The sequence below is a fragment of the Aptenodytes patagonicus genome, chromosome 10 (genome assembly GCF_965638725.1).
Source record: "Aptenodytes patagonicus chromosome 10, bAptPat1.pri.cur, whole genome shotgun sequence".
In the NCBI taxonomy this organism is placed as follows: Eukaryota; Metazoa; Chordata; class Aves; order Sphenisciformes; family Spheniscidae; genus Aptenodytes; species Aptenodytes patagonicus.
This window is the reverse complement of record NC_134958.1, coordinates 18,383,459-18,656,586: the sequence shown is the minus strand read 5'-3', so window position 1 is coordinate 18,656,586 and position 273,128 is coordinate 18,383,459. Positions and strand designations below refer to the sequence as shown.

At 38.8% G+C, this 273,128-nt stretch overlaps 3 protein-coding genes across 13 annotated transcripts; 1 reads left to right on the top strand and 2 right to left on the bottom strand.

Moving 5' to 3' along the window:
• Window positions 1–7,472: 7,472 nt before the first annotated feature.
• Window positions 7,473–8,488, bottom strand: GCNT3 (glucosaminyl (N-acetyl) transferase 3, mucin type). Its single transcript, XM_076348722.1, has one exon. It carries the CDS (start codon window positions 8,454–8,456, stop codon window positions 7,551–7,553), a length of 906 nt encoding a protein of 301 aa, XP_076204837.1. The 5' UTR covers window positions 8,457–8,488; the 3' UTR covers window positions 7,473–7,550.
• A 32,840-nt stretch (window positions 8,489–41,328) lies between these two features.
• OTUD7A (OTU deubiquitinase 7A) lies at window positions 41,329–222,793 on the top strand. 11 transcript variants are annotated; one of them, XM_076348353.1, is made up of 17 exons: window positions 41,329–41,359; window positions 41,466–41,539; window positions 113,315–113,387; window positions 113,994–114,099; window positions 135,172–135,308; window positions 149,167–149,323; window positions 153,598–153,752; window positions 173,940–174,122; window positions 177,211–177,429; window positions 188,047–188,148; window positions 189,680–189,807; window positions 190,906–191,018; window positions 200,325–200,452; window positions 202,254–202,403; window positions 208,870–208,984; window positions 209,229–209,313; window positions 211,294–222,793. In XM_076348353.1, exons 7-17 carry the CDS (start codon window positions 153,602–153,604, stop codon window positions 212,725–212,727), a joined length of 2,808 nt encoding a protein of 935 aa, XP_076204468.1. In that variant the 5' UTR covers window positions 41,329–41,359; window positions 41,466–41,539; window positions 113,315–113,387; window positions 113,994–114,099; window positions 135,172–135,308; window positions 149,167–149,323; window positions 153,598–153,601; the 3' UTR covers window positions 212,728–222,793. The 11 variants fall into 11 exon arrangements, with proteins under 11 accessions (XP_076204468.1, XP_076204469.1, XP_076204474.1 ...); XM_076348350.1 differs by lacking the exons at window positions 41,329–41,359; window positions 41,466–41,539 and adding exons at window positions 64,934–65,062; window positions 70,480–70,570; XM_076348354.1 differs by lacking the exons at window positions 41,329–41,359; window positions 41,466–41,539 and adding an exon at window positions 64,825–64,847.
• Window positions 222,794–235,332: 12,539 nt separating this feature from the next.
• On the bottom strand, window positions 235,333–272,621 carry KLF13 (KLF transcription factor 13). Its single transcript, XM_076348348.1, has 2 exons — window positions 271,628–272,621; window positions 235,333–240,987 (listed from the first exon to the last, which is right to left on the bottom strand). Exons 1-2 carry the CDS (start codon window positions 272,166–272,168, stop codon window positions 240,695–240,697), a joined length of 834 nt encoding a protein of 277 aa, XP_076204463.1. The 5' UTR covers window positions 272,169–272,621; the 3' UTR covers window positions 235,333–240,694.
• Between the last annotated feature and the right edge of the window lie 507 nt (window positions 272,622–273,128).

The window sequence follows — 273,128 nt, the reverse complement described above, 5'->3', positions numbered from 1 at the left end:
TACGGTTCTCTAAATCCTACCTTTGGACATCAAAGGATATATATTTGGGGTTTGGTTAGCTTCTGCTTCCCTCACTTCAAGTGAGAAAGGAGTTCACAAACTTGCTTGCTAGACTGTTCCAAGTATTATGTTTACCATTAATTTTTTTGTCTTGTATCTATGCTAAATGTCCTTTGCTGCAAACTGCAGATTGGTAAGTAACCATTTTTTAAACCAGAAGAACAGATTATTCCTCTGATTTGAACAGCACAATAAGTATCTGTTGAGGTCATTATCTTAAAGGAGGCAAATGTGTATCTGTACCGTGGTTTTTTCTTTTTTCTACATCAGACTCAATCTTCTAGGTTTAAGCATTTTTTGTTCTCTAATAATCGTGATAAACTGAATTTCAGCCCTTACAAGTATAAAAGTCTGCTGTTCCTACCTCCAACTTTCTGCAGTCTCTTCCTGTCTTTGGACAAACTTCTCAATCTCCAGTTCTCTGTAGCCTTTGGACTCCCTCCTAATGCAAATAGTTCTGTATCTGGTTTTGTTCCAATTAGGTGTGCATTGGCATACTTACTATGGCGTTTTTCCATTAAAAACAAATTTAATAGAGAAGCACAATTGTACTGGTGATGTGAGATTATTGTGTGGAATGGATTTATGTTTGTGTTTCATTGATACTCCTCTGTCAGACTTCTCTTGTGTTTCAACCATTGTATGCTACTACTTCAGCACTCCCAGGCTTAGCGCTACCTTAGCTGTTAATTGAAAGGAAAAGAAATATTTAACTGAAAAAGAAAATTATGTAATGAATATATATACTAAGAAAAATTACAAATGAAAGGAGAAATAATTTTGTTGACGAAGATGTCTGCTACTTAGTAATCAGTGAAATTCAAATCAATGTGAGCAGGAACGAGGAATGATTATGTTCATAATTCAGGACAACTTCACTGACTTCGTTAAAAAAAGAAGCAGCGATGGTCCCATTGAAGCTCTAGACTCGGTCCTTTGGAAGGAGAAGGTGATGGGATACTCCCTGTGCTGATGTGTAACAGTAATATTTTGAATTGTGTACCCTACTTATCCGGTGGTTCCTATTCGGTGTGAAAACAGATTTGAATATTGCCTTGCCTTGTAAGGAAGCATTTGAAAAGGAGATGGACATTCTGAAATGAATTTAAATGCTCTGTACCCGAGTCTTACTGTACTGAAAAAATGTGCAAATGCTTAAGTGACACTGATGTTCTTGATTAGCTTGTTGTTTAGGCCGAGTTAAGTGTGTGGCAAAAAGTGACATAGATGAAAAATATATTAAATGTTATGGATGCTTCTGAACTGTTCTAAGATTTTTCCTTTTGCTAATAATAATGTAGTCTTAAAGGAAACGCACAACAGACTTTAAAGATTTTTGGAGCAACTGGAGTGGCTGGGGACAGGAAGCAATCTGTTCCTGGGCACAGTGATAATGAAGGGACTGTGTGCTGAGGGAATCTCAAGCTGAAAGTCTGAGAAGGCCTTTCATACAAAACAACAGGAAGAGAGAAGTTAGCAAACAAAAATGAAAACTGAATGAAAGAAAGGCAAACGTGTACTCTGAATCTTCTGTATTGCTGCTGCCTGGCTAGTTATTAGCGGTATTAGAAGCTTTATTTCACATCTGGTTAATGTTTTAATATCACTGTTTAAAATTTTCTGGTAACATAGGCTAGCTCTATTTGGTTATGGCAAATGCATCAAGCTGTTGTTCTGCAAACCACTGGTTTTCCACTCATGGCAGCATCCTTGTTTTCCGTGTACTCTATTTAATTTACAAAATAAGTATTTTGTTGTAAGTTTGACTACTTACTGTTCCTAAAATTAGTTTACATATGCATCTTTTGTCTCCTTCATGACAGTGCCGTGTTAGGCAATGCAGGTATCTGATGTTTTTGCATCTGTGCAATGTTTCTAGGACATGGAATTCAAATCTGGATGCATACAGACTACTGAGTGTATCTGGGTACACAAAGAATACTTGGACTTTTGTGATCAATGCTATTCTTTGCTTTTGTGGTCTGTTGTCCTTGAGAGCCAAAGGGCAATCTGTGCACATGCATCAGAGAAGCATTTGGCAGCCTTGTTCCTTGCATGGTTATGTTACAGTGCAGAAGCTCCAGGTACCACTTATTTAGTGTTTTATTTGTTCAGTGAATATACTGTTGAAAACTGGAAAAGTTAGTGTTGTTTTTGTGTATGTGAAGAAACAACATGAGTAAGGGTTGCTTTATGGTTTCTAAAGCTTCTAACGTAAACCTTACGCAGGTCTGGTGTTCCAACCTCATCTGGCTTTTTTCTGTATTTTGTTTGGAAATACTCTCTGTTCCTAACTTACCTCTGGTTTCTCTCTCTCTTTTTTTCCCTGTTGTTGTTTCTAAACTATCATTTTGTTTAAAAAAAAAAAGCTTGGCAGCACACATTCTTTTTGGCTCTAACCATGTTTCTGGGATGGTGTTTGTCCAGGCCCTGGATCTGCTACTTTTGTGGAGGCTGTTTCAGTTCACTGAAGGAGAGGGGAGCAAAGAGAAGGTAAGGGGACCCGATGCCAGTATTCTTCCTGCTTTTTATTGCTTTACTCTCCATAACTTTTTTTGCCGCTTGCTATTTTTTGTGTTTGAATTTCAGCTAATCCCTCCATGTTCTTATGATTAATGTTGTGGTCTTGGAAGATTTGTTGAACTTACACCTAAAAGTGTTAGCTGCACTTTTGCTACACTAAGCTATTTTAATATCCAGCAGAAGACAGACCGTCTCACTTGCTACAGCATCAGCATACTTGCTGCTGCCTATTTGGTTCTTCCTTACCTGTAGTGTTATGGACCGATTCATTTATTTGGGGTTTTTTTAATTGATTTTCTTCAGAAAGGTCACAGTTGCTTCCACGTATCAGTAGCAGAGAGAAAGTAAAAGATACTTTTGCACCTTGATCTTGAGCTGGAATGGATGTTTCTATTTAGAAAGTAAATTAACTGAAAGAAAGTGAAGAAAAGGAAAGAATAAACACCAGTACAGAAGGGGCTGTGGGTGACTGCCTGTGTTTAAACATGGCTCCTGAGAAAAAGGGTCTTGTGAATTCCCCAAGTGTGCAGGATGTTGTCTGAAGTAAGCTGTTTGCTCAGTCAGGGATGTCAATACCTGACTTTAAATGTTATCAGAGAGACACAAATTAAAGGAAAGTGCAGAGCAGGAAGAATTTATGATGAATTCCCAGAAGACAAGTTTAATCAGGATCATTATGTACTTTTACACAATGACTAAGTACAATGAGGTAGATGAAGGTTACTCAAAACACAGGTATTTGCTTTTAAGGATCTCGGCAGCTTACGAGGTAGTATTTCAGTTAAGGTACTAGCGACTTGGTTTTGCTTTTCGGTACTCTAAAAGCTCCTGGGGGAAAAACAAAAAAGAAAAGTAGGAGCATGGCAAAAAGCATTTTAACTTTAATAAGACTGTACTGAGAGATGTGGACTTTTCTTTCACTGTAACTTAAAGGGTGATCTTTGTTAGGAAAATAGCTTTGCTCAAAGATAAATTTACTGTATAAATTAGCCTTTATGGCTTAGTAGGTAGTAAGTCACAGATATAATAGTATTTTGGTTTTTACCTTGTGCTAAAAGAGGTTGCACCCTCCAAGGAAGCAGAAAGTAGTTCACTGAGAGTCTAGTTAATGTTTCATGGTCACTGCTGTTGCAGTTGGAAGAAAAAGGACACCCTAACACTGTTCCCTGAATCAGTTTTACTCATGACTGCAAATACTTTACCGATATTTTGTTCCTATGGGTCATGTTTGCCTCTAGTTTGTTCAGAATTTACTACCTGGTTTCCTCTGAATTTATTTCAGTTGACCCATTTCTTTATTATAGGACACTTCAGAGATGATCATATAGAATATGAAAGAAATGCAAACAAGAAGGAAATAGACCCTCCTAACTAGAGTTAAGAAGAGCTGTTCATAGACCTGCTGGGTAAATACGTATTATGCCAGTTTCAGCTCACATTACGTTGTTCTTGTAAAAATGAAGTGAAAACCACTTGGAAATAAAATCTAAATTAAAGCCAGGTGAGTTTAAAAAAAAAAAGAAATCTGTTATTAGATTTCAGAATTATAGTTTCACCTTCCTCCTGTGCGTATCTTGAAAGGTACATGGCAATTTGCAACATACTTCCTCCTTAAACAACTGGTGGTTTATTTAAAGTTCAAGTTGTTAACAATTGATTGTAGACAGAAGCGTCAGAAGTAGATTTTCATCCTCTCCCTAGACAAAGTTAACACTGATATTTCTGATATGACTGTATTTCCAATTTGCATAGCCCAAGATTTTACTGATGAAGTTCATATGGGGTTTAACCTATCTCTTGGAGGTGATCCTATATTCTGATATGCCAATGCTACTTTGGGCTAGAGCTTGTCCTACTCTATTTGAAGTTTGTTTTTTTTCAGTTCTGCAACTAACCTTGGCAAGTTACATCCTTTCTTTGTGCCCTCTTGCCAGTTTTCTAAGATGCTATCTTATTTCTAAGCTACTTTGAGATCTCTGGAATACAAAGTTCTATATTAGAGTCAGAACATCTGTTTTTATACAAATCAGTGATCTCTTTGAATGGAGAAGGCTGTGTAGGCTATGTTGTTAGGTAACTGCTGTCTTTCTTAGCGTGTCGCCAAGCTGGTTTTTTGGTATGCTGTTTTCGCTTAAGGCCTTCATATTCTATGGGCAAGCTCTTTCAAACGTGGATAAATGCTTAGATTCTCTGTTTCCAGGTCTAACCAGGAAAAGCATAGATTGCAACAAGTAACATTAAAAGAAAAATTATTTTGACTTTGCTAAAAGACTTACCATGGAACAGATTTGAAGTGGCGCTTTTTAGATCGGGGGGGGGGGGAAGGAACGGGACTTGTCTCTGCCTCTCCATCTGTAGCATTTTTTGTCAGGGCAGTATCTGTCAATAGTAGTTGAAACACTGTTATTTAAACACTGTGTACAAGCAATACTTCCTATTTCTGAGAGAAGAAACAGCTGAAGAAGTTAAACATATTTACACAGTGAAGGAGGTAAAAATTACTTTTAAGAAATCTGTAAGTAACCTGTAAGTATATATCTTTCTTTACGGGTACATTTGCAAAATAATAGAGAGGTCCCTCTTTCAACAATCTTTCACTATTTCTGGCTGGGGTTCCTTCCACCCCACAAAGACCTTTTCACTTTTTGTAGGTGCTCAGAAGGTTCTTTGAGAAATAAATTATTTGGATCTTCTTATGGACATCCATTTCATGGATGGGTTTAGTTTTGATGCGATTCCTTAGAATAGAGAAGTATGGGCTTTTTTTTTCTCTCCATGAATATGCACCTTTTTTCTCCATTTTCTGAGGGAAAAAGACACCACCTTTCCATAGTCAGAAACACACTGACCCCGCTCTGCCTGATTTAGTCCAGAAACTTGAATGTATCCCAGTCCCCCAGTGAACCACTGGCAGTAGTTTACCATTTTGGGCTAATATGTATTAATTCAAAGTAAATGAAAGAGCTCCAACAAGCGAAATCAGATTAGGCAGCAGTGGTTAGATGCAGTCTTCTATGTTGAGAGACTTGAGTTCTTACCCTGAGTCAGCAGAGAAGTTTTGTTTGTTCTAAAAGAATGTACTGGACATGGAGATATTTGCTATTTGATGTTGAATTTGCTGCTGAAACAATTTTTAAATTTTATATGTTACTATCAGGTTAGCATAAAGCTTTAATCTCTGTTGTTGCAAATGTCTGTTTACCTAAGTTGGAAAGAGTTTCCCACTGCAACCAGCAATCCTATTACTTTATTTGCTCTTTTTGAATAAACAAATGCCCAATGATACGTTGGATATTTCTGTTTAAGAGCTTTTCTTGCCAGTAGTTGGGGCTTTTGCCTATAATGTTTGCTGTGAAATCAGCATGGCATTTTAAAAATCAGCATTTTACAACCAAGTTCACTTTAAAATGTTTAACAAATTGCAATGACACACCTTTTCAATTCAGTTATTTCATCTTCTCATCCTATTTAAATCAGTGTTTTAAAGATCTGTGTGATTGTAGTCATAACTTAACTTCATCTAAACGTAGCCTGGTGCTATGGAATTGCTTCAGATGTTCTTTGTATAATGCTAATTATACAAATTATACTGGACACCTCGAATTTATAAAGGTGAGAGTGTTTACTGACAAAAAAAATTACTTTAAGATTTTTTTGGTAGTACAAAGACAACTGAATTAATCCCTCAGCATTATAGGTAGTGAAAAGCTGTTGGATCCATGGAAAGTGGCTGGCTTTAATGTGAGAAGGAGGGAAAAATACATGTGGGTAAAATACAGAAGTGGGTAAAATACATGTGGGTAAAATACAGAAGTTCACAAATCTTTCTTTCAGCTTCTAGAAACTTAAGAAAACAACCCGTTGGATGATTGTTTTGTTCATCTAAAAGGCCAGATACACTATTGGATATGGCAATTATATTACCAAGAGCACTCCTCACAAAAATCTCTTTTCCGGGGGGAGGGAAAGAGAGGAAGATGTTAGAAAAACGTAGGTTTGCACACCATTAACTACATAAGCATCCCTCTCCCTGTGCTACAAATGGAGAAGTAGGGTGCAGAGGGGTTAATTGGTTTAATGGCTCCGCCTAGGAGCACAACCGGTTCTCCTCAGAGGACTACAGGATACAGAATACCAAAGAGCCATCTATTTTAGTATATTTGCTTTATTGAAGGATTTTTTTTTTTCCTGGCTCGTGGCTATTGACAGAAATTAAACTTTAAAGTGATGCAAAAGCAGCAGCCAGATGCTAAGCTTAGCTGTGCAGCAGGTGCGAGGAGCAGGTGGCCTGCCAGGTTCTTTGTAGAAAAGCAAATTAATTATAGTTTCAGCTCTGCTTGTACCAGGATGGGGAGTCACCGTGGACTATAACCTGGCCCTGCCTGGCTACAAGAAGAAGCCCTGGGGTCACTTTTGCGAACAGACTGTAGAAGGATAATGGAAAAATACACTACCCCCGTTTCTTTAAGACGGTCTGTTAGAAAGCTGCCTGGGGTGCCGGGCGGCAGACCGCGCCCCACACGGTGTCCCTGAGGAGAAGCCCGCGGGTCGGGGCGCAGTGGAGGGGAGGAGGCAGGGCGGGGGGGGGGCTGAGCCCTCCCGCCCTTCAACACCGGGAAGGCCACCGAGGCGGCCCCCGAGGCGCCGCGTCCGTACCCCTGCTCGGGGCGCCCTCCGCCCCAGCGGGCCGCGCAGCCGTTCCGACCGTTAGTTACCTCGCGCGCCGGGCGGCTCTGCGCGCGCGGCACTGCCCTCCCGCGCGCCGCCGCTTCTCCTCAGGGGGCCGCCGAGGCGCCCGCGCTCGGCCGCCCCGCGGTAAGATCCCTCCGCCAGCGTGGGTAATGCGCCGGCGCCCGTCTGGGCTCGCGACACGGGCCTCCAGCTCCTCCCGCTGTCCCTGCGGCGCCGCCGGCTGGACTTGCCCACGGAAGGAGGCAAGTGCTGGCGAGGGTCTCCCCGGCTTCCCCTCAGAGTCCCCTGCCGTAGAGGGCCCTGTGGCGCAGGTGCTCCTCGAGACACTGGATGGCGGCATCGTCCACCAGGGGGTCGAACTTGTTGGCCAAGAGGTGGTGCTGCTGGAGCATCCAGGGCAAATCGCCCACCCCGTAGATGCAGACGCTGCGCTGGTGCTGGCCGGTGCAGGGCGGGTAGGGCGCGCCCTTGCTGGTGTCGCCCTCCAGGTACTGCCACTTGACCAGGCGGGGCAGGGCGTTCATGTCCGAGAGCTGGAACTTGTCATTCTGGGGCATGGCGCCCGGCACACCGGGCATGCGGTTGAGGGTGGCCCAGACGTACTCGTCAGGGCTGTAGGTGTCTTTGGCCCACTCGAGGAACTGCTGCGCCGTGGGGTTCTCAAAGACGTGCTGCACGAAGGCCCGCGTGATCACGATGTACGCGTTGCCTGTGAACATGGGAGAGTTGTGGGGTGGCGGCAGTTTCTCTGTGGCTGTCCGGGAGATGAAGTCCCCCACTTCGTGGTGGTACTGCCAGCGCGCCTGCTTCAAGGCCGAGGGCTTCTCTGACTCCATGCTGTTCCGCCCCTGCAGCATCTTCAGGGCATGGACAATCTGGGTATTGGTCTTGATGGGGAAATCAGTGCCGCAGGTGTTGAGCATGTAGTGCCATGGTATGGGGCTCTGCAACAGGTCCTGCATGCAGTTGAGGTCGGCCTGCAGCCGGGACCAGGAGGCATAGACCACCTTTTCCAGGCGGCTAGCCACAAAGACATTGGGGAAGCAGGCTACGATGGCCCGCACAGCCTCCTGGAAGGCGGCCGGGGACTTGCTGTCAGTGTGGACGCAGTAGACGTTCTGGGGGGCGTAGAGGGACCGCAGGAGCCGCTCGAACATCTCGATTTTGTCATGGATGACCATGGAGTAGGCGATGGGGAACTCTGCCTCCTCCTGGCTCAGTGGGAACTCAATGAACCGCCGGGTCTCCTTGAAGCTGCTGCAGTCCTTCGTCATGTTCAGGTACTCGCCGGGCGTCAGGGCAACCTTTTTGTTCGCAACCTCCAGGTTGCTGAGCTGGGCCTCCTGGATGGCTTTCTCATCCCCGCGGACGACCCCCGAGCAGTTGATCCTGCGGCCGGGGGAGAGCTCCAGCGCCTGGTAGAGGCGCTCGCGGCAGCGGGGGTGGGCGGCGGCGTCCGCGTGGGCGTCGGGGCAGGGCCGCGTGGCGCTGCGCAGCGCCACGGCGGCGGCCAGCAGCAGGGAGCCGAGCAGCGCCGCGCAGCGCCGCCGCGCCTGCAGGGGGTTCTTGCGGCGCGGCTGCATGTCCCGGCGGCGGCGGGCACGGTCGGCTCCCTCGCGCGCCGCTCCGCCACGTGCGGGTCGCCCTCCCCGCCGCTCGGGGGCGAGGCGCTGCCCGACCCCCCGTCCGCGGCCGCCTTGCCTCGACGGGTCGGGTCTTGCCTCTGGGGTGGGCTTTACTGAGGGCGCTGGAGCCGGTGCTGCGCAAAGAGTAACCTGGCAGCCTGGGTGCCTGCTTCCTGGGCAGTGGTGAAATCGTGGCAGGGCGATCTCGGTATAAGCGCCGGTGAATAATAGGTGAATAAAAGGAAGTCTCCTCCCTCCCCGTGGCGTGACTGCATTTGGTTTTATGAGCGCTGGAGGTAGTTGTATATCTTGTATGTCTGTTTAAAGGAAGATATTTTATCTTAGCCCTGTCCAGTGTGTAACACGAGGAAAATTCCTCTAGAATGCAACCCCATGCAACACACTTTTAAAAAAGATTTTACTAGATGACTTTGAGATCTAACCTGCTTTTCCAGTGTTCAGATCATTCCAGCTTACAGGTCAAGGGAGTGACAGCAATAGCGCTGTAGTCTAGAAGCCCAGCTGCAGCAAGCTTTCTGCTGGCCTGGAGCATTTTGAGCTTTAGTGAAGGATTATTGAAAAAGATGTTGGGTAACTGGGCAAAGTGGAATCTCTGCTTCTATAGTGGAAGCAGAGGGTGAAGACAGAGGCCATGGTTTATAAATAATTTGCCACAAAGTGTCCGCTTAAAGGAAGGAGTGAGAGAACGCTGGTGGAGAGCGTCAGGACCTCCTGTATGCACCTACGTGCACATCCTGGCTAAGTATCACTTAATAGAAAAAGAGGGATAACTGCAAGTGATTAAAATATGCATTGTGCTGTGATGAACAAAATAATGTCCCCTAGGTTTTGCAGTCATCCTGAGCCACTTTGTGGTTTGAACCAAACATGGTATTTGGTACCATGTTTGTAAAAAAGGGCCAGCTTCAACAGTTTCAATGATGAGTCAAAATTTCTAAGATGGGTTTTCTAAGATACAAACAAAGGTGTATTTCTTTTAATTTTTTTTTTCTTCCTCCAGATCTATCAAGGAACCAAACTCACAGGACCTGCGGCTGGGCTGAGGACAGTTGATGTAAGTGCAGTTCTGCATGAATTCTAGAAAACAGCAGCAGTTACTTCCCCAATTTCAAAACTGAGATTATTTGTTGAATTACTAGCTTTATGCAATTCAGTAAATAATTGTCTTAGACATCGGTGGTTCAGAAATTCTAATGGGCGTTATGAAAGGCAATGATGTGATACATACAGTATTTCCCATATGCACAGCTGTCAGTTTGCCTGTGCTAAGTACCAAAGTGAATGTGCTTGGGAGAAACATGGGGAAAAAAGGCTTGGGGAATGTAAACAAGATGCTAGATGGGCCAGCTGCTTTCTCAGTGCAAGGAAGACATTCATCCCATTTATATGTGTACTTTGCTCCCAAAATTTGTTTCTAAGCTATGTTCAGCTTGCACTAGAGAGCTCATTCACCTGAACAATTTCAAAGCATCTGAGGAAAGGTACTTTCCAAGAAACCCTTGGAACAGGACAATAATAATCCTCTCGGTATATCTTCTGCACTTCCAAGCAGCTCTTCTCCTCCAGGTCACCTCTGCTAGACTGTATCCTTGCAGTACTGTATGGAGGAATGGCAAGTTCTTGTAGTCTGGGGGGTTTCTTTTTCTAAAGCAATGTCTTTATATTGATCCTCTACTCTGATTTCAGTACGCAGATATCCTCTTTCATACAGCCATTGCTTGTGGACTTGGAAAACAGGAACATATTTTACATCTTGTATAGCATTGTAAACAATCATTTCTACTTTAAGGTTCTAGCTGCTCTGTATGAGTTGTGCCGTGTAACGCTGTGGTGCAAGAAATCCTCAAATTCTTAATCCCACAGGAAATGCTGAAAACATGACGACTCCACATGAGAGCTCTTAAATGGGCTATGGTTATTTCCAGTTATGTGCATTTTTTGAGTAATTTTTCAAAAATTATGGTGATGTGATTCAGAAATGCAGTGGTGTTTTTTCCAAAGGTGTTTTTCAGGAAGTTGAAAAGAAACTGTAACTCTTTAATCACATTTATACCATCCGTAATTCTTTGTTAAGAGTCAACAATTGCTAAGTCTAACCTGAGACTTCAAAAATGTGTTTTCAGTGTTCTCAGCTATACTTTTAAAGCCAACAGTGTATTCTGTCTCTGAACAGTGCCAAAAGCTAAACCCTACCCCCACCCCAAAACAGTGTGTGAAATGACAGCAAATTGCTGCTGTATTTCATTTTATGCTGGCCAATGGATGAAGTCACATGCAGAGAATAGATTGTAGGAGTAATACACTGCTTGAAAATGCTGTCATACACATTGACAAATATCAGCCACATGGAAAATTATTTTCGGAAAAGTTATCTTTGTTGATAACTTTATCTGACAGTAAATGTTTTTTCAAGGAAAGCCCAATACTGAGTAAGGAAAGAAATTATTTTGGATTAATTTGTCAATATTCTGTAAATTTAGTCACAGGTTCATCAATATGAAACTTCTTTGGAAGAAGTTTGTCACTTAGCATTAACATCTTGAACTTGTTCAGTGCAAGAAACTTGAAACTTTTGAAGATTTCTATGGTTAGCAGCGTGGCCATAGGACCACACATCATCTATTCTGTGGTACATAGCTCTTCATATACAGGCTCTTATCTCAAGTTAAAAAAAGCTCAGCAAACCCAAGTAGTCTGAAGTACTTATGCCTCTACTGACTGAAATATCTTCCTTGCCCACTTTCAGGGTGAATTTTTAAAACTGTCTCCTTTGGAAAGTATGAAATGTAAATGTCCAGCTAAACACTTAGCTGAAAATCTGAAAAACCTCTATAATAGTTACCAGTTGATCACCAAGTTGATCACACTATATGTACTGACCAACCCTCTCTGAATGACTTTTTTGTTATTTGGCACACCAGTTTTTCCTCTGCTTTGGTATTATTCTTTATGCGTTCTCTTAAGAGCAAGTGGTAATCCACATGATGAACACAGGTAAATATTTGCTTTATTCTCTGCTAAGCGTATCTGCTGCGTAACCACAGCAGATGAGCTGTGGTTATGATTGCAAACTTTACAACTTCTGTGAAGCTTGGTATCTAACTTGTCTGATATGAATAGTATGTATTACAGACAAGATATATACATGTAAAAAACTTCATGAAAATGAATTTGTCCTTAGTGATGGTTTAGACAAATAGTTGATATTTCAGCTATGTAACAGAATACAGATGCTAACATCTCATCATACAGAAAGTTGTTTTTTTCTGTTCCATTTTCATGATGAAATAACTTAATTGTTAAAGACACATGAAAATGGAATTAAATAAAACATAATTAACAGCGTGCTTTCTGCAAAGCTGCTTTTTTCCATTAGAGAAATGTTAGCCTACACAAAATAATATTTTGTTGGTAAAGTCCAAGACTTGAGAACTTGTTTTCATACTAAATAGGGATTAAAAACTGTTAATATTGATATTCTTATGTGTAACTGTAACTTCCAAAATACTTCACTTTAAACTGTGGACTCAATTCCCTGGCTTTGACTTTGTTTAATGATGGTACATGTCTCAATGAACACAAAAGTGACTTTGTTTAAAAGTGAGTGTAAAACAACTGTCCTATAGTAAGGCTACTATAGCACTGTCTACAAGGTAACAGCAGCCACTTGATCACTTACATAAAGAGATCAATAGCCTGGAGATATGACAGTAGATTACAATGTAAGAGGAGGATGATTTAATCATATTTAGATAATAATCTTGCAGAACACTATCTGTGAGAAGTTACATAATGTAAGATTCGCTCATGACTTGGCGGGGCTCATCGAGAGGGCTTTAAACTAGGTTTGAAGGGGGAAGGGGATAAAACCAGGCTCACTAGAGATGAGCCTAGGGCTAGCATGCCAGTGCTGGGGGTGAAATCGATAGCCCAGCTCAAGTGCATCTACACCAATGCACGCAGCATGGGCGGCAAACAGGAGGAGCTGGAAGCCATTGTGCAGCGGGATAGCTATGACTTAGTCGCCATCACAGAAACATGGTGGGGTGACTCTCATGATTGGAGTGCTGCAATGGATGGCTATAGACTCTTCAGAAGGGACAGGCGAGGAAGGAGAGGCGGTGGGGTGGCTCTGTATGCTAGGGAGTGTTTCGATTGTCTAGAGCTCAATGATTGTGATGATGATACAGTCGAGTGTTTATGGGTAAGGATGAGGGGAAAGGCCAACAAGGCAGATATCCTGCTGGGAGTCTGTTATAGACCACCTAACCAGGATGAAGAGGCGGATGAGGCGTTCTACAAGCGGCTGGCAGAAGTCTCACAACCGCTAGCCCTTGTTCTCGTGGGGGACTTCAACTTCCCGGACGTCTGCTGGAAATACAACACGGCAGAGAGGAAGCAGTCTAGGAGGTTCCTGGAGTGTGTGGAAGACAACTTCCTGACACAGCTGGTAAGGGAGCCTACCAGGGGAGGTGCCTCGCTTGACCTGCTGTTTACTAACAGAGAAGGACTGGTGGGAGATGTGGTGGTCAGAGGCCGTCTTGGGCTTAGTGACCATGAAATGATAGAATTCTCGATTCTCGGTGAAGTAAGGAGGGGGGCCAGCAAAACCGCAACCATGGACTTCCGGAGGGCAGACTTTGGCCTGTTCAGGACAATGGTTGAGAGAGTCCCTTGAGAGACAGTCCTGAAGGGCAAAGGGGTCCAGGAAGGCTGGACGTTCTTCAAGAAGGAAGTCTTAAAGGTGCAGGAGCAGGCTGTACCCATATGCCGTAAGAAGAAAGGGCGGGGAAGATGGCCGGCCTGGCTGAACGGGGAGCTCTTGCTGGGACTCAGGAAAAAAAGGAGAGTTTACTGCTTGTGGAAGAAGGGGCAGGCGACTCAAGAAGAGTACAGGGATCTCGTTAGGTCTTGCAGAGAGGAAATGAGAAAGGCAAAAGCCCAGCTAGAACGCAATCTGGCCGCTGTCGTTAGAGACAACAAAAAATGTTTTTACAAATATATTAATGACGAGAGCCAAGGAGAATCTCCATCCTTCATTGGATGCGGAGGGGAATACTGTCACTGAGGATGAGGAAAAGGCTGAGATACTTAATGCCTTCTTTGCCTCAGTCTTTAATAGTCAGACCAGTTATCCTCAGGGTACTCAGCCCCCTGAGCTGGAAGACAGGGATGGCGAGCAGGATAAACCCCCCATAATCCAAGGGGAAGCAGTTAACGACCTGCTACGCCACCTGGACGCTCACAAGTCTATGGGGCTGGATGGGATCCACCCGAGAGTGCTGAGGGAGCTGGCGGAGGTGCTCACCAAGCCGCTCTCCATCATTTATCAGCAGTCCTGGTTAACAGGGGAGGTCCCGGACGACTGGAGGCTTGCCAATGTGACGCCCATCCACAAGAAGGGCCGGAAGGAGGATCCGGGGAACTACAGGCCTGTCAGCCTGACCTCGGTGCCGGGGAAGATTATGGAGCGGTTCATCTTGAGGGCGCTCACAAGGCACGAGCGGGACAACCAGGGGATCCAGCCTAGCCAGCACGGATTCATGAGAGGTAGGTCCTGCTTGACCAGGTGACTCGCCTAGTGGATGAGGGAAAGGCTGTGGATGTGGTCTACCTGGACTTCAGCAAGGCCTTTGACACTGTCTCCCACAGCATTCTCCTAGAGAAGCTGGCAGCTCACGGCTTAGACAGGTGGACTCTGTGCTGGGTCAAAAACTGGCTGGACGGCCGGGCCCAGAGAGTTGTGGTGAATGGAGTTACATCCAGTTGGCGGCCGGTCATGAGCGGTGTTCCCCAGGGCTCAGTTTTGGGGCCGGTCTTGTTCAATATCTTTATCAATGATCTGGATGAGGGGATTGAGAGCACCCTCAGTCAGTTTGCAGACGACACCAAGTTGGGTGGGAGTGTTGATCTGCTCGAGGGTAGGAAGGCTCTGCAGAGGGACCTGGACAGGCTGGATCGATGGGCCGAGGCCAACTGTATGAGATTCAACAAGGCCACGTGCCGGGTCCTGCACTTCGGCCACAACAACCCCATGCAGCGCTACAGGCTTGGGGAAGAGTGGCTGGAAAGCTGCCTGTCAGAAAAGGACCTGGGGGTGCTGGTCGACAGCCGGCTGAACGTGAGCCGGCAGCGTGCCCAGGCGGCCAAGAAGGCCAATGGCGTCCTGGCCTGTATCAGAAATAGTGTGGCCAGCAGGAGTAGGGAAGTGATCGTCCCCCTGTACTCGGCACTGGTGAGGCCGCACCTCGACTACTGTGTTCAGTTTTGGGCCCCTCACTACAAGAAGGACGTCGAGGTGCTGGAGCGTGTCCAGAGAAGGGCAACGAGGCTGGTGAGGGGTCTGGGGAACAAGTCTGATGAGGAGCGGCTGAGGGAACTGGGGTTGTTTAGCCTGGAGAAAAGGAGGCTGAGGGGAGACCTCATCGCTCTCTACAACTCCCTGAAAGGAGGTTGTAGCGAGGTGGGTGTTGGTCTCTTCTCCCAAGTAACAAGCGATAGGACGAGAGGAAATGGCCTCAAGTTGCGCCAGGGGAGGTTTAGATTGGATGTAAGGAAAAATTTCTTTACTGACAGAGTGGTTAAACATTGGAACAGGCTGCCCAGGGAAGTGGTTGAGTCCCCATCCCTGGAGGTATTTAAAAGACGTGTAGATGAGGCGCTTAGGGACATGGTTTAGTGGGCATGGTGGTGTTGGGTTGACGGTTGGACTTGATGATCTTAGAGGTCTTTTCCAACCTTAATGATTCTATGATTCTATGATTCTTGTGGTATGCTTTTTGCAGAAACATACAACAGGCTGCAACCCTCTAAAGTTGTTTATATTTGAAATGACGAAGGAATGGCATAGAGAGGAGTTCCGGTGTTTGGCAGTGATGGCCGTGGCTTAAACATCACTGTGCTGTCATAAGACAGATGGGTGTTTCTATTCATTTCCAGAATTCCCTTGTCAATATCAAAGAATGAAGAGTTCTTCATCAGTGTGAAGACTCTCAGTTAAAACAATTTTCATAAGTCTAGGTGCCATATCTCTCTAGTGCCTTTTTGTACATGCTTCCATTTTAATAAGCCATATCAAGTCAGAAGTTCCTGCTTTTTTAGCTTTCCTGTTAAGGAATAAAAAGAAGCATCAAAGGTGACTTGTTACCTACTTGCCTAATTGCACACTTTTTAGGTTGTGGTTCAGATAAATGCATTGGAGAGTAGAGAATAAACATGTATTCTGCTTGCTTCTTCAAGGGGGAAAAAAATACTATGTGATTGCTGATGGTACCACACCTGGTGAAGCACCTGGTAGAAATTTAGATTGTGATGGCAAGGTTCATAGTCTCCGTGGGTTCACCTGTACACAATTAGCTTGTAGAAGGAATAGGGTTTTCCCTGGGGAAGCAGCATTAATAAAGAAGGACAAACAGAACTTACGTGGAGGAATCAGCCTGAAGTGGTGGTTACAAAAATTGTAAGGAAAGGATTTTTATATATATAGATATACTGGCACCTTCTTTAGCATGACTTTTAAGAAATATATGGAAGTAGTAAGTTTTGTTAACCTAATCAGATAGACATCTGAGACCAGGGTTGTACATGCTACAAAAAAATAATGTGTGTTATACTCCATTGCTTGGGTGGGCTGAGAATTTTGGTTTTAGCTTCTTGGTCACAAATGGTTTGATAGTATTCTTTCTTTTTTTGAAGTTAGATTCTGTGCAGTCTGTTACAGACCAGCCTGTAGGGATTTTGAAGGACTCCACCTCTAAGCTATAATACCACTTTTAAGCTATCAGGGCATTGTTGTCTTTATCTGCTGCTTTTGTATTTTCTGCCGTCTCAGTTTTCAGAAGAGAGCTTTATTTCCTGATGATTCATTTGCAAGCATAGTGTGCATTGTGATGTAGTTTCTCCTATGTTGGCTAGCTGCTTTGTAGGCATTACTAGCTCACAGCTAACTTCTGTGTTCTCCAGGACGTTCGTGTCAGCAGGGTTCAGTTTATATTCACAGCACAAGGACTCTCATTTAACCTTTGTGCCTGATAGTTGTTTGGTTTTTATTTGTCATCTAGATAGTGAAGCGTTGAATAGAAGGAAATAGGTGCATGAGGCATAATTGTAATCAGAAAGCAATGCACTTTCCTTTGAGAACTCTTCCAGTGTGGGTCCTCTCCGCAGGCTACAGTCCTTCAGGATAAACCTGCTCCACCGTGGGTCCTCCACAGGCAGCAGTTTCTGGCAGAAAACCTGCTCCTGTGTGGGCTTCTCTTCACTGGTTGCAGCTTCCTTCAGGGCACACACCCTGCTCCCCCCGTGCCTTCTTCACTGGTCTTGGTATCTTCAAGATTGTTTCTTACACTTTCTCCACCCTGCCAACTGCTGAGCAGCTTTTTTTTTTTTTTTTAACCCTTTCGAAACATGTTTTCACAGGGGTGCTACCAGCTTCACTGATTGGCTCAGCTTTTTATGTCTGCCATGGGGCAGCTTCTGGTCTCTTATCACAGAGGCCCCCTCTGCCTCCTTACAAAATTGTTGCCGTGTTAACCCAGTAGATGAACCTTTGTTTGTAAAGAGATCCTCTTACACTAATGGCAGGCAGAGAGTGTGCAGAGGTGAGTGATAAGGGTGTGACTTAAAGGAGGAAAAGGCTGTATATGATTTTTTTTCTTGCTTTTGTCTTTCCCTTATTCCCTCTCCCACCCTCAGCTGGCTACATATTTGCATAGAGGCTGATGGCTCCAGTTATCTCGGTGTCCACTAGTATATTTTACAGCTATAAGATGATTTCTGGTATAGCTAACACGTCAAAGACATGTAGATAATTATCCAGGTTAACAGGTATCCAGGTTAACAGGTAACAGGTACCTAAAACCACGGAAAATCAGCTTGCAGGTTCTCTCCAAAGTTATATGGATTAGTTATGTGAGAAATACCTACCGGCATGAGGCCTGTAAAATTATTTTGCAGGCCCGCACCTAAAAATACTTAGGGCTGGCTCTGATCTTCCTGTAATTTTTTGGTTATGTAATAAAGAGTCATTAAAAAAAAATAGTGATACTCTCACTGACTGCTACTTAAGCAAAATTGTTCCTAAATATACTCTCTACATAATTTGCTGTTAAGTACACACTTTGTGTTAAAATGTAGTATTCTGTTGTGAAGAACTGCATTCCACTTCTTTCATGTGTGTTCACGTAGGGAATTTTCTTATTTGTGTCAAGTAGAAATGGATATTTTCCAAAAGAACTGTTCTTTTTTTAATCATTACTTGCTTTGAACTATGCTGACAGGAATTAGAGTTCTATCTTCTTGGCTGTTCAGACCTTTTTTTTTTTACTGACTCTGCTGGTATTGTGATACTTATCTACAAAATCATAGAATCATATTTGGCTTATAATTTTAAGATTTATAGTTTTAAAATTACTGACAAACATTTGGAAAACATCATGATAACCTTCCTGTTCTAGATCTTCAGAGACCAAAAGTTTGGTATTCTTTTTGTATGGAGTCTTTGGCACATCTTGCTTTCCTGGGGAGGGGGGAAGTAAACAAGGAAGTCTTGAGGTTTCAAAATAAATATAATAAACCTTATGCAAAAATGTATATATTATATGCATACACTTTATCTGTAAAACTTCAACATGATGAACAAGGTCTTATGCAGGTTTTGCTTTTTGAAATTGAAAACTGTCTAATTACAGACTTGAGCTTCGGTTTTCTTTCCATTTAATTTCAACCGAATTATGTGGCTCAGTCCTGTACTCTATAACAGGTTGACCTGTATCTTTACAAGCTACTAATACTGCATCCACACTAGCATCACCTTTGGTCGTTTTGATGACCAATTAGAGCGTAAGTCAATCTTTGAGGAAACTGTTGGATGTCAATTTTCTTTTTAGAGTTCTACTTCGTTGCTGGTTTGTGACAAATGGTTTGAAAGCACTATACACAATACCTCTGGGTCTGCCACTACATGGACATGATTCAGAAAGAACGTGAAAAGGCAGCATACAGTAAGTAAAAAATCAAAACACAATCATTTTTGTAGCATGCGTACCAGTTCCTATTTTGTAACTGAGCACTGCTTGATGCGAATCACCTTACAGTTGCAGCCTCATTGCTCTGCTGTTTCTGGATGTCTGTGGAAATCTTACTGGAGGGGAGAAGGATTTCTGCTTTTATCCAAGGCAGAATAGCTGGACTATATGGAGTAACAGTGAGTATGGCTTTGAAGAAAGCTTAAGCAGATAGTCATAATTGACATACAGTCAGCAGGATGTTATTTACTACCTGATGTTTTACACAAAAGCTGAACTCTGCTGATAAGGTATAATGAGTTTCCTAAATCACATTTTGTATAATACAGCAAAATAGGGGGACAAGGCGTTACTCACCTTATGCAGATTGCTGAAGAGACAGGCAAATAAGTGGGACGATGCTGGTAAAGGTGTGTAGAAAAAAAATCCTTTAAACTCTTAAAACTGGCACTGTTTCTGACTGTGGTGCCCAATGCTGGAAACTGGACTGTATCCTGGGGGAAGAAAATAACCGGATTTTTCTTGAAGGATGTAACACAAAGAAAACACAGTGATACTGGGGATGATAAATACATTACCTCATGCCTCATTGTTTCTAGAAAAGCATTGCTTCATACAGCATGGGAAATATAAGCAAAACAGCAAACAAAACTCTTTTAGATAAATGATAGAGGAGTTCAGGGCCATAGGAATAAAGAACCAAAAAGAATGAAATTAATTTTGTACATTTCCCACAATGGAGTACCCATGATAACTAACCTACTGAAGAGATTATTCCTTAACAGATAAAGGACTTCCTGAAATAGACAGAAGTGTTACTGAGAGAGTTTTTATCTGAACAAAAAATAACCTTAAAAGCATGTTAGCTTTGTTTCTTGCCTTGTTGGCAGCTGTCTAAATGGTATTCTGAACTTTAAGTGTTTCTCTTCTGTGGTAGAATTGTATTAATTTATCAACGTTCTGTGCGGTTTGTTTTGGTCATAAATAGTCTGCCATCATGATATCTATGCACAGAGTGAAGGCTAACGTACAGATTGTGTCCAAAGCTTCTGTGTAATGTAATATGTTTCTTTCATGTCTCTGTGGCTGCCCAGAGATGCATCTGAATATGTTTAGAGGTACAGTTAATCTCATTGCATTTGAATGTTCCACAGCTGGATAAGAATACTTGGAGCAGGGAGTTTATCCAATTGGTGAATAGGTGTGTCCTGGGCTTAGTGAGTCCAGTAAATTTTCCTTCAATGCCTGTAGGATTCATGCAGAGCACCTTACCTTCACACTCGTGAAATGCAATATAAGCAAAGCCACAAGAGGAATCAGCAGGGGAAAGGTGATTGTTACTGTAGAACTGTTGTTGTGGGCTATTCGGTTCCATCTGAGGTTCCTGCAGTGTGCTGTCCTTGTTTTGGCTGCTCTGCTGCAAAGAAACCCAAGTATTTCATAGTAGTTTGAGTGTCCCTGCCTTCTCTGCCATACATGCTGCTACACAGCAATGGTCAAATATAAAATTGCTTTGTAGGGGGTGAAAAAAGCAGTTGTGGGGGAGTGTTGTACTACTTTGTCCTTATTTCAGGTGATCTATTTGCTTCCTATTTTTTGCCCTTTAAAAATCTCCTATACACTTGACATTTTTGCTTCCCCTCATGCAAAGCTAGAAGAAATATTAGCTGCACTTATTTCATGTCAGAGAAAATCCTTAAGATTTTTACTGGTTATTATGTCATTCCTTCCATGTTCATAGTATGTCTCCATAGTATTTCTCTGTCCATGGACATTGTTCCATACTGCTGTGAACTAACTCCAGGGAAAAAGATAGCAATAGCATAAGATAAATTTTCTGTACAGTAGGTAAGCAACTGAGGACTAGAACCACTAAGGTATTTGAGCATCTGTCGTGGTTTGACCCCAGCCAGCAACTAAGCACCACACAGCTGCTTGCTCAGTCCTATCTGGTGGGAAGGGGGAGAGAATCAGAAGAGTAAAAGTGAGAAAACTCGTGGGCTGAGATAAAGACAGTTTAATAGGTAAAGCAAAAGCTGCACACGCAAGCAAAGCAAAACAAGGAATTCATTCACCACTTCCCCTCGGCAGGCAGGCGTTCAGCCATCTCCAGGAAAGCAGGGCTCCATCACATGTAACAGTTACTGGGGAAGACAAACACCATCACTCCAAACGTCCCCCCCTTCCTCCTTCTTCCCCCAGCTTTGTATGCTGAGCATGATGTCACATGGTGTGGAATCTCCCTCTGGTCAGTTGGGGTCAGCTGTCCCGGCTGTGTCCCCTCCCACCTTCTTGTACCTCCCCAGCCTGCTCGCTGGTGGGGTGGGGTGAGAGGCAGAAAAGGCCTTGACTCTGTGTCAGCACTGCTCAGCAATAATGAAAACATCCCTGTGTTATCAACACTGTGTTCAGCACAAATCCAAAACGCAGCCCCATACTAGGTACTGTGAAGAAAATTAACTCTATCCCAGCCAAAACCAGCACATTCTCCACCCCTTATTCTGTACCATTTATGTCATGCTCAGGTCCCACACTATCCAATACGTCTTCATTAACCACCACCCTCCTTTCCATCCTTTGGTATAATACACAGATATCATTCCCTTAGTCTATGGACCACCCTTGTAAAATGTCCAGAAATGTCCACAAAATGTTCTCTGAGTTCATTTAGTCCGTGACTTTGAGTTCCATCTCTTATGGTGGTCACTCAGGACAGGAGAGGTGGTGTGTTGCGTGGAGTTGCTGGGCACCAAAGCCAGCTCAGGTCGGGTCACTGCTGCACTTGCACTGCTTCTTGTAAGGCTTGTCCTCCATTGGTTCAGGTGGTTCCTGCTATAGTAATTCCTTTAACATGCAACTCAAATCATGGGTTACAACAATTTAAAGGTACTATTTCCATTACAATCTCCACCCCTGGTCCCTTTGGGCTAGGTTATAGGGTTTAACGTTGCAATGAACTCCCCTTGCTCCTAGCCTGGCTAGCAACAAGGGGTTCCTGCTACGTCATGGGCTTATCAATGGCCACATGCTCTGAGGTGCTCCAGCATGACCTCGTGAACAACTACTGATGCTTCAAGGTGTACCCGCTGCAGCATGGACTTATCCACAGCCACCGATGCTTTGAGGTGTACCTTCTCCAGCATGGACTTATCCTTGGGCACAATCCCTTCAGAGGTATACCTGCTGTGGTACAGATGCTTCGAGGTGTACCTGCTCTGGCATGGGCTTATCCATGGCCACAGATGCTTCGCGGTGTCCTGCTCCCATGTGACTCATCCACAGGTCAGAGTCCCTTCGACTCAAGTTCACACTGGAGTTCCAGCCTGTCCAGTACAGCAGCACAGAAACAGCAGCGATGCCCTGGCCACCTGCCAGCCCAGGCGCATCGCCATTGCTGTTATCAAAATGTTCCCAGGCACAGCAGAGTAAGATGATCAGCAGTACAGCAAGCAGCGAAAGCAAAAAGCAGCCACTAATGAGCACAAGACTAATTTACAGTAAAGCAAGCAAGCCTCAGGACAAGCACAGGAGCCTGCCAATTAATAGCTAAACAGCAATAACAGCTATAAATTCCATCTAGCACATTCCAGTCAAATCTGTTGTTATCATCTCGAACTGTTTGAGCCCCACGTTGGGCACCAGAAAGGACTGTTGTGGTTTCACCCCAGCTGGCAACTAAGCCCCACACAGCCGCTCAGTCACTCCCCCCACAGCGGAATGGGGGAGAGAATCGAAAGAGTAGAAGTGAGAAGACTCGTGGGCTGAGATAAAGACAGTTTAATAGGTAAAGCAAAAGCTGCACACGCAAGCAAAGCAAAACAAGGAATTCATTCACCACTTCCTCTTGGCAGGCAGGTGTTCAACCATCTCCAAGAAAGCAGGGCTCCATCACATGTAACAGTTACTGGGGAAGACAAACACCATCACTCCAAACATCCCCCCCTTTCCTTCTTCTTCCCCCAGCTTTGTATGCTGAGCATGATGTCACATGGTGTGGAATGTCCCTTTGGTCAGTTGGGGTCAGCTGTCCCGGCTGTGTCCCCTCCCACCTTCTTGTACCTCCCCAGCCTGCTCGCTGGTGGGGTGGGATGAGAAGCAGAAAAGGCCTTGACTCTGTGTCAGCGCTGCTTAGCAATAAGGAAAGCATCCCTGTGTTATCAACACTGTGTTCAGCACAATCCAAAACAGCCCCATACTAGGTACTGTGAAGAAAATTAACTCTATCTCAGCCAAAACCAGCACAGCATCCCACTTGAAAATGATGAGGAGTGCCTGAATATGTGGACCTGGATTGTGGAATGGTTCTGTACAAGTAGTGCTAATGAGACAGACAGCAATTTAATCTTTCTTCTGGCATCTACTATGTGCTAATGTGTCCTGCCCCTACAGAAGGGTCCCAAGGTGAAACTGTTTTTTGAGGAGCACTTACTCTTGAAAGACTGAAATGTTGATGGCTGCTGACTGAAGGTTGTGTTTGTCAGTGCTTGCAGGTGAGCATGACTGAGCATATCTTTATGTGAACAAAGTAGTTCATGGTAGTGCTAGATGTCAGTATTTCCTGATTCATAAATCAAAGAATAGCATGTGTATTTTTACTTAGTAACTTATTTAAAAAAACCCCAGCAACTTCTAACATTCTAACATTTATTTTCTGCTTACAAGAAAATGCCATTCTTAATGATTTTGGCACTTGATTTAGGTCAATAATTAGCCCTGCAGGAGTACCAAATTGTAGGCCTATGGGAAACGCCGTAGTTGCAAATTCAAGGGTGGGGAGCAGAGTAGTAGTTCATTCTTTAAAAGATATGAAAATGGCATGCCCCTGTCTTCATGTTATTTTCAGTTCTAAACTTGAATGAAGTCTTTTTTGCTGCTTCTGTGTTCAGCAGCGATGGTGTTAAAGTCCAATATATAAAGCAGTGACAATAAATCTTATCTGAGGTACATGAACCTAAGAACTCTTTTTCATTGAAGACAGGTGGAGAGGGGAGAGGAAGAACAGAGAAGTTGGTTTGCGTTTTACTTCAAACAGGGATAATTTCAGTAGTTTATACCTGAACCTCTTAGTTCTAGCTTGCTCAGCCACTAGTTAGCTAAAAAATGTGCAGTGTCTTAACTCCTCTTGTTGGAATAGTCCATATACCTGAATGAGGGAGTTTCAGTGATTAGTAATTTCTGCTGGTTTTTAGATTAATTTAATATTGTCTAATGCCAGCAATGAACAGTATTTCCAGGTCATTTGACCCACCTGTTTAAAACAATTGTGCTGTTGTAATGAGTAGCAATTAATCACTTTAGCTCTGGACTGTGTCATGGCAACTGAAAGTCATAGAGCAAAAGTCTTTAAGGTTGTGCAATAAAAATATAAATTCCAATAGGTATTTGCATCTCTAGTTATTAGGCAGCTTGCAGAAGAGTAAAATTGTACTGTAAAATATTTTTTCAGTTAAAAATTGATTCACATGAGTTAACTGAGCTAGCTTATAAAGCCATTTTCTTAGTCACAACCGAGATGAAATTTTGCAGGTTGTTTCAGAGAAGAGCTGCTGGAATCCTCACTAAAACCATACCCCCCTCCTTCCGTCAAGATTCCTGAGGTATATATGTAAAAAAAGTTTAGGCTAGAAAGATTTTGTCATATGTAAGGACATAAAAGATGAGAATATTTGGAAAATGTGTGTTTGACTAATTGTAGAGCAATTCTTGGGCAATAAAGGCTGGGTTCAACCAAGGTAGTAAGTTTGAACTGTTCCTTCCGCTCCCTTCCCCAGTTAGACTTACAAAAAACAACAAAAAAACCACCACAGTTTTGCAAGGGTATATTTTAGCAAGCAATAGATTATATACTGAAACAATGTGTTCTTTAAGAGTACTAATGTTCCTTTATTTCAGGAAGGTTATGGTTCATGATCTTCTAGAAACTACTTGGAAATAATACAGCAAAAAGGGCTACAGTGTTCTGCATTTAAAATGGTGAGATCCTAGCACTGATATATAAATACTGAATGATGCTATGGCATGATGCCCTCTGCCATGCCACTGCAGGACAGAACTGCTAAAATACCGATAGCATTGTCCGTCTGCTGCGGACACACAGTGTTAGCCATTATTGCTAAAGCTAATGGACAAGAAGAAATGGAGGGTATCTGCAGTCAATGGTTTGGTGGTTTGTTGTTTGGGGTTTTTTTACATACACCTTTATATTGTTTCTTGTAAGGGTGTTAGTGTAATTGAAACCATTAAGTCTGACTAGCGATACTGTCATGGTTTACTGCTGAGATCTAACAGGCATATTTGTACTACCAGTGTGAATATTTAGCACGTGCAGAAATATGGATCAGTAAATGTGGTATTTGTGGTTGTGTTAATTTGAATAAAAAATACACATCACAGACTAAACTCTTTTCACCAAAGAAGAGGAAAAACTGTCTTTCACACACAGGAGGATATGAACTATGGTCTTTGTATCTATCTGGGTAGTTTTGCCATTACTTCATCATCTTCTGCCTGGAGCATGTTGAAAATATAGTTGACTCTAACAGAAACTAAAATGACACAGTTTTTATCAGTCAGTGAGAGCTGACTTTCCTGTTTTTTGAAGTATGAGAAGTGACCAAATGTAACACTAAAGCAAATGCTTGCCAATGTCTGAGATAAAAATGCAGCAAAACCACACACAGGATTTGGAAAAAGTTTTATGTGCCTGAATGAAAAGGTTTTAGCTAGAAAATGATGGTGCATGCCTCTAGGCCTTAAGGAATTACATGTTTTTGGTATGTGTGTTCTCACCTCAGATTGGTAGAGAACAATAGGTGATGGTGATCCACTTTCTCCTTTGTGATTGCCATATTTATACTGTTTTTAGAGTTGTGAATGCTACACAGGGGTGTGTGAGGGAATGGACCATAGAAGATGTCCGGGCTTGTGTGCAGAGTTTCACAGCTGAGCGTGTTGTGGGATGTTGTATTTTCTTAGTTTTGAATCTGTCACCTGCTAATGACACTTGAGAACCCTGTGTCCTTTCATAGAGGAGACAGCGCTCAATCTCTAGGCTAGCAGTAATCAGGAAAATTTGCATTAGTGACTGCAGAAAAACACCAAAAGAGTATGGGCAATATGCAACAAACAACTGAGCTTTTGAGAAGGGAATACTCCTTGACTCACAGTGAGTTTGAAGTACTCTTCCAGTTCTGTAGTCTTGTCCAGCTTCCCCTTCACACAGTTTCTGTGGATAATACAGACTTCATCAGTATTTTCTTGCAGTATACAACAACATGTACATCAGAAAGAGGAAGCAAGTCCTGCTTTTTTGTTGTTGTTGTTGAAACACATGCACAGTCTTTGTGATTGCAATGCAGTCTGGTAGTGTTATATCTCTGACAAGAGTTTTAAAGCAATAAGGAACTTGCTGTCAGACAGGTATTTCTTCTGACATGTTATGTATGCCCCCTGCTCTTCTGAGTTAAACTTAAGCACTAATATTTTACCACTGAATTTGATAACAGAATTTTCATATGCAAGCTAGACTAAAGTCTGCCATTCTCTAAACTTTTTGCTTTAGGAGCAGCACTAACTTGCTTAATCAAGCAAAGCCACTTCTCTATGAAATGGGAAGTTTAAGTGACAAACATTTATTCATCGAAAAAGCTTTACTCATGAATGAAGGAATGAATCACAGAAAAGCCCTGAACTAGCTTGTACATACATGCCTTCATGTATACTTTATGTACAAGAGGGGTGCAGATGAAGAAGTGAAGGAGGAAAACCGTTGTGACTATGCAAAGTAGTGGGAAAAAGAAAAGTTATGTGTTTGGCTGTTCTCAGATAGGTAATGTTGCTGTGAGAAATCTATTTGGGTGTGTTGCATCAATTCAATTTTTAGTTAATGCAGACACCAAAATATGTAATGTTCTTGATGTTTGTCATCTGTTGTGACTGTTTATTTTTACCTTACCTTTTAAATCATGCTCTAAGTGTCATTGTCTTAGAGAAATTAAATAGCTGATGGAGTGCAAGAAACAGAAGTGTCAAGTGAGTCTGGATTGTGATCAGTATCTTTGAATATTTGAGTTGCATCAGACTTTTATACTAGCACAGGAATGGAAGATATCTTGTCAGAAATCAAATGGTAAAAATGTCATAGAATCATAGAATCATTAAGGTTGGAAAAGGCCTCTAAAATCATCGAGTCCAACCGTCGACCCAACGCCACCATGCCCACTAAACCATGTCCCTGAGTGCCGCATCTACATGTCTTTTAAATACCTCCAGGGATGGGGACTCCACCACTTCCCTGGGCAGCCTGTTCCAATGTTTAACCACTCTTTCAGTAAAGAAATTTTTCCTCATGTCCAAAGTACAGCTTTCCAAAAATCTCTTGTGATCTCAATCAGCCTCATGGTTAATTTATGGAGAATGATTTGGTGATTTATTTTTTTAAACAACTGAGTGAGTGTCTCTCACCTGCAAGAGAAAAGATCAATAGGCCTGCATGCTATCTTCTTTAACTTCTAGTCTGTCAGTAACAGCCTCAGACATGAGGTTTTTCATTAGATATTAGTGATTCTTGTCTTTTGAAGTAACAGGTAAATGTAGCATATCAAGAATATAGCACTGGATTTCAGGGACTACAGCATACTTTCCTACCTGATTTTTTTGTTTAGTTGGTTGGGTTGGCGGGCTTTTTTTTTTTCCTGCTTTTTTTGGTTTTTGGGGTTTGGGGGGGGGTGGTGTTTGTTTTTTTTTTTGAGGGTGTGGAGGTGCCTCCATAGGCATAGAGACAAGAGAACCCCCTAGCTACTGGTAAATCACAGTTACAGAGTTGCCCTGGATTTCCCAGTGGGGAGAGAAATCTGTGTACTTAGTATTAGATGAGGCCTTTGATTCGATGGATATGTAGGTGAGGTAGAGTAGGGCTGGACAACCCACAGCTATGTATGTTCTCTGTCAGTGAGAATCTAAACACTGCTTTTGGGTGGGTAGTCTTGTTGGACTTTGTGCATAAATGCAGTGATTCTATTCAAACTCTCTGGGCCTGGACACTATTTCTGGTATAGTCAGAATTGTAAGCTTCAAAATTCTTATTATGTACATTCAGAAATTAAGATATGGAGAGGCATTAATTAGAGAAGAGACATGATAGGAAGGCAACAGTGCTGCATGTGGAGAGATGAGCAGATACTAGTTGTCTATTACCTCCATAACAGGTGTGGTGAGCTGCATGCTGGGTTAGAAAAATGGGTTATTTTTCAAAACAAGGTACTAAAATAACCTACAACAAATACTAAATAGTCAGGAATCTATAGAGTTTTCTCAGTAAGACTGAGCACGAGATTTTCTTTTCAAGGCTGACAGCAGAAGTCCATTTTTCTTTCCTTCCTTCATAAATGGATTGATGTAAATTGCTTGTCCAACTTTTTGGCTTCCAGTTGTGTTTGGAGCTTCCATTAGTGATTAATTTGGGATTATCTGTATGCCATCAGTTTTCTGTTTGCTACTAATTTTTTGCACATGTTTAAAACTGCAGATGTGGTCAAAAGACTTTTAGATGGGGTGCCAAGTTACAAATGTAGATACTAATACCTGCGAAGTGCATGTGTCCCACTTTACAACTGTTTCTCTAGCATTTTTAGTGCAAGGGGAATAAAGCTGAGGGGAGGATACAAATATTCAAAAAAAAAAAAAAAAAGTTTTGTTTTCAAATCCCCCAAGAAAGTACACTTGAAACATGTCATTATTTGTTCACAAGCAATTTCTGTGTATTTCTGAGTCATCTTAGCATTGTTTGCTTTTCCTTTCAACTTCAGGATCCATGAAAAATTGGCAGAGTTCCAGTGCTGGTGGATATCTCTGCAACCCTCAACACCATGTGAATGGGCTAAATAGTGGGACTAAATTAGACAAAGACCCATTTGAAGTAGATGTAGCATTTCCAACTTACTAGCTGTATCATCAAGAGCATCTGTCTGCCAGCTGAGTTAGGGGATCTGGCAAATCCAGTATATATTGCAGGATCTGCCTCTAATACCGTTCCACTGTCAACTCATATTTCTAACTAAACTGAAGTTAATTCACAGCTCAGGGAACTGGCTACGTTCCCTCGCCTAGCCCTGTTCTTCAATTGTAGGTGAAGAGTTCAAGTGCAGTTGAAATTCTTCTATTGTTTCCAGCAGATGATTCAAATAATGAGTGCTTACACTCATTACACTGACATTCTGCCAGTTGCTAATTCTGAACTTCAATTAAATAATTTTTGTATTGTGTACATATAAATATACTTAACATAAAGATAATATGCCTCTTCTGAGCAGTGTCAGATGTGATAGTCGATAGTATTACATTCTTTTATGGTGAAAAAGCTGTATGTGTCTTATTAGTTAATACAAATGTAATCTAGTTATTCCCTGTGTTCCTTTGTAGCCTGTAAGGGGTTTCCAATATGCTATTTAGTAGCGTCAGTACAAAAGTATTATGAGAGAGAACTTTCATCCATAGTCAACAACTCCTGTTCTGTCTCTCAGTGAGTATTTGAACTAGACACTGCCTCTAACACTGAAGTTATGTATAGCACATTGCCTGTTAACTTTTGTGTTCTCTGTACATCCTTGAATATTCTCCCTCAGCTAAGTGTGACTTTGTTTTCTGTATACACGCACTCCTATCTGTCCAAATCTCTATCCTACTGAGACACAGGACTCTAGCTTCCTTTTAGTGTGGGGTAATTTCTGAGTTTATGAGTTAGTTCTACTGGAAACAAGAGGAAAAGGAAGTTATTTTCTTCAAGGGGGAAAAATAAATAATCCCTGACTAAAATAATCACCAAGATGAGTACTGCTGGTGAAAGGAAAAGCAACTTTGTGTCAAAACTCTTCTCAAACGTTACAGGTTCTGGGTGCATTTATTTGCTTTGTGCAGCACTGTTTTTGAATCGAATCAGAAAGTAATCTGACTGTCTTTTTAAGTTAAAAAATGTTGGCTGTGTACACATGGTTCAAGCAAAACCAGCTGTATTTTCTCTTGCAGGTTTCCAATTCATTCTATGAAATGAGTAGACAGAGTTAGTTAGTTTTTGTCACCTTGCAGAATCATCAATTACTACAGAACAAGTTTTGTGTTTTTAAAATATGTGAATACAATGTTCTTGGGCAAGTGCCTGCTTAGTAATGCAAGAATAACTTACTGTCTCTTTTTTTCTAAAGAATGCCATGGCTTTTAGCATTGCACTTATCTGGATGAAATAAGCCCACTCACCTGTTGGTTAAAGGAAGAGTAGATCTGCTTGTTCCGTGTTCTCTTGTCTATGCTAGCCGTGGAAAGGATGGCAGTCATACCAGAAAAGGAGTCAACATTTCAACTTGATGAAGAAGCCAGTCAGCAGCTGCAGACTGTATTCTTCATACATTAACTTATCTGTATCAGATTGTTTCAGTGACCTAGAAGTCAGAGTTACATAAGCCTTTTTGGGGGGGGAGGGACAGGCACGACAGACTGGCTTTTCTGCATTTCACATGCTTTCTCTCACAAGTATTTAACTGAACTCCAGAAAGGAGTATACTAGAAATGCTTTCTTTCATATGATCTCATCAATTCATGCCTATACTTACTTGGAAAATCTCTCTTTTAAAGTTATTAGAATAACTAAAATGAAGTTATTTTTCAGACAGATTACACTTTCCTTCAGTTCTTTCCGTCTTTTCTTATACTTTGTGGTGCTTTTTATTAGAAAACTTTTGGATTAAAAAGAAAAAAAGTGTGTGTGTGTGTGAGAGAGAAGGGAAGCCTTTCAGTTGTCTCTTCTGATGTCTATTTAGACAGCAGTTACAGGTCCACATTTATGCCCAGTAAAACATAAGTGTGCACATACAGTGGGCTGAAGTCTGAACTTCTAACAGTCTAAAAGTTGTATATTTTTCAGTTAATAGAGAAAATGCTTTTCAGTTTTCTTTTTATAGCTATGTTGTCTGACCTTGCTCTATCCTAATTAATGACTGACATAAATTTTGGTCATGCCATCTTTCCATTAGGTATCCTACAGATTTCACAGAATACTAATCTGGAGGCTAATATTTCAAGAAAAGGGGCAGCTTGGGTACAGTCTGTACATATATTTCGGTATTCTTCCAGTGCTATTACTTTCTCTAACAATAAAGAGATAAGGTAAGCAAAAAGCAAAGAAACTATTTCTGCTTCAGAGAAGACAAGGATGTTCAGAGTGCTAGCCTGCGACTTTGGCGAGTGAGATTCAGTTTCACGTTTAGTGGCAGATTTTGCAATGGTCAAAAGCAATGGTCATTTAATTTTTTGATACTTCATTTTTATACTCCTTTTGTGGAACTGATCTTCCATGTCTCACAGGGCTTTTCTGAAGTTAAATATTTTCACTATGTAATCTCTTTTACAGTATGAGGTGCTGTGTGAGTACCTAAGCCTTAATTGTAAAGATAATCTTCCTCATTTAGATTGGCATTTTGGCTCATGAATATTCTTGGGCACCCAGAGGGATCAGGTCTGCAAATGTAAGAGATCTGCTGAAAAACGTGCAGTAGTATCTTCCCTGACTAGGACCTATGAACTTAATCAGAACAGTAGATATACAATACAGGCTTTCAAATTCTCTGTCTCCTTCAGAACCCCTTGTAGTGTCTATTATGACCCCTCTTCTTTCTTTTCAGTGTTAGGCAAAGCACAGATTCCCATGGAAATTGCATCTCTCATTTGGAGTTTCCTTGTTTGCTTTTGTGACAGCTGCTTATCAGCCAGCAGATTTCTCAGGAGTGGCTTATATAAAACGAAGTTGACAACTATTTTTCGTGCCATCCTATGTGTGCTGCGAGGATGGGGGTTGTGCAGCAAAAGCACAAGTGCCACCGTCTCTGACCTCTATTTGTTCCAATGTGCTGTATGTAATTCCTTGTGGGTTGACCTGGGTCATGAAATGCTTTCTGATACAGCTTCTCTTAGGTTGCAAGACTGGGTCACACCTGGATCCCTGCTGCTGTCCAGAATGGCCATAAGTATCATCCTGCCTGCGGTGGGGCAATTAAGCTAAAATTCTGTCAACTGGAAGCTGATCTTGAAAGCAACAGCCTGGCCTCGAAAGAGAACTGCCAGCAGTCATGCTCACGGGGCAACAAAGATGACCTTCCCACAGCAGATATAGGGGTTAGCTGAGGCTGAGATTCAGAGTCATCTGGAGTCCCCTGTTCCTTGTTTCTCTTCAACTGGTCCCCTACTCTGTGTAGCGGCCCTGTCTGCAGTAAGAACGTGTTGCCGTGTGTGCAGCAGCATTAGAACAAAGAGGATGGAGGCCAAATTTGCAACCAAGTGGCAGGAGCTTTGTTAGGAAAGGGAAAGGGAGTAAGTAGAACAGGATTCTCATCCAATTTAGATGTTAAGAGTATCTACCATCTTACAAAGGACAGCTCTTGCTGAAATGGCTTCATCCTGCATCTTGGAGGAAGTGAAGTGTACTGAGCTAGGGAGGTGCCCTAGCAGTACTTTGGGATGAAGACATTGAAGGTGGCACTTCATTAACCATAGTGAGTAGTTGCATTTGTGTGAACTTAAGTTTAGGCTTCGCCTGGCAAAATCCTCATCTTAGCAAACCCTCCAGCGTAAACATAATTTTGCCAGCATAGAAGTATGTGATTAGATTATTTCTCCTTATGGTACTTAAGGAGGTGGCATAATAGTTCATTTCAAGATAAACTGCCTCTCAGTACAGGGGTTGGCCGACAGCTATTCTGATGTAGTGAGATAGGCCATTCTTTATATAATAGTAGTGACATAGATCACTTGCTATGCTAGTAAAGGCCTTGTAGTGTGGATGTGCCCTCAATGTTTATTTGTATTGTTTTCTGGTCATCCTTAAATGAAAAGGAGATTCTCTTCTACTTCCTATGGGAATAGTACCAACTAAAAGAGGCTACATCACTATTTCTGAACTTTATACAGCGAAGCTATTTAGTAACTATATGGCTGCATTATTCCATTATATTAAAGAATTTATATTGTGTATGAAAAAGGAATTGACTGTAACTGAATTATTATTATTATTATTATTATTATTATTATTATTATACAGTTTCCCCATGAATAATCAAGCTACTGGATTTTTGTTGGACTTTCATTCTATCTCTTTGCAGCTATATTCATGTCTGTTGTTCATATTGATGACGTATTTATTACACACTTCTGTTTAGTGCAGCACAGGGGGAAAAGGGCACACTTGCTATCTGTTTTGGGCAGTTTAATTCCTGAAAAATCCTGTGGTACCTTTCTGCAGTTGCCAGTTCCATTTCCCTTTGACAATCTGGCAAAGAGTTACAGACTTGATGATTTTTTTTTTTTTTTAATAGCAGAGTAAATGTGTTCAGAGCAGTAAAAGGCTTAACAGCTAAATGTATTGTGTATATCCAAGAAATGTTCTTTCCTGTAGTGAAAGCCACAAGCTTGAATTTCTGCCATCCCATGTGAACACCCTGATGATACTTCCACCAAAGTTTTAGCTTAGCTTAGTGGAGGTCCTGTCATCTCCTAGGGGGAATTTTATCCCATGATGCATCCAGAGTGGGAAGAGTCTTCTCAGTTATCTTGGTTTTCAGGTCTTAGTTGTTAATGTATTAGGCACAGTTTCCTTTCTTTTTCAAATCTGTTTTCTAACCTAGTGTTCTTCCTCCCAGTTGCATATGCTGTAGGGGATTTCTCATAATTCCTGTAGCAGTTCCTGGTCTGTTTCATAGGTGTATGTGTTAGCATTTTTTTATTTTGTTTTTCTAATGTTCATGTGGAGGGTAGTTATGGCTGGGTGGAGGTTTCTTCCCTGTGAAACGTGTGCTTTCTGTGTGTTCTCACAAACCTGATTAATTAAATAGTCTGTTTGATGTCTACTAGCTGATAGAAAATTTACCTTGTCTACCTGACTTACTTCTAATGTTACCTACCCAACACTTTCCTTTTTCCTATAGGCTTAAATGCACATTACTTGTAACTTCGGTTATAATCTGTTTACTGATGATCATTTAAAAAATGTGTTTTGGAATAACATACACTTTAGGCTTCTAGTTCTGCTGGTTGTGAACAAAGTAAGCTCAGAACTTCCTGCTGTGCATCTAGAACTGGAGAATACATTTTGTTCTATTTATCAGTTTAATTTAATTTGTAATAAGTGGTTCCTGGAACTCTTGATAAATGTTTAAATGAAATTACTAAAATAAAAATCCAGCCGTACTTGACTACCAGGATAGGCATAAGTAACCGTTTTAGCTGTGTAGTAACACATTTGACCCACCAGGCTTTCTTCAAAATCCAGAGCTTCAGGAGATGAAATAGTAGGCCCTAAAAGAAGAGGTAAGGGCACAGTAGAAGCATTTCCTGAGTAACTGGGTCTGATCCCCTACAGTAGCAGGTAAGAGACTTCTGAAAGTCATCATAGCTCGTTTTAAAACTAATCAAAATGCACCTGTTTAGAGTACTGTAGGCCAAGGGAAAGTGAATGCCAAAGCTGTTATGTGCTTCTCATACATATACTGAAATACTTCACAGTTCTGGAATATGGCATAATTTTTGAATGTGTTTGTCCTTTCAGCATCTATCTGAGGTTGCAAGTACTAACAGCTCCATTAATTTTTATTTCCACATGAGAACTGAGATGCAGTGAAGTTAAGAGACTTGCTTTTGGGTTTGCTGAGCTAGTCTGTCCAGCAGAAGAGGGAGCTCAATTTGCGTTTCTCAAGTCCAAGAATAGCATTCTGGATACCCTGATCTGCAGTGGTCGATTACTTCCCTCCTCCTGTAGCTCTCAGAGAGCCTTAGGGAGTCATAGCGATTTCATTACCGTTCAATTTTCCCTCAGATGAGCAACTGTTGTTCTCTCCTGTTTAAAAGAAGTGCCAAAGAAGGGAGTGAATTATTACGTCTAGGGGAAAGCTAGTTTTGACTAGATTATAGAAGATAAGTTTGCTTCCCAGTTGTGTGTTCTCTCCTGCTGTTGCTGAGTGCGCTTTATTGGGGGCGGGGAAGGAAGAGGCAGGGGGAAGCGCTGTAGATTTATGAATTATTTAAGCTTTTGCACCATCTAGTGGTAGCTTTTTAAAAAAGCTGCTCAGTCATAAGATAAAAGCAGATTATCTATTTAACTTTCTCTTTCAAATTCCAAGTGCATGTATAATTAAAAGCAAGTAGCTCTGTTAAGGTGAATGTAAAAGCATCATCTTTCTGCTAAGGAAGCCTGATGTTATATTCCTTCTTAACTTGTGTTTACACCTTTCTTGCAGGTAACATAACTCTTAGTTTTATCTTTTCACGCAAGGTGCTCTTAGTTGCAGAAGAGTTAGCTTTTCAGAGAAGAAAAAAATTGTCGTCTTGTAAACCAAAAATAGTTTGTGCACAAAATAATATTAATTCTTAGTTCAAAAGGTCAAGTGTTCTCTTTAAAATTATGATTTTTAAGAGAAGCTGGATTAGCATTCTGAAGAGTAAGAAGATCCACTGCATAGAAAGAGCAGCGAAAGTGGCATTGCATATTTTTTCCATGTAAAACTGCTGATGTGCCTTACATCTGCTCTGGAGAGATTCCAGTGGACAGTCAGCTATGAGGAGTCAATGCATTATCTAGCTCCTGCCATTCAAGGAATCAGCTTAGAAATCATGAGGTTTTTTTAAAACAAAACAAAACCCACCCTGAATTTCTTGTATTATTTCTAGTTTTTTAGCTTGTAGGCTGCACTGGTTTCACACTTTCAAGCTTTTCTCAGGATGCAGGGGAGTGGAAATCTTTTCTTTTAAAATTAACGCTAAGACTCTCAGGCGTGATTCCAGCAGCAGACACTCTAAGAAAAGCACTAAAAATAGTGAGAGTCATGATAAAATTGCGAGAGCAGGAAGTGTTGCCTCTGGGAGGAGTGGGGAGGAATCTCAATTTGTATGCATTCATTAATTTGGCTTCTGAAGTTAAGCTTCTTTTTCTAGGGTGCTGCTTCTTTCACTGCTGGAAGAATTATAAAAACCTTTCACAAACCAACTCCTGGCTGAATGCTCTGAGGTAGTTTATAACCATTACAATAGCTTGCTATTTACAATTCTTTATTACAGATCTAACATGTAATTCGGATTATTTATAATATCCTGGATGGCTTTGCTTTTGCAAGTAGACTGAAGCTGTTTGTGTGCTTAATTTTTTGGATAAAATGTCATGGGTGCTAATCTCTGGTTAGTGGTAATGATCTGGAGCGTGTTGGAAAGATCTGTATGCTAGGCACAATGATATCATTGAAGTTAATGATTGTGCTACTTGGTCTCCATTGTAATACCTATGGCTTAAAAAGATGCTATAATAGTACTTCTGTATAGAGGATACTGGCTTTGTATCTGGCAAGAAGGTTCTACTTACATGCAGCTATCTATGCTTACACTCTTCATTATCATTAAAGTATAAAAGCTTTATGATCACTGCCAGGTGTAATGCAAATAAAATGCAGTTACATCTCATTTTGAAGGAAGGAGGGCATGAGGGTGCTCATAATTCTACAAATAACATGAAAGAAGATATGGAAACAAATTTGGCCAGCAACTTGGTTTGGGGATTTGTTCCACCCAGGGACCTTAGATGTGTAAGGCTAAGGACTGAGCCAAGTCCTTTTTACTTGCAAATTGGAATGTTTGTTATGACACCTTCTACCTCAGGTTAACAGGTAGTGTATACGAATCTGACAGTTGTACCTTAGGAAGGAAATACCCTTGAAAGTGGAAATGGCTGTTCCAAAGGTTATGATACTGGGTACTGAAACAAAAACATGTAATCTGCTTTGCCATTAGTGCCAGATGTTTAGTAAACACAGAAAGAAACTTTTCCAGTTATAATGCATAGAAACTTCTGCTCCAGATCAAAACCAGGCTTGTCACAACAGCAAAAAAATCTCAGAATTTAAGTTTTTGAGGAGTGATTTGTGTAGTGTCTATAGGAAGGTAGGTAAGTTTCCTTACTATATACGTTTGTTGTTAACAAAGAAAGCATATTTACCTCTGTCCAATGTAATACATGACCTTTCACATTCTTATTTTACTGTATTACACTTGGAAGATGGTTCCCATTGATATTTTTATGGTCTGGTTTTTATTCAGTTTATCTTGTTACAGTATTTCTTTTGTGCCCTCATTTTGCTCAGTACTTCCATACTCTTGTTGCCTTGGTGATGGTTGTACATAAAATATCATTTGTCTTAAAGTTCACTAAGATTCTGACACTGAACTATGATGTGGCTATTGTGTCAGTAATGGGATTTTCCCGTTCGCCATATCTTAATCTTTCCTAGCAACTGATCTGACTTTGTAGACTTTGTAGTGCAGCGGCATGTTAGTGGTAAGGTTTTCAAGGGAGCTTAAGCCTTTTCCTGCAGGTCTATCCTTGTGTTAGTACACTGAGAAATTCTGAAGTAAGTAATAATCAGAGTCCGTTCTGCATATCAGAATTAGTTTTGTGGAAATGCTCTTTTAAGTGTTGCTGAACTGATTGGTTACGGTTGTTATTTTTCTACATGTACATGAGTGAAATACAAGCAAGGTCAAAATGAAATCTAACCAATCACTTTTTAAATCTCAAAGTAATCCACAAGTATAGTGTCAAAATTATATTCAGCGTTCTCGAATTATGATTAACTTATATAACCAGCTGATGAAATATTGTCCCTGATTACCTTTTCATTCCCTCTTGGTACTAATTTGGAATTTGAACTGTTACTTGTTTGAGTAAGCAGATGAAAATTCTGTTGTAAATGAAAATAGCTGTTGCAGTTTTAAAGCAATTCTTGGAAATAAGACAGTGCCTCTCTCCTAGTGTGATGTCCATTTTTAGTCAAGTTCAACTCCTAATACAAGTAACGACATGTATCATAAATATATTTACAGTTGCATTTCTTTGGATGAACTGGAATACTCTGTCTATTTCTTTATTTTCATAGCTTTTTTTTTTTTATTCCATACTAGGTGTTTAAATAACATTTAAATAACATTGACTAAATATGTTAGCTGGCTAGTGGTGTTCATATTCCTGAAATAGCACGACAATCTATTTTCAACAGACTTCCAGCTACATAAATGATTTGATGTAGTAACCAAAATTGTACATTCACTTTCCCAGGGATTTCAGGGGAGGGAGCAAAGGAGGTAGGAATGCAAATACTCCTGAAATTAATTGAGAATTGGTTAGCAAGACTCAGTTCTTATTTAGTTCTCAGGAATTCAAGCAACCCTGACAGTAAAACTATGTTATTGAGTGGAGGAATGAAACAAACTAAGATTTAGTATAACCATGGTTTTGCTTCTGGAAATGCCCAATATGACATATGGTTTTCTTGTCCTTTATATCTGCCATTTTCAGAGTCAAATGTGTGCTTCTACAGCTTCTACTAATGATGGCAACCCCATAGCAACACCATCTGTTTATTCAAATGATGTTTCCTCCTAAGTGAGATATGGTAGTTAAATATAGCTTGACAGTTACCTGTCATTTTCAGGGTTTAAGTTGTTTTTCATTGTAACATAGTAAAAAACAAAACTGGAATTAATTTGACTATCAGAAGCTAAGTATATTGTAAATAATCTTTTGCAAAACCAAAACCCCCAATTTTCCGTGAAGAAATGCTGCTCTTATCTCTCAAGTTCACTGATGACCTGGTTACTGTAGGTGGCTGTATGATACAGATCATTGAGTTAAAGACTTAGAGTAGGAAGTACACTATATTCATAAATGTCAAAGTGCCTAGAGCAACTAGCTTTGGTTTGCTTTTGGAAAACACATACCATGCGCTAGTATATCATGTACTCAGTTTTCCCCTCTCATGTTTATTTGGATGAACGAGAAGAGAGCTGGGTTCATGTTACAATTGTAGACTTGCACATTTGTAGGCATTAAGTCCACAAATGTCAAAGAATATCAACCAGCATGAGAGTAAATTTTTGGATCGCACCATCTCTAAACTGTAACTGTGCAAAGTAGCTGATTTAGCAATACCAGTCCTGAAAGTAGTACCATAATTTCTAGGAACTTTCTGGTTTTGGTTTGTTTTTTTTTTTTTTTAATGAAGACTAGATGTTTTGGGGGCCTGCCTGCACGCTGGAGTTCATATGCCTGTGTTCAAGTATCCAAACCCAATCTAAGTCAGAGGCAGCTGCAGATGTTTAATGGAAATGTATAATAGAAATATCTTTTCTCTGTCCAAGTCCAGTCTCTACCAAAACACATGACAAGATAAACTGGTCTGACCTTTAAATGACTAATGAAAAAACAAACTGGTATGGCTATCTTAAATGACAGAGCAGCCTTAATCATGGCCACATGTAAGTGTAGTCATTCTGTTTGAGCAGGAAAGTAAAAAAACCACAATAGCAAGCACTCAAGTCTTAGATTTGGATGTCTGTTTTGCTTCTGTTTAATGCACAGCTTAAAATGTGAATGTGGCTATTCCTCTAATTTCTACAGACTTCAGCATTGTAGGGAAGCAAGCAAGAGGAAAGAGGAAACAGGATATTTCCTTCTTAAACCTTACTACTCTGTGGCAAGCAGGGTGGCATTACTGAGAGTTGTTCCTGTCTCTGTTCCTTTTGTTTAAGCTCTAGAGAAACTGTAAATTGTTAAAGCCTGCTATCACAACAGCACAAATGCTGCTAGTGACAGCCAGCGTGGGCTTTTCCTACTTGTCCTACTTAGTCTTAGGTATATGAGAGAAGGCAAAGGAGCGGGCTGTAATGAAACTGTAAAACTTCAGGTCCTCAACATGAAAGGAAAGGAGATTAAAATGAAATGAGAGACATGAGTCATCAAATTGACATGCACCACTGGATTTAGCAGTCAGTATTGGTAGGGTTTTTCTGTAGGAGAACCTGTGGTATTTTTGGCTCTTGCTGTCAATAGCTGTCAGAAGAGTTGGACTGAGCAAAATGAGATAAAAAGGAAGACTATAATACAGAAGGGAAGTTTAAAAAAGCAACATATCTGCTTAATTAATTGCAGCCTACTTATATATTCATTAACTGCTATCATGAGTCAATCTTTCTCTGCTTCAGATTTCCATTTTGAAGGTATAAGATACAGAGCAAACCAACTGTTCTCCAGCCGCTTCCTAATACTGTTTTACATTTTGTATCACATTTTTCTGCCTCTGATTCAAATAGAATAATACAATTTTAAGTGCTTAAGAAAAAGTTCTTATGGGAGAAATATGGCTGGTATTTATACAAGAAGATTAAGTGCTATGGTTGAGAATCATGCAGTCATGATGAGATGGACTCTCTGATCATGCTTTTAAATAAGCAACTATCCATTAACAACTATTAGAAAATATTAGAACTAGAATTGTGTGTGCATGTACTGCATGCATACTGGAAAAAAGATCTGTAAACTTTCTTTTTAATTAAGAAATGCCATTTTAATTCCCCCTCCCCCCCAAAAAATGTTGAAATAGTTGATTCTAAAACTTCTGCTTATTTTTTGTTGTTTTGGCCTACTTAAAAAAAAAAAAAAAGTCTATCATGGATTGTGTCAGATTGAGTTAAAGTTCAGATAGCACTTTAGTCTGTCCTTGCAAGTTGCAACACAAGCTTTTCACATGAAATAAGGAAAATACCATTTTAGTAACTTCCTTTGGATAAAGATCTCTCTTCCGTCTTCTTTTCTTCAAATGCAGTTGCTCTAGCCAGCTGTTTGTTGTTCTATTGCAAAACGTGCTTAAGTATCCAATAAAGGTCTATACTGTAAATTCCTTAAAGCTTTTTTCTTTAGGATAAGATACAATTATTTTATGCTTTAAAAAACAAGATAAGTATCTGGTAACAGGGGTCCCCCTTTTTCCAAGGAAGGCAGATCAAGTCTTTATTTTACTTCTTGTAGTGCTGTGCACGTGAAGCAGAGCAGGTCTATTGAAATACCCACAAATGTGGAGGCCTGAAGAAAAACTTTTGTCTGGGAAGGGTATTTGGGGCCTCAAATGTAGCACATTTAGCATCTGTCAGGATTGTCAGTCAGTTCATACCAACACTGTAGGTAAGTGTTGTAAGGCTGTAATCTTTTGGTTCTACAAAATGCAGCAATCATGATCCTTCATTGTGAAAATAGTCATAAGCCATGTACATTTTAAAATATTTCTTTTCAACACCAGTGGCTCTTTGGTTTCTTACTTGCTAGTAATAAGTTCCCTCGTAGTGTCTTCAGCTGCATCATCCTTAGAGATGACACAAGACTTTTCTCCCCCAGATGAATACGCAGTTGTTGGCTTGTTACGGAACAGCATGTGCCTGAAGCAATCCAAACCGGCAGAACACCTTTCTACTTTTCTTTCTTGTGCTTCATGGAAGTCCTTGATCCTGGCAGAGAGTTGTGGTTCTGATCACTCGTTCTCAAAGCTCTAGTGGCTGCCCTTGGTGAGCATGAAATGTCTTGGACTTTGTTGCATACTGAACAAAATCAGCTTCTGCCTATGTGGACTTCCCTCTCAGTTTGTTAAATACCTTTTCTTCCTTTTCTCAGATGCAGTGTTGTTGGCTGCCTAACTACTGTTTTTGACTGAAGAGGTGTTTGCATATGGTACTGAGAATGTATGGGTAGGTATGATATGATGGTCCCCATCCAGTTGTCTGCGTATGAAGTTTTCTTCCTAAACTTTTTCCTGTTGTGGGGTAATGCCGCCTTTGTATTATCCTGTGCAAGGTACCAGCAGCTTAAAAAACTGGTGGGAAACGTATTTCAAGCTAGAAAAATGGATATGCTAAGGGATTGCAGGCACATCACTAAACAGAAATGATTGAATGGAGACTTAAAGTAATCTGAATTATTTCTTTTACTTTTAAACTCTTGTCTATATTTACAGAAAAGTAATTTTAAAATAAACCAAAGAATGACACAAACTCTTGTGGGCAAAGCAAAAAAAATCAGACATGCCAGAAAACAGTGGAATAACATAGTAAAATAAACTAATAAGAGCTAATGTTCTTACGGCTAGCTTCAGGTGGCTGAAACTTAGCCCACTTAATACTGAAAGCAAGAATACAATTACAGTAGATGAAATAGGGAAGGCAGATGATAAATGGAGGAGTCTCTGTTGCTTCTTGGTGTAGAAGCAGATAGAAGTCTCCTCTTTATGGCCCAGTACAGTTTTCTTCCATTGCACAGCCCTACAAAATAGCCTCTCTTCCTTTCAGAAATACGCATTTGTTATGGTCCTGGTCAGGGCAGTTCTTGCAGTGAGGCCCTCCCCGATCAGTGCTTTCCCACTGGTCACTTCAGTAAAGTCTTTCTGAGTTACTTCCCTTTTCACTAAGCACTGACAGGGCTGGTGGCAATCAGCACAAATCCAGCACTGCAACCCATGGAAGAGGAAGTGCCTTGCATTTGCCTGTTGGGATTGCCACTGGGAAAAACCGCATTACAGTTGGCACTGGAATTTGGCTCTGAAAAGGGAGACAACTGAGATGGAGTAACGCTTTACTGTAGTACTTGTGTGCGTTACAGAATAGGTTGTTACGGTTGTCAGATGCTTTGCACTGTAAAACAGCTCCCCATTTCCTTATGACTGACACACTTTGGGCTGAAACATTCAGTTTTTGTGAGGTGCCTCACAGTGCATTCCTTGAAAATTTCAGCGAAAATAGTGTGAAGATTGCTTCTTTGAATCTGTCCATTAGAGGCCTTAAGGAGGGCCTGCAAAGGCAGTATTACTTAATCACAGAATTGAAGACTTAACAAATTTTGTAATTATTCAATGGGTGACAGCTGATGTTGTTTTGGACAGTCTGCTTTTTGGAGGATGTGTGTCTTCTTAATGGGTATGTAACTGTAAACATTATCTTGCTCTGCTCACTATTCACATTGCATTTAGTGCTGCTTCAGGGCCTGGACAGCTCTTCCCTGCAGTAACTCTTCTGGCAGTGGTGTGCCTTAGAAGGGCAGCGTGCAACCTTGCCCAGCCTGCGCTCCAGCACGCCTGTGAGGCTGCTCACCCTGCTGGATTTTCTTTCACTGAGGCAAGCAAAACAACTTGGCATGTATCTAGGCTTTGACTGAGAACAGGATTGAGGTGAAAGATTGCCCCTTTTCTCAAACACACAGAAATCATGGAAACATTTTTTTCCATATTAAAAAGCAAACTATTGTTCATCAACATCATTGCCTCATGAAATGCATGGTATTTCTAGTAAATCTGCTGGAAGCCTATGAAATACTAGGTTGAGGCTGTGATAATCTTCAGGTCTGGTAAGGTTGGGTTGGAGTTGTAGTGGTGGAGGGTCAGGGAAAGAGCTTGACAATACCAAAATCAGGTTGTTTGCAAAGACCTAAGCAGCAAAGTTCAGGGCTGTTCAGGTTAAGAGACCTGGGTGTCCCCCCTCCAGGGGGCAAAAAGAAAACCATAAATGGCAGAAAACTGTATCTTCTAGGAAGAATAGGGAGCTATGCTATTGCTGATGAGGTAAGTGGAAATAAAAGAAGTTTACTATCTGAAGATTTGCCATTTGTTTGTATTAATATCTCAGTAAAGAGGTTGAAGAGACAATAAAGTGCTACTTGTCCAAAGCAGAGCTCCCAGTATGTGTCTGAAGGCTATCTTTTTTAAAAATTTGCAACCAGGAAATAAAAAAAAAGAAAAGGGGGGGGGAAGTCTGATGCTTTTAAAATGAGTTCCAGGCAGTTCAATTAATTTGGCTTCACCTGAGCATGTATTTCTTCTAGAATGTTTACAAGGGTTTTCATGCTATTGTATATCTTTCCTCTTGGCAATATTTATAAGAAGATTTACCCTGAAGCAGTTGCTTTGAAATGTGATCTGAACTGCCTGGTACTGGCAGAGTTCTGTCTTTCTAATGATCATATATATGGGTCTAATTATCTGCTTTAAAACTCAAACCTCACTTTGGTGAAGTAGCTTTATGTTCTATACATCTCTAGTTTAAACACCAAGAGATGGCCAACCTTGCTGATAATGTGGAATAGGCTAAATATGTTCTGAGTTGGTGTTTCTTCCCTATATTAAATTTTTAAGATCACTGAGTCACATGGATATATCCAAATTATTCTTTTTTCAACTGGACTTTTGCTTCTGTATAATTCTAGCAAAATTATTACCTTTGGTTTAACAGTGGGTTTATTGTGTACCATATATACATATATAGATTAATGAATGAGGTTTCTTTTCTGTTTGACTCTTCACCATAGTAAAAAGAAAGAAATTGCAGCATGTTAAGGCCTAATGCTTACCTCAATATGATCTGTAGTTTTTAGCAGTCCACACAGTGCAAAGGTAGGCCTGCTGAAGTAAATGTTTGTCTTACCACAATTTGAATATCTCGCTAGGAAGTTGTGTGTAAAAATATAAAAATACCATAAATTGCTGCAATAAAATCATTATTAGGATCTATTTCAGATTGGAATAGTGATGAAAAGAGCTATTATCTAAATTTTACTCCTTCATGATTAACTGCAGAGAACAAACTCCCTGTAGAGATATCGCACTGCTTCTGGTTTATGGGCATGAGATACATGGAGAATGTTGAAGTGTCCTATAGGAAGCTCACAGGGGATCTGCTAGAGATAATTAGTGCTTCTGTTTTCTCTTCCCAGGTACATCTGTGGTACAAAACTAGTTGACAATTCTATTTTGCTTGATAATTGTAAGTGAGGTAGGTTATTCGACTAATGAAAAGTTCCATCTTTCTCATTCAGAAAGGTAAATTCATGTTACATAGAGAAATGTAATGTGGATAGGAGGAAACAGATTGCTATAAAATATTATTGATTCCTAATGCTTTGCTTTGAATGAAGGCTTATAAAATGTGTGAGATGGAGTTAGCAGCGATGATCCCTGTGAGTGCAGAGGGAGGTTTTTGAGAAACAGTGCAGCTGCCGTACCCGGGAGGTTGCATTTTTTTGAGATGATGAGCTGTAATAGGTGAATACTGTTTCATTGACTCTTAAAGAGCTTTGCTTAATGAGTCAGAATTAATTCCGTGCAAGTCTGATTTCTCCCTTGCTCTTTTAGTAACTGTTGGAGAGGGGGAGGAGGAACACTTTATAAAACACCTTTGTAGTCTTTTTGCTTTGAGACTAGAATTTCAGATGAGTTACATAATACCCATGAAAACTGATAGTGAAATGTACTGTTTTGACCTTTACAGTCATCTGGTAAGTGTTTTACAGCCATTCCAATTTTCTGTTCTTCTCAGTATCATTAAATTGCAGAGCACTAAGTCTGGTCAATTAAGCTTTACCCGCTAAATAAATTTTAAATGTAGTTTTGGAAAAACTTCCGATGTTTTAATACTGCATTTATTATCAGGATAGGGAAAGCTTGTAGCTGTATTTCCTCTCCCAAAGAATATACTCTTTAAGCCTCTCTTCCTTGAGAGGGCATTCCCTTGGATACCTATCATAAACTACTCCTCCTTTTGTAAATAATACCTGTTTTTGATTCTATCCTCATCATGGCATTCCTGAAAGTGAGTATCATTTCATTTGTAAGGTTCTCATTGCCAACTGGTTTCAAAAAAACAACTTGAAGACCTTTTAACAATTTTCTATTCTATCAATTTACTTCTCTGCAACATTTTGCCGGGAGACAAAGGGTAAAGGTAAAATCAAGCATTTGTGGCTCTTTATCAGCTAGACTGGTTTCTAGCATTTTCAGCCAAGACAACCAAGGTATATCATCTGACATAACCAAGGCTAAAACCCTAAGTCAATGGTGCATCCATGAGCATAATTTCAAGCCTTAGTATTGACTGGAGACTGAGATGGCTTCAAGTCAGAACCCGCAGCTATCGTCAGGGAATGTTTTGGATTGGGAAGGAAGGGAGAAGTATATAAGCCCTTTCCCCACCTCTGAAGTTACCTTATAAACTTCCATAGGAATTACTACCAATGAAAACATGTCACTTCATGGTTTTGCGCAAGAAATGAAAAGCGTAAGCACATGCGTTAGTTGCCTTAAGGTCTCTGGTAACTTTATTATAAAATAAGCTATGTTATGGTAACTTTAAAATTAGACTTGCTTTGATCAGCAGGCTGGACTAGTGACCTTCCTTTCAACCTAAATTTATCTGTGATTTCTAGATCATTAGCTGTGAGTTGGCATGTGTAAAATGGACTAAGGATGATAGAAGCAGTTATCTGTATTTATGTCCAGTTAGGTTTTAATTTTACTGTCACAGAGGAACATAGTTTTTGGCAAAGATGGTTGGTGTGAAATTGCTGTTAGAAGGGCCAATGCTTATCTGAAGCTGTGGGCCACTTCTGGTAAGATATGCCTCCTCTCCTTAGGGAAACTCAAATCAAGAACTCATATAAAAATATTGAAGGGAGATTTTACTCTACCATCCGTTTTTGCATTACTGAATGACTGTTACTCCACAGTGGAGGCCTGAGAGGTGCCTAGAAGCACCTTCTTTAACTTACCACAGGCTAAAAGTAGTGTGGTCAAATACAGATTTTTTTGGCTATTACAGCACACAGTTTTAAACCCATTAAAAAAACAAATAGGAGGACAGTGTACATTCACCTTTGATATTACATTTACAAATTTAGAGGCAAATTAATGTGATTTTTTGAATGTTTCTTTGGAGGCAGGAGGAGGATGGAGAATCAATACGAGTCAAGTCTAAGGAGTGTTTGAGTTGGAAGGGTTAAGAGCTGTCATTTCAATAGAGATGGTTCACCCAAGCCAAATAACTTTCTCTTATTTAGGGAAATAGCTATTCTAAACCTGTTAAATAAACATGAATGGTATTTTCATTGCTACTGCTATAAACATCAAAATATAGGCAAAATGGATCGAAATTATTTTTTTTTTTTATATTCTGGTGTTCTTAACCTTAGTAGTCTTAAGAGATTTCTGTTTTAGTGAGAAGCAATTTGCACTTAATTGTCAGCATCAAAGCAATGAAATATAGAATGTTTCTGTCCAGTGCATCAGCTCTATGGAACAGATGGCTTGCATGCCTTCTGTACAACTTGATGTTCACGCTTTCTTTTTCCCTCTGAGGTGCAACAGTTAAAGAGACAGACCTTATGACACTTACTGCATATGTTTAATTAGGCCATTTGAAGCACTTTGGAGCAAAGTGAGAAAAGAACCTGTTATTGTGGGTCAAATGTCTCAGTCCCTAAGGCCAGTGGAACGCTTTCTGTAGATTTCTGTGAGAATTAGAGAACATTATAATTTTATAGGTGATCTTTTCTTTCCTTACAAGAAAGCCTTAAAGTCTTGTTTGTAATCTTTGCTGAGTGTGGGGGAAGAAAGGATGCTGGTTCAGAAATAAAACTCTTGTTGAAGGTAGTGGTGTGTAATGAGTGCATCTCATGGCCTGATGTCAGTCTTCCTGCAGGGTTCCCACTTGATATGAAAGGTACACTGTGATTAAAAACTAATTGTAAGCCCCACTGTTTTATTTTCCTTTGTTAAAAGCAAGGTGAGAGTGCCTCTGACCCATCTACTAGAACAATGTGTGAAGTGTGTTTGGTTGTTTCTCCTGTGCCATGTGTTTATTGCTCTTCAGGCTATGAGCAATGTGCTAGTAATTCTTGGAGGAGTAACGGTAGCAATCCTAGAACCAGAAAAGCCAAGTTCAGGAAAGGCAAACTGTACAGCAAGTTGATTTCTTTCTATTCTTTCGTATGCTAACTGTAGCAGAATAATGATCTTGGAAAATAATTGTGTCCCTGTGGACAGCTATGACCTACATCTCCAGATCTGTGTACATGACAGTGATATGTTTGGAATAGATGTGCAGCATTGTGGCTGATACTTTGTTAGTGTTGTGCCCTATGTGTTCTGGGATTTGTGTGATAGTATCTGTAAGGCAATAGAATTTTAGGGTCCAGGGTGAAACCTTTTAAACATCTGTGATATATCTTTCGTGGAGTCACTCTTGAAACCTGGATGTGTGGATGTGGAAGCTGCAGTCTCACTCAAAAAAAACGGAGAGGCATAACCTTAGCCCAAAAGTCCTGTAATGGGCTCAGAACTGCAGCCACTTCAGACAGTGAGCATGAACTAAATGCCATTCCTCATGGCGGAGCTCAAGTTTGTAGTGTGCTTTGCATTGAGTTAGCAGGATATCCAGCAGGCTGCTCTAGCGGTAGGTAAAAGTATTGGCATATGTGAGAAGACAGGAGCAAAACAATGTATTTGTAATGTGAAATGTTTAGTATTTGCTGACAGTAATTCCTCTGTATTTAACATTGGTGAAAATGAGTCTCATCTTCATATTTTATTGTGGACTGAAGAAAACAATAGAGTGAGCAAGAAAAATTACTTTTGGCTTACTTCCAGGGTAGTCTGGAGGTGATGCAGACAATCAGGCTCATGAAATAGAGCACTGGGGACTGTGTCCACCATAGATGTTGACAGAGCAAGTTGGCTTAGTCTTGTTTTATTTTGGGTTATAGAATTTAATATGGGGGGGGGAAATAGACTGGTTCTACCTAAACTAATTTTGAGGATATTTAGCTGCAGAATCCAGCATCATGGAGAAGCCATTTCCTAATGAATCAGCATAGAGCTCTGGAGTTCTCTTTTCCTTCTTGCCACTGGGAACTTTTCATTTCTCACAAGTGTTGTCCAGAATGCGTGTCCAGGGGCAGAGCTGACCACAGCTGTGCATTGCTGCATATATATGTCAGAAAGTAACATCCTTGGATGATAATGGAGGAGGAAAAAAAACCCCAAGCAAACACAAAACAGGGTATGCTGTCACTGTCTATTCTGCATGTGTATGTGTGTATACATATTTTGGTTTAATTATAAAATTTTCAGGCTTGCAAGTCCAAGTTTTGGCTGCAATTATATGAAAGAACTCTGGCTGATGGCAAAAATGTATTTGCCAAAAGAAAGTTTTATTTTAAATGAGGTCAGTCTAAACAGATACTGACAGGCTGAAATCACCAAAAAGAATGCATGTCCAATTACTTTTCATGTAAGTGTCATCTATTTGAGCATGTAAGTCTGGAGATGTCTCATACAAAAAAACTCTTGAAGGATGCAAGAAGCATATTCATGAAAACCTGTAGAGGGACAAAGTGTGTTTTTCTGTAATAATTGAAGATGTCTAAATTTATACGTACAAGAAGCCCATTCATTTGAGAGCTTAATCCTGTGTCGTAGAAGTCAAAGGAGGCTTTTCCCATTGACTTCATCACAGTCAGGATCAGACCTATCCATGTGTCATTGTCTCTGCACATAGTCACACATATAATTGCCACTCATGTCTTCAAGGTCCTACCCTGTGCCTAAGGGCAATTGATCTTGAATGCCATGTTTTATGAAATTACTTTTTTATTCTGTCTCTTTTTATTTGCTTTCCCTCCATGGGTTACTCGCTTTTCGGTTCCACCATCAGCAGAGAGATAAATACTGATTTTTGGTTTTGGCGTAGGAAAGTTTTTAGTGGCTGCTGTGGGAAGATCAGATGTAGTCTTTGAGCTTAAGTTGAGCTGCCTCAGGAGGAGGGAAACTTGGATATGTTGCTGTCCCTCTGCCTTTCTCTTTGTCTGTCTGACTCTCAGACACCCTGAATACATCCTGTGTTTCTCCCAGAAATTTGAGTAGTGAAATGTGAAGACTTGGTACGTTTGTCCAGACTTTCAGACTGCTGGAGCAGCCTGATTGGAGCTGGAGCCTGGGCTGTGCCGCATCTAGCAGTATGATACGTATCAAGATTGCATGTGCAAGTAAGGCCCGTGGCTTTGAGAGCAGTGGCTCCAAGAAGCGTCTAGCCTACTGAATATGTGCTTGGCAAAGTCCCATGCATTGCAAACACTTAAACTGCTGCATGTGAGCTTTTCCTCCTGTCGTTAGGTCCTGAACTGACGTGTTGCATCTACCCATCTGCCCAGGGAGTGCTTGTGTGCTCAGAAGTAACAGTGTAGCAAATTACTAGACGAGTCATAGCTAAGTGTCCTGAGGTAAATTCTACAGTGTACCCTGTGCTCCCTTCAAATTAAAAAAAACCAACCCGAAGTCAGCTGCATGAATGGGTAACTGTTGAAAAGTCATTTCTTCAGAGGCCTTAGAGGATAAAATCTTATCTCAGATTCACAGACCCTCTAGTTCTCTTAGTTAAGAATGTCTGCATTATGGATATAAGCAAACTAGATGAGTTCTATGGTGTTATCATTAAATGTTCTTTTTATCAGCAAACCTCTGATGGGACCTAACTCAGCTCTTTGTCTGGAGAGGAAAAAAAGAAAAAATCAACTACTTAATTAGGTCTTCTGTAATGTCAGCCAAAGCTGGAATTTTTTTCTGAGATTTTTGTCTAGGTAACACTTCCAGTAAGTTCTGTTGGCAAAAGCTGCCCTCTTTTCATAGTCTATACATGGGGGCTGAGTTCTGCTGGGTTTGGTTGTATTGGACAGTGTGGGGAACCAGTCTGACATAGGGGATGCAGCCAATGCTGTAGAATCTTTAGCTCAAATGTACTCTGGGGTTGCTTTTAGTCCGCATATAGCGTGGTCCTGCTTGAGGAGAAGGGATTAGAGAATGGAGAAATGTAAGAAAAGCAAAAAAGACTAAGGATTTTCCCACTTACTGCCCAGTTTCTGAACTCAGGCAGAGAACTGGATAGATGAGTAGTTAAATTTTCAGCCTTGAGTAAACCCTACGGTACAGACTGGCATTAGAAAACATTCTGCCCTTCTGTGTTTTGAGATGCATGTCAGTGTTTTTTTGAAAAAGAGTTTTGCCTCCTTTGATATAAAGAACTTCCTGCTTGCTGTTTCTGTCCTTAAATTCTTCCTTTCCTCTCCAGGGACGAATAATAGCCCTGTGCTGAGTCAAAGGGGAAGGTGTTGTTTGGTAAAGCATAGAATTGTAATCAAGGAGCTGTCAGGAACTAAATACTGGTGTATTAACTGCCTGTTAGTAGTGAGCAAGTTGGTTGGTTGTAACTTTTTTTTTAAATGTCTGGGAGCAGCAGGGGAGTGATGCTTTTTATTTTCTGTTCTATATTGGGGAGAGAATTGAGCAGGAATTTGGGTTGGGACAGTGACCCTTCCAATAGCCAATAACTGGACAAAGAGACAAGCTAAAGCACCCGAAACATCAGGTTGTGCATTGCCAAATGGTAGTTCTCATGCCACTGCCTCTCTGGGCAGCGGGGAGGTAATAAATTTCTTCAGGTTCTTCTTAGTGATAATTTTTGGTTGTCAGGGTATTTCAGCTCAATGTGATGATAAAAGGGAACAAAGAAGCAAAACAAGTGACCAGAGAGACACTTTATTTCTAATTCAGGAAATAAACTAAGTTGATCCATTGTTTTCTGTCAAACTGTGAGGAGGAAAAAGATGGAGGGAACCAGAAAAAAATGTCCTACTGTTCTTTAGTTCTATATTCTGCTGAAGGTACAAGTATTCCTGTTCTAGATAGCAGCTGGATGTGGTACAGGACAGCAGGTTAGGTGAAGAACAGGTACAGTGTCCTTGCTTTGAAAGTGTTTTCTCATTAGATATGCACAATTTAACCAAATCCAGACATATCCAAAGAAAGCTAAACTTGAAAAGAAATACTTCACTGTCACTAAGCATAGAGCATTAATGCTTGGATAAAAACAATAGTAGCTATTTGTTCCTTTTGGCTGCTTTGGCAATTGGTTTGTTGTTTGTTTTTTTTCCCCAAGAACAACTTTGACATCAATCATTTCTTGATCACAAATTACTGGATGCTTAATCAACCTACTGGACAAAATTTAACCTTTCAACAACACTGCATATTTTATAACTATATTTAACGGTAGCGCTTTCTCTGGTTCTTGGATTTGTAGCTTGTCCTGAATAAAAAATAATGACAGAATCGGGAAAATACCTGTACATAGTCTGTTGGTTCAACATAGCCAAATTGTTTATCGAGTAATACCTGGTCTCTTCTGTGAGTCACTAATAAGGACTTTAATATTGAAAATTTGGTCTATTTTTATTGCTTCTGTAGTTACCTTAGTATGGTCTGATTTTACTTTGACAAACACAACTGTTGTGGTTTAACCTCAGTTGGCAACTGAGCACCACACAGCCGCTCGCTCACTCCTCCCCCCGCCCCGGTGGGATGGGGGAGAGAATTGGAAGAGTAGAAGTGAGAAAAACTCGTGGGTTGAGCTAAAAACAGTTTAATAATTGAAATAAAATAATAATAGCAATAATAATAATATAATAATAATGAATATACAAAGCAAGTGATGCACAGTGCGATTGCTCACCACCCGCTGACCGATGCCCAGCCAGTCCCCGAGCAGCGGCCCCCCCCCGGCCAGCTTTCCCCAGTTTATGTACTGAGCACGATGTCCCATGGGATGGAATGTCCCTTTGGGCAGTTGGGGTCAGCTGTCCTGGCTGTGCCCCCTCCCAGCTTCTTGTGCACCTCCAGCCTGCTCAGTCGGTAGAGCATGGGAAGCTGAAAAGTCCTTGACTAGTGTAAGCACCGCTTAGCAACAACTAACACATCGGTGCGTTATCAACTTTGTTCTCATACTAAATCCAAAACACAGCACTGTACCAGCTACTAGGAAGGAAATTAACTCTATCCCTGCCCAAACCAGGACAACAACTTACTGGTTTGAATCAAAGTGCTAATAGTCATGATTATGACTTAACTGTTGTCTACAGAGATTCATCAAGCTGGCACTGATGTTGAACAGATAAGATTATGTAGCCCTAGTATCTAGTTTGGGTTGAATGTGTTTTGTTTTTTCAGTCTGGTTAATTGGCAACCTTTGATAATCCACTCATCGACTTGTGAGCCGAGGTATAGTAAAATCTGGAAACATAAAGAATAATTTGCTTGAAGATCCTCAGATTTTGAGTCCCAGGCTTAAGTTCTCTCTTTTAATGCTTAAACTATTGTATTTAGGAATCAGAATTTTTGCAGATAGCCTCATGTGTGTTAATTAGCCCTTTAATTATCATAGTAGGATTATAAACTTGGTTAGGTCCTTATTATCCAATTCATTATTATATCAGACTAGATGAACTATTAAAACTAAATAAGGAAGATAAAGACTGATTTAGGGACTGATTACCACTGAACAGTGGTTTTACAGCATCTCTTACCTGAATTAGAGAAATATTCTTTTTTGCAGTTTTGAGTTGTTACCTTTAATTGCCTTTCGGAGGAGGGAGGGATGTAAAGGAAGAAACATACTACCTTTATCAGCTGGTCTTGAAATGTGTAGTGCTCTGCAATGTTGCTGGCCCTTGAGCTATCAGTTGCAAAACTAGCTCTATGTACACCTAATTTTGCACTTCTTAGGTTACCGTCGTTGCTTCTCTAACTGATGGGAAGAAGAGCAAGTCAGCTGTTGCAGTAGGAGATGAATTTCTGATCAGTATGCTCGGTAAAAAACTTGTTTATCCCTCTGTGGATATGGAAAATTTTCCCCTGGTGCTAGTGGCTTAGAGCTTCTTTCAGGAAGCAACAGGAAAATAGAAACCCCCTGAAAAACATTGCGTATTTAAACTCAGGGATTTTCTGTCTCCAAGTTCATATGGATAGAAGTTCTTCATGTGAGTCAGAAATCCTGTATCATTATGTAGACCTTTATTTTTTGCCTCTTATCAGCTATTTATGTGCTCTTACTTCTTAGTGTATGCATTTATATGAAAAAGCTCTTAACCAAAGAAACCAATTTTGTTATTAGAGCACTTCCCTTCTCTTATGCACATTTTGAAACAAACTCCAATCTTTATTTTCAAGCAATATCATGAATCCAGGAAAAAGAAGTACTATTATTGGCCCTTTCCAGATATCTAAATGCTGTATCAAAATGTGGATTATAGTCCTATTAAATTAATACATATGCAAAATGCATCAGGCATGGTGAAATTAATGACTGCCTTAGAAGTAGCATAACACAATGATGGTCCACTCTTTTTGCCTCTCTTTTCAATGTCTGCTCATTCATGATATTCACTAATGGTGTGTTCCTCAAGATTAACAGAGGCAGTTCAAGCATTTGATGATCCAAATAGGATTGCCCATTTGGATGGGAAAAAGAGCTGTTACGACTAACAGTGAAAATTAAATCTCATCTAGTCAGTATTGCATCTCTTATTATTCTTTCGCAAAATTTCTACACTATTAGTAGATAATAGCAATCCAGAAGGGTAACCAAGCAATTGTCAAAGGAAAATCAGAGGAGGTATCACCTCTCTAGTCTTAGCTAGAGGGAAGGGAAGACAAGGTGTCAAAAAAGTTAGAAGCTCACAAAGGAGCTTGACCAGGGTGGGGTTTTTTTTGGTTTTGGGGTTTTTTTTCCCCTTTTTCTCCCTAAGCCAAAATTATTTAATGGGGAAAATTGTATTTAAAATATGTTTTTTTTTCTCTCCTCTCATTTTTATAGTTACTGTAAAAGTCACTACTGTTCACGTGATGTGGGACTGCGATATTTCATTGCTGTTGAATGCATGCAAGTTAGAAATTCTCAGTCACTAGAGTTGTCACAAACTTGCGTAGGACTGGTTTTCTGTGCTGTTCCTCCGCTGTTCCTTAGAAGGCTCTTTCAGACATACCATCCTCTTCCATGCTCCACTGACCTACTTGTATCACACACGGTGTACTGTACTTCCTGGGTTCTTCTGCCCCACCATGTGACTACAATGTTTCTAAATGGTCACATTCTGCCTCTTACACGTGCCCATGGATGTTGATGAGATGTGTGGCAGATGCTCCAGGAAGGGAGAGTGCATATGTATGTCTTCTGGCATTCAGTCCTTCAGACTTCTCCATCTTACGACCTTGCTTTAACTCTTTGCTACAAAATCTGGTGGTGAGATATCCCTGCATGTAATAATTTTTCAGGGAGCTGTTCTTTCATTTTCAGTTTTATTCATCAGGAAGGGTGACCCTGGGTAGCCTTGACATCTGTATGTACTGTGCTGTTGTGCCATTACTCAAATGAGAGGTATTCTATGGTTTTTGATTTGATACTTCCTCAGTGTTTTTTCCTCCTGTAGCCTTGAAAAAATAGTTTGTATTTTACTGCTAGTGGAAATGTAACCATTTATATTTAAGCATCTGCAGCAACAGTCTGGGCTTCTTTAATATTCAATGGAGAGTGGTAGAGTTAGGTTTGTGAGCCCGCTGAAGGCTCTGTTGACTATATGAGGAGTGCAGGCTTTGAATTTGGACACCTGTATTAGGTGGCTCCTGTATTAGATGGCACTAATGTTCCCTGAAGAGATTAAGTTGTGCGTGTGGTTAATCATGCATGCATCCATGGCAGAAACCTGGATGAAGTCCACATAGCCTCATTCCCAGACCTGTAGTTTGTCCAAACTCTGAGGGAGAGGATTCCTAGGGTATGGTATTGATCTTTGTAGCCCCTTGTTTCCAAAGGCAGGCTTTCAGTCCTTTTCTGTGCCATGCATTCATTTAATAGCAGTGTGTGCTCTTATATTCTTCAGTGAATCAGTGTTGAAAACTTCCATTCCATCCGTCTAGCATGAGAAATCAGTTAATCTTTTTCAACAATGTTCACATAATGGGGCCAGCTTTCCTCTCAATGTGTTTGGTAACCCCATTAATGTTAGTAGGAGTTACATGTGCACACAGGGAATAATGGTCTCCAACATCCCTATGACAACTGCTAATTCAGTGTGACCGATGTATAATTTCTGCTTCAAGCCTGAAGCAGTCTTTGGACCATTAAGTTAGTCTTACAGCCATGTTCAGGAATTGCTTTGTTGCCAATTCAAATAATGATGTAGGAATTTTAGCATGATTGCGTTTAGTTGATTAAGAATTTAAAAAACTAAGATGGTAGTAATAAACTGTTCAGATTCATGTTCCATTTGCTACAATTAAATATGTGAACTGAGTATGTTAATCTTAACTAAAACAACTAAAGATTGATCAAAATTTCATTCTTTTATGAATAAAGGCTGATGGAGACCTTTAAAGAATTCTTAGCGATGAAAACTTAAGTCTTTGTTCAAAGTTGTATCGTAGAGAAGGCAGCACCTTTTATTAGACACTTAACTTTGGTGTGCTGGCGAGATAGGAGTAGGAAACTTTTGCTTGGCAGGAATAACCATAACTAGTCTTTTAACAGTTCATAGTGGTTTTCTTTTATGGATGAGTAAAATAACTTCTCTTACGAGCCAATAGATGAAAATATTCCTTAATAATTTTCTTTCTGTGTACATTTTGATGAGAATTGGGCACCTAATGTCATTAGGCAATTCTGAGAATTCCAGAACTGTCTGGCTGTCCAGTCTTTGTTTTAATCTCTTGGTCTCAGATGTGTTGTGAATTTGAGTTCCAGTGGCAGTTAATGCATTGAAAGGGAGGGGGAAGTATTGTAATTTCAATCACTGGGGTTCATTTTAATGGCATGTTCCTTCGGATTTCCACTGTGAGGTTAATAATAGAAGCCCACAACTGTTTTCCTACCAACTACGTACGTTAGTGTGTCTCCTCACCTAGAAGTCTTTCCATGTCTTTACATGTTTCTGAGTCTCTTCAGCTTCTGCTCTTAGATAACATTCTCAGGCTGAACACTATAATTCAGATGAAAATTTACCTTTCAGTAGTAAAATATTTGATATCACCACCACCTTTGAAAGACAATGTTTTGTTTGCTATTTGAAAGGCTCCTGCAAACTGAGCAGAATGTATCTCCCACTTTTAATTCTTATGACTTTGTAAAAGCTTTTAGTTATTAAAAGTAGTAGTTTATTTCTTTTCAAACCAATTGAAATGTCCCAAGTCTGCTAATTGGTTCTATGGTTTTTGGAACAGTGGTGGTGCGCCTTTGCATAGATGTGAAAAATATATTAGCAGCTTGCAGTTCAGCAGAAGTCAGGAATGCAGACAGGTATTCTTTCACTACTGTTGGTTCATCTGGTAAATGGACAAGTACCATGTCTCACAGTAATAATGATAATGCAAGGGTAATTCCCTCTTAAAGAAAGCTGAGATGACCGTCACTACTAGATATCCGTATCCATATATGGATAGCCCATATCCAGAATTGACTGTTCCAGGTGTTCACTATCATTGCACGTAGGCAGTTATCTTCTTCCACAAATTCTAAATTTTGTACTGAAAGACTTTTCTCTGTTCATTGAGATCCCATGGATTAGGAAGGTTTGCCTTGGTATTTTTTAAAAAATGTTTACTCTGCTAATCAGACAGCTCCTCAAATGTCAGCCAAAACTATGGTCACTGTCGAAAAGCAAAACTTTCCCTCTAGGAACCCTGAGTATTTATAAATCAGGAACGTTTACTGTGTCCCTTAGGTATAATAGTGCTGACTCTTTAGCCATTCAAGTTGATTTAAGAAAAAAATAAATAAATTGGAAAGTCATATCACCTTCATCTGTCACAAACAACTTCCAGACCCTCTGTACATGCCAGGAGGGTTATTTAGAAGTGGGATATTTTGCTCCTCTTCACAGCTCTGTAAAATAGAGATCTATGAAGCATGTGCAATGGTATTGGTAACACTGTGTGCTTATAGGTCTAGGCTTTTCATCAGCAGGGTATACCTTTGCAATATTCTGTAATGCCTAACCTTGTTAATACTAAGAGCATTTTGTTAGTGAAGTACAGCTGGAGGCATGTACTAGTGAAGTGTCCTAAGTCAGATATCCTGAGGGATATTTGAAGTGATCCTATTTCTCCCCCGTAAGCAGCAAAGGCATTGCAGATTTGCTGTAAGTTTCAATACAGAAGTGTCATGCCTTAGTGCATAAGTGATTCTGTTCTGTGCCAGATTTTACTGCAGAATTAACTCCAAAACATCTGTAGACCAAATCTTCTTGCTTGCTGTGTAAAAAATATGTTGCTAATTGTGTGGGTGGCATTTCTCAGTCTGCTTGGGAGTGCCAGGAACCATATTGTATTATTTTTAAAGCCTCTAAAGGCTGATAACAATCTGTCTGTAACTGTAAAATAATAATCTGATGTAACGACAGGACAAATAAACTTCCCAGCTGACTTGATAGAAAAATGTGTTCTTGTTGAGTAGCTATTTCCAGAGTTAACAAGTAATAAAAGCAATTGGCTGGCAAGAAATGCTGCTAATTTCAGTGACATTTAATAATAAGAACAACTTTAAAAATCAAATTAATTAGGAAACAGCTAATGTCTTCTGGGTCCCTGTCTCACAGGTCAGAAATAGGAGGAGGTAACCAGCCTGATTTCTTCCCCTGCCCCTGTTCTGTCCTGGCCTGCAGTGTATGTGCTTCAAACAGTGTAGGATTCAGCAGCGAAAATGCTGATGATTTGATCTGTATAAACATAAGGGGGAAAGCAACAACTCACAGTAACCCTAATTTTAAGTACTATTAGCTACAATTACTCAAAAACAATTTAAAAATAAAAGTTATTTCCCCTCATTTCTAGTTTAAGTTAAACCTTCTGAGGTATTCATAACTCAAGTATGTCCTTCTTGCCTTTTCAACTAGCCTCTGTGTGTGTGTGGTTTTATTTATTTTAAGCATTCATTTACATCTAGAGTTAAAGAAGGTTTTCCTAGGCCTTCAAGGAAATCTTTTTCTGTGGATACTGTATGTTAAATTACTTTGTCCAAATAGAATAATAAAAAGAGGTTTTCCATTAGAAACTCTTCCAGGTGCTACAGAGCTACCATCAAAGTATCGTTAAGGCCTATTGCTCATGTAGCAATCTCAAAAGATGACTAGAGGAGTTCTTCTTCTTAGGGATAATTGACTGTGTCTTCACTTACTTTACTAGACAAAGATAGAGTTTCTGAAAAACTTTCTATTGATCTATAAGCATAAATGTCTCATTACATTTGTATGCAAGATGCAACTTGTTGTCTGTCCATTCGTACCTAGTCCCTAATGATCTTGCAGACTGATATTAGCAGTAATAAGAACACTGAAAGTTGTGCTTACTATTTATATTCAAGATCAGTCATAATATAATTTGTTTTTTTCTATATGACATTTATTAGAAGGAATCCAATTTGCATTTCTGTTGTATATAGTTTAATTTGTAGTATATAACTTGTCTTTAACAGCTTTGCCCCAGTTTCCATGTCTTCTGAAGTGGGAGTGTGAAGTGGATGCTTCATTATTTTAAAGACAAAAGACATGGAATAGAAATAAAGGTGTTTTCTAAAGGTGATATATCTAACATAGACCAATGAAGTCTGATTAGATACCTCATTCCACAATTTGTTTTGTCATATCTATCTATCTATCTATATATCTATCTATCTTCTTGTTAGCTTCAGGATGTCTGTGGTCCCCTAAGGAACTTCCTGCAATCAGTGAGGTGTAGAAATGTGGATAGGCTGAAGGAAAAAATGTGACGGATGAAGAAAACATCAAATTAATTCAAGGAGATGTACATACAGCAAATGTTGCACAGGAAACTATTCATTCCCAAAGTTAAGGATTCAGCAGATTTTCGTTTAAGCTCATTTTGTCCACTAAATTGTATGAATTCAGTGTTTTAATCGTTCTCTACAAAATAGTTCTTTTCCATCAAAATTTGGAAGTATGTTATTTGGGCCAGATTTATGTGACCAGTCATGAGACACAACTGTGCATTATTCTGCACATAGCACCCATAAAGAGATACTAGAGAAAACATCAGAAGAAATTGATTGAGTGTGTGGTAGGGGTTCATCAGGAAGTTTAACCTAAAGCCTTCTTTTATTCAGTAATGTATCACTAGCTCTTCATACAATTAAAATGAAAATGATAGGCTTGGGAGTTTGTTAGACTTTGGTACATCATTCCTTTAACTGCTAATTAACTGCACCAAGTTCTTGCACCCTTCATGAACTTCCTAAGGATGACTTGGACTGCAGATTGTCTTGTAGAATTTATTTGCTGTTTAAATGTAGTTGTCTCCTACAGGCTTTCTCTTACAGAGCTTTGAGGACCAAACTGAAGTTTGGAAACTTTAGATATCTCTACGAAATCATACATGTCACATCATACTTCCATGAATCTTTTCATCAAAGCATTAAAAAACCTCAACCACCCCTCCAAAAACAAAACAAAACCCCAACCAAACAAAAAACCCCCACTGTAGTCTGACACTCTTTTATGGAGTCTCATAGAAGAGAATTTTCTGCCTATTTACTGTATAGGAGAGAGATTAGAGTTTCATCTGCCAAAGTTGTTTATCCAGAGCTCTTAAAAAGGTCCAGAAGTATAAAACCTAATGTTCTTATCTTTTGGGGAATATAACTGCAAGCGTATGTTCACTTTCCATAAGCTTTCCATGCAGAACTCACCTAATGTCCCTTCTGGAATCTCTGTAACTCGTTGCAGGCTCAGAATGGATGGGAGTGGTAGAACTGAAATTAGAGAGGATAATATGCATTGTAGATGGCTACAATATGTGTTGGTTTCTCTTTATAAATAGCTTTGTGCCATAGGAAGGCAGAAGCATGAGAGATGGTAGGAGAGAAGGATTTGAGAGGGGCTGTGAGGCTGATGAGAAACCCCCAAAGAGGCTGGGGATCTGGGCACGGAGACTTGATGGATTAATGCAGCTAATATCTATAATGGCTGTAAGGTAGTAAGTGACTGAAGTAGTTATTGATAACTTACTCACTGACTTTTTTTTAAAACTCTAGACAGATCACACTGACTGTGACAGAGACCTTTTTGCCTGTCGGTACGAAGAGCAGAATGTCTTAGAGGTCATGAAATGCTTATGGTAGAGAATGATATCTAAATGTTTACATTTAAATGCTTCTGTTTTCAAGATTTTGTCCAAAAACTTCTTAAGAATCATAAGCAGGCCTGCACTTATATTCCATGTCTTCTTTACACAGACTGGTAATGAATCTCCTCTTGTTCAAATTATTTAACCTCTGTGTAAATGCTGTATTTATAAAAAGGGAATTACAGGGCTCTGTGGGATACAGTCTACGTACATATGGTTGCTGTTACTGTTGCAGTACTGTGGGAAAGCAAAATGCTGCGCTATAAAGAAGCCTTGCTGAGAAAAAGCAACCTGGAGGCTTGTTCAGTGGCATCCTACAAGGGGAAACAAACATCTCTCGCTCTCTATGAAACTTCGCATTTTGAGAGCCAAAGATATGTAGCCAAGCTAAAACAACTATGCCTTGAACAAGGGAATAAAGCAAGGCAAGATAATCTGGAACTAAACTAGTAAAATGAACTTTCTTTATACCTGAACATTGGTGATTTTAGCCCTATTTCTAATTTAAATATCCCCCAGCCTCTTTCTTCTCTTTAAGCATATGCACAATTCCTGAGTAATTATTAATTTTTTTTGTCCCCAAACTTTTTGTTGTTTTTTTGGGGGGTGGAGGTAAAACCAGCACCATTACCATGTATATGTAATGTTTAACTTCAGATTATATATATAAAAGTATATATATTATAAAAAGAAAAAATATATATTATAAAAAGAAAAAAGGCAAACAAAAAGTAAAAAATACAGGGTTCATAAATTGTCAACTATTTATTTTATGACTGCAACAGACTTCATAATAAATCCAAGTTTATGAATTGGAATATATAAAATGTTCTCAAATGGTTTGCAATGATTAATGTCAGCACATTTGTGTAGTAAAAATTTGCACTTACATAGAGGCTGCTCCTTTTAAACTATTTCTCCTTCAGTTACTGCACTGCCGTTATTTTAGTGTGTGTGCCTATTAGAAATATAATTTGTCACATCACTTTAACGATTAACAAAAATCTCTTTAGCAGTAATTTTGATCAATAGTAAATACATGCCATTATTGAACTGTAAACTCTTTTTATTATCCCATAATGCCAGCAACAATGAAACGGAAAAGTAAACTAAACATGCAACCCAAATACTGTTTCCATGAAAGAAAATGGAGTTTTACTGCCCTAACATTAATGGAAACTGGATGTGTGGTTTCTGTGCTTTAGAGGATATTCTACCAAAATGGCATATCCGTGTAAACTCCATACATCTCTTGAGAAGAAGCTGTAATTCTGTACACTAGCTCTTCGAAGTCCAGGGTCCTCAGAAGTATAGCACAGCATTTAAGTAACAGTGCATGGATATTGCTGTTCTGCTGTGGCTACCCATGTTAGCTAGATTAAAGCTAGCTTGGGTATGTCTGCAAATGCTGCAGTCAAACTCTTAATGGTGACTTAGGTATGCCTCAAACCCTGTGAACATGTTTGTGACAGGCTCATATCCACAATTACTATAAGCTTACCATGAGGGAGTGAAAACTGCAAGAGAAATGATTTTTCGTTGCTCTGGATGTTTGTATCCGTGCAAGGTTGACATTTTAGTAGTATTTTGTTACCACCTTGAAAAGTTGTAATGATGCCAATCATACCTCACCATTTATTTTTGGATTACAAAGTTCAGTACCCACAGGATTTGCTTTCTGCTTAGATTCAGCTAAACAAATCACAGTGCTCTTGCTCTTATCTGTCTCTGTTTAGCCAAGTGTTCAATTTTAGTATATACCTGGAAAGTTCAGTTCTCTTTCTAAGGTCATGTGGACTCAAATCAGCTTTACATATATTTTAGTAGCACACGTTTCGTAGAGCTGTATCTGGATTTTCTCCCCTGCCCCCCAACTGTAACAGCTTCAACTGCTGGAATTCCAACCATGCTGTAGAATGCTTATTCCATTACTATTGCAGCATGCTTTCTTTTGACAGAATTTCAATCAAAATCTATATTATTAGGAATACCATTCCTTTGCTTGAAGAGCACGGGTTACCCTGTCCAATTGGAATGCAAAATGTTTCTTTGTTGTCTTTGAATTTAATAAGTTTACAAACTCTCTTTGATATGTATAAATATTTCATGGGAGATGGACCCTTGGCCTACAGTTTTGTCTTTCCTCCCTGCATAGAACAGAAAAGGGAAGGGAGGAGCCAGCGTTCCTTCTTGCTTTCCTCCTTTTATTTATTAACCCCAAAAAGCTGCTTGTTGCTTCAAGCAACTGCTTGAACCAATCTGCCAGCCAATCTGCCTCTTTACCCTGAGAGGGGTTTTGTTATAAATTCTTATTTAACTTGCAGAAGCTTTCAGCATAGTTTTTAATGCATGTGCAAGGTGAGAGCGAGAAATCTAGTTTCAGTAAATTTACCTTAGATCCATGAGACTGCTTTGCACCTTTCAACCCTCTGCACGGGTATCTCCACACATTCAGTTCACAGGACATGCCTAGAATGCTTACTAGGGTTATGATATTTCCAGTATGGATTTTTTCATTAGAGTTGTCAATTGCAACAAAAGCTTTCACCATCTGCCTTCTGGTAACAGCAAAGTTCTTAAGGAATCAAGCTGACGCAACAGACTTATTTGGGGTTCTGTTCTTGATTGGATTATGGGCAACAGCTCTTATACCCTTCTTATACCTTCATTTAACTGGGGCTCAGAATAATTAAACAAACACCATCTTTCAAACCATCCCCAAAGACAGGGTTTTTGAAGACATTTCTGAAGTGCACAAAACCATACTTGGTCACGTCACATGAGATTGTGATAGTGTTTAAGTAATTTCAAAGGCTTGGTAGATCAATACAGCACTCCCTTGCATACCTAGCTGGCAGCTGAAGGCCAAATTCCATCTTTTTCCAAGCAAATACCTGAAAGTGTTCATACTGGTGATGTTCCTCTGTGACATTTTGTCAGCATTAAGTGAGCAGAAGAATTATTGCCAGCACACTTGCAGAGATGTTCTGCTTCTGTCTTTACCTGCCTATAAAGACAAGAGCATACCTGCTTCCATCCTTGGAGGGTGAGAACACCTAAGGCAACGTTTTGGTTTGGTGGTAGTCAAGAAATGAGTTTGATCTTACCAGAATATTTTTGAGCTCAAAGCAATTTGCTTAGTTTGTGATTGGTTCTGCCCCTGACCCAGAGCAACGCAAGACAGGTGACGAGAGGCAACACAGTGGCAATGCTTTATGTGAATAGATAGGGAGAAACCGGATCATTTTCACCATGACAGGAACCTGTCTACTTATGGGGTCATGTTACGCTGACAGCCACTCAGCTGCCAGGGTTGATGAACAGTGTAGAATGTCAGTTGTGAAGATACTGTCACTGATTGCGTGTCCATCTGTAGTAGGCTGATTTCAGGTGAGAATTGTCAGTGTTTCTAGATAAGGAGGCTTTTCTTGAACAGGTACTCCTGTACCTGTGATTTTTTTTTTGTTCTATCCCACGTATTTTGCCTAGTTTGCATGTTTCTGTTTTTGTCATAGTAAGTGGAAAAAGGGAATGCTCAGTTCTAAGGATGTATTCTTTAATCCATTTCCTTTTCAACTCTAGTGTTACTGGAAGTGAGAGACTGCTTTGGTGTGAGGCAGGTAGTTTTAGCTAAGTGCGATAGAATACACCTGTGTGCATACTGAAGTAGCTGGAACCAGGTTTTTTGAGAAGTTGCTGTAGGCTGAAGTAAACTTTGCTGTCATCCCTTGAGCAAGTAACGTGAAGTATCAAAATATCATGTGAAAAGCAGTAACGTAGAATAACGTAGCCTATTTGCAGAGGGCAAAACTAGGCATGGTCATTTCCAGAGCTAGGATGGATACAGAAAGGAAGCGACTCTTTCCATCCCCCGCTCCCGTGGGACCATCCTGGGGCGGAGGAGCGCCCGCGTTGCAGGGGCGGCTGCGGCCCCTCTTCCCGGGCCGCGCGCTGCCGCCTGCTCCTCCCGTCACTTTCTCCGGCTGGGGACGTCGAGGCCGAGCTTGCAGAAGGGGCAGGCGAGGGAGGAGGGAGGAAGGTCTGGCCGTGCGGGGCGACTCCGGGCCGCGGCTCCGCCGGCGTGCTCGGCGCGGCGGGGCCCGCCGCCGCGGGGGCGGGCGCGGCGCGGGGCGGAGCGGAGCGCGGCTCTCCGGGCCGCTGCGGGCAGCCGAGGGGAGGGCCCTGCGGCCGGTGACTTCATGGGAAGGAGGCGGTGGCGGGAGGTGGGTCTCGCTTTCCGTCTCCCGGTGCCGTCTGCAGGGCGGGCGAGAGGCGGCCGCTCCGCCGGGCAGCGCGGGCGGGGGGACAGCGGTGACGGAAAGCGGCAGCTGGGGGGGACGGCAGCGGCTGGGTTGACTCCCCTCCCTTCCCCCCCTCCCCGGCCGGAGGAAGATGGAGCTCGGTTAGTAAGGGCTTGCGGGAGGAGCAGCGGGAGCAGGTAAGAGCTGCTTCTCCCTCCTCCTCCTCCTCTCCCCCGGCTGGGAGCATGGCAGGGGCAGGTCAGTGCGGCGGATGGGCCGGTGTCATTCAGCGGCAGGTGGCACAGGTGGGCCCGGCCCGGCCCGCAGCCGTGTCCTTGCCTGCGGGCTGCCCGCTCCGCCCCGGCTGCAGAAGTTCCCGCTGTGCGGAGCTGCGGACAGCCGGAGGGCAAAGCCCTCGGCCGTGGCCGGTAAGGGCAAAGCCGGGCATTTAGAAACACGCCGCGCCTCGGGTTTTTGTAGTGGGGTTGCGGGCAGGTCTGCCGGCTTTGCCCCCGCCCCGTCTCCCCCAGCTCACTGATGAGCTCCGGGAAGGGCTTCTGCATTGCAGACTCTCGCCCTAGCTTCACTCCTGCATTCGCGGCTTTATCTGATAAAAGGAGCCAGCTCCCTGGCCGGGTGGTCCCGTGCTGCTCGGCCAAGAGGCCGATTTGGGCAGGTGGTTCCTTCTAGGGTTCCTGGACCCTGTCAGGACATTTGGGGGATTGACCTCGTTCCAATAAATATTAGACGTACGTATGATATTTGTTCTCTCTCTGAAAGAGCTACAAAAGGGAATCTGTCATGATCTGTGTGAATAATGATCATTTGGAGTTCACAGGGTGCAATATAGTGCGGTGAGATATAATGTACATATAAAACATAATGCAGTGAGGCACACGACCTTACATAATCTAAATTTAAAAAGCTCACTACCCCTACGCTTACCCTGGAGGTTGTAGGAATATGTCTGCTCTAAGCTCTTTCTGGAGGCTCGTTAAGTATCTATCTGACATAAAGATGCAGAGCCCCTCGTGAGCCAGTGCTGAAAATAAAAGAATGATGAATTGTTGACTACTTTTGCTGTAGTTCTGTCACAAGAAGTTCCTCATCACTGCTCAGTATCACGCACACACAGTGATACTCGTGGCTACGTGGGCATACATAGCTCCACACTGCAAGAGGGAATGGTCTCTTTTGTTGTCCCTTAGATGCACCTTTAAATTGACCAGCTATAATACTGTTGTTGTATTTTAGCAAACTCTTGAGGCTTCTCTCCCTAGGCCTGAACAGTGCTACAATTTCTAGCATACAGATATAAATTTAATGTAAACAGAAAGAAACCTTTCATACTTTTCATTTGACCTTCAGCATCTCAGACAAATACTTGAAACTGATGATCAGGGCAAGTATTTTGCAATGGACTGGTTTAAAATACGTTGCTGGACGCAACATATACAACTCAAATCACATCTAGGATGACACACAGTCAGTGTTCTGAGCTCTATATCCAAAGGAAACTAATGTCTGATAAATTTGGCCCACATTTTATTTTAACTCAGTCCTTACAGATGACATTGACTTTAAAAAAGGTTGCTATGGCACAGATTTAAAGCAAAGTGTATTAAGCTTCTGGAATTGAAAGTGCTGTCAGTAGGAAAAGTGTTGTTTTCTTATTTATAATCTGTTATTAAAATATGAGCGTGATAGCTGTTGAGTCTGGATCTGGCTCCATTTTCTGCTGTTGGTGTGAATGGACTAAATAGTCTCCCTTCTATGGATGAACGCCAGATTTTGCCCAGGTGTGCATGTGCCACTCACACAGGGGTAAGCTAGAGTTTCCCCATTTGAATCTGGAATATAGCTGAATATACTTTCTATTACAAGCCTGTATGCTTTTGATAAAGCTGTAACATAGATTCTGGTGTGGAGTATAGAACCAGTGTGGGCTATGTATGCCCACACAGCAGAAATGATGGTATGACATGAAACAGAAATTATGTTTTTGTGAATCTTGCTCTTTTGTGATATTATGTTTTCATGTTTGTAGTTTACAAGAAGCTCAGTCTTCTTCAGGACAGCTTAATTCATGTATAATGTAATAACTGTTAAGAGTGTGAAGCTGGGTAGGGATCAGGTGTAATAGACTAATAATTTGCTATATGTATAGTGCAAAAATAACTGATCGTTTGCTTAATCATAATGTATCTATTTTTGAAAAAGGTAGTTTTTTGCAAATGGGATCTAGAAGATTTTGGTCTTTGTTTACCAGTACAAATTCAAATAAGGATGATAATGGCTGGATGTTAGAGACTCCAGGTAAGCGTGGAACGAGCAGGTGGGAAGGTCCTTAGTCCTTTCATAGTAAGCCTACCCCTGCATCTTTCATTGCCCCTGGCACATCTCCCTTATAGTCATGTTGGCAGATTCAGCAAAAAGGCCAGGGACTGAAGAGACTTTCAGTGAATGGAACTCCAGGTCAGGAATTTTGTAGAGCTGTATACATGCAGGCATATGAACATTGACTCAGATCTTACCAGTGCAACCATTGTGCTCATCATTGCCATAGTTGCCCTTCCTGTTACTTATTAAAAAATTAGGGAATCTATGTTTTAATTAGCCAAAGTACTAATGTATGTAGAACATCTAATTTTAATTTAAAACCATATGTTTTAAATCTAATCACTGTAATGTTTTCATGTGATTTAGAGTCTTGTATGACTTCATTGGTATCGTATCTGTCTTATTTGGGGAAAAAATGCTATTTTATTACATTTTTTATTTACTGCATAGACAGATAAGAACTTTAAAAATGTGTATATCATCTTATTGTCACATATTGTTATTTAGCTCATTATTGCCTTTAGACGCAGTAACTTCTATAGCCTTAATAGGAGGAGAACAACACTGGCAAGGCGTTCCCACGTAGTTACGTATTGCTGGAGAGAAAGTTGGAGTTGAAAGGGGGAGAGGACTAAGGGAACTAGCAGAATATTTGTCACCAGATAGTCTAGATCTCAGATCTTACAGTGTTTAATGAAGTCTCCTTCTGTTTTATATATTCTGCATTCCCCAAAACATAGTGAAATCTGAATCTCCTTTTGACTTTAATTTCATAAAATATCTTGGGACTCATATTAAGCAAAAATTAAACATAAACTTTTAATTAAGGAAATGGCAAACCCCTAAAATACCAAGTGCAATTGTTATTAAATTGAGGACTGAAAGAAGTAGAAAAGGCTTTTTTTGGTTGTTGTTGAAGATTTTGTAGTCTACTAGTTCATTTATAGCTGATACGCACTGCACGGCCATCAAATGCATTCATAGCTATTTAGACCAAAACATAGAGCTAAATGGTATGTGGACCTTCTGAACAAATTAATCAGTGTTGCCCTAATGAAAAAAACGGGAGATTACCCTGGCTGCTTAGATGGTCTGAAAATTCAGCAGTGTAGTCTTATGCAAGAGCAGAAGTTTACCAGCTCAAGTGCGATGTAAATGTTACATAGGTGTTACACTGCATCTTTCTGTATTTCTTTATTGTTGGTCTCCTAAGACAAAGCATGACACAAAACTGAGGAAGTCGAGTGTCCCCAGATAAGATGGCAGAACTGTCCTCAAATCCTTGATAGTAATTAATCGGTTTTATTTTAAAGGCAGATTAATTAGTATATGCATGTAAATGTAACAGTACAACTATTTCACCATCAGATATTTTCTAGTCTCTTTGTTTAGCTGTCCTTCCCCAACTACTGACCCAAGGGAGTAAAACTGTAAATCTAACAAGCATGGAGATGCTGGAGATGTGAAAGACTTGACTTACAGTTCTGTTTTTATATTGTTCTCCTAGCATAACTGCTTCTGTGATGAGTATTTCTGATTTTAAATAGTTTGAAGAGACAAAGTTAATTGTGATGTATTTTGGGTCTCATGCTCCGTTTACTTCAGACTTTTGTTCTTCCTCTATTTGAGGTCAATGCTGTCTATTTTAGGATACGATTATACCAGTGATTTTTAGTCATAGTGCTTTGCTGTAGTGTTTTACTCCAGAATATTATAGACATTATCTGTATTTATCTTATTTAATATCTCTTGGATGAACCCTTGGCAAAGCTTTAGGTTTGAAATAGAGAAATTGTTGAACTTGCTTATTAGCTTTTATTAAAAGGGTTTATAAATTCATTTAATAATTTAGAGTCTCAGCCTTTTGAAATACACTTTAATTTGAAAAAAAAAAAAATCAAAAATCCCAGGACAAGAGTATAAATTTGCTCTAAGATAGTTTGACAATATAATTTCTTATGTAATATATAGAAGAAATGGAGGATTGCTATTGCTGAAAGTATTTTTGAATACTTCCTTTTTTTTTCAGAATGAGTATATCTGCAAATACTTCATGATACATTTAGTAAAATTAGTAAGTTTCACGTTGTGTATTGAAAATTTCATCAGTCAGAACACTGAGTTACGCTCTCTGATCATGATTTCAGTCTTGTATGCGATGCTTCAATACCATTTAACCTGTGCAGAGAACAACGTATGTTTTTTTTAATACAAGGGTAAAATAGCCATTTGTCTCTGTCAGTGTTTCGCAGATACTCAGTGCTCTACAGTGAATTTTTTTTCACTTGCACGTTCTCTTAGGATCTGCTGAGTAATTACATGCATTGACTAGTTAATCAAAGAAGGGGCAAAACCGATGTAGAAATTGAGCAAACTGTGAAAGAATTTTGATTCTCGTTTTTGTCACAATGGTTATATTTCTACTATTGTTTTCAGAATCAGAGTAAGGAACACTGAGAACTTGTTCTTTAATTAGATGCTTGAAATACCACGTTTCTAATCCTGATGTCTGCTGATGCTATTAGTGATCTCTGTCATATGGAAATTTACAAAGTTGTTACTGCTGCATATGACCAGGAGATGTAATACATTTCTAAGCTATTGCTATGATGTTATCAGAAACATGTTCTAATGCCTGTGATTAAAATGGCTAGCTGCCATGGTGATAGTACCATAGAAACTGGTAAAATAATCATTGCTTATTAGGAAATCTGAATGGAAAAAATTCTTCTCTATTTTTCTATCTTTTGTGTTTCAGCGCCTTAGCAGGAATGAAACTCTGCTGCTGTTATATTCCCGATTGAAAAAATTATTGAAAAAATTCCTTTGCTCTGTGTTATACAGCAGACCGGGCTAAGTTATTGTATTGTCGAAACATTAAATGCGTTGAGTGACTGGCAATTCAGTCGTTCCACAGACTACTTCTAGTCTTAAGAACAGGGGCATTGGAGTAGAGGCCTTTCTTACGGCATTGTTTTTTGTTGTTAAGTCACTTTACTCTCTTCTACTGTAATTACTTTCTAAATAGTGCAGTAAGTATAATTTTCTTCAACAGCACTCTTCCAGCAAAGAAGGGCTATGACTGTGTCCCATAATAGGCAGCGTCTACATAGACACTCAAAGCACAGTAATGACAGAACTTTAATCTGGGAGCCTGACATTGTAAAGGGTTTTGTCTGTCTTGAGCTATGCAAATAGTGAATACAAGAATGCCAAGTAAGATCATATAGCAGGTAATATCTTTACTTGATTAGCTTTTTCCTTCTCTTTTGAGATCTATTACAACAAGAAACAAAGTGCGAGAAACAGTCCCTGACTTGGATTGCTCTGTCTCTTGGTTGGAATGAGTCATTTCTCTATTACTGGTAAGTGGCACTATCGGGTACTTATACCCTATTGGAAATTGCTAAGCAAGGATGTGGAGGGAGTGATCCCAGATATATCTGTCTAGGTATATACTCGCCAAATTTCTGTGCAAACACTTATATTGCCTTCAAAGTTTCCAAGGTACTGCAAAGGAGCTTTTGTTCTGTGTTAAATAGTTTTCCCTGTTAACACTGAGATCAGTGTCGAGGACAGATCCTTGATGGTGATAAACTTGAGTTTATTAGTTAGATTCAGTCTGTACTAAGCAGCAAACAGTAGAAGTAAACACAGGCTATCAAACTCTACACTTAGATACAGATATGACAGCACACTCGCTCTAATCAGAATAACATACCTATCTGAGAACAGAACCCAGACCAAAGTGTTGCAGATGGATATGTCAGGAACACTTAGTTTCAGATCTACCATCCCTTACCAGAAACCTGCCCATCTCTCACCTGAGAATATTCAATATCCCAGTAGCTTCTATTTTAAGTCTTAAAGCTGTTACATTGTCAATTCCAGAGAAAAGGAGGACATACAGGTGTATTAAGTAACATTGTGGTAATGGGAAAAGATTATTTTAGTGTAAAGAAAGCATTGATTTAGCAAACTATAATTAAGCGTGAAGCAATGAAATCACCTCCCATGTCTCTCTAAATAACTCTTTCCATCTTTGTCTCAGGAAGAGTACAGGTGAATTAAAGGAAAGATAGAGTATAAAGGGAAGGCAGACTTACATAATTCCAAGAGAAATAATGACAGAATACACAACCTGTACATAAAGTTCACATGTGGGAAAGATTCAGGGAGGATCATGTGTTCATCAGTTCTACAAGTACAACTAAGTAAGAGCTGGAGAGAAACTTCCCTTCAGCACAAATTAACAGAAGTAACATATAATGTAATAGTCTCCCAGAGAAGGCCACGAGGATAACATTAAATAAAGTCAGGTTGATAACAGTGTCTGCAGTTTGATAAGTTGAGGCTGTTTGCTGTTAAGAAATTGCCACTGAAAAGTAGTAACGTTTTCATTAACCGTGAGTACTGGGATGCTCGAGCATTTACAAGCTGAGGATTAAATTCGAGATTGTGAGGTTAACTTGAAAATTTGGAATTTAAAACAAAAATCACAAAAGCTGAGATGCTTTATATCAATTTCAATTTTTCTCAGTAAATGTTTCATGTTTTGTTTTTCAATAATCATAAAAGCAAGACTTGAAGCAAAACCATGGGAACGCATGTCAATGCCAAGTAATTTAGGGGAAGCTCCAGGTCTGAGTGACAGTTTGCCACAAGGATTTGAGGTCCTATAAGTTATTCTCACAGCTTCTTATCATGTATAGTTTTGATATCCCGGGGGGCAGGGGCAAAATCGGATATTCTAATATTGGGCTTTATACAATGTTTGTTCTGTGTTGAAAGACCTGCATGAAGGAATGAATTTTTGAGCCATGTAGTTGGGGATGACTTTTAGTGGATGAGGAACACTTGGAATGACAGGTCCTGTAGAAGCTAAGTGTTTCTTAGCAATAGACTGTTTGTTCCTTCAGGCTTTATACGAAAGCAATATTTTAGGACCTCAGATATACAGAACTCACATCTATCTGTTTATAATTGAAGTTTTCTTGCATGTTTGTGTTATGGTAGAGTTCCTCTGTTCTGTTCATTGCTAAATACTTGGAGGCAGAGTTTCAAATAAGCTAGGAAAAGTTGTTTGCACTCATATAAATAATCCTCCTCTTCTGGGAGGCACCCAGAAGTGCTTTACTGATTTTCTTTTTGTCTCATATTCTTCTCTCTCTATGATCATACTTGTATCTCTCTGCTCTAACATTCCAAACTGAGGATGCTTAATAGATAAGGACTCTATAACAGTTTTGGGCAGGAAATACAAAGGTAGATATTTGTTAGTGTATAGGCAGACTGTAAATGCTCAAAGCAGAATTTAATCAGGATTAATAAAAGGATGCCTATTCTTGGCAAGAATAGGAGGAAACTAAAGGCTGTGAAAAAACACGTTCTATGAAAGTTACACAGTTTTTTCTCCTCCTTCAATAAAGAAGGTTCTCTTGAAGAAGCCCTGTGTAGAGAGTCTGTAATGTCTCCTGGGCAACAGAGTTTACTTTTTTATCATTCTGCATTGTTCAAAATTTCTTCTGACATTGATAGATAAAAGCATGTGCAGACGAAAGAGTAGCACCATAAAGCCTAGAGCTGCGTTGTTTGTAACAATATTCATTATTATGTTGTCTCTCTCTGGGCTACATCATCTTTGTAACAGGAGATACCCGTTTTCTATCGCTTAATCCATCCCAAGTACTTTTCTCAGTTCCTTTACCCTTCAAAGGGAGAATCCCTGTAACTGGCAAAGGAGGATGGGTCAAACAGAGGCTAGTAGGTTGGAAATTGAATCTCAGGACTTGTGACTGGGAGAATTAACAGTTTTGCAATGGGGTCCAAGCCTGTTTGAACTGGCTTTGTTTGTGATTATAAACGCATGCTACAAACTATTCATTACTTATTACACATGGGAGATCTTCTTTAAAGCAAGCCTGAAGGTGCTGATTTACTGGCACATGTACCTTACCGATATGATGTATTGGTTATCTGCAGGCCTGGTAGCACTCTGACCGCAAAAAGATGACATGCTCATTTCAGCAGATGAGCAATATGCAGTCATACTGGAAAACCTGATGAATGCGCATCCAGTTGAGGTACTGCTAGTTTGTCTGCTCTCCCTCAGTGCTAATGCAGATCAGGTGCTTGAGATAAGCTCTTATGAGCACAAAATGTTGCACTAGTGAAGTGTAGACCTCAATTAACATGGAAATATAAATCATTGCCTTTTGCTACCACAGGAGATGAATATTCATGCCTGAGCAGCTCAGTTGTAAGTATCTGGAGTTGATGAGATGGTTGCATCTAGCTGATAATCTCTTGACTTTCTTTGATACTGAATTTGACAAACAGAGCCATTATCATTTTCCTTCCTCCAATTTTGTCTCCTAAAATATGCTTTACATGAAAACGGGAAAAATGGTTCCTTCAAGAGCTAGTCCGTTGTTAGCTTTCATTCCACATGCCTCATATTTAATATAAAATATTTTCCTATCCAGTATAAATAGAGGGATATGTACTCATGAGAGAAGATAGCTCTGAAGCCGATTGGTTGTCATTAAATGTATATTTAGAGCTATCAAAGAAAAATATGAAATATCCTTCCTTGGATTTCATAATGAAGTTTACCTCCATAAAAAGATGCTTTATTTTTGTGAGGAAAAGTTTAGAAGAGCACATAATTTTAGTCTGCATGCTGTATGTCATTGTGGGTAGAAATAATCCTGTGACTGGTTTTACCCCAATTATTATCTTACAGAAGTTACAATAACATATGTATACATATGTTTTCTGTGAAACATTTTTCTTCTACAAATCTGAGATTTATCAGCGGAGGAGAAAATGATTCTGTCTGTAACAAATTCCTTGAGAGTCATGCTGCCATGGTCCTTGGGAACTGGAGAAAAAGAGGTCTGGAGCTTTAAAAATACAAAACCAATCCACCTCCCCCAAACCACTGAAATGGACCTTCTTTCCTAGTAAAATAATGCCAGAAAATAGCCTTTGAGTTGTGGAGTTCTGAGTCTCTTTGGCAGAAAATGACTTCAGAGGGAGTAGTTGTGGCAGTAAAATACATTTTAAGCTGAAATGCTAAAACAGTGAATGGCCAACAAGCGTGTTTAGCTTACTACTCTTACCGTTACTCTGCACACACCTGGAAAACAAAATCTTTTGCTGTCAGAGAGCTTCAGATTAAGTCCCAGATGTTTTAAAACACTTCTCATGACTGATATCTATGGGAAAAAAGTCTATTTTGTGCTGCTTGAAATGATGCCATGTCAGTATATTCACTTTTAAAGTGGGGCAAAATATAACTGTACAAAATAGTTTGCCGTATAGGTGTGATTTCTTGGCGATGATTTATCTGCAAGCCATATATTTCTTGGATATGGCTATGGAAAATACATTATGTTTAGAGAGAGGAAAAAAAAAAGAATAGATTTTCAGGAAACTTGTACCTTCCCGGTATTGTACAGTATATTTCATGGGTAATTTTATAACTGATTCAGTGCTGTACAGTAAAATCTTAAGACCTAGATGAAAAAATCTCTAATAAGTGAAACTCTAATTATGGTAGCTTGTGGTTCTTATTTGTTTTTATCACCACACCATGAGAAACTTAATGTAGTGTTAATTATAATTGTATGATTTGAGATAATGAGCACTACATCCAATCCGTTACATTTTTTTCTTTAAATGCAACAGTAAGAGTGGGGTTTGCTAGTGTTATGAAGGTAAAAATGCCAAAGCAGAACTTAACTTTCTGTACAGACGTTTATGCAAAATGTGACCTTTATTTGATCTTCCAGCTTAAGTTACAAAGCAAACGAAATGCAATAGCTGTATATATATAACTATATATATGTATATAGTTACAAGGGGCTACCAGGGTTTTTGAAAGAAAAGGAAGAGGTTGTTGAAAATGTAGCTGAAGATTTACAGGCGTGCGTTCTAGAAGAATGAGTTACTGACAAATAGCAAAAATATTTATTAAAAAACCTGTAGAAATCTTTAAACCTTGTACAATTATTTTGAAGTAGGGAAGTAGCTAATCCTACAGTAGTTTGCTAGAAAAGTTGCTTTTTTTAAAAAAATTTTTTGTAAATTCCTGAGCAGCCGGGTAAGATAAAAGCTTATCACCCATTTAATAAAATACCTGGATGGAGAGAGCTGCTAATAATATGCAGTGTTCCTTCTGTGTTGCTTCTGTACGTTTCCACTGTTTGTTTGGCTGGAATGTAGTGATGTTATGTATTTGTAGAACTAACAGCTCTTCTTTTCTTCAAGCCTTACACTGTTAAATTGGGTCACTGCATATAATGCATGTTAAATAAGACAAGAGGTTTTGTTGTATTTACAGAAAAAGTTAGTAGCAGGATTTCATAGTATTACAGGAAACATATATTACAGTTAAGAATAAGCACGTTTCCTTTAAATACATTACCAGTAGTTCACAAAGTAATGTGTTCTAATCCCTATGTATGTAAATGTCACAGGATTCGATAAAGTTGACCAAATGTAACAGAAAGCAGACTGTAGCTCTGAGGTTCAGTGGCTTGGTAGATCTTTGATTAGTGTTTTGCAACAGAACATTTAAGTTTTGTGTGTTAATAGTTGAGATAATTCTACTTTTTTGAAAGAGAGAGAGACTAAAGTGAGTTATTTTATAGTGTCAGTAGCCTATGCAGAGAGAATTGTTTTAAAAGTTTCCAAAGCTCCTTGACTCACTTGAAAAGCTGACTACAGGTCCTTAAGAGATCACATAACTTCTTATAATGGGATTTAGGCTTCTAGGTCATTTGAAGAATTTTTTAAAATTTATTCTTGTCCTGATGATTAAACTGCCAGATGAAGTTGTAACTTCATTAATAGTCAAGCTGTAAAACCCCAAATCAAAACATTGATTCTATACCTGAAAAAGTAGAGCTGCCTATCAGCCCCAAAACCCTTGTGTTTTCTCTGTTCTTCTGTAATTTGTAAACATAAACAGTTTCCTAGCCCTTAGACTTGTCTATTTAAAACTGAACGTGCAGTTGTATAGTCTTTCCTAAGCTATGGCAAATACATTTTGTACTGTCACGTCTCTGCTAGGCATTCCTCTACTGCTTTTTTGCTGTAACAATAGGAATTGAATATGTGATAAAATACTTGTTGATTTTAGGTCATTCAAGCAAACACTGCTGTTCATAAAGACAATATTTTTGGAGAGAATTCGTAAGTTGGAAGATAGTATTTCATGTCAGCTCAGATGGTAGCCTAAAAAGCAAGCTTTTTTTTTTTTTTTAAACTGAGAGCTCACATGCTCTTTCTGCTTTTTTTCTGGGTACGATTCTGTATGTCTTTGCTAGCTTTGAAAAAACAGTCGGGGTTCTGCAGAAATCCAAAAATGTCCTGAATCAGGCATTAGTTAATGTTTTCATTACTGACTTGGATGAGAATACTTGTGTTATTTATCTGTGAAAACAAGATAGGAGATATTGCAAGAACTTTGGAGGCTAGGAATAGAATGAAACATGGCCATGACAAACTGAATGTGTAATCTAAAATAAGCACCGTGTAATTCAATAATTAGTACACTTTAGTAAGAATAATCAAAGTTTCTGAGTACTAGTCAATTGGACAGGTTCCTAGTCTGAGAGCTAGTTGATTGTATGTGATACTGTGGTATCCCTGCTCTTAATTTCGTGCAGAAGAATATCTATTGAAAGGAAACTACCATTCATGCCATGTTTCCATCCATGCTTGTCTAAGAATCCAGTGCAGTCAGAAATACTGAGTGCCTTTCTTTTCTGTGTGTTCCCACCCTTCTGGGTTTAAAAGTGTTTCAGTTTAGAAACGCCTATCTTGTTTATTAAGTTTGTTTCCAGTTTCGATTCTAGTTTAAAGTAATTTAATTTCAGATTATTTATTTTCCTGAAAATAACAAAAGTACTTGATTGGCAACCAGTTACGCTTCATTCTTACTGCTGTGGATCTAAACGTGTTGTAGAACTGCTCTAAATATATGTTGTCTTATGAATCCCATGCTTGCCAGTCATAGGGTTTACACTGATTTGTGAATAATGATCAGTCATGAAACAAATTTTCTAAAAAAATTTATTTTCAGTACCTCTCAAGAAAAATTTCAAGTGAAACTGCCCAAAGAATGGGCAAATGTACTAAATAATAAAATTTGCTTTAGTGTTCAGGGGAGTAGGGCTTAAAAGTTATCCTTTTCTATTCCAGAATGTAGTTTGTATGTACTAATGGGTGAATTCTTCAGAGACTTTGCATCTGTTGTTGACTGCAGTGGGGATTTAGTGTTTTGATGAAGAGATGCCTAGGATGTGACTCATTAGATTTCTGAGTCTGGTGGGACGTTTATGAGTTTTTATGGTCTGATCTCCTGATATCACTCAAGCTATAGAACTTGGTGGTGGAGTGATAGCTGAGCTCAGATGTCTCAATTAACCAGTAAATGTATGCAGGTTTACAATTATCATGACATAAAACATACAAAATATATACTATATTTGTAAAAGTGGTAATAGAGTGTGAGATTTATAAGTATCTACATACTTATTTTGATAGAACTTGCTTTCTATCTATTTGCATTTTGTAAATTTATCCTATGATAAAAAGCTCCTGTTGGCTTCTACTAACTAGAATGAGACCATAGGTAGATTGAGGCCTGCATGTATAAGTCAGATTACAGAATCAAGGCCAGGATGGAGAAGCTGCTAAGGCTGTTGTACAAACTGGCACTTAAAGTATTTTATATATCCAGAATTACCTACAGTGTCCGGTGCAGCAAGTGTTTGGGGGAAAAAGTCTTTTTTTTCTTAGCACCGTAAGCTAAGACAGTTGTTAAATTTCATGCTCAGCTTCAGAGTTTATATGCGATCATTGAAGATGAGTATCTGCCTTAAATAAAGGAGTAGGTCATTAATCTTTTGAGCTGTTCATGCAATCTTTGCAAATACAGAGGCCTTGAGGATAACATAATTTCAATAGCAGAGCCTGCTAGCTCTTGTGTGTCAGTGTGTTGTTAATTGGAAGAGAATGATAGTATATTAATAAACATACATGCTTCCAAGCTGAATTCTCACCAATCTGTTTTAAATAGTTGCCTTTCTCAGATCTTTACTGTTAATGAAATTACCTCCTAAGATTTTGTGTATCTGAAAAGATGCAATAAGTGCCAGAACCTAAATTAATATGCCATAGGAGCTTTCCTAATGAAATTAATATGGCATTTATAACCTTTTTAGAGAGGCTTTTCACCAATTACAGCCTAAAATAAACTCCCAGGAGACTAAGATGCTCTTTTTTTGCCCAAGCTTTTATACTTCTGCCTGCTTCCTTTCATGATACGTGAAATGGAAATCGTGACATAAAATGTAATTCTTTGATACCCTTCCATGGATTCATAACTTCTTTATTATTAGTTGTGAACTTCAATTTTAGATTAGTGTTTAATTTTTTAATTTGGTAGGCTGCATTTTTTCATGAGGTAGCAGCAACTAGCAGTATGAAATTAATTTTTCTTTTGAAAAAATGTGTTTTCCATTTTCTAGCAAAATGCTTTTGTGACTGCAATGCAAAACTTCAATCTGAGACCTGCAGTTACAAAGTTGAATTGTGTAAATGTTTTCTCGTTTGGGGGAGTTTGATTTCTTCTTTTCTTTTTATGTTTTTGTTTTGTAAATGGTGAATAAAATGTGCTTAAACTTTTGTAAATAGGTAGTACTCTTCATAAGGTAGGCCATACCATGTTGAAGAGAACTAGCAGGAAACTGAGTATTATAGCTGTCAAAGGTAAGATGGAGCTAAAACCAGCATTTAGTGGAGCTACATACTGGGGTTTATTTACAAACCAACAAGATTTAAGCTTTTATCACATGATTCATTTTGCATACTCACTCACCAGTTCTGCTGCCAGCACTACATTTGCTAGGTCTTGACTTCCCTTCCCAGCAGGGAGATCACCGCTAGTTTGGGAAAGCTGGGTAGAAAGTTGTGTTGGTTTGTACTGTGCATCTCCTTGTAGTTACCGATCTTGGACACCACTGGCCAGGGTCCCTGGGTATCCCCTGGCATTCATTTGTCTCCATGCACCTCTGATGTCTAGGATTTTCCCTCACTTCCAGAGTCTTTTCTCCAGTCATGATCTTTCCTGGCCCCTTCTTCTTTCCGAGACTACTACTTCTTTCTGGGAACGCTCATTTTTGGCACCCAAACTCCTATTTTTCCCCAATCTAAATAGTCAGTGTGCAGAAACACAATGTGTGAGCAGCCTTTTAATTGCACGTTCTGCCTCTGTGTTAATTGGAGGATTCAGAATGTGACCCTTCTGTTTAGTCCAGGTGTTATCAAAGTTTACAAGCAGCCTGTACAGATTGCAGCAAGCAAGTACCAGTCTTCCGCTTGAGAGTTCAAAATTCAGACATTCACCCACAGACGCACACATATGCCCAATTATCGCTGCCTGTTAGGATTTGCAATTGAAGCTAGTCTTTTAACTATGACAGCAACTAATGTGCTTATGCCAAAAGCTATGTTTGGTGCCATTAGGAAAACCTTCATTCACCTTGTCATAGTCTCTCATCTTGACTAACATGAATATCTAGCTTTTGCATCTTTCTTACAGGAACTGAATTTCTAAGATTACTTGGTAGGGAAGGAATCCAAACATGGATTGGTGCTTAAACAGGAGGGACAGCATATGACTGTCAGTTTACATCTCATGACAATTTCAGGGTTTACTCTATTTGCAGGTCTTATATAATGTGAGAACTTTCACATGCTGCAGTACTTAACATGACAGATTTCAGGTAGCTTTACAGTCCTTTAATCATGCAAAAGACTCCCCTATTGACTATATGTGTAGAAACATACAGGTAAAATTTCAAAATAAAGGAAGGTGGCCTAGTAGCAGCAAGAAAATGTCTTCATTCTTATTGTGAATTTTGATTATTTCTTTTTAACTTTTCATCTGACTTTTTGTTGATGACCTTTTCTTTGGTGCTTCCTACATGGTTAATGTGAGGGTGTCCCTTTGCTGGACTGGGGAAGGGTCAAGTTTCCCCTCACTTTTCGGACTCAGCAGTCCAGCTGGCTGTTATGTCATGTCTGGAGGTAATTGACCTCAGAAACAGAAAGCATTTTGGGGGATTCAAAGTCCAAAAGCATTGCTTGTGCACCTCACTGCTAGCATTCCAAAACTTTTTTCTATGATTAAAAAGTTTGTATATTTGAAATAAATATTAATGGACTTTCTTAGATTGCATTGTAGAAGCAACACAGTACTTTGGTCATTATTTTTGCATTTCAGGATATGTAGAGGAGAAAACATTTGGAATATGAAGAGCAGCTTCAGAGATGAGGAAACTTCTTCATTTTCTCATATCATAGGCCCTTCAAGGAGCAGATACTAATCTCTTGCTCTTTCCTTGCACTGTTTCTGCAGCTTTTGGTTCTGCTGATTTATTTGAATCAGTGAATTGAATTTCAAATTGAATTAATTTTGAATTGAATTAATTTGAATCTGCACCTCCAGTGTTCTCATGAGAAAACAGTATGGAGTCCGATTGTTTCTTCTGTTGGTTTAGCATCCTTTCTGCGGCTCAGTATCAAATTTTATTGAGAATGTTTCAGCCAGCTCCAAGAACTGTGCTGCTGACTGAAACCAAAGGAATAGTTGCAAAATGTATGCTTACCCCAGTGCTGATCAAAAGCACCTCTGCTGTTCGATTTGGAAGGAAATTCACAAAGTACTTCTCAGGCAGTATGCTCTACTTCCATGGCAGAAGCAAAAGAGATGTCCTAATATTTTTTTTATTTTTAATTTAACCAATTAGAGAAAAGGGGTCAGGAATCCTTGGAGAAGTAAAATATCACCCTTTATGCAAAGATAAAACACGCATTCTAGACGATAAACCTTCTCTGTATTTATGGCGGAGAAGGATGTTTGCCACACAGGGGTTTATACACTGTTAGGATAGAATAAATATATATACATATATATAGAATAAATATATATACATGCACACACCTCTGTGTGCATGTACATCCAGAACAGGATAGTTTGCCATTCCTGGTGGTTTAGCATAAGCTTTTTCATAGGCCCTTCCTTTCTCTTTCAGCTGTCTGTCCTAAGCTCTCACTAGGGAATGCAGTGGGCATGTAGCGTATAGTGAAGTTCTGGCCCTGCTGACTTCTCAAGGGAGAAGATTTGGGAGGCAGTGTGATTTTTAGGGAGTGAATGATGCAGGGCTTTTCTATGCTCTTCAATGTGGGTTTTCTTTGAATTTGTTTGGGTTTGTTCTAATGTTGTACCATGGGTGTTTCATTTTTGGTGTTTGTTTGTTTTGGTTTGGTTTTTTGTTTTCCACAAAAGTGTAATATATTTGTAGAACCACTGCAGTGTTCTGGTGTGAGTGCCATAATCATCTTCCAGTTTCGTCCCAAAATCTCAAGCTATTTTTCATGTGAGAGATTTTCAGTGTGGATTACCGACAGCCAAGCAACACATGGGCTGTTTATTGTTTCAAATAAACAGTCTCATTACTGTTAGCAAAATGCAGCTTTAGCAGCTATTGTACATAGTTCATCTTGGTTGTGGTAAAGCATCTAAATGCTTTTTAAAAAAATGCTTTAAAAAAGCATTAAAATGCATTTTTAAAAAGCATTTTAAAAAATGCTTTTTTAAAATGTTTTGGTGCCAATGACTTTTTGCTTGGGGTTCATATACAATCTTAGAAATAAAGAAATAGTCAGCATCCATTGAAAGTTACAGCTGTACCAAAATGTTTTATTGATTTGTTGTTCAATCACAGGAAATCTGAAAATTGTGGGATATAGTAGTAGCTTGTCTAGACTACTTCAGTTAAAATGAGAGAATGTATTTGCGGTAGCTACTTACTAACGGTGAGTTGAATGCTTTTTAGATGTTTTGCATAATTTAGTGCATTAAACAAAATGCTTGATGAAAATCAAGCCCCACAATTTTACATTTTCAATAAAAGCTGCTTTCTGTCATCCTGGAAATACAAAGAAACTAACCTACATCTAACTATATCCCCTGTAAAACTACTTGCTTTTTCATAAGGTGATGAGGAAGGGCCTTTGCATAATACAAGCACAGTGCACTCAAGTTGCCGGTTTTTTTTCTTTCCCCCCTTGAGGTTTTTTTTTCCTATGGGGGAAAGAAATTTCTTGAGAAGCAAGAAAGCTCTTGAAGTTACAGAACCTGTATTCTTACAAAGGTGAGTTTTGCATTCTTTTGAATAGGGAAATATGCTGTTTAATATAAAGATCATTAGCAGCAAGGATTGGCAATTTAATTGACAAAAAACCCCGCCTCATTATTTTGTTCATATATATGACCTAGGATGAAAATAACCTCACAGTTTGAGATGTGATTGAACTGTCACAGATAGTCTTTGTTCCTACAAGACAGTGGATGTCATAGACAAAACTATGTGATGTTTCTTGTAGCAAACCTGGCACTGGAAGGGCAATTAGGTTCCTGCTGAGTGGCTATGTGGTTATTGGCTTATCGTCTAAGATCTCTTATTATTAAAAAGTTTCCTGCTTCATAAAGAATATTTGTAAAATTTTATTATGATAATCACCATCTTGACTGATACATCAGGTGCTGAAGTGCAGATGTGGAATACTAACAGCACGTCTCTCCTCAGCTTGAGCTAAAGAGTCAGGTGCTGTAGCCAGGATATGTAATAGCTCCACATCTTCTAAAAGCAGGTAAAACACACAGTGAGCCAGTGGATTGTGTTTTGATGTGTGTAGCAGAAACGGGATAGAAATGAAGTCCCCAATAGATTTCTCACCTAATCATGGATGTCATCTTTCTAATCTGTCTCTGAGGCTGTTTCTTTCTTGGGAAAGGCAAGAAAATGCTTTCTATTTTGTGGTTCCATTAAAAATTTCTCAAAAGACTGAGAAGAGAGGAGAGGGGAAAAAAAAGCTTCTTTAAAATCAAATGCTTTTCAACCCTTTGGAACTGGATGTTTTGTAAATGTCTACATCCTATTAACCTGTCTTCGCATCTTCCAGCAGCGGTGGTTCTACAACTTCCAATCATTCTCATTTACTGAATATTTGGGGATTAACACTCAGATTCTGAACTGCACCTTATTCTTCCTTTGATAGATCACTTAACTGGGGAGTAAGGGAGTGTATAGGGGATAATTGCCAAACTTAGAAAAACTGGAAGGGAACAGCTGCTTAATAACATGTGTTGATCAGTTGTATTACTGTCCGTGGTAAATGAAGAATCTAACTCGATTAGCCTAAATAAGCATGCCCTGTTATTTCTGGAAGAAGGTTTTTGATATTGAGAATACTGTGAGCAAGGAGACCCCTGTGTCTGAGGCAAAATTTTTAACTTTGGGGAAAATTGATGCAGGGAGTCAAGAAAATGATTCTGTGTTAAACCTGTGCCCTTAAACTTAGGACATGAGTTCTATATGTAAACACTTAGTGGTTTGTTTTTTCACACAACTGAGTAACTATACTGTCTCTTAAATTAACTGGAAGATACAGATGGTTGACCCCTTAGGCCATTTTAATTTTAGAGACCTAAATTTAGACTTTGCACTCTCATTTAGAGCATTTGGTTTGAAAGATTTGGACTGGAACCCAAGAGCTTCACCCTGTCCCTGCTTACATTACTGTCATCTCTCTGAGCCTCTCCCTCCCACTGAAATTAATAGCACTTCTCTCTGTCTTGAGATGTTCTCAAATTGCTTTATTTCACTTCAGAAAGTATATGTGTTGCAGTTCCTGTTATTAAAAGGAAAATCTGAATCAGATATGGAATGCAGAGAGTTTCCTCTCTTATATTACAACTGGCTGCTGTAGGTGAAGTTTGCCATGGGTCTCTCTATTTAGCTGTGCCAAAATTTTCAATCATAAAATGGATTAATAGATAAAGCTCATGGGGGAAATGGGAAAGGGGAAACATGAATGGGACATTTTGAGTATAACTGAAAATCCACTGGAATTCTTTCTTTTAGTTCAGGCAAACTAAAACAATTTATTTGCTTTGATTATTTTAATTTGAAAAGTTACTCTCCCAGGTGAAATGTTCTCTTTTGGAACTTGTTTATGAAATGTAAGTCATGACTAACAGATTTATTGTGTGATGACCATTGCCCAGTCTTGGAAGGAAATTGGTCAAAGTGCTGCAACTGGGTCTGAGAGGACACTGCATAAAAGCCATTAAAGTCTTCAAAAATCAGCCAAGCTGTAAAATTGAACTAATAAATCACTTTAGATGGGGCAGTTTATTAGGTATATATCAAGCTGGATGTTACTGAAGGGAATTTGAGATAAAAGCCTGAACAAAGTCTGATAGAAGAAAGATGTGAAGATTTTTGTATCAAAAAGAACATGGTTAATAAAAATTAAAAATATAATATTACATACGTTATTGCTGATGTTCTCCAAAATTTTGAAATTACACAAAGAAAGGTTGCTCATTAGGTTTGTTTTAGAGTTAACTTGTGTGTTCCATCATTGCCTGGATTGTAAAGTAAAAGTTACAGTATGTAGTGAATCTTTTAGAATTCATAATCAAGAAAACATCTTCAAATAAAAGAGGGAGTTACTACATCTATCCAGAGGAGAGACTGACAGACAGAGATACTTGTGTTTTGGAAGGGAAAATAGTCTTTGATATACTCAATTTTACCTGATAGCTCAGCACAATTGCATATTCAACCTGTTACTGCAATTCAGCATTGGAAATCAGATCCAGCACATTCTGTGCTGGAAGGTATTAAAATCAGATCAATGCAGCTTTATATGAAACCACTAGTCTTCAACTATATAGACAAATGTAGACTACAGTCTACCAGACAGATTTCTGGGTTGGGGTGTACTGCAGCCACATACTGGAATTCCAAAATACAGTAGGGATGCTAATCTATGATATTGTTCCTAGTATACCACAAAAATAGTGTTTGAAGTGGCACTGTATTCCTTTAATCACTATCCTTTATTCTCAGCAGCTCAGTGGAATTAAGCTTTGGGCCAGACAGTGACGGCTAGAAACCATTTATATGAGCTTTGCGGAAAGCAGCTATCATGAAGTGTTCTTTTATTTTTATGTGTAATTTGTGAAGAGGGTAGTGTTATTTTCCAGTGCTGTGGAGAAAGTAATATAAGTTTCACAAACCATTTCTGTTTCACGTTTCAATGCTATCCAAGAGCAAATGTCAGCAAAATCTGTCATCCCCCAGCTCCCCTAAGCCATAAACAAGCTCAGGAGTCCCAGTTCTCTCAGAATTTCTGTTACTAATACTGTCTTTTTTTTATTGTACATATCAAAGGCTGTACAACAACTCTGCATAGTCATTAAGGCACAAAATAGAGAGATAAAAGTACATGACGTTTCACGAGCCTTCTCTTGGGCAAGGCCCCCAAAATGAAGCAGCAGTCTTGTATCAGAAAAATGAAAGTGTAAGTAAGCATATCACTGCAGGCCTGTAGGCATATTCTGATGAACACAATCACTATGCATTTCCCGAATCCTTAGAGAAGTAAGACAGTAAAAAATATGCTCACAGTTCATGAGGAATAAAAGCTTTCTTTTTTTTTTTTTAATCACTGGTATAATTTTCATTTCTTCCAGAGTATGAGAAGCAGTATAGTTGTTAAAAGTTCCAGCTTGCTGTCTCTCATGCCGTTTTTCTTTTGTCATAGTTCTGATGAATATTTTCTTTTTGGCAAAAATATTTCACTTTTCTACCTTTTAGAAAGTCCAAGGAGCTTGACTTACATGATTGGATATAACTGTTATCTGAGGAATATGTACTACTGTCTAATCAGAAATACCATGAATGGCTACAGCTATTAGATGGCAGAGGGAATATCCAATTTGGGTTGCAGTCCAGATAACGGAATAAATTGATTATGTAGAAAATTGTTTAGGACAAGATAAACAAAAGTTCATGGCATACGTTTCTTATATATTTCATATTTGGGGTGGATACATTAAGACCAGGTTTGAATTGTTTATCTTTTTCAATAGGCCAAATTATACAATCTGAAAGAATTTCAAATACTGAGAACATAAGGTTTTTGAATTAGTTGGTGTGCTTTTACTTTAGGAAGAGCTGTTGAGTTTGATGAGATGTCCTTCTGAAAAACAATCAACTTTGATATAGGAGATTCCATGTAATGGAGAATGAAATCTGATAGTTGAGGCTCAGAGTTTAAAATGCTGTGGGCTAAAATGAGAATTGAATTCAACAGATATCTAAGTGAAAAATCTCTAAATCAAAGCAACTACAAAATGCGAACCCAACTACTATATTTTGTACTGTACCTTTCTGAAAGGATGCCATACAAAAATAGTAGTAAAATGTATTTGTAACAATGGGAAACAGATACTTCAAATCTAGAAATGTAGACGCATGATTGAATACTTTACCATCTCCTTTTCTATAGGTTTCAAAACCTTTCATAGGTTTTGAAAATAAGTTCTGGCTTGGTATGTCACCCAGTTCATTTTAAAATTAATTTTATTATTCAAACAAGAATCGTACTGTAATGTGACAGTTTAGGCTGGGAGTTTGAGACTGAAAGTCCAGTGAATTCTATCTAGTGTCTATACAGCAATCTGTGCAACTGGGTCGTTAAAGATGGTGTACAAATCTGATAATTAAATGATAACAGACTTATTTTGCTAAAAAGATTGCTCATCTGTCAGAAATTATTATTTTATTTTTTTTCTTGGTACCCATACACATTTTGCCTACAGTGTTGGCGGTGGTTTTGCTGTGGGTGTCTGAGATGTGTTTTTGATTGATGAGCTAAGCTGTTTTTTCAGGTGCCGAAGCAAATAACTATTGATGCAATACTCTAGAAATTGCTGTTCCTGAAGAGAGAGGTGGAGAGAGATTCTGCTCCCACAGAGTGCTCCGGCTCTCTGACAGTAGGGTTTGCTTTTGCTCAGGAGCTGTTGTTGAAAAAACACATACAGCTTTCCACTGCTGGATCTGCACTTGTAATTGTCTCTCTCCAAAAGCTGTGCTACAGCTGTGGTCAGTGAAAGATGTACCTAATACAAAAGCAAAAATACAGAGCTTTGGAGACTTTAAAACGTGCTCTTTTATCAGGGAAAGGAATGTAGCAACCTATGAAACCTAATGAAATATTTATATTACTTCAGTAGCTATTAATTTATTTTATTAAATTGATTTAGTAGCTGTTGTGTTTCAAGAAGTTTTTTTATTTGTTTCTCTTTCCAGGAATTGGATGGAGGATTTCTTATAAATAATAATGTTATTTCTGATAACTTTCATGTAATTTGACATTTTCTTCTCCCCTTCCCTGCTCTTTTGTTTCCTGTATCTCAGAAGGATTATCTATCTTCTCAATAACTTGATTGATTGAACAAAGGCCAAGAGGCTTTTGGGACTGTGTGTTGTTAGCTTGGTTTGCCAGCTTATCTTCCAGTAATATTTACATCTCTGGCAATATATTCTCTGACTGATTCTGTATGAATTACTGGTTCACCAAGGCAGCAACTTTATTTGTTTCTCTAGCTATTTTAGTGTTAATTTTAGAAGGTGTTTTCTTATCTTCAAACTTGAAACATATTTTGGCAGCTAATATCTCTCTAAATGAAAAAGCAGGAAAAATTAGAACATGGCAAAGAACATTGCTGTAGCACGGTGTCTTATTTTGTGGAATATCAAAGTCCAAACAGCTTTTGACATGTTTGCTTCCTGAAGTTGAGGAAAAAAAGGCTTCTGTTGAGGGGCTAAATAACTAATGCTGTATATTTCCAAGGTTTTGAACAAAGGATCAAATTAGGTATTTGAGTAGCTAGAAGACTCCTTGTTAATTCCTTTCCCACCATCCTATGTCTACATAGCCTTCTCAGTGTACAGTCCACTTGTTCCTTACTGGGGAGAGGGACCTTATTATTTATGCAAGTTTTGTCAGAGCTGGTTTTCCTTGCAATCATTAACATATTCATATTTGTGGAATATTTATCACACGGTCCAATTATCATTTAAAGGAAAAGCATTTAAATAATCCCTTCTATGAGCTATGATCATTAAATGTAATTTGGAATACTAAACCACAAGTTTCCCTCCAGGCTTAGTAACAGTTGACTTCGCAGCTTTCCCAGCCAGCCTTGTCCACTGTTAGAGAAACAACTGATTCTGTCAGATACAATACGATATACTAAATATTTTGATATTATTTAGACACTGGAAAAATCCTGTTGAACTTAAGTGCTCTGTTTACTAAAAGTTTGCCTACGTGCAAAAATCTCATCTCTTCTACAGTATCTGTGGTATCAGAGTAGTAGTTACTTGCCCCATCAAAATCATTCAGTAAGGAAGACCTCTGCAAGAGAGACATAAGCTGCTATGCCTTTCATTTTGTTGATATCCAGAGCACTATGGTTTTCTTTCCTCTCTAGCCTGTATCTCTGTTATTGTCCTTTTTTCTTTGTTTTGTTTTGCTTGCTAGCAGTCTTGAATTTCTCATTCTTTTCAGCCAGAAAGATCTTGAAAATCAGTGGGATAGATCAAAGTGTTTCTAGCTGAAGTTAAGATAATTGCTTTCACTAGTTACCTGTTTTTGGGGGTTTTGGTGTCTTTTTTTTTTTTTTTTTTTTTTTTTAAAGAGGGTGATGCTGTAAAGGATCAAGAATAGCTGATAGCTGCAGCCTAGTGGAGTGAAGAGTCAGACTGGCTGTGATAGGGACTCTGTATTAGTTGTATATACAGTGTCAGTGTCTTCAGTGAGTGAAATTCTCCTTCTCTTCTTGTCATTTGTTGATATTTGAAAGCCAAGTAGCTTGCAGAGCCACGGTATCTTACTTACACCTTCTGGGTGCCAAAGCCTTTCTTTGCAAGATCACCATTACAGCAATGGTTCAGTTGTCCAAGGACCTTTGCCTCTGACGTTGAAGTATCTCTTCTAATGAGCTCTCAAATTCTTCAGAGAAGCAGCCAGGAGATAGTAGATTCTGTAGAGGGAATCAGTGATTCTCCTCTTCTTTGCAGAAAACGGTGGACAAAATATCTAGGTTGATTTTGTGAGATGGGAGGATTCATGTCCGCTAGGATGCAACTATGACAACTACTAGAATATAGCAGGGTTTTATTGTTGCCATTTTGACTTCAGAGAGAGAAAACCATACTAGGATCCATTTCATTGTTTGCTGGATGCCATGCCTATGAAGATATTAATCCTTTTTGGATTTAAAACCCATTAACTGTACCCCACTATTGGGTTACCTGCTATTATCAATAGTTCCTATATACATCATTCTAAAGAAGACAAACTTCCTAGGGGCTTGGTAGAATCCTTTTTGAGACCTAAATATCAAGATACGGATTTTTCATGCAGTTTTGTTGGGTTTTATTCCAATAACACAATGAAAACTAGTTTATGCAGTTTTAGAACATACTTGATAATGAAAATTCATCTTACATTTTCAGCAGTTTGACTGAAAAAGGCATTCCGTTATCCACACAGCACAGTAAAGACTGTTCTGTTGTTCTGTAATATATAGATGAAAGGCTGCAATTTATATATTTTTACAATAAGCAAACTACAAAAATCCATACTTCAAGAGCTACGTGAGCAGAAGATTATGGTTGGAAACCCATACTTCAAGAGCTACGTGAGCAGAAGATTATGGTTGGAAACCCAAGGACTGAGAAGTTAGGAAGTGATAAAAGAAAATTTATCTGTAGTTTCATAGCTCAGTGCCTTGTGTGTACTTATTACAATGCAGCCTTTTGTAATAAAGTCACTTATTAGGTCCCAATTTCAAGGTTATGACTTGAGCATTTCTGATATCTCTGAAAAGAGTGTCCCCAGGAGATTTTTCTATTTCTAACAGTGTTTTTGAAGATTAATTGACTTTCTGTTTATCGGTTCCTGTTCCATTTCAGTAGATGTGTTTGTTTCTGTTTTGCAGATACTATTTGAAAGTTTTTCCTGTTGTACTGGCTTAAATAGGAAGCCCCTTCACAAAACTGTGAGATTTGTTTTGGAAAGGTATGTGTGAAATCCAAGATCTGTGAAGGCTCACGCCCCACCCTTACTAAAAGCTGTGCAAGTGTGAGGGACAATATTCTGCAGTTTGGACAGGTCCATTTTTATAACTGAAATGTTTTCCCATGAGCCTCAGGCTGCCCTTTATGAATGAAAAAGAAATTGTGTCGTCTTGTGAGATGCACTAGCTACTTCCCAACAAAGAAAATGTCTTAAAATAAAAGTCTGTTACCATGCCTGACAGTCCACAGGTTAAAACAGGCAAGGTGAACATGTAACGCCGTTTAGTGGTGTCCTCAGCTGTCAGTGTGCAAACTGCCATTGAACACTTCAGAAGGAGAAAGAAATGGCAGCGACTGTCAGGTGTGACTACCAGGGTCCTTGTTCTGAATGCCCAAATGTTCTGTACTGTCATGCATAATCCTGCTGGCTGCTTGCAGCACCAAGGTATGACTGTATCAGTCTGTAAAAGTGTGTTTTTAAAACCTAAGGGTAAATCTTTTTTTTTTTTTTTTTTTGAGAGCAGGCTTTCAGTGCTGTAGGAGCAGTGATCTGCATATATGTAAGAGCTGAAACAATGAGTTTCTATAATCTGCTCTTACAAGACAAGCTTTCCAAAACTCAAAATAAACTATTTACTTTATGCAAAAGAAGGATAAGAGGATATTTAATTGTTGTCTAAAATTACCAGAACAGAGAAAAAGATTTCTGATAGTGGGAGTATATTTTTAAGTCTAGCACAGGGATGGTATAATGAGATCCATGACTTGGAAACTGGAGCTAGATAAAGCAGACTGGAAGCAAGTTCCTCAAATTTTCAGTGGCATCTGGAATCTGACGGGGTTTCCATCAGCTGAAGTCTTTAAATCAGTGCTGATTGTCTTCCTAAAATTAATTATGTAGCTCAAATGAAGTCATGGGCTTGATACAGAGATGACAGAATGAATTTCTTTGGCTTGTCTTACACAGGAGCTAGACGATCAGAGTCCCTGAATTACACTACCTCTGAATTACTTCTATGAATGACTTAAATATTATTCTGAAATTTATAAAAGGATAAAATAGCAATTTTTAGAATGATTATATAGTCAGGACAAATTTAATTGGTTGAAACTTTGGCTTTAAAAATGCCTTGTTTAATTTTTTCCCCTTCATTCATTACAAAACTATGATGAATCTTTTATTAATAATTTTCCTAAAATTTGGGATTTTCTGAAGGAATTTAAATAGGATGAAAAATTATATTTTTGCTTGTCCAAAAAATAACAGAAACTACTCGGGTGTTGTAAGAAAAATGCAGCGAAAGGGGAGGAAGGAACCCACAAACCCAAACACCAGTAAACACCTTTCTGTTACATTTTTTTAAACAGTCCAGGGAGCTGAAGAAACAGTAAATATTTCAGTTTATTTTTTAAATGAGTTCAGCTGTAACTTTAATTGTTCTGGTTCACATTTAGCGAAATTCCAAAATAACAATTCATTGTCAGTTCAGGTTAAAAAAGCAGTTATTTGACCAAGTTTTCAGTATGGATTCAATGCAGCTCCCTAGTTATGATTTTTAGCATTACAGATCTTGACAACTCAAAAAACAGTTTTGCTATTTTATAGAAACTCAGTATTCCTGTGGTCATTGCATTTAATGAAAAAATAAGACTAATTAAGAACAAAAGCTTTCTCAGTATTCACATCATTCAGTGTGACTAATTGGATGAATAAGGAAATTTGTGGACATTTTTTTCAGAGGAAGTCTTTTATAGGATGAATTTGTACATGTTATAAATCATAAGGTACTGTCCTTCAAGGCAGTCCATCTGAATAAAAACCTATGACCACTGTAAGCTTATAACAGGACATACTACAGGCTCTTGTTGTGTGCGTCTCTGGTAATTGTTGACCCCGTTTCTTTTTTTCTTCATTTTTGCATAGCATGGTATAAATATGTTTCACCACTTGCGTATTTCACCTTCCTTTTTCAATGTGGCCAATTACGGCTGTAATTGAAGACGACCAAAGAAAGAAGAGAAATACCTTCCCCTCCCGTGCACTTAAAAAATTAAATTATAAAAGTATATGGGAATATACTAATACATATTTGCTTTATGTATACATGCTCATAAATATACTTGCTTTTCCTAAGAGCTCATGGTTCTAGGATAATGTGAGTGGCTGTTCCTAAATTCTTGACATAAATCTGGATACAGTGGAAAAATATCCAAGTTCCCTATCATGCAGCTGATCCATGTCCATTACGTATTTTGCACCTTGCTACCATCTGTCCGCTGGCACACTGCATAGATATAATAATAGGGGAAAATTCCAGTAAACTACGAACAGCATACAGTAGATGACGGTGGTTTTCTGATCCACAAAACAGCATCAGGTGTTCCTAGACTTGCTAAAGATCTTTTGACCTTTTTTTCATTTGATAATGTATGAGTTCTTTAAATCTGTTGCAGTAACTAAACATTGTTTTAAACTGAATTTAAGGACTCTATAGATTCTAGAGAATCTAGAAAGAAAATTTCAGAAATTAATATAATAAAGTAGAGAATGTATTAAGTTATATATAGCTATATATAAAGTATATCTATGTTATGCTGGTTATCTGGTTTTAAAAAAATAGTTCAAGGGTTCAGCTGAGATCATTGCTGAAAACCTTGCTCCAGGACTCTTCCATAGGAAATCTTATGTGTTCACAAGCAGCCAGCTCGACTTCGCATTATCTGACTGAGCAACTTCATTATCCATTTAGATAAAAACTCCATCTTTTTTTGTTATGTTTTCATGTGGTACGCTAAGCCAACAGAAGGAAGGAAATGCAGGGTTGAGGGAAATTCCATTCTAATTTTTTTGTTTCTATTCTTTTCCACTTAGTTGTTCAAGATGACTTGTTTTCCTTGTTGCAGCATATAAATTTCTTTAATAGTGGCTTTAGCTTAACCACCTAGTGAGTGATCAGCAATTTTCAGTAACTTGCTCTAGAGGACCTGTCCAAGTCAGGTAGTACTGCAGTATTTTGGGATATCATAGAATCATGAAGGTTGGAAAAGACTTCTAAGATCATTGAGTCCAACCGTCAACCCAACACCACCATGCCCACTAAACCATGTCCCTAAGCGCCTCATCTACACGTCTTTTAAATACCTCCAGGGATGGGGACTCCACCACTTCCCTGGGCAGCCTGTTCCAGTGTTTAACCACTCTTTCAGTAAAGAAATTTTTCCTCATGTCCAATCTAAACCTCCCCCCAGTTACAGCCTTCAACTGGGTCTGACAAGTGCCTGCAAGGTCAAGAGAAGCATTGCTCAGGTAGATTCTGAGTCTGCAAGCTGTTCTATTTGGCTCCAATTGTCTGTACATTTGGAATAGTCCATGGGGGACAGGATTACTAATGGAGTAAATCCTGGCCTGCTCCGAGTACAAATATCTATGTTATTAATATTTGCTATCTGTATTCATTCAGGGGCAAATGTCTTCACTGAGCTGCCAGACAGTTCTCTGCTATTTCATGTTTGAAAATCATTTTAAAACCTTTACTTGATAGGAAAGCAAACTGAGATGCTAAATGTACATAAAACGATGAAGGTGCACGTGCTAGGGTGGATTGTAAAAGCCTTGCTTAGACAGCTTCTCTGGTGGAAGTCCATAAGAATTCACACAAAAATTCAGCAAAAAGCATGTTTCAGGTGAGGTTTTTAAAGTTTCTTTCTGGTCATCTGGAGACATTCATATATTCTAGGGAAGAACTGATTACAGTTTAGTTAACTTTCTCCCCAGACGTCTCTTCAATGTTTGTTCATAAGATAGGACCCTTGCTCTGTTCAGGTTGTAACAGTGGGAGTCGGTGGTTTGGTGTTTTTGCTTGTCTAATATGATTCATAATGTTTGCTTTGCCCCTATAAACAGGTCATAAAATCGGAACTGTGTTTTCTTTTTGATGTCTCAGATGGAACATGCAATTATGGAAGCAGAGTTTTCTTTTTACTGTGACATTGACAGTATTTGTAAAGTCTGTGTACAGGTGTACACAAAACCCTAAAGCTAATCTATAATTAGCTAAACCCTAAAGCTAATCATCTCGTGAAAGATGGTAGAGATTTTTTTTTCTCTTCACCAGCAAGAAGTGCCTTCCTGTGTTTAAGAAATGTTCTTGTAAGGGAGATGGAGATAATCTGAACAGGGAGCTCACTCTTTCTTGGAACATATTGGTTAATATCTGCTTCAGCAATAAAAAACATTTGTCTAGAGTGAGAATTTCCAAAGGATCAGGAGACGATTGACTGCATTGCATCATTTATTTTTGAGAATGAAGCTATGCAGGAAGAGCAACTTTATTTTCAGCTCATTGATAAACACACACAAAGGCTTTAAAGTTTTAGCTAAATTAAAACCCAATAAAAGCAGCATTATAATGCATCAAATTTTGCCATCTGTGTTCTGAAGACTTTGAAGTCCCTACAGAGACAGTTCGTCCCTCCTGAAGCCAATGTCAGAATGACCAATTCTCAAAGTTCAGCTTCTACCTAAAAAGGGCTTTCTGTCCTGTTTCAGTGATTTGTTCTCTGAGATACTGTGGGTTTGTGTGTCTGGCAGTTGTGTGAGGTTGGTTCTTGTCTGGGTGCTTTGTGAGGCCTTTGGATGATTGCCTGGGAATTCCTGTAGTGGCTTTCAGTTAGGCCATGGGACATTCAGTTGGAGGCATAGTTCCTCTGGAGCTACAGATGCACAGAAATCCTAGATGTTTTGAAAGCATGCATTCAGATCAGATGTACCATGTATGTGCAGGAGGAGTGATTCGCACGTGGCTGATAAATCCAGCTTGCATGAGACAGAGAACTTTGCGTCCCATCTGATCTAAACACTGGGTTTGGTTTTGTATCGGGAAAATCCTAAATGGCAATATAAGACATAACTAAAGGTTTCTTCCCATATTCAATTTCCAATGCAGCAGCTTCTAGAGAACCTAACTAGAAATAATGGGGGTGGGGAAGGGACCGTATTGCAGTAGGCAGCATATGGACCAAGTCAGTGTCCTGCTTGGTGCCAGTTGAATACGGCAGCAAACATTAAGGAGATGATCAGGTAGCTGTGTGGATGTGCAAGGCAGCAATGAAGCTGGATCTGCTTGCAGAGCCACGTGATTATTGGTGGCCATCCATACATCCAGCCCTGGACCAATATCTCTTTTCAGAGAGACACTCCTTTCTTTTAGTCTGTAAGGGTCTGTTGAGTTGTGGCTTTTTAGACTTTGAATTCTCATTTGGCTGAGGTTAAACATCATTGTCCTCATTTGCTTCCTTGAGTTTTTATAATGATTCTTGTCCTTTTTAAACTGCTTTCTAAACACAGGGTTTTGTACGTTTGTCTGTTTGGGATTTTTAAGGCTTTAGGTGTGGCAGTGTTCTGTAAAAATAATAGTGACTAGGAACTGATGAGGCCATGGGCACAAACTGAAACACAGGAGATGCTGTCTGAACATCGGGAAACACTTTTTCACTGTGAGGGTGACCGAGCACTGGCACAGGCTGCCCAGAGAAGTTGTGGAGTCTCCATCCTTGCGGATATTCAAAAGCTGGACATGGTCCTGGGCAATTGGCTCTAGGTGGCCCTGCTTGAGCACGGGGGTTGGACAGGGTGACCTCCAGAGCTCCCTGCCAACCTCAACCATTTTGCGATGCTGATTCTGTGAAATCATTTGATTATGAGCCCTCCCCCAAAGCGCTCTCCCTCTGCCCCCCCCCCCCCCAAACACTTTACCCTGTTATGTGAGTGATTGCAGAGATGTAATTTGAGAAATGGAAAAAATACACATTAATGTAGAAACCTGTTTTATCTGGAAAAACTTCCACAGATTCTTGAGAAGCACAGTGCAAATTGTGTGCACAATTTGGGATTCCTGTTCTTGTTTATTATTCTGAAATACTTAGTCTGCGCTGAGCAGCACCAGCCGTTGGGAAAATCTGCCTATCTTACACAAAGTACATCTCTGCCAGGGCTTTGCTGAAGCTATTTATGACTTTTGTACATGCTATCCCAATGATGATCTACAGTGTGCCCTGAAGTCTGCTCGAGTGTAACTGGTTTATTGTTTTGAGTAGTATATTAAAAGCTTTTCTGTTCAGTTTAAAGTTTGAACTGTAATTCAATCCTTAGGATGCCCCACATGTAAAACAGAGTTACAAAGCGGGAGGTTAGGATGTGGTATCACTTTTCTGCTCTGTTGTTGCCCTGGCATATTATCTGTTTGACACCTTTGATAGATGAACATCTGAAAAGAGAGAGTGAAAGACAACAAATAGATTTTGTTTTCTTATCTTCTGTATTAGACATCTCATCCTCTTCCTATGGTGGGTTTTTCTGTTTCGGTTTGTGTGTCAGCGGGAAATATTACCATTAACTTATATCACAGATGTACCTCATTGAAGATCAGGGCTCATTTTGCCAGGCACTGTTACTGTTTTGTTATATGGGAAGTTGTTTTTTTTAAAATAGCATGGCAGGCTTTTTTGTGCTATTTGGTATAATAATACTGTAACTCTGTAATACTTGAAACTCTGTTTATGGTCAATTGTGCTGTTTTGAGTCCAGCCTATAGCTTAATTCACTTCCAGTTGCAAGTCCCATTATATTTTCTGACTGCTAAAATTGGGTCTATTTTTTCCTGTGCTGCCCAGTGTCATTCTATTCAGTAACACAGTTGCTCAGTTGGGGATTTTAGGCAGAGACTCTGTTCTATTCTTGACTTGAACAGCTTTTTACTTCTGCAGGATGACAATCTTTCTGTTGAATGTTAGGCTGTGTGCACTCTGCGTGCATTTTCATTTTATTCATATGTAAAGATGCTCTGCCAGTATCATTATGGAACACCTTTGTCTTTTCTGGAAGGATGATATATTTTGCTGAAGTTTACAAATGGTAAGTTGCTGTGTATGTGATTCTTCATTAGTCAGCGGACAACGTGAAAGGTTACGTACAAGATTAGTTTTCTTTCAATGAAAAGGTAGAGTTGATGAAACTTTGCTAGGTAAACTTTGGGAATATTTTGTCCTTGAGCAGAATTCAGTCACTTATAGTAAGGGTAAAGATTTTTTTTTTCCCCCTCTAGATTATGATAATATCTATGTTATCAGGCAATGTTGGTTTTATATCACACACTCTGCTCTTTCTAAACAGCCCATAACTCATCACTCTCCAACTGTCTTGCTTACACTATGCATTTCAGACAGAAAGGATAAACAAAATGAAATCTTTAGCAAACTGAAATGCAAAAAAAGCTTAAATACTTACCTTTAAAGCTAATACATGCCATCATACTCAATTTAGTTTCTGATAGATTTCTGCTATTGGCCAAGTTGTTGGGTTGAAAAATTGAGCTTAAATTACATGCTAATTAATCTTCTCAGTGTTTTTGGATCACTTTGATCTGTACTTCTACCAGTTTTCAGAGGTCTTTTGTTCTCTAATTTGACCTTTGTACAGCAGTTCGTAGCTCATTACTTTGTCTATCACTACAGCAGGTGACTGCATTTTGAAATGTTGTATTTGGTTATTTGAAAGACTTCATTGGTACAATCTCAGGCACTTCAGAAGTGCTCCTATAAATGACTGGTTCACCTGATGGTAACTACACACATTTTGAGTGCAGCTGGCAAAGGAGCGAACCTGAGTGGGGTCAGGTTCAAGATACCTGGCAGAGTGTTATCTTTCTCCACACTGCCAACGGGACGTGTGACAAATTCATCCGAACCACTGTGAAGAGTTGGGGAAGGTGTGACTTTATGTTAGAAACTGTTGCCTTTTGTCATCTCCACCTCTGTCACAGTATGCTTTGTCTTTTTGTCTGAAAAAAAAAATTAAAATAAATAATAATTTCTCAGGATCTTGCAGGTTAAATAAAGGCATGAAATCAATGGTGCTGGAAGGCTTTTGAAATTAAATGGAACATAATTACCTTACAATATATTTTATGGATTATTATAATTTTTTCTAGTTGCATTTTATTATATACTGCTTAATGCATGTGACATAAACCTAGAAAGAGATACATGTCTTCTGTTGTAATTTGACTTGTTCCTGCCAGAGAAAGAAGAGAAGAATTGATAAGTTTAGGGGAAAAAGGTTTGATGGATAATATGGAATGTCCTCTAGAAAATTTCTTACTGTTTTCTGCAGCACATGGTACCTTAACACACACATTAGGGGGCGGGGGGGTGGTGGTGGGTGGGGGGAGAAGAAAAAAGAGGCAGACAAGCTAATGAACCAAGAATGGTTTACTACTTAAGATGAATTTTTTATTTGTTTTTTAAAATTAATGCCTCTTAATTTTTGGTAGAAATTAATAAAGCAGGTTTCCCATCCCCCACCCTAAAATTATGGAACTTCTTTTCTCTTTCTTTTGCTAAAACATCTGGGGGTCAGTGGAATAAGCCTATGGATAAGTTAAATGAAATGTTACATTTCTGTGTTGTCAGAGATCTGTCAACTGCTAGTAAGAAGAATATTAAATAAATCCTTTAGGCTCTAACTGAATGGCTTATGGTAGGGTTAATGACTGATGTATATCAAGTTCTGTATTTTGAATTGACAGCTTATCCCAAATGGGGACAAAAAAAAAGTGGTTAGTGATGTTAGTTAAGATATCTATATTATCTATAGATAAAAGTATGTATATTTATAACTATATAAATATATCAATAATATACATATAGATAACAGATGCAGTATAGATATAATATACCTATATATTACATATAAATTATATAAACATATAATACCTATATACATTTTAACATATACATCACATTTTCTTTCTGTCCGTAAAAACATATACTTGTATTTTTTATATTTGTAATACCTCTGTTCTAATGCATTTGACTTCTAGTTATTAAAATGTTTGCTCATTTCTTCGCATGTTACTTGGTAAGCTGCTCAAAAATAATAGCAGATGTGGGGGGATTGTGCTCTTTTTCATTAATGGGAAGGACAGCTGGCAAATAAAAATCATCGGTTTTAGGGACTGAAGTAGGCAATTCAGCTATAGAGAATCATATTTTTCTTATTGTCTACATTTTATAAAAAACCTGTATCTATGGAAAATATTTATCTGACTTCGGCTGAAGAATATATGAGATTGATACAAAAGAAATAGTGATAATCTTAGGTACATAACTATCTAGCATGACGTTTAATTTTTTTCAGTCTGTGGCAAGGTTACTTTTATTGTAGTTTAGGTGCTTCATAATGTTGCCTTCCTTAAACCTTGCAAAAGCTCTAATTCAGTGAAGACAAAAAAAAAAATCTAGAAATCGGAGTATCTAACATACTGCTATTTTCTCTTTATTAATTTCTCCCAATGGTTTAAGACATGGAGGAAGAGGTGTGTGTGTGTGTGTGGATTGTTTGGTTAATAGGTTGGTTGGTTTGATGGTGGATTTTTTTTTTTTAGATGAGTTTTGATACCAACTACTGCACAGATATATGTTTGTGTGCTATTCAGCAGGGCAGATTCAAGAAATCTCTTAGGAAAACTTAGAAAATACACTGTTTGTATACTGGTAGGTTTCAGTAACAGTTTCCATTTGTCAGTAAGTTTTACAGAATGTTACATGTGTAAATATATTTTCTTTAATATATTCTGTTGAAGTTTGTTTCTAGATGATAAGGCTGTGTAAGAACTCACTTTGTGGAAAAAATGTTTTTCTGCTAATGGTAGAATGTGAAAGTGGCTCACAAATGCTCTACAGTACAAATGAGAACTGCAAAATATACTTTTTAGAGGTTTTACAGTATGTTTGTGTGTTTTGGATTCTAAGATAGCTATAGCTAATTTCAGAGCAGAGTGTGGATGTATCTGGCCTAGATATTGTGTCTCAGATGAGAGAATTCATTAGATGGGGAATTCCAGGGCTGGAGTATGTGAACAGAAAGTGAATCAACTTCTCTTCAGTTGATATGTTAAGTTCTTTTTACGATTAATATAATTATTCCCATTTAACAGGTGTAGAAACTGATAAGAAAAGTGAAGTTACTTACATAAGTTTGTAGGAGCCTTTTGAAACGCATATATGGACCCATGCAAACTAGAAAGCTAAGCGTACCAAGCCTATTAATTTAACTGCGGTGTGGGTGTCTGTGGGGCTGGAGTACCAATTAAGCGTCTCCCTGTGCTGTCAGGCAGACAAACAGCTTCATAATCTTTCCAGGTCAGCTCTGTGTATGGATAAATATCTGCTAAACTTAAAATACAGCTATTATTTGAACAGTGTGTGTTCCAGTGTGTAAATTCATGACCCGCTTTACAGTGTTTAGATATGCTTTGTTATATTCCTGAGATTTCTCCTTCCCACCCTTTCCACTTTCTTAAGTAAAGTTTTGACTTTGCCTGTGATGGCTGGAAATACTGAGAGAAAGGAGGGGGGAGAGTGAGAGGGAGAGATTTGAGGCAAGTGTTGTTCGTGTCCCACTGAAATGCAAGCTGACTCCTAATGTGTCAGGATGTACAAGCAGGAGGAAAGAATAGAGAAGTGTGTGAGCAGAGGTGAAGCACTGTCATTGCCCTCCGCTACTAAATAGGCAGGGTAGTCTGATGTCATTGTGACCATAGAAACAAAAAAACCCCGCAGAGATGCTAGGCTTGATTACATCAGTTCATAAAATTGGCTTTGCTTTCCTCTTTGCACTACCAGCTTTGATGCAAAAGCTGATGTAACGCAAGCACACTTAGTAAAAGTGCAAAACAACCACGTATTTTTTTAGCTTCAGAGAGGATTCTTTGTTATTGAAGGCAATGGTGATTTTGCCACTCATTTCAGTAAGTACCTTTAATAACAGTTGACTAGATGACATTCAGCTGGACTGGCAGAGACACATTTCCATTTTTTGATGCTGCTTCTAGCACAATCCATAGTTGAAATGGTCTTTTACATATACACAGGAACTTGAATAGAGAAGAATGGAAGGTCCTGCATTATTTTAATGCATTGAAATGTGCAAATATATTTCCTTTTTTTTGTTGTTGAACTTCCTGCTTATTCTGCCAGTGTATATGCGAATTTGAATGGGTCCCATTAAGAATGCTTATTGAAGCAGGATTCCCAGCTTGCTTCAGTGAGGGGCTTTGGCTCAGTTAGGACACCTAGACTGGCCGATACTGAAACATCCGCTATTTATCTTTTGCAACTTGTTTCAGGAACATGGGTAAAAAAAGGTGCATTCTTGCAGAGCTATTTACAAAATGAGAGCTTGAATCTGTTTTGATGTAGGTTAATACTACATGAATATATATAATTAAGTTATCTTGGGGTTTACTAAACACTTAGTTGTGTTGCAAAATTTTTAGACTGTCTCTGTTGGGTAGCTATCAACATAAGATTGGTTATCCTGTACATTAAATCTGAATGTCAAACTTTACCAGCATAGGTTGGGAAATGTTTAGAATGTGTTTTTGGCAAGTACTGAGGAGGTGTGTACTGAGTAATGCTTGTAATAAGTGAACCATTAAGGATGTTGTGAAGAGAATATACATTTAGCACATGACAAGTGTGGAGGAGGAGGGGCAGTCTTGGAGAGGAAATTAACATTGTGAAGAAGTGAGTGCACGCTGGGTCATTTTGCCGCCAAAAGGCTATAACCACGTAAGCATAAAACATCAGTTTGTCACACTTATCTGAATTGTTGGGCGTTTCTCCTTTAAAACTCTGTCTTGCCTGCTTTTGAGAAAGTAGCGTTAGGCGGTTTAAAATTTTGTTTCTTATGCTATAAAAACAGTTAAGAACCTTCTGTTAATATCATACCAAAATCATCAGACAGTTCTGTCGTTTACAATAGGAAATAATTTTGTGGTGTAGCTCATTCTCAAATTAGAAAAAAAACAGCTGCTCACAAAAGGCAGTGGGGGATAGAAATTTATAGCTTTCCAAAGTATATAGGAAAGTTATATTTAAAAAAAAAAAGGGGGGGGGGGAGGGGGAAGAAGCAAGCATTCAAATTTCCGTGGAAGCTCTGTGTTTATGTAAAGTACAGCAGCTGCACTGCAAACTCCTCACTCTGGATGACCTCAGTCCTGAACAAGACAGACTGTTCCGGGTGCAGGTGTGATTACTGAATTATTTGTTCTGTTTTAGTGTCAGTCAGTTACAGTGAGGTATTCTGGGTAAAATTTGTATCCACTGAATAAAATGAATTGGTATATTTGGTATTCCACAGTTCACTATGTGCCTTCCTGCTATTGCAGAAATAGTTTATTTTATTCTGTTGAATTACATTAGTTAAATAGGATGGACAAGAGGAAGTGATTCCAGCAACAACCTCTGAATACATCAGGCAGGCAGATGGAAAGGCAGGATTGGACTGAAGATGGTGCAGGACATAAAAGATAGTTTTGACAGCTGACTTGTGATCTTTTTGAAGAGGTTTGTATATGCTGTTTGAATTGGGAATATTAAGTTTCTTCTCCATGCTTCATGAGAAATAGAGCTGTGAAAAATGCTCACTTCTAACGCATGCATACCCAGTCAGCCTCGGTTTGAATTTGACTGTTCTTGTGAACCTGTCAGTGGTTAGCTAAGCTACCTTAGATCACATTGGTCTTCACCAGGTGTCAATACCTATTTATGTTCTGTGCGCCTTTTATCTCTTACCAGTTTATGAGTTTTTATAGAACGATCCTGTTCCTTCATTTGTGTTTGGTGTAGACTGCCAGAGAGTAGGACTACATCGTGGCTACTTTTCTCACACTTGTTTCCAACCAAACAAGTCCAGTCAGACTATGGGGAAGCCAGGGTCTCGAACACCTGACTTCCCCCCCCCCCCCCCGCCAAGTGTGTAGGCTTTTCAGTGTCTTGAAAGAATCAGCACAGATGTAGAACCCACAAAAGCAAGTCCTTCTAGAAAGATGGGTGTAGTTTTCTCCAAATAATTAATAAGAAATTCAATGTCTGCTTTGGCAACCATTAAAGAGAGAACTATTTATTCACCATAAGAGGTATGACTTCAGCAGCTAAGTCCAACTAACACTTTAGGAGGTGTTTTATCACCTGAAGTGCAATAAAGGGATATAGCGTTCCAGGTGAGTTGTAATCCTATAAAGGGTTACAGAGAATGGTGGCAATAGTATTACTCTGCATTTGAGATCTCAGTCTTGTATGGATCCACTATCCTGTTACTTCTCTGTAAAAACATGGTCGTGGCATGACTGTTGGCTTCATGTGAGGCACAGAGCATTAGTATAGAAATGTGTTTGAGAATTTGATAAAATTTATTTTAAAATGAAAATGGATTAACATTGATTCCTATGCAAATAGCAATGTACTCATAAACACTTTTTTCTTATGTTAAATGAGCATGCTATTGCACTGTGTGCTTTATTAAGTAAGAAATAGATGAAAAATGGAAGGAAGTTTGCTGAGACTGACTGATTTTAAATCCTGGTTCTTGTTTCTGATCCAGTGCAATTTCTTTATATGATCTGACTCTAACTGAAGACATATAGGGAAATAGATCAGATATCTCTGAGGATTTAAGAAGGCTTTTAGGTGACTCATGAATGATAAACTAGCTTGATTGGCTGGTACAAGTCAAATGAATGTGTAATCCAGTGTACTCATAGTATAGCATGGTTCTCTTGAGCATAAGAATTGTCTGCTAGCTATTTTTCTCTTAAACCGTCTGAAGCAGCAAATCTTCCTCATGAAATCGGTAATGCATTCATGGTAGCACTTGGAAACACATCAACATTTCTAATAGTGGGAAGTAGTTGAAGAGGGATTTGGCAGGGTCAAGGACAGCTCAAACACCACCCACTACTGTTGGTGTTGGGAGTAGTGAGACACCGCGGTAAACAGCTGGTATTTCTCTGAGTCATTCATTCTGCTGCTCCCACCTCATCACTCTGTCTAGGGTGTGTGGGGGGCCAGGTATGTTTCTAGGCAGGGAAATCATTAAAATTGATGTCACAAATGACAATCATATTATGGGGGAGAGGAGACGTGGTTGCATCCCTTTCTTATCCCTTTTAAAACCTTTATGCAGTCGTCTACCTGATGTATGTAACCGTCAGTAAAAAGGGTAGGGGAACAACATATAGATGGCCAGTTGTTATGCCTCACAAGGATACGATAGCTTGTATCCTTAGTCTCACCTGTCTGTCAGTATGCCAAGCACTAGGCGACAGGCCCATATTAAGGCGCAGGAAGGGTCTTTCCCAGAAACAGAACTGTGAATGTCTTTGTATTTATGTATTTATTTGCCTGTCTGCTTTCTGGAGGGTGGATGCTGGTTTTAGGTTAATGGAGGTTGATCTGATGCATTGAGGGTGTAAAGGTTAGGTGTGATACAGTTAGGGGCATGTTGAACTTTAGCAGGTAATACAGCGTGTGCTTGAATCACTTCTGCCTCCTGTTGAGAAAAACGAGGTGCAATAATATAGTATCCAGGCTGTGTCTCTTGGAGCTTGATGAAGGCCACAAGTTAGCTTAGAGTTCATGGTGTGCTAGCTCTTCCGCACTAATAGCTTGTGTGTATGTTCTTAACACCAGTGTTGGACATTTTGCTTCAGAAAAGGCACCTCCATGTAGAAACTTAGGGCAAGGTTGCTACCTTAGCAGGAAGTTACAGTAACCTGGAATAGTGTTCTGTATATGTGTTCTTTTGTTAGATTGTATAAGGTAGAGCAGAGAGTCATCCTGCTTATTTTAATATCAAAACCTGACACATCTGAGGCCATGGTGGCCAGCTGAAAAAAGACATTGAAATACCCCAGTGAGTGGGGTAGTGCCATTCAGATAAGTTGCATATAACTTGAGATAAATAAGAATTGTTTCTTTATGACCTTTGAACTTGTTTGCATGTTTTTCTTAATTATGTTCTTTCAGGTAAGACAGTGAAGTCTTTAACTGCTCCAGAAGGAAAGGGTCTGGAAAGAAAATGAATTCTGTATTTGGCAATTAAGTATCAGGTAACAGTGGCAGTGGGGGAGCTTCTTCATTTTTAAGATTATTTATCTGAACCAGTCTTGATGAACTGAGTTACACCTGAATTTGGAGTTACAGATTCAGAGGAAGGAAATTCTTTTCATGTCTTTAGCTGTTAGTCACTGAAACCAGAAAAGTGGCTGCTTTTCATTTTTGTGTAAAGTGCTGTTGCTTTTGATATGCAAATGGTGCACTGTACCATATAACCTCAGTCTTCTAGAGAGCAAAAGGAAGGGTAGAGAAGAATGAGTGTGGTGCAGGAATTCAAATGATATGGAAACAGGGTTCCTACTCTCTTTCACAATTCAGTCCTAAATTCCAATAAAACAAAAAGAGATCAAATCCGTTTGGACTCCGAGGGCAAGGATTGCCCTGTGTGATGAGGGACATTTGAGAATTTCTGCGTGTAATGAATATAAAAGGTAACTGAGCTGACTGAATGTTAAAGCAGCTGTAGTGAGCAGTAATAGAACTGAGTGGGTTGTAGCTGAGCGACAGCTCATCATATAATCATCATGTTTTCCACTTAGAGCATCTCTGAAAAACAAGAAAGATGGTTTAATTCTTTTTTGTCTTCCTCTAACAAGAGATTTTGAGTAATTATTTTTTGGAAAACCTTCATTGTCACCTGGGCTATAGAGATATATTTTGAGTGATAGAAGAGTTATTGTATATGGTTCAAAATATATTCTCCCTCCCCCACCTCATTAAATCATATGGAGAATTTCCCTTAGTCATTTTTCTTTCTCCTTATTCGTCTTCTCTTGTACAGAGGTCAGATTTGCTCTGCTGGCATTTCACGATGCAGAAGTAATCACTTAGCAAAGCACAGACTTTTGCGTGTTTCAGTGTCTTTGACGCGCTCCATTCTTTTTCCCGCCCACCCCTCACCCTTGAGAACCCGCCGGTAAGAAGCACAGATGGGCGGCAAACCAAGTAGCTCTCTGAATGCAGTCCGTTGAAATTACCATGGCTCAGCTATACAGTGTTGATGAGGCAGGCCATAGTCCGCCTTTCTTCTCTCTCAGTCCTCAGTTCTAAGAAGCTGATTGAGGAGAAACAATGCTTCCGTGATTATATAAAGCAGTAGCAGGTTCCCAGTTTTCACAGGAAGCTCTCACTAACCTCCAAGTCAATCTTTTTTTTGCATTATCGGGAGAGTGGCAACTGAAAAATGGCTTTATTTGGTGAAGTAGGATTTAAAGGTAAATAGGTCTCACAAGATGAAGCTAAAATCAGTAGGAGACTGCTTTGTGCTGTGAGTCTTTAGGCATCAGTACGTACTCCGTGCTGTAGTTTTGCATTGTATTTTCTCATCCAGTAGTGACCAAAAAGGTCCTATCACACCTGATCAGATACTTTGAAATATGGTATAGTACTACTCTTCATTAGTGGGCTTTGGAGCTTGTCAGGTTTTGTATCTAGAGGTGTGTTTTATAGTTAATAAAGTATGATTCTTTTAAAAGTGAAATTGCATTTATTATTTGTAAAGGTGAAGCTGTCCCTATGAAGGTGTTGAAGTGTTGTAAAGAAGTCTTGAAGGGTAAAACTATGGCTGTGTTTTTCCTGCGAAGTCAGCAAACTGGGTGGTTGGTGTAGAGTGCAGAAGAGTGACTTGAATTGCTTGCATTTTATATTCTTTTAGAAGAGGGTAGCTCAGATTGCAATTACGATGCACTCCATTTATTTCCTAAAGTTTGTACAGCTCTCTAGCAACAGGTTTTCCTAATGTAGTCCACCACTGAAGTGTCTGTATGCTTGTAAATTACTTTCCTGGTAGCTTTCAGAGAAAGTTCATAATGTAGCTTTGTTCAGTTACTGTTGTGGTTTTTTTGCATGTGTATAAAATTTAGAAATAGCTTTTTCTCAGAAATCTGTTGCAGATAAGTTAATTAGAAATCATCAGAAATTAAGAAGATACATTTCAAATAAAAGCCATTCATTTTCTACCACCTAGGAATGAATGAAGGACATACTTTTAGATTAGTAAAGGGTATAACTTTGTATGTCCGTAGTGGAGTATGATAGAAGAGTTGTGATTAGAAACTTTGATTAGTGACTTTGATTAGTGAAAATAACTAGTGATTAGGCACTAGTTCAAGATCTGTTTTCTTGTACCAAAGTGAGAGGCTCATGGGAAATGATAATGAACAAACAAGGCAGATTTTTTATATATATATATATATATATGCATACACACACATATATATAGAAATATATTTTTTATATATATATATATGTTTTAAACTGAAACACATTCTAATATGAAAGTTTTCAAACCACAAAAAAGGAGAATCCACAGGTAAAAGGCAGTTACTGTTAGCATTGTTTAAAGATGATATGTATTGATTGATCTTCCCCTGAGATTTTTGTTTGTTTGCTTAGTAACAGAGTTCACAGTATTTAAAGGATGTTTGTAGGTGAAGCTCATGGAAAACTTTCTCTGACCTCACTGAAGTTAATATTTCTTCCTGTGTGTTCCAAAAGATCTCAGAAACACACTGTCATGTTGGTGACTAGTTGTTTGCTTTTGTGTGAAAAGTCTAATGATATCAGTAAAACTAATCGTGGAAGTAGATTTGTATGGGTTTAAACTCTTCTAAATTCAGAACAAAATAAATGAAAACGTTATTTTAAAAGTAACCTTCTCATATGTTAAGCCAAATAATAATTATTTTGAAACCTACCTCGATGCACTTGCTGACTTTGTATTATTCACAAAGAAAATTGTACTTTAATATTTTATGTTAGTACTGATGGTGATGTGAGAGAGAAAAGAAACCTTAGAATTGGAATTTAATGTTTGTGATTTAGGGTACAGTACAATTCTTGAGAGTTCGTAAGAAAAAAGTGAATTCACATGCTAACAAAAAGCCAGGACACACCATACTAAATATTCTTTACAAGATTCATATTTTAGTTTACAGATAATCTTTATTTGATCATTGTATGTGGTTTTGTTTCAATTTTCTGACTGTATAAGGGGAAAAAAGCATTTTTCAGAAAGTAATGTGGAAGTCCTATAACTGGTTTACATAGGGAAGAATAATTAAGATTTGAATTACATGTCTCAGGATTCTTGTATGTGTGGAAATGTGACATCATTTTTATTCCCTGAAATGTATTCCTTTAATGAAAGTAAGGCTCCAGAATGAGCTTGTATTGAGCTAATAGGTGAAATCAGACAACTTTGTATTTAAAAACCAAAATCAAAACCATTTTCTTCATAAAGTTAAACAGAAGTGGTATGAGTTTATCAGGCTAAGCACTTTTAAGTATAAAATGTAACCCTTTTTTCCAAGGTATTTTCCCAGTATTGGAGTTCCTCTGGTTCCTATTTCTTAAGATGTTTTAGTGCAAGTGTATAGATAGTTATGTAGTCAAGATCTACTTCTGGAGTTCAATTTAGATCCGTACCATTTTTAACTTGCAAAAAACCCCTTAGAACCCATTTAACTGAGAGTTTTGAGCTTTCAATGGCTAGGAAAAAAAGAGCTACTTATTTGATGGCATTTTAAAAAAATGAATACGTACAATAAAGTGTAGGTGGTCACAGTATTGGGGAGATAAAAACAAGTTTTATGATCTTGTATTTCTCAGTCCTGTTTACAGAGACTTAAGAAGAGTAGCTGGCTGCATTTCTGACAGCACAGAAGAGTCAGATTAATTTAATGGTGTGTATCTAGACAGTCAAATAATTTTAGTCTTTCTTACTCTTGGTAAAATGTTCCTTGGCTATTGAAGAAAAAGAAGATGTTCCAATCCACTTTTGTTACCCCAGTTTTCTAGGACAGGTAGGATTGGTGTTATTTCCACATATTTTTATTTGTGAGATTGCTAAGAAATGTGCAGACATGTATTTGGAAATTTCTTTGAAACACAAGCTGTGTACAACGTGCAGCAAAAGCCCTCAGACCTAAGCTCCAACCCAGCTTACTTTTATACTGTTAAAGTCTGGTTTAAAACTGATTTTCCAGCTGTCACCACATCAGAAGGTACCTGTCTGCTCCCCAGGGCCAGCAGGGCGCCAGCACTGTGGAGCAGGCTTCAGCCCTTCCCTCAGCACAATTGCAGCGGGCCGACCTGTAACTCGCTCAATTGCAGTACACTGAAGCTGTGGATCTACAAAAGAGGAGAGCTAATCTGAAAGGTCACTGGCACTGAAGAAAAGAGATTCTTTACCCCACTTGCTTCACGTTGCCTACTTTGTACTGGCTATGGTGTTTTTGCAGACCCTTCTGTGAGCAGATTCAATCCAGCACAAAATTCTTCCAGACGTAAAAAGAAGCAGGGTTTTTTTTGTTGGCTGAGTGAGTCGAAGCGGCCCACAGACCACTTAGACGAGTATCAGAGCAAATGAAAAGGAGCAAATGGCACCAAGTGGCCCAAACCAGTACCTCAGAGAAGGAAGAGGAATCTACCTTTTAAAGCTACTAGCTTTTGGCATCATCTTTGAGTCAGTACAGACTGGTTTTGCTGGGAAAATAGTGTAAAGCAGATATGTGGAGATTGGGGATAAGATCCATTGTTTGTTCAGTTCAGATTTTAGCTATTTTATTTCAGAAGATGGATGTAGATAACTGATAAACTTGAGAGTTTAGACTTGGTAGCTTTCTAGCATGGGCCTGGAAAAGCGTCTGTGCTTTATGTGATAAAGAAGTATGTGCTGTATCTAAGGTCTTTAATTAAAAAGAGAATTTTCCATTGTAAAAAGGTGTCTTTCGCTTTTGACCAGTCAAACAATTACTGTATTTTCTGTGACTTCATGCTGTTACTACAGATGCTAAAAGTCAGCAGCAATAAACATAACCAAGAGGTTTTTCATGTCTTAAATTAGAGCTCTGGACAAAAAGACTGCTGCCCCAAAGTGACACACGCTACTGAGAGCTAAAGGGAACGTACAGAAAACTTTCCAAGATCTTGGTGATAGTTTTTCTGTCAGTGTTCAAATACAATAGCTTTTGCAAAAACTACTTTAGTACCTAATCGTGACAAAACCTGAGGTCTGCCATAAACCTCAAACATGGGCACTTCCAGTATACCTGTACTGACCCCTTACAGCCTTTCAAGATGGAACTGATCAGAATAAAATTGTTCACAAAGGTCCTTGTTTGCATTTTGAAGTTTGAAATCTTCAGTATGTATGTTTCTTTGGGCTAAGGAAAAAACACATGTAACTATCATCTGCATGACTGGAAGTGTCTGTATTTTATTTTCAGAGATAGAATTATAAATCTGAGCTTAAACAGTAATATAATCAATATATTGATAATATGTATCACATAATCAAATGTGAGAACATACAGTACTTATTAGAGTGTAATCATATCAAGGTTTTACTGCACCAAAACCTTCATGAATCATTAGTGAGAGATTGTCACATTTTGGTTATGCCATAAACAAGACACAGATTGAATTTTGAAAGCATTAATTACCATTGTAGGAACTTACTGGAAATGTTTGGTGTTCTTTCCATAAAAACTTTCTTGTGATTGTTTTAGTTTGAATCGAGTGTCATTTGTTTTTCTTGCATTATGTATGAATCATTTTGACAGACTCATCAAATAACTGTATATAGAATTGAATACTGAGGGCAAATTAATTGCTTGTATTGGCAATTAGAATTTCATTTAAATCTGAAGTTCAGAGTCATAGGTAGCTATGGCTTTTACTATGGCCTCTGCATTGAAAGACAAGTTTTGTGTCTCCTTGACCATCGCTTGTGCTGTTGCGTGAATTTCACCCAATTAAGATGAGACCAGTATACTTCCTCTCATTCTCCTAACGTCTGTTTTATTATCCAGTGGATGCATGCAAGTGTCCAGGGATGGTTTTAGCAGGAGGCAGAGAAACCAGGAGATACTCTTTTCTGCAGTCTCTTATGTATTCCTTTTTTTACTTCACATTTTTGCTATCCAGAGAGCGCTTTGTTCTGGCTATTTTTGAACTTCTGCAATTAAACCAGCTGTTTTTAATGGCACTTCAGAGAAACAAATGGGCACTTTGATGGACAGTGATACTCTGAGTAGTTCTTCCATGTGTGCTGTTTCTAGAAGTGTTAATTGAGTTTTGTGAGTGTCAAGCGGTTCAGCAGGATGTGAGGGCATCAGAACAGCGCAACAGGCTTGGACTCTCTTTGTTTCCACCAACAGCATTACTGATGCACCACTTGTTCTCAATGATTTGTGTGTGTGACTGTAATGTGTGTTGTGAAAGAAATGTTGCTGGTGGAAAGGAATCGGACGAACTCAAATATCTTGAGCACCATTCTTCAGCTACGAGAATTTTAGCGTAATTATGTGTACTTGTACAATCTGCACATAACAATAGAAACACTACAGTGAAATTGAAGTGAAGTTGGGTAATGTTTCAATCTAGAAGTCTGAAATAAAGACCTCAGCAAGAGTGAAAAAAAGTATCTGGGCAATCTCTTAAAAACCTATCTTAATTTGGCATTTTGGATTGTTTCTTATAATGCTGGGAATCAAAGGTGTGATATCTTTAGTCAAAAATGTAAGTACAATTTTGTCTATGGACTTCAGTAGACATTTGTAAAAAAGTGCATGTAAGCTCCCGACTGCATGGAGTTGCATGTTCATTTTCCACACCTTAAATATGTTATTTTTGTGACCACCACCACTTCCAAATACTCTTGTGTATTAATACGGAGGATATTTAGTTCCTTCTGGTCAGGTTACCATAGCTGTTTTCCCATTTCAGTGGAATTTCACAGAAAAGTGAACTTAGTGTTCTAGGTGGCTGACACGAGCTAACCAGGTGAAAATTAAACTGAACCTGAAAAGCAGGCAGTGTCTTACAGCTTTAAAAATGACCAGTGAAGGTGTGTTATATTGAAATAAATTTGTGCGACAATATATACTAGGAAAAATATAGCTGAGAGAGTAGAAAAGGAAAACAGAAAAAAGAGCTTGTTAGTCTGTCTTTTTATAAAACAAATATATTTAAGAAATATGTGGATTTGCTTACATAAATATACAAGTAAATATAAATATATTTTAACTAGGAGGAACAAAAAATTCAAAGAATTGGGAGAAAGCAAGTATAAGAATAATAGCCATAAAAATATTACAAGATATAATGTTTTAAGACTTTGATTAATGGTACTTAGACTAATAGAGAAGCAGACTTTAGTCAGGGTCAGAAAGAGTGATATTTGGGCAGAGTATCACTGAACAGGCTTTAAAAGAAGAGTATGTGCTGATCGTTTTTGCTCTCTTAACAGATAAACCAGGTAAAAAGCTAGATGTAAAAAACTACAACATGCTCACATATCCAGTCAGGAAGCAAAACATTATCATATAGCTCTTTAAACCACTCAGGTCTATGCTTCATGGTTAATTTAATTAATATTGAGTATTCCTTTAGATCAACCTGCAATGCTTTGTTGTTGTTGTGTTTGGGGGTTTTTGTTTGTTTTTTTAAATCATATGAATTTTTTTTAACAAAATCGGTAAACTTCAATCTGCAGATGAATGTTTCATGAGTAGCAAGGGACTAAATATACTGGATCAGCTGGAATAATTTACTCAGTTCTGTCATTGACATGGAATGTACAGTCAAACTGGTGGAAAACCAGCCCTCTAAACTGGATTTTGAGGTATATGGCCTTTGTTTCTCTGAACCAAACAGTAAGGGGGCTGCATTCCTAAGAAGCTGTCATCTGATGTACATACATGGCAAAGCAATCTCAATCTTAAGGCATACCGTTTGGGTTTATCAAGTTACCTTTTAGAGTCCTTATGTCTAGGTTAATGTGTGCCAATGGTCAGACAATGTTTCCCTCCAGAAAGCTTCCTTTCTGTTTCTCTGTTTGATAATGAATGTTTCTTTTGTTTAATCTGATTTGAATTAGTCTCTGACTGAAGTTCTTGATGGAAAAGCTATTGTGATCTCAACAGTGAGATACTGAAGTGCTTATAACAATCTTGGGAATGGTCAAAGCTGAAAGAAAGGAAGAAATTCGTTTTCCATAATAGTGCTGCAGATTAAGATTCCAGGGTCAGGGTGTGTAGTGGGAATGATAAATGCATGCAGAACAGTACTTTACAGTGTCACTTTTGAGTAAAACATGTTCTGGTCTTCTCTCCATTCTCACAGGCACATGATACTGCAGAGCTTTAAAATCAGAAGTAAAATCAGCTGGACAGTTGCCTCCTGCCTTCCTAAATAGGTAAATATATTAGAAACAGGGGCCTACTTATCTCATTCCTGTAAGTAGCTATAAACATCCCCTCCACCCCCCAAATTAGCATCTATCATTTAGTTGTTTTGAAATGCTGAGCCATAAGGGCCTTGCAAAGAAAACAAGAATTTAATTTGTTTTCTCGTTGACAACAATTAAGTGTAGCCAACCAAAGAAACCAACTAAAATTATTAACAAGCTAACAGCACGCCTATTGCCTGTGGCAACGTAGAGCTGATGGATGATGCAGTGTTATTCATTAAACGAATCTTTATCTGTGCTTCCTAAAGCTTGGATGCTAAGTAAGTTCCTAAACCCATCCATATCATCGCCATGTTAAACTGCTGCAGCAGTTGATCTGTCACTGCAGAAGCTCTGTTTTGGGCTTAGTTCTTTGCTTTTGTATTTCTTAACAGTTCATTCTGTAATAACATGGTGCAAACCATTGCGAGACTTAAATGGAAGATCCCCATAGTAATAACCTTGGTAAGGACAGTGAACTGAACAATACCTTTGCTAAATAAGTGGGGTTTAGCTGATTCTCTGCTGTTGTAAATTGCCGTTTACTTGCTGACTTCTCTGTCCTTTTTCTAGGGAGAAAGTGGGTTTACTGGTGTGGATGCCTGCCTCATTTTCTTCACCAAAATGAGATAGGGCATGCAGAATAGAAGGGAGATTTTTGCAAGTAGAACCTACCATGGTGAGTTGGATTTTGTCCCTGCTTCTGCTACAGAATTTCTCAGTGATGCTAAATACATTGCTTAAACCAAACTTTTCACACAAGTGTTTCTCCTTCTCTGGAAGTATGTTACGTGTAACACTTCCTTGGCAGCAGTGCTGGACTGAGAAGTTCTTCCCTACTGCTTTTTCCTCCCCTGCCACATTGAGTCCACAGAACTGCTTAAGGGGACCTTCAATAAATTAAAGCAACAAACTAAATGGAGCTGAAAATAATTAATTTCTACCATGTACACGAGAAAAGTATGAGAAACTGTGATCTGTATTCTTGATTTGACACCACAGGGTCTGTCTTGAACATTATGCTGAAAATTAAGTACATGGGAACTAGATTTTTAATTTTGAGTTGCTATATACCCACTAAAATTGTAATAGAGTGCAGGGACTCAAAATTAATAATGCTTTTTAAACTAATCTGTCTTCCTTGGCTCCACTTTTAAAATAGTATAGTGATTGCACACCTTACAGGCACATTCTTAACTAAGCTGATTAATGTTTTGTGAGACGTGTGTACTGAACAGATGAGCACGGAAGGAAAGAAAAAAAAACCTGAACCTCCCTCTTCAAGATGTTCCAAAGGTTACAGTAAATCAAATTCCTGGGGCCACACTTGCATGGCCGTGTTCAACTGAACATTTGAAAAACTGCTGATTAAGTGAGCCCTGTCGATTCTGCAAAATGTTTAAAAGCAAGGATCTTGAATGAAAAAAACAGATTGAGAGTATAATTAAAGATTGTGTTATAATGCTTACGCACAAGAGAACTGAATGAAAATTCTGCATTCTTGCGTTTACTAAATTTGACCCACAGGGAGCTATGGCCAGAATATTCTAGCACCTTTGCCTGTGCGTACCACTGGGGGAACCATGGCCTTGAGGCCATGCAGTGTTCAAATTTTAAATCTGTCTACTTTTTTTGCTAGAATGAACAAGGTGTTATAATAGCCTTGTATAGATACAGAAGACTTCTGTGCATATTTGTGACTGTGGAAGCTCTTAACTTTTTTTTTTGTGATCTGTTGTTATTATATTTGACATGCATGAAGTGTGCTATAACATTTTCATAAAGAGCAGCAGTAATGCTACTGCGAGATTCTCCCCCCCTCCCCCCCCCAAGGTGTTGGAGGCTGGGTCTTGTTTTTTTCACTGCTATGAATCCTAATAATTTTTTGATCATAAAATGAAAGTTCAGTGCTTAAGGATGTCAGGATAACAAAATACCTAGTAGAGATTGATTTTTCCATTACTGCAAATGTGTGTTTCCTGTCGTTGTTCATTGTGATTGTAAAGGAGTCCTAACAGAACTTCTAACAGTCCATAACACTGCAGCGTGGAAAATGTATCTGCCTTGGTGTCTTCATTTAATGGATTTAATTTGTTTCTGATTTTGAAGCTTAACCTTGGGTTTGAAATTCACTGTAAACATCATTTTCAACAGCAGTGGGGACTAATGAAGCCTATGGTTTGCTATAGGTGCATTGCTTTTGTCCCCACTCCTCATGGCAATAATTCTCTCACTCTCTCATGGCTTCCTTTCTTTGTTGCCTTCATTTCTTCAGGTTTTCCTAGACTCCCACTTCTTTGTTATCCCAGTTCTCACACGTGTCCTCTCAGTGCCTTGTAAGGATGTACCAGATCAAGCTTCTGGGCAGAGGCTTCCCACATATTGCACACAGAGATAGGCCTGAGCATTTGTGCATCTACAAATATGACAGTTTTGAGTTAATTCACAATTAATTTAAACAAAAGCAAATACGATATCTTCCTTTTGTTATTATTGTAAATTCTAGGAATGATTCCTGGAACTGTAAGAGAAATTCTTCTTGACCTTTATCAGTGTGAAATTTGATAACTTTGTCATGACCAACTTCCATGAAACATGTCAACTTTCTCTATAGTAGTCTATAGCACCTTGTAAGATGATTCAGTACTTATGACCTACTAATTGTATTGGATCCATTGCGAAACCAAACCTATCCAGTATTTGCGAGCTATATCAGCTTCACAGAAGGTGTTTGTATAAACAATGATTTGACTATATTTTTAACCATGTATTCCTTGAGCTGGAGCAATGAGGAAAGCCTTATTTAATATTAAGTGGACTCAAGCATTCTTCCTGCTCTAGTGTAAGCACCTAAATCAGATGAAAGTTATGAAATACATGAGGTGGTTTAGAAGTGGTTAGAATTGGGCCTGGAGTGTTAGAAAGAGAAATAAATTTTAAACGTATCTAAATGTTTTCATTCATGAACTGGTTAGTTGTGATGAGCATCTAGAAAGCTTCTGGGAATATTATGGAAATGTGATGCTGTTCTGAAAACAAGGAAACGCATTGCTGAGCAGAAGAGGGGGAGTGCCAAATCTACGAAAAGGTGTGCAGTTCAATTTTTGTAGGAGGCAAGTGTTAGGAAGCCACTCAGAGGAATAATGCTTGTTACCCCGGTATCTCTGATGACCAGCTGGTTATAAGGCCAGTCTGCAGAACCTCCTCCAAGAATTGCATGGATTTGTGATGGTCTGTCTGACTGTGATCAAGGTGTGGCTGGGTGTTAATGCCCTTCAGAATGGCTTTAATAAGTGCTATGCAGATTGTTGCATGAATACTTTATTTGTGATGTTAGATATAGATATAGAAAGTATCAGGAGAGGAGGGTTTTAGCTCGCTCCAGTGTCAGGAACAGGATTTGGAAGATCAGACAGAACTTAAAGCTCTTTCTAATTAGGACTCTTAGCTTTAAAGTAGACGTACTTAAATTTCTTTTAGGTGTCTTGATTCACGCTGTACCTTACTGAGAGTTTTTAATAACTATTTATTCTATATCAGTCAGTATTGAAACTTCAGCCCTATAGATGTCAGGGAATTCAACAATGTTTCTCATGGTTAAATTCATAGCATCTGTTTTCCAGTTTGCTTTACAGAAGGGCCTTTTCATTATTGGATAATAAAGAGATATGAACCTAGCCACTTGCAGGCTATGAAAAAATAAATCTTTCTATCGGATTATTTCTATTTTTATTTTTTTATTATTCAGGATTACATGAGCATATATCATGAGATAAGTTGACCATGAGGAATGGATGAGTGGGGGGGAGGCAGAGCTCAAAAATATCAAGACAGCGCTTCTAGCAAAACTTAGGGAACATAGTGGCAGGTTCATGGTATTTCAAGTAGAAAGGAATCAGAAAAAAAAAAAAAAGTGAAATTCAAACAGAAGAAACCTCTAAGCTAGCTAACTCTAATTTCATCTTCTCTTGCCTCAAAAGAATTATTTTTAATACTTTTGATATTTCCCAATCTGTTCTAAATATAAGAAATTTGTGTAGCAAAGGTGATGAATAGTCATCATTGATCATAGTTTAGGGCAGACTGTTGGGTGGCAAATTGTACTGTCTTCTTGCAGATGCTCGTTTTAGCTGCCTTTGAAATGGTGTATTTTTCTGCTAAACTTTTCTGTTTAAATTGGAGAGTGTGCTTTTAAAACCTGAGCCATAACCTTTTTCCACTACTGGCATTAGTCTTCAACAGAACAATTGTCAGTAGCAGAGTTCTGAGCTTTCATAAACATTGTACTGACAAACCTTAAAACAGATTTTGAAAATGAGATGATTGGAAAAATGTCATTAACTTGCACATAGTGTGAAGCTTGGAAAAAATCAGAAAACAAAATGGAAAACATGGATTTTGTTTGGGTTAAAAAAACCCAAACAAACAGTCTCTCAATTCCAGACATTAAAAAGTAAAGCCTGCACAGTTCTTTGCTAATGTATTTATCAAGTTACGCTATTGCAATTTCAAGGGAAACTCTTACAGAACTCAGTAAACCATGAGTAAAGTTATTAAAGAAAACATTTTATTTCTTCTTGACTTGCTTACATTTTGGTCATCTTAACTGTCATCAAACTTTGGGGAGGAATAGCAGGAATTTGAATCAACGTTTCAATTGGATTAAATATTTTTGAACAAAGGATGGAGATTCCTCAGTATTTTGTTATTTTGAAATATTTACAATATCTCAATTATGAAATTAGTCCAGCAATATGTCTGGGGTAAAGAAAAAATATTTAAGTAATCAAATAACAAACTATACTACTTGCAGGTATGCTTCTCTTTTGTAGAACAGAGTGCTGGAAAGACGTACTTTCTTTTTGTTTCCTTATAAGTCCTTTTGTAACTCATTTGAAATGAGAGAAACATTGATTTTTTCAAATTCATTGCAAAGCAATGATAAATACATTTGTGTTTAAAAAAAAATAAAGGTCGGGGGGCTCTGTTTTGATGACAGAAGAGCAATGGCACAAAAGAACATTGTCTTACAGCATGGAGTTCTGAAATAAGAACAAGCTAGGTGGTAGCAAGAAAATGCACATATTACAAGAAAAAAAGGAGTACTTTTGAGCTAACCTGTTTATCCAATAACAACAGCCAATGCAAATGCTTGAAGTGATCTCAACTGTAAAATGTCTCTCAAAGAGGTGAAAAAGGTATCCTTGACCAATACTGCTTTCCTTTTTCTGTCTTAAGTATAACAGCTGGACGGACTGTTGGTGCATTCTGCTGTTAGTGTTGTGCTCTCTTGTGCTTTAGCATATATGGTCTTGTTTTTCTGTTCCACTGTTTTATGAAGTCAACAGGCAGTCATTCAGGAAGAGCTGGATTTCTACATCTGACAGTTGTGAAGTCTGTTGAACATACAGTATTGATCTGGGGACCTGAAATTATTTTTTCAGTTCTTCTGTTTTCTTTCCTTGTTGAGTTGTAATTATCCGAATATTATCTGATACAGTTTCAAGAGAAAATTTTCTTCAGTACTTTCAGGGGATGGAGCAAGAAGATAAATATAAGATGATATAAGAAGATAAATAGAAGATGGCGGCAAACTTTTTAGCAGGGCCTGTTGCGACAGGACAAGGGGGAATGGCTTTAAACTAAAGGGCGGTAGATTCAGACTAGATATAAGGAAGACATTTTTGACGCTGAGGGTGGTGAGACACTGGCCCAGGTTGCCCAGAGAGGTGGTGGATGCCCCATCCCTGGAAACATTCCAGGTCGGGTTGGACGGGGCTCTGAGCAACCTGCTCTAGTTGAAGATGTCCCTGCCCACGGCAGGGGAGTTGGACTAGATGACCTTTAGAGGTCCCTTCCAACCCAAACTAGTCAGTGATTCTCTATAGACGTGGGTGACAGTTCCAAACTAAAGAGTGTTCTTTCTGTCCACACAGATTCTGAGTAATAAGATTTTCATACAGTCTAGAAAAAGAGAGATGACAAAAATATTTCCTTACAAGCAAACCTTCACACCGAATACATGTAAACAGACTGGATTGTGTGTGGATGAAGTCAAGCAAAGAAGCAAAGTTAGAATTCACAAATCTTTCTTTCCTACTTTTAAGCCTGAATTGTGTCCAGATCCTGGTCTTTTTTTTGTCTCTGACTACCAAAGGTCTCTCCTTGAATATAAACAGATTCTTTGTCTGTCTCTCCCTTTCAGAAGTGGGACTTGATGTACCAAACTATCTTAAGGCTCCTGAGCTATTGCTGAGCTCATCAGTTCTCTCTATAGCTGATGCACAAATTTTTTCAGAACTCCACCCTCCTCTGTGGGAAGTGGTTTTTTAACTTGTTGAGGATTAAGAATGAGATTAGTAAAACCTTTGGGATTCTTGCTGAGAATTTTGTAAGTATCCAGTTTGATCATGGAGAAAAAGCTGTATCCAAGTGTTGCATATAGAATGTTTTGTCTGGAACCATTGTCACTTCAGAAGTCCTTGTGAGTTTGGACACTGCACTCAGCATCCTCAAGTCCCTGTCATTCTACTCGGGTGTCAGACTAATTTTGTTTGTCCTTGCCAGATCACCAGCACTGAACAGATTACTTTGCTCTGTTCTGCTGGGGCAAAGTCAATCCATGTTAATGGCTTCTTTAATCTTTTAAAAGTGATTATTTTATTTGGGGCAGTGACTCCAGCCAATTCCAGTCTCTTGCTAGTGATAGTGGTCAGAAATAAGCAGTGCCTGCATAAGACAAGTTAGAATCTAATCTTTCAACATTTTGTGTCTAACTTAACTGAAAAAAATTCTAAACTTGGTTCTCAGGAGTCTTAACATTGCATGGCTCATATGGTTTACCTTCTCCAACCTTGATTTCGGGTAATACTGCTTAGCACTTTATATGCTATAAGCTGTTATGTATCTAATCTAAACCAAATCTACCTGATGTGTCTCATCTATGCACCTGCAGTATCTAATTCTATAGTATACTTCTGTTAGATTTTGCTTTTCAAGGACTAGAAGAGTAGGAAATTAGAGTAGACTAGGGAACCTGCAGATCTGAAGAAAAAGGATTAAATTAAATTATCTTCTTCCACTTTACATTGCCATTCTAAAAATCTTTTGACAGCAAAATTAACTTCTAAGCATTTAGTCATTTGTTGCAAAAACAGATCCTTCTTGGATATTCCTTTTATCAACTTTACAGGACTTATTTCTCTGTGTTCCCTGATGCACGACTTGGAAAAGAAAACCCTGGCTTATATGGCTAAAGCTTAAAGTCATAGATGCTGCTGTGTTGCTGTCTTGAAACTGTAGCTTGTGCTGTGTAAGCCCTTCAGTTCCTGCTAAGCTCAATGTCTACTTTGACCAAGGGGGTTTTCTGAGTTGTAAATAAGCCCAAGTGTCTCTCACCCTCCCCCCCAATGCCTGCTCTGGGCTCATCTTCTGCAAAGAATTCTGATAACTTCTTCACATCTTCATCAGACGTCTGTTGTCTCCCACAGGGCTGGTGATGGTATCACCCAAAACATAACAAACTACCGCTTACAAGTTTTTAGGAAACTGCTGCCTTTGGGATGTAAGCAATGTCTCAGAACTTTGCAGTAATGAGGAGGTGGTTATTAATGGAAAACAAATCTCACTTTTAATTTTCTGAAGCAGTTAATATAACTTGTAGTCAGAGGGATATGACAGATGTTACTCCATTTTATTTTATTATGTGTCATCTTGGCTATTGCTGTGGTAGTATTTTTACAGAAGTATGTTGGCTTATTGTAGAGCAGTGGCATTTGGGTTTGCAGATAACTGGGACACATTACCTGTCACTACAGGCAGCTTACTCTTTAATTCATCATTTGGCAGTTACTGTTAATTTTAGACTAATTTAAGACTATGGACCATTTGATTGCAGTCTATTTGAATTTCAATATTGAATTTGTCTCAGGAATCCTCATTAAGATACAATTAATAAAGACTAACTGCTGTATTAGGGTACTTGGGGTGCTCTGCGTAACGTGGGTGGAAATAGAAGTGTGTTTTAATTACAGGCAATGCTCCATCATTTTGAGATTTAATTGCTGGTTGGATTGGTTATTTTAATAACTGTCTATTATGAGACAATTCTGTTACATAATAACGACAATATTGTTGTTTTATGAGGTACATATTGTCAGTGAGCGCAAACATGTAGCTTTGCTTTTTCAAATGTAGAAAACAAACATTCTAGTTCATGCTCTTTACCTCTGGTAAAGAAACCTTTACAGGTTTCATTACTTATTTTATCAGTGTGAACTAGACTAATTTACTTAGTCCTCATGAAATCAAAATACTTTTGCTAATTACCAGAAGCAGAGTAAAATACTTCTAAGCCCTTTTCCATAGTGAGAAATTAGATTCATCCTCTTTTGTACAAACTGTATAAATCACATTTTTCACCACTGAAAGAAGCCACTTCTGTAAGGCAGTAGCTTCACACAGCTTTTCAGGCCAGTGCATCCAAACAAAAATTCATGTCTTAGTCCATTCTGTCCAAGGTAGGTTCTCATGGAATTCCAGGAAATTTTTATTTGTCTTGAAGATTCCTTTTTTGCAGTAAAGCTGTGTTTTTCCAAGGTAGGTAGTTCTAGACCTGGATGAAAAGAATTAAATGTATACTCTGTGTGTATATATATACTCTGTAATAAATTTTTAGCATTGCAGAACCAAACTATAGCCCAACCTAAGTTCATTCAGATTCACATACTTATAAGTAAATTAATGTAGTTTTGAATTACTCCTCTTGCAAAGACAGAAAGAATTTCATTAAAATGAGACAACAACTATCCATACCTGATCTCTCAGTTTTATTAATGTGTGTAAGGGCAGAGAGCATATGGATGGAGAAGTTGGTACTGTTTGTATAGCTAAAAAAAGGAGCCAGTTGATATGTTAATAGAGAAGACAGGGAGTAACTCCTTTCCAAGTAAATCATCTCCTCTCACATTTCTTCTTGAATTACCTCCATATATTTCAGGCATGAAAAGCTGATGCTGTTGGTTTCACATGGATGTTAAAAATCTTTGGAAACTTTATCCAGAGAGAGTAAAATCCTTTTGAGTACCTAAAGTAAGTTTCAGTGTAAATTTGACCAGTAAGAGTCTAAAAAATCTCTTCATGGAGCAGTTAGTTTTTTACAGAAGACTAGAGTATCTTTAACACTCTTAGAAGCTGAAATGACATTTCAAATAGGTTTCAAGAACAAAAAGGGTCAAACACACTGTAGTTAAGTTCCAGACACTTATGTCCTGGTCACGTTTTGCTAAACTTGGAACTGAGTCAACATCCTTTGCAAAATGTGTACTGCATGTAATTATGTTCCATATATTGTTTCACTGGAGGCTATGAGATTTGGCTGTTTCATTTGTGTTAAGTTATTTATTGTTGCTGTATCATTATGAATTGTGCACTGGTGGTGTAATAAGCTGACAAATGTCTTATTTGTCTTATTAAACAGGCAGGGATTAAAAGGATGTCTTATATCTTGATTGAAAAGTTGCAGAAGTGAGGTATTTTATTTTGTGAGGGAATGATCTTTCCCTTTATGCAGAAATTAAGAAAGATTTGCACTCTTTTCAGTGATTGTTGTTAAGAGAGATTTTAATACATACAAAGAAATAATTTCAATAACTTTTTTTTGTTGGTTCTGAAAGCATCTGCTGAATTGCTCGATACTATGATGGAACGAGACAATCTGTTAAATACACTTCTGATTCTTGTGACAATTAAAGCATCATCAAGGGGAGATGCCACCCACAGAGGAAGCCAGTTGTCTCTTCTCTGTATCTCTTACTTGGTGGAGCCATACTAGTCACTACACCTGGTTATCAAGAACAGCTTTTGTAGTAGGAAATGACAGGACCTTAAAAATACTAAGGGATGCTTGTGTGTTCTTGAATGCCATCTGACTTATCTACAATTCTTCTTGTGAAACAGGGATAGTCTGTAAGTTGCTGAGGTTGAAACCACTCGTGAGAGCAGTAAAAATAAAGTAGATGACTGTCCAGTTACTTTATCTGTTGTATCAAATCTTTTGCTGTATAGGAAGGACAAGCACTGGGGGAATTCCCAGTGTGCCTCTAAAAATAATACAAAAATATGTCTTATTCATTAGAAAGAAATAAGAAAAGGGCATAACACATTCTAGTATTTATGCAGATGACTTTTATTTGAAAGCTGGAGCTAAGCAGAGCTGCTTCTTCCTAAAAGTTCAGTTTCTAAAAGCCCAGCAATTAAAAAAAGGGATTATAAGTGATTAAATCAGTTTGGTAAACAGTGTTATAGTGAAAACTGAGATGCACTGTGCCTGTTAATTTCTAGGCCATGTTCTTGGACCAGTGAGACAAAATCTCCAATTTCTCTTGCAGTTACTGATAAATAACAGCCAGCTGCTTCAAAGAAAGAAAAGTGATAAAATAACTTCTGCTGCACGGGAAGAAAAAAGATACTGTTCAGTATAAGGAAACACTAATATTTGTATATTTAGTATTTAATTGTTGGTATGGATATTTAAATACTACACTACCATTTCTTGTAATGTCTGAATTCATCCAACATGTGGAAAAATAGATTGCAATTTTTAAGTAATATATGTAACAGAGTATTTAGATGATGTGACTTTAACCATCTTCCTGGAATTAAGAACCTAGACTCCCAAAATAGTTAATGGAGACTCCAAAGCGCAGCTAGAGCACCTTAGTAGAGCCTGTCTACATCTGTTAACTGTCCAGGGAGAACTTCAGATCTCCATTTGCAGATTGACTTGTTTGGCTAGGGGTTCTGAAATTCTTGCACTGTGGTTTTTTTTCCATCTCTTGGTAAGAAGAAAGGCGGATTAAATGGGTAAACCTTCAACTCTGCCGTTGGGATCTACAAATCAGGGTTATACTGAGCTGGAAATGAAGTTTTGAAATTAGATATCACTGGATAATGTCATGCTAGCAAACTCACAGGCATTCAGTCTTGAACTGATATCAAGTGTCATGAAAGGGGAGTGCATTTTTAGCCTGCTTTTCTGACAGTCTCTCTAATGAGACTTATGCCCATCCATTTGTGTATCATTCTTCTCAGTTCCCCTGAAACCATTGTACAATTTGAAAAATAGTTAAAATTGTCAAAGTTAATAAAATTCTTACAAAATTTGTGAAAGTCTGTGGCTGGTGGAGAAGAAAGACTGAAATTAGAACCGTATTGTTTTCTACACTGTTTGACAGCAGTTGTCTGGACAGTCTAGTGCATACATGGTTCTGGACTAACTCTGGGATGTGCTGGTGGCTGCAGAAATTTAGGGTATTAAAGGACAGAAATCGAAAGAAAATGAGGCTTCCTTCTTTCTGCTGCTCACAGAACAATTTCCTGCAAAGCTGATAGGATTTTCCAAATAACTTTTCTACATGTGGAAAGGATTTATTGATTCTGTGAATTCATAGATGTTAACTGTGCCTCAAAGCATGCTGGTATTTGTCTGTTGTTACTAACTAAAGGTAGACAGATGGGTCCAGACAAAACTGAAGAGATCGGCACCTGCAGTGTTGAGAGCTGCCTCCTGCTTCTGAAAAGCGTTGGAGCTATTTGTAAATCCAGAAGGTCACAGGACTGTATGTTGCTTATCATGCTTATGCTTGTTAGTGCAGCTTCTGGTGTGCTCTTATAATGAACTTTATTCCTAGCTTTCACAATCAAAATGCTGTTTTTCTTTTTGTAAGGCTTAGTGTCCTTGTGCAAGAATACTGGATATTTTTTCTTCACTGAAGCAATGCAGCAAATTGCAAATGATGTATAAAACTTAAGTATTTCTCTTCACTCTTCACTATTTCTCTTCAGAGTAAATAGTATATGTTGTCCTGTTTGATGTTATAGTCAACTTAGTCATGTCCAGGAGAAAGTTGCCAAGCCTAGAAGTGAGATCAAAAGCGCTATAAAAACTAAACCCCAGATTTCATCATTACGCCTCTACATACCGTGAGCAAGATAGCTGCAAAAGATTTTCAGTATTTTTTCAGACTGTTTGAAGTATAGATGCGGGAGAAGAAAAGCAACTGCAGTTCCTCCCTACTCTTCCTTACCCCCATTAGCACTCTTTAGAGTAATATATACTCTGCATTTTTCCTGCGTTCAGCCAAGGCAAGGTGAGTCTATTGACCTATCTGCAATCCTTTCACTATGAACTTCATTATTTCTTTTCCATGTTAGGAAGGCAAAGTGATATAATTCTAGTAGTTCAGGTCCTTTCCTCAGCCAGGTTCCTCCAGTAAGAAACGTAATACCCTTCAGCTATGCTAGTCCTTAACTTTTTGTCTCCATATGGAAAAAAAGGCCCTCGCTGAAGTCTTTGCTTCCACAGATGCATGTGTCTTCATCTCAGTAGTGTTTAATGGATAGATGAGTTCATGGAAAGAACAGAGAACAATGTGAGGAAATCTGTCACTTAGTAAATTCTTGTAGTAGTTTGGAAAAGGACTGATAGGTTCAGGAAGTCTTCCAAAGTCAGCTTTCAGTGGTGACACCGGCTGGGGTGACATTCTATAAAGTGTCTGACTTTCAAGAGGTAAAGTATTACGGGAAAATTTACTGCTTATCTGTAAGTAGCAATGGCAATTATAATATAAATTCTCTGAATGTCTTTCTGTTTGAGGGCATGCTACTCAGAGCTTTTAATTCTATCGTGAATTATAGAGAAAATACAGAGCCAGATTTTCAACCTCCTGCTGGAGGTTGTTTACATAATTTTAGGCCTTTTGGCTATGGCTTTACTTTAGGAGACTGGCAGTCTAATAAAGCAGATGTGGATTTGTATATGTGGACTAGATATTCAGTCACATAAGCTGTGTGAAAAGTCACAGGTCAGATTCAGGACTGTTTGAAGTTGCCCGAGAAGTTCTTTGCACCTAAATCTCTTTTGGATGAAATCTATTTGTGAAAGTGGTCTCTTTTCTTCCTTTTAATTAAAGCCTCTAGTCTTTAGAGATCATCATCATGGAAAACATTGATGTTATACATAAGAAAATAATAGCTGCTGTGTAGTTTGAGTTACATATATTACGTTGCACATAACCAGATCCATTTCTATATTAATTAAAACACAAATACTGGTGGCATGAGCTTAGTTCACATCCAATTTTAAATATTTGACTAGTTGATGGTAGTAACCTTCTTCTTTTCCTGACACTGCCACTTTGATGCTAGTGCTTGAAAAAACAAATTATTGTTCACTAGGTAAAGTTCAGCTTGTACCTTTTTACATTTTAAAGTATTATGAACTCCCCATAGATGGTTTGCTTTTCAGTGTCTACTGACTGCGGCTCCAAGAAATTAGCTCATTCTGTCTGTCATGAAATGGAGAATACAGCTGGTTAATTGACTGGTTCAGCAAACTGAAAAGCAAGAGGTTTTTCCAAAACATTTGTAAATAAGAGAAAAGCTGTCTCAGATAAGCCAATATTGCACGTATTCACTGTCTGGCAAACTGACTGATTTGGTGGAAAGTAAATGACATAAACAATAAACCCATAATTTTTCAAATAGCTTTCTGCAAAACTAAACAGGGAAACGAGAGTAACCCTGTTTCTCTGCTTCTTGCACTGTGGTTGGTCACTCCTTAAGCCACCATTTTTATCAGCTCATTTAGCTGCTTTTTTGCAGGTGATGGAAGAACATGGTTTCAAGCAAAATCTTTTTTTTTTCTTTTTTTTTTCCCCTTTTATGTGGTTTATAGTCTTGCCTGTTTGTTGAGCATCTGTCTTACCAAACACTACTGATCTGTTGTTGTGGGACCAACAAATAATAGATTTCCCTTCTCTTTCCCTCCCCTCCCCCCCCAGCCGTTTGTATTTCATATAACACCTAGCTGAAATTATAGATCATCATTGAAATCATTCGTGCTCCACCTCCACATCTTTTAATTTGAATCAAGAGTAACAGGATTCCTTCTTTCTTCCTTGCTTTTCTGGCTAGTAAGCAGACCTGCTAGTCAGGAAGAGCAATTTTCTGCCATGCTGCTTTGAAAAATTTCTAATAAATTGACAGTGTATATTGTCCAAAGTGATGATACATTGTTTCTAAAAATAATCAGCAACAACTCCCAATCAGCTTTGCTATGCATTTAGCTTCAGATCAGCAGCAAAGCAGAGGAGTTTGATCAATGTGTCTTTAAAATAAAGAAAAAAAAAATTAATGTGTGAAAGAGCATGTCAGTTTTTGGTAGCTTCAAGGAATTTTTGTTTTATGAATCTGTCTACTTTCCAAGGCTTTTTTATTATGAAAAGCAGACAAAAATACAGGTATTTCTGAAATCCATGTGTTTGAGATGTTTTAAAAATATATATAAATAAATCCTTCTGCAGTAGATTGAACTGGAAGATATTTATGTGCTGAAGCTTGGAGTAAGCTCTACAAAACATGTTCTAATTCCTTAGAGTGATGTTGTCATCATGTTTGTCGACTAAGGCTCAAGGAGAATACAAATTCTGTTGTATTTTCCCTTCTTTTTTCTGTCTAGTAGTCTATGATGAGCAGTTTGTTTCAGAAGAGATATTCATTTAGTTTACAGGCGCTGTTTTCATATGTGAATTTGGTACATAATTTAAAAAAAAACAGGCACTGTTAATATTTTCTTTAGCTGTTGCTTGTAGACATTAATATTCAGTGTGGTGGAGGGTTTTATTCCCCCACCCCCAGGCTTATTTCGCAATCAATAGCAATTTCTGTTTTTTTTCTGGCTTTCTAAATTTCCTGTTTCGCGCACTGATATTTAACTCCAATTGTGTCCTTTTCATAGAACAAAATAATAGATGATGACAACAGTGACAATTAGAACTAATGGTCTACTTCTTAAAGATGTTGAATATCCATTAATCCTGTTGAAGTTGGTCAGAAATGTTCAAAAGCTCTCAAAAATCAGGCTGCACTATTTTAACATCAAACTTTGAATATCTGTTAGTTGCTAATGCTTTTTTTGTGTGTACAATTCTTCTGCATGTTTCCTTATAACACTTTCCTTGATTCATCAGCTTCCAGTTCTCATCATTGAGCCTGAGTATTTCTTGTTAATTGTTGTTACTTTTTTTAATATTGCCTGAGTTACAGGACAAGTTATAAATGCAAAGAGATTATCAGTTTTTACGACTGTAGAGGTAGCTATAGCTTATTTGTGGTGAGAGGATGTTACCAAATTGATTTGACTGAATGAAAGAGGGATTTTCTTGCTGCTTAGGGCATCTTATATTTTCCCTAAGTTTCAATGATCAGTCATTCTTAATACTATAATTTCACACTAGACATGTCACTACACATTTTGCTTGAAAATGAAGTGAAATTTATAGTTTGCTAATACGTATAAGCATCAGTCTGAAAAGGAGTTGCAACACAAAAAAGAAACAGATTCCAAGAAAACTGCAGAGAGTTATAATAGTACAGTACCGCTTTTGCCTTTATTTTTAAGAAAGAGCTGCATGTTTTGTGTTGTCAGTTGACTGAAAAAAAAAAAAAGTAGTCTTTAATAATAAGGCAGGACAAACGCATAAATGACCAAGCTCACTGTTTGTTATTTCATGGAAGAAAATTGTTTTCACCTCTTCTTATTGTCCCCCAGAATATCTCTAACTGGAGTGTGAGAGGTCTCTGACAAGTTCTGAAAAATATATTTAGCATATGTCTTGTCTTTTCTAATTGTTTCTATACTGATATTTCACAGCAGCATATAAATTAGTATATGCTCCTCATATGAACTGGACTAACACTGCTAACATCCTCAGAGGCTAGAAGTTTGCTGTCAGAGATAGCATTGCAAATCCACCTTCTGTAGGTACTGATTTGTAAGTCAACCCTGATTCGATTTTGTCAATTACAGCAGTCCTCAAACAAATTAATTTATACCATCAGGCACACTTTTTATCCCGTGCAACTGTAGCTGCATGTGATTGTTAGTCACAGAGAAATCCCCCCTCCTCTTTAAGAAACATTTTATATATCAATAGAAATCTTTCATGTAGGCCAAACCAGAGGCATTCAGCCTATTGCAGGGTGTTCCTTTGACATTGCTTTTCACTTGGTACAGATATCTATTATTTCTTTCCCTAGGACTCAAAAGAGAGATCTTTTCAACTGCAGGAGGATGTGTCTCAGCAATTTCTTCAGGACTTAATTCAGAGTTGGTACTTTTCTGCTTAGATAGTTGAACAAAACTTGCCACATTTTTCCCTTTCCACCATGAAAAGTGATCTGTTGAGTTGGCATTGAAAATAACATGCTTACACCTTCCTGTCCTCCCCTACCCTGGTAGAAAGTTTTAGAAATAACCCATAACTGAAAAAAACCCACAGTGTTCTTCCCTAACCCTGATACTAACTTGCAGATTTTTAACATAAGCAAAGATTCCAACAGCTGAACGTGATCTATAAGAACTGTGCTTTAATCCTGCTATAGTGACTGTAGGAATGAGTGTCTTTAGAGTACTTAAAACAGGTTAGTATCCATTATAATTGATGATAGTCATATTTCAATTCTCAGTATAAACTGCGATGCCTGACCTTCACTGCATGACTTTCCTACAGCTTGACACCCTGAGCTGAGGAAGAGTTCAAGATTCCGGTTGTGATCAGCTACATGACAAGCTGTGACTGCTCTGTCACCAGCATAGCTATTGAGTTGTTTAATAGCCTCTGATACTGCATCTGTGATATATTGTTCTGTACTATTCAAATGGGAGGAGGAGTGCTTTCTCTCTAGATTTGTCTGATGCATGGTTTTCAGTTTTCCTAATGGGTTCTTCACAGACTGTCAATTACTTATGTAGTTTAAGTGAAACACGCAGTTGCTATACTGAAATTATGCATCTTCAAAATGTTGTGAAATGAATCACTCCAGATTCCATGTCTCATATCTTTATTTTCTCCTTTGTATCTCTAGTTCTAAAAATCTTGGAGATGACATTAAAGCATAGTTTTTAGTAGGAAAAAGAATTAAGCCTTCTGTTCTTCTTCGTTTAGTTTTCCAAACTAAATGCAATAACTGAGGAACTTCATGTTTCACAGAAATGAGGATGGGAGTTACAGGGTTGGGGGAAATTACCAATTCTGTTTTGCTGCATAATGTGTCTGTGTGAGCTCTTTCCTGCTGTAGCTTATTTAGCTGCTGTATACACTGGGCTGGTATACTTACTGTTGAATTCCAGCACATTGTATGAATGCCTGGCAAGCTAGTAACTTGCTATTCTTTCTACATTATATGCACCTAAGGACGTACAAGGACTTGCTTTTTGTATGTAATCTGAATCTCAGAAGTTCAATTCTGCTATTATTTTTAGGGTACTTGTAAGAGAGGGAACTTTCCCATCAGTCTGTCACTGAAGCTGTGGGATGAACCAATTGGTGGGATCAGTGTTTTCAAGGGGAACATGGAAAAATCATCATTATGTGTTTTGCCTTGATGTGAGGAACAATGCAAAGTGAAGAGTGACAGTCAAGCCTTGGTTTAAAATAGCAGCTGAATTGTCTACCTCAAGGCATGAATATGCTGAAGACTCCTTTTTAAAAGACTATACTGAACTCTTAATGTGTTGACTGTGCACTTGACATATAATTAAGCATTTGAACCTTTCTCTAATCTCTGTGTATAAGAAGATAAAGGATGCTTGGAGAATTGTATCAATAAGATGATTTATACAAAGCTCATAATGCTAACACTTTTGATGTGCTTTAAGCTTCTGCCTTCATATCCCTGTCAGCTCAATCCACTGCACACATCTTCTGAGTCAAACTAGCATAAGCCAAGGAGGGGAGAACTGTGTTCCGTAAGAATTTTTCTAGCTAGAGGAGAAATCTTTTCCTTCATCAGTAACTTGTGACAGACTATAGGGACTTAGGAAATAGATGAAGTGATAGATTGTTTCTCATGCGGTGGTTACAAAGAGATTTCAAGTGATGAAGGTTCTGTACAAAAAGAAAATCTGTTTGTGCTAGCACTTCAGACTGTGCTCAAGAACTGGTCATTAAGAAGTTAGATCATCAAAGTGCTGCTTTGCTCTGGGGAATAACATAACTGTCAAAGGTGTCTGCAAGAACATGAAACATTAGCCAGTCATAGGTCTTTTGTAGATGAGCTATGGACAGATGCTGTGTGTCAAATTTTGTACCCTTCCCCCACAGTTTTCAACACAGACATCTGCAGGACATGGCAGAGCCACTTTCTGTAACTAGAATAACAACTTCTTCGATGCTTATTATTTCTCTTTAAGAGGACCTACGTACTGATAGTGGCCATCTTTAACATAAAAACCTCTTCCTTCAGGTGATCTTGTTATCACTTCTTAAATATTACTGCTTCCTTATTATTAGAGACGTTTTTCCTTCATACGTTGCTTGGGCTAAATGAAATCTTTGCAAAGAACTACTGAGCAATGTAACTGTAGGTAAGGCCTTGTTCTGAATGTAGAACTTGCACTGAAGAAGCCTAGTCTTAATAGAAACTAAGCACAAAGCTGATGTTATAAAAGGTAATGGTTTTGTCTTGTCCTAAAACTACTTCAGATTGTAGGCATGAAACAAAAATAATGGAAGTGAGCACAGACTTGAGACTTTGTGGGGAGATGCTGATCCAGGTTCAACAGAGTATAAGCAGAGAAAGTTTTCAGCACTGTGCGGCTGGTCCTAAGCTGCTGAGAAGACTGTAGGAAGTATTTCAGTCCTGTGTCAGAAGAAGTGGAAAATGGGATCCCTTTTGAGTTTAGGACAAGGATTGCATGAGAGTCTCTGAAGAGAATTGAGGTACTTCTAAAAACTGAGTGGAGGAAGCTTCTTCAGCTCCTTGCCAGTGATTACTTTGAAATGTCAGAAAAAATAGGGAAAACCTGAGAAAGTTACTGTGAATATTCATTCTTAATGAAGAACAACTCTGCCATCTGGCCTCCGTTGATTTTGCTAAGACTCCTTCTTACCCTCAAAAGACCTATTTGAAATCAAGTTCTTTGTTTCGAACTATATATGTAGCATCTTTAATCTGTTTCCTCATTTTCTTTGCTAGCTTCACACAGCAGTTATTGCAGGGACCATGCAAATGTAAAAAGATAAATTCAAAATTTGTCCCCAGAATGATAAAGGAATTGCAGCTGAGATTACACCCTGAACCTTTTGATAGCTAATGATAATTTTATTCTGTATATTTATATCTCTGTATAATTTGTCATGGACCAAGTTGTGGTCATATGGGGAGCATTCTTCAGTTTATTGGCCCACTATACAGGGGAATACAACAGACAGAGTAAGCAGTATTTAAGGTTGATCTTAAACTGGGTATTCACAGCAGCTAACCTTAGCCTGTGCTTGCTCTGTACTCAGTGGGTACAGAGAAGGGAGAAGGCTCCTTCAGAAGGACTATTCATAATAACAAAATAAAGTTCTTAAAATCTGGTTAGCCTTAATGTTTGATTCCTACACAGATTATGATTATGATCTCCCATACGCTAGTCAGGTGAACAGCCATTTGTAAGGAAGAGCAGGGAAGAACTTATACTTCACAGAATAACTGAAGAAATTATTTGCAGGGATAGCAATAACTGCTATAAGTCTCCCTGCAAGTTATGTATAAGCTTGAGTTTTTGCACACTGTACTATCAAGTTAGTGTTCAGTGAAACAGATGGAAAATAAACGCCCCCCCCCCCCGAAAACTAAATAAATTATTGAAGCTACAGTGTGTGCATGTGAGAAATGCCAAAAAGGGCTGAGCTACATGCATTTCCTTGTGCCCTAATAATCATAGTATCCATAGTAATCTTTTAGATCACTTACTTACGACAGCAAACTAAATGGTATAATTTTTAGTGTAGTTTAAATGGTACACTGAAAGGGTTGTCAAGCATTGGAACAGGCTGCCAGGGAAGTGGTTGAGTCACCATCCCTGGAGGTATTTAAAAGACATGTAGATGTGGCACTTAGGGACATGGTTTAGTGGTGGACTTGGCAGTGCTAGGTTAACAGTTGGACTTGATGATCTTAAAGGTCTTTTCCAACCTAAATGATTCTATGATTTGCTAAAAAAAAAGTATGTACTGCAAGCACATACATTAAATCCTCTTTCAACTGAAGAAGTAGGTCGAGTGTTGGACAGAAAGGGTTTATTTTTCTGTGCAGCTGATGCATTGAACAAAACTATAAAAATGTTTCAATCGTTGTTTGTTAATATGTAGCTGAAAAAAGGAATATAGGTTGACTGCTTCATTGTTTCCAGGGCAGTGATAAAAGTTACATCTCCTTAGCAGAAACATCATCATTTGATTTTGAAGGCTGCATAACAGAGTTTTTAGTTATTTCCCCATAGCTAATAGGAGTTTCATAGGGTAGATATTTCAGTTTGTTAACATGGTATACATGGAAATGTTGAGGCATGTTCACACTCAATGGTTATTGCCATCGCTTGCAGTTGAAGTATCTTTGAAAGTGTTAGAGCTATTAAAAGTTACTTCTGTAAGTCGATGAAGGTTTTTCAGTTGTTTTCGGTTTTTTTTAAGTTCTCTGAGGGTGATAAAGATGAGGGTCATAGGCAAATGCGTTTTGACTGCTGCTTATATTTCCTTTGCAATGTATGAAATGATTCTTTTTATGTTATTATGAACTTTAAAATAAGCTACTTCTGTATGAGGATATCTGTGGTGTGGTACATTCATAAGTAAGTTCCAACAAAGAATTGAAGATGATTCTTTGGTCAGATGTATGATTCTTGCATGAAAATATATCACGGTGAAGGAAAAAAAAATAAAGCTAGGAATCTTATTAAGTACTATATATTAGCGCACAAACACTTCATGTTACAGTTGAGTTGTTACAAAGACAACTGGGATTTTTTGCATACGGACTATTATCTCCTGAGATTTGGTTATTTCCATGTGTATTCTAGGAAATAATGAGAAATAATGTAATGTTCTGTTTTCTCTGTTCGTGATTCTCACAAATTCATAAAAAATGTGGACCTTGTTATATTTCTACCTGTTTTAAAAGCATTATTGGAAGGAGTGTTTTCCATGATGAAAGGGTTTGGGCAGATATCTGTTAAATCCTGATTTTGATAAGGCTGAGCTCAGTGACAAGCGTATGAGTTTTGTGAATGGATTAAAAAAACAGAAACAGTAAAACTGATTGTAAGTGCCTTTTAAAATAATAAAGTGAAGCTTATAGTAGTTAGATTATGTATTTGCAAGCAGCAGGATTTATACTTAAGAGATATGAGTAGATTATATGCGAAGGGAAATGCTGTTTCTTTTAAAAATAAATAAATCCCACGAATAAAGTAGTGTTCCTTCTTTCTTCACATTTGTCCCTCTTTTCCATGAAAGAAAATGGCTATCCTAATTGAGTCTTTTCCTGGATAGCTGTTCACTAGTTCATTGCCTTAGATTTTGATAGTTTATGAGAAGAAAAACTTCCAAAGGTGTATTTGATGAATCTTAAGAAAGAGAACTGTTAGAGGAATTTTTAAGTGTGAATTACCATTTTCACATAGGATAGCCATAAGGATATTTTTGTACATTCATAATTCTTTTTTTTTTTTTTTAAATTGTCTGGGTTGTGCCCAAGTAATCTTCTTAATGTAAATTATTGTATATGGTAATTTATCTGCATTGAGAGTAGTACATCCGTTAGGCTCCTAAGGTCAAAGGTAAAGTTGACTTTTGCCAGTTATCATTATTATTCAAATAGCATAGAATAAGTACAATGATTAATATACTACTTTTTTTTTCAGATTTCTCAGGGGACAAAATTTTGCTTATTCATACCTTCTACTGTGGCAAAAATGGATTATTTTCCTCACCAAAAACCAGCAGCATAACACTCAACTGACACATGCCTCAAGGAACTCTTATTTAAAGTCTGTTGTAAGTAAGTCAAATTAAAAACTTGCTTAAAGGTAGCTTTAATCAGCTGTGTATCTGTTTACAGCTCAAGAATAAGCAGCCTTAACAGGAGAACTAATCTTAGCAGTCTGGCTTTTCAGCAGCAGCTGTCTGTTCTTAAATGGAAGTATAGGAGGAAGTAACTTGCTGTAAAGCAGAGTTTGAGGTTGAGCTGCTTCCTGACCTCTGCATGCCAATGTGTCATACCTGTGTGTTCTCTTCCGCTCCCCACACCCCCCGTTTAAAGTTGACTGCGATACATTGCAAATCAGAAGCTATGGGGTTATGCATGAATAACATGATCGAAAAGATTGTCTGCATTGTAAATGAAGACTTAAGCTCCTGTTGCTATGACAATTAATTTTAGGATTTGCAATGTGGAAATAGGGGGCTAAATAACTCAAAATGTAAGAAACAGCAAGTGGTTAAGCTGGTCTTCATTGTGTTGGTTGTTGAGCTGCATGCATTTTGTGGTGCCTGTAGGCCAAAGTGCTTCATTTTTAATGCAACGCAAACTTGAAAAAATTAATGAAACTCCATATTATATATATCCAATAATGGTTATTCAGCCATCTTGCTTTTTACATACTGAAGTAAATTTTATGCATGTGGAGTATTTGCAGAGTACGTTATATGTTTTTGTGAGAGAAAACTGTGTTAAGATTAGAGTTTTGGCCAGCATACCTTCTTTATTTGAAAGAAGGATGACATTTGGAGGAATATGTTCAATATTTGGAAACAATATCTTCTTGCAGAGTCAGGAAAAATTTATAAATGAGGAAAATGAGTAAAAAAAATAAGGAAAAAATCTGAATGAGGAAAAAATCTAGTTTGTTCATATTGCTTCTGCAGAGATATATTCTAGCGGAAGAGATGCACGTTACTTAATGAAACTGTGCATTTAGTAAGAGGCCTCAGATTAACATTTAAAACCCTAATTGTTAATATTTCAAGTACAGTAGAGTGTAATACTGCCTACTTCTTTATCACTCTCCCAGATAAAATAATACTTGATACTTGAATGTGATTTAAAATGAAGGTCTTTGTTTTAGGGAAATTCCAATTTTATCAGTGGCATTACATTTATCTCTTGCACTGCTGCTTTCTGCCAGAATACAATTAACATACTATGAGGGCCCTTGTGAATAAAATAAGGGAAACACTGTAATTGCCTCACGTTCATTCTCTTTATCTGTTGTCCTATATGAAAGCAAAAACGTTATAGCAATGGTGGTGTTTTATCCTGGAAAAATACTGATAGGGGGATGTAGAGGATCCTTACCTGGAAAGGCTCTGTCTCCTGCTTGTCTGTTTATTGCAGTTCTGGACCCGTATTTCTGCGGACTTGTTGTTTATCCATGACATTTTTTCCCTCTGAGAATGTAATCGTTCTTGAGTAAGAACAATAGTGTTATGAAAACCCTCTGAAGCTCCATGAAAATACAGTTGTAAAAATGTTCCAGCAGAACATCTGAGCAGATGAATTAATCCTCCTGCCTGTGCATCTGACATAGGACTGGTGCTGTGCTTTTTGGTAGGCTGCCATCAGTGGTGGAGTGCAAGTAAAGAATCTCTCAGTTGTTATCAGTGTTATCAGTGACTGTAGGTGTTTCAGAACATTTTATGGGGCCTCAGGTATTTTAAGGTATTGAGTGTCTCTAGCTTTCCATAATGTTTCTTCAGTGGGAGTGTGCCATAGCTCTTAAACGCAGCGTGATCTTTAAATTTTTCTTTTCTACTTTCTTTTATCTTAGCCTCCAATAATAGATTATAACCTCTAATTCTTAAATAAATCGCCTCGAAAGATGATTTAGTGGTGTCCTTTATCAATAGTTCTAGATTCAAATAATTCAAATAAATAAGCAAATAGGAGACGTTTTAAGTAAATAGCATTTCTGAAAACTGAAATGTAGCTGCGTTTTTAAAATACTTCGCAGTTAGTCTCTGAACTTTGGCGGTATTCTTCATAGAACTGAACTTAAAATAGTTGAACAATTCTCTTCTCTTGGATAATAGCTCTTTTTCGATGGTTCCCACAGGGGTTTAGTGTCTTGACTGAGGATTCTTCAGCATAGCTTCCCTAATTCTCTATTTTTTCACTTCTGTGTTTAATGTATCAGTTCAGGGCTTGTCTACACAAGATACCGAGGAAAATTGATGCAAGTCAACTAAATGTAGGGATTTAAAGAGGGCAGCTTAAATCCTACCAAGTCTCTGTATGCACTCTCCCATTCATAATTAAAGTGGCCTCCAGTGAATTTAGTTTAATTCACTTCGAAGGCAAGATAAGCCAAACCAAGGCCACATTTTATTCCCAGATGAAAGTGTTTGCAAAGGAATTTAATGGACATGGACAAATCCAGTTAAATTAATTTGGGTTAATTTTCCTGAGTTCCATTGTGTAGACAAAACCTTAGTAATAATGCCTGATTGGAGCTTTTATTTTTCTTCCTTCTGGTTCTTCACCTTTTGTTCCTATAACTCTCATATTTTATACTTGAGAAGGTAGATGGCCCATAATTGTACTAGTCACTAAATGTTGTCTTGTTATCTTACATGTTTTGAGAGTCCACGTTTTATAATTAACATATAAATGCCCCACTTTGCCATCAGGTCTAGTGCATGTTACCTTTTGTTAGACAGTTATCATTTTGGCTGCTTTAACTAGTGCTTTTTAATTCATCACTGTAACCACATCTGCTGTCAAGACCTTATCCATTCAGCAAGTTTTTAAAGCATTTTTTATGGATTTTGCAGAACTGGGTGATTATTATTGCAAATAAGTTGTGACCGCAGGTCCCTTCTGTAATGTAATTATGCAATGCCTCTTAATGGAGTGATTTGCCATTCCGGTGGTAGAACTCAGTCAAGTGCAGCTAATTTGGATGGAGTCAGCTTAAAGGTGCTTGTAGGACTTAGGAGCTGGTCTTCCTAGCTCAGTACAGAGGCTTTAAAGAGTATTTTGGTGAAGTGTACAATAACTTAAGCAGTACAGTTTGTGCAGATATGCTTCCTGAATAATATTTTCTTTCTTTCATTGGAGTTCTGTGAGCAGCATGGGCTTAGTCGTACAAAACAGATTGCAAAATTTAGGTCCACTTCATCTGTGATCAAAGTGTATAATATACATTTAGTTCTATGGGAGATGTTCTTCTGACTGTGAGGTTAAAAACTGGCTTTTATCTCTATGTTCTTGGCAGCTAAAACTGGAAGCTATTTGAAGATAAAAGTCTGTTTAAAACAAAACAGGTACGAGGCTGGTGAAGTAATCTCTCATCTAATTTGAATGGAATGAATACAAAGTGTAAAAGTAAAATACGTAAGAGATATGCTCTTTTTTTATTGGCCTTTAAAATTCTGTGTTATAGGAGTCTGAGCAAAAATATCTACTCTTGACTTCAATTAAGTCCTCTATGATCTGTGAGATCTGTTCTGAGAGTGTTTGGCTTAAGCAGCTTTATGCATTGTGTGAAAAAGCTGCCTTGTGTCCAGTGATTTACGGTCAAATTTGAATTTCTGGTGGCTGGAGTATCCTGCTGGTAGGCAGCATCAGTGCCATGCAAGTTAGGGCAATACTGGAGAGATTTTCTAGAAGTTGAAGGCCTGGAATCTCTGGGAACAGTGAAATCACTGCAGAGGGAGCTAGGCTGTCCTGAGTGAACAAAAGGTGTGGAATATTTCTTTGCAACCAGTTTTGTTGTTTGCCACTCAATCGCCTGAGAGCTACTTTTGTTAGGAAACAGCGAGCTTCTATTTGAATGTGTTTATTGAGACACCATGCGTCTTTCCAACTAAAGTCATCGTGTCTAGGAAAAAACTGTCTTGAGAACTTAAGAATTTTCTGGGAAAACTTGATGTCAGAATTTCTGTCCAGTTGTTTGTATTTATTTATGGTCTTGTGCAGTCTTGACAAAATAAGGTGAACATTTAAATAAATAAATAAATAAAATAATCCCCAAGTCCTGGATCTTTCAGTATTTCAGGTGTGATTCAGGTGCCTAAATACGCACCTGATAAGTATTATAGGTAGAAACAGGTGATTCAGGTACCTTACTTACACATAGATGTGTTGCCATTTTGAAAGCTCTGTATTATCTGTGATAGCCACATGGGACTAGCAAATATGATGCAGACCCATACACTTCTGGAGCAGCGGCTGAAACCCAGAAGATACTACGTGGTATCTAGAGTAGCACTAGCTACATACCTTTATGTGCCTGAATTGATTTCTATGTGGTTTATTAGACTGTGCAGTCATGTTTTACCTCTGCTTTCTCCTTTTTGACATAACTTTTCTCTGAATCCCATGTGTTTGTTTTCCTCCTTCCAATTACTGGATCATGGTAAATAAATAAATAAAAAAACCTGAATTACAAATCTGTACACCTTTCTTTATACAGCTAGAGATGCTGTTGAGTAATTTGCCAGATAATTTCTCCTCTTAAATTTTGAGAGTTGCACAATGTCATACACAACTGTCATCGGTCAGGTTGGAATTTTAAGACTTCACATTTTGTAGCTTCTGCTTTGGAATTTCTGTGAAATTGGGTTCCTCCTCCTGGTTATTTTTTAGTTGATCTAAAAAAAAATAAAATCATGCTTCCAGGATGAAGTACTATAGTTATACTAATACTTGTTAAAACCCAATCAACCAACAAACAAACAAAAAAACCCAGAATAAAATTGAATGCAAAAATATACACCTTTTAAGAAAAATCACACACACACCCCTCACCCCCCCTCACCCCCCCCCCCCCCCCCCCCCGGAAATGTAGTTATTGCTGAAATTTTCCCTTTCAGAATTCAAAGTTAGTGTGTTTCAGTTTTGACTTAACATAATCACTATGGTAGATTTGTCCAAGGATATGTTTTAGAGAAGTAATATATAAATAAGCATTATTGATTTAGTGTAGTCATTCTAGTAGTGCATTGGTTGGGTAATATACTCATCTGCAAATGACACATGGCTTGTGGCAGTCTAAATAGTGGATTCTTATTAACACACAAAAACCCCTTTGAATAACAGCAAATCTCTATTAAATGTAGTTGTCAAATTGCTGGGCCTTTTAAATTCAAAGGACCAAGAAAAATAAGAAAATAAGCTATTCTTGCTGCAAGCAGTAAAGAAGATAAGAACTAAGCGATGTAAATTTATGAAGGGCCATACACAGGTTTTCATTCATTGGCATTTAAACAAATATAGACGTTAAACTGCCAAAGTTTAAACCTTCAGGATTACAGAAACAAGCAAACAATGAAACAATTGTCAAATGTGAGACTAATTCAAAATAATTAACATTTTCAGAAACATTTGGAGGTTTTCAAATAAATTAGAGTGAGCATTTCAGTAAAGAGATCATTCAGGTAGTTTCTGTTTAACTCATAGCAGTGTCCGGAATAGAATTATTTCCTTTTCATTTGCTGAAAATTTGAAGTACACTTTTACAATTATTCTTAACTGTCTGTTAGTAGTTGTTTGCATAATTATGCAAACTTTGGGCAAGGAGTTACCTGTAACTTTTGGAGGAGAAGTTTATACATTCAAAACAAACAGGACAAGAATATAGTTCATAACTGCATCTGCATTGTGCCAATGTAGGGAGATTGTCTGCTTTGTAATCTGTAATGCCCTTTAGTTCTGTAAACCAACAAACTGTATTAAGAAGCAGTATTTTAGTCCATTTATAACTTAAACTTACTAGCTGTATAATTTTCACACACACACAACCCCCAAACAAATAAACAAACAAACAAAACAAAAAAAAAGGCCCAACCTAAAAAAGGGTTGACTTCTGTTCTGTTACAAGCAGAGGTTCACTCTGAGATGTCCATGACTAAATAGACATTGAGATAGCTACTGGCATTAGCAGCTAGGCAGGTATGTAAAACCAAACCTGTACTGTCAGTGATAGAGGACCATCTTGATGATGTAGCGGGAGAATAGTCAGCCTTGCTGAAACATGCTGGATTAAAAAGTTTAAAGGTATCTGCCGCAGACAACTTCAAAGTGTTAAGACACTGTTATCTTCCATACTTCTGCATCTCCTTCACCAGTGCGTGATCCCAAGTGGCGTTTTCTGGCTGATTGGGATCAGCAGTTACAAGTGAAACATGGAAGGCCAGGATTTGTATGTGTACATCATTTTGCAAGTTTCTCAAGCCTAAATATGTTCTAATGCTTCAAAGAAGATAAGGTGGCAGAACAGCTCCGGTCATCCATACAAAAAAATTCAACTGTGCTGGGTGGTACCAGCAAGATTTCATCCTGGTGCAAAATAAGGATAAATGACAAGCCAGATAGTAGTGTGTTGGAATGTGCCTGTGCAGTTTATTGAGGTGTTAATTTAAGACTGTGAACTGATTTTTGGGGGGTTTTTGATGTGGGATTTTTTTTCATAATTGCATTTATGTATGGGGCATTGATATTCCTAGTAGACTTGCCTTCTGCCACCTTACTAGTCAAACTAAAATAACCTTTTACCTTCAACTGCCATTCTCTGAGCATAGTCTAAGAGGAAAAAGAAGAATTGATTTAGGCTATTCCTTATGAATCCAGGAGAAAAAGCACATTTCAGGCCAGTGAGCAAATTTTTACAGTTAGTGAAAAATACCCAGTCTCTACTTTCTTAAATGACCATGCTGCGGTCTGTCAGCAGAACACTTCTTCCCTAAGCTGTCCCCTGTCATGTAAGAGAGCTTTTGATTTTTTTTTTTTTTTTTTTTTTTTTTGGGTAAATCAAAACTGTGGAAAAGGATCTAAAGACCAAGGAGAGTGCTAAGTACTAAGGGAAACAAAGGAAAAATGATCATGTCGTCATGTCAAAAGCTGTATTGCTCCTACAAGTAAAAGACTACAACTGTCTTTGAATAGTTGGTGTTAGAGCCTGAGTTGCAAACAGCAGTTTCGCTGGCTCCCAGCTGTAGATTCCAGGTAGAAATTTGGACTGAATGGCAGTGATGCAGGCTGTGGCAGAGCGGGTCTAATTTCATTACTAGGGGGAAATAAAGACAAAAGAAAAAACTCTTCAGTCCTCTGACAGGATACTGGGGACTTGGACAATTCTTGGAGACATGCTAAGGCAGGTGATTCAAATCAGTAGCAGTTGGTCTGTCACACTGCCTGGGGCACCTAAGCAGCACAGTCTTCTTATCTCTGGTTTGGGTAGGATTTCAGCATGTGCTTAAAACTAAGCACATGGTTCTGTGGGTTTTTGAATTGCTACTACAATGAGTTATATAGAGATGCTTTAGGTGAATGTGACTCAATATAAACTTACAGCTTCCACCATACTGTTATAATTTTATAAAATGTCAATGAAATTTTCTTATTCCACATACTTCGCTTAGCTGTTTCAGAATTCTTCCATTTTTCTCCAGTGTTTAGTATCTTGAACCAGTATTTCTGTTAGAATTTGGAGTCTAATATTTTAATGGTTATTCTTATCCCTGTAAAAAGTATTAATTTTTCCTTTCCTGCCAAAAATTAATAGCAGTCTAGTAGACAGGGAACAAAACAAGACATATGTTCTGGAAAATAACGTTGGTTTACCATTAAGTTCCTTTGAAGGGTAGAGAATTGTAGATGTAGAGAATAACACTACCTTTATGTGAGCTGTTAACACTTTAATGTGTATGCGTTTGCCATGCTTGCTCCACACCAAAAAACCTAAATGTGGTTACATTTTTAGCGACACGATCATATACTACTGGTTGTGGGGGGGTTTGTTGGTTTTTTTTAATACAACCACTTATCAGATGTATAATTATCAGCTTAGTAAAGATGTGTGAATTCCTATAGCTAGTGCTTACATGTTTTACCAACAGAGTGTAAGTTTTGAAAAAATGGGTCAAATTGTACGGAGGAAAAAACCCTGTCAAATAAGCTTAGTATGTTGTTTAGGCAATCATGTATCTCTTTTATCGATACGCTGTATTATATCCTCAATGTTTACATACAAAGATAAATATTTACAATATAGTCTATATTTTAATATATGCTACACGTTTGTTTATTAGGGAACCAGAAACTAGGGAGAAGACTTTTTTCTAAAGAGACAATTTGTTCTTATGCAAATTCTTCATGTATAATCACTATGACCTTTGAAAAGGGGTTATAAAATACTGCTGTGAATTTAAGGTGTTGTTTTTCACCAATGTAAATTACTGTATAAACTCATTTTCAGGAATAATCTCACTTTTAAACTTCTGATGTTTTCTTTGCATCTGTATCTAAACCCCATCCATATGTGTATGTCCTATTACAGAAGTAAGCAAATTCCTACGCGTGTGTAAACTGCTTATATAAATTTCCACTTGGAAATTATAGAGGGGAAGGGAAAAGGTTCAATACAGATTTTTGTCATATAGAAATTGTTTTAATGTTGCAATGAGGACCATCTTATTCCATTGCCCAGAGAGATTAAGCCCTGAAAGGATTTCCTAGAAACTCAGCTTATTTGGTACTGTTAAAAAACAGACCACAGGATTGCAAGAAAACTGCCTGGTTTTTAAAGTCTGATTTCCTATCACTGCAGGTTGTTGTATTGTACTTTACATATAGTTAGGTAGCTCTATTTTTTAAAATAATTCAGTATTTTCTCCCCAGCTTCTAAGGAAAGATTGTTCCCAGTACTTCTGTCACTGGGACCCCTGTCTTTATTTCCAGACTATATTTACTTGTGGCTTGGTGTATTTATGAAGAGCAGTCTTAATCCAGTTCTCAACCTTGTTTCATTGGCTCTGCAATCCAGGCTCTTCTAGTGAATTGTCCTAAGATAAAACACTTAACTTATGATAATCTGTACCCTTTCATTTCACCTGTTCCAGTCTGAGGAGATCACTCTGAAACATAAGCTATTGAACTTGCTCCCAGTATTCCAGAAGAGGCTTTGCCAACATCTGTCTCTTGTTTTTTCCTTCTAGTTCCACTTTGAAGACTGGAAAACAGAAACATGTTTGTATGAGTAATTGTTTCTGATTTTTCCAACTGTATCTTGGATGCAGACCTGATTATATCTGTACAGAAATAAAAATATATGTATCTAAACAGGGAGAGAAAAGTCCCCAGCTATTTGGGGGAACACTGAAACAAAGCATGATTGAAGCGTTACTCTGAATACAAAAAGTTTACTGAATTGAGGTCATAGTGTGTTAAAAAATGTTGAAGTTAACCCAAATAAAGGGTAGGGAGAAGTTTCATTTTGGGAATAAGGTAGTCTTCCTGTAGGGAAACCACAGTATTCACAAGATTTTGTCTTTGATTTTTCATTGGTGCAAAAACATTAGAAATTCAATGTCATTCCTTTCAGCTACTCTTGGCAGAGCATTAGCTTTCTATATTTCAGACTGGTCCTGTATCTTAATGTTTAATCACCTTTTACCTGGGCAACAAATGCTCTGAACAATTAACTACTCTCACATATACATGGTATTCCTACTAGGCAATCTGAAAAGCTGAGTGCCTACGTTAGCTACCAGTTCCCTTAAAGCTAATGTTCCCCTCCTAAACAAATCTTCTGTAATGGACTTGATCGTTTAATTACAGTTTTTCCCTTAATAGTTTTTATCTTGTATATGAACATTTGGCAAAGTGTTATCTAATGAAGAGTGGAGCAGCTTTAGAAATGTAATAACCAAATAAAAAAATCTCTGGCGTACTAAAAAATTAAAGTCTGTAAAACTGTAGGTAAATACATTTTGCATGCAGAAAAGAATGAGAACTTGCACAGCCTGAGCTCAAAAAATTTAAATGTTTCACTAAGAAGAAGTGGTCTTATTTGGTGCATTGGTTCAATTTCATGATACTGTCAAGATTCTAGAATTATAACATTCTCCATCAAATATGGCATGACAGAAATAATTACTTTCAAAGTCTGGAGCTGTGCACAAACAGGGTCTTTCTGCCTTCACAACCAAAATGCAAGCATCATGAACATTCAACATAAGAGCGGACTGCACTTAGCCTGTGTATTGCCAAACCAGCTGAGAGGAATCAGTAATGTTAATAGGCATTTAGCCTTGTCACACTGCAGGGAAATTAAAAAAAAGTGTGGGGGGGAACGGGTTTAATCCAGTCGGTGAGTGTCTTTCCACTGGCTTCCTAGAGCACTGAGACTGGGCATATTACTGATGGTGCTTATTTCATCCTTTCTTTGAAAATTATGAAAGATCTAAGTTGCAGTTTAATCATTATGTCTTCCTCAGGGTTTGTCCACTGTGCACTGTTTATGCACTGTTTTCTTTCTGTTCATCACTTCTGTTTTGTCAGCTATTTGTATTCTGGAGGCATGGGATTTGTTTTAACATACTTGCTTTTGCTTCATTAGTTAGCCCTATGCATCTCCTTCTGCCTATTTGGAAAAAATATCTTCATATCGTTTAACTGGATGAAGCGATTTGATGTTAAAGAAGTCAAATTTAGATTCAGATGAAGAATGATTACTTCCAAGTATGGCTCAATTTTAAGAGAGAGCTACTTAAAGGAGTAGAAAAGATCAAATATAACTGAGATTGTATTTAATTGATTTCAAGTCCTATTAACCCATCTTAACATTTAGAAGCAATCGGTATCTCTTCTTTAAATACTTTTAAAATGCTTTTTCTTACAATATACAACAAATTATCCCTTTCACTGCCTCTTGTACTTGCATTGTATAAGTAAGAAATTATTTAGAGAAGAAATTTGGCTGGAAAGTGAGTGAAAACCAAGGTCTTCATTGTATTTTGAGGGTCAAGATGTTTCCATTTACATTGAGTTCAAAGTGCCATTTGTGTATCATGTGTGACACATTTGAAAGTCAAACTGCAAGTATATATGTGTGTCTATACTGTTAACCGCAAAAGGGGTGATGCTTATTGATGGGTATAGTATGGATGATTGTGTTAGGTGTTCTCCAAGTGTGTATATTTGCAGTGTAAGTTGTGTTAATGGTTTGACTAACCATCCGGAGCAAAGGTGGTGGTTTTGTAGGTGAGGAGAGACTATGTTCATCTGGTGAGAACAGTAAGTCTGGTAGACATCTGGCTTCTGAGTCACTACCTCCTTCTTTACCATTTATTTTCTTTTCTTGGTTAGTAGTTTTTACTATTCCATCTGGGTGGGTTTTCACAGCTAATAGTAGTTTTCTGGCAAAAATATTTTTTTAAAGACTTTTTTTGTTGGGTTTTTGTTTGTTGGTTTTTTTTCCTCCTCTAAATTTTAGAGAGCTGAGAAAACAACTCCTTCTGGGGAAAAAAATAGTGCTAGTTCAAATGTATACAGGGAGGATCCTACCAGCTCTGCTTCTTGCTTTCAGAGTGTAGAGCATGCATAGTTCAGGCTTTTTGTAAAGGTTTTTCTTCAGGGTGAGGTAGTACAAGTAACAGCCAGACCACCTGCCACCTGCAATAATTATGACTACAAAATGGGGTAGAGAGGTGATGTTTGCTGCATGAAAAAAAGAAAAATAGTTAGTACATGGTGAGTAGTTAGTACTAACAGTAAAATACTGCTATAGTAGGAAACTTAGTATTTGAGTTTTGGAGAGGGTTTTTTCGAGGGGGGGGGAGGTTTCTTTGGGGTTTTTTGGGAGGTTTTTTGTTTGGTTGGGTTTTTTACTAGAGCTGTTAATATTTGTGGGTTTGGTAGCACCACATGGAGTTTATAATGTTTCAGGGACTTTGTGAGGCCTTACCAGTATATGAGGAATGGGTTTCCACAGCAGGTTGCTCCTCAGTTGCATGTGTAGCAGATATTTTAGTTACCTCTTACAGCATTGGATGTGCTTGATTCAGCACTGTTGAAATTTGGAGTTTGCATGGAAACTGTGCAGGAGTCCAGCTCCAGTCAGCATAGTCCTGTAGATCTTATTTCGTTTTTAAGTAATCCAACACAGTGAACCAGTGTTACTTCAGGTAATCAGTGGTCGGTTTGTTCTGTTTTCTTTCATTTTTAACGTTCATCAATGTTTCATCATTGATTCTTCCATCTTTTCAGACACATCTGTCTGGATAAACACTATTAGTCTATGTTGTGCTGTTAATTTAGGTCTGATGAGTAACAGGAAGAATTAAATAGCATGGATATTTTTGTGCAGGTGTTCTAAGCACAGGTGCAGGACCCAGAGCCTAGAGAATTATATAGTATAGTGCACAGGTATAGAGGGAGCGTTCGACTAGAAAATGTTTTCCTCACACTGTCATGGATTTGGAAGGTCTGGATTGGATGTGGTTCCTTGGCACCCAACACAAGGCAGGTGTTTTCTACCTGTACAGCTATTTATCTTTATATAATGAAACCTGGATAGTATTTAATTTTAAATTATTGTTTTTCAGTAAAACAACGGCTAGCCTTATCTCTGGCTCTGTGGCATGTGAGCTGTGTTTGCATCAGCTGTCAATGCACATATATTACCAGTTTTCTGTATATAGACAGAGAACTTTCTGCATTACCAGAAAGAACCTCTTTTGTAGAAAAGATCTTCATAGGCAGCTTACATAACCTTTGCTGGGAGGAGTTAAGAATGAAATGTGTCTGTTGACATGGTTACTGTATGAGTTCTGATGATCATGTAATCAAGAGGCAATTCTGAGGTGATGGGTGATGTCATAAATGCAGAAAGAGATTGGTCTTCTGCTCTTAAAAGGGTATCTTTTCAATACCACTGTTGAAAATACTGAAATAATGCCAATACTGAGACAACTCACGAGTTGACTTCTTCGGACTGATACGCACTTCAGTTTTCCAAATTTATGAGCAGTCTAGCCCCCGCACATAGTGACTATACTTGAGTGCACAGCTGGTGCATTTTAAATTAGCAGTCATTATACTGCTTTTGATTGTTACCTGAAATTCGCTAATGCTTTGTATCGTTCACCTCATGCGGCATGTTCTCTTAGCTTGATCTATATGTTTCCATCCTGCTGGTTGAGATTTATTTCATTCTTTCTCCTAGACACTAAAGAGATTAATTGTATTCAGTTTCTTGTGATCTTTTTGTATGGATGTTAGTGCTGTTTAGTACATTGGATCTATGTATGAGTATTTATTTTTTAAAAATAAAAGTAGCATTTTTGTCCTGCATTTGCATTGAAACAGATTCAGTTGCTACAAAGCTTAGATGCCAAATTTGGCCATAATCCACTAAGGTAGTTCTCTTCCTGAAGTGTCTGCGTTCCTTTTTAACTAGCCGCCTCAGTATTTCCAGCTTTCCTTCTGTTACTACATCTTCATTATGTTACATTTTGGAAGCGTTTCCCTTGTCCAGTGATGATACAGATGTGCAGTTTGTGGTCCTTCACTGGACTTGCTCCAGTATGTCCATGTCTTTCCTGTGTTGGAGATCCAGAAATGGACATAACGCTCCAGATGAGTCTCACCAGGGCTGAATAGAGGGAAAAGGATCACCTCCCCTGCTATCCTAATGCACCCCAACAAAATGATACAGTTGTATAACTAGTATAAAAGCATAAATGTAGAAGTGGTATAAAACATATGATGGTACAGTGTAGGGGCCGGAAGACTGTGAAGTGGGTAGGGTTAGCATCAGCGTAATCTGCTTCGATACTGAAAAACATGTAATTGTGTAACGATATCCCACACACTTTCAATTTGTTGGAGTAAGTTGGGTTTTGCAGGCAGTCCTCATGGATGAGGCTGAGAAGGACCCCACCCTCCTGGAGCAGCAGGTAAATGATGTTTGTATTCTACCTGGGACATGCACTTGCAGAAAGAGGCAATTTCTAAGAAAGCAAAGGCATTCCATTTTTAAGGTTAAATATAACCAGGTAGTTGCACATGGAGTAGGAAAGGACTGTGTTTCATTTGGGGAACAGTGAAATCAACCGGTTTCCAATTTCTTTCACAGTTTATTTCTCTGTAGCTGTGGTACAAGCAAGAGCCAACCAATATCGTCTGCTACCAGTAGGAAATCTCCATGCTAGTCCTTACTCATGGCACATGGTAAAGTTGCAACTGAGCACGTGAGGAGGAATTAACAGGAAAAATCTAATTCGTGTTCAAAGGTAAACTTTGACTAATGATGAATAACAAGCATGAAAGTAGAACATATGGTTTTTCTTACGTTGTGTATCACTTACCTTCATCCTGTTTTCTTTGCTTTGCACTATTTCTGCAGCAGCACGGGCAGGGTAGAAGTACAGAGATACCTTTAGCATAACTGTGTTTTGAATGCCAGCTGTCTTAATAGCTTGTCTAGCACCAACTACTCTTGAAGTGCCTGCTTTAATTTTTATTTGATATTTGTAGAGAACATTGCCTAGAAGGATGGGTTTCACTTTTTCAGGAACAAAAAAGTAGGTAGAAAATGCAGTAGGGCAGATGTATTTTTGTTAGCCATGGATTTGGCAAGAAAAAGTCCCATGCCGGACATTGTGTCACATTTCGGTTGAGGCAAAACATGATCTGTTTCCTAACGGGTCCCTAGGTGATTGTGCCCCCAAGAGAGTACTCTGGCAAGATTGCCCCCCCCCCCCCCCGACTGTTTAAAAACACAGTAAAAACTGTACAGTAGCTACAGTATTGGTCATCAATAAATGACTATACAACAAAATAAAATAATGAATAACCCAAAACTTGTAAATTACTGTAATATCAGCTCCTTCTTTCTCCTCTTCCTTTTAAAATCAACCTTCTAATTTCCTGTGAAGTAGGACTGTTTTTAGAGAGGTGCCACCAGCTTGGCTGCTGGGCTCAGCTGTGCCCTGCTGTGGGTTGTTGTAGAGCTGGCTGGAACCAGCTGGAAGTGGCTGAGTCCAGCACAGAGCAGCCCCGACCTCTCCTCACAGAGGCCACCCCTGCAGCCCCCGCTACCAGAACCTGGCCACCAACATCCAGTGCAGTGACATATTGGTGTAATGCTGGTTTTCTCACAGTAAGCTGCTGTCACTTTGCCTTGGGACAGGCAAATCCTTCCAGGAAGGAAACCTGACATCCTCCACTTGTGCGAAAAAATGTTGGTGCCTTTCTCTTATGGTTAAGCTGGTATTACATAACTACTTTAGAAAGCCCTGGATGGATGGATGGGTGGATGGGTTGGGTGGGGGTTTTTTGGGCGGCATGGGGAATTAGATATAAAAATAGTAAAGACCTTTGTGTACCCTGATTGTATTAACTAGTACTCTAATTGCATCTCTCAGAAGAATAACGGGTGAAATCCTGTCAGACCCTTCCTTTCTGCCTCTCCCAGCTGGGCCTCTGTTGGTCCAAGTATTTATACTATATATTTGTTGCAGGTGTTTCTGATATGATTTGTGGAGGTGGCTCCTCCACTGAGAATTCAACTATAGAAATACTACAATAGAGGAAGGCAGAGATATACCCGATACTCTGGATCCTCTGTACCCTTGGCTCCAAAACCCTAGAGATTGACCTTGAGTCTCTCTGAGTGCTTTCTACCATAGGCTCCAGTTGAGGCCAAAGGCTCAACTGGCCCGAGGGCTACAGCACATCCTATCTCCTGTTTGATCTGTTCAAAGGCTCGTCAGTGCTCAGGACCCCGGTTGAAATAGTTCTTCTTTCATGTCACTTGATACAGAGGACTCACAATCTGACTGTAACCCGGAATACGCGTTCTCCAGAAAACCACAATGCCTAGGAAAGCTTGTGTTTCTTATTTGTTAACTGGTGGGAATATGGCTGTTATATTTTTGATCACATCCATTGGGATATGATGTGCAGCTTGCCATTTTATTCCTCAAAACTGGATCTCTTGTGCAGGTCCTTTGACCTTGCTTTGTTTTATGGCAAAACCTGCTTTCAGAAGGATTTGGATTATTCTTTTCCCTTTCTCAAACACTTCTTTCACTGTATTGCCCCATACGATGATGATGTCAATGTACTGTGGGTGTCTGGGGGCTTCACCCTTTTCCTGTGCAATCTGTATCTATCCATGGAAATGGTAGTGCTGTGCTTCCATCCCTGGGGCAGTCAATTCCAAGTGTATTGGACAGCCCTCCACGTGAAAGGAAACTGTGGCCTGCAGTCTGCTGCCAAAGGGATCAAGACAGACACATAGGTAGTGTCAGTTGTAGCATACCACTTGATGACTGCCTTTGACTCCAGTTCATATTGGAGTTCTAGCATGGCCGGTACAGCAGTGCACAATGGTGGCATGACTGTTCAGGCTACGGTAGTCCACTGTTAGCCTCTACCCACCATCAGACTTTCGTGCTGACCATATGGGACTATTACAGGGAGAGCGAGTCTTGATGATCGCTCCTTGTCTCTCTCATCAATCAATCAGCTCATGTATGTGAACCAGGAATTCTCAGTTGGTGCGATATTGTTGACCATGCACCTTCATGGTAGCAGTCAACACCTGCTGTTCTTCAGCACACACCCCACAACAGAAGGATCCTCTGAGAGGCTGGACAAGGTAGCCACAAGCTCACAGGTTTAGGGAGGAAGAGAGATTCTCTTCGAACTGCCAGAGATGGCAGGCCAGTCTGTCCACAGTTGGTACCTTGATATCTGTCCAGTCCTTTATCACCAGGGTGCTGGCATATGGTGTTGGTGTGTTCCATACAAGCTTCTGCCACATGGACCACGTGCACTGGATTTTGTCCAGATCTTTGGAGGACTGGTTGTTGTCTAGGTTGCTGTAAATCACCTCCACCACCATTAATTCCCTCAGATACTGGATACCTTCCTCAATGGTGGTCCACTTGCCTTAGTAGCTTGCACATCTTCCTTGAGGGGATACCTTGCCTTCATGTTCAACAGGAACTGCCTCCAGAGGCTGTGGATTGTTGCCCCTTTTCCAGTCCCTTTGCCACTTCCCCCATCCTTAGCTAGGGATCCCAGCTGCTGGGCTTCCTTGCCCTGTAATTTCTGACTATGGGCCTCAGTATCCCAGTGGCAGAGCAACCAGGTGATAATTAGCTTGCCTGGCTGACAGCTGTAATCTTTCTGCATAATGCGAGCATTCTAGTTACACAGAGATGTTTGAGAAACCGAAGGGCCATTGCAACAAGGCAGGAAACATGTACCCTGGAGGAGAAGGAGGAGGTGCCATTCTTAATTTCCCTACAGAGTTGCTCCTGGAGGAGAAGAGGAGAAAGGTCTAATTGTTAATTGACTCCATGAGATGATTCCCAGAGTATTGGGATGGCAGCAATACATGGGCCAAACATCAGATTAGACTCAAGGCTAGTGTTTTTATTATAGCTCTCACAGGCAAAGAAAGACAAAGTGATAAACAACACAGCAAAAGCTGAAAGTGGCCATTAACAAATCCTGGAGTTTGATGTACAAAGCCCTGGAGACTGCTGACCCCAGCCAGCAGCTAAGCACCACCAGCTGCTCACTCACTCTCCTCACCCTGCAGTGGGATGGGAGAGAGAATCGGAACAGCAAAAGCAAGAAGAAACCCTCGTGGATCAAGATAAAGACAGTTTCATTAAAGTGAAGGAAAGAGGGGGGGAAAAAGCAAGTGATGTGAAGACAGTCACTCACCACCTCTCACAAGCAGACTGATGCCCAGCCAGTCTCTGAGCAATGGCTACTTTGGAAAGACTCTACTCCGGTTTTACTGCTTGAGTATGATGTTACATGGTCTGGAATATCCCTCTGGGCAGTTGGGATCAGCTGTCCTGGCTGTCACCCTTCCCAGCCTCTTGTGCACCTCCAGCCTACTCACTGGGGGGGCGGTGTAGGAACCAGAGAAGGCCTTGAGGCTGTGTAAGCACTGCTTAGTAATGACTAAAATATTGGTGTGTTATCAACACTGGTTTAGCCACAATTCTAGAAGATGAATGAAGAAAATAAAGTCCATCCCAGCCAGACCCAGTACAGTGGAGAAACTATAAATTACAGAAGTGGTATTGACAAGGCAAATAAAAGGAACAAATACTAAGCTCTGTTGTGTATATGTCAGTATTAGTAAGTAAGGCAAAAGAGCTCTAGGCTAGCCAAATATTTAAATACTTGCTAAACTTCAGTGTATGAGCAGTGACAATGATACGATGATTGTGCTTTGAATGAACAGTGCCTGTGTTTAGCTGGATTGGAGTCTTCAAGTTGCAGAATTATTTACAAGCTGCACATAAGAAAAATCAATAAAAATATGAAAAGTTAAGAAAGAGAAAACCTTCCAGTGTGAGCGATCAACAGCTTCTAGGCGAAGGCAGAGATGGATGACAAATGCTGTTTATTTTAATATACTGTAACTTGAATGTTTTTGCATTGTTAATAGTCTTGTTTGAGGAAGAGAGGAAAAATGTGGTTTACATCACTTTGGAGTATACTCTAAAATCCTGTTTCTTTTTCTCCTTGGCAGATGGATGCCTTCTAGCCAACCATCGAGTCCTACTGCTGCTGCATGTCTGGCAGCATCCCTGAATGATCACATGACTCTTGATATGGATGCAGTCCTGTCAGACTTTGTTCGGTCCACAGGGGCAGAACCAGGTCTGGCAAGAGACTTACTGGAAGGTAAGCTTTCAGGACACCAGTATTTCCTATGTTCACTGCTTGCTTAAAGCAAGAACCAGTCATAAAAAGAGAACTCTGGTCTATGGAAACAGACATTTCTTAATATTTTGACTAGTAAGTCAACTCTTGTAATAAGCTGACCATAGATTATACTGTTAGGTGTTTTCAGCAAAAGCCTTAAGAAGTTCTTAGCGTTAGATTGCTATATTTTAGGTTATTAACAGTCGTGCCTTAAAACTATATGTGCCAGCGGGAGAGGGGAGGCGGCTTTAGCTGAATTTTGTCATTTTCAGCTGCCTGAAAGTAGTCGTAAATGTTTTGGCTCACTGTGCAAAGCAGCTAAGTTTAGTCTGAAATGGACTTACTGTAAAGTGATAGAGAAACCAGAGATATTTTTGGGGCCCAGTGATTAATATGCATACCTGAACTTCATGGTATGGGAGTCAAATGGCTAGGTTGAAAAACATCTAAGAAGCCATATCAGAAAAATAACTGGGTCTTTTTATTTATTTTATTGTAGTTGCTTTACGTTTGTAAGCTTAAAAGTGGAAAGACACCTTTGATATTTGAAGGCATTTTGTAATAGTTGGTTTTGTTCATTTCTTCTGATGTGAGCTAACAACAATTGTGAAGATGGGAAGTTAGAAATGAGTAGGTAGTATCTATGTAAATTACAAGGTGGTTCTGTGGGTTCGATACATGCACACTGAAATTTTTCCCTGAAAGTTTTTTGTTTGTTTTTTTAATCTTAATATGCCTTAAGAAATTGTGTATTAAATCAAAGTAACCTCTGAACAGCCACAGCAGAGTTAAAAGTATATATCAGGATATATATCTTCTTTTTGCAAGAGCAATTTCACTTTATCGTATGTATGCTGAAAGTTTTACATTTTGCTATAAGTTCTTTTTTTACTCTGGATTTTTCAGTAATAAGGAATAATATATTATTAACACAGAGGTGCACACAATTTTGCAGCATTTCCCAAGTCATCTGCATTACATGTAATAAAACCTTAGAATACCTAGCTATGAGTATCATCATTGGCTCGCTATATTTAAGAGACCTCTGTTTTGTCTGACTGATTTGATCAACCTGTCATTCAAGCCTAGAGTCTGTCTTGGTCTGTTGGTCTTTTTGAAAAAGAAAATTAGAAGGTTTTTCTCAGCAATATCAGGACAGATTGTCAGTGTGCTGATAGAGCGTTGCCAAAATTTGAAAAAGTGTTCCTACATATCAGAGCTGGTTCAGAAGAGTTACTTACCTTGTTTTCCTTGCTATACTTTTTCCTTACTATAAAGGATAATGCTTCCAAATAAATATAGAATAGTATTTTTCTGTGTTGTACTTCTCATTTCTATAGATGAATATGTTCATACCATAAATATTAACAAAGAAATAAGCAATAAGCAATTTAGTTATTCTGAACAGGCTAATAGGCATATGCATCTAGCCCAAATTATTTCCTCCTACACAAGAATTTATCAAAGTAAAAGGGGTTGTTGCTAGTTCTGGACAAGATGTGCTCACAGGAACATTTCAGCACATGTAGTTGTGGCTGCATTTGGTGTAACAGCTTCTAACACTGGCTATATCTTGTGCTGGGGGACAGTAATTCATCCAGTGGTTTCTCATTTGTCTAAAAAAAGACACAGAAGGGACTGCCACCCTTACACCATTTTGACTGTCTTTCATAGTTGTCAGTGTGTAGATGCTCTCTGGGCACTGTGAGCAGCACTGAAACCCATGAAGTAACTTCTTAAAGATAAACAATATTCAGAAGAGCAACCCTCCACACCATGGTGCACAAGGCTGTAGCAAATGTATTGCACCTGGACTTGGGATGATGATGTCTGTATAATATTTTCAATTCAAAATTTGAAAACAGGTATGCACAAATATTTTTGAGAAATTTCAAGATTTGGTTGTAGTTTGTAGCCCCAAAATGACTGTCATGGAGAACTTTGAGCCAAAAAAGCTTGCTTGTATAGACCCTCATTTCCATGTAATCAGAAGTTTTGGTCAGTTCTTCTAGGGTCCCATAGCCCTTCTCTCTGATCTGCTCACGGATTCTAATTTTATAACTTGCTCAGACTGAATGTTCATATCGTGCTTCTATGGAGCGTTCACATCTTTTTCAGAGCCATTTCTAATAGTGTTTCCTTTGTTCATCTTTTGGGGGAAATTTCTTGAATTGTACTATCCTGTAGACAATCAAGGATACCAGTTTCTGCTTCCTTATCCAAGTATTTTAACATATTAATTGTTTTGCTTTGATTGTCCTGTGGATGCATCAGGACAGTATTGTGCACAATATGTGGTCTTCTCCCCAGCAACAAATGGGTGAGTTATACACACTGACTGTTGTACAAATAGCTAAAAAATCTATACATTGCATATAGATTTTCTAAATTGCCAGAAGCTGTCCTAAATATTGGCTCCATTGATGTTTCTATACTCTGCCTGTCCTGCTGGTAAAATCCCTGCATTTTTTTCCTGTTGAACTTTGTATTGAGCACAGCTACTTGTCTCACTAAAACATTCAGCTTATTGTGCTTGACGCATATCTTCCAGAAAGTGTCCATTCTTGATTTGAAATGAAGATATAAAGAGATTTGAAAAAAAACCCCAAACATACATATACACATATATTAGTTCTAATTTATTTGTGTCTGGTTCTTTTTGCCAGCTATTAGTATCCTAAAATAAATAATACTATAAACCAGTTGCTTTTCTATCTGATTTTGATAAGCTAAACATGTTGACCTCCAAGTCTCACTTTCTGTCTCTGTATTTTATCTTTCATTCAAAAGAATGTATACAGAAATGTTTTGGCTATTTAGGTATATATCTTTCTAGTGCAAAGATTGCCTTTTTGCAATTACAAACAGCAGCATATGCAATGTATCTTTGGCCAAGTTTGCTTTAGTATTGCACAGGGAGCTTGTGGTCAAGTCTATGCTCAGTTTGATGTTTCAAAGTTACCAATTCTAGAATTCTGTGCAGTTGCTTAACTGTTAAGGAATTCAGATTTCACAGACTTAAAATCTTAAAGGCATTATTTCAATGGTATGAGAACTTTGTCATGCACATCTGAAAATGGATGTGAATGCAGACTTTTAAAGCTGCATCAAAATTAAAAATGGGTTTGTTTTTCTTAGTTCTGCCTAAGAAATTAATTTTATTTTCATGACATTGCTGTGTCTGCATTTAGAAAAGCCTTATATCTGTCTAATCAGCCATTCATTGGTGGATAAAATTGCACTAGAAATTGCTTAGTTTGTGTTTGTCCAATGCACAATTTGTGTTTCATTCCTACTTTTCAAATACTACTTACTGAGTCTGAAAGGCCAGTTGTAGGTTACTTGCTATTTGCTATTTCTGTGATACAGCTATGGGAACTTACATGTACAGACGTGGAGAAAGTACAAGGAAAGGTATGTGGAGGCAGAAGGGGCTTAGCACTTAACAGCATGTAGACCTACACTTTAGTAAGTCATCTGTCTTACTGTTTGAGTTTCTTGAGGTTTTCTTGAGTATTGTAAAGAACCTTCCTTCCATTACAGTTTATTCTGATAATTTGGTAGATTTATAAACAGCCCATTTCTGCTGTTAAAGAAAACTTTTGAAACTTGAGATTACAATCTGATACATCGTAGAGCTATGTGTTATGATTGATTCAGTGATTTTTTTTCATTAAATTGTATATAAATATTTCAAAATTAGGGCCTTTTCCCAACTGTTCAATATAACAGTGGTGGTATTTATGACTGGATGTATTTTGTAAACGTACACCGTTTGTGTTAAATAATAATTAAGCATAGCAAAGAATGTTAGATTTATAGTCATGTAGATTTATATAACTGGCATATTGTAAACGACAGATTTTCAAGCAGAGGTTTTGATAGCACAAAATCCTTTACCTTATTACTCATATGCATCTATTAAAGATATACAATCATATGAGTAATCAGAGTTTATTCCACTCTCTAATGTGCTATGGATGCTTAGTAACGCAGTTTAATGAGAGCTTAGAATGACCTTATAGCTTTTAAGTGTGAATACTTTTCTCTACCACTTCTGCCCCCAGCTTTTTTTTTTTTCCCCTTGCTTTTGAACATCCCAATAACTGCATGCCCACTTCTACAATGAGAACCCAAGGTAGCTGAGATCATGAGAAAAATCCTTTCGTGGGGATTATGTACAGCTAACCCAAACAGCATCTTATCTCTCTCAATTCAGGAGGCTGCATCTACCCTTCTCTGTACTAGTATAAATTCCTTCTTGTGCCCACAGTGTGCCTGCATGCCTGAGCAATAGCTGAGTGAGCTATTTCTGGGCTGAATTCTCCAGATGATCTGTCTCCACGTCAGAATCTGTCTTCCATAAGAAGCTGCAGTACTTTGTCCGCTCTGTTAGTTGCTTGTGCATAGAACACTTCATGCTTGGTTTTGGTTGCTTGTTGTTCTTGGTACCTTTCTGTACTTTTTATACTGAAGGGCTTTTTCTTCCTATACTCAGCACTCCTTGCTCTCTTTGTCTGAATGCTGTCCTGGACCACACAGACTACTTCCATCATTCTTTTCAGTTGAAAGAACAGCTTTCTACCAGCTCTGCCAAAATTCTTACCTACTATTATGGCTGAATTATTAAAATGGGAAGCACAGTCCTTTCAGCCTGGTTATGATTACAAGACTTTGCAATGTTCATTCTTGTTGTTTAGGACTCCAGGGAGGACACTTGGTTGGTAGCTATTTACACCTTCGTCTCTAATCTTGCAGAGACTTTAAAGTAAACACCCAGCAGGAATTACCTTTTGAGAGCCTGCACATCTACGGATAAGTGTCCTCAAATTCATGGCATCTCCAAGACATCATAAATCCTGATGTTTTTATGTTAATAATTACAAGTCAACCAAAGAATGATGAGTATGTCCCTATGCAAATAAAAGGACACCAAAAGCTATTTGCTGACTGTACCAGATAATAAATAAAATCGTGGGTTGGGGAGAATATATGAGCACCACATATGTCAGCAAATTATAGAGTGGAGAGAGTGACTGTGACAGTTGCTTGGCTCTCCGAGTAGCATTTGACTCGGGGGATGTGAAAACTGGATCTGACATTACGCAGTGTGATGGTTCAGGAATCAGGTATGCTTGAAGCAGATCACTGTGTCAAAAACATCTGCTACAGACCTGCGGACCTGAGATCTTGTCTCTGTGCACTTTCATTCAGGAGGAAGGAAGACTGTAGAAGTTTGTCTCTGCCAAAAAAAACCACAACAGATTTATTCAATCAACCTGCCTGAAAACAAGAGCATTCCCATCACTGTAAATCTTACTCGTAACAACCTTTCACATGATTCCTTGAGAGGAAGGCTTCATTTCGAACTAGCAGTATCCAAGAGCAGAGTGTGACCCTCTGTATCTTTTCCTAAGTTTAAAAACACTTTTAAAAATTGCATTCAAATCTCATATTGAATCTTGTGCATCAGGACAAGATTATAACCAATTCTTTCCTCTTTTTTTCTTTGTATATTCTTCCAAAATATATTACACCCTATTTTTAAACTTACGGTTGTTGCTATTATTATCTTGTCTTTCATGAGGAACTTACTAGCTATAGGAAACCAGATAGTTGAAAAACAATCAGATACTTTAAAAAAAGGACACAGTTTGGGACATAGAAGGACACAGTTCATTCTGTATTATTGTAAAAGAGTTTTTCCATTAAATGGAAGCATTCTGTGTTTTCATTAGATTAGCTTAATTTTTGAAAATAGGAAGTCCAGAAAAGCAGAATATTCTGTAAGAGTCCATTTGTATGTTTAAGGTTGTAGCAAAACTCTACATCGGAATGAGGTCCTCTGTTCTACTCAGTCTTCACTACCTGGGTGATCCGCTTCTGATGCTGTTTGATTGTACAGGTCACCAGTGCCACTGTTTCAGGTCTTTCTGCTTTTGATACCCATTTTCTTTTCCCTCCATTTTATTTTTCAGTGATTAATTGTTTAGCTCTTGATTGCTGAAAATATATACTCGGCCTTTAATCTCATTCATAGATATTGTCCTCATACACTGATATATATCAGTGAAAATAATTCTCCTTAAGTGCTAGTAGTTGCATTCTTTGAAAATAATTGTGTTCAATATTGATTTTAATAGCCAACATTTTCTCTTGATGTTTCTAGTGCAGCACAGGAATAATTTATGGGGCAATTTAATGTGGATGTATGAATGAATTAAAAAAAGGATAAAAAGTATGTGAAAAATTTTATCATACTTTCAGTTTTCCCCCTTGATTCCAGTTAAAAAGAATAGAAATCAGTGATCTGAAATCTTTTTACTTCCAATAAAGGCCAAGAGCATGCTCTTGCCTTGTGCTGTTACATTTATGAAAACAAAAGCAACTTAAAACATTTTCATGGCCATCTGGTATAAAACTCTAATACTGGTCTTCTATATTTATAAAGATGCTTACAACTATTTTAAATTAATTGTAAATTAATATTCATAAATTTCAACTATGTATCATCAGCTCTGCCAATTATATGTTAGTGGATTGTACACATTTGCTAAACCATTTGTTTCTTAGAAATGTTATTTTCCAGCTTCACTTTCATTTTTGGATGATTACTTCCAGAGTCTTTCATCTGTTTCATTTCATATCATATCTCTTTGAGATATTGTTCACCACTTTCTGAGGGTTTTACCTTATTTGTGTGCTCCCAAGAACTGAAAGCATACTTCTGTATGTGAGATTATGTAGAGTAGCTATTACATTTTGTGAAATTTCACTGGGTCTCCATTTTAAGATTATTTTTGTTTTGCATATTTACTAACCAACTTTTCAGATACCCTGTTGACCTTCTTCCTGTTCACTAATACATGTTCTTTCAAGTTTACTTACTTTTCCTAATAAGCTGATTATGGCTGAAGGTACTATTTCCACTATATTTTTTTAAACTGCTCCTTTACTGAAAAAGTTGGCATCCGTATCTCTCAACCTTTGCTGGTCTTTACTACTGTTTTTCTTTAAATTAAATGAGTTACGATTTCTTTGAATTGGTGTATTATAAATCATCAAACGTCAAAAGAAGCTCAAAAAAACTCAGTAGTTTTTCATTCCACAAATGAATTGCATCCACATAGTCAAGTCCAAGGGAGGTAGGTACCTACTGTTTTGGCCATGATTGCAAATTCTTGAGAAATCACTGGCTGGGACAGTTGTTTATCAGTCCCCTTGTGGAAACAAAGACATCATGAACCTCTACAATTCTGCTGGAGAACCTGAAACTCTTACTTCATTTGCTCTTTGTGACCTGACCTCGAGTGCTGCATCTGCCACTTAAATGGTTTTTGTAACTTCGGGTTTATGCTATGCGTTCAGTAGATGCTTTTCCTGAGATTAGGGCTGATTGTTCTAGGAAGCATTTGTCATTATTCTCTTACTTGCTGATGTCAATGCCTCAATTTTCAAAAAGGTGAACAGATCCTAAATTTCCAAATTTAAAGCATTGAAAGGAAGTGAGTCTAAAATGAGCCCATTTCCAAACTTTTTTAGGTAATTTAATTTTTCACTTTAAAACTAACCTATCAATTGCTGTGCAAAAGAACTGAAAGAAGTGTGATGTGAGTATTATCATAATAAATTATATACCAAACCCCAACTCCTTTCTCCCCACCTGTAACAGAAAAACTGGAGATGTTTCAGACATGAGAACTAGGTGAACATAGCCGAAGGTGGGGAGAGCTGAATGGAAGGTTTAGTATTGCTTTTTGCCTTCCTTTTAGTTTGATGGAATGAAAATTTGCTAAGTTTGGGCCATCTAAATGCTAGAAGATTTCCATTAATTACCCAGAGATTTGGATTTCAGCCCTCACTTAATTTTGAGGATAACAGGGGAAAAAACAAGCAAACAAACAAACAAAAAATCCTAATTTTACTTAAAACCAGGCTAAAATAAAAGCCCGTGCTCAAGCGGTTAATATTGACAGAGCAATTTGACAATAAATGTGACCCAGGGGAAAGAAACAACAATCTCAGCAAAATAGTTTGAAAAGCAGCCCATGCTGGTAGGCACGTGTATCGCTGCTTTGTGTGGGATTAAGTTAGGATATGTGTTAGATTAGTGTCACAGGAAAACATGAAATGAGCTGCAAGACTCTCCAGATGTCATCTTTGTATATGCATGCTTGTTAATGGCAGCGAGACCCAAAGGCACCTTGAAGTGCCTTGAAGTGAAAACTTCTTTGCCTCACTAAGCTTTGGGAAACTTCTTAAGCATAAACAGATGGGTCTGCATGGTAGAGAATTGATTTCTCTTCAGCTGTGTTTGATTTCCAGCTTCCCCAATACCCAGGAATGAGGAGGGCATGTCTCTTTTCCTTCTGGATAGTCTAAGCTGGCACCTTGAATCTCCCATGCACAGAATAGCAGTAATGCTTGAGTTGTTAGGTATAACCTACTTAAAATGTGGCCTAAGGCAGAAAGAAAACCGCTAAAGAAAATAGTTTAATCTTTAAAACAAGTTATGCTGTATTTGGTTTACAGTGCCAGGGATGTAGGTGTGGATGAACTCGGAGGTTACTAATAAATCAGTTAGAAAACAGCTTAGTTTTCAGGAAGCAGCAGGTGTGCGGGCAATGACCACTTGAATATAGGGGGAAGGCATAGGATGAAACATTTTAAAATTCCAACAGGATAGACAACCATCAGGAACTGGAGGATTTGTGAAATTCACTGGCAATATTAATAATAATATAATAATAATAATAATTAAAAAATACTGAAAATTAACAAAAACATAAAAAAGAATCCAAACTGCATCAAAAATAATATATTTAACTGAAAAACTGCCCTTTTACTTGTATAAGTGGTTTCATTTATTTCTATAAATGATGTAGTATTTCACCATTATATAAAAGTAATTGCTGTCTATTTCCAGCTTTATATAGCGCTTAATTGAGGTATACGTAGTTCACCATTAATTCAGAAATCAGGATTTTGGCTTTCTAGTCATGAAATGTATGCGGTAAAGGAGACTGACCCCGTGAAAAATGACAGATGCAGTAGATACACTATTCTTTGAGGAGATGTCTATATAAGCGGAATTCAAAGAAAAGCATGTAATTGATGGAGGGGGAGGGAGAAATTTACAGTACTGTCATGTGATTGAGTGTACAAAGCTAACTCCCCAAAAATAGTCTCCTCTTCTCCTCTCCCTCAGACAGTTCCTCTTTTAGTTCTCTTGTGGAAGGCTTGGCAAAGGGAAGAGGAAGCTGAGCTGCTACCGATGTCTCGTTACATGGAGATCAAAATTGTCATTTCCAGATGTCTGTTCAGCTTTGAGTGACTTTGCATTCTAGCAGAAAATGAGGCGAATGTTAACAAAATGTCCTTCCTACGTTATTTTCCTTTGAGAACATGGACCAAAATTAAATCCTGTTTTAAAACCTATGGGCTAATTTTATCCTAGTTTTGTGTATAAGTTTTTCAGAAGGAATAAAGCTGGTCTTGAGTTCCTCTTCTTATCTTATGCCTGTTAATATTTGTTAATCTGCTTCATGTCAAATAGGAAGAAGTGACTGCATTTAAACTGAACTTGTGGATTGCTTTATTAGCAGTTGGTTTGTAAGAACAGACTTCCTTACATGGGAAAGAAGCTCATGGTAGACTTTGTATCTTAACAGATTGTCAAGTTTGGGGGATTTAAATTTATATATATATACACACACACATATATAAAAAAAAATTAATCATTGTGCACTGGCCTAGTGGCACAAAATGAGGATCATTTTGTGTTGGTGAAAACTAACAATCAAGCAATAATCTTGAAAGACAGAAGCTGCTTATCATTTCTCCAAATGCCTTTCTAGCATAGTCACCTGAAGCTCCTAGGTTTAATAAATAGCTTGTATCCAGTAAAAGATCTAGAATTATCAATGCTGGCAATAACTGAGGAAGTAAAAGAGCTTTTGAAGTTGAAGCTGGAATGACTAGTTAGTTGATAACTCTGCCTTGTGCCTGTAATCACAATTTTAAATATTTGGAGAGAGTCCTATGGAAGAAAAAAGTCCTATGAAATCGTGAGGGTAAAATGTCAGAACTGTTCTAGTTCAGAACAGTTAATTGTAACTTCACCACCACATAGAACTATAAACATATGCTGCCTTAAAAAGATAGAAGTATAGAAGTTAGTCAGGTTCAGCCGAGGCATTTAAATAAAGGCTTCTGCAAAGATTTGGACAAGATATTAGAATGATTGAACAATGTCCCTAGTTGTATAAAGGTAATAATATTCCCTTCTGGTCCTAAATAAATTCAAGATTGCATATAATTATTGGCAATTGTGAATCCTCTGAACCAACATCATCTCACAAAACATCATCCTCCCAGATACACAAGTATGCAGGGAGAATTCCTGTCAATGACAAAATACATTAACCGTGCTCATCTTTTAATTTCTGTTGTGGCAAATGTGGACGTTTCCATTTCCCAAATATACAGGATATCAAAAGCACAGAAATTAACTTTAAACCTAGACAGGACAGAGTTGAGGTTGGTAGGAAAAGGAAGAATTTCAAAGGCTTTCCTCTGTTTTGGGAGAGCTAAATCAGTTCACAACCTTCAGGCCTTTTTGAATTCTCCTGTACAATTGAATACCCATGAAACCCCAGGAACAAAAATTGTTCTTTTGCTGCAGTTGGCCGTAAGTTGGTCTATCTTAGGCACTTCCTTGTTGATGAGGAGCCCTTAATGTAGAATTCTTGGGGACCTGATTATTTCAAATGATTTCATCTCAGTATAAAAGTACACAGAAGCATGAATCCCAGTAGATAGCAAGAGATCATCATAAATGCATTAGCCTGGAGTGTTACTTTCTGTGTTGGCTTCAAATTGAACTTACAGGTCCATTTCATCAATCGTGTCTTGATATTCAGTGCCTTCCTCGGGTTGGTTATTCTTCTCTACCTGAAAGTTAGCTTATTGCCCTCTCTGTTTATGTTGTCCCATAGTGGCTGTATTGCATTGGGTCAAACTGATGACTTGTGAGTCAAGATGATAACACTTGTACTAGATTTATGCTATGAAACATTGTGAGGACTTGTCTTGTTCAGACCTAACTGTAAAACTCTTGAGAGTTTCTCATTTCTCTCAGCCTTGCAGCCAACACTTTCAGCTAAGAACTCTTTCCTGTGTTCTTGGAAGGAAGACGTCATGATGTAGAGATTCATATTGTTTTATGCTTTGACATGCATAGCTGCTCAAAATCTAAGCTGAAAGATGGCGCGGAAGAACGTAGATGGAATAAGAGCCCTGGATTTTGTGTTTGGAAGTATGTTATACAGCCTGTCAAATACTGGATTTGTGTCTGGTCATTTGTGAACATCTCAGATTGTACATCCTTACAGGTAGTTTTCACCCTCATAAGGGGAAGGACTACATGAATCAAGCATTCCTGCTGAAAATTCTCGTGCCTGTTTAATTGATCTGTTACTGATTCACAGTATAGTCTCATGTAAAATGCTGGTTCCGTTAAATGGGCTGAAAGGGGAGATGATGTGCCTCCCACCTAACAGCTGATGCTTTGTATTTGTGGGACAGCTGCTATGGAGTATTTGAGTCACAGAGGCATGTTCTCTGCAGTAGATTTGAAGGAGTTCTAATGATTGGGATGATATTGAAAACGAAAGTTTTGTCTGCCAGCAAGACTTTTCCTGTTCTGTGGGCAGGGACGCTTTGTTGTATTTTTAATTTTTTTTAATAGAGAGGGTTTTTTTTCCTGTGGATGCGTTGCATTAGCTTTAGGAATAGAGGGATTGTAATTTTTTTCCAAGTCGCTAGTAAAAAATACAGACAATGATAGTGAAATATTTAAGAAATGGTGGCAAACCCCTTGAAAGTTACATTGCTGGTACTGGTTCTTCAGTAGTCTCTCTCTTTTTTTAAAAAAAGTTCTCTAAATGGTATTGCATTCAAGCGTGAGTTTCACTAACAACAAAAACGGCATTAAATGTAAAGTAGATGGGCAGATATTGTACCCGATTAGAATGGTTAAAAATTCCAAAAGGTGTGTCCATTTTAGTTTTACTGCCATCTCACCAAAATACCTTTTTTTACTTTCTTGTATTTGTCACATTGAAAAATGGCGCGCTCTCTTCCTTTCATCTTAGTTTCTTGTTCAGTTTCGTTGTCTTTTTGTGCTTCTGTAGAACTCATTTTTATTTTCTGAAATACATCATTCTGTAATCTTGCCCAAGTTGCTTTCTCTGTGAGCTGTGTAGCATTTTGACTTCTTTTCTTTCCTTTGTTGTTTTGTGAAAGTTTCACATTAATTCTTACTGGATATTTTTATGGCTTCTGCTTCTTAGATATATGCACCAGCAGTTCGTGAACTGTAAACACAGGCTGCATCGTAATTTGTTTAATTCTGTCTAACCTTCCCCTTCTGCATCCTTTTTCTTACATGTTTTTGGTCTTGCTTAGCTTTCGGCAGCATTTCCTGCCCCTTTTAAAATTTCCTTTGCTGAAGTCCTGTGTGCATGTTGTTGCTGCAAGTTGCCCTTCGTTGCAGTCCTTACTATTTAGATCTTTCCTAGTTCCCCATCACAAATTGCATCCTTTCTAGCATTTTGTTTATCATTAAATCAAGAATTGCTGGTGACCTTTCAAATGTTCTTTTTAACATATTGGAGTAGGTGGATATTTGAAAGCCTGGGGGGGGGAGTGCTTTATAGTTGCATGCTATTCCTACTAATTAATGATAAATGTCCTCTAGTTTTATTATATCTAAGAAGTGAAAGACAATACATTTATTAACTGTTACAACCCTGCTAAGCTATGCTGTTTTAGCCAAAACAATAAAAAGCAAAAAAACCCGAAGACTAAATAATAGCATGTCACTCAGGTCTTGCTGCCTGAATATTATCTGCCTGAAAAACGTAAAATCTAGTATCGGTGCAACTAGCGTAGGCTGCTTAATGGGTGCCTGATTTTTGTTATTAGAGAGTACGAGTTGTGATCTGACAAAGCATGTGCTTAACATTGAGCAAGCAAGGATTACTCATGTGCTGCAGAGCATTAAGAAGTCACTTTCTCCTCACAGCACAATCAAGTTGAAGACTTGACTAGAGAAAGACTAGGTTAAAAAAAAGATGGACCCTCATTCTCCAGAAAAACAAGGGTGAATGCAGCTGTCTAAGCGCTGTGAAAACTATTGTAAAACCGGAGTGGTTGTAACCGTACTACCTTTATGAAGGCAGAGCGTATTTCTCATCTAAAAAATTACAATATGTGATAGTCTTGAAGCAAATGGTTTAAAGCAGAAGTCCAAAGTCTAGTGCTCTTGTGCTTTCAGATTTCAGCTTTCAAGCTGATCAGCTTATTAAAATGTGAGTGAGTTGGAAATATATCTGTTAAACGAAAGAAATCAGGACTTTGTCAGGAGGTCACTCTGAAACTTTTCCAAGAGAGCTTCCAATAGAGAGCACTATATAGTTGTATTGGTTTGGGTTTTTTTAAACTGTGCAATATATTATTTTATTTAAAACTCAACAAAGTGGTGATATTTTCAAATAATACCTGGGCAAACAAACCCTTGCTGTCTGATAGTACAACATTTCTGGTTCCACTCAGGCAAAAGTAATTACGTAAATGTTTCATATTTGTTACAGTGCTATACCATGTGTATGTACATAGTGCATGGATCCAGTGTGGTGGATGATGCAGCCTACATGCAGCTTGGGGCAGAACCAGATATGCAAAAAAACCAGCTACAGGAATATTTCTTGTCCTGTGAAGTTTACTCTGGTGTGGTTTGACCTTTTCATTGGCATGCACCCACTTTCCTTGCTGCAGAGTCTGAGGAAAATCACAGTGTTTTATTCTAAATTTCTGACTAACCTCTGACTAACCTCAGTAATTTGTCCGTCTAATTCCTAGTCTTGTCCCTGGGCTGGTTTTCTTGCTAGTGTGCCTCAAGAAGAAAACAGTAGTAGTCAAGGCTAAATATAAAAATTTAGGTCTTAGTCTTTGGTTTCTTTTATCAAATGTTTTCTAAGGAGAAGATGGTGTCCACAGGTTGAGAAGGACAAGAAGGCGAGGTGGAAGGGCTGGGAAAGGTGAAGGAATGTCTTCTCTGATCACAATGTGGTCAGTCCTAATGAGGTCTCCTCAACCTTTCCCTCCCTCAAAAGCTAGATTTAATAGCAAACAGCTTTCCCCAGTGTTCGCTAAAGATGTGATGCCCAAAGAGCAGCGTGCCAAGGTGAGGATGCACACTCTGTGGATCCTGCGGTAGTACTCTGTATAGAGAATGCTCTTGATCACCACCTCCTTTTCAACTTCTTTCTAGCCTGGGATTTGGAGTCCAGTGAACCTACCACAGAAAGCCCTGGCACTGGACACTTGGCTCTCATCCCCTGCCCTTTTCTTCTACTGTTGGTGCTTTTATGTCATCCCAGGTTGAGGCGCCCTAAGGAACGCTAGGCTTTTTGGGTCCAGGACCAAGGCCTGGGAAAATTTTATGTCTCTCAGCTTGGTCTCAGAGCATTAGATCACTGGGAAACCCACTTCTGAACAATTCTTGGACTCTTCGAGTTGTGTAAATAGGGCAGAGGTGGGGGCAGGGGGAAGCTAGTCCTCTCTGATGATCAGGAAAAACTGAATCATCTGGAATGCTTCTGAGGTGAGTCCTACTCTTGCTGTCTTTAGCATCTTTTTTTAACCCTTTACTAATCCAGTTTGAGGTGGTAAGGCAAAAATGGATAAGTGGCTGCTTAAATTATATATTGTTTTATCTAAGTCTTTGTTTTTTCTTCAGGCTGCCAATGCCTCCTGTTGTTATTCAAGCAACTATTATTTAGGACAGAAACCTCACAGCATAACTGAGTTTATTTTTGAATTTACCTTTCATGTAGATGCCTGCTGTCTCTGACACTAAACATCAGTACCAGCCCTCAGTCAGAGTGCATCCTCCATTCCTTACTCAGCTGCACTTTTTTTTTGTTTTGTTGTTTTTCCTCCACACTAGAAACACTTGGTTTTAAAGCAGAGACCTTTCAGTCCAGTTAAATTTTACACCTGCTGACTCACATAGCACATGCAGCTGTTCTGGAAATAATTGTTCAATAAGAGTATTCTTTCTGTTGAGTTAGTGAATTAATTTGGTTCCAGCATCCTGACTATGATTCACTACCTGTGTTTTTCTAACCAGCTTTGTGCTGCTCCAGCTTTTTGCTGACTGATGTTCTCTGACCATTCGAAACTTAAAGCCTTTCATGTAAACCTACTGTGTCAGTGCTGCTTTGGAGCAATTCAGTTGCTACTAACTGATATGGTGCTACCAGTGACTTGTCATCTGATGTGATTGTGTGTACTGAAATAATGTTGTTATGCCCATGAAATACCTTTTTAAATACAATAATATGTCATATAAACAAAGAAGTTAGCAGTCAGTGAACAGTAGGGTGCATCAGATAAGTAACAGTAAAAAAAAAAACACAACAACCTGACAATCTGAAAAATAGTCTTGTGTTGTTTTTGTCCTTCAGATTGCAACAAAAAGTCTTAATTGACTTAATTTAGTTGATGAAACTATGCAAAATAGATTAATTACCTGTTGCTTCTCCTTCAGCCTTGCGATGGAGGGCATGTCAATGCCTATGTCAGGTGTAACCTCTGTGGGATAGGAAAGATTGTTCCTTTCTGTTGAGGGCCTGTGCAGGAGACGGCAGTTAAAGAAAATAAAAAAGGTGTGACAGAGTAGGGACTTGTGTGAGGAGCAGAGTCTAGGAGATTTCAGAGAAGAACAGGGAACAGACATACAAACAGAACTTAGATAATAGAAAGAGTAAGTCTTTTCTTACAGAGGGACTGTATGCAGTCTGCTCCAAACCAGAAGCCTGCTGAAACTTGTTGGACGAGTAGCAAGACTGGAAGGCGGGACCTACCCCATGAGGCATTGGGGGGGATATGTTTGATTTCAATGTTACATGGATTTATTTTTGTCATTTCTGACCCAGCGTACCTCAGGTTTTTTTCTTCTTTCAAAACTTAGTTTGGAATGTAATAAGATACAGCTTTAGAAATTCAAAAGCTTTTGGTATGCAAAGTTTAAAGGAGGAGAGCTAGGCAGAGTTAGCTCTTATTCATCTCCACAATCCTAAGCCCCACTAGTTTCTTCAGTAACTTCCAGCTGAAACTTTCTCACCTGCCATGTCACACTGCTATAAATCCTTTTCAGATCATCTGCTCTGGACATCTCTGAATTTAATAACCTTTCTGATTTGTTCCCAGCTTGTCCATTGCTTCTGCTGTCCATTTCTGTGGTCCAAATCACATCACACTTTTTATTAGATCTGTTTACATATTTTTTTTATTTTGCACTACATTAGATTTTTGTACTTACTTGTATTTCTTCACACAGTGTCTTTTATAAATGCCTCTGTTTTTTTCCTCTCTTCCTTTCCCCTAATTCTCTTTGCTGCCTCCAGTTTCCTCTACTTTGACTTACGAATTTTCTTCTTTCATCCTCCCAAACTGATGAATTTCTCCTCTTTTTTTATAGGCAATGGGAAAAACAAAAGGTCTGTCATTTGTATTTACTGTGAAAATATAAACCAAAATGAGAGGAAGCCTTGGCAAAGGGGGCAAGCTTACGTGTTTCCAGTACAGAGTGTAGCTGTAACACTTATGCTAGTCAGTTAGGGTGGCTAATATTCAAAACCACTATTTCATGGAGATGGGAGGATGCTTAATATGTTCTCTAATTTGGATGAATTTTTTTCTTGCATTATGATGCTTGGAGGCTCCAGCGAATTTGGGGAAAGTGAGTCCAGTAATCATTTCCTGTGTTGGTTCTCTGAAGTTTAAGGCTTTGGTGCCGATTGGTGATTTTGTTCAGGAGATGGGGACAACTCCAGGGAGATGGAGAGATTTGAAAATAAAATATTTCTATGTAAGATACACTTAGATATCGAAATTTTATTTTATGTATAGTTTCAAGTCTGTATTAGAAGTTCAGTTGCTACATTGTACCATGGAGCGTAACTCAAGAGTCACTATGCAGTTTCGTTTTAAGTGCAACACATTGTGAGCCTAGTTTCTGAAGGCTGACTGTAATTTTTATGAAAGAGCTTCTATATAAGATGATTGTATTTGGTCTAAAACTAAGGACAGTAGGATTTCTGTTAGTCTACTGATTTTCTGCTTTCCTATTGCATACATCAAAGCCCTGTCACACAGCAGCCACTGACAGCACGTGCGCAGTGATTTTTGTTAGATTTCAGAACTTAAACATGAAAATATCTTGAGCAGGTGACCTGTAAGGAATACCCTGACACTAGAGAAATGCTGTCTGTGTTCTATTAATATAGGTCTGTTACTCAAGGATCTGTACTGAATAAACCCAGGTTGCTGCTGGGAGTCACGTAGTGCTGGACTTGTAGCATTGCCAGTACTCGGATAATACTGTTTTGTTTAAACCTACATTTCCTAGAATTATATTTATTGTCACTTTCACTTTTAAAAAAAAGGTTTACTTTATTGTCCTCATGGTTGAGCAGAAGATGTAAAAAACATATTGTAAGTGCCTCCTCCTAAAAACAGGACCAAAGAAAAGCAATCCCTACTCCAAACATTGATATGTGATCACATCAATCTTGGGAACACACTCATGATTCTTCGATGTTTGGGTTGGGCAACTTGATTCAGATGAGAGAGAGAGATATATATATATAGTTAGAGTAGAGCCCTGACTGGATTATAACCATTGAATCTACATGGGATTTTTAGAAAAAAGATGCTGGCAATAACTCAAGTGCTTGTTCTAGGATCTCTGACAATTTTCACTGAATTTACATTTTGTCCTACAGGCTTTCTAATAGAAGATTACAGCATAACATATATAACGATTCCATATCACTGACATAGTGGTTTATATTATGGGCTACTCAGGATGTATAGAACATTCTTGCTCGGTGATACTAATTCTCCTTTCACAATTTTGTTTAGTACTTCAAAACCTGAGATAGTTTAGCTCAACCCTGTAGGTAACAGCTGTTTGTGCTGTTTTTTTCCTACTTCAGTTAGGTTTTTGTTCTTCACAGAAATGACTGTAACAGTAAAAGACTTTCCTTTATCTGTATAAAACTGCTTTGTACTATTTTTAGCTTATTCTCCTTTGTGTAAGCAAGTAAGTTATATTTAACTGCTACTCAGGTAGTGTAGCTTCTCAAAGTATATAAAGTGACAACCTTTTATGGTGTAATAAATGATGTATTAGTCAGAATCAGGTTACTTTTGAATTTCCAGAAAAAGTGCTCATGGAATACTGTGAAAGTCTCATATAATTAGTGGGGTCTTTTTTCTTGCTATTAAATATTTGTAATTTTCCAATTAAAACCAAGTACTTGGAGAAAGCTAGGACATCTGTGTATTTTAACTTAGCAGAATTGTTTTGAAAATAACATACAAACATCTCAACATTTTTTTCATTATTATTTTTTGAGAGTGACAAGTACCATTTCACTACCTGTACTAAACAGACTTCTTTATCTCTGGATATTAGCCTGCGTTCTGTTGTCATTGGTCATAGCAATATGATGAAGTGGGAGCTTGGAAGCAAATCTTTTAGAGGATTCTGTATTGGCAGGTTCCATGAGCAGCTCACACAGAAATGGAACCACACTGACCGAATCCTCTCACTGCACGTTTTGTTACAAAACACTGTCCTATATTATCTGCTTTCTAAGAGACTCTCAAATTAAATCTCTGAGAGAGCAAGTTCTCTCTGATGTATAAGATAAAAGGATGTAAAGTATTTTGCATTTGCATTCTAGCTGCTCCGCGAATAGGAAGATAAGAAAGTTTCTCTCTCTTTTGTGCTATAACACTAACAGTCATGCCTTTCCATCATTACTGCTAATTATTATTTATTATTAATACAACTGTACAGATGTGAATTATTACTGCCTCATTATTTCATGTGAAATTCTGTGGGATTTAGTGTTCATCTGAAATTGCCAGTTTCTGGAGCCATTTGATCAGAATCCGAGCAAGGGAAGTCCTGCCGTTGATTGCCTTGTATGATAAAATGCCTGGATTTGTGGATGAGAGGAGAGTAGTGGATACCTTTTACCTCAACGTTAGCAAGGCTTTTGACACTTTCCCACAGTATTGCTATATTCAGGTTAGGATGTTACAGTCTGGGTGGGTGGACAACTAGATGGGCAAATAACTGGGCAGAAAAAAACCTGGAGGTCTTGGTAGCCAGCAAGCTGCACATGAACCAGCCGTGTCACCTGACAGCTAGGAGAGCCAGCAATATGCTGAGTTACATCAACAGGACCACAGCCTGTAGACTGGGGGAAGTGATTTATACCTCTCTACTCAGCACTTATTAGACATCTGTAATACCGTGCCTAATTTTGTCCCCCACCCCCAGTCCAAGGAAGACAGCTATAAATTGGATTGAGCTCAGGGAAAGGCTACAAAGGTGGTTGGGGGCTGGACCACAAGTCTTATGAGGAGAGACTGAGGGAGCAGGGCTTGTTCAGGCTGGAAATGGGGAGGCTTTGAGGGGATCTAACAGCAGCCTTCCAGTGCCAGTAGGAAGGTTATCAAGGAGTCTGAGCCGGGCTCTTCACAGTGGTGCACGACAGGAGGACAAGGGGCAATGGGTATAAGTTGAAATGAGAGAGGTTCAGAGTGGACATAGGTCCCATGAAGACAGTCAAATGTGGAACAGTTTGCCCAGAGAGGTTGTACAGTCTCCATTCTTAGCATTTTAAAGACCAAACTGAATAAAGCCCTGAGCAATCTAGTCTGATCTTATAGCTGACCCTGCTTTGAGCAGGAGGTTGGACAAGAGTATTCCTGAGGTCTTCTCCAATTATGATATAAAAAAACCCTAAAATAGAAATTTAAAAAAAAAGACATAAAAAGATTTCTGTCTTTGTCCATTTGCTCTTTACTTTCAAGGTGTTTATCAACTGTGCATTTTTGTTGCGGGAGGAGTGCTTGTAAAATGTTTTATCCAAAGAACCTCTATTCCCTTGCCGATGCTTTAAGAAAGAGCGATTCCTCTATTTAGGTTTATATTTTAAGTGCATATGAAGATGGTTTCCAGGTTATCAATCTGGTCACATACAGGTGTGAGCAGAATGTCCTTTTGCTGTTTGGCAGGCAAAAATTGGGACTTGACAGCAGCTTTGAGTGACTATGAGCAGCTCCGGCAGGTACACACCGCCAACCTGCCACAGGTGTTCAATGAGGGCAAATGCTACAAGCAGCAGGAGCCAGAGCAGCCTCCCCAGGTGATGAAGGCTGAGAGACCCTGCCTGCAAAGGCAGGATGACATTGCTCAAGGTAAGAGCTCTTCTCCAGGGCTTCTGCGGACAAGCAGCTTTCTAGCTTGTCTGCTTGCAAGTTGTGCTTGTCTGCAGAGAGTTGGAAGTCATTTGCCATCAGCCTGTGAACTGTCTCATTGTGATGGGATTCACAGAGCTGCTGCTGGACCCTACGTTTCACGTTTCAGTTGTCACGAGCTTTGCCTCAGTTCTGCACGTTAATTTTTAGTGTGTGATTAAAGTACAAAAATACATTGTCCCCAAGCAGTCTTGTGGTACATATAAAAGGAATTAATTAGAGGGTGTCACAGACCACTATTGTATGTAGTTTTCTATGCTTATTGAGACCAAAAAAAGGTTAAAAAAATCCATATTTCAATCTTTGCATTCTTAATCGCAGTATGTGATTAGGGTGTATGAAATCTATGAATAACTTTTAGCTTTAAAATTTTGTTCTTTTATGGTTCCACAGAAGAAAGGACAACCTCCTATCCCCTGCCAAATAGAAATTGAAACCTTAAGAAAAATGAGTCGACTACCTCTAGCAGTTGATTTCTGGTACAGGATGATAAGCATTAGAATTTACTTTTTTGTTTGCAGACCTTTTATAGATTTATTTCAGATCATTATCTCTCTCAGACTGTTGGAATGCATTTTTTTTTTATTAATTTATCAAGGAGCTGTGGTTTGCACCGAAATAAATCTACAAGTCTGACAGCTTGTCATGTAGGGAGGTAATAGCACTAGCTTGGTGATGCCTTTCTATACAGTCATTAGAAGGAACAGAGAGTCTTCCCTTCTCCTGTTGGCTCTTCCCTCCTATTAAACAGGAAATGGCATCAGTACTTAGGAGCGTCAGTAAAGCTTTTTTAAAATTGGTAACTTCCATCGGTAGAAAAGGTACTGTAGTGCTTGTTACGACTTTTCAGAAGCACTGAGTACGAATAAAGGGAGGAAGAGTAGCACACTGTAGTTGATAAAACTGTGTCCCTTCATCCTCATTAGGGTATAGCTCACTCTAAAATTCCATGTTATTAAACTGCCCAGCTTACACTGAAATGGCCATTTGATATTTTAGTGGGTGTAGTAGGTAGTGTGGGGTAAGTCTGGCTTTAAATGCCTGGACTGACAGTAACTTTGCTACAAGTTCAGTGCGTAACTGACAACTTGATGATCAGAGAGCCATCTCTGACTGAAACGTGAAGCTGGAGTGAGGAGGATGTTCAGGGAGGAGCAGAGAAGGGAAAGGAGGGTCTTGTTACGGACCAAGTACTTGGAGTAGAGGATGCAGCCAACAGGCGAGGGCTGGACCGTGGTGGGAAGGGGTGATGGAGTGGTAGCAAGGGGGTGTCAAACAGAGATGCTATCTTATACTTCAATTCCCCTGTTTAAAAGTGATTTAGCTGAGATGTACAGGGAGAAGAAATAAATGCAAATGTAATCAAACCTTCTGTCTCCCCACCCCCACCCCAGTTTAGGATATTTTAGGGAGTGCAATTTAGCTCTTAAAATTAGAAAAGCCTTGATCCATTAGAGAAACAAAAGTTCACAAACTCCAGGAAAATTAATTTTTTAATAACCACTAGTCAGTTTGAGATGTTTTAAAAACACTATTAGCTTAAGTGATAAGCTGCATTTAAGTAAGCTTCTTTGTTAATTTCTGCAGGCACAGAAGTACAGGAACTTCTTTTATTTTAATACAGCATTGTACATGTTTGAGAGTTGATCGCTAAAGGCTAGTTTATGGTAGTATTCATGAAGCTACAGAGGTGAAGTTGCACCAAATAGTTTTTTACAAAAGCTTCCAGTACAATAAGGTACCCATTTCCAAGGAAAATCAATGAAAATACTATCTAACTTAACATGACGTAAATCCCACCAGGAAGCTTTCTGCATATTCACAAATGTAAGAAACTCCATAAACCTGGTGTCAACTCCCTAATACAAACTCAGTAAAATGCCCGGGAGACTTTCTAGTATGAATTTAAGATAATCCCCATTGCGAAGGCTGGCTAGAGAGAGCGCGACTCAGGCAGAAGACCTGAGGTCAGTCTGTTTGAAGCACAGAAGGGCAGTGGTACTGTGGTTCTAAGGAGTGCCACTTCTCAGATGCAGAAAGAAACTTTATGCTGAATGCTAAACTTCTGAGAGAAAAGACTAGTAACTTTTGATGAACATAAATTTTAGGCAGCTACAAAACGTTCATTTCAGTTTTTAAAAATATAACTAGGAGTACAGGGTAGAAACTAAGCAGAAGGAAAATATCTCTATCAGTTTTGACTGAATGATTCATGGTTTAAGCACTTGAAGAGTATTTCTGTTGCCCATTTGCTGATACCAGAACTGAGGCCGTGTAGTAAAGTGAAATGATACGATAGTACTATTTTTTCCCTTTCTTAACATTCTAATGCTTATTTTGCTTTAATGACCCTTCACTGTTCCTTCTATAGCATTTGTCCACAGAGAAATTCAATAAAGTATAAGATCTTAGCTCATAGTTGTTTTGATAAAATAATGCCTTCTTTTGTACCAGGCTTGTTAATTTCATCATTCTTTTTGAACTATGTATTGTTCCTTGGATCAGGAGTTTAGAAAACACATATGCATAAAAACTGAGTTTGTCTTAAATTCAGCATAATGATGTTAAAATTGCTTCCAGGTGGATTGTTCTGAGATTATAACTGTATGGCACGTTTGATATGCAGTGATTGTAGAATGCTGGATTTTTTGATTCACAAGAAGTCAACTTAAATTGAGAGTTCAAAACATTAATTCATTATCATCTGTCTTCCAGTAAATGTTTTTTCCAATGCATCTTTGGAAACTTAAGATACATTAAAAAAATTTTTTTATAGAAATACTTGTCTTTCATATCTCGTTACTTTTACTGTTTATCTATTTTGCTGGAAGGAGAGTTCCTACGACTTGCCATAGGGATCCATAGAAAGAACTCAGCAATCTTTTACAGTAGGGAAATAACACAAAAAAGGTAAAACAAGAAGTGGAATAAATTCCTGAGTGAAATGAATGGGCATTCGCCAGACTTGGTGTTGGCTGGTCTTTTACGTAGTCTTCTAGGCTATAATATCTCTTTGGTTTCTCTGCAGAAAAGCGTCTTTCCAGAGGTATTTCTCATGCCAGCTCAGCCATAGTCTCCCTTGCTCGATCACATGTAGCAAATGAGTGCAGCAATGAACAGTTTCCTTTGGAGATGCCCATCTACACATTCCAACTACCAGACCTTAGCGTGTACAGTGAAGATTTCAGAAGCTTCATTGAACGTGACTTAATTGAGCAGGCAACGATGGTTGCTTTGGAGCAAGCAGGTGGGTAAATACTTCAGATGTCAGCAGCTGGGCAATCTGATGCTTTGGTTGACGTTTCTAATCATGCTTCATTTCTGGAGCTTGCGCATCCTGCATGGGAAATAAATGCCAGAGAGTAAAAGCAAATACTGTGCTCCTTGCAACGTGACACGTACCCTGATCCTCTATTTCTTTTAAAACGTTATAGAGAAAACTGTCAAATTTACTTACTAAAACAAAGACATTGAGGGAGGAAGGAAAGGAGGACTGATGGGGAAGTCATGCAATAGAGAAGGACGTGAGTCTGGATGGTCAGAGGGGGTGGGTACTTCCAGTTCTTGTGAGGAAACTACATTGCAGTGACTAACAAAGGAAACATCTTCAAGTTCTGTTGCAGCTTGAGAAAATAGTTTTCAAATATGTATTTTATGGATTGATTATTATTTTTGTAATAAGAAACTAAATAATTTTAAAGTAATACTTCATTATTGCCATGGGGGAAAAAGTGAAGAAATTTAAAATTAATTTTAATTCGAATTTATTAGTAGTTTAAAGTTTTAAGTCAGTTTTGAAAGATATGGAGAAATGTATTTAAAATCAGTATCTGTGCCTTACGAAATAGCAAGTGTATTAATGAACCGTGAAATGAACACATCTATATAGTGAAATCCCCAACTCTGGTGATATAAAGGAGTTATAAAATCAGATTTTATGGCTGCCTGTGGAATATCAAATAGCCAGTTGCTTTTTTCTGTTGATTGCTATACTGGCTTGTGTAATGCTATGTATTCATCTGAGAGTTCATTCTCAAAACTCGGTGCATAGTCATACTGTGTGTGTTCAAACTGATAAACTGTTGCTTGTTATTATTCAGGGCACTGCATCATAGTATTTAGGCAGGACCTCTGCTAATCTGGTTTCACACTGAGTACTTATCATGTATTGTCATATGCTCATTTTTTGGCTTTGGTATTTGAAAAGCAAGACATACTTAGATAATAGCATCAAGCAGTAAGTACTTAAGGGGAAAAAAAAACAAAACCAAACAAAAAACAAACCCCCCAAAAACCCAAACAGTATTCAGAAGGCCTTCTTCTGGAAAAAATAGCAGTATAAAATAATGCAGGAATGCTACCAGGCAACTATGAAGTATGAAAACTGTCAGTCACCTATCAAGAAAATATATCTAGTTTCTCTAGGAACCAGCTAACACAAGAAGGACAGGGAAAAAAACAGGATGGCTCTTCCTCTGGCAGCTCTGCCAAACACCGCAGATTCCACAGGGCTATCAGAAAATACCTTGCTACAGTATCATTGTTGACCTACCTGCTTCAGTGGAATTACAGCCTTTAGAGTCAGTTAATGCAAGAGTACAAACTAGAGGATGACAGTGGTTTTCTGACCTTAAAGTCAGGGAATATGTGAAGTTAGAGCTGACTTCTAATTCATACAGAGCTGGCTGGCTTTGAACTTGAAATAAGGCTGCAGAAACTACTGAATTTTCTGCCTCTTAGCATTCCTCTCTCAAATCTCTCTGAAAATTAGGATAAATCATTTATTCTTTTCTTCACGTTACTTTAATTAGGGCAATAACTTGACTTACACTGGAAAAGTCCCTTCCTCCCCAGAGCCTCTTGCATCCTGGAAGGGAGGGCGTTTTGACCATTTGAAGCGCTTGTGGGTTTGATCGCAGGTATTCTTGTAGCCTACGTAGACTTAGTTTACTTATGTGAGCATTTCATTCAAATAAACTGGAACTTCCTGGGAAACAGTTCTTCAGTTCAAGTAAGTTAAACAGATCAAAGAGTGAACGTTTAAGAAAATCATGTAAGACTTCATGTAAACTGACCTTTTGTCTCCATTTAAGACATAAAGATACTCAGTTTCCTTTTATTTCCTGCCTATTTTAGACATATAGTTGTCTGAAATGAAGAGAGTGAATTCATAGGAAAGTCACTTAACATGAGACATTTTATTGTCTCCTACCAACAGAGGGCCCAGTTTGACTATGGTTTGGACAATGACATAAAAAAATTAACAGAGAAGGTGCATTCCCTGCAAAGGGCCTAAAAGCTATTTCAAAACAAAACAAAACAAACCGCACAAAGGACAGTAGCTTCTGTAGCTGAGGTTGGGGATATTGTTGAAGGAAAAGAGAGATGTGTGCTTGGGTTTAAGGGCGTGAATTTCAAGAGAAAGGAAAGAAAAAAAACCTGATTAGGCAAAAGGAGGAGGAACTTTGTTAGGAACATAGAGTTGCTTGCTACTCACAAAGCATAGATTGGGAGAGCAAAATTACTATTAACAGACTGTCGCACGTGTTGTCTGAAGCGGCCGTATGAGCTTAATGTCTATAAAAGCCTGTAAAGTTTTTATATTCTCTTTTGCTATGCTTAGGCACTTGCTACCATTACATCTATATGTGAAAGGATGTTCAGGTTACAGCCTACCTCTATAGAAACTCAGAGCAAAGTTCCCGATTTACTCAGAAATGCTGTGTGAGATTATAAAGGAAAGGCCTAGATAAAGGCAGTATGATTTACTCACTCTCTGCTGCTGCAACGTATCCTCTACTTGTGTGATTGCTTTCTGAATATCCTCTTAGATATTCTTAGAGGATAGAATTCACCACATTCATAAAAGCATTTTGGGGTTTTGTGCATCTTATAAACTCCGCTGTTCATTATTGCCTGAATTGGAATGCGGTCAGCCTGTAAGCAATGTGCAGACTGATCTCTGAGTGCTCTTGCAGTGATCAGTGTGATTCTTCGACAGAGGATGGCTCAGATAGTGACAATATTAAATGAAGTCTGTGTGAAAGGAATTGTATAATTCTAAATATTTTGCTGCAGCAAGTTGATTTTCATTATATACATGTGTTCCCCCGTGTGTTGTTAATCTGTAGGCTGACACAAAGATATTATGAAAACTTCTGCTGTACTGATTAGTTCAAAAAACCATAGCATAGGCAGAAGAATGGCTGGTCTAACACGGTGTTTTTAATTAAAAGAAAAAAGTTTCTATTGCAGTGCTGAAATATAATTCAATACAAAAATTAAAAGTAAACTGTATGAACCTTCAAGTATACTGCTTTTCTACACTGTTTGTTCTGTGCTCAGGTTTGTGTTTTCTATGAAGCATTTTATACAGCTACAGGCAATATAAACAGTAATATGTTGTTAAGCCTGGGTTTCACATCCCCAAAAACAAATCCACCAAAATTCTGGAAATACTTGATTTCAAACTGTTAAAAATTAAGATTTGTTAAAGAAAAATTGATGCCTTTTCAGGTTGTAGAAACATTTTCTTATCCCAGAATTTTTAGCAGATTTTTACACGGTATATGCAGGGTGCTGGGATGGCAACCATTATAATTACAAGAGAACTGTATTAATTTCCTGATTTCCAAACTTTTAAATGCATGCTTGTGTAATTCAGTTCTAATATGAATGAGAAATATTGTATCACAGGGTAGGATGACATGCAGTAATATCATAGAAAACCGACTGTCTCGGGTTATGAAAGAAACAAATGAAGAAAACCAGTAATACTGGATCTGCAGTAACCTGCAGGTAATGTAACCCAGTATCGGTTATCTGCAGCCAGTTAGGCCTTGTCATATATTTCTGTGCCATCTTATTTTGTGATCTTTGATTTGCATTCTGGTCAGTAGCTTCTGTGACAGTCTGTATTGCTTATGCATCAGGCTAAACGAGAAGCGTTTACTTAATTGCTCAGTTTTACTTATTTCTACATGCACAGCTGAACATTAGATTTCAAGGACATCAGTAAATATGAATAGCCTTGCAGATGCTACAGAGAAATCGTCCGAGCAGCCAGGGATCAGGTTAGGAAAGCTAAAGCCCTGATAGAATTAAATCTGGCCAGGGACGTCAAGGGCAACAAGAAAAGATTCTATAGGTACGTCGGGGATAAAAGGAAGACAAGGGAAAATGTGGGCCCTCTCCGAAAGGAAACGGGAGACCTGGTTACCCGGGATACAGAGAAGGCGGCGGTACTCAATGACTTTTTTGCCTCAGTCTTCACCAGCAAGTGCTCGAGCCTCACCGCCCAAGCCGCAGAAGGCAAAGGCGGGGACTGGGAGAATGAAGAGCCGCCTACTGTGGGAGAACATCAGGTTCGAGACCATCTAAGGCACCTGAAGGTGCACAAGTCCATGGGACCCAATGAGATCCATCCACGGGTCCTGAAGGAACTGGCGGATGAAGTTGCTAAGCCACTATCCATCGTATTTGAGAAGTCGTGGCAGTCCGGAGAAGTTCCCACTGACTGGAAAAGGGGAAACATTCCCCTTTTATAAAGGGGAAAAATTCCTCATTTTTAAAAAGGGGAAAAAAGGAAGAGCCGAGGAACTACAGGCCAGTCAGTCTCACGTCTGTGCCTGGGAAGATCATGGCACAGATCCTCCTGGAAGCTATGCTAAGGTACATGGAGGACAGGGAGGTGATTCAAGACAGCCAGCATGGCTTCACCGAGGGCAAGTCCTGCCTGACCAACCTAGTGGCCTTCTATGATGGAGTGACTACATCAGTGGACACGGGAAGGGCTACAGATGTCGTCTATCTGGACCTCTGTAAGGCCTTTGACACGGTCCCCCACAACATCCTTCTCTCTAAACTGGAGAGCTATGGATTTGATGGGTGGACTGTCCGGTAGGTGAGGAATTGGTTGGATGGTCGCATCCAGAGGGTAGTGGTCAACGGCTCGATGTCCAGATGGAGATCGGTGACAAGTGGCGTCCCGCAGGGGTCCGTATTGGGACCGGTACTGTTTAATATCTTCATCAATGACATAGACAGTGAGATCGAGTGCACCCTCAGCAAGTTTGCAGATGACACCAAGCTGAGTGGTGCGGTCGACATGCCAGAGGGACAGGATGCCATCCAGAGGGACCTGGACAAGCTGGAGAAGTGGGCCCCTGTGAACCTCATGAGGTTTAACAAGGCCAAGTGCAAGGTCCTGCACCTGGGTCGGGGCAACCCCCAGTATCAATACAGGCTGGGGGATGAAGGGGTGGAGAGCAGCCCTGCCCAGAAGGACTTGGGGGTACTGGTGGAGGAAAAGCTGGACATGAGCCAGCAATGTGCGCTCGCAGCCCAGAAGGCCAGCTGTATCCTGGGCTGCATCCAAAGCAGCGTGGCCAGCAGGTCGAGGGAGGGGATTCTGCCCCTCTGCTCTGCCCTGGTGAGACCCCACCTGGAGTCCTGCGTCCAGCTCTGGAGCCCTCAGCACAAGAAAGACACAGACCTGTTGGAGCGGGTCCAGAGGAGGGCCACGAAAATGATCAGGGGGATGGAACACCTCTGCTGTGAAGAAAGGCTGAGAGAGTTGGGGTTGTTCAGCCTGGAGAAGAGAAGGCTTCAGGGAGACCTTATTGCAGCCTAGCAGTGCTTAAAGGGGGCTTATAAAAAAGATGGCAGAAGACTTTTTAGCAGGGCCTGTTGCGACAGGACAAGGGGGAATGGCTTTAAACTAAAGGGGGGTAGATTTAGACTAGATCTAAGGAAGACATTTTTGACGCTGAGGGTGGTGAAACACTGGCCCAGGTTGCCCAGAGAGGTGGTGGATGCCCCATCCCTGGAGACATTCCAGGTCAGGTTGGACGGGGCTCTGAGCAACCTGCTCTAGTTGAAGATGTCCCTGCCCACGGCAGGGGGGTTGGACTAGATGACCTTTAGAGGTCCCTTCCAACCCAAACTATTCTATGATTCTGTGCTACTGCGAAGCTGATTCATCATCTAGACTAAAAGAGAGAGCTCCTACAAGAAGGTCCTTTCTTCAAAGTACAGAAAATGCATTGGTAAATGCTTTATTTATTCACTTATTTTAAAAAGTAAGCAGTCACTGAATGATTAATATAAGCCCATGTAGAAAATCTGTTCTTGTAATTTTTTTCACGTCAATATTTGCAAGTACACATTTATTTTATGAAAGGAGTAAAACTAAAAATAAACAAATCCTCTTAGCTAGTCATGTAAGAAACATGTAAAGCATAGAAGTAGCTCTGCTGAAATCTGAATTTGAGGTTCCTGCACCCATTGCTAATTGTCTGACTATTCTGAGTGGGCTGAGTAATCTTCCGTTGACTTAGGCAGTCAGTCCTGTGCGCGCCCAACAGAGCATTGCTGTTGGATGCCAGAGGGGAATTGGTGAGTGTTTAGGGTGAACCATTGCTTTTGAGAATATATGGGGTGTCCAGAACTAGACTTGCTTTGGAAGTTGAAAATGTTATTTTGTGACTTGCTCGTCTTGGGGGATGGATGAGAGGTGGATTTCTGGAAATACGATGTGCTGGAGAAATGAAAGAAAGGCTGGATTTAGCCTAGTTTCTTAGGGAAACTAAGCTTGTGTCAGCAAGCTGTCTCTTAAGATGGTACCACTGTTCATTTTTTAAATTTAACTCTGCCAATTTAAAACATATTTGTGAGTGAGCTTTTTTAAGTTTCATGAAAATAAGCAGTTGGCTTATTTTTAGTATTTCCATAGAAGAAAAACTTGCAATGTGAATATTGTTTGTTAAATGCTACAGAATCCACATGAGAAAGACCTCCAGAATGCCCAACTACAAATAAAAGAAAAGCCATCAGAAGTCTCACCTTTAGCCACACGTACGACAAGCACAGGAAACCAGACATTGAGTCCCACTGTGCACAGATCGACTTGTTTTCCTCCGTGAGATGTCTACTCTGTCAGTGTTCTTGAGGAGTTGCCCTAAGACTGGTTTACTTAGCTGTATGAAAGAGTACTGTTAATAGCACAACGAAGCGCTTTAAAAGTGCACTCAATCTGAGGTAAAACTGTATAAGCTGTGATACGACACTTCACACTTTTTCCCATCTTTAACTGTCCTTGTTCTTCTCTTAATGCGTATTCCATTTTTTCTGTAAGAATTCTGACTTATTTTTGATATGATAAATGCACAGTGGCGTTGCAGGCAAGAAACCGACTGTTTGCCTTGGAGGCAGTGATATGCAATCTAGCTTTGCAGTGAAACTTCAACCACGCTCAATCATATCGAGCTTGAGAGGGGGCTCATCCTTTGTAGCATCTCCTTTTTCCCCTATCGAGAGAGTTCTATTAAGTTGCTGTTTACTAAGTCCTTGTAACTTTTTGGGGGTTAATTCTACCAGAAAAATCCCAAGTCTGTAAAGCCATTTAGTTTACCAGTAGCTTAAACCAGAAAAAAGAAAATATGGACTGGAGAAAATGAAGAGGGAGCAAAGGATTTATGCAGAGTTTCTACAAAGGTTCTTTAGTATTATGTAACCTCATGTTTGTTTTTGATTTGGTTGGTTTGTATGTGTACCACCAACCTTGTGGATGTTTGTGCAATTAATGCTTTATAGTGGACCTTAGCAAACTGGAGGGCAGCTCTGTATAAGCACCTTAACGGGATACTCAAAAACTAGAATAATTTTTGTTGCATATTTTTATCTTCTTGTCTATACTGTTAATGGAGTTTTGCATAGAGGACGTCATGCCGAATCCTTTCTTGCCTTCTGTAGTACCAGTGCATAAGATGTCAGGGGCTGATAGTGAAAGCCAAGCCTGGCTGCTGTTAACACTTGAAATGCATTCTCTGTTCTCTGCTGCCTTCTTTTTGAGCCATTCAGGTCATATAACCATCTAGAATCCTCTTCGGCAATTTCCTCTCATAAGTCCTGCAGCAAGAAACAATACACCTGTGGCTTCTAATATAATATGGAGGCTTATGAAACTAACACTTAAACCTTTCTAGTGTCTATTAATAATACTCCAACATTATGAATATTGTTGGGTAAAACCCAAGTTTTAAAATATTTCTTATTTCCTTTTCCTCAAATACTGACTTTTTCAACCTAACAGTCGCATAAGGCCAGCTTATATTCATGCCTACAGTTGTAGTGGGTTTACAATAGGGTAGCTTTTGATGTTTGTATCTTGTCCTGGGAGTCATCAAATACTAGATTTTAAAGTAGTGATATTGTCTGTTTTCTAAAGTTTGCAAAACTTTCTCTGAGATTCAGCTTACCTTCTTTGCATGGAATACAAGATATATATCTGGTTCTGTATCAGAATGATTGATTCCTGTTGGGCCCTGCAAATAAGGGAGCAGGGGGAGCCAATATATGCTTTGTATTATGTGAAGTCTGATGCACACTGTGTAGTGCAGGACTAGGATAACATCAGAATGCAGAAACAGTTGGCAGTCTTCAGCCACAGGGGATACTAGATTCTGTTAACATTTTTTTTGAGCTTGCAGCTGAAGTCTTAAGTGTCATGCAAAGAAAGGGTAATATTGTGTGCTTGTGTCTGCCTCTCTGTATGTTGCTAGATCAAACACCTGGATAGGACTTTTAATCTTGATCTAAAATTAAGATCAAATTTTAATGTACTAGAACATGGCTATATTAATTCTCAGAGTATTTTTGCTGTAAAACAACAGATCAATTTCTTGAAATTGTGTTTTTTAAGATTAAATAGATTTTGTGAGAAGGTAAGAAGTAAGATCAAGTAGGAGACCAACAGAGGGAGGGAGAGTGAGAAATGGATCTCGTTTGTCCATGATGTTGTCTTTTCAAAGCAGACAGAAATAAGCCTGAGGCAGAACTGTTTCCAGTTTTCATTTAAGCTCCACTTTCCTGTTGTTTCCCTAAAGGGATCCCTATAACAGCTAGATTCGAAAAATGAAAATGCACTGCTTTTTTGTTATAATCCAATGCATTTCTGCTAATTTTTTAGTCAGCCATAGGCTTTGTGTTGTTAACCAAGCCCACAAACATTTTTTGCACAATCTACTTGAAAGCAGATCACTTTTATAGAAACCTCCCGTTATTCAAAAGATTCATAAACACCAGACTTTGACATTTGTTGCCAATAGCTGCTAGGTAATCTGCAAAACAATACCACTCATTATTCCCTTAAGTCCTAAGGTCTGTCTGGTTTAGGTCTTGTAACTTTAAGCAGCACCTTGGTATAACTTATTATTGAATATGATACCACCAAAACATTCTGTAAAAAACAGGTGGCAAGTTGTTATTTCACAGCCCACAGACACACAGGAGTTGCTAAAAATGATAACTTGTTATTTCAGATTTATCTTTCCCAACGGCTGTCCAATAGCACTTTAAATTAAGCTGCTTTAATGCATATTTAATTTAGAACTCAATAAGCCTAGTCTGAGATGTAGGGCATTTACAAACTAGCTGCTAAAATCCTATGAGGATTACTAAATGTGCTTAGTTACTGATCTGCTATGCATCTTCACCTTTACAGTATAGTAACTCTCAACCCATACTGACTAAGTGAAATTTAATTACATAGTTCTTAGTACCCAGAACAAGTAATTGGGGGCACATGTTAAAATATTGTTATACTACTTTTTTTGCACAAGTTGCATTACCTGCTGTTGCAAATAAATGTCAGTATAATTTTGTAATGAAAACATATTAATGGAGAAAAGTTTTTTCATTGCTTGAACTTATTTCTGTTTTGGGGATTTAACCTTAAATGCAAGACTGACTGTATTTCCTCTCAGCTTGCAAGTAAAGGAATTGGGGAGAAAAAGTCTGCAGAAGAGGACAAACAAAGAAATGGAGTCACCATGGGCTGCCTATTGCATTATACATTCAATTATTCAATTGTGCATTACTCACAGACTTTCCAAAAGTCTTGGAAAATATACCAGCTCTACGCATCAGTGTTAATCATCTGCTCTTTCTTATCCCCAAAGATGTTATACAATTAGTCACATTCTCTTTCTTTATATTAGAAATGTTCACGTGACATTTAACCAAGACTTAACACTCCAGTAAGCTACAACACAGCAACCTTTGTGCCAGGAATTATGTACTTCCAGTGTTGGCTTTGGCACTGATACTCTTTATGGCTTTATTTGCTTCATCTAGATACCTCAAATATCTGTCCTCTTGTCAGTCTTTTTCATAATCCATCTGTTTTATAATCTGTAAAACATGCCTTATGTAGCAATGATGGTTCTCTAAATGTTCTCAGAGAGAAAAGCCCCATGCTATCCTAGACCTTGGGCTATGCATTTGGTCTCGTTTTAATTCTCTGGTAGTATAGCTGTTGATTTTAGTAGGTCTAATCATCATTTACGCTATGGTAAATGAGATGAGAACCAGCTGTTGAAACAATCCATCTGACTGAAACAACAGTACTTTACTTAATAAACTTACCTAACAGTAACATACGTTGATTAACACATACATATTTCTTTTGTCTTTTGAGACTTTATTACTGTAACATAATCTGTCATCTGTGTATGGAAGGCCAATGTCGATTATGTTTGGGAACTGATACCAAGACTCATAATGGTATTTAGGCAATGAACTCCTTGGAAATCCATCCCTGAATGCAGCATATGAGAATGGAAGATGCAAATTAATTAAAGGTGCTCTCTTTTTATTCCAAATACATTTAGAGAATAGTTAAAGTTTATCTGCCTCTTATTTCTATCTTTTCAGTTTTCACTTCTGACATTACATTTAAGTTCTTCAGCAGAAAGGATGTTCATGATTAACCTTCAACATTACACATCACCGCTGTATGCCTGAACACAGTACGCATCCTGTTTCAGTATCCACTCCACCATTTTAATAGATGCTTTCTTTTCAGGACGACTGAATTGGTGGTCCACAGTGTGTACAAGCTGCAAACGTCTTCTTCCCTTGGCTACAACAGGTGATGGAAACTGCCTCTTGCATGCTGCATCTTTAGGTAAGGGAGAGTCTCTACATGAAACCTTCTGCCAAAAATATTTACCACTTTTTTCTATCCCCAGCAAAAGCTCAGAAACACATGGGATGCAGAGACTTTCATTAAAAGCCTGGTTTTGGAGCAATATATTCTTCAAATTTCACTTAAGTATTGTTTGCTTTAGGCATGCTTGAGGGAGGAAGGTAAAAGTTTTATCAGGTTATAAAAGAAGTGTAATTGCAACAGTATCAAAACCCACATATCATAAACACCAGTGATTTGCATTTTCCTTACAGAGATCAACCTAACAGCTCTGGAACAGGCAAATTCCAGGTGCTTCTGCACCTGTCCTCATTGTGGGCAAGGAATTGCATTCATTCTCTGGCTTTTGTTAAACAGTTCTCTTTCTGTCTTCAAGAATGCAATATCTAGCTATTATTGCCATTGGTTCCTTGTAGAGTTTAAGTATATGGGAAATAGACTTTGGGGTGAATTAAAATAATTTCCAATTGATTAATTAATCATTAATACAAGATCTTTGAAGCCTTTCTTCAAATCAAATAAATAGAAACCTGTGAAGCTGAAAGTCTTTGATATGCCTTCTATATCCTAACCTATTGCGAGGAAACTTATTTTTTTGTTGCAGTTGCTAAAATCTTCCACCAGAGGAACTCCAAAAGGTGACTTTTTAAAAAAACACTGGGATTTTTAATATTTTGAAGAGAGTCTTCTTTTTGAAAGAAGTAGTAAGAAAAGGGCTTTTGCTGTTTCCAAGGATCCTTTTGTCTTTGTCCACTTCATTTTTAATTAGGAGGACTTGTGTATTATTTACAGCAAATGTTTGGAGTATTTTGACTTGCAAAGTCTTAAATAAACATATTTAATGCCAGCAGCTGACAATACGGTAATTGAAACGTGGTTGTCTATGGGCACATGTCCTGGTGAGAGCTCTGCTCTCTTTTGTTGTAGGTTACTATTCTCAACTACATGAAGATGTTTTATTATCTTAAAATGAGCTTGAAAGCCTGTGGCTGGTTGTATTTTTAGACTTCCAGTCATCTTGAATGCTCGTCTCTTTATTTGGATGTTGAAGCCAAAGGAAATTTACCATCATGCTGTGTAAGAGTTGGAGGCCTTCGGGTGTTGGTATCATCTGTGATTCACAAAAGTGCCTGCAGTTGTCATTAGCATTCTTGTGTCTGCAAGCTCTGTTGGCAGCTACAGCTAAAACCACCCTGTGCATTGAATATGCCATTGCTTGCAGCAAAGTTGAAGTTGCCTGCAAGCAAACACTGAAACAACTCAAATGCTTAGTCATTCCTTAATCAAAATTTAAACTTTGTTAGAATTCCCTCATGTTGTTCATTAGCTTATCTATATTGACTGTTTCTTTAGGAAACCTTAAAAATAGTGAGTGAATTATTTGCCAAGGAGGATCTTAAATAATGTATAAGCTATGCTTCTTTTGCTAATAGAGCAATATTAATTGTACTAGTACTTTCTATTTCACTGTAGCTTCTTTAAAACTGAATGTCATCGTGTGCTACTTTAGGGATGTGGGGATTTCATGACCGGGACCTTGTTTTACGTAAAGCACTGTATACTATGATGAGAAGTGGAGCTGAAAGGGAAGCACTGAAAAGAAGATGGAGATGGCAACAGACTCAGCAGAATAAGGAGGTCTGTATGGCCTAAAGACAGTCTTGTTAATATCATTTAGGGTCAAAAGCATTCTTCTGAAGTTTGGTGTGAAAGTTTTAATTGCTATCAAATTCCTTGTGCTTCCATTTTGCATGGGGAAAGAGATAATTGTATTTAGAATTTTTGTATCAGAATGCAAATGTGTTTGTAGCTTTGTGGGCATAAATATACACCGTTTTGTGCCTACAAAGGTCTAAGATGAGTTTGGAACCTGTAGAAAATTTTGGGCTGCAAAATTAAATGTATAATTTAGCTATCACAAGCATTATAAAATGAGTAGATGAAATCCACAAAAGAAAGAAAACCTCATTTAGGAAAGATTCCCCAGAATGGTGAATTAAGATTCTTGGAGCTGTGACCAAATATTGAGTGCATGTTTCTTAACTAAAATCATCTGTAGATTTGGTTTGACTGTTGGTTAAAAGCTGTGCTTCGGCACGTATTATTTTCTGAAGATGTCTGTGCCTAAACAGTGGCTAGAAAAGCCAATTTCAGGAGTAATCCTGAATGCAATCAAGTGAATATGCTTAAATGTTTGTGACTTATTTGTAATCTGCTTTTTGTTGGCAGCAGTCAGTGAAAATACAGCTTAGCTGTCGCTGACTCAGCTGCTTCAGGCTACCTGAAAACACAGGGGCACAGAAACACTTATATACCCTTTCTGCTCTTGAACAGAGGGAGAAAGCATCACCCGTCTGCCAAGGAGGGCATTCACAGTAGTTCCATGTATTGGGGAAGAAAGCAAACCTCCAGAAATGGGCAGTAAAGCATGCTAACCATGGTTGCAAGGAATTCACATGGGTATGAATAACTGGATCTCCAATCATGGAGCACTGTGTTAGCAGCAGCAGACCCACGTCTAGAAATGTAGTCCAGTATACAGTTAGTGGTTTAGACCTTTTTTTTAATAAGTTAATATTCTTTCAGCTGAATAGAAATGTTGAACCATTAATGGTCCAAGATATTAAATCGTGTCATGTATGAAGCTCAAAATAAGTTATTTGTAAATACTACTACAGAACTCTGCTTACATTTTGTACTAGCATAATCGTAAAGGTATTTCATTCTCTCCCATAGTCAGGTTTGGTGTATACAGAAGAAGAATGGGAACGGGAGTGGAATGAACTGCTTAAACTGGCATCAAGTGAGCCTCGTACACATTTCAGTAAAAATGGAGGCACTGGTGGTGGGTAAGTTTAGAGTATGACAAAATCTTTTAGTTGTTGTTCTCAGTAGGAAAACAATACAGCACAACTGACTGAAGCTGTTTATAGGACCATCAAACTGCCTTTTCAACTGGTTGCAATTTTTTTTTTTTGCGTGGTAGAATATAATTATCTACACTTCCCATTATAATGTTTAGCATTTTGATTAAGTTTCCTTGTACAGTTACCACACTAGCTTGAGGTTACTTTGCATCCAAAAGAGTCTGGATTTCATAAATCCCAATTTCTTGGTTTCTGGAACAAGCACGTTGGAAGTAGCATTTAGCTTCAAGGAGATGAAGTGCCTTGTCTCACTGAAGATACGTAGCTCTTCGTTTGCGGAAGACTTAGCAGAAGGAGAGCCACTGCTCAGATATTTTCACTAAAACATGGAATGACAGAACAACATCACATCTTCTAACAGCATTCTAGAATAAAGTAGTTTGTGCCCAGATATCACCTTTTCTGTGCTTTAGCACAGCTTTAATGCCATCTTCTCATATTCATACATTTATTTCAGTCCTTTTTTGCTTTGTAGTTCAAACAGAAAATCTTCAGAGAGATCTTTTTTGAGGGCAAGTCACCAAGTAACTCTTCACATTTTCTACTTTTAAAATACTGTTAACCATAAACATACAGGGGGAAAAAAGTAATATTTTTGGTATTAAAGCTAAAGATTAAATATTTGGATGCAGTGTCTTTTTAAACAGAAAGTAGAATGTCGAGTTGTACTTTGTAGTCTCATGAAGCCCTTCTGAAAAATCAATATGCTACTTCAATCTTTGATCAGTTGTAGAAAACTTGAACTAAAAATTATGATAATTAATATTGCACTGATAGGAACAGTTGCCCTTTCTTTGACTATTCAAGCTTTTATTAAACCCATGTAACATAAATAGCGCGCTCAAACGCAAGGATTATTTAAAGATTGTAGGGGGTTTATTTCAAATTAAACTGATTCACTGTCATCCTAGTAAAGTTGGATGTTGCTGCAGGGTTCTGCATAGGGTATGTCTGTATTTCTAAGAACCACATCAGATTCTTTTCTTACCTGATTTCATATCCGTTTCTCTAGCTTGTTTCCGTAAGAGTATGGCTGATTGCAGCTACTTTGCTTACACTCTGCAAAGTTGCAATGTCTGTCAGTTACTACCCAGTGCTAAGAGGCAAGCAAGGAAAGACCAGCTTAGTATATGTGTTTAATCTTTGTATAATACTCAATTAGGAGCATTTTAGTCAATTAGCTTTTTATAAACAGTAGCAGAAAATTTGATGGTTGCAGGGAAAAACCCAGTATTGTCTACTTTACTGCCAGCATGCATGTAGTTTAGATGTTTAGAAGCTACTGGAAAAAATGGATAGAAACATATTTGTGAAAAAGTTTGGGATGAAGTAGTATCTACAACATTTAAATACCCCTGATGCACATACAGAATCTGCTTTAAACAGCTGGTATGATAAACTTCCCTCGCTTTCGGTGCAGTTGTTCCCAAAGTACAGGATTATTGACCAGCCTTAAGAATGCAGAAGCTTTAGGTTTTTTGTCTAGTGTTTATCACTAAAAATATTTAGTGTTTGTTTACTCAGTGCATGTTTTTCTCTAGCTACTGTTTCCCCTGGAGAAAATTGCAGGTGGTGATAAGTAAATTGACAAAATAGGGCATACAACACAATGAGAATAATAAAATCTTTACAAAATATTCTCTGGGCTTTGAAAGAATATTATATTTTCCTTTTAACCCTGTGATGTCAAGGATAGGTAAGTCTGCTAATGCAGGAGGACATTGTTTAGAAAATTGTCAGCCATAATGTGTCTCACTTACTTCTATTTTGAGGCTAAAAAAAAAAATAGATTGGCTTTCATTTTACTCTCTAGTTTGTTTCCTATGTTTGTAGATATTTTCCTGTTGATACACATTAGTCTTCTAATGCAGTTCAATTCACATTTCTATTCAATTTGGCCATTCACCACCAATTTGCTCTGGCCTTATTCTGTCTTTTTCATTCTGTACATTTCACATACTATGTAGTTTCAGTACCTACCAGTCAGAGATGTCCTCAAAGGTTGCATTTGCCAGTCAATCAACCATCTTTACCTTTAGTTCCCAGATACTTAAACAGGGAGTATCACTATTACATAAAGAATTAATTTAAATGGGTTTTAATGTTCTCATCGTGGTTTACATTTATCTTCTTGCAAATCAAAATAAAGTAAGGATAAATAGACAACAGTTAGTTTTTCCTTTAAAATAGTGAAAGAGGAATCAGGCAAGAAACTTAGCCTATTAAACATGTGAATATGTAATTCTTTTTACAATCATTCCAAAGACAGAATGAATGTGACAGAATGAATTGTTTTCTCAGTTTAATGTACCCATGTTCAAAATAGAGCCCTTGAGAAGGAAAAGGAATATCAAAATAGTATTTTTGAGATGGGGTATATTACTTTCTCTAGTTTAGGTACTATATTATGCAAGCTTGGAAATTAGCCTTTGAATTGTAGATGAGGCATTCTCCTTTGGTGTCAGTATTAGCTAAAGCATCAGAAGTTGTATCTGCTTCAAAAGAATTCAGTGACAAGCCTAAGTCTGGAATTATGCTGCCTCATTCACCTGCAAGTTCCTTTTAGTTATTTTTCAGAGTGAACTACATGCAAAGGAGATCAGCAATTGTCGCTAAATCTCTGAAGAGTTCTTCCTGGAGAGCACTCTCGTTCTGAGGCTTGGAAGTTGGAAAAAAAGAAAAAGATAAAGGGAACACAGAAAAACCTGGTTAAGTTCTTGTTTCCAACATGTAAAATCCTTCAAGCACTAAAGCAGAGCAAACTAATTAACTATGAAGCAGATTCTTGCTTTGAAACAGATTTGCACATCTTTCTGTAAATGTAAAAAATAAATTTCAGATTAACATAATTGTTTCATTTATCTCCATTTACAAGCAAAACCAGGGGTACTGAATTGAAGCAACTGCTTTGAAAAAAGGAAAATGTCTTGTACTCTCTGTTTTTGTTAAGAACCTAACTATTGCAATCCCGCTAAAGAGAACATTCAACCCATTCCTTCATTTTGCAGACTATTGTCAGTCAGAGATTTCAAAGCCTGTTCTAGTGCTAGATTGAATATCACCGTTGTTACTCACTTCTTGAAAACCTAGTAGAGCTGAAAGCTAGATGTCGTGGTGTGAGCTAATACAGATTTTGAAAGTGGATGGTGTTCTTATTTAGTATTAACTGTCACCTTCCAGCTAGCTGTCTCATATGCTGTTGGCACTATCTTACTAATAAAGACAAGTGATTTTAAATGGGGAAGAAGGGAGGGAACATTGCTGTAATCTTCCCGTGTGTCATTAGGATTTTATTTAAGGCAGAAAACCGGAACATTTAAACGGGAAGTACCTCTCAAATGCATGTAATCTCTGAGGTTTTGGACTTGGTTAGGTATTCAGAGTATTTCAACATAGAATTCTTCATACAAAACTACTGCATCCATCAAAGACCCTCGTCTTGTAGAGAATTTAGTTTAGATCATTTAACAAAGACATTGCTTTAAAACTATTTTTATTTGCTCTGGTTGTCTATTATAGGAGTGCTATTCCTTTTTAACTGTTCAGTATATGCAGCAATTATAGGGTGCAGATAGAAAAAGGTTCACTGTAACAGTGTATCTTTTCCTTATTAGCTCAAGTTTCTGATGGATAATAAATCTTTTCATCTGGCCTGTTTTCAATTGATATAAATTGTACTTAAGCCAAACGCAGCCTGGAAATAAACAAATTGCTGTGGTGATTCAAATATGCTAGTTCAGACAGCCCTTCAGATCTGAAAACAGTGGATATCCCACAGACTCTAGAAAAGAGGTAAAATTCAAGGCAAAGGAGGGATCAGAATTATGTCATATTAAAATTAAGTACTAGTGCCTACGTAGCGATTGGGTTTTTCCTTATTTAACAAGTTTTTGTTGAATTCAGGATATTTCCTATTTGACAGATGGTTGCATCTCACGTGCCGCAGAAGTCGTTTTACACAAAAGCATGCATTCCCACGCAATTAAATACAAAATAGCCTTCAAACCAAAATAATCTAGGGCAAGTTGATTTAGGTTTTCTTTTTTATTATATGCCTTGAAAACTGCTTCCTATACATTGTTTTTGGCTGAGAAAAAAATACTGATATTTTTAAAGACTAAAATAAAAATTGGAACTCAAAACATTCACATTCTTTATCTCCTTCAGTCAATGCAGTATACCATTTATTTTTTTTTCCCTGAAGAAGAGAAAGGAAATGTCCCACTACTGTGCAATTTTTTTGTGTTTGAGTTGAAGCTCATTGCTGAAATACTGTGTAAGGGAATCAATGGATAGGTTCCTACACCTACCTACAGCAGAAATTCGTACTTGCTAGTAACCTGCAGCTGTGGTGTATGCTGGTTTTAATTCTGGGATTCTTAAGCAGGGAAGGAAGAGGTTTCAGAAATGGAATGGTGGCAGATGGAGATACGAACTCAGATTTCATTCTGGTCTCATGCTTGTACCTAATCACCAGGTTGAAGAACATCTTTCAGTACATCTTAACTGTCCGCAGGCATTGGTCTCTCGCTGTGTGTGAATCCTGAAACTTAATCTAAACTTGGAATAGCTGTTATGAGTCTGCTGGACAAACCGAGACTCTGGAACGTATGTATGGGGAAAAAAAAGCAAGGTTAGCATAGGGAGCTGTTTAGAAGGAAATCCAAGGACATGAAAACAGATCTTGCTCAGAGTTTACAGGCAAAAGAGAGGAACAGACAGCAGATAGCCAGGTGGGACAGCAGCGTAGGTGACTTTCTCGTTTCAGCTTTTTGAGTTTTTTTTTCATTAGTGGCCGCAGTACAAATTGGATTTTCCGTAGGAGAGAGAATCTCTTTGGAGTGCTGAGTAGGTGTCCACCCTGTATCAGTGGTCCTGTAGGATAGACTGAGATTTTTTTTATATTTATCCTTTTTTGTTAATTTGTTCTTTACAATCAAGATAAGGTATTTAGTCAGAGTGCCCTGGTTGAGCAGGATTCTGCCTGCAATGCAGATTTATGTGCTCTTATATATGTGGATTTCATTATTTAAAAATTAACTTTACATGAACAGATGAATTAATTTCAGTTTCTTAAATTTCCTTTGCTTCCTTGTTATATTGACAAAAATATTTTTTCCACAATTTTCATGGCCACATAGTTAGCATAAATAAAGGTCCATGAAAAAAAGTGGAATGATAAGTGGATCAAAGGATGTGGCAGGTTGCTATGGATACTTGTTAATGATGATTTTTCATTCTCAATAATCTTTAGAAAAATTCGTACTGAATCCTCAGCAGTGGCACTGAAATAATATAAGATGGCCCACATGAATTACTGGCAATGTTGAAATAAAATTGAACATTGAAAAGGCTGCCCAGAGAGGCTGTGAATTCTTCCTCCTCAGAGATATTCAGAAGCTGTCTGGACACGGTCCTGGGCAACTGGCTCTAGGTGGCCCTGCTTGAACAGGGGCGTTGGACAAAGTGACCTCCAGAGCTCCCTGCCAACCTCAACTACTCTGTGATTCTGTGAAAATGAGCAATGGAAAACAGATGTGTAATAGAAGAGAAGGATTTGAAATGTGTGAATATGATCATAAATAGTGAATCAAGCAACTTGGTGATGTGATATTGACGATTGAAAAAGCCCAGTGGAATTTTGGACTTCATGTGCAGTCAGGCTTGACATCAGCTGACCAAAGGGATAAAGGCCCTTCTGATACAGTTGCATCTGGCATATGCCTTTCACTTCTAGAAACCTCATTAACTAGGAGGTGAGGAATAATTAGAGGATTTGAAGAAAAACTTTAGGACTAATAGTCTGGAAATACCAAAGTGAGAAAACAGCTGGAAATCTTTGTAGCATATTGTCTTGCCAATAACATGATTCTTTTGACTTCCTTTTGGCTAACAAATTACTCTGACATAATGCACTGCAAATGCTGAAGAGCCATCGCAGCCAACAATTCAGTTGGAATTCAAAAAGGAATACAAGAGGAAATTACAAAATGGGGAATTTAGGTTGAACATCAGGAAGAATTTCCTCACGAGTTTGGGTAACAGGAAGAGGGATACAGGGAAGGAGAGGTGTCTCACTGCTTGATCAGAGAATTTTTGTCCTGCATCAGCCTACTGTTAATAATTTCCATCCTGCTGTGCTCCCAGGTTGGGATGAAAGATTTTGATGTAAAGTTCCAGGGATGGGCCGGATGCCATCAGACCTGTGAGAAGGTTACTGTATTTGTCCCGCATATTCTAGACCAGTGCCCATATAGTTATGTTCAGTTACTATTTTTCACATATAATGAAAATTAATGATGGTTAATTATGGAAGTTCTCTGCACACCTATCAATAAGTGGACAATCTGCCTTCATTTAAGAGTGTGCCTAGGTTATGTTGCCCACCTTTATTTCTCATGTCTCACAGAAGCTGTGCTCTGTGTGTATTTTATTTTTAAGTGGCACTCAGCTGTGAATTACCATCTTTACTTTTGTCTGCTTCCCACAACCCTACCATTTTTCAGTCTTCTTCCATCTAGCATGTTTATTTCTGTCCTCTAGGTAGAGGCAAAGCTTTAAAACGTGATAGTGACATTAATGACATTAAACTAGAAAAACAGGAAAGGAGGTAACTGAAACCAAAAATTCTGTAAAATGCTTATGAAGTCATAGAAGGGCTTGGAAGTGTTCAGCTAGAAAAGCGGGGAATTTAACAGAATTATTCTTGCGGTTCAGGTGAAAGAATGATCTGTTTCATAAATGATTGCCTTTATAGGTTAGCTTTCCAAAGGTGCTGGGCATTTCCGTTTCCTGGAAGATTGTGGGGCTGATCCAAAGCATACTGATGCTAGTTGGAAAACTTTTTTTTTTTAAATGTCACTCAATTTTAAGTCAGGTTTTCAGTCTTACCTTTTTGGGGGGAAAAGTACCCCATTGCATTTAGTGATCAGCAGCATATCCCTAGAAGTTAGTAGCACATGTTCTTTAACATAAAGTCTCTCTCTTCTTGCTGTCAAAAGTTTTGAGCCGTGAAACGTGTAACTGCACATTTTGTAAGCTTTTCAGTAAAGGAGAACATTTAAAACAAACTTAGCAGTTGTGTTTGTCCACTCATATATGAAGAAAAACTTTTTTTTAAATTTGTATAGGTTGGGAAAATAAGACTAATATATTCAGGTGCATAGGATAGCAAAGGTATATTTTAAGGAATTCAAGGATTTTAGTCCATAAATTATATTCTAAGGATTTGCCTCTCTATATGTACGTGGTGGTTTAATGCTATTGATTTGTGTTGTTAAATTTGAATTTCTGACACTTGATGCTATTGAGAATAGATGTATAGGCTGCAGATGAATCTCACAGGGACTGGTTCCCTGGGTGCTTTATAACTTCTTAGTACTGAGTTGAAAAAATTACAAATCTTGCTCTATGTGCTGTACATGTTTTTGGCTTTCCTAAATGTCTTCTCTCTATGTTCTTCTTGATAGTAGTGATTATGTAATCTAACATGAGTTTTCTCTGATACTCCTGTCGCAACCAGTTATCTTTTCTAATAGACATCCTGTTATTCAGTTTTCCTTTGTCTTCTGTCATTGCTTATGCCTTTCAGACATCAGATTATGAATAGAACAGAAACTGCCCAAATCATCCCAGATAGGACTGGGATAGCTCAGTCTCATTTTTTTCAAAACATGTTGTGTGTACTTGTCTTTGTCAAATTCTTTCAGTAGGTAATTTATTAATTTTGGCCACCTTTGAAATTTAGGACTAATTATCACGGTTTTGACACAAAACACCGTACTGTCAGCATATTACCACTTAAACCCATGTTTTGGAGAACTAGATGTTGAAAGGCATTTTCACCGAGTAAGGATAATGAATTTAATGAATTTTTTTCCCCAAGATGTATATTCCATAACGGTATCAACAATTCAAAAGGAAGAAACAACTCTTCAGAGTGCAGAAGACTCTTCAAGTGCTCAAATTGTCTTCCAATTATATTGTACATGGAGTTTTGGGTTTTTTTTAATTCCTTCCAAGAACAGCAGTTTTTTGTCTTTGTCTTAAATTACTTGCTCATTGTGAAGCTGGTTGAGGATTAACTCTGTTGAGACCTATGGAATACTCCTCAATGAAGCATTTATTTTAATCTAAAAATGAAATATTATTTCTCCACTTTTTGAAGTGCTCTGTATCTGCTCCAGCTAGATGAAGAAAACAGAAAGACTTTAATTAATTCTTGTGGTATTTGGATCAGACCTGTAGAAGGCCAATGTAAAGAAAAGCCTTGGGTTTCTCTGTAGTGCTGTCTTACTGTTTGAATTTTATGTTCTGTTCTCCTACCATATAAGATACTCTTACTGATTCTTTCTGTGTGTTTTCTGAAACACAAAGCTCCACTGGCAAAAATGCTTGGTCTTGTCTCACCTAACTACATCTTGATCTAGATTCCTTCTGTATTCTGTAAAGAGAAATGAGAATTTTCATCTCATCTTTGGGCAAATGCTTAAGAGGAGAGGGATGATCCTACTTCCGGATGTGCCTGTCTTTTTTTGTTATCTGTAGAGGCAGTCAAGGTGTGAAATGCTTAGACTTCTGATTTTAGATGTCTGAAAGTAGGTGAAATTCATCTCATTGGAAAATCTAATAAGAAAATGAATCTCCAGTTCCTTACACAGGTACCCCTCCTCATCTTAAAAAAAAAAAAAAAAGTTTTGGTAATAATAAAAGAAAAAAAGTTGACAGCTTTGTAAGTTAAATTCCTCCTACTCAAGCTGACATCAATGTTTCTTACATTGCCAAGATAAACTCACGTGTATTTTGTTTAGAGGAACTAGAAAAACACTTACCTTTCATTGTAGAGTCTATGTGCCAAAGGTGTCACATGAAATCATTATTTTTGTGACAAAAGCAGATTTACACCAGGAGCTTGGCTAAGAATTACCTTTTTTTATTCCCATTAGGCTACTAAACAATATCAGAAAGTAATGAATTTTGCTGACTACTAAACTAGTGTGGAGTCTGCAAGTGAAAACATTTTCTCTGTTGCTATTATTTTATTTCCAAAAACATATTTTCCTTTCCAATTTCTTACGTTACCTATTTCGATAATTGGAATATGTGTTTCAGAAGAGTGGGAATATGAGTGACAAGGAAGAAGAAATAGCTGCTGCGATATGTCAGTTCACTGAGGTTTCAGTGGTTGGTTCAAGTTGGTTCAAAAAGTTTCAATGCTGTGTCTTCCAGAGTCGATAATTCAGAAGATCCAGTGTATGAGAGCTTAGAAGAGTTCCATGTTTTCGTCTTAGCCCATATTTTGAGAAGACCTATTGTTGTAGTAGCAGACACAATGTTACGAGACTCAGGGGGAGAAGGTAAGAGTTTTCCATTAGAAATGTATGCACCTATGTAAATTGAATCAATTGAACTATCACAAAGAAAAGACCCAGCTGTAACATATCTGAGTGTTTATGAGGTAGCTGCTGCCTTTTTCCGAGAAGCAAAAAAAAAAGAGCAGAATGATACTCAATCCATTTCTATTAGATAAAAGTAAAAAATACAGGATAATTCTGTAAGTCTCACTGAAAATCTGTTTATCCTAGATATTTCCTATTAACTTAATAACCACTAAATTACAGAAGACAATACTTTTCTTACTGGTCTAGGTTAACAAGGTTCTAATTTTGCTGTGTTATTTTTATGCCCCTTAGAACGCCGCATAAAGCAATCTATTCTGACTTTGAAAAATTGAATTCTGAATGTGTATATCTTGGCTTTTTGTTTTTACTAACTCCTTTGCTGCCTCCCATTCAAAAGTTTCCAGAATGTTTTATTCAGTTTGCACATGTGAGCACACAAATGTTAGATCCATATGTGGAGCCAGCTGGACAGCTGTCTGAGCAGGACTTGAATGATTAAATTAATCTCTCTCACTTTTTACCATGAACTAATAGAATACTAATTAATGATAGTATGTTGCTTAACTAAAGGGGAATGTTTGGTTGATTAAAGGGGGATGTTAAACACGCGGTGGAGTTTACAGAAATTTACTTCTACAGGAAAATGCTGGGGGGTAATTTCAGTTTCCATTCAAATTGTGAAATACAAGTAATGGGTGTATGATTGCTATCTGCTGTTATATAGCTATATTCTGTCACAGTAATCCCAGTGTTTTTCTCACTGCTGGCCTCATGGACCAGTGTGATCAAGTTACCCCCGTTTAACTGTTGTATGTACAAAGTACAGGTTTTCAAAAAGACTAATGACTTGGTCAAATTTGGATAGACTCACCAAAATGTATATTTATGCCTCAAAAACCATACTGTTCTCCATCCCAAAGTCTGGGCACAGCAGACCTCTTCAAAGAAAAAGTCTCTAGTAAAAACAGCGCATTGTTTGGGTTTACTTTTTCCTTATGCTCATTTTAAAAATACTTCAGCAATAAGGATTCATGTTTTCACAGCAAAAGGAAAAATAATTGGTCAGAAGCAAACAGGTTGAGCGAATTTTCCTGCCCAAACTTGCTGTTCCCCATAATTATATATAAACAAGTGTAGAATCTTTTAAAGGAAAGAGCTTTGCCCTTACAGATGCAGCAACCCATTCAAATTCTACTTGTAGAATTTTTTTTAATCTTTCCTTATCATTGTTACTATATATACACATACATATACACATTCATACATATATGATGTGTGTGATGACGTGTGTGTGGACTATGAACATGTTTGTAATGTTTCTTGTAGAAATCTGTTAATGCAAGGCATGAGCAGAGTACGTTACCAAGAGAACTGATAGTGTGTTTACTGCTGATGATTAGAAAATACCCTTCTACCTAGAAGTATTACAGGAAGGTACAAATCTGCATACATGTGTGAGTCTCATCAAGATTTTGTTATAAGACCTTAATATCTTTACTAGTAAACAATTAGAGCAAGGAAAATGTATGTAAGAGCAGAATGTTTTCATTACTGTTCTTAGTATATTTCCTGACGTTTTTATAATGAAATCTTACCTGTTGTTATGACTGTTTTCTGCATTGATTAGTCCACTTTAGGCTGCTCTCCTGGAACTCTGAAAATGTTGTAGCACAATTGTTACGTACAGTAGAACCAACATTATTGTCTGTTCTTTGACACGGTTAAAAAAACCCAAACAACTCATTTTTCTTTGCAGCGTTTGCACCTATACCATTTGGAGGAATTTATTTGCCACTTGAAGTTCTACCTAACAGATGCCATTGCTCACCTCTTGTGCTAGCCTATGATCAGGCCCATTTCTCTGCTCTTGTTTCCATGGAACAAAAAGATCAACAGAGAGAACAAGGTATGCTACAAACACAGCAACCCAAGGGTATATATTGAATGCAATGCACAAAGTACTTTCTTCTACCTGTAGGTGTATTTATCTATCAGAAAGGAAATAATATCCACTAAACTTTATTGCTGCATTCTTAGGACTCTAAGTGGTCTAATCACAAGACTGGGAGCCAAGAACTCTTCAGTCCTAATCCTTATGCTATCACTGTCTGCCTTTGGCACTTAAAGCTTTTCTGTCAGTTCCATATGTGTAAATAGGTATAGTCATAGTTACCTACTGTTCTTCTGGATTCTTGAAGGCCTTTGTTAATTTGGGTTAGTAAAGCGTTCAGAAGATTAAGTGTGAGTCAGATTACTATTGAAAACTCATGTAATGGAAAAATCTCTCTTCTAGTGCGCTAAATGCACTTTTCTCATTTAAAAACATTTAGCTGAAATGTTTTTGTCTTATCATCTTGCTGTCTTCTGTTTTACTTTGGAACAGTGACAACAAAGACTGACCAGATATTTCTGTGTCAAGTTTGAGCTTCCTAGGTATGGGATTGGGAGTGACAAGAGCTTCAGGACTGGATTTGTTCCTGCATCAGTGCCTAGGAGCTAGCTATAACTGCCCTTATTTGGAAGACCTGTTTGCTTAATAATAGAAAGCTGTGAGATGAACTATCTGCCTTTGCACCTTTTGTGGGGGAGGGAAAAGTGGTTTGCCAAAAACATGGTGAGGCTTTAGAAAAATTCAGTGGAGTTTTGCTGTTAGGTATGAGTCCTCCTTTTTTTTGCCTGATGACACTGCAGAGGTGCATGCATATACCTGTAAAGTAAGCATGGAATGTGTGCTGGTTGCTGAGATCTCCTGAGTGAATTTCATTTAGTCCTCCTTCCTAGAGAGTATTTTAGAGGCAACTAAATATCCTTCATTGAATTCCCTAATCCTGTGTGCATTTCATCTGATTTTGGATATATTAGGCCTTTTCCATGCTTATGAGACAGCCAGCATGCTGCAGCTGTGCAAAGTAGAGAGAAAGACGTTCATGAAAACGATGCAAAGGAGGAAAGAAGCTCTTGAATGACACATTTTGTTGTAGACATCTTCATGCAAGAATTTGACATCTAGTTAAGTCATCCTTCTTGGAAGGAGCGGAGAGTTTTTTACATGAGGTTGTGTGAGATGGGAAACGCTCTACAAAGGGTTGCATGTGGTATTGGCAAACTTTGTGTTGGTGAAAAGGAGACTGAATCATAAGACAGTAATGGAAAAAAAGGTTGATCTAGATGTCAGATATTCAATAGGAAAATCAATCCAGTCCAACTATTCAGCCTTCAGTGGCACATAGCTATTTCAAGGATTTGTAGGTAGGTGCTTGGCAGTAGGTCTGGCCTTTGCATTATATACTGGGACATTGCAGCTGCCTTTCAGCCCTCAATCTGTAGAAGAGCGGCCCCTAGGAAAATGCTTTTCACATAGGAGCCATTTCCAAAGCAGTACACTGAGGTATGATGTGAAACACCTTGTGAGTAATGAAAGTCTGCAAAGCAAATTCATACCATTTTAATGCAATAATGTGACATGAATGAAGATAGTTTTGGAGAGCCTTTTAAGGATAGCGTTTCACTGTTGATGGTTGCTGATGATACGCTGCAGCCAGGACTGTAATGTCAGCATGCTATTAAGTTAGCAGCTCCTGCATATATGTCTATGTTACAAATTGTAGAGTTGTCTTGTTGAACATGCCTCCATGTCTTTGGTCTTGATACTTTTTAGGTCTGAGTTCTGTTGGGGTTAAACAAGACAATTTCTGGAGTAGGCAGAGTCCATTTCTTCCTTTCTAACAATTGGGATTGGAATAATGTCAGTAGACTGACAGTAACCTCATTTATTTCAGGCACGTCTGTCTGCCTTCATACAATACTTCATTATCACAGGTCTTACAAGAGCCTACGTGCATAAATAATTTGACTGAATACACAGAACTTAACTATCTCTGCAATAACTTTGCAGATAGGGTAGCCGCCTCTCACCAAACCTTTCGCTATTGTGGCATCCTCTAAGTGACAGGATTGACAAAAGGTAGTGAGGGAAACTGCTGTTCAGCTGCTCTGACCCTACCTCTCTATGTGTTGAAGTATTCAGTGATACAACTTGGTGCCACCTACTGAAACATTCCTAATATTACAAGCCATATATTCCTGTTAATCACACACTGCAAGATCTTGGGTTTGATAACAAGGTCACATATTTGATTTCTCCCACAAGTGCTAGCAATAATGTGAAGTATACTTCTTGTAGTTAGAAACTGTCTTTCTGTAGGATTTTCCTACACCTGTAGTCGCACAGGAGAGGTGCTGGGAGAGAAAAAACTATCAAATATCCAGCATGGCATCAGTGATGTTAAGTACTGCCTTTGTTCATGTGCAAGTTCATCCAGGTTAATTACAAGGGCTGTTGAATCAAAATAGTATTTGTTTTGTATGATCTGATTTTACATGTTTTACTGCAGAGCCTTGAATACACAGGCTTCAATTCTGTGGAGCAGCAGAGAGCGCTTGGCATTAAGTCTGGGATGAAGGGAATGCTTTAGCTTTCAGCTGCCAAGCTGGTTGCTGTTAGAGACTGCAGCAGCCTAACAGCTAGCACAGCATTGCTATTGTTCTTCAAATGCTGTGACAGGAAATAGATTGGCACAAGGATGCTCTAATAATGCCTATTTTTTGTACCTTGTCAGCATAGAGATGTTGGCAGCTTTGGCACAGAGGAAGGGAGAGCCACAATTGTTAAGTCAGAAAACAATGGCACAGGTGCTACAGTACATGGCCAGATTTTGAACTATCAGAATGCAGCTGAGAGCTTAGAGCTACAACTTCTTAAAAGGAGCATCTGTGATAGCCAGGCCGTTTCATAACTTACAGTCATAGTATTTATGCTGTAACCATGTAACCGGATGTCAGGAGCAGCATCTGAAGCTGCCTGAAGTACTGCATGTGTGTACATACATGTTTAAGCTGCTGAGAAGCTTTCTTGTGGAGGAGACAGTATGTCCTGTATTTGTGAAATATGCGTGGTCAAATAAATGCTGATGTGAACGCCTGAAGTTCTACTTTGGCATATAGTTCATTTATCAGATCATTTTGAGCATGACTGTAAATGTATGTAAAGAGAGAAAAACATGCTAACGTCCTCTTGTCTGGAGAGGATTTAAAACACATTTTGACATGTCTTCTTTTTACCAGCACATAGCTGGCATTCTGATGGTCACCAAAGGCCCTCTTGTTTCAAAATCTACAATGTCTGATTAAAAACCTATAAACACCTTTGTATTTATGCAGGCTATATTTATGCAGGTGTTTTGTATCTTTCTTTATGGAAAATAAAGACCAGTTCTCAACTGCCTCTAACGCTGCTTCATGGAGCTTAGAGCTTCCCACACTCCCGTGCTTTGTCAGCCAGTCAGCAGTGAAATGGCTGCCCACAATCAGTTTGCAATAACAAGTGTGAGAGGTGTTACAGTGGTTTCTAACAGCATTATGTCGGTATCTGTGTCAGCATTTTATTTTACTAGTATTTTCAGAAATAGTTAAAGTGGTGTTCTTTATAGAAGATTAATAATGACACTTGAGGCATGAAGATGAGTGCTGGGAAACACTGTGACTTCACAGCACAGAAGGCAGTACACCCAACTGAGGAATGGCATGAAAGTCCTCACTCTGTGTCTTAAAACTGCCATGGATGAAATAGCTGCTGTTACTTTTGAGGTATCCCATCTGTTGGCATTAGGACTTGTAGACTGTTTCAAATAGTGTGGTTTCAGCTCGAGAGCATCCAAACCCAAGTGTAACCAAACTACTTCACCAAAGTTGCAAACTCTCTGATGTGGCTGGGCAACAGGAAGATGCTACAATCTACCGGCTTTGCTTTAGAAATGAACGTGATGGATCCTGCTTATAGTCCTAACATTAAAATACTTTTCTGTCAGGAACGTGGGGAAATCCTACAAGAAATCCCAGCTATCAAACAGAATTCCCTGAGAGAGAGGAAATCTCTTGCAGTGAAGATAGATTTTAAAAACTCTATTACTTTAGCAGATACGTTTTGCATGAAGATGGTAGTGCTTCGTACCAACCCCAGACTATGCCTTAGAATGACTATACAGTTCCCATTCAACTCAGAGTTTGAAAAATAATAGTTAACAAATTCTGTGTGAAGATGGAGACAGTACGTGTCATAATGTGTACATTAGTTGAGACAACAGTGACATGCTACAATCGGCTCTAAGCTTTGTTTTGTACTTAGACATTAAGATTTTAATAAAATTGAGTATCACTAAATATTTTTATTAGGTGTATTTTCAGTACCAGTAGAAACAGCTAGCTTTAGAAAAGGATTCCTTTAAAATTTGTTTATAAAAATGATTATTTATTGAACTATGTGAAAACCAGTTAGTTTCAAGCTGTCCTTAGAAAAGAAACTCAAATTTACTTTTTGAGATTTACATCCCAAAGAGACTGATTCAACTCTCTGACAGTTCTTTGGTCCAGGCTTCCCAACATCACCTGCCTCAGGATCACATTCCCAGTTCTCTACCAGGCTGTACCTGTAAGGTCAGGTGCTACCAGAAGTGGAAGTGTTGTGTTGTAAACTTATAATGCTGCTCTTTTCTAAGTTGCTTTCTTCCTTTAAATGGTTGATATATTGCATTGTAAGGTCAGTTGTAAATCCAGTCAGTACCTGCTAGTAATTCAGTTAATTGGTAGAACATGTTTTTTCCTTGGGAAACATGATCAGTTATTTGTGTTCTCAGTTATTCCAGCCCCTTTGTTGCAATAATTTCATTGAATGCAGCAGGGTAAGCCCTCATATTACACCAATGAGTCCTAAAAAGTGTATTCAGTTGTCACCTCTGCTGTACATTTCTTCTGTTCTTATGGTTCAGGAGCTCACTTTACAGTGTATTTTGAACTGCAGGGTTAGACTCTCTGCTACTTATTCACATTGAGTTTCTTTAAGGAGCTAAATTCTCTTACAATATTAATTTCTGTGCTTGCATCTTACAGCAGTATCTGCAACTAAAGTTGATTAATCTCCAGCTGTTCTATACTATATCTGCAGTTCATATGGGGAAAATATTTCAAGAATTACCTACTATAAGCAGTAGGGGGCAACGTTTCCATGAAATTTGTAGAGGTTTGACCTTTTTATTTCCAGGCTGCAAAGATGAAAATGTATCTATGCTTCCTGCAGTTGTTGTCAAACTGTCTGAACCAAATACTGATTTCACTGTGTTAATCTAAAATGCAGATTAAATTTCCTGCATTCTGCTAGGTGAGGAACAATATTTAACCAAAAATGCTGTACCTTTGTTTTGACAACATATGTTTTCTGAACTGTAGAAAAGATTATAAACAGCATATAACCAATAACTGCAATCGGTTTTCAATAATTCAGTGCCGTGATGTTTGGGTGATTTCTCCAGGTTTCTTTGCCCCTTGGCTTTGCTGGAATGAATACCTAGGCAAAGTCCTTAAGGGTTCTAGTATAGAAAATGAAATTCCTTAATTGGTTGTCAGAGGAGCAGCAGTGACCTGCACCACGCTGAGGATCCCACCCAGTCCCTCAACAGCTTTTACTTTTTTTTTCTAATGAAATGGAAGCAAATTGCTGGCTTTAATTAAAGCTGACTGTTTTTCTCTTAGTTTCTTGCTGGTGATGAATGATAGACACTCTGTAAAATCAGAGTGCAGTCCCTGCATGCTGAGTATGAAGCAGAGTCATTAAGATACGTGTCAGAAGGTAGAGCCCTAGCGGAGAGGGCAAAGGACAGAAGAGCCAAAACAGCTACACAGTAATGCTGGGATATAACAGCAGTAATGGTCTTTTCACTACACTCAAGGCAGGCCTCAAACTGACCTCTTAACCCATATATATGTTGATCTGTGCTCCTCAATTACGTTAATTCACAGTTTGTGTCCAAAATCGCTGTAACTGCGTTTTGCTTTGTTTCTTAATGCTGTTACCAATATATTTTTGTTTCTTTGACAGTGGAAAAGAAAAAGGTACTAAACTGAAAAGACAAAATAATGAACAAGTGTGTGCATCTGTATGAGAGTCAGGCAGGAATATTTCAACTTTTTTTTGCTTTTTCCTATTCTAATGGCTCTGTCTCCAGGAAATGTTTATTGTGCATTACCAAATGGCAATGTTGTTCTCCCAGAGGTCTCCCCTCCTCCACAGGTGACTATCTTTCACTCCAGGAGCAATCAGTGTATTAACCTCTCCCTCTCCTCTTCTATTGCACAAACATCAAAGTAGGGAAATGGAGCCCAGTATAAATCATTTGTGGTGCTCTGGATGAGACAGTTCTGCAGCACACTCAGATTCTGCCCTTCTTCAATCAGTTATGCTGCTTTTCACAGCTAAATCTTTTTTTTTTTTTTTCATTTTTGTTCCCCCCACCCCTATTCTTGTTTCTTCTCTACTTCAGCGGTGATCCCCCTGACTGACTCTGAACACAAGTTACTGCCTTTGCACTTTGCGGTCGATCCTGGGAAAGACTGGGAGTGGGGAAAAGATGACAATGATAACACCAGACTGGCCAAGTAAGACCTTTCTGTAACTTTAGTGTTAAGCAGTAAAATGTCTTGAGCCATACCTGACTGAAGTATTGGGAGAACTGCTAACAGAGAGGGCTTTGTTCCTGTTCTCTGGTTACATGGGAGAAGACGGGTGGGTCTCCAGCTGATGCTCACAATTCAGGCTGCTGTTACATCTCTCCCGGTTAAGAAGTATTGCTTTTTCTTTCAGGCTTTTTGACTGTTTGTTCCCTTCTTTTTTCATCCCTAGTTTGATTCTGTCTCTTGAGGCAAAGCTTAATCTCCTACACAGCTATATGAATGTAACATGGATACGCATACCATCTGAGACACGGGTAAGGTAAACTTCCCCCTCGGTCTAAACAAGATGAGAGGTACGAGGCACGACAGGGTGTTGTGTAGGGTAGGCAGCCTGGACTGGCCAGCTGCCTGGAAACACCTAAGTGTCCTAGCAGCAGGGACAAGTCACTCATGGCTCACTGTCATTGCAGTCGGGCTTATAGATTTTTCTAGCTATTTGTTTCAATAACACAGTTGTTTGTGTATTTTTGCAACTCCTACTCCATTCTGAAATGTATTTTCTAGCTTAATCTTTCTGTTACTTATTTCAGTAGTCCATGTAGTTCAGAAAAACCTTAAAATAGACCTTTTCTCACCATTGTTTTCTCAGAACTTTGGCTTGCTCTCCTAATGCCACTGTTAGGTCACCAATCCCAAGTCCTTTCTCTTTCTGAGAATACATTTGCACCCCTGGACAGCTCCCAGTTTAGAGTGGCTGACAAAAGGCCACAGACTGGCGCTGAACTGGGGCCTGGTTCTTTCAGAAAGCTATTTTAGAACCATGCCCAGCTGGCACCTAGTCAGCTGCAAATTTCTCTGCAAATTACATTGAATAGATTGAGGGGTTAGTCTGGAGGCAAAAGGTTGCTAGGAGAGGATGGAGGTGATTTAGACAGCCTACACAGATGGGATTTGAAAGGAAGAACAGAACACAAAAGGAGAAAGCATTTAACAAGCTGCAAGAGGGGAAAAATCCATTTTTCTACAGTTTCTACAGCGGTAGCTACCACATCAGAAAAAGGAGAGGCAAAATGGTCCTGTAGTTGTAAGCTGTGAGCCTGAAACTTGTGGGACCTGGGTTACCTCTCCCTGCTTCACCCCTGCCACATGAGCATGGTCAGGTCACTTTAGCACTCATTTTGTCCTTTGCCAAGTGGGGATAACAGCTCTGCTCCCGACTGGGTGGTGGGGTGCTCAGGGATTCCCAGGAGAGAGAGGACATTTAAGTACCCAGGGACAAGAAGCAGGCGTGCATTTCTATACTGGAAGTATATACGTCTCCAGAGCTTTTTTTTTTCTTTTTTTTCTCTGAATCATTATGGTTAGTTAAATGTTTCATGTTTATCTCTAGCAGATTTTAGCTTCATGGTGCCTGAAAGCAAGACTAAGTTTTGCAGGAGTAAATGAATAGGGACACATTTTAAAGTATCCTAGGATCCTCGTTATTGCATTTTCAAGAAAAATGTTTTATCACCTTAATTAAAATACAAATTGGAACTCAGACTTCTGACACCAGTTTTATCTGCATTGTATTTCCAATAAGAATGAATACACCTCATTGTATTCCTCAGTCCACTTGCTTAAGTTTAATGTTCAATATTTCAGGCAAGTTGTTTAGCTCTGGTGCATCGTACCTTTGATTTTCATGCACCAGAGACCTGAACAATGAAGAAATCAATTTAATTAAGTTGGTTTTTGAACATAATGAATTTTGGAATATTGCTATATACAGGTTTGTGTGCTGCGTCCCCCTCACAGCCTTCAGCAGAACCTCATTTCCCTTCCAACAATATTATCAGTTTCTTTCCAAGCTCTCTGTCTCCCCCCGGCTGAGGGGCAGCCTGTATTGTAGATGCTTCCTACTGAATGGCTGATGTCTGTATGCTGGCCAGCCGCTCAGCTGGACAACACCAGCAGGGAGGTTGTGCTGCAGCCTTCCCCTCGACAGGAGCACTAACTCGCATCTCTCCATTATTCAGACACTCGTTTTCACAGAACCTCTGAATGACTGACCTCTATTCTACACGTGCTTGAAATGAGCCAAAAGCTACTGTAGGAACAAGCGAGATACGTAGTCAGAGCAGCCAAATAAGCTTGATTTGGTGAAGAAAACAGTCTAAAATGCCAGTGCATAAATGAAAAAGTACATTTTAAATCAATGTTAAAATCTATATTGGATTTGGTTGGGGTTTTTTGCATCAAGTCCCTGTATGAAACTGATTTTGCTGTATCTAATCATAATTACTTTTTCATAGCAGGCCCCTTTGGCTCAACCAGAATCCCCTACAGCTTCAGCCGGGGAAGATGTTCAGTCTCTGGCTGACTCAATGGACTCGGACCGAGATTCCATCTGTAGTAATTCCAACGGCAATAATGGCAAAAACAGTAAAGAAAAAGAAAAGGACAAACAGAGGAAAGATAAAGACAAAAACAGGACGGATTCAGTTGCCAATAAAATAGGAAGCCTCAGTAAAACCCTAGGAATTAAACTGAAAAAGAATATGGGTGGTCTTGGAGGCCTGGTGCATGGCAAAATGAGCAGAGCCAATTCAGGGAATGGAAAAAATGGTGATGCAGTAGAGAAAGTCAAAGAGAAGAAGTCTAAGTCTCGAAAAGGGAGCAAAGAGGAATCTGGACAGTCTGCGAGCACTTCTCCATCTGAAAAGACCACTCCATCTCCGACTGACAGATCTAGCAACTCACCCATTGAAAAGATGAACACTAAACCCTTCTCTGACAAGCAGCCTGACCCATGGAAGTACAGCACTGACGTGAAACTCAGCCTAAATATTTTGAGAGCTGCCATGCAGGGTGAACGAAAGTTTATTTTTGCTGGCCTTCTTTTGACCAGTCACAGGCATCAGTTCCACGAGGAGATGATAGGCTATTACCTGACCAGTGCACAGGAGCGTTTCAATGCAGAACAGGAACAGAAAAGAAAGGATGCTGAGAAAAAGGCTGCACTGAATGGGTCATCTAGTAGGAAACTGGAGCCAGAAGCATATTCGAAAGAAAAATTAGAAACATCTCCTCAGGATAGGGCATCACCCGTCTTGCCTCAAAGCCATACAACTCAACTGGTTTTAAAATTTAAAGATCGCACTAGTCCCACTCCTGGGTCATTTTCTTCACCTAGTAATGGCGCTAAGAAAAGCGGACCCATTCCAGTATCTGCCCACTATAGCCATACGCCACCTGTTCAAAGGCAAAGTGTCATCCATTTGCATGATGTCAACTCCAAGCCATCGAGCTTCCAAGATGATACCTACAAGCCAGTGGTTGGCACCTTAAAAACCTGTGCCACCTATCCCCAACAAAACAGGTCACTGTCTTCTCAAAGCTATAGCCCAGCCCGGATATCCGGTATCCGTACAGTGAACACAGTGGAATCGCTGAGCTATGCCATGCCTACTGAACACAAGTCTCAGACATACACAAATGGATTCAATACTGGCGATATTAGAGACTGCTTAGAATATGCTGATGAGGACGCTCCTCAGACCTGGTTGAACAATGATAAAAATCAAGGCAGAAGCACAGTTTGCCCAATATATTCCATCCAGCAGAACCGCTGTAAGAAGGAGAACTGTTCCTTTTATGGTCGTCCTGAGACTGAAAATTACTGTTCATACTGCTACAAAGAAGAGTTAAAGCGCAGGGAGAGAGAAAGCAAGGGACACAGGCATTGAGGATTCTTCCGTGACTACTTAGTTTTACCATTTTCTTACTTACAAAGTAAACAGTATTGAATTGCAGTAAAAGGAATCCTTAAAAAAAGAATAAAGGATTGATGAGTAAATAGTGTCTAGCTTTTCGCTTTTCGGGGGCAATGAGGAAATAATAGGATTAATTTATCATAAAAAAAATATTATTTTCCATTTTGTCAGTGTCTTTTTTACACATACTGGTAAGCTGAAGGGTTGTTTACTCCTTTGTCAGTGCTGTGTATATGTTTGGTCAAAAATTTACTAATGGTGCCTGAATTTACACTGACATCACTCAGGTAGTAGAACGATAGGGGAAAGTCATAATACCGGAGATGTGGTGTTGTAGTAGGGTAGTATCTGCCTTGCAGACATTTGAAATTCTATAGCTATTACAAGAGTATTTTTTCCTCAGTAAAACCTAAATGTTTCATAGCCTTTTTTTTTTCAGGAGGGTAGTGATTTTGCGTACTGCACATTTTTAACATGGCAGCATATTGCATTACTACTAATGTTTGTACTCACTTTTGTCTGAAATTGAATGATTCTGGGAAAATGGGAGTGAAAGGTCTGAATTCATGAGGGCTGTAGCTCTTCCGAGTTTTAAGTTCTTACCAGTTATTTCTACATTTCCATAAAAAAGTAGATTTGAGCCACTTTTATTTGTACTGAATTTTTAAACAGATTTTGTAAAAAATACATGATGACTTGCAAGACTTCATGTCACAAAAAACCCCCACATAGTATAGTTTTGGGCACCTGAATTTCAGTAGTATTTTCATTGCTGTTAACATTGAGAGAAATGTTAAAATAAAATTATAAAAATTTTATTAGATTTGGAAAATTTGATGACCAGCTAGGAAATTTAGGATCACTTTGGAGCTGAATGAACTGCTTGTCAAAACAAATGTACTGCATCAATTGATTCCTTTAGCTATTGCATGAATTTAATCATTATTTATTCGTTCCTTCTCAACATTATCGAGTGATAGTTATTGCAAACATAACTACTTCGTTGGCTCCGCCTGTTTTTGAGTCTTCTCCTAGAGTGAGTTATGTACCCACCAGGCGGTTCCAAGATGGCTATAAAATACCTTCAGTATGAATGGCAACTCCTAGCACAGATTTGCACAACTCTGATATCCAAATATTTACACAAGTATTTGCAATACTTTTGAAAATAAAACTTTGCTCATAGAAACGTTTCTGCAAAGCAGGCACCGCAAATACTGTTAAAGCAGACGTATGACATTAGGAAGTTTTCTTGAATATAGTACTTGCCGTTTTCGCACCCCTCTACCATCAACTGGCATAATGTAGTAAGAATAGGTCTTTTAGTATTGTTACACTTGTAAGCAACGGCTCATTTACTGTCTACCTACTTTTTTTTTAAAAAAGATCTCATTTTCCACAAATAGGTGACGTACTGCCTTCAAGACTGCTTGCTCTGCCGCTTAAAGGTGCAGAACATGAGTTCTGCCTTACTCGTTATGGAATAGCACTTTCCTGGCCTGTGCAGGAAAGATTCTTTGCCAAAGAGTCTTTGTTTCTGATTCTTTTCTGCTGTACCCCAATTTTTACTCTTGGCATGGGTGGCATAATTTCACTGGTGTACAGTTAATCCTAGTTAGCCTTGAAACCAAACCTAAAGTAGTCTGTGAAATAAGATACACAAACTTACGCTGACGTGTACTGGCTTTCAGGAAAAGCACATAAGCTTTTGCTAATGTCCCACTGAAATTTGTGGAACAGAGCACATACTTAAAATTGACCATATCTTTAGGTTTTCTGCTGAATGGGAGGTTTAAAGAATAGTTTCAAAATAAGTCCGTTAGCCACTCCTAAAAAGTCATGGTCTTTGCCATATTAGCTCTTCCATGGATCCAGACCTGTACTTCGTATTTTTTGCCGTACACTGAGCGTACACGGAATGTTACTGCATTTGCATTCCTTCATAAAAGGGAAATACTGGTATGTGTAACGAGAGGTTAAAACTCCATGTGACTTCTGTCCTTAAGGTAAGCACATTCTAAAACCTATGTCTCCGGTTGCGTACACTGGTAAGCAGTGTCCTTTTTTGGTTAACTCTTGTGATTACATGTAAGTTCTCATTGCCAAAGAGATCTGTGATTGCAGATCATGCTAAAACAAGCCAGATCATGTTAAAACAAATCAAATATCGTACTTGATTGTATTTGTTGCTGAGAGTGAGAAAACTGACAGGATAAAACTTCATGAAAAAAAGAAATATTTAAGAATTCTTACAGCATTAGAGTAGCAGTAGCATTTCATACTCTGAGAATTGCTTCTGTGTAAAGTTGTGCTTAAGAAATACTACATTAGCAGCAACCTACACCAGCCTGTGTATTTAAGTCAGTTGTATCCTTTCTGAATAAGGAAAAAAGTAACAGCACATATGTAAAAATAAGCAATTACCATGAGAATTTGCTGCTTCCCATTTTTCAGAGGAGTTGTTTCTATAGTATGTTTTTAAGATCTACTCACAAAAGAAAGAGGTTTACAGCTGGTCAATACTTAGATAACTTCCTCTGTTCTAAATTATTGAATAGGTTGTACCTGTATGTTAGATTAGTTTGAAAAATTAATTGGTCTTCTGAATAATAATAGGCTCGTCTGTATGTCTGTATAGGATACCAAACTTCAGTGTTCACTGTCATCCTCGAGTCACTCAGATATTTCCATAAATATTTACCACTACTGGATTGCGCATTTTAAAATATCTGTTATATGAAATACTGACAGAACACTTTTTAGTTGTGCCTGTTTCCTCAGAATCCTTTTCTTGGTATATCTTTCAATAATTTGCTTAATATTGCTGTTTTCTTTTAGAACTCTCTTCAAATATCCCACTATTCTCTTGTCCCTTAACATTTGATATTGAAAAGAAGTCGCAGGCCTACAACGCAATTTGCCAGTTAAAATCTACCCATCTTTTCCTAGTAGTTGTCCTTTTTTCTGGATAAGTAATACCGTGATTTTTTTTTTTCTTTTTTTATTTCTGAGCTATTTGTGGCAGTTGTCTAAAGGGGATACCATAGTTGGTATTAAACAGTCCAAACATGCAGAAACAGTGCCTCCTCCTGAAGAAGTGATTGCCCCATTAAAAGAAGAGTCTAGCTATAAGAGGAAATTTTCTACCTATTTTTTTCAGAGAGAATTCCCAGCTGCTCATGAGTTGCATTCACCAGCCCTGAAAGAAATCGTGTCATTCCTTAGCTAGGTGTGAGAGGGAATAATCTTCAAATGTATTTTTCTGTTGCACTAAATGGCTAACCTTTGGCTGCACTTCTGGTTTATTTTTCCTTACGTTGAAAGCCTACGTAGCCCACAGACCAGCAAGTCCTTTTCCGTGCCTGATCTGCCCTTTCTATACCTTCAGAGCTTGTTAGAGTTACCACTTAGTCCCAGCTGTACAGAAATCAGCTTTGGTTTCGGAGGACCCTATTCATTTCTTCTGTTAGCTCAAGTGGCTGCAATACACATGCATATTATTGCATTTGTATGTGTTTTTTTCCTCTTCTCTCCTTGATAGTGATTCAACAGTTATCACTGTTGTCCAGATTTCAAAAGTACAGACTAAATCCTGAGTAGGCTACACCTTCCCAGAACAGATCCAAAATCACCAGGAGATATTTAGGTTGGAGGAAGCTGGAATTTTTTTAATGTGTGAATGTGCAATTTTTCTAATTTAAAAGAGGCTTGAACCTATTATGCAATTTTTTTACTTTGTTCATAAACTCTGATACAAAGGTCTGTTCGTAACAGAGGACGCCTGTAATACATAATGGGTTTCAGTCACACTTTATATTAAAGTTCCATTTAAAATGCTTTATAAAGTGTTAATAAACTATTGCTAGACTTTACAAGTATTTTTTCAGATGTGGGTATCAGTTGTAGCATATGGCTAACAAGCAGCTCATTCAGAAGAAGGTGGTGTAGATTATCAAAAGTAACTTCAGATATTTTGGATTTGAAAACAATTGATTAACCTTTTGTTCTTGTGGTTCATTAAGCTTTATAAATGCAATGGAACTATAGTGTGTGACCCAGCTTTCTTTAGCAATTAGTTCCTTCTTCCTAAGTCAAAGATAACATTAAGGGGATCAGTGAAAGAAAGGTGCTGTACTTGGAAAGTTTCGTGTTGCTTATTTCTTAAGAAGTCTAAGTAGGCCAAGTGAAGTCTTCAGAGCTGTCTTTTTGAAAATTGCAAAACTCATGATGTGAGCAGTATTACTTGATACAGAAAGCATTGAGGAGAGATGGATTTGCGCACCGTTTGACCGCAGATCAAAGCAGTCTGCTGAGGCAATATCAGTCCTTGTACATATAGGCATATTCAGGGTAATCTACTTCTCGTGTGATGAATGTGTAGATATCAAAAAATGCACAGCACAGATCTGACAAAATACTGCCCTCTAACTCCGATTCTGCACACGGTTACACTGGTGCTCAACTTCACCAATATGAATAGTCTCCCTGACATCAAGGAGACTGCTTATTTTCAGAAACTTAACATAACTGTTAAGGAAAAGCATAAATGTTTGTGGGATCAAGGCCTGAGCCCTTAGCCAGTGTGTGTTCCCCTCAGGCTGCCTGACGTTACTCTTCCAGTGAGAGAATCAATGAGAATTTTGCCTGAGGAGTAGAGGGAAGCCTTAGGCCTCTCTGGGTTAAATCTGCTGTCCTCTGAAATCTGTGGACAGAATCCCGTTAGTAGTGGGGGCCTTAAATCGGGTGCTTCATGGACACACAAAATACTTGCAAGCTGGACATGGAAGTAAAGTATGAGCTAGCAAGGGATTAAGGTCTTCATAACACTGGGAATGTTTTGCACAGGTAAAAACCCATATGTTAATAGAAACCACAATAATCTCAAATAAACATAGGTCCAGAGAAGCAAAATAACTGATGCTGATTGTAGATGGCTTTTCAGCTTAGTGTATTTTAAGTCTCTGTCAGTGTATTTGAAGAGTATTTGTTTTAAGGTATGGCAGCTTACGCAGAGGATCACCAAACAGTATATAGCATAGAATTTAAATTATTTCAGTAACAGACACTAGTATCGATTTTAATTTGCACATTAATTTCCAGTGTATATGACTAAAATACTATATTGTTAAAAATGAGAGGAAAACAACACAAAGGTGTTTGTAAGTATGTTCTGTTTGTAGACTTAAGGCTGTATTATGTTGGAATTTTACAAGCCAAGTTTAAATTGTAATATAGAAATTATTTTTGTATTATTTTCAAAATATGCTACAGAGCAATATTTTGCGCCTTTATTATAAACAGGGTCATCATTTTAGTAGGTTACCTTCAGAAATGCTGGTAGAAATTAACCATGAAAAGAAAGCTTTGTAAATGTACTTGTTGTTTCTAACTGCTCTGTCTGTTGTGCACATCTATATCTAAGGCGAGTTGAATATACAAATTTTTTTTAATTGAAAAGCTTTAAATTTTTCTTTATATATTTTGGTACAACACTATCCCTCTCTATTTAATTCCACTCTTCCTTCCAGTCCCTGCCAATAGCCACTTTTATAAGCAGCTTCTGAATAAACATTCATCTGGAAAGTTTTCTTACCAAATGAAACATTTCTGCGCAGATATTGATTGACTTGGGACATTCATAATGCACCCTGAATCCATTGGGGTAGGATGACTTTGCTTTTTTTAAAAACAGAATCAGAGATTTATTATTCCTTCAAAATGAAAATCAAGAATTAATAACCAGTGCAATCATTTAGCATCTGTGGGAAGAAGATCACTCTAGATCATAGAAATGTCATCCTCTAATTGGCAGATATATTGTGTCTTAATATATATCAAATATGCATTAGCTTCTTGCGGATTAAAGTGTTCAGATTTTATTTCTTCATAGTTCTGTGTACTGGACATATCAATTATTGATGAACTGTGCAAAAAAGACTTTGCAAACTAATGCATATGTTAAGTTAGGAGTCAGTGTAGTTTTAAAAATTCCATAACTTTTGTGGTTTAGTTTGTTGGGGCTTGTTTGTTTGTTTGTTTAAGAACTGCTATTAAGGTATGTACTGCAGCCAAAATTTTCAAATCTGGATGCCTAACTTTAAGATTCTGCACCTAGGTTTCTCCTAATAAATAGACTGGTTTTAAGCTGTACTGAGCTTCAATTTCTGTGGGAGCAAAAGCTCTTTCTTGGTTTCAGAAAATCAAGCGAGCGTTACTCCAACACATATTCAGGGCTTTTCTTTATTAGTCTGCGCTTCTTTTCAGTCAATGGAATTTACATTTTCTCTTTAGCGATTTTCCGTGTGTGAACAAATAATTGGGCTTATTCATAAAGTGATTGCTTGAATATGGAGAGACTTGCCTTGTACCAAAACACCATATAATTGTCCATTTAACTGTTGCATTCTTAATGGGCTAGTGTATTCCACTGATTTTTGGGGGGATATAGACCTTTTTTTCTTGGATATCATGATCACTCGGTTTTGTTTGTTTGTTTTTCCTCTCAAGTGAATATGCTGTTCTGATTGCTGTTTTATCTCCCATTACCTGAATGCATGTACTGTACCAAGAGAATTGAAATGGCTGATGCACATTTGCACTGTGGAACACACGATATGGGTAAAAGCCACCATGTTCCAAACAGCCTTAAAATTATGACTCTCTGGGGACTGAGAGTCACTTAACTGGATGCAGCCTCTGTCCCACTTCCTCATTTAACCATGACTGTAAAACCTGCTGTAGCCTGCTGTCTACGTAACTGTATGCATATTCATCTGAATAATCTGTAATCTTAAAAGAAATTTTTCTTCTGAAAAATTGTAATTCTTTCATAAGCGTCAGTGTGTCAGGAAACCGTAGTCAAAAGAGGAGATAGGGATAAAAGTAGAGAGATAGTGGTAGCTAGCAGAGTAACCATGGCACCAAAATACTAAGGAGAGGGACATGAGGAAAAATTTCTTTGCTGACAGAGTGGTTAAACATTGGACCAGGCTGCCCAGGGAAGTGGTGGAGTCCCCATCCCTGGAGGTATTTAAAAGACGTGTAGATGAGGCGCTTAGGGACATGGTTTAGTGGGTGGTGGTGTTCGGTTGACGGTTGGACTCGATGATCTTAGAGGTCTTTTCCAACCTTCATGATTCTATGATTCTATGAAAGCAAGTTCTACTCTAGTGGCAGAATTGTCTGAGATGGCAAAAATATGATCCAGTGTTAGAACTAAACAGTGCTTAACTCCTGTGTGAGTTGTGTATTTCATTTTCATTTTGCCCCTTTCAAATGCTGTTTTTTAAAAAAAGCGGGGGGGGCAGTTTAAATAATAAGCTTGTATGGTAGTGACTCTGTTCTTCCTTTGTTCACATGCAAAATCAATATAAACATGAAAATGGAATTACACTGGAGTTGCACTTTCCCTCTCAGGCAAGCTGAGAGGTAAAAGCCACCTTTTTAGGTAAATCCCATGTAACTGCTTTGCCACAGAATAAAATTAGAACCCCTTGGCTCAGAAACTTTGCCTGATGAAGGCTGACAGTATGTCGGGAGCCTGAGAGCCATGGCCAACCTAGCCAAAACAGAGCAAGTCTGGTCATTCTTGCCTTTAAAACAGATACAGTTCATTCTGGCCCATGGTGTCTGAACAGTATCTTTGCAGTAAAGATGAAGTGGAACACTGCCTTGTTGTCATTTGCCTCCAGGTTTAAGTAACACAAAGCCTCTTCCCCATACTTTTAGTTAAAATATGCAGGAGATGTAGCAGCAAAACATGGCTTCTCAGACTCAGAGAATGCCCTACGTCTCCTTTTAATGGGCTTGCAATCAGGTGTGAATTGAAACACAGCCGTGTGGGCGTGGTAGAAGTGCTCTCATCTCTAAACTTTGCAAATTGTATGCACTTATGTTTTAATACTAACAGAAATTAAACAATGATTTTATTGTTTATTTGCTCAAGATTCTGCGTACTGTAAATACAGTCTTTGTATAATGCACATCGTTAGTGTACAGTACAAAAAATGCTTTTCCCTTGGAGCCACTCAAAGAGCTTTGCATGCACATGATACCAATCTCTCTTCATTCACCATAAGCCAAGGAGAACAAACAGGATTTAAGCCCAGATTAAATAATTAATGGAATAAGCCACATAGACCTAAGCAGCTAGGAGTTCCCAACCATAGCATTCCAGGCCAGCTTTGACAGTTTTGTATAAAACTCTATCCCAGTAATCTGGATTAGGTTTGTGCTCTTTCCTGGGGAGGAGCAATTACTTCTGTGTCTTTTCCAAGCCCATTGCTCTTAGCCTGTTAACACCTTGTTGCGTTTGTAATGTGCCAGTCTTATCATGATTCAGCTATGAAACAGTTTTTCAAATCTGCGTAGAGCTCGTTTTCTTATTGGAATCCATCTAGAGCTTTATTTTGCATTCAATTTTAAGACGTAAAATACTGTTACAATCTTTTCATAATGCCTTGAAGTTGACTGTTGTGTGGCTGAAAGACTTTGTTCTCCTTGGAAGGCCTTGTTCTTCCTGATTGATTCTTGTGACTAACATTTTTGTATGGAGAAAGTTGAATGAAACATTGAAAATATCAATGCTGTTTACATGTATTTCTGCCATTCGGTATACTTCATCTTTTTTGTTACACAATTCTGTGTTGTTAAAACCCAATGCCTCTCAGATACGGGCAAATCTTGAAGGACAGTCTGAATTATTATACACAAAAGGTATATGTAGGTAATTCATCATAACTTTACTGTTACTATTGTATAATATGCCCTCCTCAAATTGTTTGTACATCTTTTTTGCTATTGCTAACATTTTTCTTTTCATCTTCTACTTCCTTAGACTTCCAAATTCTAAAGCTCTTTGTCCTTAAAGCCTGTGGTAGATTTTCCGATAAAGAAGATTTGGGTTTCTCAGTTCAGTTTGCGTATAGAGTGGCTTGTCTCCCCAAACAAGAATTAAAATAACACAGGTGTCACACCCTTAGTTTCTAGAAGTTCATTTACTCATTAACTGAGGGTCTCTGTTCAATTCTAACCAAAGCTAATTATATAAAGTTTAAAAAATCAGGACAGGTAATGTGACTCTTTCTAATATCCTAGAAAACTCAGCATTTTTAAAACTGTAGAAATGTATAATAAATGTATTTGTACTTGAAGTCCATATTTCAAAGAAAGATAGTAGTTGGCTCTCACCAGGGCTTAAGTAAATGTTAATAAGGAATAAAGCAAGTCTCACTGATTTTTGTTGGCTAAGAATTCAACTTCTCGGTAGTCATACCATCCTTCTCATTTTTCAGAGTCTGAGTTTGAGTTTCTTGTTGTCTTCTATAAATTTATACTATTTTAGCAAAGATTGATTTAGGATCTAAATAAACAATATAATAGATATATCAGAAATTTATTTAAAGCTGAAGTGACTTTTCAGGTTTCTCTGTTTGACCATTTTCATGCAAAACTTTTATCCTGTATGAAAGGAGTGAATTTATCTTTTCCTATTCCCTTCTCTATTCATAATTTAAAGATGCGATTGGTTGCAGTCACTGTCGTCTGCAAACAAAACAGCTGATCATTTTTAAGCTGACTGCCATATCATGTTTAAATCCATTGTTCAAAAGAAACAGGAGCATTAATTAACATTAAAGAATAATGAATATTTTTTGTTGTGAAAAGTGTGAGTTCTTGAGAACCTTTTCTACATGCAGTTTTCATTCAAATTCAATCTAAATGTCATTTTTAATCTGATCCATACTTTGACAAAGATGATGTGTAAGAGCTGTTTTTAGCAGTTGGATTGTTACTTTGTAAAGTATTAAAGCACTAAACCAATTTTTGCAATAGGTAGTAAAACTTGCTTTTGTTTTGAAAAACTTCCAGTTATAACTGTCGCACTTTTTATAGCAGAACTGTATTTAATTTCTTTCTTTTATGAAAGATTACTCAAGTAACTGATAGCTCTGTAATCTGTGTGAATTGGCTTCTCCATTATTTGAAACTGAGAGAAGCTATAATGCCTATTCAATAAAATTAACTTATTTCTAAAGTATCCGTTTGCTTGAATTCTTGTTTGTGGTTTTTGTGTACTCTTCTCAGTGTTATGCTGGGGAAACACTGAAGCCTAGAAAAGAAACAAGGGGCAAGGGGCATGCCGCAAACCGGGGGGGTGGGGGGGTGTTAATTGGCTCATCACAAGCTTTTGTGCTGCTGCCATAAAGTTCACTCAGTTTGATTTCAAGATTAATTTGCATAAATTGGATAACTCTGACAATGTGAGGCAAAAGCCAGAAGTCAGGCACTGCTAGGCCTGTTCAGCTTTTGTTTTTACAGAGCATTTTTAGTTCCTGGGCTCCAAAGGCACAAGGCCCCTCCGTGCAAGAAGGGGCAGTGCTGCCATGCCGCTGTACTGTTGCAGTACAGGCTGGGCTGTGATTGTCACTGTTAACCGTCCTCAGGAAATCTATGCCTGTGTAGTCAGGCAGCAGACAAGATATCTGTCAAACAACTATTTTTGAACTACAGTATTTCTTTAGAGAAATCCCAAGTGCTGAAGAAGTCGTATTACATGTGGTAAGTTGTTCCAACAGTTAATTAGCCATTTTTTAAAAAACTTCTGTTTCTAACCTGAATTTGCCTAACTCCAGTTTCTGCCTTTGGATCTCATTTCACTCCTGTCTGATTGAGGAGTTGTCTGTTGCCCTTTAATTGCTTGTACCCTCTGATGGGGCCATCCCTTAACCTTCTCTGTGTCAGGCCAAGCAGATCGTGCTTTCCAAGGCTGTTCAAAAGGCATATTTCCTGCTCCCGGAATGTAATCTTTCTCATGCCTGTGCTTCAAGTCTCCTCCAGCCTTTTAACATCTCCGTTGATCTGTAGATACCTGAATTAGACCAAAATATTTTTGTGAAATACATTCCAACAAGAATTAATTCAGGCAGACTCTGCTGCAGACTGTATTAGACAGCCTCTCTTCTGAATTAGTCTTTGATTCTATATAAGAATTGATAGCGTCTACATGTCAGTACAAGTTTATTTCCTAACTGAAATTATTGTATATTTATTCACAAAGATGCCTTTAGTCTTTCTGCCTTTACAAGGAACTCTCATTCAGCTGCTCTTTGACCTAGTATTTTTCAGAGTCCTTGCTTCCTGAGCTGGAGTCCTCCATCTGGTGAGTATAGCCAAGTGGTTGGGTTTTTTTCCTAAATGTCTGAGTTAATTTTGATTGTATCAAACACACCTGGTTTATTTGTACCCAGTTTACTGAGCAATCCAGATTACTCTGTATTAGCATCCAATCATTTAATCTCCTAACATTAATAATTCTTTTAAACACTTTCCCCTGGTGATTGATAAAACTATTAGTTAGTGTAGGGCTGGCCCTCTCTTGAGACAGTGGATTGGTGATCCGTTAAACTTCTAACCTTTTCAAGTAATCTAAAAAGGTTTGAAAGGGCTTATTTTTTATAACATAATACTGACATTTTTTATTTTACCCTTCTTTCATTCTTGATTCAAGTTCCATATTAACCATTTTATTATCGTGCCTGTGTTCAGTGCCCGTTTACCTTCAATAGTTGCTGTTTGACATAATCTTGAATTTGAATTGGCGATAAAGCAGATAGTAAAATGGTTTCGGGGGGGAGATAAAAGATCTTTGAACATGTCTACTTGTTCTGCAGATCTCAAAGGTTTCCATCTACTAATACGCCAACCTGCCATTAGGATTTCCTTTCTTCCTGGTGCAAACATACTGTACCTAAAGACAGAAGAGAAGCTAAGGGTCAGCATATCTAACTCGGTAGAGGTTATGGACTTGCTCAAATCTGTGCATTTGCTGAAGAGTTTTCTTAACTGGTATGACTAGTTTCTAGGAATATGGTCCTTAAACATAAGGACACTGTAATATTAAACTTATCTGCCTGGCTGATTGATACTGGAATTATTTTACCTTTATCGCAGTGGTATATGAAATAATTCTTGTGTACTCTTTTTGTATTGATTAAAAGGCCACAATCATGCAATTTGTTCAATGTGATCAGATTCCTGAATCCTTCTAGAGCTTTATCAACTCCAAGAGGGCTTCAGGAAAACGCAGGGCAAACTTGCTTGCAGAACTGGAATTTACACTCAGGAAACACTTTGAGACTTCCCTGGGGGAAGGACACTAAAGCAACATAAGGCTTTACTTGTTGAAATCTAGCATTGGCTGGCCTCCCTGACTGGCATCCGAACATTTGGATTCCCTCAGCTTGTTTTGGAGATTCGTTTCCTTTCCACTGGGTGCTCAGAACTATCATGGATGAGTGTTCAGTCAATCCAGAAGTTTGGAAAACAGCATTTTAATTTATGCTGCTTGTCGCTAATCTCTCTCATAAAAAGTTTTAGAGAGGAAAACCAGTGTTAGTAAATAATGACTTCCTTTGGGTCACCCTGTCAAATGGCTCTGTTTGGGGTGAACCTCCTTCTCTGATGGCTTGCTCACTGCACTAACCTGCACTGCAGTCACCCCTGGACAGCTGTTACCGGTTGACCATCTATTGATCTCCCGCTGTGGGGATGCAGGAAGTAGTGTTGGTACCGCATACCACTGCACAGAAAACTGGTGATAGATGCTTATTTTTGGTAGCATATCGTGAAAATTTGATTTCTTAATGAAAAGAGAGGAAATAGCCCACATCTGCAGAGTGCTGATAAAAAGGAATTCTCTCCAGCCTGTCAGCTTTGTCGTAAGTGATTCCAATTTTCTTCTGTGGCGTTTTTTTTCCTCACCAAACTAACTAGCATTTATAGTTGATTTCCGGTAACTTCAAATCCTATCAAAAAAGTTACATAATTTACTCCTAATGTTGTCATCTTTGCTACAGGAAAAATATTTTTAATTTTCATTTGTTTGATTTCTTCACAGATGGCTCAGTTAAACTCCATCTGTAACTAGAAAATATTTCTAAAAAGCAGCGTTTTTCGCATCCCCCATGTGAGTCAGATTTCTAAACCTTGCCATTTATAAGATCAATAAATTTCAAGAAAGATTACTGACTGGGTAAACTTTACCCCTAGAACTAGAGTGCAGCTCTGTAGCCAGAACTGTTAAAAAGCATATCATATATGGGTTATCTGACTGGATTTTAATACTTGAAAAAGTTCAGTAAGTAACTAGCTTGAAAACAAAAAGGGTTTACAAAATTAACCAATATGTAAGTGCATACTTGATTTTACTTTACAGAGTTGTGTTCTACTTCCTGTGGTCTCCTTAAATAAATCTATGTATCCCTCTGAGTTGTCACCACATTTGAAAGACTCGCTCTACTTATAACACAATTGCAATGTTTTTCTTCATGTAACCACATCTGCAAGAAAAAAGTGCATTTTAAAGAACAAATTGAGTACCTTTCCCCAAAACTCCACCTAACTTGGATGCCTTGCTGAAATAAAGGTGTTAATATTGTTAACTCAGAGGAAGCAAAATGAAAGTAGTTCAAGCAACCTAACATAGCTATAAAACTCAGATCAAAAGCAAGTACCAGTATGTGGGAAAAATTTAGTTTCTCCTCCCTGTTGTAGGGGCTGATTCTCCCTTGTCTAATTTCAGTGTACATCAGAAATGGTGACAATGGAATTGCACCATTGAAAAACATCTGCATCACAGTCACCACATGGGAAGAACGAGTCACAGATCAGGGACATACTGTAAATGGAGAGTGCATTTCAGGTGTTGCCCCTCAGGGACAATAATCTAAAAACAAAAACAAAGGCCAGAGGTAGGCAGAGTGGAGAACTCAGAGAAGCATAAGGATCCTAAAACAGAAGTAGAAACTGTGGCTGACATGCCAGCTGTGTGTCTCCTAGGAGGGACGATGAAGACTTTAAGGAGAAAGCAGACTTTATGGAGCTACACTGGGAGCTGATAATAATGGTTTACAAGGCTGCTAAACGGCCAGTCTAAACTCACAAAATGCTGTGAATCTAAGACAAAAATGAGTTGTCACTCTGTTCGCTCAAGAAGGTCACAGACTCATCTGAATAGAAAAGCCATGTGTCTCAGTGCTGTGCAGAATTATACTGAATTTACTTTCTTCATTCTACAGCAAATCATCTTCAGGATGCCCACAAAGGTCGAAAACTGTTGGAGTGACTGGAATGAAAGCAAAGCAGACCCAAGCCATCCATACCTTTTACGCAAGATTCAACAGCATGTAAGTTGTGGTATACTCAAGGTTTTTTGAAAGGTAAAATACCACACATTAGACTTCATCTGCCAATTATAATAAAAAATCCTGATCATTGAATTGAAGTGAGTAGGAAGGAGGTGGAGCAAATGGCAGTGGCTAGTGTAGGACCCAGTTATTAATACATTTTAATTAGTAAGTATGTGAGTATATTTACCATAGGTAGACCAAAGAAAGCTGCCTACCTAAGGCCCTGCCTAGGTAAGATGGGTAGAAGCAGCAAGTAAGCCCTTTGGCACAGTTACAGAGAGAACAAGCATCCAGTCTGGCCCCATGAAATCTGTTGTTAAACCTCACAGATGATCCTTACTTCCACAAGTCAGTGTCCATGCTGTTTGAGATTGCATTGGATCAAACCTCATCCCTCCTGAGGCAGATGCTGCTGTCAGCTCAGTATCTGTCATCTGCTCTGTCCCGGCTGGCTCTTCAGTTGTGTGAGCTGCCCCAAAAGGTCAGCAGGTACTCCTGCCCCATAGTGAACGCTGACAGCACAGGAAGATAGATCTTCACAACTGCCATTTTATATGCACTTCTGTTGCTTGTATGTGTCCCCAGCACAGTAGTTTTGGCATACTGATAAACATAATACAGAAGAGTCCCGTTAGATTTGAAGTCCAATTTCCAGCCTAGACCATCGGGAGGAGATTTGATTTCTCTGCTCTAGAACTGAACTTGGTTTGAGGATATGTACAAAACATTGGAATTAGTAAGTGATGGGAATGTAACTGCAGGGGAAAATTTCTCTATCTCTTTTTGCAGTGCTTATGGGTAACGTTCTCCAAACGACATAATTTATGTGAACAGAGAAGAATCATTAGTTTAATTTGGTATCAGAGTCGGCTGTAAAATCTGTTACTGACTTCTTGTCTTCTGCAGAGTATTCCAGCAAAACATAAAACTGGCAAGTGTACCATCTAGGGGATTTTAAATGTTGGCAGAAGGTTCGTGTAAAGAATGTTGCTTTACTTCTTTAAAGAAAGTTTTTTAACTTAAGAAATTACAAAGAAAAAAGGAGTTCATGTTTCCAGACATGAACTCAAATTATGTATGTGTGACTACATAAAATAACCAACTACTCCCTGACTTTTTCAACAAAGTTTAAACAGCTCCATAGCCCTTTCTTTTCGGAAAGCTGACACATCACTTGTGTTGATAATTTTCCAGAATTTCCGGGTTTTAGCTGGGATTTAATATAGTAACCAACACTTCGCAGAAGGCTGGTTAATATGTTACCAAGCATGTTATAAATTTGCCATCAGAACTAAAGAATTCGTAGGGTTGAGAGAGTGGGACACATCCATACAGGAAGGCAGCTCTAATGCAGGGCTGTGCTTATAGGCAGACAACGCTAGTTCTGCTCCAGCATCCAGATCTTTTATCCAGAGCAGAAACTGGCTAAGGAGGAAAGCGCCCATCCTGTGTTCATGTTGGCTCCATGCATGTGTCTCTGTGAGGTACCCACAGATGTCGATGGCAGTGGCTGTTGTTAGGTACTTGTCACCTTAGAGTTGGATGAACTCACTGAGCTCATTTCCCATGTGGCAATTAAATCTACTGCTGCCTGATGGCCTTTGAGGTATTTGCTGTGCCTCTGGCTTAGATTTGGACAGTCAAGAGGGGGCTATGTATCTTTATTATTGATAAAACCTGTACCGCAGCCAGTCTGCTTTGCCTTTGGCTTCTGCTGTTCATACAAGGACTCCTGTTTTTTGCAGAAATTATCAGAGAAGCCAGGAGCTCATTAGCTGTAGCTCATGAATCTGGGCTTCTAAGATTTGTGGACAATACTGCTGTAACATTTTCTTGTCAAAGTAATTGAAAGCAAATACGAAATATAAATGCTTCAGCATCACTTTTACTGTATAGTGCTTCATATCATTAAAATGTGGCTAGCACCAAGTAGTTCAAATGCTCATTACCCTGTCACATCTGCAAACCTTTTTAAAATTAGAAATACTATTCATTAGAAAAGACACTCTGTAGCATGTCCTTATTCTTCCAATTGTTTTATCATTCATGGGAGATGACATTTACCTCCCTGTTAGAAATAAACAGATCCTCATCCAGCAGGTTTGCAAAGAGGTTCTGTGTAATTAGAGACACGGGGGCAAGTGTTTATCAGGCATGGAAGGTATGATTAGGTAATTGTGCTGAATAATTCCCAGGGATTTTTCCTAGCAACAACCCTTCCCAGACCGCAGTCATGCTTACAGGAAATGGCAGTTCTAAGTTGAGAAGATAATTTTTGTGTGATACTCCCCAAAGCAAAGAGGCAGCTCTTTTTAGAGGCACCTAAAAGGGAGGTACTGCTTTAGGTATTGACTGCTGCCCCCTGACATGTTCCACTTCTGTTAGATATTTCACACAAATGTTCCCTGTGGTGTCAGGAATTTACAAGCTGGGCTCGGTCTAAGATGAGGTGTCCCCTACAGTACAAAAATTTGTGTGTGTAACGGTGAATGTGGATTGTGGTTGGATAGTAGGGAGCCACAGTGGTTTTCCTTGGAGGAGGGTGAAGATGCCGTTCACATCTGTGTTGATTGCAAGGTGCTGTGCAGAAGATGCTGAGCAGGCAAGCAAGGAGGCCCTGCTCTGAAGCAGTTGCTGTTCAGAGTGAGATGGGATGTGAACACACAGAGAGAAGATCACTAAGGAAAGGCTTTTTTCTTCTACACACAATGGTAACATTAACACTGATAGAAGACTGTGTCATAAGGCAGAGGGATGTGAATCTAAACCATTGCTATCAGTAAAATAATAGCTGAATTTTGAAAGCATTGCACACATTGTTCTGTCATGTTTCAGCTCCCGTATCCAAGAGGGCGTGTTTTTTTTCTGAGAACCTCCCATCTTAGTTCATAGAACAGATTTTCTAGCCTTATAATAGCCCTGAACTTCAGGCAGATTATTTTAAGGACCTGGTGAGGGTGCTACTTAACTTGGCTGTGATTTTTCTCTTACTGTATAACTTCATGCACAGAACTGGGCAGAGCCTGTGCCAGTTGTTCTCGAGGTCCCAGCCAGCCGCTCCCAAAGCCAGATCACAACATGCAGAGAAGCTGGGAGCCTCAGCACAGCTGAGAGCTACACAAAAACATAGCCAGAGTACAGCTGCATTTTAAAGATGGGCATTCAGCTCTGCCTTCACTCCTATTTAATAACAGTTAAGTGGTGAAGCGCTGTCTTCTTGAAATGCTTCCCCTCTCTTAGCAAACACCATGTAACATACAATTTTTACAGTGACTTGTAGCACATTTTTACTCCTGAAATACAACCCTCCCTTTTTAGTCCTCCTTAATCATAGTGATTTTGTGGAAAACATGAAATTTTCCATTCTTGGACTTAAAGCTTGATTTTTTTCCGTATTTCCTTCAGCATTAATTATCCTTCCTAAAAATAGACAGGTGGAGTCAAAAAATATCCAGTGGAGCCTTAATGGAACGTTTCTTATAGTGAAGCCAACAGCCAGGACTGATTTATTCACCCAGTCTTGTTGTTTGTGCAGTCCCACCCTCCACAAGGTTCCTGTTTCCCTGGCTTGCTTCTTGTTCGTTCACCCGGGTTATTCAGTACAGCTGCTTGTGAGGGCATGTTAAGGGGAAACCATCCCTTACCCAGTCTTCAGGGAAAGTTGCAAAAGCTGGGGAGTGCTGTGGCTGCTTTCAAACCCTCAGCCCCTGAAAGTGACTGCTCTCCCACAGGGTGGAAGGTGGGGCAGGGCTCGCTGCAGTGACAGAAGAGGGATTGGCAATCCTGAACAAAACTTTCTTCTTCCTTCTTCCTGTCAAGTCATCCTATTCCTCTCAGCGGGCTGCAAACGGCAGTTTGCACAGCAGCCCCGCAGTGGGAAAGCTTGGGATTTGTTTTACGACTTCCAAAGTCAACAAAAAGGTTGCATGTTAAACCAGACCAGTAAGGCCTTGCAACTTCATGGGACCTTATTGCCTGTAATATCAAAGGGTTTGAGATAGTTCTCAGCACAGTAATTGAGGCTAAAGGAAGAAACAGAGAAAATGTACTCGTCTCGGGTCTGATCAGTGGTGATTCTGCATTTTGGTGTAGGAAGTCTTGATACAGCCTGGGTTTGGGGCCAGCCACCTAAGGGGGTGCCCATCTCATTACTTCCCTCTGGGAAGATCATAGTTGTGATGTTGATTTTTAGATTGTACGTGAGCTTCCAAATGTGGCATTTTGAGAGAGAGTCCCAAACTGACATCTTTTTTGCAGAGGGTGGGGCATGAGGCTCAAGAGAAAAATTGCAGTGTCTTTGAAGTGCAAAGCTTTGAAGTTTAGAAAAAGCTAGCAAATTCCTGATGCAATTCACTGTCTGTGGAAAATCTGGAAAGTAAGACTTTCAACCAAAGAGACTGGATAAAATATTTAAAAGTAACAGACTGGGGAAGCGTGCTTTCATGTTTTAACTGTTTACGCAGTGGTGGAGAAGGTGAACTTGATTCAAAAAGTGTGTACCAAACAACTTTGTTATTCTGCGCCTTGTTTCTCTTCCACTCAGAGGCTTTGAGTGCGTTCAGATTGCTGACGTGAAATGCGTGTGTGGTGGAAGGGGGAGGGAGGAATTTCTCTCTTCCTGTTGCTATTGTGTTTTGTTATGTTTTGTTTCTGTTCAGTTTGTCTCCAGGATCAGAGAAATGACTCAGAAAGTTATTTCCACAATAGGAGAGCATGGGAAAACACAAACATTGGTCTCTTAAAGACACACAGTCCTGTTTATTACGCGCTGACACGTCTTACCTTCTAGTCTGTTGGAAATGCTCCTGCATGAGCTATCTTACTCCTTCCTCCAGACCCCCTTTTGGATTTTGCACTTTAGGCCTTTCTTTTTCTCTCTAGAAAATGACATAAATTCATCCTACCCTATACTTTCTCATTTTACTGTACTTATCTTCCCCCTCTTTACCTTACCTTCCCCATTTATTGCATCTTTCATCTCTGTTTCCCACATTTTTTCATCTCATTCCTCTTATTATGCTGCCATACACCTGAAACTCTCTCTCTAATCAGCTCTCTCTTGTCCTTCAACTGGGCCTTTTTTCTCAATGGTGTTCTCATCCACCCACTTGGCACATTGCACCTTCCCTCTGGGAGATGTCCCAGTCGTACCAGGTAGGCCCTGGGAAGAACACTTGGGCTAGCTCTGAACAGGCCAGCTTGGGCAGTGTAAGCCTTTGCGACCCTTTGGCGTGTACCTTACAAGTACTAGTGCAGCAGGCTCAGACCTGCTGCTGTGCGCTCAGGCAGGCACGTTTATCCGGTGACGCAGAGAAGAAACGTCAGCTCAGCAGAGACCTGCCAGCAACAGCGTCTCAGAGCTTCTCTTAGCCCAGCCCCTGATGCCGACCCCTCTTTTCCCGTTGAACATTTGTTCCAGCCAGTGGGGGCCAAAGATTAAATCTAACTCCTGCCAGTGCCAACCAGGTAGGACAGGTTGATCCTTTATTTACAATTATGATGAGGCAGTAATTATACTCTAGAGCTGTTTTCTCTTGGTGAGGTAGAGTTATTACTAAGCTCAGTGTTTAGGTTTTGTTAGCAGACCTTTGGGGCCTGTTCTTGCCTAAAACCCCACTCAGGTTTTCTCAGATCTCTTTTCTTCACTCTTTTTTTTTTTCCCCCTCCAGACTTGTTTAATGTAATCTTGTTCTTGGAGTTGCCCAAAGCACAAATCTGGCTCCCAAAGCCAGTGTTCATTCATGCTTCCCTCTTCCACTCTTGCTGCTCAGATGTCTGGGCATCCAGACTCCCCTCCCTTGTCTGGTGCATGGATTGAGAAATCTGTTAAAATAATCCCTCCCTCTCTCTTTGTACTCTTAGCTGTGCCAGCAACACATTGTAGCTAGCTAGACACGTGTGCTTGCCTGCTTGAATGACTGTTTGACTTAGCTCCCTCCTCTACGGCTCTTAGAAAAGAAAATGCTGTCTCTGGTATTTGGAGATGCTGCCTCGCTTGCTTGCTCTGACATTCTTTAGGAAGCCCCATGCGTATTCTGGTGCTGTGTGAGCCTTTCTGGTCAGCTGCTAGAAACACCCGGGTTGTCTCATTGTCCTCACCTCTTTTTTATTTCAATCTCCATCTTCTCTTGCTTTTCTCTGTTTCTATTGACTGCGTATTTATATTTACGTCACTTTAATCTCTTGCAGTCAACTAGCAAAGCATGCCATGGGTGTGGTTCCTTGAAAAACTGGGGCAATGAACCTTAAGGTGGACTACTTTGAAGCCAGAAATTATACACAGGTAAATGTAAATAGGAAAATCCTATCCTAATTCTAGCAGTATTATCGCTTCTCTTCTGAACTGGTGGATTACTGCCAAGTCTATGAACATTTCATGGCAAATGCTGAGTCACAGGCGAGACAGAAACCCATAGATTTAGCAACCCGAGAGGAGAAGTTTCTTTTGCAGATGAAAATGTGTTAACACACATGTTTCAGAGCGTGGGTGTCTGGGTGGGGAGGCACATAACATTACAGTACCAAGGCAACAACTCCATACTTAAACTGAAAAGGCATATCCTTTTAGAAGGATTTGCTTTTCTTTTCATTCTAGAAAGATTAGAAAACTATCTTTGACTGCTCTTCTGTTACCAAACATGAGGCAGATCCTTCATGTAGGAAGACTTCAGAAATGCTACTCTTCAGGGCCTATTTTCACGAACAGTGCCTAGAAGTGTTGTGTAACCTGTATTTTCAAGAAACTTCAGACTCATTCCTTCACAGAAATGAGGAGCAAGAGTCTGCAGCAACTTTCTCCAGCATCAGTGAAAAAAGACCCCTCACCACCTTCCCCCCTAGTACAGTGAATTCAGATAGAGCAAGTGGCTGAAAAACTGAGTAGTGGCAGAGGTTAGATAATGTCACACCCTTTCCATAGGAACAAACTAGCAAAAAGTAACTGGACTTCTAAAGCAGCTGCCTAGCCTGTCTGTTCAAGGGTGAAAATTGAACTAAGAATTGTGAATGGGGTTAGAGGACATCTGAGGAAGCATTAAGGGAAAGACTGCCAGGGGTAGGGTAATGTTAGTTACTTCAGTGGATCTGAAATGGAAGAAGTTCAACAGACAGACTGATACACAAGGTCTGCAAGGGAACTTCAACTCACTCGGGTATTAGATGGTTTACCAGGATTTTTGCCTGAGGATTCTCACAACTTGAATGCTTCAGAGAGTCCTCTGCCTGGGATTTCCCAGTTGTAACACAGGCATTGAGAATAAGCAGTGAGAGGCCACATCATGCTAATGTTAGTAGAAGAGAATGAAACAAATCTGTAGTTTTCTGCTGGACAGAAGCATTTTGTCTTCTGTTCCAGTGAGGGTTCACTAATAAAGAGTCAGGGCTACCTGCTGCATGCCCAAAGAGTATGTTATTCTCAGATAACGAGCCCTTAAATACTGCATTAACATAGTTAAGCATTTATGTGATTTAGCTAGTTCCTCTGTGTAAGTTATAAAATAGCAGTTGATCATAGACATGTACAGATGTACAAGCTAACTGGCACATGGTCAGAGATCATGAATAGCACTGACAGTTCAACACTGTAACGAATACTTGGGAAAACCTGCTATTAAAGATAATGGCTCTCCAAGTTATTTGCTTTGAACAGTTTTCATGACCCCTGCACAAGAAAATGTGCTAATTTTAAAGTAATTCCCACAATTGCCCCTAGTTTAGTAAGGGTATTTTAACTTTCATTTTTCAACAGTAGTCCACTGTTTTAAATTATTTTTGCAATCGGTTATAATGTTCTATAGACAGATACCCATTATAGGGCACAAAATTGTTTTCCTGGGGTGTGGTGTTACTTTCAAAGGAGGATAAAGGCATACATCTGCCATTGCCTCATGTCTTTGAGAAAGTCACTCAAATCTCTTATGTTTCAATTTCCTCATCTTTAAAATTAGGAAAGAACATTTCAGGGTGCTGTGAGATTAAATTACTACTGTTTTGATAGGACACTGCCGCTTATGGAGATGATATCAGAAATTTGCAAAGAACTGGGCTTTGAAAGAAAGGATGGTTGACTCTCTGACCTGTAAGTCATGCATATTAATCCCATAACCATCTTGTAAAGAAAATCACAGTATATACCAGCTCTGAGAAAGGAATTTCACTATGCAACTACAAAATACCGGTTAAAGCAGAGGAGAGTACAAAACAAACATCACAGAAACTTTCTCTAAATGATTTAAAAAAAAAAATCCCATTTTAAACAATAGCACTGGGTGAAATTTAAACAGAGATATCAAACAAGGTATCAAGCCTTAAATGAACAGCAGAAATATTAACAATTGATGCTTCTTAACTGACACATAGAAAAGGAAATTAAGAGAAAACCAATATTTCATAGTTATAAGTTTTATTTTGGAAAACGTAAACGTCACTAACCATGCATACAAGTTAAGACGATATTTTACAGTTGTTAATTTTCTTCCTTTTTCCTTTTGTTTTTCTTTTTTATTGTTGTTGCATAGGACATTATCACAATATATAATCTATGCAGTACAAAATACATAAAAAGTTACAGCAGAGCAAGAATAGATGAACATATAACTGTACAACTGTAATGGTTCAATGTAGTGATTTAAAGTTGAAAAGTGACCCATGGAAGCATTCATGTGCTGCTGATAAAACTGTACAAGTGAAGATGACACCGGTAACATTATAGTTCACCAAAGCTGGAAGTATATATGTAAACACGTGCACACTTACTGGCACACACATTCTCTGTCACCCACACAGGCATGCGCTTCTGAAAAAGCACATGTGCGCACACACACACATCCCCCAGAATGCATATATACACAAGTAACTGCAGCTCTAACCAGAGATGAAACTCAACCACAAATCTCAAAAAGCGGGTTCAAACTTTCCAAATGCAATGGTGTTTGGATCTAGGATTTTGGTTCAGACCCATCACTAGTTATAATGAAATGGATACCTATTTTTGCTCTGTAGACATCCCTTCATTATTTGGCGTGTAGTATGTACACACTGCTGTGTATTTATGTATATACACACACGTACTATACAATATACACATATATATGTATTTATATATATGTGTATATGCTTATATAAATCCATATATATAAATATTTATATGTATATATATAAAAAAACCTATACCGTGGATGGGCTTTTGCATTCTATATTCTGGCTTATGGGGTAAACAGGTATAATTTGGTTATTTTCTTCTGCCTAAGGCTATAGCTTTATCCCCAAAAGAGTTAAAAATACAGATGTTCATCATCCCGTTCACTGACATAGACTATGTATTAGCACCCAATGCACAGATGGTGTGATGGAGTAAAAGAGCACCTGAAAGTCAGTTTGTAGGCATCACCTGATGAAATTAGTAAATCAGATGGCAATGAAAAGGCAAGCTTTAAGTACGCAGAGTTCATTTTCCTTATTCTTTCTTCACAAACCATGTTCCCCAAAACAACGATGTACTTCATGCAGTACAAATTCTAGAACTCATGGCAAAGAACTGGAGAAAAGCAGTTGTGAATGTAACTAGCTAGAAACGGGTAAGGTCCTCACACAGCCTTTTACTGCCTGGCTGCATGAAACACGGGAAGCGCTGAATGTCTGGATAGAAGGTAATGAGGTTTTAAAAGTGTACAGAGGCTGTCATAGCTAAAAGTTATTGCAAGGGTTAATGCAGTAAAGAGGGTAGGATACATACAGGAATTAGGTGTTACCATCAAACAGAGGCTTCTGATGACTTGTTATGAATATATACCTTTGCAGTTACGTAATGTAAACAGATACTATGCATATATCATAAAAGCAAGGAACAACTAATTTGCAGATATAAACAATTCTCACAATAAAATCTAGCTGCCAGGAGTTTACCAGGACTGCTTTCTAAGAAGCAGGATGAAAACTGAATTCATGTGGCCATTAATGCACTTCAGGCCTTTGCAGAGGATGTTAATGGAAGGGGTGAATGAGTTTCTAAGAGCATCTTTAGTTTCAGTTGAGTGGTGGTAGTGAAGTGATGATTTTAACTTGCACCCGTTTCCTATAGCAAGGCAGTTAAGCTCAACTCTTGGAGAGGAAGCTAGACTCACGGCTGGAGAAAAACAAACAAACTTTCAGGGCTTTCTTAATAATAATAAACCTGTTACTATATTCTGAAATTAAAAGAAAAAAAAATTGGGGCAATTTGGTAGTTTGTGGGGATTCATCTCAACAGATTGCATGGGGAAGGGAGGCAGGAGGAGAGATGCACGCTCCTCCAAATGGAGGACTGTGAAGAAATTTGCACCTTGCCAGAGCAGTATTTCCTGAATGTGCAATGTTTGTTGCTATGCCAGGAGACTGTTTTAGGTTACACCGCTGGGTGAAACAACAAAAGGGTAAAAATCTAAGGTTAGTTTGGATAAGCACCCATATTTCAAAACATAATTTGAGCTGTTCAGACTTCTCGTATCTGCAAAACTCAGGAGGAACAATCATGAGAATGCAGTCTTATGACCTTGCTGGTGCTTCTGCTTCTTTTCTAGCATCTAGAAAACCTCTAACACTCTCTTTCCATATGAAAATATTATCGGAAGTTTTGTTCACATTCAGTTTTGGAAACTACTAGTGGTTTGGAATTCTTTTTATCCTAAAGCTATCATGTATTAAACATTTAATGGATATATTTGAAACTCTAGTTAGGATTTTAAAACACAGTTAATTTGACTGTCAGCCTAACACACTCTGAGGTATTTACAGCTAAGATGTAAAAAGAAAGTTTTAACAACAAATTTCACAGAATTTCCTGAAAGTGTAGCTATGTTGGCTGTATATAGTCTCATAACCTTCTCATTAGATGAACTGGCTGATCTGGAAATTTGACTTTGAACCAATTTTTTTTTTCTGCTTAACCTTGGCGAATTATTAGTAATCTATGAGGAATATACATAAAATGCTTAGTTAACTGTTTGAGTTAAAAATTACATAGTTCTTGTGTCACTCAGAATAGGTTGTCTCATAATCTTTATATCCCATAATCTCAGTACTAATAAAACCTGGTGCGAACATTCTTTCTCCAGGCTATTAAAACAACTTGTTTGTGATGTACCTACTGATTCATGCTGAATTATGCCCTAAATAAACGGACTGGAGTGGTTCCTCCTTTGCTAAAGATTAAATGATGCTCTTGTTGGAAAAGATGATTATGCAACAAACTGAACTTAGAACATGAAGCCTATGATTTTTGCCGATACTTAGTTTCCCTTTAGTTTTGTTGGGGTTTCTTTTTCCCCCCATATCCCTCTATTAAGGTAGAATGATAATGAGAAATGTGTTTATGACTTGTTTTGAAGTATGTGCACAAGACACAGCTGACCTGTAGAATTCCTTTAGCTAGGTATCTTAAATGCCTCTCTACTAACTACAGCACAAGAGCACTTTTAGCAGTCACAGAAATGATTGGAATGTGAATTCCTGTTACCTGAATTGTATCAAGTTGTTAAAATTGTGTATCTCAGCAGATGAGATTTAAAAAAAAGAAAAAAAGAAAAGAGGAAATCTATGGAGGCAAACAGATCTGGGTTTCTCCTAACTCGCAGTGGTTAGGCAACTCATCACACAAACTCAACAATATTTGTCATCTTGCAAAAAACCCTTAAGATGTTCTTTCATTTTCTGTGAAATGAAACAGTAGAATTGTGCCTCGCATGACCTCCAATTCAAATAGGGGAAAATTGTGATTTTATAGAGGTGAAATCTGAAGCAAATGAACATGAAAAAAATACTGAAATATCTGCACTTTGAACTGTCTTGAAGTATTTATCCTTACAACTAATAGAATGTGTAGTATTACGAATAATGTAAATATTATGGAAGTACCTATGAAACTACTTGGAAATCTGTATTAGCCTCTCACGGTTAACATACAGTACAATAAAAACTTGCAAAATTGGATCAATGCAAAGCAGCAAGATAGAATCATAGAATCGTTTACAGGTTCATTTGGAATGTGGAGGCATTCGCTTGATATCAAATGGCAGGTTTGGCATACAGAGTTTCTTTTCACCATGCTACACTTAACTGCATTTATACCCTACAGTAAAAACAAGAAAACCCCAAAAATTCCAGAATCAAAAGACCTGAATTTATAACATGCACCATCAGACCCAGCCAAACCAAGGGAAGTGTATTTGCTGCCAATGAGGTCTCCAGTACATCACAATGCTCCTGGTCTTTTGCTGTATTTTCTACCATATAAAACATAAAAATCTACCTACTAGTGCTCTATCTAGTGTCAAATATTTGAAAATTATTGAAAACTAGCCAAGATTCCCTTTTTGTTACTAAGCGGTTATTCAGAAATGAGAGCACCTTACTTTATGCTGGTATATGTATTTTTGAGAAACTTCTAGTAGTGCTGAGCTAAAATGTCATTTTATTTTAAAACTTAAAAATGCATATTTTATTTTTCCAGTAAGAAGATACCTTATGATTTTTGCTTCCTTTTACCAGCGACCATGATTGTGATGCAACAGGATACAGAAACTATGTCTTAGCCCATTTGTCTTGCTAAGATACAGCTGTACAGTAGGTAAGTAGTACCTTGATAAAAGTTTTGATGGGCATTGGTTCAGCTATGCTATTTCCATAGTTCATTAAAAAAAAAAAAGGAAAAAAGAATAAAAAAAATTGTTCAAGTCAGTGTGGTTTGATTTGAATACTCTGTTGGTCCCATACTGAACAGGCAGTGCAGAGAGCTTAACAGCTTGGAGAGAGTGATGACAGAATGCCTCCAAGATTCCATGCCACCTTGCAATAAAACGTTACCCAGTGTAAATATGTTTCCTCATGATTTAGGTTATTTACTTAAGGCATCTTGTTTAGAATTTTTTCTCAGAATTTTATCTAGCATGAAACAAACAAACAAGTTTATCAACCTCATAGAGATTTTTGCAATAGGAAGTTTGTTTTGGAACATCTTCAGCATGAAGTGAAAAGACGGCTTGCTACCAAAAGCAGAGGGCAGCTTGAAGAAAGACAAGACTCCTGTTTGGATGCTCCCCAATGTAGGTATATAATCAGGAAAACAAACAATGGAAGAGTCTGGTACTACATTCCAGCACTGGTTTGGTTTTTGTATTGTTTGTTTGTTTTTTATTTTTTCCCCAGTGTGTGAAAGAACCTAACAAAAAGCTTCTGAGTGCAAATATATTTACAGAGTAAGGCTGCGGTTAAGGGTGTGTCTTCATTGTAATTATTGTGTAACATAAATATCCATCCCTGAGAAAGGAGAAGGGGGACACAATCCAACACAGTTGATTTGTAAGTGTATGTATGCTCATGTTGTGCAATCCGGTCTTACAAAACTACTTTGACACCTGAGGTGAATTAAGTGGGGTTTTTTTCTTTCTTTAGATTTTCTCATTTTCTTATAAAGAATAATCAAGATGATCTGTAAATGGTCGCAAAATGTAAGAAATATTGAGACAGCAGGAATCACTAAGTGGAACATGTAAGTCTGTCTGTCCATGAGGTTAGAATAGCCACTTGTGTGGTTGGGTAAAGAAAATTTGACTGGAAATTGCAGTGGGAGGCAGCTATTTACTGATTTAAAAAAAAAAAAAAAAGGGGGGGGGGGAACTGAGGAGGGGAAGCGACAGAGTTTTTTAAATGTGTGCAACACAAACAAAACTCCACGTTAGGTATTAGAGGCAAAGTGCTGACATCCAGTGCAGGTAGGTCTATGGTGAACTGGCAGGGCTAATTGTTGGACTTGAGGCATCTGAGCGGCTGTAGTCACTGACAGACCCTGTTCTTGAGCTGCTTCCACTTCGCCTCTTGAGCATGCTTGGGTGGAAATTGGCATGGCGACGGGCATGCTTTGTCAGATGGTCACTGCGCATGAAGCGTTTCTCACAGAGAGGACAGCTGAACTTCTTTTCTCCAGTGTGAGTGCGGTAATGGCGGGCCAGCTCATCGGAGCGAGCAAACTTCTTGTTACATCCTTGCCAGTTGCATTCAAAAGGCCGTTCACCTGCAGGAAGCAAACATGGCATGATTAGAAGGGATAGCAATGTCTTCCTTGGTTTTTTGTACACAAGTTAGAATAAAAAGGTTGGGAGCAAGGTAGATGCCACTTGGCACTAATTCAATGGAGAATGTGTTACTATCTGCCAGAGAGGAGGCCACTGTGGTATTCCAACCCATTAAAAAGTACTGTAAATCAGACTAGTGATACCAGATAACTGGATCTTCAGGGATGCTGGGCTCCTGATCCCTTCATGGACATCACATTTTATATCTCTTGTAGTCTACTGGACTTTACTTCTAGACTTCGACAATATCTGTACTGAGCTCTATAGAATATTCACTTATTCCTCCAAGCTGTCCCTATGTCTGTCTGACTCAATGTTGAAGTTCAGAAGGTGTGATGAAGTGTCTCTCTTCAGCTTTTAAAAACAGTAATAGTGAAAATGCAAAATGGCAATTTTGAGGCACTGGATGTGAGGCTTTCACCTTGTATTCTCCACAGCCATGCCTGTGTTTTCTGCATTTGCTACAAGGTACTACGGTTTCTCTTGTTCACTGCCTTAGGTCTCTGTCGTGGTTTAATCTCAGTCGGCAACTGAGCACCACGCAGCCGCTCGCTCACTCCCCCCCACCCGGTGGGATGGGGGAGAGAATTGGAAGAGCACAAGTGAGAAAAACTCATGGGTTGAGATAAAAACAGTTTAATAATTGAAATAAAATGATAATAATATGATGATAATAATAATAATACACAAAACAAGTGATGCACAGTGCAATTGCTCACCACCTGCCGACCGATGCCCAGCCAGTCCCCGAGCAGCGGCCCCCCCGGCCAGCTTTCCCCAGTTTATGTACTGAGCATGACGTCACATGGCATGGAATGTCCCTTTGGCCAGTTTGGCTGTGCCCCCTCCCAGCTTCTTGTGCACCTCCAGCCTTCTCAGTCGGTAGAGCATGGAAAACTAAAAAGTCCTTGGCTAGCGTAAGCATTACCTAGCAACAACTAAAACATCGGTGCGTTATCAACATTATTCTCATCCTAAATCCAAAACACTGTACCAGCTACTAGAAAGGAAATTAACTCTATCCCTGCCGAAACCAGGACAGTCTCCTGCAGAAGTCAGGCAGGGAGCACTGTATTTCAACTATGTAAATGTGCCACATTGAAGGTAGCAGCCTTCTATCAATAGCTAACCTAAAACCATGACCTGTTACGCTTAAGGTAGGACCATGACCAGTAAGCTCAAAGAAATAACAGTCTGGTGACCTGCTGCACTTCTCAACAGATCTCAGACATGGGAAACATCTCTCACAGGGCCAGATGCCCATGCCATTGCACGGCTGTGCTGGAGGTCTGCACTTGGGCACTGTGGTAGATGTGCAGCCTGAGAAGCTCGAGCACTGGAGGCGAGCACAGGTCGCAGACAGAAGTAGTGTTGTTGGGTAGATGGGTATCTGGAATATATTCCCAGCTTCATCACTGATGTGCTGCATAGCCTTGCGCAACTTGTACTATTGGTTTCCATTCTTAGTTTCTCCATTTGTTAAAAATGAAAACATCAAATCATGGAATGTGCTGTCTACTACTTCTGTATACTGGTTTGGTTCTTACTGTCACTGAGTCTGAACATCACATTTCTTTATTTGTTAATAATCTAGAACATCTTATTCTTTTGTGAATACACAGACTTAGCATTTTTTTGTAGTTGTAATTTTTATAACTTCATACTTGCATTAATCTTAATCTTTCTAATGCTGAACAGCCAGTTCAAGAGGCCCAGAGAGCTATAAAAAATCTGTGCCAAAGTAAGAAATAAAAGTTCTCCACACACTACACCAAATAGGAAATAAATAAATAAATTAGCCTCCTGGAGAAATTCGATACACCTTAATTAAAATTGTCTGATAGCAAAATTGACCCTAGCCAGCCTTCAGTCTAAGCAGCCAATAATCTGTTTTAAATTCACAGATTTGGCCATAACGTTTATCTCCAGGATCTATTTAGGAGGCTCCTGCTCAGAAAAAGAGATTTGTAGGTTCTTTTTCCTTCTGTTTATGAAGCCTCCAAGATACATCACCCAAATCTCAAATAGTGTCTCGATGAACAGACAGGCAATTCTTTTTTTAAAATACCATTTTGTTCAAGAACATGGAGAAAGCAAGTGTCCCTGATGTTTCCTTGATTATTTAGGAGAAAGACCAAGGCTCATTAGACCAACTGTTCTCAAGCACATTTTGTGGATTTCATTAGTGACACCTACAACTACAGTGCATAATGCAATGGTTGTATCTGTACACAAGGGAGATTTTCATATGGAGAACCGTGAACACCACCTCCTAAGTGATCTGCAAAAGGCAGCTAAGATGAACAGGACTGCTTTCAGTTGGCTTCCCCTGAACTAAAGACTAAAAAAACTTAGGGCCCCACAAACTTTTAAGAATAAAAACACCACCAACTGGTTTAATGGATATAGATTTGTTGCTCAAAAGACCCCATGCAAATCCATTCAATGTCCTCCTGAACCTTCTCCTGCAAACTGTCAGGGACTCATCTCTCAGTCTACTGATAGAAATGGGAAAAAAATGGGAAACAAATATATTTTGGCTGTGTTTGTCATGTACCCAGTCATCTGTTGTTAGATATGCTCATGCCTGTGGTGGGACACGCCAGTCATCCCTGTTGTGTGACCAGATTCACTGGTCGTCTCCCCATGTTTTGGTCATAACAGATATACTTCTGTGAGGACTTTGGGACCCCTGGGAAGAAGGACAATGAGACATAGTCTGACAGCTGGATCTGGCCTGCAGAATCGAAGTTTCTCATCCCTGAGCTATGGCACCTTTTTTTGGTAAGGCAATGGCCTTTGGATGTTTCTATTGCCCAAGTTAATTTTCTCCGTGTATGTTTTCTTTACAAACGGTGTCAGCAAATGTTCTTCACTAGAAGGACTGTCACATGAAATGACTGCTTTTAGACAAGGAAGGCAAGAGTTAACATGCAATGTTTTGCTTCTGCTGTTGACACCACCATGAAGCACAGCGAAAATGGTACCTTTTCTGCTGGTTAGTTAGCATAGCATCAGCTGCTCTTTTCTATGTCTAGCATTTGGTAGACAGCAGTAGGCACAACAGTCCAGTTCCTAATGAGAGAAGAGGTTCTGGAGTGGGATTGTGTAAGATCTGTGTTATCCAGCACTAACAGTCAGGTGATGAAGGTATTGCACAACTTATCTCCCCCTCTCCTCACTGCACGTCAGATCTGGATGAGAACATTCAGGTTCCTACTCTCCTGCCTGATTTGATGTTGTTGATAATGGTGGTGATGATTTGGGTGCTAAGCCAAAGAAAATATGGCCTTTCTTCCACTATTTCTCTACTGTCCCCTGTTCTCCTCCTTCCTAGGAACTATTTTTTCCCCTCAGTCCTCTCTAGTCTTGATTTGATATCTTCTTGGTAGTTGCTTTTAAGTTTCTTGGCCAAGTGGTTTTTCCCCTCCATGCACTCTCTGACAGCTGGCATCACTCTAGTAGTGGTAGTAAGTTCTCTAGGGTGCTTCCCAGCTTTGTTGAGGTTTAGCAATACCTCCTCAAAGAAAAGCTGTACTGTGAGGAAGTGCTGGATGCCTTGTGTGAAGATACGAGAGTCATTATTGTTCATAAAAAATTAGTACGCAGTCTGGAACGAAGTTGCTGCGGGGTATTAATTAAGACAAGACCTAGCTGCTGCTCCAAAACCACACGTGGAAATTCACAGTCTGTCATCAGTCTCATCTCTCAAACAGAAGGGATGTGGTTTTCTGTGCAGGTAAGTTTTATATAAATGTCCTTTTACCGGCAGTAAAGCAATCAACAGAACGAGAGATTGTATGAATTGATTGCCTAATCTCATTAGGGAACATGCAGCCACAGTACAACTTTCTTGCATAAGCAGTAACCCATGGACATGTTGTACTCAACAAAGAGCTTTCACCATTAAAGTGGCTGTACATGACACAATAAAGATTTTGAGCTCTATCTTAGGCAATGCTGAAGTCAGAATTTTACCTTTATACAATGACTGCAGAATTTGATCCTATAAATTAATGTGGAAATGTCGTCAAATATCTTAAATATGGCAGGAAACGTCAAGCACGTGAATGTGTATATTGAGAGTCTTAACGCTACGCCTTGGCAGTGGCAGTATTTTTGTGCAATACGAGCATTACTAGCAGGTCTCAAAGAGAGGTAAGTCTCCAAAAGATAAACATGCTTGAAAATAAAGGAATCAAAAAGCAGCTCAGGCTTCTTTACTCTTCAGAGAGGCAGGCAAAAGATGCCTTTAAAAGATAAGGAATATTGTAAATTTTTTTTTATACAATTTTAAATAAGTTTGGATTTCCATGTTCCAAATCCCACTAAACTGTAACCCTTCTAGCTCCTCTGCCAGAGCACATGACATCATATAACTTGTGTTTAGAGTTACACAAGCTGATGGAAAAACATCACATTCGAGAATTAAATTCAACTGATCTTAACTGAAAATTACACAAGCAAGAACATTTTTGGCTTCTTCCTGAACTCCCCCCAGTCCAAAGAAAAAAAGAAACTTGCAGTGCTCACTGAGCAAAAGGACGTGAGATCTGCAGGTGCACTGACTTCTGAATTCATTTCAGTGGCACAGACCTAGCTACTCATGCTGCTTACATTGTCTGCCAGAGCAGACTGCTAAAGGAACTGTAGAGTTGCCTGGGCTATAGAAACAGCATTTAAAAAAAGCATCTCTCTTCTCTCTTGCTGGAAGGGATTCAGAAGCAAGTAAAGCCAGCCTGTTCTTATGGTATTATATAAAGGTCCTTTGTATTATTCTATATTTGTCAATCATTACATATATTGAGGCAACTATATGTAGTTATGGGAAACAAAAACTACAGAGATGGTGGAACCAGATCTGATGTCTACTGAGCTTGATTTGTACCATACTTTTAGTGCACTCTTGACTTTACCCCAATCCACATATAGTTTTAAGGACTCCTTTCCTGTATAGTGACACTCCTGTACAGACACTTGAGTAATCTGCTTCCTGTTTCACCAATTCATCGGTATGATATCCAGCATTTGAACAGCAATTAAAAATGATACTAAGTACTGTGTATGCCTGACCATGCTTAAAAAATAACCCACTAATGACTGAAATGCCAAAACAGGTTGAGACGCCTGTGATACCAACAATTTTCAGAATTACAATGTGAAGATTAGGCAATCGTATCTGAACAATTTGAAATGTGATATCCACTGCCCTACAGATTAGAGTATTGTTAAGTCAAACCACGTATTGGGGGCTATTTTTTCAATTTAACTCATGTAGTAGCCCTGCACGTTATGTTAGCCCCTTCAAGCATATGCCAAGGCCATGCAGTAACAAAGAAATTTGTATCCTGGAAATTCCACAAGGGCCTGCAAAACCAGAAACAGTAAGCCAGAAACAATTTTCTGTGATCTTTAATCTGTTCTGCTGCTTCGTAGAACAGCATTGTATGTTGTTATGAAAACTGACTAGAAACCTGAACGTGCCACTCTGTGCTATTCTTATATTTCTACATTTTCATATACATAATTAAGGGTATATTTGGAAACACAGATCAGCAGGCTGGGTGGGGAGGATGAGGGGCAGACAGTTAAATAGAGATGTGACTGAAGCAGCCTTCCTCTGAGAGAGGAAATGCTATCCTGGGAAAAAACATTCAGCCAAGCAGACTATGTTTCTTGAGACTGGCTGTTATTTTAAAAAAAAGAGAAAAGGTCATCCTTCAATAGCACTGATATGTATTTACGAATATTTTCATTTCTGTTATTCTCTTGTTTATAAACAAGCCCTTTTGCATAGCCAAAACCCAAGCCCTTAACCTTCTGAGTGCAAGAGAGAGAATAATGCATAGCTTTGATGTTAGACAAAATGTGGTTTCTTTATCAAGTATTTAAAAAGGGATCAAAAAATTCCAGAGCCTCACAATTCCAAATTCCTATAAATTGAAACCAGTTAGTTTTAAATTAATGATTTTGGGGGTGACATTTCATAACAAATAAGCTAAATGCAATCATGATTTTTGCATCCGCTTTTGTGTGTCTGTCCAACTGCTTTTGAATGTCTCTGCTACCTTCAACCATATCTAACAGAGGTAATGAATTCAGCAACATTAAGTTTGACTAGTTCCAAGAAAATAAGGAAGTTTTAGTAATGTTCTCAGTGAAAAGAAAACTTATATGGTGAATTTGACTGTCACTAGACACCTGAAACCCAATATGGGAGTGTGGTATGAATGCCCAAATCCAAGAAAAGCTTCAGTCAGAGTTCACACGTTATTAGACACTGGGACATAACACTCCCCCTAGCCCATAGGACGCTCGGCAACAAGGAGCTAGGTTGCATTAGTACCTGCTGACAGAAGCATGCATGTTCCTGCTATTACCATTATCTGTGATGTGACCTTTTTTTAGGAACTGGAGTTCTCAGATTTCCAAAAGGCACGGACCCAGGCATCAAGTACAACCTCACTTTAAAGTGTGGGCATCTTTATTTTAATCTTAACAAATCCAGTCATCAAATTGATTAATTATTGGATCTTACGTTTTCTGCATGCACAGGAAACCACTACTGGGCAGGAGCTGCATATATATATATGGATATACCATAATATCCATTACTTAAATTCTTGGTTTATTTTCTGTACCTTAACATTTTCATTGAGTTATTTAGACATAAATGAATACTTCTTGAAAGGGGAATTTCCAGGCGGCAAGTTTGTATTTTAAGTGAATGAGTGTTACTGTTTGCTCTGGAAGCGCTTGTATTGCTCCATCTGGGAGCACAGATTACACCATGTGACTTATCTGTATAACCACAGCTAACTAGAACAACTCAAATAGCAAATGACACACGTTCAGATACTATAATGGTAATGGCTACAATGCCAGAGAAATGTAAGTAGTGCAAAATTCCTCCCCTAGCCTTAACCACAGTCAGGTCCGCCCAAAAAACAAAATAACTGATTTGGTATGTTCCATGCGGCTATCTGGTCCTTCTTAAAAATATTACCACTCACTTTCACCATAATGGAAACAATCTTTTTTTTGTTTTGTTTTGTTTTAAAACAGATTATGTTCTATCAGTTATATTCTAGGCCTTTATTTCAAACTTGTTCAATAATGTCAGCCAGATCTTAAATCTCAGTTCATAATAATTTTAGCTACTTCACTGTATTTTTATCAGCCACGTTTGCTTCTCTTTTGTCAATGCAGAATCATTCTAGCTTTTTTAGGCTTTTTTTTTTTTTTCCAGGACACTCCATCACATAATCTTTCTGTTGTCGAAAATACGCATTACATGGCTTTACTGAATCCCTTTTCAAACTGGGATGCCCAAGCTCTGTCTGTGTGAGTTTCTATAGCTTTTGAAATACCCAAGTTTTTTATCCTGCATTTTTGCACAGTGAATTAAGAATCTGAAATTTGAACGTGTTATCTTCACCAAGTCATTTTCTGCCTACCATGTTAACTCCTGTTTGACTCCTGTTTAGTTCTCACTTTATCTCTGCTGAAGTGCATCGCTGTGTTCAGTACATTAAGCTCTGTGTTCCACTCCCAGCTAAAGCCTAGTTCCAGACCACTTCACACAAACAACCAGTAAGTAGCTGAAAGTTATGTTCCAGGATCTGGAAAATAAATCTTAAAGCAAATTGGCTTTAAAATGAAATGGCCATAAATTTAATAAAAAGAAATATTGCTACATCCTTTGCTAAGGTTTTGAATGAAATAGTGAAAAAAAGGCTAGAGCTCTGTGGATAACTTATTTTATGCTCAATTGAAAAATTAAAAAAAACTTTGAACTGCAGAAGAATTCAGCAAACCAAGAAGCCCACAGTAATTTTATTTTTGGTTGACCAAAATGTTTTACTTCTTTTGGGGTGTTTTTTTGTAACACTATTTTAATTCTTTTAGCTTTGGGAATAATTTTCAACACAATGACGATGTTAATCTGAAATGAATGAATGAAACACACTATCATAACTTTTCTGAAATAAATCAGCCTAAACTATTTGCTGAGTATAACTGACATATAGTGCTGTTCTTCATAAAAGACTACTTGTCAGTGAACAACTGTTCACCAACAATATAGTTTCTATAGTTCTCGCTAATAAAGAAATGCAAAGTTATTAATATTCTTCATTAACATTTCTTGGCAGCTTTCCCTCCATGCAGATTAAATGCCTGACATTTTTATTAGGTGACTAACTGGAGATCTGATCTTCTAAGGGAACAATTTCATTTGTGTTTTCAACTTCCACTGGACTCCCCATGTTTGTAAGTACAAGGGATTTTCAAAGACAGCCAAGGGTAGGCTAACCAGCCAAGTGTAAGGACCATGAAAATCTATCCTCCCCTTCACAGAGAAATCTTGGAATAGATTTTAGATCTATCCTGAGAATGTGACTGAGAATATGCCCTCTAGCATTGCAGCGTGGCCCAAGGAGTCTTAGGTGATTCCCTACAGCATCTTAAGTACAAGAAACTTATTTTCCAGTGTTATGCTAAGCTGCTTTGGTTTCGTTGTACATTTGTCCTCCTGAGTAATTTTGCAAACTGTTGGTGAGTGATGCAGCCCTTCAAAACACTGTGTGTATTTTGAGTTCTCCCTTCAAAAAGTACAAAGATGCACTACCGGCATGGCAGAGAAGCAACAAAACCAAGTCCAAGTCCATGCCAGAAAGACCAAGCATATTCTCCAAACATATATTTTTATGATCTTCTCTGGACTGATACAGTGTGTTACAGTTCCGTGGATACATAGTGAATTCTATTTCGTTTTCTTCTCTCTAGCTACATTTATGTTGTAGTCTCTCTCTCTCTCTCTCTCTCTCTCTCTGCTAGGGAGTACTCCAAAAATTAGGTAATCCTGCTGGGCAATCGAGAAATTAAATTCTTTCCCATCGATTGAATACCATAAAAAAGTCATAAAAAACCCTTCAGGAATTCCACAGTTTGAAATGTAGACCTGAGCACTGAGAGTCTGTTGCTACCTGTTTTACTGCACCCTTGTACTAAGATACATAACACTTGTCATTGCTAATATTAGGCTTTCTTCTCTGCAGTTTGTCACTTCCTGGTTTCTGAAGAGTTCACACTTTATCTCTTCTCCCTTCCTTACAGAACCCCTCCCTGTCTTCTATGTTCCTTCCTCTTTTGAAACCGCAACAAATAGTTGCGCTAGGCCAGGGGCTTGTGAAGCTCTGAAGTCAATTATACAGACTACATCAAAACTGGGACTGTGTAAACACACACATTTGTGTGTGTTAAATATGTTAAAAGAGTTTTCCTCTTCAAACACAATCAATCAGATACAAAATGGCTAAGGTGAGTTCAGCCTTCAAGATTCCTTCCTTTTATGATGGGGTCTAGATATATAGACACACATCTTTGAAATACATCCTCTCTATTAGAAGTAATAGAAGTATTTAAAGCTACTTTAGCAAAGAGGCTGAATTAGCTGAATAAAGCATTGAACCAAAGGCGCTTTTATAACTTTCTGAATAACTAATTAACCTAGTGATATGCTCACCACTTAGGTAAGAAGGTGTGCATCTGACGACTCAATTTGATGCATCAGTAGAATCCAGTGGAATAGAAAAGCCAGCAGAAAGACAACTCTGAAACTAAAGGCTGAGAAAGTGAGGGAACAGATATGTGTAATTTGTAAAACACTCCTATGGCTTAGAGATTCTTCATCGCTCTTCTAACCAAGGGTCACAGGCTATCTATAACTACTAGCAAAATAAAGGGAGTTCATTTAGTGAAGGGAGGTGAGGGCATCCTTGTCTTTGCTGTCCTCCCCAGCTTCCCATCATAAGAATGCTAGTAGCCATGACAAGAAGGTAAAGAAATAATATACTTGTTGGTATCTAAAGCACTGAAATTTAGAAAAACAGCTCAATAATATCTTTATATGTATACTCCTGAGATTCCATGAAAATACTTAATGCATCATACCCGATTCTCTCCTTTCTCTTCTTTGTAAGTTATTTCTAACAGTAAGACACAGGTGATGCCTTTGAATATGCTAATCATCTGTCAAACAGCAAGGTTGTATATCAGCATTGTTTACCTATTTGAAAAATACATATTACGTGAACTATTCAGCACATCCACCACAGCACTCTGCATGATGGGGTTACCTCTGCTCCATGCCAGTCTTCCTTGCCTAAAACTCCAAACTGTTTCTTTCACATATAATGAGGTTATATTCTTGCCTCTCCAAGCAGCTAATGATTGTATAATCCACACACATCTTCATTTGCTTTGTGCCTAAGCTTGTAGAGAATGCCCTCATCTAAAAAATAGTTATTAATGTCTTGCTTTCTTTAGGCAGAACTGTGTTGTGTTTGAGGTTGTAGATAAGGTTAGTTGCAAACGAGGAAGGAAATAGATGGTGGTAAAGTATGATGTCAGACAAATGTCACCATTCCAATCATCTTTTTTCTCACTAGTCTGAAATGTGGCATAGTCGAAAGGAACAGGAGAGTGACAGAGAAGAGCGAAAGAGACAATAGGAAAGGGCTTGCAGGTGACATTCTGTGGCCCTACAGTAAAGTCAGCCCATGTGGTTGCAAAGTGTGCCCTCGGCCACTTCTAGAACTATAAATCATAGCAGTCTCAATGAAAACTCTCCTGGAGCAAATACTGTAAGTTTAAACTAGGAACTCAGTATCACTTGTACCATTTATACCGTGTCTTTAAGTATGCATTGATTAGCTGCTGTAAATGCCACTTGGCTTCACAGCTCTTCCTGGAGAGATGAAAGGAAGGAGGAATTCTCCCTAGCCTAGGTCAGTGAACAAAACTAGCTTCCATCTCTTCCATTTCCTGACCCTATATAGTGCTGTATGTTGTACACTTGAAGGCCAGGATGCCTCACTAAGCTGGACATTGGGTGTGGTATTTTCCTCTTCACTTTTTGTGATGTTCTTAGTAAAGTGTTTCTGGGGGAGTTACTGATCATATACAAATGCAGTCAGAGCAATTCTTTTCGGATGTAAATTTGCTCATTAATACCTTGGGTATTCAGGTTTGCCATGTCAGGTAAGAAAGAGATGCATATGTATGTTTTCTCCTCACGGAAGTATAATGAGCATGAGAGATGTTCCCCACGTCTCAGAAGACAGGTAAAGTTTTCTTTTGATAGCTAGAAAAAACAATGCACAACTTTGTGGTACCAACTGCATTACTGCTATATCTTCTAGATGGCCTTGTCAAAATCTACATACATACTACTTCTCTTGACTCTTTTCTGTCGTATTTGCTGTAGTCTTGCTATGTGACTGCACTGACAGCATGTACACTTTAAATGCACTATCAGTACAGCAACACATCTTAGTCTGTAAAATTGTGACTAATCAAGACTTCAGCTACCTCTTACAAAGGTAGGAATCCATCAGCTAGAAGAATTGTAACGTTACGCGATTATATGAGATGGTGTTTACAATGCATGCAATTTCAAAGATAAGGTATAAATCTCCTTACCGTTCTATATGGATTTATCATTGTTATCTAATGCTGCTCTTTTGTTGACTCTGTCTTAACTCTAAAGCTTAACATTCACCATTTCACTCTTTCCCAAAAGTTCCAACGCGCAACCAAAATGGAGACCTCCCATCTAAGAAAAGAGGAACATCTGAGCCATTAGGATACCCATGAGGTCAGAAACTTATCCTACCTAGCAGGGACAACTTCCATGTCTAGGTGAGTGTGCAGACTAGAATGGACCCTGTCTGCCCCACAGGAATAACTTCTATCGATCGTGCTTCCATTAAGTGCGATGCCTTTGTTTACATGGACTTTTACCACATCCTATTATAAAAGCAGCATTTTTTCCCCTCTGCTGCTGGAATCTATGAGTAAACAATGCTCTTTTACTGAGTACCAATGACAGGCCTAACTCTTGAAAAATGAAAGGCAACAGCCTCAGTGTCTAAGAGCTTATGTCCTAAAATAATGCAAACTAAATGTTGGGTTTTCTGTCAAAGTTAAGCACGTGTAATTGCTGTATGTAATTTCTGTTCAGTAAGCCTAAAACTCTTACTGGGTCTCCTTATCTCTGGGGCATTAAATCCTAGACTAGTGCTCAGTAAAACAGCTGAAATGCCACTAACTTAAAAAAGCAGCAACTTCCACTTGATTTTGTCTCTCCTGTGGCTTGTTCCAAGAATGGAGATCAATAGCAACCCTTTGACTTTGCACTTAAATGCAAGATAATTAAATTGTGTTATGCTGAAATGATGAAGTGATGAATTCTGGGGAGAGGAAGATGTGTCTTAGCTATGTGTCATTTCCAAACCACACTGAAGTATCAGACTCTTTGCAAAGAGGGGGACTCTGGGGCTTAGTACAGTAGTCCTTTACATACTGTATTTCTCTAATTTGTTCTACTCAGATCTATGAATGTAAGGATGATTATTAAAACCTTTATTGTGAATAGAAAATAAATGAAAGAAACACCGTAAACAGAGCCTCTAAACACATCTGGGTATTAATGAATGACAAAACTAAAAGATGGGGGATTTTTTTTCTTTTCCATTGGTCAATTATACTTTTTAATAAATATACTTCAAAAGAATACTGGGGTTGCAAAACCAAAAAATATAAGTGCTAATCAGCAAATCTGACCTATTGCATCACCCCAGCAAAGGAATTTCAGCCTAGAATTCTTGCCTTGAGCCAAAAACTTGTTGTTTAAGGGGCTTTCTTCATTCCTTACATACAAAGTTTGTGTCTTCAGCATAGGTCAGAGAAGTCTGGCCTCTTAAAACATAACAGAGACTAACATCAATGAAGGTATGTGGGATTTTGGTCTTCTTTTTCTGTCATGTTGATGAGCCAATTCAAACCTTTTAAAGTGACAAGGGACTACGGGAGGGCTCTCCAAATGTATGTAATAATAAACACAGTGGTTTTATCAAATGAGTCCAGTTAAAACTTGAAAAGGAAAGTAATAATATGGACCTTGAAGGACATACATGCTGGACTGCGATCTTGTTTAGTTATTTGCAGTCTTGTGTTACTTCTGTTCTAGCATTCTAGCATGCTGATTTGTTCTCTGCTACAAGCTGATGATTTTGGCTGCACCACTCACCCTCTGTTAGAGCAAATAAGGTGATTAATGAAAATGTTATGCAGACAGCAACTGAAGCCAAGAAAGAAAACTCCCCCGACTTGATTCTCTCTCCTCCAGGAGGGAAAGAATCTTACCCATAGCTGACACAACTGAACCAAATGCGTCTACAGGGAATGTGTAGTTAAGGTACCAACAGAAACACGAGGTTTCCATTACAAACTGCTGTCTGGATCTTTCCTGTGCTACCTCAGAATTGCTCACTCTGTTACCCAGCCCACTCTGCAAACTCAAAACAGCTCCAGATCAGACATCTGACTGTTAGCAGCTCCATGGGAGCACTAAAGAGTATTACACTCCTTGGCATCCTGTCTTTCTCCAGCCCACTCTTAACAGTGGAAAAAAAGATTACATGCTCACTGTAAGACACTTCCCCCTTTTCTTCCAATCTGTGCTACCTCTTCTTGAAACCTAGGATTACGTCCCAACGGAGCTGAGAAGCTAACTGTCAAGCCATTCATTCTCAACAGTGTGGTCTTTACACAGAGAAATTACACGCGTAGCAGAATTAACCAGTAGGTACTCAGGGGTCAAATGGCAGGAACCAAAAATGCAACGTAGTGACTTCTAAATGTCGTAACTGCTTCTTTGGAGATTCTCTTGCAAATGTATCTCCACAGGTAACTGCTCCTTTTTTGATCAATGTGATGACCTATCTTTCCTCAGCCTTCAGTGTGGGACGCAGGTTGTTCCTTGCTCTTCTAACAACCCAATAGTTGACCCAAGGGTCTTCCCTCTCCCTACCTGAAAATGCTGTTATCTAGTTCTCGTTGGAAAATCCTAGTTAGCTTACTTAGACGGTCTTAAGTTTTAACTTATTTGAGCTCTGATCACTGTGGGAGGTAGGAACTTAAAAGTTAGATCAAACCTAAAAAGTTGAACCTGAAGATACTTGTATTGCAAGAATGTTTGAAATCAAACTGAAACATCACAAACCATCCCTGTCTGTACAATGAACACAGAAACGACCTCTGTAGTGTTTTATACTGCTTTCAATGAAAGCCTACCTCACAAATAATTTTTGTGGTGACTTTCATAAAAAATTTGCATGGTAATGTTCCTGATCTCTGGTATGACAATTGAAATGTTTTAAGTGGGAGAGCAATTAAATATGTAATGACAAATTATATTCATCCGGTGTAAATTGTGGGGGAATTCATGCTGAAATTGTGAAACTTTGGCTCCATGAGCTTTACCCAGCACTTGCGTGAATAACTGCAAAAAAGGAATCATATGACCCCATGAATCAGTCTTTTCTCTGTTGACATATCAATGGTTTTTTTATTATTCTATTCTACTAAAAACAGAAAAGTGCTTGTAAAAGCAAAGCTTATCAAATTAATGAAAGGTTGTCCTGCTATGCAAAATAACAGACTAAAGGATTATTCATCTAAACTGAAACCTGTACTTTATTTATCTGAATTCTGGAAGATGTTGAATGTCATCTGCCTCCAACTGAAGTCCACATACTTTGGCATGAATAGACATTGCAGGTAAGATATGACATTTTATGCGCACAGCATCTTCCAGGATTTGGGGACAGGATGAGATTTCATTTTGCTAGAAGCTAGGCAAACAGAAGTTAGTATAAGTTGCCTTTGGCTGTAACTGTGGAATGTCTCTTTGTGAACTTTTGAACTGTTTAATCAACGACCTCACAGTAACACAGCATGCATGAAACATGGGACTTCAGCATTTCTAAGTACAGCTAAAGCTGTAAAGCTGAGTGAAAAATCTGATACTGAGAGTTTATTGCCACTGTATGGAGGAGAGAGGGAGTGGGAATTTCCTTTTATTTTTATTCTCATTCTGGATGGATTGTTGTGCCAGAGAGCAAGGTGGTGCTGAAGTAGTTTATGAGCAGCATCAGCCAATGACCATATGGAGCATCCAGCTTCAGGGAACAGGCAGGTCTGGAAAGTAGTTTTATGGGCTGATAATCAAACAGTAAGTCCGTTGCTTGACACCAGGCATCTACCATTCAAGGCATGCATAAATCCGTTGCATACACTTCAGAAAATCTTCTGCCCAGATTGTAAAGCCACACTTCCTGTTTAAACCAGGATTCAGGTTTTTGTTTTTAATAAAGGAATCAGATTCTATGATAACAGTTGTACTCGTATTCTAATGTGGCCACTTTTAAAGCAGGTCAACTTTTTAGAAAAGACAGTATTTGCAGTTCAACATTCAAGTCTTGCAAGTCTCATTTATATGATCTATCCTGACAATATCTTCCCTGTTTATTTTGCATCTCCCCATCTAGCAGCCTCCTTCAACCACAGGTGTATGAAAAGAAAAAAGAGCACATTACCTTCTCCTTTCTAGTTTCAGCTTGTTTTTCAGTCTTTTCTATGTGTTAATTCTTTAAAACTACAAATGTGTGTAAGCACACACACATCTAGGCCTCATTCTCAAATATAAGCAGAAAATAAATGAGAAGGTTTTCAAAATAAGTAAGAGAAGGTTGTCTTTTAATTTTGGCTGTCTTAATGTTTTAATCACTGGAGTGAACCTGTAGGGATGTACGCTCAGTTCTCTGAAAAATCAGGCTCCTATCCAATGTCTCAAGCTGTTTCTGAAAGCATGTGTTACCACCTTGGCCATATTCTATACAAAATAGAAATAAATGGTTATTAATGAGAAGTTGCAATGAGATTCCCTTAGCACTCCTCCTTAGATAGACTTGTCAAGCAACTTCTAACTAAGCCTGCAAGACTTCAGGCATCAACAAGTCACATGGAGGGGGGTACATCATGTGACAAAAGAGAGGCTGTTTTATTAGACTGCAATAGAGGAGCATCGCTGCTAGAGCACCATTTCTCTGAGCATTAACACCCACAGTATAACACACCCTAGGTGCAGCTCAGCTCCCACAATCTCTCCATGTTTTACGATCATTTTGCAGGACAGCTGGTTGCAGGGTCACTAGGGAGACTAGCCTCACCAGCTGTGTCTGATGTGTGGGGTCATGGCATAGGACAGAGGCCATGGTGAGTGCTGGAAATGAATGAATGAATCAAGTATGTGGTTGTGGAGGAGTACGAGTCGGGAGCCAATTATCTGAGTATGACTCTGGATGTGAAACATAACTGAAAAGCTAAGTTCTTAAGTAGAACGTGGACATATTTCAAAGACAGCATTGTCAAGGGAATCTTGGTATATATAACTTTGAAAACACCTCTCTACTTTTGAAGCTACTATCTCATCATATACTCACATACAGAAATCAACTGGATTCCTTTTCCCAAAAGGAAATACTACTTTCAATACTTTCCTTTTTCAAAGTAGTATTGAAAGGAACATCTTTACTATTTTGAAATTGTCGTGGTTTAACCCTAGCCAGCAACTAAGCCCCACACATCCGCTCACTCCCTCCCTCCCCGGTGGGAAAGGGGAGAGAATCAGAAGGGTAAAAGTGAGAAAACTTGTGGGTTGAGATAAAGACTATTTAATAGGTAAAGCAAAAGGCACGCACGCAAGCAAAGCAAAACAAGGAATTCATTCACCACTTCCCCTCGGCAGGCAGGTGTTCAGCCATCTCCAGGAAAGCAGGGCTCCATCATGTGTACCAGTTACTGGGGAAGACAAACACCATCACTCCGAACGTCCCCCCCTTCCTTCTTCTTCCCCCAGCTTTATATGCTGAGCATGATGTCATATGATGTGGAATCTCCCTTTGGTCAGTTGGGGTCAGCAGTCCTGGCTGTGTCCCCTCCCAGCTTCTTGTGCCCCCCAGCCTGCTCACTGGTGGGGTGGGGTGAGAAGCAGAAGAGGCCTTGACTCTGTGTCAGCACTGCTCAGCAGTACCTAAAACATCCCTGTGTTATCAACACTGTGTTCAGCATAAATCCAAAACATAGCCCCATACTAGCTACTGTGAAGAAAATTAACTCTATCCCAGCCAAAACCAGCACAGAAATTTACCAAATTATACATATATACAAGTATGGCCTCTTTATTGACTATAACTCTGTTTTCCCTTGCATGCCGCACCCATGTCTTCATTGCTTGCCTTTACAGAACAGTCTAGTGTTAAAGCCAGTTATGTCTCGCTACAGAATGTGGTTTATACATATGAATCATGCTAGAAGGACTGCCTAGCAGCCACCATTTTCTCTATAAGCACTTTAAAAACCTCTTGACATGTAAACTATATTACTGTGTGAGTGATTCCTTAGCAGAGATTCTGAATACTACAGGTCATACTTATCATGTAAAAATGCAGTTGCTGTAAAGGTAGACAGTATGTAGTAGAAAGATCCCTATTACTTGCCAAAACATAAATTACTAGTACCTCAGGCACATTTATTCACGCTCTGCTACACTTCTTTGTTTAAGAAGTGAGTAGGTCTACTCTCTAATAGGCCTGCTCTTTTGGGTGAGGAGAGGAAACTCGCTGGCCTTTCCGGCTTTTTGAGATGGTGCACTTGTTCCTTGCGTATGCAGGAAATTAGTTCAACTACACTTTGCATGCGCAAAGCAGAGGGGCTAATGAAATACTCTGCAAAATACAGGATTTACTGTGGCCAAAGATTTTTCAGGAGAAGCTTCCTGTGATGGAAAAGTTCTGTGAAATATAATAGGAAATGCACATTATTTTAAACTATTACTGTGAAATTCTGAAAGATATCCCTGCCAGGTAAGTCTGCAGCCTAGCTCCAAAACCCTATGCAGAGGACATAGTTTTTACTTTGAAAAAGATCACAGAAGTTCCCAGCTGTTCGTATTTCCATTTGGACTCTCGGTCAATCTAGTCCTAATTCCGAGAACTACAAAATGATTTGAACCTGACTTCCTGTCCATACTCCTGGCTCCTGCTGAGCACAATTCTGGCAGCCATGAGGGGTCTCGGGCTGGGATTCAGGAATTGCAGCATGCAGAGCTGCAAGGTTGATAAACTTGAGTAATCAGGACGTTCTGTTACAACAGACTGACTGTAAAGAAAACCAAAGAAAACAGGAATTGCAACTTCATGAGTTGTGTTGTATTCTGACTTAGCTTTGGGGGATTGAGATGATCCGGCTATTGCTGTTGCAGCTTGACAGTGCCAAACGGGACAGTTTATTATTCCTACAAAAGACGTGATACACAAAGTACTTTGACCCTGAATTTCAGCCAATTCTTTGAAACTTGTTTCTACTTTCTTTTGAATAGAAAAGTTTTTACAGCTCAAGTTTAGGATTGTTACTCTTTGTGCATATGGACAAATAAGAGAAAATCTTAGTCTTAGGAAAAATCACACATTATTACACTGCACACAAACAGGTATGTGTTTACCATTTTTTGCAGAAGATACATAACCTCAGCACTGTAAAGTTGTATACACAATGCTCTCTGCATGCTCATAGATGCACGTTTGTAAATCACTTTTTCAGTGTAACCCCTTTGTTCTATTACTCAAGGCTGTAAATGCTGTTAAAAGAATAAATTCACCACTCTGGGTGAGGCAGCTAGGGCCTGTTCCCATGTCTTAACGTATGGGAGAAGGAACTGGACACAAGGAATGTCCACACAGAAAGTAACGCAGAAGCTGGAAGGATGAGTTGATTATTCACTGACTACTGTTGTGTCAGTGGAGTTTTATACAGATGGTAAGGAACTGCAACTGTGTTTTATGATCAGAAGAGTCAAACACAAGCTTGACTTAGGAACTTAGGACTGTTCATATATTTTTTTTTAAATTAGGTATTAAAATACCCAAAGGTGGTCTGATTCTTCAGGGAATTAACAGCAGCCTATTAAACAATCTCATTTTAAATGACAGGGAAGAGAAAAGGAAGTATCAAGTCAAAGATGTAGGTTTAAAATAGTGTATCATTACAGAGATGATTTTGGTTTGATAAGGTCAGTGACACTGTTTTCTCCAGAGGCAACACTGCTCAAAAAAATCACATGCAGAAATGCAGAGGAAACAGGTGAGTTCTACATGGCTTTTCACCGGTAAGCAATGTTAGCAAAAAAGTCTCTAAAAATGAATAGCTCTTCACCATCTAGGATCTTGTGGGATGAGTCAGGTGAGAGTTTACACTTGGAGAGAAAAGATATGTTTGCTTAGTCCACACTGCTTACCAGAAACATCGGTCAATTCCATATACTGAAGCTAGGGTAAGAAAGAGAATGACAAAATGTTCTGTTCTTTTTTGATTTTTTTTTTAAAAAAGAACACCCCTTCGGGGACTGCCTGAAACTTTGCTTGCAAGATGCTGATGCTGAACATCTGTACTTTGTCAAGCAGTGTTTAAAAGCTGTTTCTCATTACAGCTTTGTCTCTGCATTATATAATGAGAGCTTCATAAATTATCACCTTAGACAGTATAAGGTATTTGACAATTATGTTCCTAAACACATTTCATCTGTACGTTTCCCAGTTGTAGAAGTCTGGGACAAGGTTCATGGTAAAGCATTTGTGCCAGCTGTTGTACAACATTTGCTTACTTCAGTGAGCACAGCAAAGATGACATTGTAACCTGCCTGACCATCTCTCCTCTGAAAGATACGAATGAGATTTGTTAATTGAAATAGCTCCCCAGAAGTTAGACTTCTACATTTAAACTCCAAGCTCCAACAGATGCTGGCTTAAATCATGTCTGATTTGGTCAATGAGATGCTGCCATTAATGATACTGTCCCACAGACTGAAAGGAGATGCCAACACAACAAAATTCACTCAAGCTGGAAGGAAAATGTAGAAAAATGGTGGAAGAGTCTTTCAGCACGGATCATTACCTCGATCTTGTGTGGTATCTGAACTTATTTGCAGATGAGATGTTAAGAAAGCTGTGGAATATAACCGTAGTAGAATGAATCGTGAGTAGCATTGTGTTCCCACAACATTCAGCTACACTCCCACTAGTCTATCTGTGCTTCTACAGGTCTTTCATAAGTCATCATATCGAGATTACAGAGGAGCTGCAATACACGTGTACCGTTTCCTTTTACTTTAACAGTTTTAAACAGATTTTTATGGTGTAAATATCACAATTCTCTTCAGTTGTTCTCTGGACTTAAGAGTTTGCAGATTATGTGGGATCTACACTATAGATGAAGTTGACTGGAAAGTAATGGGTCTGAATACCATAGATAGATGCCAAACCTCTAAAATACCTTCAGTAGCATCTGCTAAAACTCACTGTTATGAATTGAGACACTTCTCCTCTTAAAGTTACTGTTTCAGGCCCTCTGCAAACTCTGGCAGCTATCATACCTGTCTGCCATTTGAAAACTTATCTTTTCAACAGTATCAGCTATTCTGCAGACCAGGTAAGAGCTGGAGATAGGGGAGAGGAAGAATCCTCCCTCCAGGCAGCATGTCCCACTATTTAAGCTATGCTGAAATTAATCTACCTAGCTGCAACAGCCCTAATCCCCCTTCAAAGCTTCACCAGCTCATGAAGGAGGGACAGAATCAGTTAGGGTTCACCATAAGTGATCTTTAACTGTGAGCAAAAACATTTTTATGTATATTACCAATGCAATGCTTACTATATGTGCAGGTGGCGGGGAGAGGAAGTGGTTTCTTTCCAAATGAAACACAAACTTCTGTGTTTAAAAAAAAAAAAAGTTTCCTTATTAGGGACAGTGACAGTTTGGGTTTTTTTAAGACAAAGTGTAGGTGATTAGCTAGAGATAGTCTTACCTCTCATATCATATAGCTTGAAGTAAAACTGATTCGATTAAATCCACACCATAGCATCTATTAAACCCATGGTATAGAACTACTTTGTCCCATGACCAAATTCTACACATTTTCAGCCATTTGTTGAAAAAATGAGCTTTTTAATCCATTTCTTATAGGTGTATTTACACTAATAATACTATGTAGGGCATCTACAAATTGCAAAGCATTTGCTTTTCTGGTTGCTCATAATTTTGTTCATACGTTTCTAGTTAAGCTAGAATTTGGTGCACATGTTGCCAATCTGAGAAAGACTATTTCTAAAATGTTAGTGAGAAGAATTCAGTTGTTTCCAAGAATGATGAAAGCTGGGGGAAATGGAAGGTACAAATACTGTACATCTCTGCACAAAGGGGAAAAAAATGTATCAATGAGAATCCTGGCAGACATGTAATCCTTTGGGGTATCTAAGAAATTCCGTTTTGTTTTGTCCATGTTCTGAGAATTTAAAAAACATACTTTGCAAATACACCCTGGATTTATTATACAATAAGACTAGCCATCTGCCAACATTCTATTGGCACTGCGTGTATGGACATATATACACCAAATGGAAATTTCCATTGACTTAGAGGGGCTTTCAGTGCTCTATTAGAGTTTCACATGCATGCATGCATAAGAAAACTACATCCAATTCATGTTGGTCTTGGAAAATATATCAATCGCCAGAACAATCAAAAACTGCCAAGGCAATCATGTATTAATGCTATTCTGCAGTCCTTCTGCTGGCATTTAAAAGAAATGCAAATTTCAATTCAGTAAGCCCCTACAATATATAACAAGAATTAGTCTGTGGTTCAGTGAGATTTTAGCAGCATCCCTGTTCATATTTGTTATAGCAGGATCCTAAACTACCAGATTAAGAACGTAGGAAAGCCCTATATGCACTGTGAGGCTTTGCAAGAATCTATAAAGCCCCAGTCTAGTATGTAGATTTGTACCAATGTAATTTCATTCATTTACCCCCAAATTGCAAAACAAATATTTCTCTGATCTATTAACAAACAGCTCACCATTTCAGCAAAATTTTTCAGGAAACATCTGAAGATGGACTAGGCTGTCATGTTCTGACCCTTCTCAGCTGGCCCCATTGTAAGTTCCTCTAGTGGAATACTGGCAGCTGTTTTGTTTAAAAAGCTCAGTTCATCCTTTTTGGCTGCTGTACCTCAGCTGGTCTTACTCTGGAACTAAGTGGTTAGCATTTCTGCCTCTCTCCTTGACCAGTTTTAAAAGCTAGAGTTGAAGGCAGTAAAGGCTACGTAACCAGCATACCTGTTCTGTTTGTGTATTTGATGTTCAGGGATATTCTAGCTGGCTGCAGCACCAAAGCAGACAGAAAGCTGCAAAACGTGTAGCAGCAACACAATGCTCTCTCATGTGAATTTTTCAGGTGCCTCTATTCCAAAAGCTCATATAACTTATGAACGAATAATAGAGAGCAGTCTGGCAGAAATATAGTGTGCAATAAATCTAAGATAGCTTATTGATCCATTGACTGCAATGTCAACAGATACCCAGACACAAATGTTTTGCCTATAACTCCTGAGAGCACTACGAAAGTGCTGTAACTGATTACAGAAAATCTTTTCCTTGCACTAGAGGTCATTTCAGGATATGCTCACTTTAATACCATTTGACTTGTGCCAAGTTCCTGGTTAGTAAATGCTTTTTATGTTAGGGCTGCAAAAGAGCTTCTGAGGTCGTTTTTCTACCAGTAACTACAACGGTGGCACTCTAAACTTTTAAAAACTTTTCTTTTATATTAAGTGGAGGCCCTGTAAGATCTGCTGAAGCTGCAAGACCTGAAAAATACAGGATATGTGTGTCTGACTTCAGTGCCTGCACTTAAATAACCCACATTGTCTAGCTATTGTTAAACTGAACACAGCAAGATAGCGATCTCACTGCCGATGCGAATCTACCTAATAAAAGCCAAGTGGGTAACAAAGGAAAAAAAGTATTCCTATAGAAATTTTACAGAAAGGACCCTTCAAAGGTTGTCCTACATTTGAACAGCAGAGTATTTTTTTGGCTCTGTCAGCACTGACTTCCAAACAGCTGATCCAAGATTGGAAGGGGGCAGGGTGGAAGTTGGAACATGCTTAACTTACAAAACAGAACTAGAAACCACATGTCCAATATAAACAAGTTCCAGGTTTCTGCTCTTGGACGTGCCATAACCATGTTCAGCCAGACAATAACACAATGCAACAGTTGTATTCTAAATGGTTAAAGGTGCCTTCTTTTCAGATTAAATCCAATTGTGAGTTTGTTTCATAAAGAACTCCAGTTTAGCAAAAGATTTGTTTATGCACAACTCATGTCACATACAAATACTTTCCAGTGTCCTGCAGAGAAGTATGCGCTACTGCAGAAAAATCTTCTACAGATCATTCAGAACACTTTTTCCATAAGGTTGTGATTAATTTCTAATACAAACACAGCTATCAATTGCAATCGTCCATTCCTTAGAAAGATTGTTTGCTGGTTTACTCCAGACTATCTGTAAGACTTAGGTCTTGTTACTGAGAAGGAAAGTGCTGCTACCGGTGTCTAGGATGAGGAAAACAACTGGAAAGTGATCCATCCTCATTACTTCCAGTATTAATAGGCCTCATTACACTGGACCCGAGTACCACCTCCGTGCTAAAAGGAAGATGGTTTGTGGAAAGAGAATTCTGTGAAGTTTCTGATTTTCTACTAGATACCCAAAGTTTTCACCCTGTAGAAAAGGCAGTGCCTGAACACTGTATTCTGTGAATGATGTTGACTGGAACCGCCATGCTGTAGTTGGGATATTTTTTGTTAACTACCCTCTGCTCGACTACAGTAAGATCACAGGTTGGCAACTCACTGCCTGAGCTAGACTCATCTCAGTAACTGTCTTGGTCTCAGCAAAATGTGATTTCCAAAGAATTGTGGAAGTCACAAATCGATTCATTTTCTTTCTGTACATTTTTTTTTCTGGTTTACTGGGCATGTTTCAGTGCAACACAACACAACCATCTGTGTCCCCTCACATTCAAAGCAATGCTCATTTGTCTTTTAAACAGATTATCATCTTCCTCTTCCCTCCTCACTCAGCAAAAGCAAACAGAGGAAAAATGAGGAAAAAATATGGAGAGAGAATATTTAGCTACACTGATTACACCTGTTTCAAAGACAATGGTGAAGAGGGAGAAAGACGACTATTTTTCATAGCAGACCCTCTCCATCACACTTATGACAATGGTAAGTACAGCTCTGCTTTAAAGGTTTTTTAGCCACAATACCTAAACTCCGTTAACTGTTATCAGAAGCTTTATTTCTGTGACTTCTACATGATTAATATCTCCATAAAGACTGGGGAGAAAAAGGAGGGAAAGGAAGGGAAGCCTTTCACAGAAAAACCTGTATAACAATCAGGAGATTTAGTTCTCTCCAGTAGGTAGTACTACTCAAGTTGTGGTAAATACCACTGTCAGCCAATTGGATTCTCCATGCAACCAATTTAACCCTAACTCTTTTGCAGCTGAATTAACTGAATCCTATTAGTCAATCCGGAACCAGTCAGGTAAAAGGAGTAGTTCTGCCTTTCTTCCTGACTTGAGCTCCTTTTGAAAAATGTAAGTTTTAAAACTTGCTTACTCTTTTAAGAAATTTATGCCCCATACTTATTTCAAAGATTTGAAATTAAGATACTTATAGCATATATACTGCTTATTTGTTATCTTCAATGAACATAGACCGTTTGATCCAGGCTTGCGATCAATACTTTTAACTACTAACTTTATTCTTTGGAATTGCATGTTAGGGTGAGGACTTAGGCAGGGCTGTAAATGAAGTTGTTTTATGTTTTCAACTGACTCATTCTTTTTAATGTGTCGAAGCTTTCTTAGAGGAAGTAAGAAAGGAGTTGCAGAGCTCTTTCAGAGCAAACAAAAATAATGCTTTGCAGTTTTGTATTGTTTTTAAAAATACAGGCTTATTAAAAGATACTTAAGACCCATCAGTTTTCAGAAAAATGCAGGAGGAGGCTGCTGAACTATTTAACACTGAGAAAGAATGCTTATCGCTCATGCTGGAAAGATAACTGTTTCATGAGGCTGGCATTTGAACCTGTCCTGAAGCTACCATTTGAGTCCATCTCGGAGAAAAACCTTAAGAGAAAAGATTTTGATGCACTCAGCAAAGAGAGGAGGTGGAAGGCAGTAGAAGAGCATTATGGGACACAACAGCCTAGAGCCACCCTGGAGCTTTTTGATAATCTGGGTGTATGCTAATGATAGTGAGTTAGGCATGCAGAGCCAGCTAGCTGCTTCTAACTTTTAACACAAGAAGTCAAAAACAGGAGGCCCAGCCACTAAAACTGAAATTGCTGAGCAATGCGCAGAGGGCCAAATTCACTTAGTCTGTACTCTTGCCTGTGGGAAATCAGCACTGGGGAAAGGCCTTTCCAATTTCCTCTGGCATTCTGTTCAGAGGGAGCGCAGCTTCCCATTCAGTCCTGGCATCCAGAGCAGCGCAACGGCAGCTCAGAGGATGGATTGAACCAGTGGTACCCGCTCATTTCATCCTGCTCTATACAAGAGCAATCTGCAGCCCTGTTTTCCTCTGCTCTCTTGAGTGGCACAGGAGGCATTTGATTAAGTTTCTCCACCTGTAATCTTCTGCAAAGGCTTGGGTCTTCACAAACACTGTCCGCTTGCCACACACATGCATGTATACCCCTTCTAGAGTCACTGTGTGCCTACAGGCAAGCTAAAGGAAAGCCGAGCTAAGTCTAGTCCACACTTTGTAGCTAACCAGCTAAGTTTCTGGTAATTGCCAGATGCTAAAATAGAAGATAGAGTTTATTTCACTGATATGTGAACTTGCTTCTCCTTACATGGGTTAATCAGTTTCTTCACACACACGCACAGAGGTAGCAAATTGATTCAAACCAACTTCAAAGAAGTTGTGCTTTACCGCTGCGGTTTAAATTAATGTAGTCGGAGCAAATCAGATGTAATAGAACTGAAAGTGAAAACCAACCTCCTGTTTAAAACATATTATCTGTACTTTATATAAAGGCCTCTTTACCAACCCAAACACAGGCCAAATACTACTCCAGTTTGTCCAGCCTAACTGTTATGCTGTTGTCACACTTGTCACAGTGAGGTCTGATCGCATTATTTCTCAGATTGCTTTCAAATACCAAATACGTTATGAATTTCTCCATCTTCACATACCCCAGTTACAAAGTCATCAGAAAAATTTTGCTTAGGGAAACAAGAAATACTAATTGAGGGGGGAAAAAAGGGTACATAAGTTAAAAACTAACTCTTTTCATATGGGTTCATTAGCGTTGTCCTCAAAAATGTGATTCTAGAGATTTAATGTAAAGAAATTGAAATTTCTTTACAAGCGAATGGAAATCAGTCTTTTCTACCTATTTCAATTCAGCTAATATTTAATGAATAAGGGTTAGGCTAAAAAGAACAACAGATACCAAATAACATATTCTCCATAACCGCAAGGTTAAGCAGGCTGAATACATAGCTGCCCAAGCTTACTCTGCCAGCTAGAGACCAACAAAGGTCTTGACTACTTTCTCTTGGATGAGTCCTAACCTGGCATCTACGAGCAAGGATAATACGATCAGGATGGCCTTCTCTTCTTCCTGTGCCCCAACAGCCATATAGAAGTCAGCTGGTTTAGCAATAGTACAGAGGAGCCACTGTTAAGCCACCTGGCCCCAAGTTTGTTTCACTGCAAGACTCTATCATAGTAAGACTCCAGACTGAGACTGGTGCCCACATCTCCTTAGTTTATGCTAATTTGTGCAAACACATTTAATTCTGATGATTGAAAAGCTGTTTCTGTGTTATGATGTACTGCTTAGTGAGTAGAACTAGTAAGTTTAGAAGGACATTTCAATGGAATTAAATTAAGGTTTATTTTGTGCTTTCTCTTCATTCACAATGGCATACTAATGAAGATGGCTAAAAGCTTGAGAGGTCACAGTGATTGGGGGGAGGGGGCTGCAATACATAGGATTCTTGTGATCCCTGCCCAAAATTCAGTCAATTTTTCTCTACATATAAATACGTAGTATAATGCAGTAAGTTGGGACTCTCTACAACCTCTCAGAACATAGTGGTCCTGGACAATGCTTTATGACGTTGTAGCCTGTAGATGGCTATTAGTCTCTGCACTGTCTCTCTCTTACCACTGGTGCATGAAAAGAGACAAACTGGTTTCCAGTGACTCCAGAGAATTTCCAAACCTTCCTAGCGACCCCCTGCTGAAAACCTGCTTAGAGGAAGGAGAATGTTGTCATGTAAATGGTTCATCTGATTTTCTGAAAGTCCTTTGTGTTTAGGAAGTTTCTCGGGAGTGGAGAGGATTTTTAAAACTGATGTGCCAGTGAAATTTTTGTATCAATGGCATCGATATAGCTTGGGACAAGCAGGGTGCTGTATCTGTGGATCACAACACAGCTTCTGAGGTCCACAGGAACCTCAGTGGAAAACAATTTGGACTTGACATCTACCCACTGACACTAAATATAACCTTCTGGTAAACATTAAAACTTCAAGGGCTTTGTGGCTGATGATCACGTTGAACGCCAGGACATCCAGTGAGAGAGTAGGGTGGAAAACATAAACATTAAAAGAAACCTAGGGGGAGGGGAAGGGTTTGAAAGCTGGTGGAGAGAACAGCAAAGATTTTGGTGACTAATGTTTTCTGCCTGGTTCAAGGGCTTGTCGATTTAATAAAGATGAAGCATTCATAAGGCTGAGATAGCTTAACCGCTAGCGTACCAAACACAAGAAACTATGGACTGCTCTAGCACATTATGTTCTAATAGAGAATTTCTTTCTAAAACACTGTACTCAGAGCATGGGCCTAAGGACAAAAGGCAGATGCTGCTTCCTTGGCTGTTCTATCTTGTTTCTTTTGCTTTAAATAGGATAATTAGCATCCTCTGCGCTATGGTTTTTGCTTTGGACATATGAGCACTGAAATCTGGCTATAACTATCAGAGAGATTTCACACGGGGCACCAAACAGCTGGAAAACAGTACCAGCTTTCAGTTCCTACCAATGTGGGCTGGATTTGGCCCAACAGTACTTGGAAGGCTCTGTATCTCTTTGCCACGCCATAAGCTAAATGATCTAGTCTATCCTTCCTCCAAGCATGAAGAGCAAAGCCTTTAGTTTCTGAGCACAGTAGCAGACAAGGACAAGCAAGTTTCTAAAGCAGGACATAAACTGCACTATTCAAGTATCTCCAAGCGCTATCATCAGTATCTTCTAGCCTGCAGTATTGTTCTTAGCCTTCAGTTCACCCCTAAATACCAGCTCATCTAGTTATACAGCACATGGAAGAAGTTTCGTTCCATAGCAGATGTTTTGATTGTTTCTTAGTAAACAGGTTTGGGATTTACTGGGGCAGCTGTTTAAAGCACCTTGTATGTGTACTTGGAATACTTTCACCACTGCTTGGTGAGGTGGATAGCCGTCACCCTACCTATTTGACAGATGGGCAGACTGATGTGTACATGTTACTTAACTAGTTCAGGACCACTGGAAAGCAGAGGAGACCCAAAACCCTTGTTCTAAATCAGTAAAACCCCTTATGTGTTTTGTAAAAACAAACATTTGCCAGTCCTGGAAGTCATTGTTTGTTCTGTTAGCTTAACTCCTAGTGTCATATAAACTTTTCTCAAGCCTGTCACAATTTCTTTTAAAGAAAGAAAAAAATTCAAACACCTTAGAAAACATTCTGCAAGAGGAGTAAGAGGCATTTAAGCCAGCTTAAAACTCAATCCAAATGGAGACAGACCTGTTGGTAGTGAGGAGGGAAACTTGGCAGCTTTGTTTAAAGCTTCCCACACAGACATGGGAGACGCAAGAAAACAAAGACGCTGTAGTCCCCGAGGGTCCTGCCACTCCCAGGGCAAAGCCAGTCCCTTCCCTGCTTTTCCTCTAGCTCTCACAGACACGCACACGCTCTGTTCTCTCAGTACCATTAGCTACAGCAATAACCAATTAAGCCCTACAGACCTGGAAAAAATACAGGAAATGAAGAGTTAAAAAAAAAAGGGGGGGGGAAAGAAAAAGAAAAAAAACCAGAGAACTTGGAGGCAAGCCAGCGTCCCCGAATGACTCGGCTCAGCCGGCAGCCCGGATCGACACTCCCCACCAGCCCTGCCCTCCCTCTCCTCTCCCCGCAGGGCGGGCATGCCCAGCCCTCCTCTCTTTATCAGGGACAGGAGTTCCCCTTCTTGGTCTCCAGTTGGTGTGGGAGCCCAGAAACATTGCTAAATTTATCTTTCACTTTTAGGATAATGGCAAATGCCAGAAATAAGAAAGCAAAAGGACTGAAAATTAATTGAGACAATTCCCTGCAAGCCAAGTGGAAGCACCTTTTCTGCATAACTCCCAAGGAGGCAAAAAGCAGTTACACAGTGCAAAGCAGGGCAGGCAGCCTGGGGTGCCAGGAACACGCTGTTCCTTTGGCTGTGCGGCACAGGGAGTTGTCCATCCATATGCTCAAACTTGATGGGGCTTTCTTCTCTCCCACAGAGAGCAAAATATATCCTCAATTTAGAAGGGCTCTTGCTTTATCTCAGGAAGGCAGCAGGAAAAGCTCAAGGCACACTGAAGAGGTACAGCCAGTGTGGGTGAGGCTGCCACCTCTGAGCAAAAACTGTTCAAGAGTCATTAAGTGATGTTTAGTTCTGAGGATCTTTTCCTTAATGCTCTTTGTAAGTGAACTGACCATAGATCTTAGTAAACTAATTTGTTGTCTGAAATTACTCAGTGGAACAGCCGCTGTGGTGCCTCGGCATATGCACTACGGTCAGTGCCTTCAGCAGAGATCGGTCTCCTCAATTTTTGGTGCTCCCCCTCTGACTGGAAGCCATCCTGTTCCCCAGCACCAGGCAGAGGCATGAGGTCTGGCAAGTCATGGGGCCTGTTTCAAGATGGCCTTCCTAATACTTTCAGTGCATAACTTTCACAGCACTTGCAAGACTTCCACTTTTTCTATGTGCGTGTCTCATAAATTACAATAGCAACAAAAAAGTGGTCAGTCTTCACCAAGAAGTAAACACCAAACACTGATCAGAACAAGTTAGTGTTTGCATTCAAATGTTTTTTGTTTCAAAATCGGTTCTACCCAGCTGCCAAAAGCTTTTTTGAGGCTGCCTATGTCCCCCTCTCTCTACACTTACGAGAAACGTCTCCTTGTGACTCATGTTCAGCCTCCCAACTGCCCTCCTGCCTACTCTAGCTCTCTAGCTTTTGCACAAGTGTCTGCTAAAGAAAGAAACAGACACACATTCAGGTGCCTCTAGAACATTTAATTTGAAAATATCAAGAGTATTGATGCTCGCATGGGAAGTGATAAGCTGGTATAAAGGTAGTGACAGGAGCATGGGGTAGGAAAAAGTAGATGGGGGAGGGTAAGAAGCATTGGAAAGGGAAGTAGAAGACGCACTGAACAAGAAGGCTAGCAGCTAAGAATTACAGCTTGGTACAATCCACACAGACGACCCACACACCATTCCCTGTGACATTAAGTAATAAAAAAAGGGCAACATTAGCTTTGAATCTATGCCCAGTAAGGGTTTATTCCCAGAGGGGTTTTTTTGTTGTTGTTGTTGTTTGGTTTTCCCAAGCTTGAGTTCTGAGAGGTGAAACCATAATGGTGGCCAAATACAAGTTTGTTTGGTTTTGTTTTTTCAACATTCATTTTAATTACCAAGCTGTAACAAATAAACCTCTGGCTGGATTGTAACTAACCTGTGTGGGTCCTTAGATGAGCTTTAAGGTGGGAAGATTTGCCATAAACTTTTTCACACCCCACATAGTGGCATTTGTGCTTTTTCTGGGGTGATCCAGGGTCAGTCCAGCTTCTCGTGCGTTTGTTCTTTTGTCTGGGGCTTGGCTCAGTTACTGCAGCCAGGCTAGTAGGTGTGGCTGCTCTTCCTCCTCCACGCTTACCAGCCGAAGACACATTTTCTTCCCCAAACTCCTTAGGAGCAATAGAAATGTGTATTTGTTCTGTGATATCAAAGGTCTCTGTTTTTTCCATCCTTAGAGCGGGTGAGTTTGGGACATGCTGGTTCAGATCTGCTAAAATGCTAGCTACCACAAGTAATGATGATCCATTGTCTTTCCCGGTTTCTCTGACTTCCCGCTTATCTTCTCCATTTGATGAAGAAGGTATTGCTGCATCAGGTTGGGGATCAGGCTCCCCTTTGGGACTATGGATAATAGCACGACTGGACATAGAAACAAGGCACTCTGCTGCAAAATGATCCACATATGCTGCTGTTGCCATTTTTCGTAAGTTTAAAAATAAATCCGAACAGAAGAGAAAAAAAAAACCCACAACACTGCTCTTTCCCTTTTTAAAAAGAATATGCGAGCAGACTTTCCTCTCTCCTATTTCTTAGGATCTCTTTGTAGAAGTAAAGGCTGATTTAGCAGCCATCAAAACCACACTTTGTTCGTGACGATCACACCCAGCTTGTCCCTAAATCAAAAAAGCGTTGGAAGTCCAATGGAAGAGAAAAAGAAGAGCAGATAGATCCTGGCACTGGCAGCTTGTTGCTTGGAGTATGGATTAATGCTGTTTTTTCGAGAACGCAATAAAACAAAGATGCGGTTTCCCCAGCCCCTCCATTGCGTTGTGACAGTAGAATAAGCTTTCCCCGTTACCGCTCCTCGGAGTCGCCCGGACCCCTGCGGGGGCGTGGCCTGGGAAAACATCTGGGCCTGACGTCACCGCGAAGCCACATCCTGCGACGATCAGGTTGGCGGCGCGCGAGCAAGGGCTGCGGCGCCAGCGCGGCCCGCGCGCGGGGCAGCAGTCCGCAAATGAAAGGAAGCGGCCGATTGGCTGGCGGGGCGGGGGGGGACGGGGGACGGCGACCAAGTCGCCCGCCGCGGGAGCGTGCGGCACCCTCCGCCCCCGCCGTGGGCCAGAGCCGCGGAGCGGCGGGCGCGGACCCCTCCGCCGGCGGGGAAGCACACGCAGCCTCCCGCGGCGGCGGTCTCGGCGGCTGTGCGACCATTAAGCTCCCGGCCCTTCTCACAGGCCGTTCCCTCTGACGGATGTTAACGATTCGGGGCGTGCCATATTACAGCTTGTACTGCTAGGGACAATTTAACAGGCGCTGAACTGTTAAAAGGAAGAGAGTTTTAAAAGTTGTGAAGTTGGAACCGATACAAGTGACAGGAAAAAGCGAGACTACACCGTTTGGTCTACAGCTATACAGATGGGGTTCACGTGTGGATT

Coding starts and splice junctions, on each gene's coding strand:
- GCNT3 (XM_076348722.1), bottom strand. CDS start 8,456: ATGGTCATCCATGACAAAATCGAGATGTTCGAGCGGCTCCTGCGGTCC.
- OTUD7A (XM_076348353.1), top strand. CDS start 153,602: ATGCCTTCTAGCCAACCATCGAGTCCTACTGCTGCTGCATGTCTGGCA. Junction 177,430..188,046: donor GGTTGCTTTGGAGCAAGCAG/GTGGGTAAATAC, acceptor CTTTCTTTTCAG/GACGACTGAATTGGTGGTCC. Junction 200,453..202,253: donor ACGAGACTCAGGGGGAGAAG/GTAAGAGTTTTC, acceptor TTTTCTTTGCAG/CGTTTGCACCTATACCATTT.
- KLF13 (XM_076348348.1), bottom strand. CDS start 272,168: ATGGCAACAGCAGCATATGTGGATCATTTTGCAGCAGAGTGCCTTGTT. Junction 240,988..271,627: donor TCATCTAAGGACCCACACAG/GTTAGTTACAAT, acceptor TGCTTCCTGCAG/GTGAACGGCCTTTTGAATGC.